Source organism: Jaculus jaculus, chromosome 10 (genome assembly GCF_020740685.1).
Source record: "Jaculus jaculus isolate mJacJac1 chromosome 10, mJacJac1.mat.Y.cur, whole genome shotgun sequence".
Lineage (NCBI taxonomy): Eukaryota > Metazoa > Chordata > Mammalia > Rodentia > Dipodidae > Jaculus > Jaculus jaculus.
The window spans coordinates 15,358,520-15,646,059 of record NC_059111.1 but is presented as its reverse complement, the minus strand read 5'-3'; the positions used below and the strand labels follow the sequence as shown (position 1 = coordinate 15,646,059).

At 48.3% G+C, this 287,540-nt stretch overlaps 2 protein-coding genes and 1 pseudogene across 2 annotated transcripts; 1 reads left to right on the top strand and 2 right to left on the bottom strand.

Annotated features, from left to right (window-relative positions):
• The first annotated feature begins 92,554 nt into the window (after window positions 1-92,554).
• Itga11 (integrin subunit alpha 11) lies at window positions 92,555-224,287 on the top strand. The gene is made up of 30 exons (XM_045160360.1): window positions 92,555-92,663; window positions 121,701-121,812; window positions 157,587-157,687; window positions 160,966-161,057; window positions 163,957-164,071; window positions 167,155-167,282; window positions 169,890-170,038; window positions 175,488-175,632; window positions 176,414-176,579; window positions 178,473-178,543; window positions 185,979-186,123; window positions 187,172-187,320; window positions 191,377-191,517; window positions 192,610-192,822; window positions 193,756-193,886; window positions 197,156-197,322; window positions 198,296-198,438; window positions 200,439-200,549; window positions 204,414-204,499; window positions 206,517-206,724; window positions 207,868-207,966; window positions 208,883-208,959; window positions 210,421-210,510; window positions 211,717-211,807; window positions 213,926-214,039; window positions 214,235-214,321; window positions 216,402-216,512; window positions 216,675-216,770; window positions 222,176-222,289; window positions 222,996-224,287. Exons 1-30 carry the CDS (start codon window positions 92,612-92,614, stop codon window positions 223,065-223,067), a joined length of 3,576 nt encoding a protein of 1,191 aa, XP_045016295.1. The 5' UTR covers window positions 92,555-92,611; the 3' UTR covers window positions 223,068-224,287.
• Window positions 183,366-184,247, bottom strand: LOC105944326 (annotated as a pseudogene).
• A 16,099-nt stretch (window positions 224,288-240,386) lies between the features above and the next one.
• Window positions 240,387-258,531, bottom strand: Fem1b (fem-1 homolog B). Its single transcript, XM_004662570.2, has 2 exons — window positions 258,212-258,531; window positions 240,387-242,082 (listed from the first exon to the last, which is right to left on the bottom strand). Exons 1-2 carry the CDS (start codon window positions 258,457-258,459, stop codon window positions 240,447-240,449), a joined length of 1,884 nt encoding a protein of 627 aa, XP_004662627.1. The 5' UTR covers window positions 258,460-258,531; the 3' UTR covers window positions 240,387-240,446.
• Between the last annotated feature and the right edge of the window lie 29,009 nt (window positions 258,532-287,540).

Below are 287,540 nucleotides of genomic sequence, written 5' to 3'. Positions count from 1 at the left end.
AAGTTCATTTGCAATGGCTAGAAGCCCTGGTGCACCCATTCTCTCTCCCTGTCTCTTCCTCTCTTTCTGTCTCTCTCTGCTTGCAAAAATATTTATTTATTTATTTGAGAAAGAGAGAGGTAGGAGAGAGAGAAAGAGAGGGAGAGAGAGAGGACGGGCACACCAGGGCCTCCAGCCGCTGCAAACGAACTCCAGATGCATGTGTCCCTTGCGTACCTTATCTACATGGGTCCTGGGGAATTAAACTGGGTCCTTAGGCTTCCCAGGCAAATGCCTTAACCACTGAGCCATCTCTCCAGCCCCGAAATATATATATATATATATATATGTTGGTTTTTCCGAGGTAGGGTCTCCTTCTAGCTCAGGCTGACCTGGAATTCATTATGTATTCTCAGAGTGGCCCCAAACTCACGGCGATCCTCCTACCTCTGTCCCCCAAGTGCTAGGATTAAAGGTGTGTGCCACCACGGCCCCCAAATAAGTAATTTTTAAAATATTCTTCTTTGAAGCTTTGTAGCTTTTTCTATCTTTTCTCAAGTGACTGACACTTCTACATAGTGACAATTCATAACTGGAAAGGGCCTCAAATCATCTCTAGCCCATTTCATGGGCCTTGGACACATAGGCCAGAGAGGGGAAGTGCGTGGCTCAAGGCTACATAACCTTTGAGCGAAGGAACCTGAGCTTGAAGCCTCACTCTGAGCCCCCTCTTCCAGGTTCTGCTCCAAACTGAGCCCTACACAGTTCCATGCCCGGCTCGATGGCCACCTCCATCTACCTAGACTTCTGTTAGCAGCCGCTCCTCACTCTTGACAAATGCAGACAGGCTCAAGTCCACGAAGACCTGAATCCTGGAAGGGCCCGCTGCCCTTTGAGGAAAACTCTTGACTTGGGCAGAACATACAGAAGACATTCTCAGGACTGGCTCCAGGACTGGGCAGCAAAACACAGTGTGACACAAACGTGAGAATCTGAGTTTGAGTCCCCAGAACCCACATGACGCTGGCCTCAGTGGCGCAGGTCTGTAACCTCAGTGTGCGTACAGCAAGCTGGGAGGAAGACACAGGAGATGCTCCGGAAGGCAGCGTGCGTACTCAGTGGAGAGCAGCAACAGCAAAACAAAACCAAAGACCTGCCTCAAGGGCTGGAGAGATGGCTTAGCGGTTAAGCGCTTGCCTGTGAAGCCTAAGGACCCTGGTTCGAGGCTTGATTCCCCAGGACCCACGTGAGCCAGATGCTCAAGGGGGAGCACACATCTGGAGTTTGTTTGTAGTGGCTGGAGGCCCTGGTGTGCCCATTCTCTCTCAGTCTCTCTCTCTCTTTCTCTCTGCCTCTTTCTTTGTCTGCCACTTTAAAATAAATAAATAAACATTAAAAAAAAAAAAAAGACCTGCCTCAAACAAGGCAGAAGGCGATGGCTGATATGGGAAGGTGACCCCTCACTTTCACCTGCGTGTCATGGAATTTGCTCACCCACACTCACACATATGAATGCATGCGCACACACCCATAAAGATTTAGAAAAACTGAAGTCTTCATAGGAGGATTACATATGTTCCTGTCTCTTTCAGTCTGTTTGTTTTGAGACAGGGTCTCACTATGTAGACCAGGCTGGCCTTGAACTCCCAAGTGCTATGGTTACAGGCATAATGACCATACCAGACCTACTTGACTCTTTTTGTTTAAGTATTTATTTTATTTTTGTTTATTTGAAAGAGAGTAGAGAGAGGCAGATAGAAAAAGAGAGAGCCTGGCATGGTGGTGCACGGCTTTAATCCCAGCCCTCGTGAGGCAGAGGTAGGAGGATCGCCATGAGTTCAAGGCCACCCTGAAACTACATAGTGAATTCCAGGTCAGCCTGGGCTAGAGGAAGAGCCTACCTTGAAAAACCAAAATAAATAAATAAATAAGAGAGAGATTGAGAGAGAATGGGTGCACCAGGACCTCTAGCTACTGCATGTACAACTTAGTGCATCTGGATTTATGTGGGTTCTGGGGAATCAAACCTGGGTCCTTAGGCTTTGCAGGCAAGTGCCCTAATCACTAAGACAACTCTTCAGCCCCCTACTTGACTCTTTACAAGGCCACCAGATCCTGTTTCTTTAACTTTATAAAGATAACACAAGAAAATTATACACCATGTCATTTTTTTACCCTCATCATTATTATTCTGCATAAAATATTAGTGAATTAATGTAGCATATCATAGATCTAAGGTGTTTCAGTCATTAAACAATACAACTTTAAAATTTTTTTCTTGAGGTAGGGTTTCACTCTAGTCCAGGGTGGCCTTGAACTTGGGGCGATCCTCCTACCTCTGCCTCCTGAGTGGTGTCATTAAAGGTGTGCACCACCACGCCCGGCTAACAATAAAACTTTTAAAAAATGCTAGGTCTGGACAGATGGCTCAGTGGCTAAAGGTGGTTGCTTACAAAGCCAGACAGCCTGGGTTTGATTCCCCAGTACACACATAAAGCCAGATGCACAAAGTATGCATCTGGAGTTCAATTTCAGCAACAGGAGACCTTGGCATGCCCATTTTCTCCCTGAAATAAATGAATAAATAAACATTTAAAAATTAAAATATAAAAAACGAAGTGAGGCCTAAAGGGAGTTAGGCTATTTAAGCTTAAGGTAGTTCTTTTAAGTCCCTGAATTAGTTCCATGATGAACAAGTTATTCTAAAGGGCAAACCTGACCTCTTGGATTCCTGCTTTGACACACAGTCTTTCTCTCTTGTGTATGTTCTTTTCTTTTTTTTTTCTTTTTTTTTTTGGTTTTTTCGAGGCAGGGTCTCACTCTGGCTCAGGCTGACCTGGAATTCACTATGTAGTCTCAGGGTGGCCTCGAACTCACGGTGATCCTCCTACCTCTGCCTCCCGAGTGCTGGGATTAAAGGCGTGCGCCACCACGCCTGGCTTTGTTCTTTTCTTTTTATTAAAATATCTTTTTTAAAAATTATTTATTTACAAGCAGAGAAAGACAGAGACAAGAGAGACAGAAAGAGAATGGGCACAGCAGAGCCTCTAGCTGTTGCAAACAAACTCCAGATACATGCATCACTTTGTGCATCTGGCTTTACATGGTTACTTGGGAATTGAACCTGGGTGGTTAAGGTGTGAAGGCAAGCACCTTAACCGCCGAACTATTTCTCACTATGATGTAATGTAGCAAGAGGGACCCTGGCTACTTTGTGCTATGTTGTTTGGACTTTCAGTTCCTAAAACTGTGAGCTAAAAAAAAAAATCTTTTTCCTTTATAAGTACTGACCTCAGGTGTTTTGTTACAGCAGTGGAAAACTGACTAATACAACTTTTCTTATTCAACATAGTACAAGGGCGTGTGACCAAAGTAATAAAACAAGAAATGGAAATGATTGTAACTGTTGTAATGGAAGAGCTGAAACTATCAGTTGTGAAAAATGTTATTACAGCCAAGCGTGGTGGCGCACGCCTTTAATCCCAGCACTGGGGAGGCAGAGCTAGGGGAGGATGGCCGTAAGTTCGAGGCCACCCTGAGACTCCATAGTGAATCCCAGGTCAGCCTGGGCTAGAGTGAGACATCACCTCAAAAAACAAAACAAACAAACAAACAAAACCCCACTACCAACCTACAGACAAACAGTATGAAACTAAGTAGCCCTTCAAGGAAGAAAGATACAAAGCCTACCAACAAAAATTCATGAGTGCCTGGAATGGTGGCGCACCCCTTTAATCCCAGCCCTCAGGAGGCAGAGGTAGGAGAATAGCTGTGAATTCAAGGCCACCTTGAGTGAATTCCAGGTCAACCTGAGCTAGAGTGAGACCCTACATTAAAAAAACACACATAAAAAAATTCATTAGCACATCTCTAAAGTAACAATAACCTAGAAAATAGAGTAAAAAAAAAAAAGCTTCAATTCCCAATAACAAATTTACAAATCACTTAGGAAAATGTAAAGGTTGTTGTGGCTCAAGGTGCAAAACATTATAACAAAAGTAAATACCAGCAGGATGTAAAAAAATAATTATTAAAAGATTAACTAGCTGGGCATGGTGGCGCATGCCTTTAATCCCAGCACTTGGAAGGCAGAGGTAGGAGGATTGCCGTGAGTTCGAGGCCACCCTGAGACTCCATAGTGAATTCCAGATCAGCCTGGGCTAGAGTGAGACCCCACCTCGAAAAAAATAATTAACTAAAGTTATACCAAGTTGGGAGTGGAGGCACATGCTTTTAATCCCAGCACTCAGAAGGCAGAGGTAGGAGGATCACCATGAGTTTGAGGCCACCCTGAGAGTACATAGTGAATTCTAGGTCAGCTACAGTGAAACCCCACCTCAAAAAAGAAAACAGAAAAAAAAAAAAAAAAAAGAACAAGTTATACCAAGAATACAGCCTAAGAATATCTGTGACTTGGGCAAGAGATGATTTCATAAACAAATCTGCACATGTACAAATCTTGAAAGGGAAAAGTGAGGGTTTCTCTATGTCAAAAATTGACAGGTTTTGTTCCACAAATAACACATTGTGCAAAGTTAAATGACATTCTTGGGGATAAAAAAAAAATAGTTTTAATGACTAAAACAGACGAGCTATAGAGACATGAAGAGTTTCAGTGAATTATCAGTTACTTAAGACACATAGGCACTGACCCAGTGACAAAAGAAACAAACACACAATCCACAGAGGGAAAACACCAAATCACTAAGAAGTCTGTGAGAGGTTACGTGAGGCCGGGCGTGGTGGCGCACGCCTTTAATCCCAGCACTGGGGAGGCAGAGGTAGGAGGATCGCCGTGAGTTCGAGGCCACCCTGAGACTCCATCGTGAATTCCAGGTCAGCCTGGCTAGAGTGAGACCCTACCTTGAAAAACAAATAAACAAAAAGAAAAAAAAAATAAAAGAGGTTATATGAGTTCGTGGCCCTCAGGGAGCTGCAAACTCGGGACATGGCTCCTTACACCGACAATACCAGCAATCACTAGGAAGTTGGATATCCAACACAGCGGTAGCAGCTGGGGAGCTGCTTCCACAAAGGGAGAGGTTGTGAGTGAGGAGTCGTTATACTGAAGACTAATTTGGAAGTGGCTAGTAAGTGAATTTTGTGCAGTATTCACAGATCACAGCCCCATCGCCAGGTATAGAAATGCTCCCCTTGCCAGTCCATGGAGAAGTCACATGAGGATGTTCACCTCAGAAACGGTGGTGGGGGCGGGACACAGGCAGAAGTTTCAGCACTCAGGGGCTGGAGGGATGGCTTAACAGAAAAGGCACTTGCCTACAAAGCCAAAGGACCTAGGTTCGAGTCCCCAGGCCCACGTTAGCCAGATGTACAAGGTGGCACATGCGTCTGGAGTTCGTTTGCAGTGGCTGGAGGCCCCGGTGTGCCCATTCTCTCTCTCTCTTTCTCTCTATCTGCTTCTTTCTCTCTCTCAAATAATAAAATAAATTTTAAAAAAGAGAAATTTTAGCACTCAAAGCCAAGGGCAGTTGATGTGTCCTGTGGTAATTTGCTTGTTTTTGTTTTTTCAAGGTAGGATCTCACTCCAGCCAGGGATGATCTGGGATTAAAGGTATGTGACATCACAACCAACTGTAATTTCTTTTTTTTTGTAATTAGCTTTGAGCCAGGCATAGTGGCACAAGCCTTTAATCCCAGCATTTAGGAGGCAGAAGTAGGAGGATTGCTGTGAGTCTGAGACAATCCTGAGTTTACATAGTGAATTCCAGGTCATCCTGGAGAGAGACACTACTTTGAAAATCCAAAACCAAGCAAATAAAAGGAAGCGCTTTGACAAAGATGTGAAAAAATATTAAAACACAATGACATCAATTAATTCAAAAACATATAAGCAGAATTGAGAACTGTATGTTTCCCCAACACACACATCTCTGGAGATAGATTGCTACAGTTACCTTCTTGTTGTTGCAACAAAACACCTGACCAGGGGCTGGGGAGATGGCTTAGCTGTTAATGCACTTGCCTATAAAGCAAAGGACCCAGGTTCAATTCCCCAGAACCCATGTAAGCCAGATGCACAAGGTGGCACAGGTGTCTGGAGTTCATTTGCAGCGGCTAGAGGTCCTGGCGTGCCTGTTACTTCTCTCTTTCCCTCTCAAATAAATAAATAAAATATTTTTTAAGAAAAGAACACCCAACCAGAAAGAAGTAGCTTGTCTGGGAAAGGTTTATTTCAGCTTACAGTTTGGAGGGGAGTTTCATTATGACGGCAAAAAGCATGACAGGCCTGAGCATGGAGCCTGGGTCACATCCTCCTCCCCATCAGCAGGAAGTAGTTAGAAGTTAGAATGAGCTAGCTCTGGCAAGTGAAACTGGACTATAAAATTCCAAAGCCGGCCCCCAGCAACACACCTCCTCCAGCAAGGCTCCACCTCCCAAAGGCCCAACAATCATTCCAAATTGCCACCAGGTGGGGACCAAGTACTCCAAACACATAAGCCTATGGGGGACGTTTCCGTTAAGCCACCGCACAGACACTATTATCATGTTAACAGTGATATAAACTCATCAGCGTGGGAGTCAACGTGTATGTGAGGGAAACCAGACTCGCTTAGAAGAGGAAAGCAAAGCTTAAGACACAAGGGGCTGGAAAGATGGCTTAGTGGTTAAGGCTCTTCCCTGAGAAGCCTAAGGACCCTGGTTCAACTCCCCAGTACACACATAAGTCAGATTCACAAGGTCACACATGCGTACAAGGTAACATACACATCTGGAGTTGAATTGCAGTGGCTAGAGGCCTTGGTGTGCCAATTCTTTCTCTCTCATAAAAAAATAAAAAAACTGGGGCTGGAGAGATGGCTTAGCAGTTAAGCGCTTGCCTGTGAAGCCTAAGGACCCTGGGTTCGAGGCTCAGTTCCCCAGGACCCACATTAGCCAGATGCACAAGGGGGCACATGCATCTGGAGTTCGTTTGCAGTGGCTGGAAGCCCTGGCGCGCCCATTCTCTCTCTCTCTCTGCCTCTTTCTCTCTGTCTGTCACTCTCAAATAAATACAGGTCTCAATCTATAACCCAGGCTAGCCTGGAACTCACCATGTAGCTCAGATTGGCATTGAACCCACAGCAATGCTCCTGTCTCAGCTCCCCAAGTGCTGGAATTACAGGCATGCACCACCATGCTTGGCTTCTCCGGAGCTTGAGAAACGCAGCTCCATGTATGTCCCCTTTCTTACGCATAGCATGACGAACTCTTACTAGGTATGACCTCTTAGTAGGCATGCTTCTAATGTCATGAGAAAGACACATTAAAAACAAATTGACAAGCAGATCAGCACAATAATGAGCAATGGCTTCTACAAAGCAAAAGAAAGGACCAGAAGAGCAAGAAGAGAATATTTGCCATGTGTACTTCAGGAAGGAGGTTAATATTCAGAATATGCAAAGAACTGCAAAAAATTAGACACACAAAAACATTAAAAAAAATAAAAAACTTAAGATACAAGATAGAGTTGTATTAATTTGCAATGCTGTTATAAATTACCACAAGCTTAGTGGCTTCAAGCAACCCAAATTTATTTATTTATTTTTAATTTTTTTGTTTATTTTTATTTATGTTTTTGACAGCGACAGACAGAGAGAGGAAGAGGCAGATATATATATAGAGAGAATGGGTGCGCCAGGACCTCCAGCCACTGCAAATGAACTCTAGACACATGTGCCCCCTTGTGCATCTGGCTAACGTGGGTCCTGGGGAATTGAGCCTCGAACCAGGGTCCTTAGGCTTCACAGGCAAGCGCTTAACCGCTAAGCCATCTCTCCAGCCCCAACCCAACTTTATTATCTTACACTGCTGGAGGCCAGAAGTTCAAACCTGCCTGTGGCGAAGTCAAGGTTTCAGCAGGGCTGCGTCCTCCCAGAGCCTCAAGGGGAGCACCTGCTTTTTTGCCCACGTCTTTCCTTGCAGAGGATCCCTGAATTCCTTGGGAGGAGTCCCTTCCTCCACCCTCAGTGTAGTCACTCTCCCATGACTGCATTCTTCCTCCTCTCCCTCGTGATGGGGACCCTGGTGGTGATATTGGACCACTCAGATCCTTATCTCAGTCACACTGGCAAAGTCCACTTTTCTAAGGAAAGTGACATTCTGAGGACCATGGGACAAGAACATGGACATCACAGTGGGGCTACTCTTCTGTCCAGCACAGGGACCTCATACGACTTGGAGATGATGGAATCTCAGTAGCCAAAAGGAGTCTTGTGGGCTGGAGATACGGTTCAGTGGTTAAGGCCCTTGCCTCCAGAGCCTAAGACCTGGGCTCAATTCCCTAGCACCCACATAAGCCAGATGCATGAATTGCCACATGAAATTAGAGTTTGTTTGCGGTGGCTAACAGCCCTAGTGCACCTGTGTACTCTCTTTCTTTCTGCTTTCAAGTAAATAAGTAAATAAAAATATCTTTTATTTATTGACAATTTTTAAACTTATATATGTTGTAGTTTGATCATAATCACCTTCCATTACCTTCTCTTTTCCCATCCCCCTTCTTCCCAACTAGTCCCTTTTTTACTTTAATGGATATGTAAGAGAGAGAGATGCACTGAGTTTTAAAATCTATTTTTAAAAGTATTTTATGTTTATTTGAGAGAGTGAAGAAGAGGTAGAGAGAGAGAGAGAGAGACAGAATTAGCACGCCAGGGCTTCTAGTCACTGTAAACGAACTCGAGATGCATGCAGCACCTTGTGCAGCTGGCTTACATGGGTGCTGGGGAATTGAACCTGGATGGGTCCTTTGGCTTTGCAGGCAAGCACCTTAACCACTAAGCCATCTTTTAAATCTATTTTTTTTAAATTTTATTTATTTATTTGAGAGCGACAGACACAGAGAGAAAGACAGATAGAGGGAGAGAGAGAGAATGGGTGCGCCAGGGCTTCCAGCCTCTGCAAACGAACTCCAGACGCGTGCGCCCCCTTGTGCATCTGGCTAACGTGGGACCTGGGGAACCGAGCCTCGAACCGGGGTCCTTAGGCTTCACAGGCAAATGTTTAACCGCTAAGCCATCTCTCCAGCCCAAATCTATTTTTTTGAGAGAAGAAGAAGAGAGAGAGAATGGACATGCTGGGGCCTCCAGCCACTGCAAACGTACTCCAGATGCATGCACCACCTTATGCATCTATCTAGCTTATGCAGTCCTGGGGACTTGAACCTGGGTCCTTAGGCAGGGCAACTGCTCTAACCTCTAGGCCATCACTCCAGCCCTGGAGTGTTTTCTTAACTCTCTCCCAAAGAGACAGAAATTCAGGTTTCATGGACAAGTGCTCTGAGGGAGGAGTGAAGCCGTAGGGAGAATGATGTCATGGGGGCTGTGTGCCTGTGAGAGGGGTCAAAGTAGCTTCCTTGGGAGATAACGTTGGGGCCCATCTCTGAAGGTCATGCAGGCTTTCAGCAGGGCCTGGGGAAGGCAAGGGCTGAGCTGCTGGGATGGAACCCCATTTAAGACCTCCATGCTCCCCACGCCTCTGCCCTGGCCCCGACTGTGTGCGAGGAATCGTTTGTTTGTGGGTCTTTCTTGCTACTGGGCTAGAGACCCTTGAGGGAAATGCTGAGTCCATCCTCCTCCTCTGTGTTCGTTTGTGTCCCATGGCACCTCCTCTCTGTGGCTCTGTAGCCCCGTCTCCTACTTTATGTGGACTTTCTCTCTCTCTCCCCTGGGTCTTCAACTCCCACTTCTACTTTCTTTTCTGTACTATAACAAGTTCTTGTCATTCCACCTGAGAAATAAGCAACACTGCCGCCCTCCATTCCTCCTCCTCAGCCCCTACCTCTGAACGCCCTCCTTTTTCTAAGTCTAGAAAGAGCTACGCACACTCACACGCACACTCACACGCACACACGCACACCACCACAGTGTGATCTGTGGCCCTGCCTTTCATGCTAAAAGGCTTTTTTCTTTTTCCTGCCGAGATTACCAGTGACCCCCTTGTGAATCAATTCCAGGGGTGCCCTACTTCCTTTCTCAACCGTCCTTGATCCGGAGACAGTGTTGTCAGCTGACCATCCCCACGCCGTTGAGCACTCTGCCTGGCTTCTAGGCACCTTCTCTGCGGGCTGCCCCACGCTCACGGTGGTCCTCCAGCCTCCTGGGGGTCTTCTCTTCCTCCCTCCATTCCCGACACCCGAGGCTCCCCGGAGTGCTGTTGAGACTGCTTTCTTTTATATATACATATATATTTTTTGTTCATTTTTATTTATTTATTTGAGTGTGACAGAAAGAGCCAGAGAGAGAGAGAGAGAGAGAGAGAGAGAGAGAGAGAGAGAGAGAGAGAGAGAGAATGGCACTCCAGGGCTTCCAGTCACTGCTAACGAACTCCAGATGCGTGCGCCCCCTTGTGCATCTGGCTAACATGGGTCCTGGGAAATGGAGACTCGAACCAGGGTCCCTAGGCTTCATAGGCAAGTGCTTAACCACTAAGCCATCTCCCCAGCCCGATACTGCTTTCTTATTCCTCTCTGTGTCTGGGAGCTGCTCCTGCCTCCCTTAATCCTTCTTGGAGGGAGACTTCCAAATCCATATCTCTTGACAACCCCCTTCTGGAGTTCCAGGCCATATACACAGATGTCACGGTTGTTCAGCCAGATGTCTTCACTTCGATGCCCCCCAGGCAGTGCAAACTCACCCAGTCCAGGTGGGCAGTCATTGGCCCTAGGGGTCATCTGCCCATCTGCCAGCCTCCCCCACCGTTCTATCTTAAACCGAAAGTCCTGCTTGCCCTCTGCTTTCTCCCTCTCCTCCATACTCAGTCGGGTTGAGTGCATGCTTTTCTTCCTCTTGAGTGTCTTAGGAATCACCTCTCCCCCTCCCTACTTTCCCTGCTGTCATATGGCCCAAGGCTCAGTCCCCACCTTGCTTGGACTCCTCATGGGTCTCCTGACTCTATGCTCATAGCATTCAGCTGGAAGCATCCATCTGGTACCATGTATATCTTTATCATATTTATATATATTGATTTTTCAAGGTAGGGTCTCGCTCTAGCCCAGGCTGACCTGGCATTCACTATGGAGTCTCAGGTTGGCCTTGAACTCATGGCAATCCTCCTCCCTCTGCCTCCTAAGTGCTGGAATTAAAAATGTGCACCACCACACCTGGCTTAAAAAACTATTTTATTTATTTACCTGTAAAGAGAGAGAAGGAGACAGAGAATGGGCAGACAAGGGCCTCCAGCTGCTGCAAATGAACTTCAGATGCATGCATTCGCTACTCAGTGCATCCGGCTTTATGTGGGTACTGGGAAATTGAATTCTTAGGCTTTGCAGGCAAGTGCTTTAATCATTGAGCCATCTCTCCAGCCCCTCATACCCCGTCTTAATGCACCTGCAGCCCCAGGGATCTCTCTCGCGCTCTGATTTTTGCATGTGCATAGTATGTGTGGTATATGCATGTGTGTTGTACTGACGTAGCACCCCATGGGCTCACCTAGGCTGGAGGAGAACATCGGGCGTTCCACTCTGTCACCCACCTACCTGTTTTTCCCTTGTGACTGAGTTTCTTATTGATTCTAGAGTTTTCTATTTGCAAGCCCTCATGATTCTCTGGTCTCTGCATACCGTAGGGCTGGGGTAACAGGCATTCATGGCCATGCCCACTGTTTACGTGGGTCTACAGATTCAAACTCAGGCAGTCTAAGGGCTCCTTAGGCTGTCATACTTAAGCAGGAAGCACTCAACCACTGAGCCATCATTCCAACCCATCAATTATTTGTTTATTTTATTTTATTTATTTTTATTTATTTGAGTGAGACAGAGAGAGAGAGAATGGGCACACCAGGGCCTCTAACCACTGTGAACGAACACCAGACACATGCTCCCACTTGTGCATCTGGCTGACGTGGATCCTGGGAAATCAAGCCTCGAACTGGGGTCCTTAGGCTTCACAGGCAAGTGCTTAACTGCTAAGCCATCTCTCCAGCCCTATTTGTTTATTTTTGTTTTCAAGACAGGTCTCAATCTATAACCCAGGCTAGCCTGGAACTCACCATGTAGCTCAGATTGGCATTGAACCCACAGCAATGCTCCTGTCTCAGCTCCCCAAGTGCTGGAATTACAGGCATGCACCACCATGCTTGGCTTCTCTGGAGCTTGAGAAACGCAGCTCCATGTATGTCCCCTTTCTTACGCATAGCATGACGAACTCTTACTAGGTATGACCTCTTAGTAGGCATGCTTCTAATGTCATGAGAAAGACACATTAAAAACAAATTGACAAGCAGATCAGCACAATAATGAGCAATGGCTTCTACAAAGCAAAAGAAAGGACCAGAAGAGCAAGAAGAGAATATTTGCCATGTGTACTTCAGGAAGGAGGTTAATATTCAGAATATGCAAAGAACTGCAAAAAATTAGACACACAAAAACCTACAAGCCTTCCAATCAATGAATGGACTAAAAATGTATGTAGACAATTAAAAAAAAATACAGACCTGAGTTCAATGCCCAAGACTGACATTTTAAAAAGCCAGGTGAAATAAAAAAGGGCTGGAGAGATAGGCTTAGTGGTTAAGACGCTTGCCTGCAAAGTCTAAGGACCCATGTTCTACTCTCTAGATCCCATGTTAGCCCTGCGCACAAAGGTGAGGCAAGGGCAAGGTCGCACATGCCCACTAGGTGGCGCGAGCATCTGGAGTTCGACGGTAGTGGCTGAGGCGCTGGTGTGCCAATTCTCTCTCTCCCTAAAAAATGCTAGGTGGGATGGTGAGCAGTTTGAACCTCAGCACTGGGGAGGTAGAGACAGGGGGAATCCCTGGGACTTGCTGACCAACCTGCCAGTCTAGCATATTTGGTGAGCTTCAGAAGGAAGAGGAAGATAAGGAGGAGGAAGAGGAGCACAGAATCCCATGGCAGTGACTGGCATCTTATTTTCTCGACAGTCTTGTGAGGTGGGATGGCAGGGACTGTACCCAGCCAGCCCCAAACTGCCTGGCTAGAGAGGCCCAGAGCCGAAGGCCGAAAGGGGCTCTCATCTTCAGAGTCCTATTTTATTACCTGTCAGAGGGGCCTGCATTAGTCAGGGCTCTCCAGAGAAATGGAACAGAGAGGAGATGTACACCTATGCATGAAGATGTACGGAAGGAATTGGCTCTTGCGATCACAAAAGCTGAGGAGCTCTGCGATGTATTGTGTGCAAGATGGGGACCAGGAGAGCCACTGCACTCAGTAAGAGTCAGAAGGCTCAGTAACCAAGGATACGGGTGTACAAGGCCTGGTGCAAGGGAGGCGGAGAGAAAGAGAATCCAACCTCTTTCTACCTCTTCGCTTTATTCAGCCCAATCATTTAACTGCAACTATCTTCTGGTCCCCCACCCTTACAAACACACCCAGGGTTCATGTATAATCAGATATCTGGGCGTCCCATGGTCCAGTCACACTGTTACACACAATTAAGCGGGCCTGGCACCATGGGGCAGACCTCACTTGAGCAGCTTGGCAGACGCAGGGCATGGGTGCATCGTCACAGGAGCCAGCAGGTGGAGGGGTCTGTCCGTGCTTGGGGCACTAAGGCCTCATGGTTGGCATGCCTCATTTACAAGCGTTGGATTTTGTCCAATCCAATCAGACCCCAGGCATGCTCTAGGAGAGAGGAGACCTCTGGGAACCTGGCTGAAGGATGCCAGGATCCAGAGGTGTCCATTTTGAAAAGGAAGGAGAAAGGGAGAGTGGGTTGGAAGGGAGAGAGAGAGAGATTGAGATCGAGAGAGAGGGGCCATGCACAGGAGCTGGGAGCCAGGTTTGGAGGCCTGCAAATGTCATTACCCCACAGAGCCACGTCTGGCTGCCCAGAGCTTTCAAATCTCTTAAAGAAAATCAACCTGTTCATGCTGCAGGAATTTGCTGGCAGGCTCCACAGCTGCCCCTCGCCCTGCTCCCCAGGGAATGAAGTTTCCATCAGCAGCAGGCCAGATGTGGGGCAGCTGAAGATGAACAGGAGGAGGTGGGTAGTGGGAATCCAAGAAAGTGGGGGCAAGGCTGAAACCGTAGAGGCCTGGATGGATTCCAGAGCCTTGTAGCCAACCTACATGACCACCTGGAAAAAGCAAACCAAAATCCCTGATGGAAACTTTCTGGGGCAAAACGAGAAGGAAAGTCATACGGTTTGAAGAACTGTGCCCCATGAGGTTATTATGGTCTAGCTCCCGGTAAGCACACAGTCAGGTTGAAGTTTGCCTGTCCCCATTTCCCAACGCTGGCTTTTCTGATCCATGTCTTCAAGATCTCGCTCTGCTTTTCTGATCCTGACCCCGCATGGGCATTGTACCCACCAGCCTCCACTGGGGTGCCCAATGGCCTTCACTTCCTGTCATTGTGCCCAGTTTGGTCTCTTTTATGCAGTAGCAGGGTCAACCTGTGTGAACAAGAGAATACAGCAGAAGTGAGGGGTCTAGCTTCCAAGATCTGGCCGTAAGAGATACAACAGGGCTGGGGAGATTTCTTGGTGGTTAAGGTGCTTGCCTGCAATGCCTAATGACCCAGGTTCGATTCCCTAGTGCCCAAGTAAAGCCAGATGCACAAAGTGGTGCATGTACCTGGAGTTTGTTTGCAGTGCCTAGAGGCCCTGGCACCTGTTCTCTCTGACAAATAAGTAAATTAATTAAATATTTCTTCAAAAGAGAAATACTGCAAAGCTGGGGAGATAGCTCAGTCAGGTGTTTGTCTTGCAAGCATGAGGACCTGAATTTGATTTTCAGAACTCACATTAAAAATTTTTTTTATTTATTTGAGAGTGACAGGCAGAGAGAGAGAGGGAGAAAGAGAGAGAGAGAGAGAAAATGAGCACATCAGGGCCTCCAGCCACAGCAGACAAATTCCAGATGCATGTGCTACCTTGTGCATCTGGCTTACGTGGGCACTGGGGAATCGAGCCTCAAACTGGGGTCCCTAGGCTTCACAGGCAAGTGCTTAACCTCTAAGCCATCTCTCCAGCCCAGAACTCACATTTTAAAAGATTTATTTTTATTTATTTATTTATTTATTAGAGACACAGAGAGAGAGAGAGAGTGAAAGAGAGAGAGAGAGAATGGACATGCCAGGGCCTCCAGCCACTGCAAGAGAACTCCAGACCCATGCACCACCATGTGCATCTGGCTCATGTGGGACATGGAGAATCAAACCTGAGTCCTTAGGCTGTGCAGGCATGCGCCTTAACCTCTAAGTCATCCCTTCAGCCCAGAACTCACATTTTTCAAAGATGGGCATGGTGGTATGCACTTGCAATCTCAGCTCTGGGGAGGTGAAGTCAGGTGGATCCCTAGGGCTTGCTGGCCAGCCACCGTAGCCTACTCAGAGAGCGCCGGGCCAGAGAGAACCTTGTCTCAGGAAAGGTGGACAGCACATGAAGAATGGCATCTGAAGTTGTCCTCTGGCCTCCACCTGCACACACACGAATAGTGTACACACGCACACACACACATGCTTTTTATTATTTATATATATAATATATCATATTTTTATTATTAACAGCATATTTTGTATGGATACATGCTTTTTTGTTTGTTTAGTTTTGGTTTTGTTTTCCAAGGTAGGGTCTTACTCTAGCCCAGGCTGACCTGGAATTCACTCTGTAGTCTCAGGCTGGCCTCCAACTCACAGCGATCCTCCTACCTCTGCCTCCTTTTAGTTCTGTTCGCCAAACCACCCCACACCTCTACCTGTTCTCACACTCCCCTTTTCCTGTTGGGATTTTCTCTGTCACTCCTCTCCTGTCATCTTTCTAAATGTATTTATTTTTTATGATTTACAAGGTAGGGTCTTGCTCTAGCCCAGGCTGACCTAGAATTCACTATGTAGTCTCAGGGTGGCCTCAAACTCATGGTGATCCTCCTACCTCTCTGCCTCCTGAGTGCTGGGATTCAAGGTATGTGCCACCATGCCTGGCAATACATGCTTAAAAAGATAGAGAGAGAGAAGGTTTAAGTTCAATCAGTAAAATGCTTGCTGTATAAGCATAAGGATGTGAGTTTAAATCCCAAGAGCCCATGTAAAAACTGTGTGTGGTGGTGTATGCTTGTAATCCCAGCAGTGCAGGCAAAAGACAGGAAGACCCCTGGACTTTCTGGGAAGTCTAGCTCACTGGGAGAACTCCAGGCCAGTAATAGACAGAGAGAGAGAGAGAGAGAGAGAGAATGTCCTTGTCTCCAAAAAGGTGGGTAGCACCTAAGGAGGTTAGCCTCTGGCCTCCATATATGTACACACACATGCATACACCCATACCCATACACACACATACACACATGCACATATGCATACACAGGCCACACATATACACATATACACCATGTGCATACACATACACATACACACACTGTGCACACATACTGTACACACACATATACATATACACCTTACACATATGCTGTACACAGTCGTACACACAGTCACTATAGCCTCCATCTTGAGGTGTGTGTGTGTGTATCTGCCATGCCCTGAGCCCTATGGAAGGAAACCTCCCATCAAACCACCCACAGCCACATGAGTGGGCTCCAGCTACCAGTTGAGCCCTGGAGAGCTGCAGCTGGACAGACAGCCTGATTTCCTAAGAGATCGCAAGCAGAGCCACAAGCTCCCAGACTGCTGGCCTCAGACACTGTGATGCAACATATGTTGAGTGTTTGGGCTAATTTGTTACACAGCAACAGCTAGCCAGTACAGAGGACTTTTTTTTTTTTTTTTTTTGAGGTAGGGTCTCTAGCTCAGGCTGACCTGGAATTCACTATGCAATCTCAGGGTGGTCTTGAACTTGTGGTGATCCTCCTACCTCTGCCTCCCAAGTGCTGGGATTAAAGACGTGCCCCACCATGCCCAGCTAGTATTGAGGACTTTGAAGTCATCAGTGAGCACACACTGACCAGCGGCCAGTAGCTGGCCAGAGTGGCTTGGAGAGAGAATCCTCTCAGGACTGGAAAGCGAGTGTCCCTGGGCTGGATTTGTTTCTGTCCAGGAGCTGCTACACATGGAGGACCCTGGTGGGTAGACGGGCAAAGTCCTTCACGCCACCCTTCTGTGGCCACCAGCCCCTATCCCAGGCTCAATAGTGTCAGTTATTATTTTTTAAAAAATATTTTATTTTTATGTATTTGTTTGAGAGAGAAAGAAAGAGAGGGCCTGCCGGGGCATCCAGCCACTGCAAATGAACTCCAGATGCATGTGCCACCTTGTTCATCTGGCTTACATGGGTCCTGGAGAATCAAACCTGGGTCCTTTGGCTTTTCAGGCAAGTGCCTTAACTATTAAGCTATTTCTCCAGTTACTGTTTTTTTTTTTTTTTTTTTACAATGCTTTGGTTTTGAAATTTCCCTATGCTCAGAAGGTGTCAAGTGTGCATGGATTCTGGAGAGTGCAGCTTATTGGAGCAGGCTAAGTGTGTTGGGCGAAGCGCACTGGGGACAAGCTTGCCATGAATGAAGAAGTCAGACGTAAGTTGCAAGGCTGGCGTTGGCTAGGATGTGGAGGCGCTGGCCTACCTCTGTGTCTTAGCTGCCTCAGTTGGTAAAATTGGATGACTGGAGCGCCTCCCTGCCAGGGCTGTTAGGAGGGTCTGTGAAGTCTGCCCAGGCACACTGCAAGAGCTCTGTAAATGCTGGCTATTGTCTGGCTAACTTCATTATTACATCCTTGAAAAGCTTCAGAGTCTTCCAAGGGCACAGCGTACCTGGTTATAGTAGGACAGTTGGCCTGACTCTGGGCATGGGGCAGCAGGCAAACACAGCGAACTCCAGAGCAAGGTGGCCTGAGGCTTATGGTGACAAGCCTTGTGGATGTGTCATTAGCGAAAATGTTCAGCTCTGGCTAGAAGGGTGGAGGAGCTTCGAGGAAGAGGCCACTTTCTTTCATTTTTTATTATTTTTAAAGTATTTCATTTATCTATTTTATTTTGAGAGAGAGAAAGGCAGATAGACACAGAGAGAGAATGGGTGCACCCGGGCCTTTAGCCACTGCAAACGAACTCCAGATGCGTGAGCCACCTTGTGCACCTGGCTTATTTGGGTCCTGGGGTAATGAACCTGGGTTCTTGGGCTTCATGGGAGAGCACCTTAACCGCTGAGCCATATCTCCAGCCCAGGAGGCCACTTTTGACTTGGACCTTGGGTAGATGAAGTGGAGACATTCTACACAGGGATAACGGAGTAAAGACGGGTGAGTACGTTGTATGTGAAGGTAAGGGGGTGAGTGCATTGGATGCGTCCCGGAGACACTGGAACAAGGGGCAAGAGGAAGGGGGTAGAAGAGAGCAGAGGAGGAACTCAGTGCTCTGTAGAGACCCCAGGAGCTCAGAGGGGTGGTCTGCTTGCTAGCAGAATAGGGGCATCTATGATATGCCCTCCAGCCTGGGCACGATCCCTTGCCTCATCTCTGTGTGCCCAGGTCTGCGCCATAACACCTTGAATGCACCCGATCTTGTCTGTGAGCTCAGGCCATTGGGTCACTGTGTCATGCACACCTTCTTGGGTGGGCTGCCTTGGTTGGCACAGGACCACTGGCCTCCTGTCCCGTGCAGCCCAGGAGGAAAAGCAATCACCCACTTCAGGCTGAAGCCTCTTCCAGGCCCCTTCTGTGAACTAAGCTGGCATTGATAGCCCAGGCCTTGGCAGATCCCGCTGCAGGAGCCTGGGGACAGAGGGTTTCCTGGAAAGCAAAGCCACTTTTCTATCCCGTTGGAAAAGACTCATGGAATCTGGAGAGGGTGCCCCCTCCCCGCCCAAACAGCAGTGAGGACCAGACTGGAGGGAGAATTGCCAAAGCCACACTCCTCCCTGGGGCTGGGTCTCTCATGCTTCAGGGGTTTGGAGAGCCCGCGGGAGCAGCGAGCTCAAGATGAAGAGTGAGGACCCGTGGCCTCACAGAACCAGGCCATCGTGCCAGGCACAAGGAGAAGGTCTCCAGCCTTCACATGCTGCGCCCGACTGGCCTTTGCCTCCCAGGCCCAGGTGTCTGGATTATTCTGGAACAGTGATTAAGGCCCTGGCTGGGCTCGCAGCTTTCCTGCAGTGGGTGGCAGGTCTCCTGAACCAACCTGGAGAGGAGTGAGGGAGCTTCTGGCTGCTCTCACCCTCCTAACCAAGATAGAAGGAGATGTCCCCTTTGGCTCACAGTCCCAGAGGAAGGCTCTAGCTTGCCCTAGGCCTCTTGGCCACCTGAGAACCTCCATCTATGGGGAGAGATGGGTACCTGTACCATCTCAGGATCTCACCAGCACAGGCTCAAGGAGACTTGAAGGGCTCCAGAATCCCTGTCCTTCCCCAAATGGTCTGTCCAGCCCTTATATGAGCTGTGTGGGGCCAGACATTGTGTCTCTCTCTCTCTCTCTCTATCTGTGTGTGTGTGTGTGTGTGTGTGTGTGTGTGTGTGTGTGTATGCACATATACACTTATGTATGTGCATCTGCATTTGAAAGCTGTGGGGCTCTGGGTCCTCAGGGCCGGCTGCAGTCCCCCAAGGAGTCCAGGCAATCATGGTGGTGAGCATGCGAAAGAATCACTTTGGGGAGACAGTCTCTGTGAACAGCTCGGTTTGCTCAATAGGGAAATAGGCTCATAAGCAGTTGAGGGTCCTAAGGGGATTGGATGTACAAGGTTGCTTGCTGATGCCTAATCAGCATATGGGGACATGCATCCCAGCTCGTAAGCAATGGCAGGGGGAAGGTGTAGGGCACAGGGGGAGGGGCTGGGCAAAGGTTGCTGGCTGATACCATATAAGGAGTTTCCTAGGCCACTGGTCAAGGGTCACAGGGCAGAGCCTAAGTTCAGGTGTGCCAGGCTTGGAAAGGGAGTGGCCTCCTATAGCCCGGGGGTCCTTACCCTCGCCTGGCAGCTCAGGCCCGATTCATGAAGGCTCTAGCCTGTGCCTGGCAGTGCCCGACAGGAAGCCAGAGGACAACTTCGGGGGTCGTTCTTCAGATGCCATCCACCTTTCTTGAGAGCTTGTCTGGGGGTCCTAGCAGGGGAGCTCAGCTACTCGTAGACCCTTGACTGAAGACCAGTCCTCCTCTATTCGGGGAAGGTTGTCCTCTTCTTACGAGTATGCACCCAGAGCCATGAGGGAGGAAGGGGACACCTGCCTAGCCGGCCATATCAGCCGAATCAACCCTGGAGCGCAATGGGTGACAGATGTAGCAGCCAGATTGCCCTCACATCCCACCCACCTTTTTTTAAAAAAATTATTTATTTATTTGAGAGCGACAGACACAGAGAGAAAGACAGGTAGAGGGAGAGAGAGAGAATGGGCGTGCCAGGGCCTCCAGCCTCTGAAAACGAACTCCAGACGCGTGCGCCCCCTTGTGCATCTGGCTAACGTGGGACCTGGGGAACCGAGCCTCGAACCGGGGTCCTTAGGCTTCACAGGCAAGCGCTTAACCGCTAAGCCGTCTCTCCAGCCCCCACCCACCTTTTTTGAGACAGGGTTTCTCATTGACCTGGAAATCACAAATTAGGCAAGTCTAGCCAGCCACTGACCCTCAAAGATCTGCTCATCTCTGCCTCTCCAATGGTGTGATTATAACCATGTGCCACCGCACCCGGAATTTCTTTATTTCTTTCTTTATTTTATTTTTGTGGCAGGGTCTTGCTTTAGCTCAGGCGGACCTGGAATTCCATATGTAGTCTCAGGCTGGCCTTGAACTCACAGCAGTCCTCCTACTTCTGCCTCTTCCCTATTGCTGGGACTGAAGGTGTGCCCAGCACACAGCCAGCGTTTACAAGAGATTCCGGGGATGGAGTTCAGGTACTCACGTTTGCAGGTAGGCACTTTACTGACTGACCTATCTCCCCAGCCCTTGGGGCCCAGGAATTTTTCATGGTCAGACTCAGAACTTGGGGTTCCGGGACTGTGACTCCAGAGGTTCCTCTTCCAAGATGGGCATCGCATGCCTGGAAAGGGCAGGAGTGAATCTGAAACAGGACTGAGAGAAAGAGGGGGGACCAGGAGGATCTGGCCAACTCAGGAAAGACAAGCACATTAGAGAAACTATCAGAATTGAAGATCTGGCTGGATGGGGAGGCAGCAGCTGGGGGGGGGGGGAGAAGCGGGGTGCGCTAGGGAGCGGGAAGGAAGGGACAGAAGAGCAGGGAGGAAGAGGGAAGGCGACAGGCCAACCTTGTGGAGTGAACCTGCCTTCCAGAAAAAGCTACCTCAGGCATCAGTTTGAAGATAACACAACAGAAAACAGCCTTCTGTGCTCTTGTCCTTCCAAGAGACTCTCGTGAGCCACCTCACCCTCCCTGCTGCCCCTGGTGGTGGCTCTGCCCCCTGAACTCACCAGCTGGTCACTCTGGGCTGCTTTGCTGTGCCCTGTCCCGAATGTTACTCTCGGTTGAGTCACCAGCTGTTACTTGCAACTCTACAATAAGGCTAATTAAATAGGGGGCAAAATGCTCAAGAAACCTGGAGACTGGTGCCACTGCAGAAAGGCCAGCAGGCGGGCTAGAGAGATGGCTCAACAGTTAAAGCACCTGCCTGCAAAGCCTGATGATCCTGGTTCGGTTCCCCAGTACCCACATAAAGCCGGATGCACAAAGTGGCGCGTTTGTTTTGAGTTGGTTTGCGTTGGCTTGAGGCCCTGGCATGCACATTCTGTCTGTCTCTTTGTTTGTAAATAAATAAATAAAATATTGATCAAAAGGAAAAAAAAAAAGACAACAGACAAACCAGGCCTGTGCTGTGCCTTGTTGAATGTGCGTGGTCTCTTGCCTCAGCAAGGGGGGGTGGGGGGGCCGGGCTGACGCCTTCAGGTGTCTGGTGTTGGCCTTGGGGAATCTGGATTCAATTCCCAACTCTGCCCTTCCTGGCTATGTGATCATGGGCAAGTCCCTTAGCCTCTCTGAGACTCAGTAAAATGGAAACAGTATTCTTTGCCCATCCTCTACTGGTATTCTATAGGTCTGATGGCAAAGTGCTTTATGACTTGGAAACAATTAGGAACCCGTGCAATGGCTTCAAGGGACATGCCAAGCCCCCGTGGGTTGATGGGCAAAGGCAAAACCCCTCATCTGATGGGGTTTGGGTCTTGCTTTAGGGGCTACTGGGGACTCATCTCAGCTCCAGGACAAACAGCAGTTTGCCTGGAAAACCTTGACATAAAGCCAGGGTGCCCCAAGGGGTAGCTTGTTAAAGTCAACCCTTCAAGGCTGGGCTCCCCTTAACGAGGTGTGATTCTGAGCGGGTAACAGCGTAAGACCTGGGTGGACTCCACAGAGCCTGCTGGCTTTGAACCCCTTCCTCCCTGTAAAACACTCCTTCTGTTCCGGGCCCCTCAAATTCCTAGACGGGCAAATCAGTCTGCACTGCCCGTGGAATTTGCAGAGAATGACATTTTGTAAAACCACATTTGGGAACAATAGTTCCCAGAAGGATCTGAGTCTCAGAGGGAGAAACAAACACCCCTCCCCTCCCTTACCTAAGCTGGCTGGTGGATGGTGAGTTGATTTCCCCTGAGCTTTTGGCCTTGAACGTGATCTGCCACCACGCCCAGCGAGCGGGGATGGAGCAGATTCCTGGGACCCCTCCCCAGTCAGTGCCCTCCCAGAGTCTCATCCTGCTATCGTTTCCCCAATGGGAGTGGGGTGCAGTAGCTAACAGGACCTGCTTTCTGGGAGGGACAGTAGTCAAACTGTCTTTTCCCTGCCTTTAAGTTTTCTACTGTAACTGCGGTCATAGTAATATATATGATTAGTTTTCAAAAGGCCATAAGATGTACCACAAATACAGAAGTCTCTAGATTCATGCCCACCCCATGTGTATTTATCTGTACATCTCAATCTCTCTTTTTTTAATTTTTTTTTTTTTTTTTTAGATTTTTGAGGTAGGGTTTCACTCAAACCTAGGCTGACCTGGAATCCACTACGTAGTCTCACGGTGGCCTTGAACTCACAGCGATCCTCCTACCTCAGCCTCCTGAGTGTTGTGCATTTCTTTCTTTCTTTCTTTCTTTCTTTCTTTCTTTCTTTCTTTCTTTCTTTCTTTCTTTCCTATTTCTATTATTTATGTGTGTATGTGTATGTATGTATTTGTGTGCCTGGGTGCATATGTGCCATGATATATACATATATGTGTGTGTGTGTGTGTGTGTGTGTGTGTGTGTGTGTGTGTGTATAAGAGTTAACTTGGGGGCTGGAGAGATGGCTTAGCGGTTAGGACCCTTGCCAGCAAAGCCTAAGGACCCAAGTTTGATTACCCAGTACCCACGTAAAGGCAGATGCACAAAATGGCAGTGCATCTAGAATTTGTTTGCAGTGGCAAGAAGCCCATACTCACTCTCTGCGTCTGCCCCACCCCCCCCCCGGATAGATGAATAGCAGGTAAATCTTTTTAAAAAAAATAAAAGAGAATTTACGAGGATGGTTTACGTGACAGGGCTGCGTAGTCCAACAATGTCCAGCTGCAGGCAGTAAAGCCCAGGACCCCAGTCGCTGCTCACGGCACAAAGCTGAATGCCTCCGTAGTCTCGATCTGGCACAGAAGGCCTGGAAGATTCCCATGGAGTCTCTGGTCACCAGTCCACGTTGAACAGCTGAAGAAGCTGGGTCCTGATGGTAGCAACAGCAGCAAGAGGTGCACCAGCGAGAAGCAAAGGCAGGAGGAAGGGTCACAGTGATGCTCCCCCAGTCCTTTCATGTCTGGGCTGCCCATTGGAAGGTGCCTCCCTCAGTTAATTCTTTCAAGAAACATCCTCACAGGGCTGGAGAAATGGCTTAGTGGTTAAGTGTTTGCCTGTGAAGCCTAAGGACCCCGGTTCAAGGCTCAATTCCCCAGGACCCACGCTAGCCAGATGCACAAGGGGACGCATGCGCCTGGAGTTCGTTTGCAGTGGCTGGAGGCCCTGGCGCGCCCATTCATTCTCTCGCTTTCTCCCTGTCCCTCTTTCTCTCTCTGTCACGCTCAAATAAGTAAATAAAAATAAAAAATATTTTTTTAAAAAAGGAAACATCCTCATAGACTCTTGATTCCAGGTCCCCTCAAGTTGTCAAGCAAGATTAACCATCATAGCCAGGCGCGGTGGCGCATGCCTTTAATCCCAGCACTTGGGAGGCAGAGGTAGGAGGATCGCCATGAGTTCAAGGCCACCCTGAGACTACATAGCGAATTCCAGGTCAGCCTGAGCTAGAATGAAACCCCACCTCAAAAAAAAAAAAAAAAAAAAAAAAAGATTAATCATTGTAGCTAGGAAGACACACCCTGAAAGTGAGTGTCACCATCCCATAGACTGGGGACCCCAGAACAAAACAAAAGGAGGGAACTGGGAAAGTCTAGAGAAAAGGCCTCCCCCGTCTTTCTCTCTCCCTCTCCTCCTCCTGCCTAGCTTCCATGATGTAAGCTTCTCTGTTCCACCACACTCTCCCTGCCGTGATAGACCCAAACCACCGAAAACCAGATGCTAAAATAAATCCTTCCTCCCTTAGGTTGCGTATATCAGGCATTTGGTCACAGCCACAAACACGTCTGACTAACACAGCTTCCCATGGAGTTGACATGTGAGCTAGGGCTCTGAGTATTAACAAAGCTTCAAGATGTAAAGAAATGAGATGCCCAAAAATCGCTTGGGCAAACCATGAGGAAGGGAGCAGAGACCCAGGAGGCACACTGGAAGGACTGGATGGGAGCTACCAGAGCCAAGACACGTGAGATGGGGAAGGATCCGGTGGGAAATGAAGCTGGATCCAGGCCTGGGGACAGACAGTGGGTGCCAAGGGTGTGTGCAAATGGCAATGACATGATTTATTCCATTCCAGTGGCCTCGCATGCTGTGACGAGCATGTGCACTTGATCCTTTGCTGAAAGGGAGTCACCACCGAGCACCAAGATTCAAGCAAGAACTGCTCTTCTGCTGGAGAAGCAATGGACAGGCCAAGGCGAACCAGGGCAAAGGGGGATGGCCACAGTGAGAAGCTGGGGCGGTGGACCACCTGCCCTGTGAAATGGACTATGATGGGCTGGAGAGATGGATCAGTGGTTAAGGCTCTTGCCTGCAAACCCTCAGGACCCGAGTCCAATGCCCCAGTACCCATGTAAAGCCAGATGCGCAAAGTGGCACATGTATCTGGAGTTCGTTTGCAGTGGCTGGAGGCCCTGGTGTACTCATTCTCTCTTTCTCTCTCTCTCATCCCTCTTCTCTCTGTCTCTGCTTATAAATAAATAAAATATTTTATTTATTTATTTATTTAAGAGAGAGAGAGAGAGAGGAAGAATGGGCACATCAGCCACTGCAAAAGAACTCCAGACACATGTGCCACCGTGTGCATCTGGCTTACATGGATCCTGAGGAATCAAACCAGGATCCTTAGGCTTCTCAGGCAAACACCTTAACTGCTAAGCCATTTCCCCAGCCAAATAAAATATTTATAAAAATTAAGGATTATGCTGATGTCCTGTGTGTCACTGTAGCCCCAGGGTCTGGACAGGAACCTGTACCCATGGTGACTCTTTTTGGCTACTATTTGATAAATGAACAAGGAGGAGGAGACCAGAAGTCATTCCAACCCCCACTCCCAAGTACTTAGTACAATTATTGATCTAAGGAGTGGACCCTGAAGAGTATACCTACAGTTCACAAATGGACACACTTCCGGCCTCTTTCCTAAGAGCTGGGGGACCCCCACGCGACCTCTATGGCCATCCTGCTTCCCCCTGTCTCAGGCATCGTGGCTTTCAAAGGTCATGTCTTTCATCCCTATGGAGGAGCAGTTCAACACTATCGAGAGAGAGACAGAGAAAGAGAGAGAGAGAGAGAGAGAGAGAGAGAGAGAGAGAAGGTCTGGAGGGATGGCTTAGTGGTTAAGGTATTTGCCCACAAAGCTGAAGGGTCCTGGTTCAATTCTCCAGGACCCACGTTAGCCAGATGCACAAGGGGAGCACGTGTCTGGAGTTCATTTGCAGTGGCTGGAGGCCCTGGCACACCCATTCTCTCTCTTGCACTCTCTCTCACTCTCACTCTCTCTCTCAAATAAATATATATTAAAGGAGAAGCAGATAGGGAAATGAGAAGCAAGGCATTCCCATCTTCCTGACGCTTCCATAGAGCAGAGGCAAGTATGGATTCATACTTTGGCAATTTAGCCTGTGTCTGCTTGAGACTAGGTGCCTAGCTTTCACCTCTCGGTAGCTGCTGAGTGCCACCTGAGCTTGGCAAAGGGGCTATTCTTGTATGGAGTGTTGGAAAAATCCTCTCTCCTTCCCTCCATAGTCCATCAGCAGTGGAGACCTGGGAACAGGGTCAGGGTCAGGGGTCATGTTCCTGACCACTTATCAGGGTCTAGCTCTCTCTGCCCTGTGCCGGCCACAAGCTCTGGGGATGCAGGCTAAGAGCATAGCCCTGGTAGAGGTGTTTTCCAGCATTCCTCTCCACATTTTTTCCCCCTCCAGCATATGCAATCCATGATCCAGCCTCCAGGAGAAAGACCCGAAGAGGAGCTTCGAGAACAACCTGAAGGACACGAGGAAAGCTGTCAAGCGATGACAAGGCTGACTGTTGCAGTCGGCTTCACATTGCTGGCAGAAATCAGCCGACCAAAAGCAGCTTGTGGGTGTGGAAAAAAAAAAAAGTTTATTTTGGCTTACGGACTCGAAGGGAAGCTCCACGATGGCAGGGGGAAACGATGGCATGAGCAGAGGCTGGACATCACCTCTTGGCCAACATGGGGCAGACAATAGCAACAGGAGAGTGTGCCAAACACTGGCAAGGGTGAGCTGGCTGTAATACCCATAAGCCCGCCCCCAACAATACACGGCCTCCAAGAGGCGTTAATTCCCAAATCTCCATCAGCTGGGGACCTAGCATTCAGAACACTTAAGCTTATGGGGGGCACCTGAATCGAACCATCACGCTGCCTGAGTGCTGACTGAGCTGTGAGAAGTGGGAGGCTGATTTGGACAGACTTGACCACAGGTGGACTCTCCGCTGCCTGCAGCTCCCTTTGTGTGACCGCAGGCAGCTTGCAGACCTCTCAGTGTCAATTTTCTGATCTGTACGTGGAGACTTCTGGTCGGTGAGTATTAAAGTAGATCAGTGCAAGGCTGCAGACTGGGCTCTTACTGGTTGCAGGGGATGAACATAGAACAAAGTTAAGGTTTAGCTTTCTTACAATATCGTGAAATGTCTGAAATTAGCTTCGTTGTACTGGAAATTAATTTTAATTTTAATTAAAAAAATTTATAATTTTAATTTTTAAAAATACTTTATTTCTTTGAGAGAGAAGAGACAGAGAGAGGAAGAGGCAGTAGAGAGAGAGAGAGAGAATGGGTGCATCAGGGCCTCCAGCCACTACAAATGAACTCCAGATGTGTGTGCCACCTTGTGCATCTGGCCTTTGTGGGTCCTGGGGAATCAAACCTAGGTCCTTAGGCTTTGCAAGCAAGTGCCTTAACCAATAAGCCATCTCTCCAGCCCTGGAAATAAATTTTTAAATGAAAAAAAAAGAAAAGAAAAGAAAAGAAAACACCATTCCTTTGTCACCAGTAGTTTGGGAAGGAGTGTAGGGGAGAAAACAGCTGGATTGGATCAAAACATGGGAATGCTAAGCATTCTGGGTTTGGTCTGCACACCCTGTCCCCGAGCTGTCCCCACCGCTAAAGCTATCACATCTATATGTTGGTCTAGAGCCACCACATCCTTCCTTAAGTTAGGTCCCCTCCATGCCTGGCTTTCTGCTGGCTCCTGTTCCCAGCTTAGCCCTGACCTCCAGCCACATGAGGGCTGGGTCTCCTACCTACCCCTTCCCCTCTGGCCCCTCTGCCACCTGTAGAGCCCAACTCTCACCACTAGGCGGCAGCAGTTCCACACTCCCATCTCTACGCAGCTCCCTTCACTATGCTGCCTGGAGGAGGAGTCAGTTTTGGTTTTCATTACATGAGCTCTTTATTTGAGAAGCTTCAGACTGACAGAAAAGTTTCAAAAACAACGTAGAGTCCCCATGCAGCCATCACCTGGCCTCCCCTACAGCTGTCAGGCTTTGACTCATCTGTCCCCACAAATGAGCCAGCATGGCTCCCTCACTGGAAACTGAACATCATAGCCATCATGATGCCACTAGCTTTTCCAAAATGTGCTTTTTTTTTTTCTGTCCAGGATACCTCGATGCATTGATTTATCATGTTCTTTAGCCCTCTGTGGTGGTTTATATTGATAGTCAAATTGACAGGACCAGTGAGGGATTATCTTTTTTATTTTATTATTATTATTATTATTATTTTAGAGAGAGCAAAAGTGAGAGAGACAATTGGCATGCTAAGGCCTCAGCCATTGCAATTGAACGCTGGATGCTTGTGCCACCTAGTGAGCATGTGCGACTTTGCACTTGCCTCAACTTTGTGTGTCTGGCTTACATGGGATCTGGAGAGTCGAACATGGGTCCTTAGGCTTTGCAGGCAAGGGCCTTAATTGCTAAGCCATCTCTCCAGCCCTGAAGAATTGTCTTTATTAGGTTAATTTAGGTAGGATGACCTACCCTAACTGTGTGTAGCACCATCCAATGAGCTGAGGGGTCTAGACTAAATACAAAGAAGAAAGCAAGCTAGGGGCTGGAGAGGTTGCTTAGTGGTTAAGGTACTGGCCCGCAGAGCCTAAGGACCCAGATTCGATACTCCAGTACCTACATAAACCAGATGCACAAGGTGTACATGCATCTGGAGTTCATTTGCAGTGGCTGGAGAGCTTCTCTCTCTCTCCCTCTTCCTCTATTTCTCCCCCTGCCGCTCCCATGTAAATAAATAAATTATTTTTTAAAGGAGAAAGCTAGCTGAGCACCAACTTTCATTGTTCTCCACTTCCTCGTGGAATTGAATGTGACCGGCTGCCTCAAGCTCTTACCACTATAATGAACTGTGTAACTTAGAACTGTAAGCTGAAATAAACCCTTCCACCTTTAAACTAATTAAAAATATTTTTTTGTTCATTTTTATTTATTTATTTGAGAGCAACAGACAGAGAGAGAAAGAGGCACAGAGAGAGAGAGAGAGAGAGAGAATGGGGGTGTCAGGGCCTCCAGCCACGGCAAACGAACTCCAGACGCGTGCGCCACCTAGTGGTCACGTGTGACATCGCACTTGCCTCACCTTTGTGCTTCCGGCTAACATGGGATCTGGAGAGTTGAACATGGGTCCTTAGGCTTCTCAGGCAAGCTCCTTAACTGCTAAGCCATCTCTCCAGCCATCCACCTCCCTTCTTATCTTAGACGCACCTGGGAATACAGAAGCTCACCACAGCTCCCAGCTTCTACTTGAGGTGTGGTTTTCTGAACTCAAGGACTCAGAGTTACATCAAGAGCTTTATTTCCTGAACCATGTCCCCAACTCTCAGTTTTCCTCATCTATAAAGCAGGGGCAAAAAAAAAAAATATGTATTCTCTCAGGCCAAGGTAAGATTCACGTACAGCATGGGCCACACAGACCAGTGCTCAACATGGTGGTGATGTGGTCATCTCTGTGGCTCTGTTACAGCCTTTGCTTCTATACCAGACCCTCTGCGTAGAGACTGGTACCCAGGGGTTCATTGGGAAGTGACTTTCACTTATAAGCCCCTATCCCCTGCCAAGCTTTGCAATTTCCTAAAGAGAACCTTTAGGGAGGAAGAGCTGAGCCAACAGGAATAAATCACACACCAGAAGACCTTTAGGCAGCAGCAGGAGAGAGGAGCTTGAGGAAAGCCGATTCTCCTGGAGTCACGCCCCATCTGCCTTTGACGACAAACCCCAGCCACAGTGTCCCTGGCTCATACTAGTAGGGTGACAACTGTCTCTAGGGTGAAGTCACCCAGACAACACAGAAATCTGCCCTGGGGGCTGACACATGGCCCTTTTGGGGACAGGCATGGCAGACAGGGTTTCCAACCACACAGGCACACTGGTGTCCCGTTAGTCACTGGATGCTTCGGGAAGGGGTCCTCAGACATGGCCTCAGTGGACGGATGAGGACATTGCGGTCCAGAGTATAGGAAGGCACTGGCTACCCTTGAGTGAATGAGTCTCCAGCCACTAACTCATTCACTCATCAACCCATTCCTTTCATAAACACTGGGGACATCTCCGAACCAGGTCCCATGATTTTGGAGTCAAAATGCTGACTGTGATCCCACACATTCATTAGTTAAGGAAAAAAAAAAAAAAAAAGATGCAACCCAGGCTCAGAGTGTGATGACATCTACAGAATTCCTTTGAGACAGCTTGCCCCCTGCCTTGAGGCAGGGGACTTGTTTGTTGAAGATGTCTCAGGAGGCCAGGCGTGGTGGCACACGCCTTTAATTCCAGCACTTGGGAGGCAGAGGTAGGAGGATTGCTATGAGTTCAAAGCCAGCCTGAGACCTCATAGTGAATTTCAGATCAGTCTGAGCTAGAGGGAGACCCTACCTTGAAAACAAACAAACAACAACAACATAAAACTTTTAAAAAGCCTCAGGAATAGTTTCGGCTCACTTTCGTGGATCCTGTGTCCCCATCCTCACTGTTCCTTCAGCTCAAATTTTGTCTCCTGCTTAATCATGGGCCACTCCCAGGTGGTTCTCTGCCCTCCGCTGTGCCCTGTCCACTATCTAGAACGATGCCTAGCCCATGGCATCTGTCAAAGGAAAGGAAACACAAGGTGGACGCTGGAGTCTGAAGAGGTGGCAGGCAGGCCTCTGGAGTCAGTCCTTCTAGCCACTGGGGTAAGTGTGAGTTCAAATCTGAGCCCAGCTTCTATGTGTGTGTGTGTGTGTTCATGTACACCTGTGTGTGCACTCGTATGGAAGCCAGAGGGAATCTCGGGTTGTCCTAAAGAACCCTCTGTCTCTGAAACAGAGGGTCTCACTGGCCCGGAGCTTACCGAGTCAGCGAGACTCTCTCTGCCTCCCCAGTGCTAGGATTATAAGCACATGCCTGGGTTTGATGTTATATTTGCACATGTGTGTGTACGTACATGTGTGTAAGTTTGTGTGACGGTCAGGGGACAATGTCTGATGTCTTCATCAATCGCTCTTCACCTCATTTAGTTTTTGTTGTTTTATTTTCTTTTTATTTATTTATTTGAGGGAGACAGGGGGAGAAGCAGATAGAAAGAAAGAGAAGCCAGGCGTAGTAGTGCACACCTTTAATCCTAGCACTCGGGAGGCAGAGGTAGGAGGATCGCCGTGAGTTCGAGGCCACCCTGAGACTCCATAGTGAATTCTAGAGTGAGACCCTACCTCAAAAAACCAAAAAAAAAAAAAAAAAGAAAAGAAAAGAAAAAAAGAAAGAAAGAGAGAGAGAGAGAGAATGGGCAAGGGCCTCTAAGCACTGCAGACGAGCTCCAGATGCATGTGCCACTATGTACATCGGCTTACGTAGCTACTGGGGAATTGAACCTGGGTCCTTAGGCTTCACAGGCAAATGCCTTAGCCACTAAGCAATTTTTCCAACCCTCCACCTTAGTTTTTGAGACAGTGTCCCTCAGCAGGTCAGCTAGACTAGCTAGCCAGCCCTAAGGGCTCTCCATCTCCCCAGAGCTGGGATTACAGGCACACACCCCCATGGGTGCTAGGGGTTCAAACTCAGGCTCACGCTTGTTTGAAAAGTATCATAGCAACTGAGCCAGCTCTGCAGCTCCTCAGCCCCACTTCAGACTAGTCTGTGACAACTTGGGACAAGTTCCTTCCGCTCTACGAGCTCCAGTTTCCTCCTTCATAAAATTGCACAAAATAGAATTTTTTGAAACATCTGCTTCTAGTGTGCCAGAACACCAAAGGATAACCTAATCAAGCAATGTGATAGCCTGTTTATTCTTTCGTAGAGGGTTGGTTAGGTGTTATGGAAGGAGAATAAGGAGAAGTAAATGACTCCAGCCAATGGCTCTCTGAAAATTCACTCTTGGTATTATAAAAAGACTCTGCGGGGCATGGTGGCACACACCTTTCATCCCAGCCCTCAGGATGCAGAGGTAGGAGGATCGCCTTGAGTTCGAGGCTACCTTGAGACTACATAGTGAATTCCAGGTCAGCCTGGACTAGAGTGAGACCCTGCCTCAAAAAACAAAACAAAACAAAAAGAGGGGGGGGTGGAGAAATGGCTTAGTGGTTAAGCGCTTGCCTGTGAAGCCTAAGGACCCTGGTTTGAGGCTCGATTCCCCAGGACCCACGTTAGCCAGATGCACAAGGGGGCGCACGCGTCTGGAATTTGGTTGCAGTGGCTGGAGGCCCTGGCATGCCCATTCTCTCTCTATCTGCCTCTTTCTCTCTCTGTCTGTTGCTCTCAAATAAAGAAATAAAAATAAATGAAAAGGGAAAAAAAAGGGACTCTGTGACCCTTAAAGAAGGAACATATCACCAGGAACCTCTGGCTGAGGACAGTGGGAGGCAGGGGAGGTGGCTGGCTCAAGTCTTGTTGAAAGCTCAGAGCATAAGAAAACTGAACACTTGGGCAAAACTCAGAATCTATCAACGGGTTAATTCGTACTTCTAAGACAAGATTTTAAAATACCTTATTACCTAACATTTTCTTCTCGTGGGCCTCGGATTCCGCGGGCGCCTGGGTGGAGTTCTGCTACGTTAGGGGTCACAGAGGTTCATGGAGGCTGTGATGTGGCCGAGGGGACTGAGCGAGGCCTAACTTTCTACTGATGAGTCATAGCTGGGGCAAGAACTTGAGCTTGAATTTGTTTTTGTTTTATTTATTTTTTTTCCAGTTTTCTTGAGTGTGGGTCTGTTCCACAGATTTTTTTTTGTGTGTGTGTGTGTGAGCCTACAGTTGATTTTGGGGAGCCTCTAGCTGCCAGCGCCTTCACAGCCCCTCCTAGTTGACAGCATCTTGCCATCAGGAGCTGCACAGGGGACTTCTGTTGCTATTGTGAGCAAACACTGCATAAACAATGGGCTCTCATGTGTGTCCAGGCAGATGACCCATGGCCCAGAGGGCCTCAGGCCATGAGGTGGAGAGAGAGTCATTCTGAGGTCAGCTGAACCCTCGCTCAGGGGTAGCTCCACAGGTGGGAACTGGGCCACATGTCCTAGGACACTGCCCAAGTCCCATGGCCTGGGGACAGGGTGTCATGGGTCATTGGACATTGCCGAGGAGGTCACAGTCAAGGTCACACTCAGACCCTCTCTTGGTCACACATTCTTTTTTAGAAGAAAGGCCCATCTGCTCCAGGGCCAACTGATAAAGTCAACAAACAGACATCCAGAGATGTCTGTTGCCACTCAAGCATGCATCCTTCCGAGTGGACTGTGGGTGTTACAAGAAGGAGGACTCCTGTCTGGAGATGAGATGCTTGGTTCTCACCTCAGACTCACTGTCGGCCTTATGTGACCTGGGCTGGGTCACCTCATCTGGGCTTCTTGAGGTCTTGGCAGTGAAGGTGCCTTGCCCAGTTTTGAGGGGCCCACACAAAGACTTCTGCCAGGCTCAGGTTGAGGGCTGCCTTGTCCAGAGTTGGCAAGAGACTGACTGGTGAGTATGATCTCTGCCCATCGGGAGCCCATATCTCAGTCCCTGGGCAGGGGCCACTCTGCATTGTAATAGGCCACAGAAAGCCCAGGCTGTCATTTGTTACTGAGTGATTTCAGCAGCAACAAAAACCATGAGGTCCCTCCATATCACTCCAAATTGTTATTATTTAATTTATATATATATATGTGTGTATATATACATACATACACACACACACACACACACACACACACACACACATATATATATATATATAGAGAGAGAGAGAGAGAGCAAGCGAGAGAGAATTGGCACGCCAGGACCTCAGCCACTGAAATCACACCCACATGCTTGTGCCACCTAGTGGACATGTGCAACCTTGTGCTTGCCTCACTTTTGTACGTCTGCCTTATGTGGGATCTGGAGAGTTGGACATGGGTCCTTAGGCTTTGCAGGCAAGCGCCTTAACCACTAAGCCATCTCTCCAGCCCCCAAACTATATTTGAATATTTATTTGTTATTTATTTGCAAGCAGAGAGAGATAGAAGAGAGACAGAGAGAATGGGCATACCAGGGCCTCCAGCCACTGCAACCAGACTCCAGATGCTTGCACCATTTTGTGCATCTGACTTTATGTGGGCACTGGGGAATCAAACCCAGGTCATTAGGCTTTGCAAGAGAGTGCCTCAACTGCTGAGCCATCTCTCCAGCCCCAAATTACTTTTTTGTATATGTATGTGTGTATGCATGTTTGTATGCATGGGGGGCACATGCACATGTGGGGTGTGCGTGCATGTGGAGGCCAGGGGTCTATTTTAGGTGTCCTACTTGGTCACGCTGCACTTTTTTTATTTTTTTGGTTTTTGAGGTAGGTTCTCACTCTAGCCCAGGCTGACCTGGAATTCACTCTGGAGTCTCAGGGTGGACTTGAACTCACGGCGATCCTACTATTTCTGACTCCCCAGTGCTGGGATTAAAGGCGTGTGCCACCACGCCCAGCAACACCTTTATTTTTTGAGATGGGGGAGGTCTCATGTAATTTGGAGCTCATCAATGTGGCTAGACTGGCTATCAAGGAAGCCCCAGGGATCTGCCTGTCTCCACCTCCCCAACTGAGGGATTGAAGTCTGTATTAGTCAGGGTTGTCTAGACAAACCAATAGACTGAGTTGTATTAACAGGGAATTTATTGGATTAGTTTACAACAGTCCAACACTAGTAATTTGCAGGTCTGAGAGTCAAGGAACCCGGTAGCTGCTCAGTCCACGAGGCTGGATGCCTCAGGGGTCCTGATTCGGCACTGAAGGCCTGGAGGCTTCCTGGAGAGATGCTGCTCTGCGGTCCACGCTGGTCCTCTGTCCACACTGGAAAGCAGCAAGCCGGGAGCAGCCAGGTGAGAGGAGGGGCTACCTTCCTTTCCGGAGCTTCCTTAGATAAAGGCCCCCTCCCTCAGGAGTCGCCCACTCTGGGGAAAGGGTTCACCCTGGAGGAAGGAATTTCCTTTAGTCAATCCTTCCTGGAAGCAGCCTCAGAGACCCACTTTAATCCCATATGGGTCTATGGATTTCTAAACAGATCAAGTCGACACAAAACCCTCACACTGGTTTCCACCACTGGGATTCTAGGCAGGCAGCATTACCTCCCACTGCCGGGGATCTGAACTCAGGTCCTCATGCTGGTGAGGCAAGCGCTCTGCCCACTGAGCCACCGCCCCCACCACACCTTCACAGTCTTAGGAAGCTTTTTGCTGAGAAGATGTGAGCGCACCGGCAGAGGCAAAACTCCTGAAGCATTCTGAGTTCTGCTCACCTCAGTAAGAACTGACTGATGGGTCCTCCAAAGTACCAGCCTGGCAGGGGCCAGAGCAGCAGCAAAGGGAGAAGGAAATCTGGGTGCCTGGCGGAAGAAAACAAAGGCGTGGCGTGGGGTGATAACACGGGCACGGCAAAGGCCCGGATGCCATCTGACGTTGTCAGGTCCTGTGCTAAGCACTGGATGGGCGGAGAGATGCATAGACAGGTGATAGACAGGAAATAGATTTACTCATTTGATTCTGACAGCCGTCCCGTTAGCATCGCCATTTCACAAATGAGGAAACCGAGGTAGAGAAGGGTACAGCCCTGGTCTTTCCCACCCTCCACCTTGCTCTGCCCTGCCCTGTGTTCTCCAGGCTGGTCCGTACCTGCCCCGTCTTCCTCCAGCTTCCATTTGGATCCCACCCATGGGATACTTGGCAGGAGGAGTGAGGGGTCTGAGGCTTTGCCCAGCTCCCTCCTTGCCAGCCCTGGTCTGGTGCCAACCCTGCCGTCTAGCTCTGGGCCGCCGCAAGCTGCGCCACACATGCACCTCTCCTCAGCAAATGCCAGCAAGGCCCGGACCTGCTGTGCTGCAGGGGCCTCCGTACCCCAGCGGAACCCGTAGAGATTCAGTGTCTACTGGGTATGTGGCACCTGAGACAGCTCAGTGGGGAGCCACGTGGAGGGCTCAGGAGATCCCTTGTCCTGTTGTCCCTGGTGACAGGGCTCTGGGAGGGAAACGGCATCACCATATTCCTACACAGGTTAACTCCCCAACCCCGGCCCCACGGTTAATCTTCCCAGGATGCATCTTTAAATCTATTTATTATTTACTTATTTGACAGAGAAAGAGGGGGAGAGACAGAGAATGAATGGGCACGCCAGGACCTCCAGCCATTGCAAACGAACTCCAGATGCGTGTGCCACCTTGTGCATCTGGCGGGAATCAAACCTAGGTCCTTTGGCTTTGCAGGCAAACACCTTCACCGCTAAGCCATCCCTCCAGCCTGCGTCTTTAAGTCTTTGAAAGACATGGAGCTCTTGTTTTTATGGAGAAAGAGCAGATGTAGATGGAGAAAGAGATGCAGACTCAAACATGAGGAAAGGCTGCCACCAAGCCGGCCTGAATTCATAGACTGTGAGCTCTGGAGGAGTCATCTAGTTCATCCCCCTGGCATCTGGGCTCCCTCTCCTGAGCCAGCACCCTCACCAGCGGGTGGTCACCTGCCCTAGGGTCCAAGCTTGGAGCCAGCCACTTCCTCAAGAAGCTTCCAGCTCAGTCATGTCCATAGGTAACAACCTGTCCTTCCTCTCAAATCCAAACCTCACCATCTTCTTTAAAAAAAAAAAAAACAACTTCTTTTTTTTGAGAGAGAGAGAGAAAGAGAGACACAGAGAGTGAGAGAATTGACGCACCAGGGCCTCAACCATTGCAAATGCACTCCACATACTTGCGCCCCCTAGTGGGCATGTGTGACCTAGCACTTGCCTCACCTTTGTGCGTCTGGCTTACGTGGGAACTGGAGAGTTGAACATGGGTCCTGAGGCTTCGCGGGCAAGCACCTTAACTGCTAAGCCATCCCTCTCCAGCCCTAAATATTTATTTATTTGAGAGATGGGGTGGAGAATGGGCACACCAGGGACTCCAGCTGCTGCAAACAAAGTCTGGACACATGCGCCACCTTGTGCATCTGGCTTACGTGGGTCCTGGGGAACTGAGCCTGGATCCTTAGGCTTTGCAGGCAAGCGCCTTAACACTAAGCCATCGCTCCACTCCTCCTCTCCATCTTCTAAGGAGAGTGGGCACCGCAGCTCAGTGGTTCTGTGCAAGCTATGGACAGAAGAAGACATCCCTAAAACATGACAAATTGTTTGAACATCAACAGTGGCCTCTGACGGTTTCTCACACCAAAGGACGGCCAGTTGTATAGAAGCTGGAAGGACCCCAAGTCCATCTGGTCCAACCCCTTCCCTCTGCAGAGGGGCAAACACAGGCCCCAGGAGGTGGTTGTATGCCCACGGCTGTTCTGGCTACATGCACCAGCCAACGGAGCCTCAGGGCTCTAGGCAGTGAGGGCAACTGTTTTCCACCAGAAAGGGCCAAATGAGGAGCTGGGCAGGCGGCGGGAGCTCAGCGCCCTCCCCAGCGGCAGCATCCAAGGTTCCTTGGTCAGAAGCTTCCTGTGGAGAAGTCAGTGTGATTCATGCACCCGACTGTTTTTATTTCTTCCTCTTTCCTAAAAATCTCAACCATTGGATATTTTTTTCATTTCAGGGCCAGATTCGATTTTTTTGTGGTTTTTCTTTCTCCTTGCCTGAGATGCTTTGCCCCGTTGCCAAGGTAACCCTGGGCCACTTCCCCAGCCATCCTGAAGGTGACTGAGTGACCCTTGGGGCAATGGTGGAGGGGCTCATGGACCACCGTAGCAGATAGGACGGGGTCTCTCGGCCCCCCCTCACCTCACTCCCAGCCAGCTCGGGTGCCTGCCTCACTTATACTGTCAAGTTGCTGTCCTCAGTGGACCCCGTTTCCCCCCCCCCCCCAGGTTACCAACATCGAGCAATTCCTCCACCCTAAAGCTGCCTCGTTTTTGTTTTGGGTTTTCTTTTTTTTTTTTTTTTAATTTTTTTTTGGTTTATTTTTATTTATTTATTTGAAAGTGACAGAGAGAGAGAGAAAGAGAGAGAGAGAGAGAGAGAGAGAATGGGCGCGCCAGGGCCTCCAGCCACTGCCAACGAACTCCAGACGCGTGCGCCCCTTGTGCATCTGGCTAACGTGGGTCCTGGGGAATCAAGCCCCGAACCGGGGTCCTCAGGCTTCACAGGCGAGCGCTTCGCCACTAGGCCATCTCTCCAGCCCTGTTTTGGGTTTTCGAGGTAGGGTCTCGCTTCAGCCAGGCTGACCTGGAATTCACTCTGCAGTTTCAGGGTGCTAAGCAGCTCTCCAGCCCTCCTCCTTTTTTTTTCTTTCTTTTTCTTTTTTTTAAAGTTTTTCTTTATTTTTAATTTTTTTGTTTATTTTATTTATTTATTTGAGAGCAACAGACACAGAGAGAGAAAAAGGCAGAGAGAGAGAGAGAATGGGCACGCCAGGGCCTCCAGCCTCTGCAAACGAACTCCAGACGCGTGCGCCCCCTTGTGCATCTGGCTAACGTGGGACCTGGGGAACCGAGCCTCGAACCGGGGTCCTTAGGCTTCACAGGCAAGCGCTTAACCGCTAAGCCATCTCTCCAGCCCCCTCCTCCTTTTCTTAAAATAGTAAGATAGAAGAAGTTCAGTAGGATGGGAATGGGGTGGAGGGTAAAAGAAAGCAATAGGGGACTGGAGAGATGGCTAGGTGATTCAAGGAGCTTACTTGCTGGCAAAGCCTGGGCTTCAATTCCCTACGCACCCACCCTCATAAATCCAGTGGGCATTCATTTGCAGCAGCAAAAGACCTTGGCACAACCATACACACATATGTGGATAAATAAATAAATAAACTAATTAATAAAATTAAAAGAAGGAATAGGGGCTGGAGAAATGGCTTAGCAGTTAAGGTGTTTGCCAGTGAAGCCTAAGGACCCAAGTTCAATTCCCCAGCCCCATGTAAGCCAGATGCACAAGGGGGCGCTTACATCTGGAGTTTGTTTGTGGTTGCTGGAGGATCTAGTGTGCCCATCCTCTCTCTCTCTCTCTCTCTGTCTCTGTCTCTCTGCCTCCTTCTTTCTCTTTCAAATAAATAAAATATTTTTTTAAAATATGTATACCAAAGAATTATTTTAAAATAAACTTTTCTTTTTCCTTTGTTTGTTTGTTTGAGGCAGGGTCTTGCTCTAGCAGAGGCAGACCTGGAATTCACTATGTAGTCTCAGGGTGGCCTTGAACTTGTGGCAACCCTCCTACTTCTGCCTCCCGAGTGCTGGGATTAAAGACGTGTACCACCATGCCCGGCTGGCAAATTTCTTTTTTAAAAAATATTTTTATATGTGTGTGTGAGAGAGAGAGAGAGAAAAGAGAAAGAGATAGACAAACGACAGACAGAAAGAGAGAAAGGGCTACAGAATAAGTTCTGGTTCAGACTGAGCTAGAGTGAGACCTTACCTTGAAAAAACAAACAGCAAAAAAAAAAAAGTGAAATAATGCTCCCCACCAATGGGCTCCAGAAGGTTCTGGGTGTGTGCAGCGAACGTGGCGCTGCGTCTGGCCTCACAGGGCGTGCAAGGAGAGGGAAATGGGAGCTCTGTGGTCTGTCTGACCTTCCCAGGCCCAGGTGTCCACAGTGGCTGGAGGACTCAGAAACACAGAGGAAAACAGGCATGTGGGGACACAGGCTCTCCAGGTTACATCGTGCAGATCCCAAAACAATTCACTGTGAAATTTGTTCAAGCAAATTGAGTGGGAAACAGTGAAATCAATGGGAAGTAGAAGTAAGCTATTTATGGAGCCCTAGGGGTGGCTAAGAACCATTTCTCCAGGAGAGTATATCAAATGTATTGATAGCCATCTAGCACTTTTTTTTGTAATAAAAGTACCAAATAGCAAAGCATGCTCCACAGATGAGTTAGAATATGTCAAGGGTCATGTTTTTATACTCCTGAGCTCAAAGCTGTATTTGACCCATGTGGGTCTAAGGGGTTATTAGCCTTGCCCTGGGGAATGTTGGACCAAGACAAAGGGTTTCCTTGAACCAAGCCAAAACCTATCAGGTAAGCCAGGCTGCCTCCTACCCATCTGTATTAGTCAGGGTTCCCTAGAACAGAACCAACAGAAGGAATATGTTATGAACCAGGATTTATCAGACAGGCTTATAAGCATAATGACTGGTCAGTCTAACAATGGCTGGCTGTAGGCTGGACAGTCTGAGAGGCTGGGGTCTGTTCAGTCCACAAGGCCAGATGCCTCAGCAGTCCCGCTCTGACATTGAAGGCCTGGGGGATACCTGGAGAACCTCTGGTCTTCAGTCCATGTTGGAAGGCCAAGAAAGCTGGATTGCAATGTCTATGAAGGATGCAGCAGCAGCAGGATATGCACACCAGCAAGAAGTGAAAGCAGGGCTGGAGAGATGGCTCAGCCGTTAAGGCGTTTGCCTGCACAGCCTAAGGACCCAGGTTCGATTCCCCAGTACCCACGAAAAGCCAGATGCACAAGGTGGCGCATGCATCTGGAGCTTGTTGGCATGCCCATTCTCTCTCCCTCCCCCCAAATAAATGAATAAATAATTTTTTTTAAGTGAAAACAGGCAGGCAAGAATGGCACTGCGCTTCCCTCGGACCTCTTTATATCAGAGTACTGCCAGAAGGCGCCACCCACTCTGGGAGTGGGTCTCCACTCCTCCGTTCATCTTTCCTGCAAATGCCCTCCCGGGGCCTGCCTGGAGGTGTGCCTCTTAGTTCCTTCCAGAGCCAAGAAGTTGACGACCAGGATTCATCCTCACACCGTCTCCCAGCATGGTGGGACAGGACCTCAATTTCACAACCATCCTTGACCCCACACTTCTCTAGGCCGGGGTCTCGTTTCTCTTGACAGTGAGCAGCCCACACGCTTGACCTGCTCTCAAGGTCCTCCTCACAGCTGAGACCCAATGCGATCCCAAAATTCCAGCAAGGCAGGGCCAACGGGAGAGCTGGAATGTTATTCCTCACAGCGAATTGGCTCGGGTGAAGTCACCTTGTCTCCCTGGCATGCCTCAGGTTTTCCCTCTGATGTGCCGGGAGAGGCCCAGGCCCTGCCAGCCCAGCTAAGCCACACTGGCTGCTGCCCCTGGCTCCAGAGTCGATGGCTTTACCATCCACCGGTGCAGCCACCATCCCTGCCAAGCCTCTTATGCAACCCCGTCTCTCCAGACAGAGAACAAATGAGCACAACTAAAAATACCTCATCTTCGTGTGTGTGTGCGTGTGTGTGTGTGTGTGTGTGTGTGTGTGTGTGTGTTGGGCCAGAGGGAAGGTGAAGAACATTCTGAAGTGCTGTGGATGTTTTATCTGCACTTTGCTAGGAACACAGGAGTGGTGGTCCTGGATACAGTCACTCACCCCTCTGAAATGCCCGCTCCTTCTTTCTCCAAAAGGTTGTCAGCCTTGGTGAGGGACATCTGGATTCCCCACGGAGATGCTCAATTTCCATCCTCTGGCTTCTTAGAACTTGACTACAAGTGATCACGCACACCTGCGGCCTTCAGGACACTGTCTTTGGACGCTGGGACATCTTCGAGGCAGGGAGAGCTGAAGGTGGAAGGAATCGAGCTTCCCTTCTCCCCACCACCAGCACATGAACACACAGCCAGTGCCTACTGCATGGGAGCCCGAGGTGGCCTCTGCCTCTCTGAGCTCCCGAATGGCCTGAGCAGTAACGTCACCTGCCATGCGCCCTGGCTTGGTGTCTTCTCATTGGTGTCCCTCATCTGGGACAAAATACCTGACAGAAAGCGCTTTCAAGGAAGAAGGCCTTGTTTCAGCTCACAGTTCCAGGGGGTGGAGGCCACCGTGGTGGGGAGCGCGTGGCGGCTGGAGCTCGAGGCAGAGCTCACGTTCGCACAGTGAGGAAGCAGAGCGATGGACGCTGCTGCTCAGCGAGCTCTCTTCCTTCCTACCCAGGCCAGGGCCCTGGCTCAAGAAATGGTGTCCCTTGCCGGGCGTGGTGGCGCACGCCTCGAATCCCAGCACTTGGGAGGCAGAGGTAGGTGGATCGCTGTGAGTTCGAGGCCACCCTGAGACTGCATAGTGAGTTCCAGGTCAGCCTGGGCTAGAGTGAGACCCTACCTCGAAAAAAATAAAAAAATAAAAAGAAATGGTGTCCCACAGTTAAAGTGGTTCTTCCCGCCTTAATCAAGTTAATCCCTCCAGATTTACCAGGAGGCCAACCTAGCCTACACAGTGCCTCACAGGTTGACAACATCAGCCATCGCACTAGGTTCACCCCCACCCCCAACCTCCCATTCACGTCTTCTCTCACTTCCTTAGCAGTGTTCCCAGGGAGCCCACCCTCCAGGGACTCACTGTGCCTAAACTTGGAGCACATCTGAGTCTGCTTTGGGGAGAACCTCGCCTACCATGGAATCTTCCAGAAGCCTGCCGTGTCCCCACCCCTTTCTTCAGTGGTCGCAAGCACCGAGGCACTCTCTTGTCTCTTATACCTCATTTCAAGTCACTACTGTGGCTAGTCCTAGGGTGTGACATCGGGTCACCTGGGTGTCCTCCAAAGGATGAGGCCTGCACCATGCTCCACCTGCCTGACTCCTCCAGTTATTCCTGTGCCCGCTGCAAGAATCCCTGGAATGTTCCCCATCTCTGTTGCCAGACTTCAAGTTGGTAAGACAATAACCATCTTCTTATCTGTGTGTCAAGCAATTTGACTTTCCTAACTGTATCACATGTGAAAAAAATAAAATGACTGAGCCAGGCGCAGTGGCGCACGCCTTTAATCCCAGCACTTGGGAGGCAGGGGTAGGTGGATCACTGTGAGTTCGAGGCCACCCTGAGATTACATAGTGAATTCCAGGTCAGCCTGGGCTACAGCAAGACCCTACTTCGAAAAACCAAAAATAAAATATATTATATTTTAAAGTTACTGGCTGGGTGGTTGAGGTGCTCCTTGAAAGTCCCCCCACCTTTTAGATCTATTCTAATGTCCATGACTTTACCCAAGGTAATAAATTGGCTACAGGCAGGAAAAAGTATCAAAGCTTAATGTGCTTGATCTGTTTAAGTACAACCATCCAGTGACATTGGTAATATTATCACACCTATCATAGAAGTCATAAAGCAGACTCAGTGAGGTGAAGGGGAAGAATTCCTTCCTACTTTGGAGCGATTACAAATCATACCGCTAGAACTATTTGTAGATAGTTCTTACGTGGGGGAAGCCTTCATTTCTCAGGCTTAAAGGCCCAGAAGCTCAATAAACAGCTGGGTCATATGGTACTTGCATGTTGAGATTTTAAAATAACTTCCATCTTGTGTTCCAGAGCAGTTGTGTGCTCTTTTCCTCTTCCCTTCCCTCCCTCCCCTTCCTTCCTCCCTCCTTCCTTCCCTTCTCTTCCCCTCCCCTGCCCTTCTCCTTTATCTATCTATCTATCTGTCATCTATCAATCATCATCATCCCCCCCCCTCCTCTTTTTTCTTTGACAAGGTCTTGTGTGTTCCAGGTTCACCTTGAACTCCCTGTGTAGCCAAGGATGACCTTGGATTTCTGACCCTCCCGTCTCTACCTCCTGAGTGCTGGGATTACAGGAGTGTGCCTTCACTCCTGGTTTATGCAGCGCTGGTGATCAAGCACAGGGCTCCGTGCATGCTAGGTAAGCGCTCCACTGACTGAGGTCTAACCCCAGAGCCTTCTTTTCCATTCTACTAGGTAGATGCCACTATCTGGTCTCTTAGCCCTGTCACTATTTTTTAAAAATTATTTTATTTATTTGACAGCGAGGGAGAGAGAGGCGGGTAGAGAGAATGGGTACGTCAGAGCCTCTAGCCACTGCAAATGAACTCCAGAAGCAGTGTCCCATGTGCATCTGGCTTACTTGGGAACTGGGGTATCGAACCTGGGTCCTTAGGCTTCGCAGACAAGCACCTTAACTGCTAAGCCATCTCTCCAACCTGTGTCACTATTTTTAATTGTCACCATTCTGATGGTTGTGCAGTGTGACATCTCCTTGCAGTATATATGTATTTTTTGAGGTAGGGTTTCACTCTAGCTCAGGCTGACCTGGAATTCACTATGTAGTCTCAAAAGGTTCTCAAACTCACAGCAATCCTCCTACCTCTGCTTCCCAAGTGCTGGGTTTTAATGTGCATTTCTCCAATACCTAATGAGATAGAGACATCTCTATAAACTAATTTATCATCTCTGTGTCCTCTGGGTGAAACGTCTGGGCACATTTTTTTAAAAACCATTTTCCTAATTGGCTTATTGGATTATTTTTTTCCCCTCAGTGTTGCATTTTAACACTCTAGACTAGATTCCAGCCCTTGTCACTTACATGGTATGCAGTGTCCTCTCCCAGTTTGTTTTTCCTCTACTTAACAGGGAATTTTTCAGAGCAAAAGGTTTTGATTTTGATGAGGTCAGACTTGTACATTTTTCCTTTTATGGGTCATGCTTTTGGTGTCAAGTTTAAGAACTCCTGTCTAACCCTAGACCACAAAGATTTGCCCCTATTTTTTTTTTTTTTCTTTTTGGTCTGAAAGTTCTATGCTTCACATGTAAGTTTGGGGTTTTTACATAAGGTTGAGGTTTCTGTCAGGGTCCTCTTTCCTCACAGCTGCTCTGGCACTGTTTCCATTCGCCCGAAAGGCTTCCCTTTCTCCACTCACTCGCTTTTGTACCTTTGGCAACAGTCAGCTGGGTCTGTGCGTGGGGGTCTGCGTCTGAACCTCTGCTGAGGTCCTGCGGACCCAAGAGCTGCTCCTCTTCCAGGAAACAGTTCTGATTCCTGTGGTTTTGCAGTAATAAGTAAACAAGTGCCTTGAACCACTGAACCATCTCCCCAGCCCTTTCTTTTCCTTTACAAAATCATTCAGGTGTCCTAGTTCTTTTGTCTTTCTGTGTACTTAAAAAAAAAAACAAACAAACAAAAAATCATCTTGTGGGCTCGAGAGATGGCTCAGTAGTTAAGTCACTTGCCTGCAAAGCCTGATGGCCTGGGTTCAACTCCCCAGTACCCACGTAAAGCCAGATGCACAAAGTGGCGTGTACTTTTCTGGAGTTTGTTTGCAGTGGCTGGAGACCCTGGTGTACCCATTCTTTCTTCCTCTTTCTCTCTGTCTTTCCTTGCAAATAATTTTTTTAAACAATTATCTTACCCATATCTATAAAATACCTCCCTAGAATTTGAATATATTTTATGTTAAACATATGCATCAATTTGGAGGAAAATTGACCACTTTACTATGTCGAGTGTTTCAATCCACAAACACATATCTCTTGCTGTATTTAGATCTTTGAAGCTGGGCATGGTGGCTCACACCTGTAATCTGAACACTTGGGAGGCTGAGGCAGGAGGATTGCCATGAATTAAACACCAACTGGAGCTTCATAGTAAGTTGTGGGCCAGAGTAATACCTTGTCTCAAACAAAACAAAACAACAACAACAAAAACCAAGGCCAGCTTGGGCCATCTAGAGCTTTGATTCCTTTCATAAGTGTTTTGTAGTTTATAGCAAATAACTTATGGACTTTTTTTGTTAGATTCATATATATTTCACTGTTTTTGAGTGATTGTAAATGGTAGTATTTTAATTTCAGTGTGTTCATTATTAGTGTGTGAAAATTTGATCGGTTTTTGTATGCCTGTGTGGCATGTCGAAGCCTTACTGAATTCAGTTGTAAGTTCTGGGAGTCTATTTGTTGGCTACGTTTGTAGATGTTTAAAGGTTTTCTACATAGATACTCATCATCTCCACATAAATACAGTTTGACTTCTTCCTGTCTTATCCATATCCTTGTTCTTTGGTTTCCTGCCTTGTGACGATGGTGACAAGAGTGGACAGCCTTACTTTGCTTTGATCTCATCATTAAGTATAAGTTAGTGGTAGATTTATTTTTTATTTTTTTTTATTTTTTCTGGTTTTTCAAGGTAGGGTCTTGCTTTAGCCCAGGCTGACCTGGAATTCACAATGTAGTCTCAGGGTGGCCTTGAACTCTTTTTTTAAAAAATATTTTATTTTTATTTATTTATTTGAGAGAGAGAGATACAGAAATAGGCGGGCAGAGAGAAAGAGACAGAATGGGGGCTCCAGACGTGTGCCGCCCCCTTGTGCATCTGGCTAGCGTGAGTCTTGGGGAATCCAACTGAGGTCCTTCAGCTTTGCAGGCAAGTGCCTTAACCGCTAAGCCATCTCTCCAGCTCTGGCCTTGAACTCTTGTCAATCCTCCTTCCTCTGCCTCGGGAGTGCTGGGATCAAAGGTGTGTGCCAACATGCCTGGATCTTATTTACTTTACTTGAAGATCTTGTTTGATCATGAATGAGAGTTGAAATTTGTCAGACGCTCTTTCTCCATCAAGTTAGATAACTTGCTATATAATATTTCTTCTTTACTGTTAACATGGAGATCATATTGGTTGGTTTTCAAATATTTAATAGGGCTTGCATCCTTGGGGTATAAACCGTGGGTGGTATGTGTATGTAAGTTTTTTTGTGTGTGTACTAAATTCTATTTGCTAAGATTTATCATAGAGTATTAAAAAAAATTTGTATTTATTTATGAGAGAGAGAGAAAGAGACAGATAGAGAATGTGTATTCCAGGGCCTCTATCTATGACAAATGAACTCCAGATGCATGCACCACCTTGTGCATCTGACTTTACATGGGTACTGGAGAATTGAACCTGGGTCTTCAGGCTTTGCAGGCAAGCGCCTTAACCACTGAGCAATCTCTCCAGCCCCTTATAGCATTGTTTTTTGTAAATCTCTCTTCCTTTATTCAGTTTTGGCATCAGGTCAAAGGACTTTCATAAAATGAATTAAGTTTTGCTGTTAATTCTTTAAAATCTTGGAGAAAATCTCTAGTAAAACCATCTGGCCCTGGAGATTACCTCTTGGGGAATTTTTAAATTAAGGATTTAATTTTGATATATAATGTTTGAGTTGTATAGCTATTTCTTTTTATTTTTTTAACTCTTTTCCTTTCCTTTCCTTTCCTTTTATTTTATTTTATGTATAGTCATTATTTTTAACCAAAAACTTTTATTGGCAATTTTCACACATATATGTAATGTATTTTTTGTTTCTAATTTTTATTTAGTTACCTATTTTTGAGAGAAAGAGGCAGATAGAAAGAAAGAGAGAATGGGCACACCAGGACCTCCAGCCACTGCAAATGAACTCCAGACACATGTGCCACCTTGTGCATCTGGCTTATGTGAGTGCTGGGGAATCGAACCTGGGTCCTTTGGCTTTGCAGGCAAATGCCTTATCTACTGAGCCAGCCCTCTGGCCTCAAGTAATGTATTTTGAGTATAGTTCTTTCCCATTACTTTCCTTAGTCATTTCTAAGTACAGTTTTTAAAATTTTTCTCTTGTGAATTGATTTTTGAAACTGGATACTGAACACGAAAGAGAATACATGACCTAAGAAGGCGAAACAACAATTAAATACAGCTGAAGAAATCTGAGGTAAAGGAGATAATAACGAGTGGAAATGGGTTAAACAAAAGACAAACATAACCCAACAAACCAAAGCCAATGCTTTGAAAGAACTGATGAGGCATGCTGGAGAGATGGATGGCCCAGCGGTTACGTGAATGTTCTGCGCAGGCATGAGGGCCCGCCAGGCTTCCAATGTCCACACCCCCCATAAACAACTGCGAATGGCCACATATGCCTGTGATTTCAGTCCTGCCAAGGGGAGCAGAGACTGGAGAGCTACCAGCCTTGTGAAAAGCAGCAAGCTCCACAGTAAGAGACGTCAGCCCACATGAGAATTGGTAGAACAGGGATGGAGCGGGACACAGGAGGTCACCCAACCACAGGTATGCTCCCCGCCCCGCAGGTGAGAACACACACGCATTACACTCATCATACGTCACACACACTACACACACATGCACACTACAAACACACTAGCAATAAAAAGACTAAGGAAGCAGAAAAATCTGGAGAGAGAAGGGGAGGAGGAGAACCAGAAGGGGGTGGAGAATGAGAGTAGACGGGACAGGAGAGAGCCAGCCGTTATCCAACATCCGTTTATGATTGCGTTCAGGTTGTGAGCTTCTGGCTGGAATATTACACAGGTGAAATCGAGTCCTCATCAGTTTACGACATCTGGAGATCCATGGTCATCATTTGTTCCTTACTGATGCTGCTATTTTGGTGGCTTATTCAAGATGTCATAAAACTTCTTGGAAAGTTATTGATTTCCTTGTAACTAATGAACTGTTAACTCATGCAAATACTGTGTTCATCCCTAAAAGTTCCTTTGGGGTTTTCATCCATCAGTGGGACTTGCTTGACCCAGGCTTTACGCCGTGTTCCCTCCACACGGCCAGAGGGTGCCCAGCCTGCCTACAGCTCAGGATTGTCCTCGCTTCTTGCTGTTTCTCATGGCTTGCTTGTGTGCCTGTGTATGGTGGCTGTGGTCCTGTGCATTTCCACTCTTTCCATAGTTTATAAGCCATTGTTATTGCGATGGATTTAGGCTCAAAATATGCCAGATTTGACCAGCTCTGACCCTATTCAAGTTGGTTATTATATACCAGAGACCTGCTTCCAAATGTTCTTAAATACACCTCCTCTGTGGCGGGGTGGGATGTTTCAGACCTCACTGGACCAACTCTGCAGCAGCCCTCGAATGGAATCGGTTCTCTCTCTAAAGGGCCTCCGTTCCTAATATTGGTGAGAAACAGCAGAGATCAGGCTGTTAGCTAGGTGTCTGTCTGCTGCCAGGGTGATTTTGCTCCCAAACTTTTATGGTAGACAGACTTGGAAAATGTATACACCTCATCAAGTGTAGACATACATATAAGCATATAATAATAAAATAATTAAATACAATAAAAAATAATTAAATAATTAAATGGAGACCCCTTTTGGCTAGACAATAAGATGGACAAAGTTAAACAGCAAACTATTTAATAAGAAGCATGTTACAGAACTTTACAAGCAGAGTAGTGTTACTCTTCTAAAGATGAAAACAGCCAGGCCATGGTGGCGCATGCCTTTAATCTCAGCACTCAGGAGGCAGAAGGTAGGAGGATTACGGTGAGTTCGAGGCCAGCCTGGGACTACAGAGTGAGTTCCAGGTTAGCCTGGGCTAGAGTGAGACTCTACCTCAAAAAATAAAAATACAAAAGGACTGGAGAGATGGCTTAGCGGTTAAGGCACTTGCCTGTGAAGCCTAAGGACCCAGGTTTGACTTCCCAGAACCTACATAAGCCTACAGATGTACAAAGTGGCGCATGTGTCTGGAGTTCGTTTGCAGTGGCTAGAGGCCCTGACACGCCCATTCTCTCTCTCTCCGTCTCTCTCTCTTTCTCTCTCTCTCTAGTAAATAAATAAAAATATGACATATATTAAAAAAAAAAAAACTAGAATCTGGGTGTGGTGGCACACACCTTTAATCCCAGCACTTGGGAGGCAGAGGTAGGAGAATCGCTGTGAGCTTGAGGCCACCCTGAGACTACATGGTGAATTCCAGGTAAATCTGAGCTAGAGAGACACCACCTTGAAAAAAAAAGAATAAACTAAAGATGAAAACATGCAAACTAGACAATTTCCTCCTCTGGAGTACAGTAGTAAATTGTCTCGTGTACACACACACATATGTGTGTATATGTGTATATAAACATGTGTGTGTTTGTGTGTTCATATGTATGAAGGATGAATACAGGGTTAAGAGAATAGTAGTAAATTATCTCATGTATGTATAATATGTATACATACATATTATTATACATGTATGTATAATATGTGTGTGTATATATACATGTATTCATATGTATGAAGGATGAACACAGGGCTCAGGAACAGAGAAGTAAATTGTCTTGTGTGTGTGTGTGTGTGTGTGTATACATGCACACACACATATACACACGCACACACATATGAAGCATGGATGCATGGTCAGGAGCACATGGGCCCAGCTTTAGAGTCATCTCCATGGAGGAAAGCAGATAATGGGGTCTGTTTCTAGGTGCTAGATGTTGGGTTTGGGGATGAGATATCCATAAATAAAACCACCAAGAACACAGCCATGATGAATACAGATCATGCAGACACCATAACATGACAGCGCAGATCCTGAAGTGTGTGCTTTGAAGTCGAGACAAATTGGGCATAAAAAAAAAAGGTATTTACTTAGAATGAGAAAGCACAAGCTGCTAATGTTAAAAACACGATTAAGACTGGAGAGATGACTTAGCGGTTAAGGCGCTTGCCTGCGAAGCCAAAGGACCCAGGTTCGATTCCCCAAGACCCACGTAAGCCAGATGCACAAGGGGGCTCATGCGTCTGGAATCTGTTTGCGTTGGCTGGAGGCCCCAGCATGCCCATTCTCTCTCTCTGTCTCTCTCACCCATTCTCTCTCTTTCTTTCTCTGCCTCTTCCCTTCTCTCACTCTCTCAAATCAATAAATAAAATTTAGAAAAAGAGTAAAAGCACAAACATCACAAACTGTACAAGGATCTCACAGCAGCTATCTTCTGAAGGCTGCATGCTCTAGGACGAGCTCTTCACACAAAGCTCTCTACGAAACCTTCTTTCTGAAGAGAGGAACAGAGGCTCATGCCGCCTGCCTCTAGCATGGTGATCTACATAGGCCTGGGTGGATCATCTGGAAAAGGCCGCTTCATAATGTGCCTCATAATGCCACACCCCACTGTCATCTCACTCACCAGACTGGACCCCAGGAACCAGGTGACTGGGAAGCCTAGCTCTCCCTTTGGGGTCTCCTGTTCAACCTTCCTCGTGGGTTCAAAAGCCTGACCCACGTATCCGATGACAGTCTCAGTTGGGTACTGCGGGTACAAGGTTGTGGGGTGGTGTCAGGACCACTGAGGCAGAGATCACAAACATCCTGATGGAGTGTCTGGGCCTCCCAGCAGTTCATGCAGACACAGGCTCTGAACTTGAAGTTCACTGCCAGCCACCTCTGGAATCCAGGCTTGTAATGACCCCTGTGGCTCCTCTGAGGTCACTGGAAATGATATCTTCAGGGACTATCTGGCTGGTGGTCTCTCTGTCTCCCTGGGGCACCCTTGGAAGGGAAAATTACAGCTTGGTTGTGTCCTGAGATCACAAGGGAAGGACACGCCAAAGACTCTGCTTTGATTTACAAAGTCATTTACTCAGTATACATGTAGTGAGCGTCTACTATGTGCCAGGCCCTAGGCCAGGAGCTGGGGCACTTCCGTGAACGCAGTGGAGCTAGCTCTTGTCCCCGGAGCTCCTTTGAGAGTAAAAGCCAGGGCTGGAAAGATGGCTTAGCGGTTAAGCGCTTGCCTGTGAAGCCTAAGGACCCTGGTTCGAGGCTCGGTTCCCCAGGTCCCACGTTAGCCAGATGCACAAGGAGGCACAAAAAGAAAAGAAAGAAAAACTAAACCAAACAAACAAAGAAACCCCACCAGAATGAGCAGTAGAGACAGAATTAGCTGCAGGGCCTGGAGGCAGTGTTGGCTAATGGTTAGAGGAAGGCTCCTGGTCCACACATCCATCCCAGGGCTTCAGTCCCAGTGCTGCCCCTGACAAGCTGTGTGACCTTGGACTGGTTACTGAACCTCTTCAGAATTAGGTAGTCTTTTCACCTGCAAAGCCCACTGGGGAGCAATCGTGTGACTGGGATTCGCATGAGAGGACCCCTTAGCAAAGTTCTCCGTGTGTAAGTAACCTCAGCTACTGTGTAAGTGACTTTCTCACTGCCGTGACCAAATAGCCAACAAGAAGCAATGGAAGGAAGGAAGGGCTGATTTTGGCGCCCGGCTCAAGAAGACGGCCCCTCATGGCAGGGGACATGTGGGAGCAGGTGCTGGAGGCGGCTGGCTCTGCTCCACAGTGAGGAAATAGGAAGACATGAATGCTGCTGCTCAGCCAGCTCTCCCCTTAAAAAAAAAAAAAAAAAGGGCTGGAGAGATGGCTTAGTGGTTAAGCGCTTGCCTGTGAAGCCTAAGGACCCCGGTTCGAGGCTCGGTTCCCCAGGTCCCACGTTAGCCAGATGCACAAGGGGGCGCACGCGTCTGGAGTTCGTTTGCAGAGGCTGGAAGCCCTGGCGCGCCCATTCTCTCTCTCTCCCTCTATCTGTCTTTCTCTCTGTGTCTGTCGCTCTCAAACAAATTAAAAAAAAAAAAAAAAAAGGAGAGAGAGAGAGTAAAAGCCGTTGCTTTGAGTCTGGGCATGTCTATCTGGCCGTAAGAGTGAAGTATTTGTCCTGTAGGTTTCTTACGCTGTAAAATATCTGACAAGAAGCAGCTTCGTGGAGGAAGGTTTACAGCTCCAGGAAGTGCAGTGCGTCTTGGAGGGGAAGGTGTGAGGGCAGGAGGTGGCTAGTCACGTGACATCTGCCTTGGGGGAAGCAGAGACAGACTGCAAAGTGAAGGCCCGCCCTCAGCTACCCACTTCCTCCAGCGAAGGTAGCACAACTTACCTAAACAGCGCCACCAGCTGGGGACAGAGTGTTCCAACACATGAGCCCGCGGGGAACATTAGACAGTCAAACAACATGCCCTAACCATGGTCTTCCTCAGGGCTTGCGATGACTCCCTCAAGCCACCTCTGTCTGCTCAGACTTCAGCAGGCCTCTGACCACCTCACCCCTCTCCAACTCGCTGCTTCTCCCAGTCGGGGATGCCAGCAGCAGCTCTGGTCTCGCTGGTTCACTTATTTCCGTATCCCACTGCCCAGCATGATGCCAGCACACTGCTGCCATCAGCACACGGATTGATGGGAACTAGGTCAGCAGAAGAAAACAGGCCAGGCACACTTGGAGGCCATATCCTACAGAGCTGAGTGACGAAAGTAGAATGGGGACTTTGGCATTGACTCCGGCCAAGGTGAGAACCGATGGTGCCCACATTCATGATGGGCCAATGTCCTTTCCAGCCCACACACAGAACCTAGCCTGCTCTCCCTGCCCAGGGGAGATGGAGTGGTTGATGGCCTTGGCACTCTCGGCCTCTGGAAGCACAGGACCCTGGAGTCAGATCTCCACTACACAACTCACCACCATAGGGTCTACCTGAGCCCACCTGGCCACCCCTTCATTGTCCATAAGTGCTAAGTGGACGCTTGGCTAAGTAGGTCTCTTGGGAGGGTAGAAGGAAGTTTGCCCATCTGGAAAGCCCAAAGGAGACCCAGGACAGAGTTGCAGACTGCCCATAGCTTTCATAAAGCATAAGGCCCAGGTAGGCCAGGCTCGTCCTGCAAATCCCGTGAGAATGGCGCCTGGCACAGAGAGAGAACAAGATAAAGGTTCCCTTGAGAATGGGAAGGTTTTGCTGCAGGAATATAATATGCACAGGATGTGGTTATCCCAAACGACACATCACCAGGCGTCACTGCTTTGGTTATGACTTCCTGTGTGTGTGTGTGTGTGTGTGTGTGTGTGTGTGTGTGTGTGTGTCTGGAGAGATGGCTTAATGGTTCAGGCACTTGCCTGTGAAGCCAAAGGACCCAGGTTTGATTCCCCAGTACCCATGTGAGTCAAATGTACAAAGTGGTGTACACATTTGGAGTTCTTTTGCAATGACTGGAGGCCCTGACATGCCCATTCTCTCTCTCTCAAATAAATACATGAATTTTTTAAAAACTCCAGCCTCAAGAATGTGGGGGCTGGGGAGATGGTTTAGTAGTTAAGGTGCTTGCCTACAAAGCCTAAGGACCCGGGTTTGATTCCCCAGTACCCACTTAAAGCCAGATGCACAAGGTGGAGCATGCATCTGGAGTTCGCTTGCAGTGGCTAGAGGTGCACCCATTCTCTCTATCTGCTTTTTTCTCTCTCTCTTTCTTAAATGCTTATATTTATTTATTTATTTGAGAGTGACAGATAGGGAGAAAGAGGCAGAGAGAAAGAGAGAATGGGCCCGCCAGGGCCTCCAGCTACTACAAACTAACTCCACATGCATGAGCCACCTTGTGCATCTGGCTTACGTGGGTCCTGGGGAATTGAGCCTCAAACCAGGGTTCTTAGGCTTCCCAGGCAAGCGCTTAACCGCTAAGCCATCTCTCCAGCCTTCTCTCTTTCTTAAACAAATAAATAAAACATCTAAAATTGTGTTTTGCTCTCTTTGGGAAGCCAAATGCCAGCTCCATGCCCATCTGACGCACTCTCACTCTGTGGACGATCCCATCACTCATGCTTGATGACAAGTGCACTTGCTGGCTGGAGCCAGGAGATGGTCAGAGACCTGCGCAGGCGTCTGCCAACAACAAATGCGCACCCCACCTGATCCTCTCCTCATGCTAACAGTCTCAGGGCACCCAAAGGACGGAGGTGACTATGTGACTGTGGGGTGAGCATGGGAGTGTGTGTGGACATGTGTCTGTGTGGGTGTGAATGCATGGGATATTCCTTCCTGCCTATAAGGAGTGCAGAACCCACACTGCACTGTGGGCTGGCAAGATGGCTCAGCAGTTACTTGCCTGCAAAGCCCATCAGCCCAGAGTTCAAGTTCCCAGCACCACACTCATTTGCAGCAGCAAAGATCCTGTCTCAAAGAAGGTGAATCACAGACAGCTTCTCTGACCTCCACACATGCATCCATACATGCATACACACACATTAATTAATTAAAGCATCCTTAAAATCCCAAACTTAAAAGTATGCATACCCCAGTACCTCCAGAAATGATGTAACTAAATCACTAGGAGAGGAACATTCTATTACTTGAGGAGCACTGTCCTCTCATCAAAGAAACAAAAGTGGGCCGGAGAGATGGCTTAGCAGTTAAGGCATTTGTCTGCAAAGCCAAAGGACCTCGGCTCGAGTCCCCAGGAAGCATGTATTGATGCACAAGGTGGTGCGTGCATCTGGAGTTGGTTTGCAGTGGCTGGAGGTCCTGGCATGCCTATTCTCTCTCTCTAACTTTCTATCTTTTTCTCCCTCTTGCAAATAAATAAAATTTTTTTTAGGGCTGGAGAGTTGGCTTAGTGGTTAAGGGATTTGCCTGCAATGCTAAAGGACCTCGGTTCAATTCCCCAGGACCCACATAAGCCAGATGCACAAGGTGGCGCATGCGTCTGGAGTTTGTTTTCAGTGGCTGGAGGCTCTACTGTGCCCATTCTCTCTCCTCTCTGCCTCTCTCTCTCTCAATCTCTCTCTCTCAAATAAATAAATCATATTTAAAAAAATTTTTTTTTTAAAAAAAGGAACAAAACAAAGTCTACTTCTTTCCCCACCCAGATCCATAAGAGCCTTCTTCTTCCTTCAGGCAAACCCACCAGGGGACAAGCTATGGAGCGTGTGAGATGTCCTGAGTTTACCGGGTGCAGCTCTGCTGTGAAAGGTCGACTATGCATCGTAATTCCTGGGGAGTTTGCTTGGTCCTGGGCCCTGTGCCCTGAGGCTGGATTTCAGTAGATCTGGGAGGAAGCCCAGAGTCTACATTTTTAATAAGCTCTCTAAGCAAATGGCCCTCATATTTCATTCTAAGCCACTGAGACTTTGAGTTTCTAATGGTAATTGACAGTGGGCGTAGTCAGCTGTGACCAGACTCCAAGGAGACCAAGAGGAGGTGGCGGATAGACCTGAGTGGTGGCATTGAGCACCTCACTAGATGCAGCCAGAAAAGGCTGGATGAAAGCTGAAAGGACAGAGGGACACACAGCCACACAAGTGAAAAGCATGGGGTGTGCGTGTGTGTGTGGACACGTGTGCGTGTGTGTGTGGAGGTTAGAAGATGACCGTGGGTGAGGCTTTTCAGTTACCATCTACCCTTCTTGAGATGAGATTTCCTACTGGCCTGGGACGTGCCTAGTAGTTTGGAGTGACTGGCCAGCGAGCCCCAGAGATTCTCCTGTCTCCACGTCCCCAGCTGTGGAATTAAAGAAGGCGAGTGCCAACGTGTCCAGCTTGCATTATTATTTTTTGTCACGTGGGTTCTAGGGATTGAACTCAGGCCCTCAAGCTTGCAACGTAAGCACTTTGCTACCTGACCCATCTCCCCAAGCCCAAGAGTGGAATTCTTGAGCAGGATAAAGGCCAGAATAAGCTGAGGGCTGTTTTCTAAAGGAAGTACATGACTGTCGAAGGACTTGTCTGACCAGGAGAAGATGGACTGTGTGGGCCCCTCTCCAGGGCGGGCAAGTGATGGGACTGGAGATGGGGTTCAGCTCCCCATTCCGAAGAGCTCCCAGACCCCCTGTGGTAGAATGGGATTTCCCATCGGTTCTCCTCAGAGAAGGCACCCCGTAGGGCCAGGAAGAACGACAGATAGCTGGGCTGAAGGATGGACCAGAGCCCCAGAAGGAAAACTACCCTACCAAGATATGCTCACCGCTGCTGAACCATTGTGGGACGGCCAGCGTTTCCTTTAGTGCTGAATGCAAATGCAGGTCCAATCTGAACTGCTGGGAATCGCAGGGCAGAGCAGCTAAGACTGCGCAGAGAGAGGGTGGGGCACAGTATCTTGGAGGCACAGGGTGGAGAGGAAACATGGGTACGACCTCGCTTTCATCCCACCCCAAAAAGTCTTCGGTAAAGCTGGACGTGGTGGTGCATGCCTTTAATCCCAGTACTGGGAAGGCAGAGGTAGGAGGATCGCCATGAGGTCAAGGCCACCCTGAGACTATATAGTGAATTCCAGGTCAACCTGGGCTAGAGTGAGACCCTACCTCAAATAAAAAATAAAAATAAAACAAGAGCCTGGTGTGGTGGTACATGCCTTTAATCCCAGCACTCAGGAGGTAGAGGTAGGAGGCTGGCCCTGAGTTCAAGACCAGCCCGAAACTACATAGTAAATTCCAGGTCAGCCTTAATCAATATGGTTTTCAGTAAGGTTTTGAGGAGTCAAGTTGCTTTCCAGGGACATGAGGATATATCAATTTTTGACCAAGTTGAACCTGAGACAAAAGTCTCTATTTTTGTTTTTTTAGCCCATTGCATGCAGGGTGCTCTGTGCTAAGTACATCAAACGAACTATGACATCTGAGTTCTCCATAATTCTAAACTGTGGAAACAATCAGCCCCTCTTTTTCCCAAAGACAGAAAACTGAGGCCTTAGCAGCTTAGCCCTCCGTAAAGCTGACCAACCCAGGATTTCAAGCCTGGCCTGTGACCTCAGCATCTGTGTTTAGAAAACTTCTGTTTGGCTTTGCTTGGGCATTTTGGGAAATAGTGAAGGAGTAGGAGAACAAGAAAAATTCTCTAATTTCTGGGCCATTCCTCTCCCTTCTTTTTTTTTTTTTTTTTGTGGGAAAGTGCCCTGCAGTTATCTGCATAGATTGTCAGATTGTGTGGCAAAAAGCCCAGCCCAGGCCCTTTGGGGAGGGGGGGGGAATGCACAATTCAGCTGGTGGGAGGAAGCCAGAAAGGTTAGTGACTGATGGGGGAGTTCAGAACGAGGCTGGAGCTAAAGTGAGGGGACTGGCCTCCTGGTTGGGGAGCTCTAGGGAGCAGATCGAGACAGAGCGGAGACCTCAGACACTTAAGCAAAAGGAGACTCCTGGATCTTGCTGTCTGGAGGCGAAGTTGCCAGCCAGGGAGCCAAAAGAATAATAAGTGGCTGATCCAATGGTGGAGTTGCTCTTGGTCCGGGCCCAGGCTGGAAATTACAGGCCTGGGTCGCAACTTCTGGGACAACTACTGGAAAAGGGGCCTGCTGGTGATTGTGGTCACCAGCCACATGGCCCTGCCTCGCTCTCCTGGGCCATGGTCATCTCTGGCTGGGGGAGAGGCTCTCACTCATTTTTCATGGCCGGGCAACACAGACCCTGAGGGCCTCTCCCCGCAGCCAAAGGTAGCCTGGCCTCGCCTGGCCTCCAAGACAAGAACCACGAATCCAGAGTCGTCTTCATTCATGATGCTGGTAAAATGCAAGTTCGCGCGAGTGGTACAGAGGAGGCAGGAAGTGGCTTTCTAATCCTAGCCCTGCCGCTGTGGCTGTGGCTTTGGAAATTTTGTTTTTCCCTTCTGAGCCTCGGTTCCTCCTCAATCCGGAAATGGAGATGGTCGTATCCTTTCTGGATCACAAGTCTCGGGATGGCCAAGTTCAACACCAAGCAGAAGTGGGATGAGGAAGTGATGGTGACGTCTGGGACCACACTTTCTCTGCCCTTCAGCCCTTGGGGACAGAGGCCCACGGGCCCTCGTGTACACATGAGAAAGTGAAGGCTCATTCAGGTTAAGTGTCTGGACGAAAATCAAATGGATGGTGACTGGCTGAGTCAGCACTCTGTCCCCATCCACCGACCCCGAGGCCAAGGTCCCCTCCTCACCACCCCAGAGCTGCCTGTGGGTTAGTCTGGAGTCAATTTACATTTAAAGAGGTTGTTGGTTTTTTTTAATTTAAATATGAGTCCTGAAATTCAGAACCAGAGACAATGGTGGCCTTGTCAATTTTTAGACTGTGAGGGTCAGATCTGAGTACCTCTCTATGAACCCCAACCGACTGTGGCGAGCCTTGCCACTTGCATCCTCAACACAGGAGTGGTGAGGACAGAGCTGGGTGGGGTTTGTTTTACGGAGATCACAGAGCAGCCGAGACGTCAGCTGCCTTTTCTCCTCCATCCCCAGGTTTTATAGATAAGGAACTTGGGGTCCCGAAGCAGCGTGTGGGGGGGTCACAAGTACAGTTGGAGGCAGGGCTGTCTGAGACTTTGGTTGTTCCTTCTCAATTTAATGCTCATTCCAGATGCCAGGGGCCTCCTGGATTCACTGCATGTGACCAGGTGATGTCAGGAAGTTAAAAAGTACTATTATTTTTTTGAATATTTTATTTATTTATTTGACAGAGAGAGATAGGAAGAGGCAGATAGAGAGAAACAGAGAATGGCCAAGCCAGGGCCTGTAGCCACTGAAAATGAACTCCAGATGCATGCACCACCTTGTGCATCTGACTTATGTGGGTCCTGGGGAATCAAACCAGGGTCCTTAGGTTTCTCAGGCAAACAGCTTAACCTCTAAGCCATTTCCCCAGCCCAAGAAGTGATACTCTTTAGAAGTCTTTTAATAGGTCATAGGGAACCCTTCCCTATTAAGGTGCCAAAAGCTCTTTTTATATTTCCCTCTCTCTCTCTCTCTCTCTCTCTCTCTCTCTCTCTGTGTGTGTGTGTGTGTGTGTGTGTATGCATGTGTATATGCCCTTTATGACTCATCTGTGGTGGCCAGGGTAGAAAGTCAAAGTGGCCTTGACATTCATGGCCTCACAATGACTGAGGCTACCTACCCAAGACCTGCATAATGGGAAGAGAAAATGACATCAAAATACAAGAGGTTAGTTGGAGAGAATGAGTCAGTGGAAGAGGACTTAAGAAGGGGAACAGGGAGGGTGGTGGGAGGTGATTATGATCATGGTATATTGCCCATACTTATGGAAATTGGCAATAAAACATTTTAAGAAACAGAGCTGGAGAGATGGCATAGTACTTAAGGTGTTTACCTGCAAAGCCAAAAGACCTAGGTTTGATTACCCAGGACCCACGTAAGCCAGATACACAAAATGGCCCATGCGTTTGGAGTTCATTTGCAATGGCTGGAGGCCCTGGTGCGCTCATTCTCTTCCTCTCACTCTCTCAAATAAATAAATATTTTTTTTTAAGTTTTAAGAAATAAAAAAAAAATTACAAAAAGGAAAGACAGGTGTTTCATTTTATTTCTCTTCCACCCATTTTTGTTTTTCTTCTTTCTTTCTTCCCTTTCTTTCTTCCTTTCTTCCTTCCTTCCTTCCTTCCTTCCTTCCTTCCTTCCTTCCTTCCTTCCTTTCTTTCTTTCTTTCTTTCTTTCTTTCTTTCTTTCTTTCTTTCTTTCTTTCTTTCTTTCAGAGTGACAGACAGAGAGAGAAAGAGGCAGAGAGAGAGAGAGAGAATGGGCACGCCAGGGCCTCCAGCCACTGCAAACGAACTCCAGATGCGTGCGCCCCCTTGTGCATCTGGCTAACGTGGGTCCTGGGGAATCAAGCCTTGAACCGGGGTCCTTAGGCTTCACAGGCAAATGTTTAACCACTAAGCCATCTCTCCAGCCCTCTTCTGCCCATTTTTGTTGGAACTGGAGTTTCTTACTGATCCCAAAACTACCAGTTGTTTTTTTTATTTTTTAAGCCCAAGCTCCAGGGATTCCTGGGTCTCTGCTTCCCTACTGAACTGGGGCTAAAGGCATGCATAGCCGTGCTCCGCTGTTAATATGGGTTCTGGAGACTCAAACTTCAGTGGTCTTGTTCCCCCTCAGCGCTCACGCTTGCACAAGAAGTGCACGTAGCCACTGCCATCTCTCCAGCCCACTAAGAGCTCTCTTAATGACATTCAAAGCTCACCCTCACCCCACTCGGTCTCTGCAACTGTCTCTCTTCATCCTTCAGCTCCAGTCCCAACCCTGAGCTTGCACCTGGACAATCCTCAGAAACAGCTGTCATGTCCCCACCTGCTCCTGCCTACTCCCTTGCTCAGATCGCCCCACTGCTTCCTCGATTGAGCCCAGGATCTTGTAACTGCTACGACTGTCACACTCTCACACTGGGCCACATCCCCAGCCCTCGTGTCTTTGAGACAGGATCTCACGATGTGGCCCAGATTGGCTTGGAATTTACAACCCCTCCTGGTTCCATCTCCCAAAGTGGCAGACATGCGCCACCGTGCCCAGCCAGAACACGAGTTGATTTGTCAGCACTGGGAACCAAGCTCCGAGTCTTGCACGTACTAGGCAAGCGCTCTACCCTGAGCTGTTACGCCATCGTTCTGCTTGTGCTGAGAGAAATCACCCCAGGTTCTATGGTTCCTGCTTCTGTGACTAGTAATAATAATAGCTATGACAATAGTAGCTGTGATGGTTAAGTTCTGCCGTCGAGCCGGGTGTGGTGGCGCACGCCTTTAATCCCAGCACTCAGGAGGCAGACGTAGGAGGATTGCCCTTAAATTCGAGGCCACCCTGAGACTACATAATGAATTCCAGCTCAGCCTACCTGGAACCCTACCTCGAAACACCAAAAAATAAAAAAAAAAAAGGAGAGAGGAAGCTCAGTGGTTAAGGCACTTGCCTGTAAAGCCTAAGAACCCACATAAAGCCAGATGCAAAAAAATTAAAATGGAACCTGTGTCTGGAGTTCGTTTGCACTAGCTAGCGGCTTTGGCACAACTATACCCACTCTCCCAATCTGCCTCGTTCTCTCTCTGAAATAAATAAAATAATACATTTTAAGTCAGGTGTGGTGGCGCACGCCTTTAATCCCAGCACTTGGGGAGGCAGAGGTGGGAGGATCGCCATGAGTTCCAGGCCACCCTGAGACTACGTAGTGAATTCCAGGTCAGCCTGAGCTGCAGTGAGACCCCACCTTGAAAACCTACACTTTTTTTAAAAAATTTTATTTATTTGAGAGCGACAGACACAGAGAGAAAGACAGATAGAGGGAGAGAGAGAGAATGGGCGCGCCAGGGCTTCCAGCCTCTGCAAACGAACTCCAGACGTGTGCGCCCCCTTGTGCATCTGGCTAACGTGGGACCTGGGGAACCGAGCCTCGAACCGGGGTCCTTAGGCTTCACAGGCAAGCGCTTAACCACTAAGCCATCTCTCCAGCCCTTTTTTTTTTTTTTTTTTAAGGGGAGAGCTGGCTGAGCAGCAGCATTCATGTCTTCCTATTTCCTCACTGTGGAGCAGAGCCAGCCGCCTCCAGCACCTGCTCCCACATGTCCCCTGCCATGAGGGGCCGTCTTCTTGAGCCGGGCGCCAAAATCAGCCCTTCCTTCCTTCCATTGCTTCTTGTTGGCTATTTGGTCACGGCAGTGAGAAAGTCACTTACACAGTAGCTGAGGTTACTTACACACGGAGAAATTTGCTAAGGGGTCTTCTCATGCGAATCCCAGTCACACGATTGCTCCCCAGTGGGCTTTGCAGGTGAAAAGACTACCTAATTCTGAAGAGGTTCAGTAACCAGTCCAAGGTCACACAGCTTGTCAGGGGCAGCACTGGGACTGAAGCCCTGGGATGGATGTGTGGACCAGGAGCCTTCCTCTAACCATTAGCCAACACTGCCTCCAGGCCCTGCAGCTAATTCTGTCTCTACTGCTCATTCTGGTGGGGTTTCTTTGTTTGTTTGGTTTAGTTTTTCTTTCTTTTCTTTTTGTGCCTCCTTGTGCATCTGGCTAACGTGGGTCCTGGAGAATCAAGCCTCGAACCAGGGTCCTTAGGCTTCACAGGCAAGCGCTTAACCGCTAAGCCATCTTTCCAGCCCTCTTTTTTTTTTTTTTTTTTTTTTTAATACCTGTCTTGTTAGTTCTAACCAGCTAGACTGTGACCTATCCAGGGAAAAAAAGGTAAATCCTGACTCAACTCCCTTCTCTCCAGTTCCTGTAGAGTCGGGCAGAGTTTCTTTCAAAAGTGACCATATAGGGGCTGAAGAGATGGCTCAGCAGTTAAGGCACTTGCCTGCAAAGCCTAACAAACCATGTTTGATTCCCCACCCAGGACCCACATAAAGCCAGATGTACAAGGTGGCACCACATGCATCTGGAGTTTGTTTGCAGCAGCTGGAGGCCCTGGTTTGCCCATTCTCTCTCTCTCTCTCAAATAAACATACAAAAATATTATTTTGGAAAAGTGACCATCAGCCAGGCAGGGTGGTGCATGCCTTTAATCCCAGCACTCAGGAGAAGTGAGTTCAAGGTCAGCCTACCTCTAAATCCCAGAACTCAAGAGGTAGAGATGGGGAAACCCTGGAGACAAGATGGCCAATTAGAGTAGCTGACTCTGTGAGCTCTGGGTTCAAGTGAAAGATCTTGGTTTCAATAAAAGTGGTAGTGAGAGATAGAGGAAGGCGTTTAACACCCACCTCCGGCCTCTGCACATCCATAGACATACACACACACACACACACACACACACACACCATTCATACACATGCAAAAGCAAAGCCAAAAAAAACCCAAAAAAATCCCCACAAAACAACCTTGTGTAGTGGCCCACATCTGTAGTCCCAGCACGTGGAAGGGCTGCTGCAAGTTTGAGGCCAGCCTTGGGCTACATGGTGAATTCCAGGCTACACTGTGCCCAGAGTAAGACCCTGTCTCCAGAAAACTACCAACTGTTAGGTGGAGAGATGGCTCAGCAGGCAAGGCACTTGGCTGCAAAAGCTAACAACCTGGGTTTGATTCCCCAGTACCCATGTCTTTAAAGCCAGCTGCACAAAGTGGCACATATGCCTGGAATTCTCTTGCAGTGTCTGGAGGCCCTGGCTCTCTCTCCCTCCCTCCCTCTCTCTCTCTCTCCTCTCTGTGCAAATAAATTTAAAAAATAATAATAAATGACTATCTTTATCTTGCATTTCAGAAACAGGCCTCTGAAAAGCAGTGACTTAGCTAGGGAGTTCACACCCCTTCCCCCAATCCCTGGGCTTTCAGCCTGGTCCCCTCACTGGACCAGGCTCTGCACCCTCGGAAGCTGCAGATCACCTTGTGGCAGTTGAGTGGACTCCTTCTACCTGGTGCTGTACAACTGTCCCTGGCCAGATTTCTGCAGAAATACCTTCCCTTCTTTCCTGCATCACTGCCTGTTAGCCCCAATCCTCCCCTCTCCCTGACGCCCCCGCCAGGGTCCTCCCTCCTGTCTACAGGAAAGATTGCCCCACTGCGGAGAGACCCAGCCACCACTGTACAAAGAAAGCGGCGTCTCCCAGCCTCTGAGAATTTGCTCCACCATGCTGGAGTACGTGTGCCCTCCCACAGGGGACAATCTCCATCTCACCCTCTGGCTATTCTCTTGACCACCCTGCTTGCCACAGCCACAGAAGGGCCACTGACCCTAGCCTCCTCTAGAGAGAAGCTCCCCTGAGGGTTGAGATGAAGGCAGCAGTAAGCAAAGGCAGACCTGGTCCTGTGTCAGCAAGACTGAGTCACATCCTGATCAAAGAGTCCAAATAAAGAACGTGCGGGCCAGTCACAGAAGAGCAGAGAAAGGCGAACCGCCCAGATCAACACCGGCCATGCCCAGGAGTGCAGGGGGCAAAGGGACCTTTACCAGCGGGTGGCAGCTTCATTTATAAAGCAGACTCATTTTAGTCAATCTTGACTCATTCATCTATTCGTGGACCACACCTGCGCCGGGCACCGCGGTGTGCAACTTTGGTTTAGCGCCATTGGGTTTATTGGTTAGGTCTTGGCCCCATGGTGGACTTTAAACTCTGTTCTGTTCAGGGCTATGTTCCCAGCGTGGGACTTTCTTCGTAGCAACACTTGGTAAACAGTTGTTCATTAAATGAAGCCCACGTCATCCCTGAAAGGAGAGAAATGCAAGAGATTTTTATTAATTGAACAAGATTCCAGCTTCTCTGTACAGCCATCCACATGCAGAGGGATGGTCCCCATTCTCCCTGTGAGCACACTGGCCACTCCCTGCTAGGGGTGAGGGTTCCGTACAGTCCCCCTTCAGGAGAGAATGTGGGCGCCCTAGCATGCCTATGTGTTTGACTTTGCAAGTTTCTCATGCAGTACAGTCTTCGCTTAACATCCACAGGGGACTGCTTTCAAGATCCTGCTTGGATGCCAAAATTCTCAATGCCTAAGTCCCTTACATGCAACGGCTCCGTATGTAAATGCAGCCTCTCCTTCCTTCCTTGTCTTCTTTTTTCCTTCTTCCTCCCTTCTTTCCTTTCTTTCTTCTGCTCTTATTTATTCATTATGTATTTATTATTTTATTATGCATTTTATTTTGCAGTACTGGGGGATCAGTCTTAGGACCTCACACGCACTAGGTTCTCTCTATCACTAAGATATATATTCAACCCTTAATTATTTTTCCCTCAGACAGGGTCTCACTACGTTGTTCAGATGGAACAGTTGCCCACAGACCTTCACTGCAGAGCCTGTCTGCTTTTCTTTCTTTCTTTCTTCCTTCCTTCCTTCCTTTCTTTCTTTTGGTTTGTTTTTTCGAGGTAGGGTCTCACTCTGGCTCAGGCTGATCTGGAATTCACTCTGTAGCCTCAGGGTGGACTCGAACTCACGGCGATCCTCCTGCCTCTGCCTCCCTAGTTCTGGGCTCCTCCCAGCATCCTGTCTGCTTTTCTGAGTTTTAACTCAAAAAGCATAACTCTCCCTTTTGCTTTTCCCTTTCCTCTGTGTGCCTGCTCATGTGTGGGTGGGTGAGGAGGGTACACGCATGGTCCAGCACAGGTATGGAGGTCAGTGGACAACTTTTGAGTGGTTAGTCCTCGTTTTTCATGTTGTCTGAGGCAAGGTCTCTCCTTGTTTACACTCCATTCCACCAGACTAGCTGGCCCCAGGGCTTCTGGAGAAATCTTCCATCTCTGCCTCCGTCTGGTTGACAGAGTGCTGGGATTATAGGAGCCTGCTTCAGCTTCCCGACTTTTCCTGTGGCGTCTGGAAATCCAATCGCAGGTCCTCATGCTTTGCAGTGAGTGCTTTCTCCACCAAGCCATCTCCTCAGCCCCTCTTTTTATACCTTTTGATGAGCAAAAATCCAATTAAAATTATATTTATTTATTTGGGAAAGAGAAAGAGAAAGAATGGACACGCCAGGGCCTCCAGCCACTACAGATGAGCTCCAGAAGTGTGCACCCCCTTGTGCATCTGTCTTACGTGGGTCCTGGAGAGTCGAACCGGGATCCTCTGGCTTTGCAGGCAAATATACCTTAACTGCTAAGCCATCTTTCTAGCCCCAAATCCATTTTTTTTTGTTGTTGTTGTTGTTTTAGAGGCAGGCTCCCACTCTAGTTCAGGCTGACCTGGAATTCACTATGTAGTCTCAGGGTGGCCTTGAACTCACAGCGATCCTCCTACCTCTGCCTCCCAAGTGCTGGGATGAAAGGTGTGCGCCACCAAGCCCGGCTCCAAAATCCAATTTTAATGTAGTTAAACTTATCAATTTTGTCTCTGTGGTGATACCTATTGAGTTTTATTTAAGAAATCTTTCTTTACCATAAGGACAAAGATATATTCTCTTACATTATCTTCCAATAGCTTCCTAGTTCTCCATTCATACTTAAGCTTCCATCTGGAATTGGTTCATATGTATCACACAAAGTAGGAATCTAATTTCACCTCTTTCCATATGAATTAACCAACTGGCCTAGCATTGCAGATCTCGAATGTCTGGTCTGTTAGAAATCGAGTTTCCATACATGTGAGGGTTTCTTTTTAATCTGGGTTTTCTCTTTTGTTTCACCCCAAATTAACAGCACACTGTCTCCATTACTCTAAGATTATAAGTCCCAATTTCTGGCATGGTAACTACACCACCTGGTTTGTTATTTGTTTTTTCTTTTTTTTTTTAATCAGCATCTTGGTTCTCCTTGAATATTTTTCTATCAAATATATGTTTAAGAATTTACTTGTTTAATGAAAAATAAGACTTTTCAAGTTTTAATTGAATTAAATTTATATGCAAACTTAGGGAAAACTGACAGCATGATTCTATTTCGTCTAAGAACATGGTCTACCACTCAACTTCTTTATGTCTTCATTACTCTCTTTCAGTAAGGTTTCATGACTTTATCCACAAAGGACCATCTTCTCTGTTAAATATATTCCTAGGCTCCTTATACATTTTTGCTGTTTTTGTATTGTGTATTTAACAAATTGTTTATTGACATACATTAGAAATTTTTTACTGGGGCTGTAGAGATGGCTTAGTGGTTAAGCTGCTTTCCAGAAAAGCCAAAGGACCCAGTTTTGATTCCCCAGGACCCACATAAGGCAGATGCACAAGGTGGGGCACGCGTCTGGAGTTCACTTGCAGTGTCTGGAGGCCCTGGCTCGCCCATTCTCCCTCTCTCTGTCTCTCTCTCTCTCTCTCTGCCTCTCTCTCCCTCTTCCTCTCTCTCTCAATTAAATAAATAAAAATAAAGAAATTATTTATTGGGCTGGAGAGATGGCTTAGTGGTTAAGGCATTTGCCTGCAAAATCAAAGGACCTCGGTTCAATTCCCCAGGACCCACGAAAGCCAAATGCACAAGGTGGCGCATGCATCTGGAGTTCATTTGCAGTGGCTAGAGGCCTCGGTGCGCCCATTCTCTTCCTCTCTCTGTCTCTCTCTCTCTCTCTCTCCCTCTTTCTCTCTTGCTTTCTCAAATAAATTAAAAAAAGAAATTGTTTGTTGATATACATATACTTCCTGAGTTAAGCACCCATGTAATTATTACAAACTGAACAGACCAACTTACAGGACTCAGATTAAGAAGTAACATCCCCAGTTCTCACACACCCCGTCAGCCACCTCCCTCCAAGAGTGAGACCTCAACATCTTCCCATGCAAGTTCTAGTTAGTTCTGCCAGCTTTTTGAACTTCATTTAAATGAAGTACGTGGTGTATAATTCTTCAGTATCATATTTGTGAGATTTATTCATCTTGCTCCGCACAACTGTAAGGTCTATTATTCTCCCAGCAGCTCAGTATCACCCTGCAGGATGGCATCATGCTTGATTTACTCGTTCTTTCTCCTTGTTCATGAGAATTTAGTAGCTTCTAGCATAGGGTTATTATGTGCAGACTTTTTTTTAAATTAATTTTTGTTTACTTTTATTTATTTGAGAGCCACAGACAGACAGAAAGACAAAGAGGCAGATAGAGAAACGGGCACGCCAGGGCCTCCAGCCACTGCAAAGGAACTCCAGACGCGTGCGCCCCCTTGTGCATCTGGCTAACGTGGGTCCTGGGGAACCGAGCCTCGAACCGGGGTCCTTAGGCTTCACAGGCAAGTGCTTAACCACTGAGCCATCTCTCCAGCCCTTATGTGCAGACTTTAAAGCCATCTCATACATGTCTTTTGGGAGCAGATGCTGGGGAAGAATTGTCAAATCAGGGCCCCTACTTGCTCAGCTTCAGGAGACACTGCACAACACTTTCCCAAAGGGGCATGGCCAGTTTACATCCCCACCAGCAACGGGGCTAGGTGCTCCCAACCTCGCCGCCAGTTGACGCTCTCTGTCGTATTTAATGTGAACAATCTTCCAGGAGGCTGGGGAGATGGCTCAGCCAGTAAAGAGTATTTGTAGTACAAGTGAGAGAACTTGAGAGGGTCCGGGTGTGATCTCTATTACACGTGAGTGGCCACCCATGCTTAAAACCCCAGTCCTGAATAGAGCCGAGACAGGAGCATTGTGGATGCTCACTGGTAAACCACTCTGTCCAAAAAACAAACAAACAAATAAATAAATAAAAAGCAAAACCCCAGCAGCTTACCAGGTTCGAGGGAAACTCCATTTCAAGGTAACACGAGGAAGGGGGATAGAAGAGGACCCCCCAACATTCTCCTCCAGCCTCTAAATGTGTGTGCATCTGTACATAACTGTATTTACCACACACAGAGAACACACACACACAGAGAACACTCACAGGGATGGAGGTGTATCTCATTGTGTGTGTTTGCTTGCTTTTTTTTAATTTGTTATTTTTTAATTTATTAACATACCAAGAATTACATTTCATTATAGCATTTTCTTTTTTTATTAATTTTTTAAAATTTTTATCTATTCATTTTTTACTGATTAGTTTTGTACTCAGTGAATACGGTCAAGTTGATACCATAGTTAGGCTCATCCATGTCCTACCCCTCCCCTGGCCCCTCCTTGTTGAGGTATCTGGGTCATGCATCGTGGAGTTAGCCCACAGTTGTGGGTAGGAGAAAAGTCTCTGCATATCATGACCCAATGAGTGGCTCTGACATTCTTTCCGCCCCCTCTTCTGCAAAATTTCCCTGAGCCATGTTGGGTTCATCTTTGGTCTGCTCCAGTGATGAGGTGTTGGGGGCCTCTGGGGCTCTGGATATCGGATTTGGTAGGCGTTGATTGCTCTCTGTGTCGATCTCCTTCCCCCTTTTGCTGATTGTATGTGCTTTCTAAGCAGTGTGTTGAGGCGTCTTTCATATACACAGAGCTCACTCATTTCAAGGTCACTATTTGGTGCACTTTTATGTACAGTTTTGCAACCATTGCCATAGTCTAATCTTAGAACCTGACCATCATCCCCCCAAAATTTTTGTGTCCATTAGCAAGTGTTCCTCGTTCCTCCTCCACAGTGTTTTAAAAACTTTGTAGTGACAACCTCCATACATACACACAATGTAACCTGATCACAGTCCCCTCTGTCACCCTCCTTTCTCTCTCCTCCACTGATACGACTTTTTTGTTTTCCATAACTTAAAAAAATTTTATTTATTTATTTATTAGAGAGAGAGAGAGAATGGGCAAGCCAGAGCCTGTCGCCACTGCAAACGAACACCAGATGCATGTGCCACCACATTCATCTGGCTCACATGGGTTCTGGGAACTTGAACCTGGGTCCTTGGGCTTTGCAGGCAATTGCCTTAACCACTAAGCAACCTCTCCAGCCCTCTTTTCATAATTTTTTAAATTTATTTTTTATTGACAACTTCCATAATTATAGACAATAACCCATGGTAATTCCCTCCCTCCCCTCACTTTCCCTTTTGAAACTCCACTCTCCATCATATCCCCTCCCTATCTCGATCAGTCTCTCTTTTATTTTGATGTCATCATCTTTTCCTCCTATTATGAGGGTCTTGTGTAGGTAGTGTCAGGCACTGTGAGGTCATGGATTATCCAGGCCATTTTGTTTCTGGAGGAGCACGTTGTAAGGAGTCCTATCCTTCCTTTGGCTCTTACATTCTTTCCGCCACCTCTTCTGCAATGGACCCTGAGCCTTGGAAGGTGTGATAGAGATATTGCAGTGCTGAGCTTTCCTCTGTCACTTCTTCTCAGCACCAAGGTGATCTTTTTATAATTTTTAAATAACATACGGCTTAAAAGGTTTCATTATGACATTTTCATGCATATATACCTTCACTCCCTGCCACCTAGTACATTCCTCCTTCTGCCTCACTGCACATATACACTTATCTAGATTACACTTGTGAGGGAGAAATGCAGTATTTGTCTTTCTCCCCCATTATTCTCACAATTCCTCCTTCCCTTTAAATTCCTTCTTCATCCTCTTATAGTCCCCAGTCTATATTTTGATGTAATATATATGAAAGTCATATATACAATTCTAGATCCCATATGTTAGAGAAAACACATGATATTTGTCTTCCTGGGTCTTGCTTAGTTCACTTAAAAATCTCTGGTTCCATCTATTTTCCTGCAAATGTTATAACTTCATTCTTCTTTTTGGCTGCATAAAATTCCCCTATGTTTATATACCATATTTTCTTATACATCCATTTGTGTATGGGCATCTGGACTGGTTCCCTATCTTGTGGATGCCCCTTTGGAAATATCTGCTCATTGGGTATCTTCCTCTGTTGTTAATTGAGAAGCCTGTTTCTTCCTAGTGGTGTGAGAGTGATTTGTACCTCCATACGCTAGGCAAGCACTCCACCGCTGGGCACCATCCCAGCTCAGACATTCTTTCATATCATAGTTTGTGTGTGATTTTTTAAAATTTGTATTTACATATTTGCAAGTGGAGAGAGAGAGAGAGACAGACAGACAGAATGGGCATGCCAGGGCCTCTAGCCACTGCAAAGAAACTCCAGATGCATGGGCCACCATATGCATCTGGCTTTATGTGGGTCCTAGGAAATCAAACCAGGGTCATTAGCCTTTGCAGACGAGCCCCTTAACGACTGAGCCTTCTCTCCAGCCCAGGTGCCTTATTTGCTATTTTGTTTTGTTTTGGAGTCTCATGTATCCCAGACCAGCCTTGAACTCACTATGTGGCCAAGAATTACTTTAACTTCTGATCCTCTTGCTTCCGCTTCCTGACTGCTGAAAACTCAGTTGTGCACCACCACACCCAGTTTTTTTGGGGGGGGGGCATTGATGGGAATTGAACCCATGACCTCAAGCATTCTGGGCAAGTGCTTTACCAATTGAACTACATCCCTACCCATTGGGTAGGCTTTTCTTTAACCCCTATATGTTAGGCCTACACTTACTGCAATGGCTGTGCTTGTCACCACCTCTGGTTCACGAGAGGACCCCATGGAGCTCAGCAGCTTGACGATGACAGGATCCAACTATTTGAAGACTAAATCACGAGCTTCTTTCTATTTATGGGCAATTCTGGAAAAACGTCTTTCAGAACCGCCCATGGTCACTCTCTGGGTTTCAGCTGGCATCTTTGGCTCCCTGCCCACGCTCAACTGCAGCCACGTAAAGTGGCGTGATGGCTCGGAAACCCTGGCCTGCATGCCAGAGGGGAGGGGGCGGTGGTGGGAAATAACAGCCTTGACCATGAAGAAGGGCCTTGGGCTCCCACACATTCGTGGCACTTATTTTCCCAATCTCTGCCTCCAAAAGATGCAAGTGGGAGAATGGGAACCACTGGGGCTCAGTCCTTTTCCTCTTCGTGAGAGCTCATAACTTATTCAATAAATGCTTGCATTAGGCCTGTGCTGTAAACCCTGGCAGTAATTCTTCAGATTCTAGGCCAACCCTGAAGTTCAGAGTTGTTAAGTCACTTGTTCAAGGTCCCATGATTGGTGATGCCTGCTGAAGTTCAGAAGTAAGTCTGTCTGATCTCAGGGACCGCACTCCTGGCCAAAGTGCCCTTTGAATGATCTAAGAAAAAACAGCTGCCCCGAGTTGTCTGTGGCAGAGCCTGACTGGTGAGCCTTTCCTCTTGATGGCCCAGGCAACAAGGGAACATGGAATTTCTTTCTGTCCCTTGGTGCCCTGGATTCTTAGATCTGAACAGTTGAAGTTTTCCCAGTCCATCCACTATCCAAGAAACCGGGGGACTTTCATTGATTAAAAGAACCTGGTTTGCCCTCAAAAAGAAGAAAGAGTCCAAGCTAGGAAAGGGTCCCACACCACAGCCCCTGTGACTTTCTGTCCCCAGCCAGACTCCAGACACGTGGGAGCAAGAGACCCCGTGTGACGCTGTCCCTCACTCTTCCTACACAGCCAGGGTGGAAGGCAGGTGCCCCGTGCCCTCTACCCGCCCCTGTCCCAATGCCTGTCGCCCCCACGCAGGGCTGCGGGGGAACCTCCCAGCACAGGAAATCTCGGATGGTCCCAGAGTTCCATCTTCTTGTCCCGCCTCGGAAGACGCCCTTCCAGATCCTTGGGCAATGAACAGACTTGGAGAAAACTGTGAAGTTGGCTTTTCTTTCTGAAGCTCCAAACATGGAATTTGAAAACATGAAGCCAGAGCTGGAGAGATGGCTTAGCGGTTAAGGCACTTTCCTGCAACGCCAAGGGACCCAGGTTCAATTCTTCAGTTCCCATGTAACCCAGATGCACATGGTGGCTCATGTATCTAGAGTCCGTTCTCAGTGGCTAGAGGCCCTGGTGCGCCCGTTCTCTCCCTCCCTCTCTCTCTCTCTCTCTCTCTCTCTCTCTCTCTCTCTCTCTCTCTCTTTCTCTGTCAAATAAACAAAAATAAAATATTTTTAAAAATATTTATTTATTTGCAAATGGGCGAGCCAGGGCCTCTAGCTACTGTAAATGAACTCTAGGTGTCCAGAACACCACTTTGTGCATCTGGTGTTACATGGGTACTGGGGAGTCAAACCTGGGTCCTTAGGCTTTGCAGGCAAGCACCTTAACTGCTAAGCCATCTCTCTAGCACTTTCTCTCTTTTGTGTGTGTGTGTAGAGTACGTGTGTGCTGTGGGGTATATGTACGTGTGTGTAGATGCACACGCCCCATGTGCACGCAAGCGGAGGCCAGAGGAAAAGGTCAGTTGTTTTTCTCTCAGTTGCTCATCTCCATGTTTCCTTGAGACAGAGGGAGTGGGGGCGGGGGTCTCTCCCTCAACCCAGAGCTACTGCCTATTCATGAGCCCCCCAGTGAGGTCCTGGTCTCCCGGCTCTGCACACTGGTGTTACAAATATGGATGGCCATGCCCAGGTTTTTTTTTACTCGGGTTCTGTTGGATCAAACTTGACAGTCTCCAGCCCAAGAGGCTCTCATGCTTAAGCAGCAAATGCTCTTAACATCTGAGCCATCTCCTCAACCATGTGAATTGGCTGAGCATAAGCATTCATCTCTTTCTCTCCTTTCCTCACCGTGGACGAAATGTGACCGGCTGCCACCATACCTTCCCCACCATCACGGACTGTGACCTGGAAATGTAAGCTAAAATAAACCCTTCCTCCATTGTACTGATTTTTGTTGCTGTTGTTAGTGTTGTTTTCAAGGTAGGGTCTCTCTCTGGCCCACGCTGACCTGGAATTCACTATGTAGTCCCAGGGTGGCCTCGAACTCATGGTGATCCTCCTACCTCTGCCTCCTGAGTGCTGGGATTAAAGGCGTGTGCCACCATGCCCGGCTCCCTGTACTGATTTTTGTCAGGTATTTTGTCCCAGCAACGAGAAGGTAAGTAATATAGTCGTGACGGCCCGTGTTTGAGGTCCCTCAACCTCTGCACTTAACTTGTTACTGACATGGGCTCAGCTTTTTGGTGCCGCAGATGAACATGACCGAGAATGAGGTGCTTGGCTCCCTCCTCCTATTGCAATCAATTGTACTTGTCTTTCCTCTCAATGTCTCATCACATTTGAGTGTAGCTTTAAAAGAAAAAAAAAAAAAATCTCACCCCTCTCTTTGTAGTCTTTAAACTTCATGAAGAAAAAAGAATGTCTGCTCGGCCCAGATCAGTTCCTGGGGCGTCACGCACATTCAGTAAATATTTGTTGAGTAGATGAACAGACAGATATTCTAGTTTCTGAGTTATCTCTTCGACGTCACTGAACAAAAATAACTATTTTGGAATTTTATTTTATATTGGAAACTCTAGAAGATTTTTTTCCCCTGCCTTTAAAAAGTTTCTGTATTTATTTGTTTGTTGGTTTGCAAGCAGCGGGGTGGGGAGAGAGTATGGGTGCACAAGGGCCTCTAGCCACTGCAAACAAACTCCAGACGCATGCATTGCTTTGTGCATCTGGCTTTATATGAGGACTGAGGAATGGAAGCTGCGGTCATCAGGCTTTGCAGGCAAAAATCTTGATCGCTGAGCCATCTCTCCAGCCCCTCTAGAAGATTCTTGCAGAGTTTTATGAAATAGTAAAGGTCAATGGCATTGTCATAGTTTGGATTGCAGTCCCAATGTTATTGGCATGTTGGGTAATCTAGACAAGTTCTTCCTCTAAGAATTTGAAAAACTAGGCAAAATATTTTCCAAAAGTCATCTTGTAAGTATGGGAAAACCATCAAGATGTGAGGAAATAACTGAGCTGAGATGTGAGAGAGGAAGCAAGCCCAAAGAGGCAAGCCTGGTATGGACAAAAGCCTGGAGGCATTTATAAATACAGGGAGATTGGGAAATGGTTCCCCAACATTTGTGAGTAAGGGGAATGTTGTAGTTTGGAGTTCGCCAAAGTGGACATCATGATAAAACCCTAACATTTTTGAATCGTATAGAGCTGTATCTCAAGGAAAAGAGTGGGCTATTGGTGAACCAGGCCTCACATGAGCTCTGGCTCTGCTTCCAGACACCTAAGAACTCGTGACGTCCCTGTCCCTGTAACATCACTGACCACATCGAGGTGCTCTAAAGGACCTTGGGAATCCAGAAGAAAGAACTGATCCTCTCTGGAAGATAAAGAATAAAGAAAAATCAACCCACAACATAGTAAAGCTCAACACCAATATCACAAAGAAAATCTTAGGGCTGGAGTGATGGCTTAGCAGTTGCATTGACTGTGAAGCCTAAGGACCCAGGTTTGATTCCCCAGCACCCATGTAAAGTCAGAGGCACAAGGTGGCGCATGCATCTGGAGTTCATTTGCAGTGGCTGGAGGCCCTGGAGCACCCATTCTCTCCCTATCTCTATCTGCTTCTTTCTCTCTATCTCTCTCTCAAATAAATGAATAAATAAAATTTTAAAAAAGAAAATCTTAGCTGGGCATGGTGGCACACGCCTTTAATCCCAGCACTCAGGAGGCAGAGGTAGGAGGACCACTGTGAGTCCAAGGCCACCCTGGGACTACATAGTGAATTCCAGGTCAGCCTGGGCTAGAGTAGAGTGAGACCCTATTTCAAAAAAATAAAAAAGAAAGAAAGAAAGAAAGGAAGAAAGAAAGAAAGAAAGGAAGGAAGGAAGGAAGGAAGGAAGGAAGGAAGGAAGGAAGAAAAGAAGAAAACCTTAAAGGCAGGTACAGGGAAAGCCATTGTACATTAAAGAAGAAATGGCAACTAAACTGACAATGGAACTTCTCGACAGACATAACAAGACAGGAGCACAAGCTTCCGTGTGCTGGGGGTGGGGAAGGATGGCGTCTAGACTTCTATGCCCTGAGAAAACATTCTTTAGGAGCCAAAGTGAGACAATGTCCTTTTCATGCAATCAAAAACTGAGAAAATTTCATGCCTAAAATCCAGTCCTGGGCTGGAGGGATGGCTCAGCAGTTAAGGCGTTTGCCTGCAAAGCCAAAGGACCCAGGCTTGATTCCCCAGGACCCACGTTAGCCAGATGGACAGAGGGGCGCACGCGTCTGGAGTTCGTTTGCTGTGGTTGGAGGCCCTGACGCGCCCATTCTTTCTCTCTCTCTCTGTCAAATAAATAAATATTTTTTTTTAAATCCAGTCCTAAGGGAAACACTAGATAGTACTCTCTCTAATTTTTTGTCCAGTCTGAGGATCGAACCCAGGGCCTTTCCTGTGCTAGGCAAGAGCTCTATCACTGAACTACATCCCCAGCCCCCCCCCCAACTTTTTTCACTTTTCATTTTTGAGACAGAAGAGTTCTACTTTACTCAGTCCAGCCTGGAACTCACTCCTTAGCCTAGACAGGCTGGGACCTGTGATCTTCCTACCTCAGTCTCCTCACTAGCAGAGATTATAGGCTCATGCCACGAGGCCCAGATCAAATGGCATTCTTGTGACAAAAGCAATATAATTTCATAGGGAAAGCCAAAGATACAAAAAAAGAAAAAAAAAAAGCAACAAAAATGGTAAATATATGGTTGAGTCTAAATGTTGACTGGTTGCAAAAAAATGTCTCATTGTATCTAAAATAGACAGAATAGGCAAATTATTTGTGTATGTATTATTAGTGTAGTAACTGTAGCAACATGTTTAGAAACCAAAACACTCCTTAACTGAGTTTCCAAATCAAAGATAAATGCGGAAATCAACGAATCATTAAAGGATAGCAAATAAGGGCTGGAGAGATGGCTTAGCAGTTAAGGCACATGCCTGCAAAGCCTAAGGACCCAGGTTCGATTCTCCAGGTTAAACATAAGCCAGATGCATAAGGTGGCACATGGTTTTGGAGTTTGTTTGCAGTGGCTGGAAGCCCTGGCGTGCTTATTCTGTCTCTATCTTTCTCTCTCTCTCCTTCTCTCCTCCTCTCTCCCCCTTCTCTGTCTCTAATAAATAAATTAAATAAATCTAAAAAAACTGAAAAAAGAAAAAAAAGATTTAAAATATTTTTTAAAAAGAATAGCAAATAAGTTTACCACTTCCAACTTAACAGAGGAGGTGCTAGAATAATTACAAATAATCCACTTCAAAGAGACAAGGAGACCAGAAAAAAGAACACAAACCAGGCAAAGTAAATAGGAAATACTAAGGAGACAGTAGATTCAAACTCAACTATAGAAGCAGCTAAATGGAAATGGGCCAAATCCTCCAACTTAAAAACAAGCAGCCGGGCGTGGTGGCACACGCCTTTAATCCCAGCACTCGGGAGGCAGAGATAGGAGGATCACCTTGAGTTTGAGGCCACCCTGAGACTACATAGTGAATTCCAGGTCAGCCTTGGCCAAAGCAAGTCCCTACCTCGAAAAACCAAAAAACAAAACAAACAAACAAAAAACCAAGGATGATAGACTGAAGTTTGAATTTAAAACAACTATATGCTACCTACAGGCGTAAGTCTAAAACACAAAGCTGAAAAGAAAAAGAAAAAAAAAGAAAAAAGAAAAGGTTGAAGGGAAATAAGCAAGATGAAAGCCTGTGCAAGCACAAACCAAAATCAAGCCAGCAAAATGATGTCAATGCCACGACAAAATCAGTCTTAAGGTGAGAAACATTACCAGAAAATGATAATCATGTCAAGTCACTAAGAAGATACAACAATCCTAACTTATTTTTGTAAGAATTTTTTGAGCTGGAGAGATGGCTTAGCGATTAAGGCGTTTGCCTGCAAAGCCAGAGGACCTTGGTTCAATTCCCCAGGTCCCACATAAGCCAGATGCACAAGGTGATGCATGTGTCCGGAGTTTGTTTGCAATGGCTGGAGGCCCTGGCGTCCCCATTCTCTGTCTCTCTCTCTCTTTCTTTCTGCCTGTCTCTTCCTGTGTCTTTCTCTCTCAAATAAATACTTAAATAAAAATAAAATATTTTAAGCAAACCAAACAAACTCTGGACAAATGAGCCACCTTGTGCATCTGGCTTATGCAGGTCCTGGGGAATTGAACTGAGGTCCTTTGGCTTTGCAGGCAAGCGCCTTAACCATTAAGCCATCTCCCCAGCCCCATAATCCTAGCTTTCTATGCACCTGACAGCTTTGTCTTAAAATCTACAAAGCAAAAATGTACAGAGGTAGAGATACAATTCTGCAATGTTTATGGGAGGTAATTTTTGTTTTTATTCCATATAAGCAAACGACACTTAGTAACTGGGTACACTCACTTTTCCAAACACTTATGAGTGACAGTCAGTCAATCATTACAGTGGTCACACCTAACAGCTACTCTCACTGGATGAGGCTTCTGAAATACCAAGGGCTTTTGTAGTTGGCCCAGTCACAGGATCAGTGTCAGTGCTGACACTTGAAACCCAGCATTCCTCCCAGAGACAATTAGTTCTCAGCTATCAGGGCATCCCTTAATTCAGTTCAGTTGATGCCTAAAATTAACTATCCCAGGACAGTCAGAAGGGGTCCAAAAGTAGAGCTTGCAAAAGAGAAAGCAAGCATTGTAGCCCCAGAATCTTTTACTGGAATATAGTGGGAGACATTAACACAAATCTTTTAGTAACTGGAAAGTCCAAATCAAGACTCACTAGGATAGGAAGATGTGAGCCTGCTTCTACGTTTGGCATTGTAGTAACTCCCCTGAATGTGTTTTGTTTATTTGTTGTTGGTGGCAACATCTCACTGTAGCCCAGGCTGACCTGGAACTCACTCTGTAGCCCCAGGCAAGATCGTTGTCAATCCTCCTACCTCAACCTCCCAGGTGTCAATATGATACGCATGAGCCTCCACACCTGGCTCTAAACTCAAGTTTTATGGCATAATTGTGCTCAGCGCGGGACTGATGTGAGGTTGCACTGAGATCATACTTGTCCATAAACGGCCATTCAAATGATTGGGTTCTATTGTTTTAGTATTTGGTCTGTTATTTTTATTTTGTATTTTAGGTGATCTTATGAGTTTATAGTGTATGTCTCTGTTATAATCCCTTTTGGGTCGCTGCTGCTCAAAGGTAGAACTGCATCGCGGTCCATACAGCTGCATCGTAGAACGCGTGTGAAAGGGTGTGAGTTGAACAGTGAAGGGCCACAGGTTGGAGGTCCTTCAGCATTTGTTTCAGCCCACAGAGGGTGTGAGCCAGGCTCTGGGATGCCAGTCAAGACCTGCTGAGTGATGGAATGACAGGGAGCTAGTGAGGATGTTCTGCAATTCATTGATCCTCTCATGCCCATCCTAAATGCCCTCTGCCCCCAGCCTTTGAAGGGCTTTATTTATTTATTTATGTGCAAGCAGAGAGAGATAGTGAGAAGAGAGACAGACAGAGAGAATAAGTACACCAGGGCCTCCAGCTGCTGCAAATGAACTCCAGATGCATGCACCACTTTGTGCATCTGGCTTTACGTGGGTCCTGGGGAACTGGACTCGGGTGGTTAGCCTTTACAGGCAAGTGCCTTAACTGCTAAGCCATCTCTCCACGCCCAGGGAAAGCTCTTCGAACTGTAGACTCAACTAAACAAATGTCAGGCCTCATTAAAAATCTCAAATGAAGCGGGCAGCCTGACCAGTCTGCTTTAGGCTGCTTTGTATGTTGTTGATAATAAAAGCTAACATTTATTGAGAATTGGCCATGTGGCGGGCACTGTGCCAAGCCCCTGTAGGCTATGTTTCATCTGTTCCTTACAGCAACTGCAGAGGCGGGAGAGAGTGGTCAAGGGCACCGCAGCCAGCTTGCTAGAGGGCGTCTCAAGGCCCCACCATGCATCAGCTGAGCAAGTCCTTGTTGCGCCTCAGTTTCCTCATCTGTAAAATAGAAGTGATGATCACCCCAGCTTCACAGAGCTGTGATTGTTCCATGAGGTGATATATCAAGTGATTAGAACTGTATTTAGGATGAGAAGAACTCGAAGAGCTTCAGGCTGGGGAGATGGCTCAGTGAATAAAGCGCTGGCCACACAAACCTGAGGGCAAGAGTTCAGATCACCAGACCCCCATGTAAAACCCAGGAGCTGTAACAGGTTTCTGTGTCCCGGTATTCGTAGAGTGAGGAGGTGAAAAGAGAGGTAGAGGGCTGGAGAGATGGCTTAGTAGTTAAGGTATTTGCCTGCTAAGCCAAAGGACTTAGGTTCAGTTCCTCAGGACCCATGTAAACCAGATGCACAAGGTGGAGCATGCATCTGGAGTTTGTTTGCAGTGGCTGAAGGCCCTGGTGTGCCCATTCGATCCCCTCCCGCCTCTCTAAATAAATAAAATAAATAAAAACAAAGTAAAATTTATTTTTAAAATGGGAAGTGGAAGCAGGAGAATTTCCCAGAAGCTTGTGAACAAAAGAACCTGCTTCAAAAACAAGGTAAAGGGCTAGAGTATTGGCTCAGCAGTTAAGGAATTTGCTTGAAAAGCCTAATGACCCAGGTTCAATTCCCCAGTACCCACCTAAAGCCAGATGCACATAGTAGCACATGCATCTGGAGTTTGTTTGAAATGGCTAGAGACCCTGGCACACCCATACTCTCCCCCACTCTATCTATGTATCTATGTATCTATCCATCCATCTCTCTGCTTGCAAATAAATAAAATTTTTTAAAAAACAAGGTTGAGGGCTGGAGAGATGGCTTAGCAGTTAGGCACTTGCCTGTGAAGCCTGAGGACCCCAGTTCGAGGCTCGATTCCCCAGGACCCATGTTAGCCAGACGCACAAGGGGCCGCAAGCGTCTGGAGTTCGTTTGCAGTGGCTGGAGGCCTGGCGTGCCTATTCTCTCTCTCTCTGTCTGCCTTTTTCTCTCTCTGTCTGTCGCTCTCAAATAAGTAAATAAAATAAAAAGAAATAAGGTGGAAAGTGAAGACCGATCTGAAAGTTGTCCTCTGACCTCTATATGTTCATCATGGTACGTGTACACACACACACACACACACACACACACACGTACGAGAAAAAAACTCGAACTTGCTGTTCACTTTATAGCAATGGCTTCAGGTGGGAAGTCCTCTTGCTGGGATGGGGGTCACTCTGACCCAAGAGCACATATTTATCTCCTACACGCTCTACCCTCAAAGCCTCGAGAGCAACCACCAGCCATTTGCAGACTGTGAATGCCTGAGACAATGTCATCTCCATTGCCCTTCCAACAATCCTCCTAGAAATGCTTGGGTTTGGGTCTTGACTGAGGAGGAAGTTCGGCTCAACACTCACACCCACCCTTAAATGCTCGAAGAAGCATTTGTTACCCAAACATCAACCTAAAACCCTCCACCCACCCATCCCATACCTCCCCGCCCCAGTCACCACTTGGCCTCTGGCCCCAGCTGCAAATTGCTTGGAAGATGTTTATTTCCGATGCATGCTTGGGATGCATAACAGCAGCTGGGACAATCTGGGCTGACCTCCCCAAGAGAGCAGGAAGTCACCCTTACAGAAGTGGAGACCAGGGTGCTCTGAGCAAGTAACCCACTGGTAACTGGCCCAGCCAGGATGGGAACTGGCCAGACCTCAATCCTGTGGCAAGATGGGAGATGGGAACTGCTCTTTTTTTTTTTTTCTTTCTTTATTTTTATTTTTATTTTATCTCTTCTGGCCACTGAGTTTAGCAAGGTTGGCCAGCAAGTCTGGCTGGAGATAAATATCAGAAAGCAGGTTTCATCGTTGGTCATGCAAGCACGAATCTGCCTCTTTATGGTTAGTCCTGGGCTATCTTTGCTCTGCTTTTTCAATTCCATTTCCAACATCCATCATGCAACTTGGGATATCCAGAGACTCCCTGCATACCCTTCTGGGTAGAGACCATCAAGCCAGAGGGCTAAATAGCTCTCAGCTAAGTGAAGAGAAAAGGTGATTTTTGAAAATTAATATCTTATTTTATTTATTTGCAAGCAGAGAGACATGGGTGCATCAGGGCCTCTAGCCACTACAAATGAGCTCCAGATGCATGTGCCCCTTTATGCATCTGGCTTAAATGGGTACTGGGGAATTGAACCTGGATCGTTAGGCTCTGGAGGTAAGCGCCTTAACCGCTGAACCATATTTCCAGCCCAAGGTGTGGATTTTCATGGCTCCCTCAGGTGCCCCTGCATGGATCATCCTGTCCCTCTGGGCCGTCCAATTGCAGAAGGGCAAAGGACTCCTGCCCATTTTACCCCTTCATTTTCCTATTAAAGTGCTTACTCTGGTCAGACCTTGTGGAAGCAAGTCTGCGACAGCCAAGGGTGCACAGTGAATGACTGGCAGTAGCTGCATAGGTAGATCTGCTTCTCAAGAGAAGAGAGGGGGCTCGAGATACCGCCAGTGTCATACCCACCTTCCTGGGTTCAAACCCCGACGGAGAAAGTGGCTTCATCATGAGCCTAGACTGAGTCATTCTGGAAGTAGCCTTGAAACTAGGGTTTTCCACACATCTGTCACCAGCTCTATCCGGTGTCTCTTACCCCCGGCACACTTCAAACAACTTGCTTCTTTGCAGCCTCTGCACAGAACATTTCATTTCCTCCGCTTGCCCACTCCCCCTCCCACCTGCCAGGCCCACTCACTGCGGCCTCCCTCTCTGGCCGTCCTCTGCTCTTTGCTCACAGTTCCATTATAGTCCACGTCACAGTCACGTTGATCATCCAACACCAAGAAAGGATGAAGCGCAGCGCAGTGGTTAGGAGCCTAGACCCTGGAGTCAGGTGAGACCAGGTTCAAATCTGCCTCTTACACGTTCTGGGCCCCGTGTTCCGTGTGCAGCAGGCTGGTGGTGATGACACACTTCATATGATTCCCATGAGGACAGAAAGGCATTCTATGAGAAGTGTCCCACTCTACAATGGGAGACGTTGTTTGGATTATTAATGTACATGGTTGTCTTTTTAATTATTTTTTTTGGGGGGGGGGAAATAGAAAGAAAGAATTGGCACACCAGGGCCTCAGCCACTGAAATCGAACTCCAGGCACTTGTGCCACCTAGTGGGCATGTGTGACCTTGCGCTTGCTTCACCTTTGTGGGTCTGGCTTATGTGGAATCTGGAGAGTCGAACATGTGTCCTTAGGCTTCACAGGCAAGCGCCTTAACCACTAAGCCATCTCTCCAGCCCCCGTGTTTGTCTTTTTACTTAGGTTTAGAGTTTTGAGGGGAGCCAAGACCCACATCTAATTTTTCCCTGCGTCCCATGCATTTATAGGATAGTTCAGCTCTTGATCCTGGCCAAACCCTTGGACCTAAACGCCATGCACCATGGGAGTTCCTTGCTCTGCCCTTGTCTTGCTTAACAGTGTGACTGTTTCCCAAGACAGGTGAGCCCAGCTCTATCCTTGCGTGCAGAGGCCTGCCCCTGACTTTCATGGTTTCTGCTTGACATCTAAGCCCAGCCCAATGCCCGTGTGGAAGTTCTGAAGACGTGTCAACACTGAAGACGGGGGCTGGGGAGATAGCTTAAATTAAATTAAATCTGGGGTTCAGCTCCCTAATATCCATATAAAGCCAGATACACAAAGTGGCACATGGGTCTCAAGTTCGTTTGCAGTGGCAGGAGGCCCTGGTGTGCCCATACTCACTCTCTCTCTCATAAGTAAATACTTAGCAATTTTTTTTTGTCTTGTTTTTTGGTTTTTTTTTTTTTTTTTTTTTTTAGGCAGGGTCTCGCTCTAGCCCAGGCTGACCTGGAATTCATTATGTAGTCTCAGGGTGGCCTTGAACTCACAGCGATCCTCCTACCTCTGCCTCCCAAGTGCTGGGAATAAAGGCGTGCACCACCATGCCCAGCACAAACAATATTTTAAAAGACCAAAGATGAAACAAGAATCACATTTAGCCCATGGTAAGGGCTCCAAGGACGGCTGCTTATATCGTGGTGTTGCTGTGATGTTTTATTCTAATGTCATTTGTTTGTTTATTGTTTGCCATAGGGTCTCACGTGGCTCAGGTTGGCCTTGAACTTGCTTTGTGGCCAAACTTGAACTCCTGATCCTCTTGCCTCCACCTCCTGGATGCTACGCAGGCCTGTCGTGCCATGTCAATCTGGTGAGAGCCTTTCTGTCTGCTCCGATGTCAAGGGTTTAGCCCACCTAACCCTCATAAACAACAGTCGCTCATCTAGAACGTTCACTTTTGACACCTGAAGGCCTTCCAGGTGATTCGGATGCTCCGCACTCTTTGCCATACTTTCTCTTCAAAGGGATGTTTCTCTGCCTTGCATGTCTGTTTGAACTGGGGACATACTTTTCCCTTTGATAATCTTTACTGCAAATGTTGAACATACTTGTGGCTTGAGGAATACCAAGCACAAAACAACTTTCTGGATTCAGTATAGGCTGTGCACAGGACTTTATCCTGAGAGAAATAAATCCCAGTCATCAACCGTCAGCAGTGGGAATAAGATGCAGGCTGGGAACAGGATCAGGAAGAGGGGTGGTGGTCTCCTGACTCCAGCGGTTCAGAATGGGCTCTGACGTAGGAAGTGGCTGGAACCATGCTCTGCTGGGGTGAAGGCGTCTTCAGAGTTAACCTCATTCACTTCATTGGCAAGGGTGAGACCTGGTGTGACATAGAAAACAACGTAAGCCCCTTAGGGCTTAGGCCTTTGTTTAACACATGGAATCGTCTTTCATCATGCAAGTATGGGCCCAGGACAGGGGTGCGTGTCATTCAAACTGCAGATAACAGGTACAATCTGGTGGATTTTTTTTCTGTTTCATTTTTTAATAGTTTATTTATTTGAGAGAGGGAGAGAGAGAAAGAAAAAGACAGAGAGAGAGAGAGAATAGGCACGCCAGGGCCTCAACCACTGCAAACAAACTCCAGACACATGTGCCACCTAGTGCATCTGGCTTATGTGGGTAGTGGGGAATCGAACCTGGGTCTTTAGGATTTGTAGACAAGTGCCTTAACCACTGAGCCATCTCTCCAGCCCCCTCTGCTTCATTTTTGAGGGATATAGAGGGCTTTGGAATTTATTGTGTGTTTTTTTTTCTAAGATCCGCCTTCCCAGTAACGAAGTTTGCTTGACTCTGTCTTTAAATGAATTTACAAACCCTAAACACAAAAACACTGATGGTGTAGGAGAGGAGGCCAGGTCCATGAGAAGGCCCTAGAAGCCAGGTAGTGCCTTGAGGGAGAGCCCCCCCCCCCCACAATTATAATGGAGAATTGCTCATGAAGAGAGGCACCCCAGAGCAGAGAAGAGAGGGTAGAGAGAAATAACCGAACTGAGATGGAAGAGAGAGGTGTTGGGAAAGTGAGGCAGATGATTCAAGATAAAGGTGGGAGACCGATTCATCCCGCTTTGCCAGACCTTATCCCAGTCGTTAGTGTGTCTGCGTGTTTTGTTTTGCCACAGGGTCTCACTGCATAGCTCAGGCTGGCCTCAAACTTGTCATCTTGCCTCTGACTCACAAGGGCCAAGAGGACAGATGTCTACCACCATGTCCTGCCACGGTCCCCCTTTTGACACTGAAAGTCCAGCAACCTGGGAAAACCTTTTTTCCCTGCAACGGGGATTTCGTGACCAGAGCTGAGTCTCTTTTTGGAAGACCTGAGTTCCCATTGCAGCTCCTCTGTATAGGCGCTATGGAGTCTTGAGAGAAGCTACAGTCGCATTGAGTGTAGATCTTTGAAGTGGCCTTGACAATTATGGGTTTGTGTGTCTCTGTGCTCTGCCACTGCCCCCCACACACACACTGCCTTTCCTGGTTCACTAGGGAACAACTTCTCTCCTATAATATGTGGTCTTGGTGGGGCTGTCAAGCACGGTGCCATCGCCTCCTAAGCCCCCAGGGCTGGGTGTGTGTCCCAGACGAGGCCAGCTATAATACCATGTCCTCCGGACACTATGATTGGTTTAAGGAAGGACATAGAAACCCAAGCCCTGGGCTTCTCTGCTGGCTCTAAGAGGCAAGGCTGTTTCTATATCTTTAAAATCTATTATATCCCCTACGACTGCTGTCTGCCTGCTAACTCTCTTTTTAAAATTTATTTATTTATTTCAGAGAGAGAGAGAGAGAGACAGAGAGGAAGAAGCAGTGAAAGGGGGAGAGGGAGAATATGAGAATGGGTGTGGCAGGGCCTCCAGCCACTTCAAATGAGCTCCAGACACATGCACCACCTTGTGCATCTGGCTCTACGTGGGTACTGGGGAATTGAACTTGGGCCTCCAGGTTTTGCAAGCAAGCACCTTTAAGCACTGAGCCATCTCTCCAGCCCTGCCTCCTAACTTTCCAGAAAGGCAGAGGAACCCTATCCGCTACAGGAAAGGACAGAGTGAAACAAAGCTAAAGGAAGGGGAAGCAGAAGTGTTCGTGGGGGGCCCTTGGCCAGCTGTGGCTGCAGTTAGCCCTGTGTCGACACTGTCTAGCCAGTTACCTGAGCCTCTGTGTTTCTTTCTTGGCATCAACCAGTTCCCACTGAGTTTCCTTGCCAACTGGTAGAATCGTCAGTTATGTCATATCTTTATCTACAAAAACGCATATAGGGTCTGGGAAGATGGTGCAAGAATGAAAAACCCCGGGCTGGAGAGATGGCTTAGTGGTTAAGCGCTTGCTGTGAAGCTTAAGGACCCCTGTTCAAGGCTCGGTTCCCCAGGTCCCACGTTAGCCAGATGCACAAGGGGGTGCACGCGTCTGGAGTTCGTTTGCAGTGGCTGGAGGCCCTGGCGTGCCCATTCTCTCTCTCTCTCTCTCTCTCTCTCTCTCTCTCTCTGCCTTTCTCTATCTGTCTGTCACTCTCAAATAAATAACTTTTTTAAAAAAGAATGAAAAACGCTTGCTTATAAAGCCCATCACCCTGGGTTTGATTCCCTGGCACCACATAGAGTTGGATGCAAAGTGGCATGTGTGGGGCATACTTGTTTCCCCACACATACATGGACAAATAAATAATTTTTAATTTTTTAAGTATTTTTAAAAATATCTTATTATTTCTTTTTTTTAAAGTTTTTTTTTTTTGTAAATATTTATTTATTTATTTATTTGAGAGCAACAGACACAGAGAGAAAGACAGATAGAGGGAGAGAGAGAGAATGGGCGCGCCAGGGCTTCCAGCCACTGCAAACGAACTCCAGATGCATGCGCCCCCTTGTGCATCTAGCTAACGTGGGACCTGGGGAACCGAGCCTTGAACCGGGGTCCTTAGGCTTCACAGGCAAGCGCTTAACTGCTAAGCCATCTCTCCAGCCTTCTTATTATTTCTTTATTTGAGAGAGAGAGAGGAAGAGGCAGAGAAAAAGAGAGAATGGATGCTCCAGGGCCTCCAACAGCTACAAACAAACTCCAGATGCATATATTACCTTGTGCATCTGGCTTACGTGGGTCCTGGGGAATCGAACCAGGGTCCTTAGGCTTCACAGGCATGAGCCTTAACCACTGAGGAAATGGCTTAAATATTTTTTTATTGACAACTTTCATAATTGCAAACAATATCTCATGGTAATGCCCTCCTTCTCCAACTTTCCCCTTTGAAACTCCACTCTCCATCATATCCCCTTCCCCTCTCAATCAGTCTCTCTTTTATTTTGACGTCACCATCTTTTCCTCCTCTTATGATGGTCTTGTGTAGGTAGTGTCAGGCACTGTGAGGTCATGGATATCCAGGCCATTTTGTGTCTGGAAGAGCACGTTGTAAGGAGTCCTACCCTTCCTTTGGCTCTTACATTCTTTCTGCCATCTCTTCCGCATTAGACCCTGAGCCTTGGAAGGTGTGATAGAGATATTGCAGTGCTGAGCACTCCTGTCACTTTTTTCCAGCACCATGATGCCTTCTGAGTCATCCCAAGGTCATTGCCATCTGAAAAGAGAAGGTTCTCTACCAAAAGTGAGAGTATCATTAATATAAGGGTATGAACATTAAGTGAAGTGCTTACTGGGCAGTTTGGTGAGTACAGTATATCCATTTAGCCAGACAGCAGCAGACATTACACCCAGCTGACAGAAAGCTGGAAAAAGCCAACTGCATGCAGAAGCTGGTCTATATGGAGGAGGTTTTCAGCTCAGCTCCAGCAGGATTTCTCAGTGACCCTGCAGCCCAAGTATGTGGAGTCTTCAGCAATAGGGTCTTACCATCTATTCCTGGTGGGAAACCAAGGGCCTCAGCAATGGCCTGTAATGTTTTAGGGGCATCAGGGACCTCCCTGGCCCACAACTCACTGGAAGGTCTCCCATCCCTGGCACTGAAAATTTTCTAGCAACAATCTATGGCTTCTGAGTATCCATTGTCCAAAAAAATAAGTTTCCATATGACTTATTTATATCCTCTTAGATTTTGATTAGCCTTCCTTCCACCGATCCTTTACTCAATCTCTTCCCCTGACCTCACTTAGGCCTTTTCACCCCCATTAATCTATTCTTCTACTTATGTATATACAATACCATCCTATTAAGTCCCCCTCCCTCCCTTTCGATTCCCTTTATATCTCCTTTCTAGCTTACTGGCCTCTGCTACTTAGTTTTCTTCCTACTCACATAGAAGTCCAATCATTTGTAGCTAGGATCCACATATGAGAGAGAACATGTGATATTTGGCTTTCTGGGCCCGGGTTACCTCACTAAGTATAGCATCTTTATTTATAAAAAAGAATGTAGCCAGGCGTGGTGGCACACACCTTTAATCCCAGCACTTGGGAGGCAGAGGTAGGAGGATTGCTGTGAGTTCGAGGCCAGCCTGAGACTACATAAATCCCAGGTCAGCCTGGGCCAGAGTAAGACTCTACCTCAAAAAACCCCCAAAAAAGAATGTAGGGTCTGGGAAGATGGTGCAAAAGTGAAAAATGCTTGCTTATAAAGCCTGTCATCCTGGATTTGGTTCCCCAGCACCCACATAGAGTCGGATGCAAAGTGACACATGTGTGGCATGCATGTGCCCCATACATACATGCACAAATAAATAATAAAAAAATAACAATAATGTAGGGCTGGAGAGATGGCCTAATGATTAAGGCACTTGCCTCGAAGCCTAAGGACCCAGGTTCAATTCCCCAGTACCCGTATAAGCCAGATGCACAAGGCCATGCATGCATCTGGAGTTTGTTTGCAGTGGCTAGAGGCCCTGGAACACCCATCCTCTCTCTACCTGCCTCTTTCTCTCTCTCACTCAAATATATAAATAAAGGAATGTTGCAAGGTGTGGTGGCACACACCTTTAATCCCGGCACTCGGGAGGATTGCTGTGAGTTCAAGGGTAGCTTGGGACTACATAGTGAATTCCAGGTCAGCCTGGGATAGAAGAAGAGCTTACCTCAATAAAACCAAAGAAAAATTAAAAAAAAAAAAAAAAGGAACGTGGTGCTTTGCAGGGCTACTAGGGGAGGGTTAAATGAGGTCATGGGTGTGAAACAGATTTCGGAAAAGTAGAACATGTTGCGCAGCAGTCGTGTGTGATTGGTGGGGATGTAAAATGGCCCAGCGACTGTGGAAACAGCGTTAAAGTCTCTTAAGCCACCAAACATAAAATTACCCTGTGATTCATCAATGCCACTCCTAGGTACAGCCGTGCGTCACTTAGAGACAGGGACCCGTTGTGAGAAGCACGTTGCTGTAACGCATCGCTGTTTGGCAAATGTCACGGAGTGTGCTTACACCCAGACAGATTGGTCTTCTATACAACTAGGCTACGTGGGGGCCACCTTCCTGTACACGGTCCACGGCCAGGCTGCTGGTGACTGTGTATCCCCAAGGGAACAGAAACTTCTATGCAGATGTCTGTGGTGACATTATTCATCACAGCCCAAAGTGGAAATAACCAAATAAGCATAGTTAGCTGAATGGAGAAACAGGACAGGGCGCATCCATGCAGCGGAGTGTCATTTGGTGGCTAAAAAGAAAGAAGCCAGGCATGGTGGAGCATGCCTTTAATCCCAGCACTCAGAAGGCAGAGGTAGGAGGATTGCTGAGAAGGACTGCAGAGTGAATTCCAGGTCAGCCTGGGCTAGAGCGAGACTCTAACTTGAAAAACCAAACAATGGCTAGAGGGATGGCTCAGAGGGTAAGGTGTTTGCCTGCAAAGCCAAAGGACCCAGATTCGATTCCCCAGGACCCACGTTAGCCAAATGCACAAGGGGCACACGCGTCTGGAGTTCATTTGCAGTGGTTGGAGGCCCTGGCGCTCCCATTCTCTCTCTCTCCCTCTTTCTCTGTCAAATAAATAAGTAAATAAAAAGGAAAGAAAAACCAAACAAAAGAAAGGAAGGAAGGAAAAAAGGGTTGAGAGATCGCTTAGTGATTAAGGCACTAGCCTGCAAAGCCTAAGGATCCATGTTTGATTCCCCAGTACCCATTTATGTGCAGATGCACAAAGGGGCCACATACATCTAGAGTTTTTTCCTTGCAGTGGCTGGAGGCCCTGGCATGCCCATTCTCTCTCTCTCTCAAATTAATTAATTAATTTTTTAAAGTTTTTTTGAGGTAGGGTCTCACTCTGGCCCAGGCTGACCTGGAATTCACTCTGTAGTCTCACAGTGGCCTTGAACTCACAGCGATCCTCCTGCCTCTATCTCCGTAGAGCTGGGATTAAAGGTGTGCGCCACCACACCAGGCCTAAGAAAATACACTTTTTTTAAGTTGGATGTGAGCCAGTGCAGCAGTTATGGGTTGAGGAAGAGGTCCTGTCTCAAAGAAATATGTGGATAAACAGTTAAGAAGATAACCAGTGTTCTCCTCTGGCCTCTGCCTGCACACCTTCACACACACACACACACACACACACACACACACACACACACACACACTTGAATCCTCACACATATGTGCACATGCCATACATCACACACATTTGAACCTTCACACACATGTGCATATACCACACATCACACACACACACACACACACACACACACACACACACACTTGAATCCTCACACATATGTGCACATGCCATACATCACACACATTTGAACCTTCACACACATGTGCATATACCACACATCACACACACACACACACACACACACACACACACATGCATACTGTACACACACGTGTATGAAAGACAGAACCCAAACCATGCATTTGTCCTTCTGTGCTCTGCTGCCTTGTGTATAGAGCTGAGTAAGGAAGGGTTGGGGTGCAGCTCAGCAGCGCAGCACTTGGAGACCCTGGGTTTGACCCCAACCCCACAAAACAGACCAGCAGACAAGACTATTAAATACTCTTTAATAAGATGGCGAGGATCGGTCTGGTGGTCCAGGTTCAAAGCACTCTCACTGAATCCGCAGCAGGCCACAAAACTGGAAAGCCCCAAAGAGAGTGGCTGATGGAGTGGCTTGACCCTGAGGGCTTCCCAAGATCCTCCGGGACTTCTGGACTTGGTTACTTCATGGCGTCACTCAGCGTCTGCCTCCTTCCACACACCGGTTATAAGCCTGCAAGATGCTTTCTTCTAGCCTGGCAGAAGAGGTGGGAGGGGAGCAGAGACGGGCTAATGGGCTCCTTTAAGAGAGCAAGAGAATTTGTTCCTTGTGTGCCCTCACCCTCTCTGAAACTCGACCCTGCAGACGTAAACACCGATTCACTTCAGCCTAAACTACATACATACCTCCCCTCTTCTTCCTTTCTCCTTTCCTTCCTTCCTTTCCTCTTTCTCTTTTTTCCTCCTCTTTCTTCTTTTCTCTTTTTTCTTTACTCCTCTTTCTTTTCATTTCTTTCCTTTCCCCTTTCTTCTCCCTTCTTTTTCCTCCTCCCCCTTCTCTCTCCTCTCTCTTCTTCCTCCTATCCCCTCTCCTTCTCCTTCTTTATGTCTGCATATTTTTCCTTCTATCCTTCTCTCTCTCTCTCTCTCTCTCTCTCTCTCTCTCTCTCTCTCTCCCCCCCCCCCCCCGTCTTCCTAGACCCACCACCCAAGGGATGAAACAAGCTTCTGCTGGTTGGTATAAAGCATGAGATGTCTGTCTCAACACTGAAGTCATCTGCAGAGACCTTGACTGAACATCACCTTTGGGAAGCCCTTACCATCTCTCCCTGATGGATACCCTTACGGCCCCCCACATTCCCTGTATTCATGTATCCACCCACCTCCTCTGCTTCTGGAGACTAGAGATTGAGTGCTCAGTTGTGAACCAAACAGATTTCCCAGAAAGAGGAGATAATCAAATGGCCGCATCCATTGGTAGTTTCTCTGCATCACACAGTGGTGACAGGATAATGAGCATGAATCCGCAGAGCTGACGGGTGGGCACGAGAAGGGTTTCCTGAGAAAGCGGTGGGTTCTCTGCTCTAGCTTCGTCACACACTGGCTAACCTGCTGGGAAGGAGGCCAGCCACCATATTCACAGATCTACCAACCAGGGGAAACTCGGTCCATCCCTGGGTGGTGGAGGGAGGGGAGAGGGGGACAAAGAGAGAAAGAAGGAGGCAGGAAGGAGGAGGGGTAGAAGGAAGAGGAGATGAGACAAAAAGAGAAGAAGGAGTTGTAGGAGGAAGAAGATGAGAGAGAGAGAGAGAGAGAGAGAGAGAGAGAGAGAGAGAGAGAGAGGAGAAGGATGGAGGGAAAGACCGGATTTGAAAGCTTTTGCAAGGACTGAGGAGATAAGAACACTTTGCTGCCCAAACTGCAGGCCTAGGTTAAATCCCAGGACCCTGCCTAAAAAGCCATGGAGGAGGATCGCTGGAGCTCGCTGATCAGTCAGTCTAACCAAAACCTCAGCAAGCTCTGGGTTCAGTGAGGGGCCTGGACTCAAGGAAATAAGGCCGAGGCGTGACAGAGGGGGGCACCAGCATCTTCCTCTGGATTCTGCAAGTGTGTGCGCGCATGTGCACACACACATACACATATCAAAAAGGAGGAAGAGAGGAGGAGGGGAAGAGGAAGAAGGGGGAGGAGGAGAGAGGAAGAAGATGACCACTACAGGGTGACAGGTCGGGCTGGAGAGATGGTTCATCAGCTAAGGCATTTGCCTGAGAAGCCTAAGGACTCAGGTTCGATTCTCCAGGACCCATATAAGCCAGACGCACAAGGTGGCACATGCATCTGGAGTTCGTTTGCAGTGGCCAAAGGCCCTGGCAGGCCCAATAAATGCAAAAAGTGTGCGTCTAACTTTGTGATTACAATGGTTACAAAATAAAGCTCAGGTCCCCAAGAGAGGCTTCGTGGTATGTTACATGAGGTCCCTAGACCTCCTGATGTGGGACGTAAATGGCTGAGAATTGGACGTTTGAAACCATAGAAGTGGTGAACAGCTTATCCAAAGACGTGTCACAGAAGGTGGCCCTGTGTTAAGCACCCCTCTTGGCTCTTTCCTTTCTCTCTGGGAAGTGGCATCATAGACCACTCTTCCTGAACACCCGTCACTGGGTTGAGGGATGGGAGTGGGTGGGGGGTGGAACCAGGCAGGTGCCTCGCTGGCAAGGTGACTCCTAGGAGCGCGCGCTTGGCTGGTTTGCATCTAAGAGGAGGTGGGGCGGGAAAGGAGATGGAGAGACTTGGAGAGGGCGTCGAGAGGCCTGCCCAGGTGGCAAGAGGGGCTGAGGTTGGCATGGAGCCAGAGCCCATTTATGGTGTCCGCGCCCCTCCCCGCCGGCCGCCGGGTCCCTCCCACTTCCTCTGCTCGCGCGCGCCGCGGGGCTGTCAGGGAGCCCAGCCCGAGGGGCTAGCGGTGCAGTCTCGGGGCGCCGCGCCACCGCTCCACGCGCCACACCCGGCCATGGACCTGCCCAGGAGCCTTCTGGTGGCCTGGGCGCTCAGCCTCTGGCCAGGTACGTGTACCCTCTTTTTTTTATTTATTTACTTATTTTTGTCTCTGGGATCTCGTTCCTGGCCCGCAAGAACTTGGGCTGCAGCTACTAGGAGGGGGACGCGCCGCGGCCACATTTTGGCAGAACTTGGGGACGTAGGTCTCTGGGGAACCAGCTGTAGTTTACGGGTTCTGGCAAGTTCTGCAAAAATAAAAAGGGCCGGGGGGTGGGTGGGGGGAGATGCGCGGAGGAGTCTAAGAGACCCGGAGGGCTTTGGTATGTCTGGGGAAAGTGGCAGGGGACTTGGGTTGAAAAGTGCCCCTCGGGGCTATCTGGCACCGATGGGCACTTTAGATGCCTCGGAGGGCGGAGTTGGGGTTCGCACAAGGCCACTTGGTCACTGGGGAAGGGACAGGGGATAGGAGTGAGCTTGTCCCGGCTGCTCTCCTGCCGCGGGCGCGCGGGGGAAGCCTGCAGAAATTTAGAGAGCCAGGCTCGCTAACCCACCGGGAGATCCAGGCTCCCAAAGATGCCCAGAGTCCCTTCAGCCAGAGATCCATCAGGTTTGGGGGACGTTGGTCCCTAGGCGTTGGCAAGTGCTCTTCAGCAGGGACCACAGGCAGTGGGCACGGTCCCTCACTGAGTCCAGGTCCGGAGGAACAGATGCCTGGCGCCCCTCCGAGTAGGGGAGATCAGCGCTCTCCATCCAGGCTCAGAATTATGTAGAATTATGCAGTGATCCCGGGGAAGCCGCCTTCGCCTAGATGTGTCTCCGCTTAATGTGCTCCAGGTGTGGGAACCTCCCGGCTGGCAGGGAGCTCTGCTGGGAAGAAAGGCCAGCCTTGGGCTCTCCGTTTCGGGGTACCCCAGCCCTTGCGAAGCCCGCACCGTGCGTCCCGCATGGCGGATGTCCGCCGCCCGCGCTGTCCTGCTGTGGGAGAAAAGTTTCCAAACTCTTCCCCAGCATATGCGAATGCTGCAGCGGGCAACTGTTGGGGTGTGGGCTGCAGGCCCTGCCTCCCCTTTTTGCATGGATCAAGGTTCTAGCTGGGGCCAGTTAGAGGGGGTCCGGATGCAGTGGCAGTTGGACAGGTGGGAAGCCCCCCTCCCCCAGCCGCAATCTCTGTCTCCAGTCCACTGATACCCTATGAAAACAAGGGCATCTTGCTGGCACTGGGCAGCGGGGGAAGGTCTGCAGTTGAAAGGGCTTCATCGCCTGGTGGCTTCAGTTTGGCTCCCAGAGGCTCCGTTGGAAGCATCTGCGTGTGATGTTTGGAATGGGGGCAGGGCGGGGGAAGCGCTGCTGTCTGGCAAGTTTAGAAACCTACGCGGGGGGGGGGGGGGGGGGGTGAAGGAAGAGCTGAAGCCCAATGGAGGGTCCACTTAGACAGGAGGGGACACACACAATTACAGGGACTGGCCCCAGTCACAGGAAAGGAATGCACCGCTCTTGAGTAGTTCAAGGTAGGTGGCCCTCTCAGAACCTGTGGCGGACTGGCTTCTTAGAGGCTGGGGACCGTCCAGACCTGGGAAAGCTCAGGAGAAAAGCTTTGGAGTAACGCTGGGCTTCCGCTCCCAGTTCTTCATGGGCTGTGCAGCCTCCCCAACAGGTTTCCTGGAGCTGGATGATGGAGGAAGAATGCTGACTTTTTGGAAACTGTGGGAATGACTGTGGCTGAGTTAAGAAAAGTCAACACAAGGCTTGGTACCCAGCAGGGCTCAATGCTGGGGCTATTCAAGGAGGTGGGGGCAGGCGGTGAAGGATGGTGGTGTTACAGGACCTCTGAAGACAAGGTTTATGAGTCAGAGCTCCGTTTATATGCAGAAAACCGCTCCTGCGTTATGTCTGGTCAGTTTGGGTTTTTTGAAATATGGGACTCATTAAAACCTATCAGTCAGTGCTGGAAAGACATCTGTTTGCAAGGAGCAGGGGGCAGGGCCCGTGCACGTGTGTAGCCAGGCCCTGTATGTGGCTGAGGACAAGGCAAGAACAGGGAGACCTGGGTCAGGAGCATGAGGGAGGGAACCGAGCAAAGGAACGAGGGTCTGTGTGTGTGTGTTCCTTTAAGAGAAATTCCGTGTGCTCTGGACAAGCAAAGCTTCCTGGTGACATCGAATGTGAACTGGACCCCAAAGAAGTGTGTAGAGTGGATTGGACTTAAAATGAGTGTTGGGCTTGAGAGATGGCTTAGAGATTACAAGGTGCTTGCCTGTGAAGCCTAAAGACCCATGTCAACTCTCCAGATCCCATGTAAACCAGATGCACAAAAGTGAGGCACGCACAAGATTGTATATGCCCATTATGTGGCACAAGTGTCTGGAGATCAATTTCAGTGGCTGAGGCCCTGGTGCACCAATTCTCTCTCTTTAAAAAAAAAATGAGAGTGTTCATATTTCCTGAGACTCATGAAAGACTAAAAAGGTGTCTATTTTAAAACCCTAAAGGTGCCAGGCACCGTGGCTCACACCTTTAATCCCAGCACTTGGAAGGCAGAGGTAGGAGTATCGCTGTGAGTTCGAGGCCACCCTGAGACTACATAGTGAATTCCAGGTCAGCCTGGACTAGAACAAGACCCTACCTCAAAAAACAAACAAACAAAAAAGTATCCAATCCTAAAACCCTAAAGGTGACAGAATTGAGGTTGGCCGTCACCTGTGTGTCACATGGGTTCATTGAAGATTTCCAGGTGGCAGTCTTGAACCAATTCCTCACCCTGGCCATATTGAGTTAAGCACCTCTCCCTTTGTGAAGCTTTTTTGCTGCCAGGGAGACAAGGTCCCAGGGAAGACAAGACCATCAAGAGAGCCTGAAGAGAAAAAGGAATAAAGCCGAGGGCACTTATGACGAGACGTTCAGGGACAGTGTGCCCACTGACCAGACCTTCTTAAACTTGCACATGAGTAGCCAGGTTTTGTATGTGTGGTATGTGTGGTGCTGTGTGCGTGTGGTGCATGCACATGTGTGTGCAGGTGCACATGCACCGTGTGCACGTGTGCAGAAGCCAGAGGAGAATGTCACGGGCCTTCTGTCACTTGCCTGCATGGCTCCTTGCGATGGAGTCTCTCGCTGAACCTGGAGGTGCCATTTTCAGTCAGCGAGCCTTGTCAGCTGTCCGCAGGACTGGGGTGACAGGTGTGTGTGGTCATGCCCAGCTGTTTACATGGGTGCTGAGGTAGTGAACTCGGAGCAGATCAGGCCCTCTCGAGCCCTCTTGCTTACATTGCGGGTGCTCTTACCTGCTGAGCCATCTCTCTTGCCCAGTGACGATTTTTAAAATAACAATCTTTAATGAGCAGCTGTGACCTGCCCAGGATAACACAAGGCAAGAGCAAACCCACCATGGGGCCGAAGGCCTCAGAGTCTCACTGCCTGGGATTGGCCTGGACTCTGCCAGTTTAGACTTAATATGCCTAGCAAATTACTACACAGCCCTCTGCCTCAGTTTCCTCTCCCATTACAGATGTGTGTCGTGACCAGCTTTTTTATACAGCTTGGTTTTTTTTTTTTTTTTTTTTTTAGAAAGAAAGCATGAGAGGGAATTGGCACATGAGGGCCTTCCAGCCACTGCAGTCGAGCTCCAGACACATGCACCATCTTGTGCGCACGTGCAACCTTGCACGCTCGCATCACCTCGGGCATCTGGCTTACATGGGACCTGGAGAGTCGAACATGGGTCCTTAGGTTTTGCAGACAAGCGCCCTAGCCACTAAGCCATCTCTGCAGCCTATGGACAGCTTTTTAACATGGGTTCTGGACAGTTGAACACCCCAGCCTGCACCAGGCCGTCTTAAACCCTCAGGGAAGTTGTCTTTCTTCCTCGTCAGCAACATCAATACTCAACACACTGATCATTACACAGGGATCTACAGATGCCCAGAAATACAACTTTCAAGCTCAAGCCCACAACAGTAGTCTAAGCAAGTACACAGGGGGCTCAGAGCCTTCTGTGCCAAGGCCCTAAATAAGCCAAGACTCTCGTAGCTCCTCCACACCCAGACCTGACCTAAAGCCTTACTCATGATGGAACCAAGAGACCTTCTCTTTGACATTGAGGTTGTCCTGAACTCAGTGTGATCTTGGTGTGGATTTCTTTTTAAGATTTATATTTATTTATTTATTAGAGACAGAGAGAGGGAGAGAGAATGAGAATGGACGCGCCAGGGCATCCAGCCTCTGCAAACGCACTCCAGACGCATGCGCCACCACGTGCATCTGGCTTATATGGGACCCAGAGAATCGAACCTGGGTCCTTTAAGCTTTGCAGGCATGCACCTTAAGTGCTAAGCCATCTCTCCAGCCCAGATTTTTTGTTTGTTTGCTTTCTGGTGTCACAGAGGACCGGCATGGTCCTGGTGTGTACTGTGGGTCCTAGTAACCAAGACAACCTTGAACGGATCAAGCACACTGGAGTGCTGTGACTATGCCAAGAAGAAAAAGGGCCAACCCCTGCTCTGCAGCATGGGAGAGCAGAGGAGATGTCATTTGTCATTTTGTCAGTGTCACTTTGCCTCCACTTGTTCAAACCCCTCAGCCACCATGAGTTTAGGAGTTTCTGAAACCCCACCCCCATGTCATCCCTAGGCCTTGGGTTTTTAAGGAGGTAAGATGAAGTCTCATTCTTTCTACTTATTCACACCCTATGCAGGACCCCAAAGATGGCATGTGAATCACGCTCTGCCCCTCCCATAGTTCCCAGCTACCCACACAGGACGCTAGACCTCCAGGGAGCTGGCTCAGTGCTCCCCTCCCCATGCCCTCTCTGAACCTCCCTCTCCAACCTGACCTCCCCACCGAGGAGAAGTTTCCTCCTTCTCCAACAACAGGAACCCCCCCCCTTTTATCCCCACCAACCCCCTAGATTCCACCCTAATCTTCCTAGTGCCTAGAGTGAAAGTTATGTTCTGAGCTAGCTGGCTTGGCTCTTGCTATGTGGAAGGGAGTTCATCTGGGAAATTGGAGAAACTCATTTTCCTCTCCACAATGCCCAGTTTGAGGTATGACTGCTTCACCGCAAACTTCAGAATCTTCCTTTTAGAGTCAGAGTTGATCGTTTTGTAGACCAACTGCAAAGACAAGCAATAGTCATGAGCAAAAGTCACATCTTGGGGAGCTGGAGAGAAGGCTTAGTGGTTAAGCGCTTGCCTGTGAAGCCTGAGGACCCCAGTTTGAGGCTCGATTCCCCAGTACCCACTTAAGGCAGATGCATGAGGGGGCACACATGTTTGGAGTTTGTTTGCAGTGGCTGGAGGCCCTGGCACACCCATTCTCTTTCCCTTTCTCTCTCTCTCTCCCCCCCTCTTTCTCTGTCTGTCACTCTCAAATAAATAAATTAAATTAAATAAATCTTTCTTTTAAAAAAAAAAAGTAATGGGGGCTAGAGAGATGGCTTAGTGGTTAAGCACTTGCCTGTGAAGGTTCAAGGCTTGATTCCCCAGTAGTACCCACATAAACCAGATGTACAAGTTGGCACTTTTATCTGGAGTTCATTGGCAGTGGCTGGAGGCCCTGGTGTGCCCATTCTTTCTCTCTCTCTCAAATAAACAAGTAAAAATAAATTTTTTAAAAAGTCACATCTTGATTGGGCTTCTGCGTGAGAATGAAAATACTTAGTAGCAGAGGCCAGTAAGTTAAAAAGGAGACATAAAGGGAAGAGAAAGGAAGGGAGGAGGATACTTAATAAGTTGATGTTGTATATATGTAAGTACAATGATTGTGATGGGGAGGAAATATGATGGAGAATGGAATTTCAAAGGGGAAAGTGTGGTGGGGGGGAGGGAATTACCATGGGATTTTTTTTATAATCATGGAAAATGCTAATAAAAATTTTAAAAAAATAAAAAATAAAAAAAGTCACATCTTGGGAGCAGAGATGTCTCAGTGGGTAAGTAAAGTGCTTTGATGCACAGTCATGAGGACCTGGGTTCAATTCCCAGCACCTATGTTTAAAAAAAGAATCCCAGTATGAGCACACATGCTTGCAACCCCAGCTTTGAGAGACAGGAGGATCTCTGAGGTTCACTAGTGAGCAAAAATAAATAAATAAATAAGAGCAGGAGAGTTCTGGGTCCAGGGAGAGACACTGAGTATAAATAAGGCAGAAGAGCAATGATGAGGACACTGGATGTCTGTCCTCCAGCCTCCACATACATGATGCGCAGGAGTCATGCATCTTTGTACACACATGCACATACCATGCGCACACACAAACACACATGCATCACATCCCAAGCAGGACATCTCTGCTGCTCACTTAATGTACCAACGCCTTCCTACCTTCTTTGTCCCTAAATTTCAGGCTGTCACCAAGGACCCAAAGCTATTTGAAATGTCTTTCCTTAAAGCGGTTATGAGGCCCCGAGACACTGAACATTCCCAGCATGGAGTGCCTGCTCTAGACAGCTGCAGTTCAGATGGGACCATCCCTGGCCCCAACGTGTCAATGTTTACTTGGTCTTCTCAGCTCAATGGCCAGGAGCTTGCTGGCAGTGAGGGGCAGAAGGCCATACGGAGACTAAAGCTGCCGGATCAGGTCATCTGTAAACCAAAAGAGAATAAGTGAGCTTCAACAACACTGGCCATTTCCTGAGTAGCAATGGCGGGCGGGCTTGTGCATGGGGTGGGGAAGCGGGACTTGCCTGGGTGCAGATCCCTACGACATGGGGGACCCTAGATAAGCTCCCCAGGGGCTCAGCTGCAAAATGCATAGAATAAGAACTTGATAGGCCTGCTGCTGTGATTAGGGATCCACATATGCTCCACGGATGTCTCACAGCCTTGCTACAGCTCTACTGAGTCACTGCCGCGACTGTCGCGTTCCGTGGCTCATCCAGGGTCATGGCCATTAAAGTCAGTGGCAGTACCAGGATCTCTCTGCTCCTATTTGATTTTGGTAAAATGTACTATTTACTTACATATTTATTTGTTTATTTTATTTGCAAGGTCAGAGAGAGAGAGGGGAGGGAAAGAATGGGCACACCAGGGCCTCCAGCCACTACAAACGAACTCCAGACACATGGACCTCTTTGTGCATCTGGCTTTACATGGGTACTGGGGAATTGAACCCAGGTGGTTAGGCTTTGCAGGCAAATGCCTTAGCTGTTGAGCCATCTCTCCAGGCCCGTGTTTTGTTTTTTTTTTTTCCTGGTACCAGAATTGAACCCAGAGCCTTGTGCATGCTAGGCAAGTGCTCAGTCACTGTAGAACGTCCCCTGTCCTCAAGCTTCTGGTCTTAATCCACATGTGATATTCCCTCTGGAAAAGGAGCCTCCATGGCACAGAAAGATGACAGGGAGCCATTGGGAAGGAACTGTCTCTAAGAGGTGAGATCAGAGGACAAACGGCCGCTTTGGCTGCCCACGACAGGCTCCCTTTTCATTCTCAGCTAGACCGAGAATCCTCCAGGACAAAGTGCTGGCTTGGTCAAAAAGGAGCCTCAAGAGTTACTTCAGCAGTGGGGGGGAGGTCTCTCTCCCTCACATGTGACAACATGAAGCCAGCAAGGGCTCTCCCACTGAATCTAGAGGTACTGCCACTCAACCCACCTGTGGGGGGGTCAGCTGGGGAGCCCTGTCCTCCCTGTTCTGCCTGTTCCCTAATGAGAACCTGCTGTGCACTTCAGTTAATTAACGGTGATGAATGAGGACAACTGGATGTATGCTACCAAAGGCATTTGCATTTTATTTTATTTTATTTTTAAAAAATATTTTAGAGCCGGGTGTGGTGGCGCACACCTTTAATCCCAGCACTCGGGAGGCAGAGGTAGGAGGATCGCTGTGAGTTCAAGGCCACCCTGAGACTCCATAGTGAATTCCAGGTCAGCCTGGGCTACAGTGAGACCCTACCTCAAAAAACCAAATATATATATATTTTTTTAGGGCTAGAGGGATGGCTTAGCAGTTAAGGTGTTTGCCTGCAAAGCCAAAGGACCCAGGTTCCGTTCCCCAGGACCCATGTTAGCCAGATGCACAAGGGGGTGCATGCATCTGGAGTTTGTTTGCAGAGGCTGGAAGCCCTGGCGTGCCATTCTCTCTCCCTCCCTCCCTCTCTCCCTCCCTCTCTCTCTCTCTCTCTCTTTCTTTCTCTGTCAAATAAATAAAAACAAGATATGAAAAAATATTTTATTTATTTATTTATTTGAAAGAGAGAGAGGCAGATTACACACACACACACACACACACATATACACACACACACATATATATATATAGAGAGAGAGAGAGAAAGAGAAAATGGGCATGCCAGGGCCTCTAGCCACTACAGACAAACTCCAGAAGCATGTGCCACCATGTGCATCCGGCTTATATTCTTAGGTCCTTAGCTCCTCAGGCTTTGCAGGCAAGCACCTTAACAGCTAAGCCATCTTCCAACCTGGCATTCGCATTTTAACTGAGCTATGCAACAGGAGAAAAGGGCTGAAACTGGTGGTCCTTTAGATGCCAGGGCCAAACAACAAACAAAGAAACAGGTGAGCTAGAAGACCTGCCCGGTGAAGTCCGGCCACTCAGCTTCCTATCCTGACATTCCCTCCTCCCCGAGTCCCTGCCACGGATGGGTAACTTGGTCCTATGGGGAGGAAGAGCCCAGCCTGTGGCTTGTGTGACGCTGTGGGCAGAGGGTTTTTTCCCCCATGTGGCATGCGGGGCAAGTTAGGTGAGAGTTGTTATAGCAACACGCTCCTGGATTCCAGACAGGACGACACAGAGAGGGGTGCCCGCCCCTCCAGCTGGAGCTGACAGCTTTCCTCCAACCACTCCTCCCCCACTTCCCCCACCCCCCGCCAGCATCATCCAGCGGAGCCAGATTTTCAGAACTCCTGACCCTATGATTTCCAGGGCCCATCTGTTCTCTGCAGATCAGAGAGCCGGGCATCGGGAAGGCCGTGGAGAGGTTATGACATGGGCTGGTCGATGACACTCCCAACAGCGTTCAAAGAGCTCTCCATATGTCGCCACTGTCCTTCCGGACAGGCCAGCCGCCCTGCCACCATGACGTGTCTGTTAGACGGAGGGAATACATGAGACTCAGAGGTTGAGCAATGTCTCATGACTCCCAAGATCACATGCGGGCTCTGGGGCCGAGTCTTCCGGCCAGAGGTAAAATTCAGAAGCAAATTTGCTACAGCCATCAGGGGAACTTGAGGAGTAAATACCACTTTATTCCAAGAAATAAAGCTTTCACAGGAGGTTTTCCTTATTGGTAGCAGGCAGGTAATATAAGGACATTGAAACAGTTCTCTTTAAACCGTCACGTGTCCTCTCTCTTCCCTCAAAAACAAAAGCAAAAACAGGTCACTGAGCAATATTCATGTCCTTGCCTTCTCCTTGAATGTTCTTTGCCTGGAGCTCATGACCCCCCTGGTGATTGCTGGGAGTCATCAAATCCCCCATAAATCATTTGTAGACATAGCTTGTCTGTGAGTCTATTTACACTGCTTGCCACACTTTTAGGGCCTGCTATATAAACTGTGGGACCCAGTGCCAAAGAGGGGAAAAAGAAAAGTGAAAGTGAGACCCTTTCCGGATGGCCAGAGGAGAGCGTGAACCAAGGGTGGGACCCTTTGGAAGGCGGTCCCTGAGCCACCGCATCTGCCGCTCTCCCCATAGACCTGTCACTTCGCAAGGAAGACACCATACCCCCATTTTACAAACTGAGTGGCTTGTCCAGCTCAGTAACATGGTCTGCGCAGCCGCCAAGGCCAGGCACTCGTAGTTTCTGAGGGTTGGGTACAGCTTTTGTCCAGGGACACAGAATGGGAGAGCCCAGAGATTCGCCTGATGCGGGCTCATGCGGAAAGCTGGCATGTGCCAAGGGCAGGGATGTCTGTGTAGCAGCAAGATCTAACAGCTCACGGGTCATTTTTAGGCCTCTGGAGACAGTGACTATGAGAATCTTTCTGGAAGACCTCTGGACATTTGTCGTTCGATTCTGGAGCCGTCATCTTGGCAAATCTGAGAAGCTAGCACCTGTGGCGCTAGCCTTCCACAGCCCTAGGGATTTGCGGTGGTGTGGTGGTACCCAGCTAACCCCCCTCCCAATAAAGGGTAAATTAGCCCCTTCTTGATCCATCATGGAATCCTAGGTGATTAAGTATTAGGATGTTCAGACAAATCCAAATGTCTTCCGTCCTGGTGGAAAGGCTGAAGGTAGAAGGATGGCATGAAGTCCAGGCTGTACCCCAGAACTCATCAGCACCCTTTATCATGAGGCCCAGCTCTCCAGTAATGTTAGTGGGTCTTAAAGCCACTGGAATCCAAGCCTAGTTCTCTATCAAGTGGAAGACGGTAACTGCCCAGGGCAGGGAAGTGACTTGTTCCAACCACGGAGGAAGACAGTAGAAAAAACTAAGAGTTCCCCAGTTCTCCTTACCCGGGTGGTTCCCCAAAGCCCACTGGTCTGAGTTCCGTGGTGTTCACAGCCAACCTGGGTTGAGGACAGAAATTTAACTGGGTTTGGAGAAACCCAAGGCACAGTGGAATTTGGACTGAGAACTGGGGAGTTGTACATTGAGGACATCATGCCCTCCACCCCCAGCCCAAGGCCATAGCTACTTGATTACCGAATAGCACCATGGGAACTCAAAGAAGGATGTGGGATTTCGCCGAGGACACCAGGTGGAGCTGCCATAGATGGGTGGAGCCGTGGACACAGGGATGGGGCATGGGGAGGCGGCCAGCAACAGTGGCCCGGAGCCCTAGCTAGGATGGGCTGCTCTTTCTTCCTCCAGCGTGCCAGCTTTCTCCTGCCTCTGTACTACTGTTCCCTGCATCCTCTCTCCTTTCTTCTAGGTTATTCTAAGCCCTCTTACAAGCCTCACCTGACCCCCCTCAGGCAGAGCCTGGGGTCCCATTTGTGTGGTCTCAAGGCATTTCATACTGCCCCCTCCATATAGCTTTGCGGTTGCATGGCCATCCTTCCCCGCTGCCCTCCAAGTCACAACTCTGATCACTACTGTCTCCTCACGCTGGCCCAGTGCCAGCCATAACAGGTATTCAGCGAAAGTGTGCAGAATGAAGGAAAAGGCTGTCTGTCCGCATGAACAGAGGTATTTGAGGACAGGACAGGTGGCTTAAGTTTCTTTGCACATCACCCCGGGAGGTCCCAGCACAGTAGCCTGTATGAATTAAGCCCTGTGCGAGGTGTCTTGGCCGTAAAGGAGAAGATTTCTGTGTTCCCAGGAGCTGATGGTTTTGTAGGCGTGAGCAGAGTTTTGCATAACTGGCTGTGATGATGCGAGGGAAGAAGTATTAAGCGCTGTCAGAGCCGCAGAGAGAACGCTGAGACTCACGAGGGAGGAGACATATTATATGCAAGAAGGATTAATCTGTTAGCAAATAGGATGCTAGAGGGCTGGGGAGATAGCTCAGTGGTTAAAGCGCTTTCTTGCAAAGCCTGGTGGCCTGGGTTCTCTCTCTCTCTCATAAATAAAAAAGTTAAAAAAAATTATTAAAGAAAAAATTATGAGAGAGAGAATTGTCACGCCAGGGCCTCGGCCACTGCAATCAAACTCCAGATGCATGCTCCACCTTGTGCACCTGGCTTACGTGGGCTCTGGGGAGCTGAACCTGGGTCCTTAGGCCTTGCAGGCAAGCGCCTTAACCACTAAGCCATCTCCTCAGCCCTCCTCACAATATTTTTAAAAAGAAGGATGCTAGAGAGTATACCTTGGAAAAAGCACGCTGTTCAGTCAGCAGGATGCAGGAAGCTGGGGTCGGTGATGAAGGAAAGAGCAGAAGAGCCAGCTTAGGCCCCTGAGGAAGGACCTCGATGCCAACTAGACCATTTGGCTTTGGTGGATGGGCACCCGTGAAGGCTTTTGAGGGAGGACAGGAAGGTGTTCTAATCGGTGTTTGGAGAAGTTTCCTTAGGACGCAGTGGGAGGCTGGGCACCACAGGGCAGTGACAAGCAGGTAGCATAGGACATCTACTGTAGTGACCCGGCGAGACTCCAGAGCCGAGGTGAACAGAGAGATGCAAGGAATGAGCCCAGGGGATGAGGTCTCCTGGGGCTGGGTATCCAGAGAAGGAAAACTAGGGAAGGTCAAGGGACAGGGTTGACGGCCTGAGGAGAGAGTGAGGGGTGAGGAGGTTCAAGCAGGGGGAGTTGAGTCAGCAGTGGACATGTGACTTGGTGGAGCCTGCGTGGCACGTGGAGGGGCCTTCAGGCAGATCGGGTGTTGATCGGGAGCTTGGACGTCTGTTGGGCTGAGTGTTTGGACTGGGGAGCCCCGTCACATAGCCGGACTCGGTGACAAGAGTTCACGCCCCACAGCACAGAGCTTGGGTCCCTCCATCCCCCTCCTGAGCCCAGAAGCAGTGATTCATGCCCTAAAGAGAACTCAGAATCTATTTTTTTTCAAGAGCAGAAGAAACCATCGAAAGAGCCAGGCCAGACCGCAAGCCAGTCGTCAGCTGTGGAATGTGCTTGCTGCTGACGGTGAGGCCAGCCAGGGGCAGAGATGCTGGCAAGCCCGGCAGGAGGCTCTGCCCATCGTCCCACATGAGGCCAAATTGTCACCCAGATGGTCCCTGCTCTTCCCTCTCCTCTCAGTATGGGCCTGCCTGCATTCTTTCTGACACATCTGAAACCCAGCCCCTCCCCCTCCTCTGCGCTCCAGCCTGCTCCCCACATCATCCTTGGACTAAAGCCTTTGGTCTCCCATCAGCCTCCACTCTCTGCTCATCCCAGGAAGCTGTCTGCGAGCTGAGGGCTGTTGTCAACAGACCCAGGAAAAGCCCCAAGACTTGAGACAATAGGTCCCTAGAGAGTCTCTCTGCCCTGCCCTGTCCCTGAAGGCTCTTCTACTCCTAGCCAGATAGGGAAGGGTGCTGCTAGAATTGGGTCAGCTCACACTGTACCCCAAACCTTTCAGTGCTACCCCTGTCGCCCCATAGAAGAAGCCCCATGTGACCTGGACCCCCCCCCCAACACACACACTTTTCTGACCTCATTTTCAGCTCACTCCCCAGCTCCATGGCCCTAGGAAAGTTCTTCAGACACACCAGGCACCTTGGGCTTGAGACTTATTATTTGTTCAGACTTGAATGTTCTTCCCCCACCCCCACCCCCAAAGACCCTCAGACACTTCTTTTTAGGTCTGCACTCCAACATCCCTCTCTCTTGTTAAGGCCCTGTTTAGCATTGCTCCCTAAATTTTCACCCTCTTCTGTAGTCACTCACAACAAAGTGCCCTTCCCAACCCCTCCCTGGCTCTAATCCTTCAGGGACACCGAACGTTATCTAACATTGATCACAAACCTTATTTATTCACACTGTGCATTGCGGGCTCCAACAAAATGTAATCCTGTGAGACTAAGGACTTTTATCTGTTGTGTTTACTTGGGTAGCCCAGGTCCAGGGGCATGCCTGTTCAGAATGGGCAAGCAATTAGTCATTGTAGAAATGGGGCTGGAGAGATGATTCAGGGATTAAGGTACTTGCCTACAAAACGTGATGATCCAAGTTTGATTCCCCAGCTCCCACCTGAAGCTAGATGCACAGTGGCACACGCGTCTGGAGTTCATTTGCAACAGCTGGAGGCCCTGGTGCGCTCTCTCTCTCTCTCTCTCTCTCTCTCTCTCTCTCTCTCCTCACCCCTCTCTCTCTCTCCCTCCCTCTTTCTCTCTCTCTCTCTCTCTCTCCTTGTAAATAAAAAATAAATGATGGACTGGAGGGATGGCTTAGCAGTTAAGGCACTTGCTTGCAAAGCCTAAGGACTCAGGTTTGATTCTCCAGGTCCCACGTAAGCCAGATGCACATAGTGGCGCCTGCATCTGGAGTTTGTTTGCAGTGGCTGGAAGCCCTGGCATGCCCACTCACACTGTCTCTCTCTCTCTCTCTCTCTGTCTCTAATAAATAAAAATAAATAAATGAATCAATGAAAATCTCCCCCAAACCCCATTGGGCATCAATCACCCCTTTTCAATAAGCCACCCACCTTTCCTAAGATTCCAGATCACCCCATGAACACATGGTCATCCTGACATTCCCCTGGTCACTGAGCACCTAATTTGTCCCTCTTGGCAAGATGAGTTTATTGGCAGTTAAGGGTCACGTGCTAAAGCATAGGGAAGTCTCTTGAAGGGAGGAAGATGGAGAAAGACCAATCCCATGCTGTCCACCACTACTTCATGTACTCTAAGGAGATCCTAGCAGATGCAGAAAATCCCTTTCTTTTATACACAGTGGAAAGGCAGGTATATAACATGATATCCCAGGCAGGAAGGGAGGGTACAGCCAGCAGAAAGTTTAAAATGCCTCATTTTCTGCAGAAAGGTAGTAATTCAGACATCAACCATACATTGCAGAACGTAAGCCATGTCATTTGCTATCCAAGAAGGGGCTAGGAGTGCCCAGAGAAGATGACGGGGCTGAGAGCAAAGACTTAAAAAAAAAATCATTTATTTATTTAATTTCCAAGCAAAGACAGAGAATATGGGCACTCTAGGGTCGTCTCTTGTTGTTGCAAACAAACTCCAGACCCATGCGCCACTTTGTGCACTTGCCTTTATGTAGGTACTGGGGAATCGAACCTGGGCTGGCAGGTTTTGCAAATGAGCACCTTTAACCACAGCCCGCTCCCCAGCCCGAGAGTGAGGACTTTTGTTTGTGGTGTGTGTGCTTAGGTAGCTTAGGACCCAGAGCCATGACTGCTGAGCTGAAGGTTCTGAAACCCAGTGTGCAGATGGAGAAATTGAGTCTGTGCCCAACCAAGTCCATATCAGGTGCATGATCCCCTGACATAGGGTTTTTTTAAAAAAAATACTTTTATTCCTTTATTTTTTTAATGATTTTTTTCTTTATTTTTATTTATTTATTTGAGAGCGACAGACAGCGTGAGAAATCCAGAGAGAGAGAGAGAGACAGAGAGAATGGGCACGCCAGGGCCTCCAGTCACTGCAAATGAACTCCAGACGCATGTGCCCCCTTGTGCATCTGGCTAACGTGGGTCCTGGGGAATCGAGCCTCGAACCGGGGTACTTAGGCTTCACAGGCAAGCGCTCAACCGCTAAGCCATCTCTCCAGCCCGTGACATAGGGTTTTGACACTGGCCTTGACAAGTCCACTCTTTAGCATGTGGAATAGGAATCGTGATGCCTGCCTTAATAGGATTCGTATGAAAAATCAGAAATACCACCCAGTAGCCAAGCAAACCTTGCACAGGAATGGAGTGTTGAACACACGCTAGTAACCGCAGCAATACTGGCTAATTTAGAGGTTCGGTCACTTAGCCAAGACCACTGGGATTTGAACCCAGGCAGTCAGGTTCCGGAGGCAGCTCCCGAGGGTTCAGTTGGCTTTCCCAGGGCCAGATCACTGCTGCCAATCAAGAGAAACAGACCTAAAGCCTGTGAGTCCTTTCTTCCTCTTCTCTACACACCACTGTGGCTAATTGTGTGTGCCTGAACTAACATCCTCCCACCCATGGAATCAGCGGGACACTGGGTGGCTCTGTGTGGCACCCAGGAAGGAAGGATTCCCTTCAGCCGCAATCTGGATCTGCAGTGCTATGCTGGCATCAGGTTTGACTGGAGACGTCTTTATGAGACTCTCCATTGCCACAGTGTGGTTTCTTAGCTGCTTAGACTCTCCCCTTGCCAATTTTGTCAGGGCTCCCTCAAAAGCCAGTCGTCCACTTGAAACTCAGAGGGGACAGTCTGGAGAAGCTGGACCGTGTCCAGTCATCAGGAGTGGCCATTTCCTCTCCCATGGGAACATGCATCCATCACCAGTCAACAAGATCTCTTCCTGTTTCTGACTGGTCTCTGTTGCTGAAGGAGGATCTCCCCGAGGTGTCTCACCCGTGGAGGTAGAGGAGAATTCTTTTTTCCTAACATGGAAGCTGAGGAACATCCAAATAGTCTGTTTCACCTGGCAGGGAGCACATACCTTTAATCCCAGCACTGGGGAGGCAGAGGTAGGAGGATCACTGTGAGTTGGAGGCCACCCTGAGAGTACATAGTGAATTCCAGGTCAGCCTGGGCTAGAGTGAGACCCTACCTTGGGGAGAAAAGAAAAAAGTCTGTTCGCCTGTGAAAGAAGAGGGAACCCCCAACTCCCTCCTGAGCAAAGGTTTTTAGTGGCTGGGCGGGGGGGGGGGGCTAACATGAGGAGGAGATTTCTGCTCTCTCCAAGCCTGGGAAATGCCTCATCTTCTAAGAAGCCCTCCTGGATTACTGCCAGAAGAACTGTCCTTTTTCTGTAGGCTTCTCTGACTCACTGACAGCAACCCTGCTTTACAAGGTGGCCTGGGTCCCTTGGGCAGTGGACCCTCTTCACTTCCTTCTCCATTCTCTTTCCCTGTGCGGTGTCACGCCATCTTATCCACCCTTGGCACACCCCTCGGGGCGCTATCTCAGGCAGTCCATGCCAGCCTGTGTCCTCGCTCAGACCTGGCTCTGCTCAGCTTGCCAGTCAGGCAAACAATTACAACGGAATCACACAGGGTGGCTTCTGGTTAGACTTGCTTCCTCCCCCACCCCTAGCGGTCCTTTGAAAGTAGCCAGAAGTTAGCCCCATGGACTCCTCCAACCCTGAATGTCACAAGGGCCAACCTGAATGTCTCAAGACCTCCAGGGGATCACTTCTTATATAAACTGCCAGTGGGTCATCATGTTCATAAAATCGCCTTGGGGGCTGTGCCTCTGGGCTTCTAAGAACATTTCTTTAGCCAGAATTTAAACTCTACATAGAAAACTTGATACCCCAAGGAGGCACATGCATCTTTGTTTGCAGTGGCTGGAGGCCCTTGCGTGCCCATTCTCTCTCTCTCTCTCTCTCCCTCCCTCTCTCTTTCTCTCTCAAATAAATTAAAAAATTAAAAATTTTAAAAAAGAAAACTTGATGCCCATGAAAAGGAAGTTGACAACAAGGACTCTATTTCAAAGCAGTTTCCTCTAGCACCCAGGTGGACACGGTGCACAGCTGGATTTGCTCTACCACACATTCCTAAGGAACCCTTAGTCTCGAGGACCCCCTGAGAGGCTCAGAAACCAAATATCTGCCTGGGACCACTATTAACGGAGTCTGAACATCCCAGACAAGTGGCCACCCTTGGCTAATATCTCTTCAGTGACAAGAAACTAATTTATCGCTAGCAAGGCAGTGTTAGATCACAGGCACACTGTCTCAAAGATCAAAACACACCCCCTGAGGTCCCTCTCCGCTCCCTGTGTTGCCTTGAGAGCTGACAGCTGCTCTCACAGACACCTGAGTTCTCTCCCATCCCCTGCTGCTAGCAGGGAGGACACCCAACACCCCTGTCACCTGGGGTCCAAGGTAGCTTGATTCAGGTAACATATCAGGGCTGCAGACATGGCTTAGCGGTGAAGGTGCTTGCCTGCAAAGCCTAGGACTCATGGTGGACTCTCCAGGTCCCACATAAGCCAGACGCACAAAGTGATACAAGCATGCAATGCTGCACATGTGCACAAGGGGGCGCATGTGCTTGGAGTTCGATTGGAGTGGCTGGGGGCCCTGGCACACCGGTTTTCTTCCTCTCTTTCCCTCTCCCTCTTCCTCCCTTCTCTCACTCTCTTTCTCTCTCATAAAAAGGCCAGTCTGTTGGGCTTGCCTCAAAAAAAAAAAAAAAAATTACAGAGAGAGATAACATCAAACAACCCCACTCCCTATCCAGGGTCTCTGTGACCGCCCTCACATGGTCTAACTCATATACCTGCAGAGTACAGGTCACATATTAACTGAGCCTGCCTCCTCTTGTTGCAAAACATCCCATGACCTCAGAGACCTTTAAGAACAGAGACTTCCTTTGTCTGGTGGGCTGAGTCTCTACCTCAGACCCCAGCTATATGTGGACGGAGTTATTAAAGATCACGTATCTAGCCAGGCGTGGTGGCGCACGCCTTTAATCCCAGCACTCTGGAGGCAGAAGTAGTAGGATCACTGTGAGTTCGAGGCCACCCTGAGACTGCATAGTGAATTCCAGGTCAGCCTGAGCTAGAGTGAGACCCTACCTCAAAAAAACAAACAAACAAACAAACAAACAAACAAAAATCACATATCTGAATCCATCACTGCTTCCCTCTTAAAAAGTGACTCCTCTCCCTCCCCAGTCACATAATAAGCGATCCTTTGTTTTTACCAATAGCAGGTGGAGTCGTGAGGCATGGACTCCTCTAAGGACCCAGAAAGTGGCTATGGACAATGGATATGGATTTACAGCCATAGAAAATTGACATGCACCAAAAACCAACAGGTCTGCCCTACAGAGTGATATAGGAGCTCCTTTCTTGCTGCTGGGACCAAATATCTGACAGACATGACTTAAGGGAAGGGAGGGTTTAATTCAGCTCACAGTTCCATACGTCACGGTGGCTGGTTTATCACTTCACAACCAGACAAGGGTGGCCCAGACAAGTGGCCACCCTTGGCTTGTGCAGCATTATACCATCCTATCTATTCCAGAGTCTCAAAGCATGGGAAGAACAGGAAGTAAGGCTGGGCCATAAAACCTCAAGGTCCACCCCATGCCCGCCTCCCCCCAGTGACACACTTCCTCCAGCAAGGCTCCACCTCTTAAAGGGCCCACAAGTCGCCCCAAATGTGCCACCATCTGGGTACTAAGTGTTCGAACGCATGAGCCCAGGAGGGGCATTCCATTCAAACCACACCACTCAAGGAATCAAAAGACATCCCCCCCCTCAGTGTCCCCCATCCTCAGTGAGCATAGCTAATGGCATCTGGTGGATCTACGTTGAGCCCAGTACACAGCCAGAGAACGTTCCAGCTGGGTGTGGGTATCCATCGCCCAGCTGAGCCTGTAGGCTTGGAAGGGAAGGGCTCCCACAGCTCCTTTTTTTAGTTTATGTTCAAAGAGTGAGGACAGGGTGGCCCGGCCATTCTGGGTCTTTATTATCTTACTTCCTCTTGTCCCAGGGAAAGCCCTGCCACTAATTGTACATCTTCAGCCTTGTCTTGCTTTCTGCCCAAGCGCTCCCCGAGCTAGGCTAATCTTGGACGCACAGAGCTCCAGTTCCACACCCCCATGGCGAGACGAGGAGACACCAGCCCAGAAGCTGGAAAAACCAAAACCGAACTTTCTGAGTTCTTTGAGCTGGTTAGTGTGTCAGGAACAGGAGGGATGTGAGGCAGCGGCACGGGCAGCGTGCCAACTCATAGCTGCCATCAGTGTACACAACAGTTGGGCGGACCGTGCAATAATGTGGTGACTCCAGCGGTGCGGATACAGCACGTGGTGAAAGTGTGTGGACATGGCGTTCTTGAACCCCGACGCTGGGACACAGAGGCAGGGAATCTAGTCCAGTGTGTGCCTTTTCCAGGTATGGAATCTGAGGGCCAAAAAGAAGCAAAGGGTCCAGAGTTGCAAAACAAACTAGAAGTTATGCTGGCAGTGGAACTGAGGCCTGTCCCCAAGTCTACCCTCCAATGAATCCCTTCTTCTCAATTAGTCTCTCTTCTATTTTAATTTCACCATTTTTTTTTTCATCTAATGAAAGTCTTGTGTAGGTAGTGTCAGGCATTGTAAGGTTCTTACAAAAGCCCAAGAATAATGCTGGTGCGGGCCTATAATTTCCACACTTGGAAGGCTGGATCAGGATGATTTTAAGTTTGAGGACCAACCTGGGCTGCATAGCAAGACCCTGAGAAGAGACAGAGAGCCCCAAAAATGATGAGAATGGGTTAGTCTGAGCAGTAAAGGCAATATATAAGAGTAGACACATTTCAGAGGAACTGAGCAGTTGAACTGGCAGGATTTGTTGATGGGAAGTGAAGGGAAATTATGAGGAACAACTTCTAAGTTTCTGACGTGAGCAGTCAGAGAGGTGGGGATACCATTCCCTGAGATGAGGTGACTGGGGAGAAGCAAGCTTGGTACGCAAAGCCAAGGGCACCCTTTGGTCCCAGGAAGTGTAACATGCTACATTACATCCATGTGAAAAATAGCCTGATTGTAACTGAGCAATTGATAGTGTGGCTCAAAGGGTGGGCTTGAGCTGGGCTGGGGTGTAATACGGGCTTCTTGATAGCCTGGGCCACTGTGAGGTGAGGGGAGACAGTCGGCGACCCAAACCCTGTGTGCTTGGCCAGAGCCTGGCTCAGCAAAGTACCACAGGTTTATATCTGCAGCCGCATCTCCTGAGATTCAGTTTTCTATTCAGCAGCAGCAGTGTGTGTGTGTGTGTGTGTGTGTGTGTGTGTGTGTGTGTGTGTGTGTCAAGCCTTTATTGTACTTTAAATGAACTTGTGTTACAAACATTGTCCCTATCAATTGATCTTCATACTTCATAGCATTTTTTAAAATATTTTGTTTATTATGTATTTATTTATTTGAGAGTGACAGAGAGAGAAAGAGGCAGAGAGAAAAAGAGAGAGAATGGCTCGCCACAGCTTCCAGCCACTACCAACGAACTCCAGATGCGTGCGCCCCCTCGTGCATCTGGCTAACGTGGGTCCTGGGGAATGGAGCCTTGAACTGGGGTCCTTAGGCTTTACAGGGAAATGTTTAACCACTAAGCCATCTCTCCAGCCCCTTCATAGCATTTTTAAATGCTGGTGGAAGAAGTCAGGTTGTTTGTTAGTTTGGTTGGTTGGTTGGTTTTTCGAGGTAGGGCCTCACTCTAGTCCAGGCTGACCAAAAATTCACTCTGCAGTCTCAGGGTGGCCTCGAATTCACAGCGATCCTCCTACCTCTGCCTCTTAGGTGCTGGGATGAAAGGCGTGTGCCACCACACCTAGCAAGAAGTCAAGTTTTGATCAATTTCCCAACCTAGAGAAAAGGATACGTGATAAGACAGGTAGCTTTCTTCAAACGGTGGCTCTTCCTCCAGAAGGCGGTGATCCCAGAATCCTCCACAGGCATGAGATGGTTCTCTGGGACTGGGAGGGAAAACTATGTTAATTACAGCAATTTCTGTGTGTTGTTTGCTGTTTGCTGTTTTCAATTTTCAGGCCTGTTTTCAATGTGTTTGATACTCTGCTTAACCAGCACATAGGCGAGTTCCCGATTCTTCCCTCAAAGGGATCGGGCCATCGCGGCTCTCGCTGATGCTTTGCGCTTCCTCTCCTCTCCCTCTCTGGATTCTGCCACAGGCGCACCGCCTGCCCTGGCAAATGCTTGGTCTCCCCGGCACAGGCGGAGGTACCCCCCCCCCCCCATGCTACCCTACATGCAGCCCAGCTCTGCCGGTTTCTGATCTAGAAAATTCATCTGCAATTGCTTTGGGGGACTAGCGGTGGGGACGGAGGTCACTGTGCCAACTACTGCTATCTACCCAGATTGTGACACTGAGAGAATGAGGATGACAGACTGTGACAGGATAGAGGGAAGGAGGCCTCACTGGCACAGGGGACAGGGTGAGGAGAATGGCCTATGACCCTTCTCAGGACCTTCCTGGAAGGACACAGGTCAGATGATTCCCTCCAGCCGCTTTGAACATGTTCAGCGTACCCGTTAGGCTCTCAGGGTCTGCGGGACCCCCGACTGGAATCCATCAGTGGGAATGTCCAGCCCTTTCATTAGTCACACGAAGGCACATCGTTGATCCCAGTATGCTGGGGTTTTTCATATATAGGGTGCTCATGAGTCCCCACGAGTGCATATAGATCCCAGGGAATGGAGCTATGGCGACCGTAGCCTCCAGGGGACCTGGCCTTGCTTCTCTCCCCCTGTGCACTCAGAGCCACTGGCTGCCAGACGAGAGGGTGTGGGCTGGGACCTGCTGCTTCTCCAATGAGATAATTTCCCTGTGAGAGTCCTCTTCAGGCCAAGGAGAGAGGTGACGCCTTTCCAGAGAAGCCTCCCCCTTAGCTAACCCCTTCTCCCTTCCTTCCCTGGCATTGCCTGGCCAAGTTACCCCCCACCCTGCCATCCTTAAGCTTCACCCTTTCTGGGGCCTCCCTGGGGAGAAGTCACCCCTTCCTCTCTGTAGACCCTCCCCCAGCTTGTCATGTGTGTACAGCCCATTTTTCCCCCCGTGCGTGGAGTTCTGTACCTGCAGGAAGGCTGGAAGCCTTAGGTACAAGGCCCATCCAGAGATGGGTCCTGTCTTGCTTGTTGGCAACAGACAGGAAGGAGGAGGGAAGTAGGGGAAGAAAAGAGAGAGAGGAAGAGGGGAGGAATGGTGGTTAGCTGGTGATATGGGGGCTGGAGGAATATGAAGTAGAAAGGGCGCCTTGTTCTTTTTCCCCTTCAGAGAACGCCCTGGGACAAAATGCATAGTAAGCAGAAGCAGGAGGTCCCTGAGGCTGTCATCGGGTGAAGAATTAAACTGCTGCTGAGTTGATTCAAGTCACTAGAGCCCAGGGTGAGCTTTGCGACAATAAGCAGGGAGTGTGCTTCCTTCTCCTGGGGAAGACCCAGGTGGGGGCAGGTTTGCTCTAAAGTACAGGAGGCTTTCAGAGCCTAGTGGTAAGAAGTGACTGGCTGTCACCAAGCCTCCATCTTCCCCACTCCATGGCATTCCCCTGACTCACAACAGACAGGCTGAGTCATTGTGAGAAACAAAAATGCAGCTCACTTTCAAAAGTACTTCGAAGGCTGGAGTAATAATGACTTAGTGGCAAAAACCCAAGGACCCAGGTTCAATTCTCCAGGACCCACGTAAGCCAGATGCACAAGGTGGTGCACGCATCTGGAGTTCGTTTGCAGTGGCTGGAGGCCCTGGTGAGCCCATTCATTCTCTCTCTCATAAAGAAGATATTTTTTTAAAAATAAAAAGTAAAGAACGAAAAGTGCCTTGACGCTGAGGGACAGTTGTGTTGGACCGAGTGCTGGGGAGGAGCAAAGGAATGCCCTTTGTCCTGGAAAGTGATCTGATAGAGACTTGCAGGGAAAAGCCATGGTTCATACCCAGGGGACCTCCCTGGGGCTGGTGTGCAGTCTTCTCCCCTCTGAAGGGAGATGGGGCGGAAATGAATTCGGAGAGAAAGGAACAGATTCAGGACATCGGGGCTGGAAATGATTTAGCCCACCTGGGAGACTGACGCACAGAGAGAGGAAATATTTTTGTTCAAGGTTTACAGAGCCAGCCAGTAGTAGAACCAGCAGAAGAATCCAAGTTTCCTAATACCCCAGCCTCATTCTTAGCTCCTGGGAAATGGGCGCTCAAGTCCGCTTCTCTCGGCCTACAACAAACCGCTTCAAAGTCAGAAGTCCAGTGACTTGGGATGTAGCTTAGTGGTAGATCACTTGCCTCTCTTATACACAAGACACTGGGTTCAATTCCTAGTATTGCCAAAAAAAAAAAAGAAAGAAAAGAAGAGAAAAAGAAAGAAAGGAAGGAAGGAAAGGAGGAAGGAAGGAAGGAAGGAAGGAAGGAAGGAAGGAAGGAAGGAAGGAAGGAAGGAGGAGGAAGGGAGGGAAAAGGAAAGAGAGAAAGAAAGCCCACTTTTTGCTCTTCAACCTTGTCACTAGCTCAAATGCCAGAACCCCTCTCCCCTAAGTGTGTACAGTCCAAAAAGATCCCAGAGAAGGAAAGTCTTTAGTCACCCCAATGTACCAGTACCACACTGTCATATTTTCCAGGGGTGAGTGGGCACTGTTTGGGAATTATTTGGGGGGGGGAATGCCCCAAAAGGCAGACAGTTTATTTGGGCAGCAAGTGGGCAATCAGCGGTTGGACGTGGCCCCACGTTGCAGCTCATCCTTCATCTTGATGGTGTGGGACTCTTGCAGGCATAGTGATGGCCCTGCCCTCTTGTTAAAGATCTCATTGTGGCTTGAGCGGCATAGTCCAGCTTCTTCGGCACGAGCCTGGGCTTTCTACAGAAAGGTGACCACACTGCCTGGCCTCCCACCAAGCTCTCCCACCCCAAACCCCCATCTTTCTGATGTCTGATGTATCCAGAAACCCCAGCCAGGAAAGCAGGGCCCTGCCGCCAGCTCTCCAAGGCGCAAACAAGGGGAGAGGGAGCTGCCTGCATTGTACTGAGCATGAAATGATGATTTCCTTTCATCCTTTCCTTTGGCTTGGGAATGCAAAATATTATCTTTTTTTTTTTTTTTTTTGCCTAGAGATTTCCCTTCCCAGATGAGTTTGGATCTGGCCAACATGAAGATGAGCTTACATTCTTTCCCACTGCCTGGTCTCCAATTCTCAATTGTTTGCAGAGACTCGAGACAGATGCTAGTGTGCTGACAACTGGAAGTCAGCCGTGTGTTTGCCCAGAAGAATGGCTGGACGCGTGCGGGCAATGCACCTTAGCTGTGGGGCTGGACGCTCTCGTTTCACAGATGGGGAACCCAGGGCTAGAGAGTCCCCCATGGACACACACCAAGTTCATGACAAAGCTGATTAGAACTCAGATGTCCCCACCCTGTCCAGACTTCTCTTGGCTTCTGTTCACACTCTGTTGACTTACAAACATGTCCCTTGGCCCGCTGAGCATGGTGAGGACTATGAAGTGATGACTTACCCAAGTGGGCATGTCCACTCTCCAGCCCAGAAACTGGAGCCCTGTCCAACCCAAGCAGACACTGACTGATGCCCAGAATGATAGAGCACGTCACACCGAAGTGGTAGAAAATAAACAGGGGTTTGGGAGAAAGGCTGGTGACCTTAGCAAACCCCACCCTCTCTGCTCGAGTCTCGAACTCAATACAGCGCCTTGAGAAATATGCTCCAAGGGGACTGGAGAGATGGCTTAGTGGTTAAGGTGTTCACCTATGAAGCCTAAAGACCCGGGTTCCATTCCCTAGTACCCATGTAAGCCAGATGCACGTGGCGGCACATGCATCTGGAGTTGGTTTATAGTGGCTGGAGGCCCTGTTGCATCCATTCTCTCTCTCTCTCTCTCTCCCTCCCTCCCTCCCTCTTTCTTGTCTCTCTCAAATAAATAAATAAGTGCCAGGCGTGGTGGCACATGCCTTTAATCCCAGCACTGGGGAGGCAAAGGTAGGAGGATCGCCATGAGTCTGAGGCCACCCTGAGACTCCATAGTGAATTCCAGGTCAGGCTGCAGTAGAGTGAGACCCTACCTCAAAAAAATAAAATAAATAATTTTTAAATATATGTATATGTTCCAAGGAATCCTAAGGTTTCCCTAGAAGTGGAAACTATTCCTTGTTCCTACCACCAACCTCAGCCTGTGATGTTGAAGCCAAGACGAGTCCGGACGGGGTGGAGAGATTTGAGTTCTAATTGCAGCTTTGCCGTGAACTTGGCTATATGTCCATGGAGAATCACTGTGTCTCTCTGGGCCCCAGGTTTTCCATCTGTGAAATGAAAGAGTTCAACCCATGTTGAAGGTATACCACTGGCATGAACATGTCAGTAGATTCTCTAGGATATAAACATACAGACACACATACATAGGTGTATATATGTAGTGTGTGTGTGTGTGTGTGTGTGTGTGTGTGTATGTTATGTAAATGTAATATATAATGATCCTCTCTAATAGCATATGCCTGCACAGTGCCTTTGACCCCATGATAATTTGCCTGCTTGGGGCTCCTGTTCCATGGTGACTTGTAAGAGAGGAGATGAGATAAAGGAGGCCTTCGTGCCCCAGAAGCTCTGTGACTACCCAGAATCCACACTGGGCAGGTTCTGTCCGGCTGTCTGGGTGTGTGTCTATCTGCATCCACCTATGAACCTGAGTTCTGTTCCCCAGTTCCCATGTAAGCCAGATGCACAAGATGGGACATGTGTCTGGAGTTTGTTTGCAGCGGCTAGAGGCCCTGGCATATGCATTCTCCCTCTCTCTCTCTCTCCCTCTCAAATAAATAAATAAATAAAATATTTAAAAAAAATTTTTTTAAAGGGCTGGAGGGATGGCTTAGCAGCTAAGGTGTTTGCCTGCCAAGCCAAAGGACCCAGGTTCAATTCCCCAGGACCCATGTTAGCCAGTTGCGCAAGGAGGCGCACCTGTGTGGAGTTTGTTTGCAGTGGCTGAAAGCCCTGGCGTGCCCATTCTCTCACTCGCTCCCTCTCTCCCTCTCTCTCTGACTCTAATAAATCAATAAAAATTTAAATTTTTTTTTTTTTTTGGTTTTTCAAGGTAGGGTCTCACTCTAGCCCAGGCTGACCTGGAATTCACTATGGAGTCTCAGGGTGGCCTAGAACTCACAGCGATCCTCCTACCTCTGCCTCCCGAGTGCTGGGATTAAAGGCGTGTGCCACCACGCCCGGCTTTAAATTTTTTTTAATTAAAAGAAAAAGGAGATGAGAGATAGGAATAGGACAATTACCTCGATGCTCCCAGGCCAGCTGGTCTGGTAAGTGCCGTGGTGAACAAGGGACCCCACCTCAAGCCAGGTGGAAGGTGACAACTGACACCCAGCACTGTCCCATGACCTGCACACGTGGGCCAGGGCGTCCACACCCAGACGCACGTACACAACAGAATGAAGCACTCACCCAGGAGCAATGGGAGGAGGGATGGGCAGTGAGAGAAGTAGCAGCGTATTGGGGGAGGGGAATATGTTCAGAGTGCATTAAATAGTGCATGGGAATGGTCTTATGTAGCCCAGTGCTAAAATAAAAAGATTTCGGGCTGGAGAGAGGGCTTAGCGGTTAAGCGCTTGCCTGTGAAGCTTAAGGACCCCGGTTCGAGGCTCAGTTCTCCAGGACCCACATTAGCCAGATGCACAAGAGGGCGCATGCGCCTGGAGTTCGTCTGCAGTGGCTGGAAGCCCTGGCACGCCCATTCTCTCTCTCTCTCTCTCTCTTTCTCTCTCTCTCTCAATCTATCTCTCTCTGTCATTCTCAAATAAATAAATAAAGATAAACAAAACAAAATTAAAATAAAAAGATTTCAACAAGAAATGGCATTCAAAATATATTTTTAAAACACTGTAATGATGAAATCAGCTTAGAACAGCACTTGGTGTTGGGTATCTGTGTAGTTATCTTTACTATTGCTTATTTTATTTTATTTATTTATTTATTTACTTTTGGTTTTTCCAGGTAGAGTCTCGCTCTAGGCCAGGCTGACCTGGAATTCACTCTGTAGTCTCAGTCTGACCTCAAACTCACAGCGATCCTCCTACCTCTACCTTTTATTATTGTTTTTAATAATAATAATAATATTATTATTATTATTATTATTGTTACTACTATACTATTTGGTTTTTCGAGGTAGGGTATCCCTCCAGTGTAGGTTTACCTGGAGTTCACTCTGTAGCCTTAGGATGTCCTCGAATTCACTGTGATTCTCCTACCTCAGCTTCCTAAGTGCACTGGGATTAAAGACATGCACCACCATGCCTGGCCTAGTCTTGCTATCTTGGTTGCAGGGGATCATCAGTACCTAACTCAGGGATCTGGAGAGTAAATTAAGGCAGAAGTATCCACTAGGAGCTGGTTCTGAGAGCAGTCTCGGGAGATGAGAGGCTCCCCATGGAAAGGTGTTGATTAACGGCTGCTGCCCAGATAACCTGAGAAGAGAAAGAGGCAGGCTTGATTGCCAGCGCAGAGTCGCGGGCACCGTGAGCAGCCCTCACTAAGGGCCCTGCCAACTTGGACAGATGACTATTTTGGGTAGAGGCAACTTCAGAGCTGGTCCTTCGCACAGTGGAGCGCTCAGTTACAGTCCTGAGCTGCCTCAAAGAAGTCCTGGTGGAGACAGGTATAGCCCCATGATGTCACCTTCCAGGACAGCTGCCAGCTGTGCTCCTAAGGAGAGAAGTAAACAGTCACCTCGTGGGAGGAGGGATCATCAAGCAAGATCAGATGTGCCCTGAGGAAGTGAGGGAGGAGGTGATGATTGTACAGGTAAAGAGCAAAGGGTCATCAGGGCCCCAGGCAGAGGAAGGGCAGTACAAAGGCCCTGAAGAGAAAGAGTGCATTTGGGGACAATAGGAACACCAAAGCCAAAAGAAAACTGGACCAGGCTGAGGGTCTTTGGGTCCATGGGAAATTCTGTACTCTCCTAAGAGCCCTGGGAAGCTGTTTGGGAAAGGGAAGAAAGGCGATAAGAATGGTCCCTCAACGTGAGGACGCTGGACAGACACTCTTTAAACTGTCATGAACCACTGGGTTAATAGTCACCAGACTTGGGCTGGAGAGATGGCTTACTGGTTAAGGCACTTGCCTGCAAAACCAAAGGTCCCAGGTTCAATTCCTCAGTACCCATGTAAAGCCCGATGCTCAAGGGGGCGCATGCGTCTGGAGTTCATTTACAGTGGCTGGAGGCCCTGGCGCACCCATCCTCTCTCTCTCTCTCTCTCTCTGCTTCTTCTATTCTCCTCCCCCCCCCTTTTTTAATGGTTTAATTTTATTTATTTGACAGAGAAAGAGGGAGAGAGAGAGAATGGGCACATCAGGGCTTTCAGCCACTGCCAACAAACTCCAGATGCATGCACCCTCTTGTGCATCTGGTTAACGTGGGTCCAGGGGAATAGAATCTGGGTCCTTTGGCTTTGCAGGCAAATGCCTTAACCACTAAGCCATCCCTCCAGCCCCTACTTTCAAATAAATAAATAAATAAAAATATTTTTTAAAGAAATAGATTAATCTGAGGTTGGGGAAATGGCTCTCAGTAAAATGCTTGTCTCATGAGTGTTAGGACCAGGGTTCAGATCCCCAGCACCTGTGTAAATTCTGGGCGGCATGATTTCCTGCTTGTAATCCCATCACTCAAGGAGGCAGAGACAGAATCCCCGGAGCACGCTGGCTAACTAGACTAGCCAAACTGGTGAGGTCAGGGTTCAAGTGAGAGACCTGACCAATAAATAGAAGAGGAGACAGGGGAAATAAGGAGAAAAAAGTTACTGGAAGAAGCAAGATTGAAGGCAGGAGTAACGGGGCAGGGGCGCTGTCTTTTCTCATTATCTGTGAGGCCAGAAGTTCCCTAGTAGAGAACCTGGCTCTTCCATTCAGACTGTGTCTCGGAAAAGTAGAGTTTATGCCTCCTCTATTGACTCACAGACTCATTCCGGGTTGGGGCCAGACCTCTTCCACCAGATTATGCATGTGCTTTCCCAAGTAGGATGGATTCAACCACCTCATATCGGGGGGCTCTTTGAGGACAGGGGTGTCTGCTTGCTTCCCAGCCCCTCTGTGAGAGAAGACTTGTCAGCAGCCATACCCCTAAACCTTCACCTCCACCCTCCTGACTCCCGTTGCTCTCCGTCCTCCAGGGTTCACGGACGCCTTCAACATGGACACCAGGAATCCTCGGATCATCTCTGGCCCCAAGGCCGCTTTCTTTGGCTACACGGTGCAGCAGCAAGATGTCAGTGGCAAGAAGTGGTGAGTGAGAGCCACCCTGGTACCATTTCCCAACCAGTGCCCACCTTCCCACCATGGGCCCAGCAGCTGGCCAGCCTGACCCCTCACACACAAACTGTCCTTTGTCCTGTGACTTGAGTCCTTGTTCCAGCAGCTCAGAGGCAGACAGGACCCCCCCTCCCCCACAATGAGACCTTGAGCACACAATGTCTCAGGCCCTCTGTCTTCTCATGTATGACATAGAAATGCGGGGGGCTCCGCTGGATTATGTGACATGGGGGTGGGGGGGGCAGGCCTTGGAGCCGCTAGCTAGCGCCCCCTGTGGGTTCCTGCGAGTGGAACAGAACCTCTGCCATCCACTTGGAGTACTGCTGGGTGTCGATGTGAGGGTGACCTGCAAGCTCTGGGAGGCAGTGGCCGGACAGGGGAAGGGAGTGGATCAGAGTGGAGAGAGAGCCAGAGAGGATCCAATACCAGCCAGGCATGGTGGCGCACACTTTTAATCCCAGCACTCAGGAGGCAGAGGAAGGAGGATCACTGGAAGTTCAAGACCAGCCTGAGACGACATAGTGAATTCCATGTCAGCCTGGGCTAGAGAGCGAGACCCTACTTTGGAAAAAAAGAAAAAGAAAAAGAAAAAATCAAGGGCCCTCTAGTCATGGCAATCAAGAGGAAGGAAACTTCCATCTCCAATTTTCTAGTAACTTGCTTATAGCATAGTTTATCGTATAACCCACTCCTCTGTCAGACGTGCAAGCCAACGGCATCTTTAGTAAACTTGCTAAATTTACTAAACCATCTGCCCAGCCATCCCCACAAGTCAGTGCTATGACCAAATACCTGACATGAAAAAGCTGAAGGGAGAAAAAGGGTTTTGTTTGTTTGTTTGTTTGTTTGTTTTGTTGTTTTTCGAGGTAGGATTTCACTTTAGTCCAGAATGACCTGGAATTCACTTATGTAGACTCAGGGTGGCCTCGAACTCAATCCTCCTACCTCTGCCTCCCAAGTGCTGGGATCAAAGGCGTGCGCCACTAGGCTAGGCTGGGAAGGGTTTCTTTTGGCTTCCGGGTTGAGGTTCCAGTCCATCGAGGTGGGGAAGGCGTGGTAGTAGCGGGAGGCGTGAAGCAACGGTGACATTGTGTCCACAGTCAGGAAGTAGGCAGCCACGAATCCAAGTGCTTAGCTCACCATCTCCTTTTCATGCAGCCTAGGTCGTCAGCCATGGAATGGTGCTCATGGCAAGTTAACCTAACGTAGGAAATCCCTCGCATGACTTGTCCAGAAGTCTGTTCCCATGTCCATCTGCAACCCTGCCAAATGGCCAGGCAGGAACTCACCATCACTAGTACTGTCGCCACCCCGAGCGGGTCCCCTCATGCACACACTCGGTTCTGGTTCTGCCCGGCTGACAGAGGGCAAGCCCTTCCATCTTCCAGACCTGTGCTGGGCTTTCTAGACACCCTTTCTGGAACATTCTAGAACACTGGCCGCAGGTGGTCCCTTGCCCTGCGTTTCCCAATCTGACCCCTGCCTACCCTCCCTCCCTCCCTCCTCAGCCTCATCCACAGTCCATCTCCTCGGCTCAGCAGTCTCTTTAAGTGATGCCATCTGGCTCTGTGTGCTCTCTGCGCCTTGGCACAAGCCTTCCTCCTGGGATGCCCTCTCCTGCTCCCTGCTGTCCCCACCATCCCAATCTAGCTAAATTCTTCCTCCTCCTCTCTCTCTTCTCTTTCTCTTCCCCTTCCTCTTCTTCTTCACCTCCCTTCTTCATCCCTTCCTTCCCACTCCTCTCTTCCTTCTCTTTCCTCCTTGGGTGTAGCCGTCTTGAGCGCATGGCCCGCTGAACTTTTAATACTTCCACACCCAAGCAGTCCGCTCCCCAGACAAGATATACATACAGCATATAGCGCCTTCCCCGCCCCCCGGCTTTTTTGCTCCCCTCTTCAGTCAGCGCCCTGCAGGGAATTCTTATTCTGACTCCTGTCACCATAGATTCGTTTGCTGTTTTGAACTGCTCGTAGGTGATGGGATCACACTGCGGGACCTCATTTCTATCTAGTCTCTTTTGTTGTTGTTTTCTCTTTTTTTTTTTTTTTTCTGTATTTTCTGTCTGTGAGGATCAACATGGAACCCAACGTATCACACTCCCCGCTTTCTCACTGTGTGCGGCATCTCACTACTACGGCGTTATTTACTCGACTATTGGCAGACACTTGGATTGTTGGAGAACTAACGTTCCTCCTGTGTCTTTGGGTGGGTGGGCACCCTCATTGTTCGCTGGGCCTTTAACTCGAGGTGTAAGTTGCTGAGATAAAGCATGGACATCTGGTTCATTTTAGTAGGATCTGCCAAGCATTTTTTCCCCCCAAAAGTGCTTTACCAATTTAAACTCTTCTCTAGTAAGACAAGAGAGATCTACTCATTCCACATCCTCACTGACACGCGGCATTGTCCCTTTGACTGTAGCCATCCCGGCAGGACAGAGGGCCGCTGGCCGTGGATCTAATTTGCATTTCTGTTTACTAATGAGATCGAGCGACCTTTCATTAAGTTACTGGGCATTTTGATAGTTCACTCTGTGATGCTTCTGGGCTTCCATCCCTAGCACTGCTTAAATTAGGTGTGGTGGGGCACACTTGTAAGCCAGCATTTAAGAGGTGAAGGTGAAAGGATCAGTAGTTCAAGGCCATCCTCAGCTACATAGTGAGTTCGAGGCCAGCCCGAGCTACATGAGACCCTGTCTCAAAAACAAACTTTAAATAAGTTGGGACTGGAGAGATGATGTAGCAGTTAAGACACTTGCTTGTGAAGCCAAAGAAGTAAGGTTCGATTCCCCAGGACCCATGTAAGCCCAATGCACAAGGTGGCACATGTGTCTGGAGTTAGTTTGCAGTGGCAGGAAGCCCTGGCATGCCCATTCTCTCTCTTTCTCTGTCTCTCAAATTAAATTAATTTCAAATAAGTCTTGAAATAGGTGTGTGAACTCTCCTCTCCTTATCTTTGACAAGATTGTTTTAGCTATATTAGGTCCTATACACTTCCAGAGGAATTTAAAAACCAGCCTTCCTATTTTCTCCAACAAAATGTGCTGATATTTTGATTATAGTTATACTAAATTTTGTAATTGCTTTTTATTTTTATTTATTTATTTAAGAGCAACAGACAGAAAGAAAGAGGCAGAGACAGACAGAGAGAGAGAGAATGGGCATGCTAGAGCCTCTAGCCACTGCAAACAAACTTCCAGGTGCGTGAGCCACCTTATACATCTGGCTTACGAGGGTCCTGGGGAATCCAGACTCGAACCGGCGTCCTTAGGCTTCACAAGCAAGCACTTAACCGCTAAGCCATCTCTCCAGCCCATTGATTATAGTTATACTAAATTTATAGATCGATTGGGTGAGAAGTGAAATTTTAGAACGTTCAGTTTCCTGATGCATGGCTGTGTATCTCTTATTTGTTTGGCTTTTTAAATGTTTCTCCATAATGCTTGGAAACTTTCCATGTGAAAGTCTTGGCTATCTTCGATTACATTGATTCTTATATATTTGTACTCTGTGATATTAAGAATGAAATGTTCTTATTTTGTTTTCTTTTTTTTTTATTTTTTTGGTTTTTCGAGGTAGGGTCTCACTCTGGCCAAGGCTGACCTGGAATTCACTATGTAGTCTCAGGGAGGCCTTGAACTCATGGCAATCCTCCTACTTCTGCCTCCCAAGTGCTGGGATTAAAGGCGTGCGCCACCACGCCCAGCTTTCTTATTTTGTTTTCTAATCTGGCTGGTGCATAAAAAATACAAATGACAGGCTGGAGAGATGGCCGTGCTGCTCCGTCTCTCTCTCTCTCTCTCCTCGCAAATAAATAATAAAAATTTAAAAATACAAATGATGTTTGGATATTTGTATTGTAGTTATTACTCCTAATAATTTTCTTGTGAGTGCTTTTGGATTTTTTATGTATCCAGACAGACCATCCAACAGAAATACAGTTTTGTTTCTTTTTCCCCAATCTTCATAGCCTTGTTCATGTTTTGGTCTGCTTGCAGTAGCTGGAACCCCAGTTCAAGGTTGACTGGAAGACAAAATACTTAACTCTTTTTTCTGAGTTCTGTTCCCAGGGAGGAAACCTCCAATGTTTCATAGTTAAACAAGATGTAGTTTAACCATTTGTTTATTGTAGATATCTGTTAGTTAAAGTAATTTTCGTTCTGAGATTGTTTTTGTTTTTTTAAAGCATGAACAGATGCTCAAGTTTATCAGATTGTTTTTTCCTGTAACAATTTAAAGATTACCTGATTTTTCTATAGTTCAAAACATTGATTAATTGGGGGATTTTTTGTTTGTTTGTTTAGAATGAAATGAGACTTGCATCCCCAGGATAAATCTTACTTGTCTTCTACGTTACTATGTACTCTCCTACACATAGTCTAGGTAATTTTGTTTCCATGACACGTTTGTTGCCATTTTGTTTCATGAGATATTGGTCTGTAAATTACTTATTATGTTCTTGTCAGGTTGTGGCCTCAGGAAAAAATGTGCTGAAAACTGTTCTCACTTGCTCTCACCTTGTAGAACATAAGATTTGTGTTAATGGTCCTTGAAGTGTTTGGGAAATCAACCAGTACAGCAAGCGTCTGGAGTTTTCTTTCTGGGCAGATTTTCAATTGAAGATTCAAGTTCTTACAGATAACAAACTGTGAAGTTTTCCTTTTCTTGTGTTCATTTTAATAATGTGCTTATCAAATGATTTGTCCATTTCATTCAAGTTTCACCGATGAAGTTTTATTTGCTGGCCTCCTATTTCTATTTGATCCAGAGCCTCATCCTCATTGTTAAAAAGATTTCATTTATTTACTTGAGACAGAGACAGAGAAAGAAGCAGACAGAAGAAGTGAGTATGGGCATGCCAGGGCTTCCTGCCACTACAAACAAGCTGCAGGTGCATGCACCATCTGGCTTTTTGTGTGCACTGTGGAATCAAACCCAGACCGTCAGGCCTTGCAAGCAAGCGCCTTGAACTGCTGAGCCATCTCTCCAGCCCCCACATGCTCTTTTTTTGGGGGGGTGGTTTTTTGAAGTAGAGTCTCTCTTGAGCCCAGGCTGACCTGGAATTAGTCTCAGATGGCCTCAAACTCATAGCAATCTTCCTACCTCTGCCTCCCTGAGTGCTGGGATTAAAGGCGTGTGCCACCACACCCGGCTCACTTTCATTTCTCTTACGGGTAATTCACTGTGTCTCTCTTATTTATGATTTGTCTTGCTGCGGGACTACCAATTTTAATATTTGCTAAAGGGACTGGGGAGATGGCTCCGTGGGTTAGAGCCCTTGCTGTACAAGCCTGAAAGCCTGAGTTAGATCCTCAGAACCCATGTGGAAAAAAAAAAAAAAAAAAAAACCAGGAATGGGCCAGAGAGAGATGACTTAGTGGTTAAGGAACTTTCCTGCCAAGCCTAAGGACCCAGATTCAATTCCCCAGAACCCACATAAGCCAGATGCAAAAGGTGGCACATGTATCTGGAGTTCGTTTAGTTTGTTTACAATGGCTAGAGGCCCTGATGCACCCATTCGCTTGCTCTCTCTCTTTCTCTCTCTGTGTGTGTGTTTGTGTGTGTGCTTTAGTCTCTCTATCTCTCTCAAATAAATAAAAACAAATAAATAATATAGTTCAGTTGACACCTATCCATCTGCCACCCTTGTCACATGTGACATGCCTGTTTATCTCATCTGGCTTTTATTTTTTCTTTTCTGATACTCTTTTGGATAGTTTGAATGCTTCTTCTTGTCTGAGATTGGCATTTTGGTCACACGCTTTTTATTTTCTGGTGCCGAGGATTGAACCCAGGGCCTCATGTCTGCTATCCAGACACCCTACCCCTGAGCTATATCTCTAGCTACAGATGGACCTGCTGTTACTAACCTTTAACAGCTCAACCTAGAAAATACAATACATAGTCTAGATTAGTTTTTTAAATATTTTATTTATTTATTTATAAGCAGAGAGAGAAAGAGAATAGGCATGCTAAGGCCTCTAGCCACTGCAAACAAACTCCAGATGTACATACCATTTTCTGAATCTGGCGTTATGTGTATAATGGAGAATCAAGCCCAGGTCTTAAGCTTTGCCGGCAAGTGCCTTAACTGCTGAGCCATCTCTCCAGCCCTAAATTAGTATTTTTGTCATTTCTTAATAACCCAAGACTTCAGAGTAGTTTGATGTCTGTAAGCTATCCTATTCCTTGTGTTATTTTGTCAGATAGTTTATCTTTGCATCTGTTATAAACTCCACAGGCCTTCAAACTAGCTAAATTCTTATCTACTTACTTACATACTTATCATTTCTGATGCTCTTCATTTTTTAATATTTATTTATTTATTTATGAGAGATGAAGAGGCAGAGAGAAAGAGAGAATGGGTGCACCAGGGTCTCCAGCTACTGCAAACCAACTCCAGACACATGTGCCCCTTTGTGCATTTGGTTTATGTGGGTCCTGAGGAATCGAACCTGGGTCCTTAGGCTTCATAGGCAAATGCCTTAACCACTAAGCCATTTCCCCAGCCCACTCTTCATTTTTTAATATTTTATTTTTATTTATTGAATAAAGAGAATGGGCACCCCAGGGCCTCTAGCCACTGCAAACGAACTCCAGATGCATGTGCCACCTTGTGTGATCTGGTTTATGTGGGTTCTGGGAAGTTGAACCTGTCCTTAGGCATCACAAGCAAGCACCTTACCCATTAAGCCATCTCTCCAGCCCATTCATATTTTTTATGCAATTCTATGCTTTTGCTGGGTACCATGTTTTTTTGTGTTTTTTTTTTGTTTTGTTTTGCTTTGGGTTTTCTGTTTTTTTTTTTTTTGCCAAAAATCTTATCTGCTGAAAATGGTTCTTCAAGTTCTGGGAGTTGGATTTTTTTTTTCTTGTTTATTTTATTGTCTGTCTGAAATATCTTTATTTCACTCATTGTTTTTGTAATTTTTTTTGATGAGAGAGAGCAAGAGTGAGAGAGAGAGAATTGGCATGCCAGGGCCTTGAGCCACTGCAGTCGAACTCCAGACGCACGTGCCACCTTGTGCACATGTGCAACTGTGACCTGCACGCTTGCGTCACCTTGTGTGTCTGGCTGACATGGGACATGGAGAGCTGAACATGGGTCCTTAGGCTTCACAAGGAAGGGCCTCAGCCACTAAGCCATCTCTCCAGCCCTCACTCTTATTTTTTAAATATTCTCTCTCTCTCTCTCTCTCTCTGGAGGGGGGGGGGGCACATGCATGCCACACATGCCAAGGCACATATGTGAGGGTCGGAGGACACCTTCCAGTATCAGTCTTCCCCTCCCACCTTGTTTGGTGCGGGTTCTCTTCTTGTTCACCACAGCACACGCCAGGCCAGCCGCTCCAGAAGCGTACAGAATCCTCTGGTCACGGTCTCCCCGATCTCACCATGGGAGGGCGGGGATCATGCTCACTGCTGCATCTGCTTACTTGGGTTCTGGGGATCCAAATTCAGGTCGTCAGGTTTGCCCAGCAAATGCTTTAACCCACTGAGCCTTCTCCCCGGGTCCCTCATTCTCATTTTTATAGTGTATCTTATTCTAAGAATACAACATTAGGCTGGGATTAGAAATCTTCTTTCCTGTTCTTTTTCAAAAAAAATATTTTTAAGTGTTTATTTTTATTTTTTTATTTGAGAGAGAGACAGAAATAGGCAGGCAGAGAGAGAGAGAGAGAGAGAGAGAGAGGATGGGTGTGCCAGAGCCTCCTGCCGCTGCAAATGAACTCCAGATGCATGTGCCTGCCTTGTGCATCTGGCTTATGTGGGTCCTGGAGACTCAAACCTGGGTCATTTGGCTTTGCAGGCAAGTGCCTTAACTGCTAAGACATCTCTCCAGCCCCTCCCCCCAAAAAGTTTTTAAGTATTTATTTATTTATTTAAAAGAAACAGAGAAGGAGAGAGAAAATGGGCACTCCAGGGCCTCCAGCCACTGGACATGACTTCTAGACACATGCACCACCTAGTGCATCTGGCTTATGTGGGTCCTGGAGAATTGAACTTGGGTCCCTTTGCTTTGCAGGCAAGCACTTTCACTGCTAAGCCATCTCCCCAGCCCTTTCCTGGTCTTTTATCACATTCAGTCTCACATCCTCTGAGAAACCTCCTCTGACCCTCCTTTCCCACTAAGCTTGCCCTGCAGAAGTTAATATTTCCTTTTGAAAATATTTATTTGCAAGCAGAGAGGAAAGAGAGAGAATGTATATGCCAGGACCTCTAGCCATTGTAAACAAACTCCAGATGTATGCCTGGGTACCAGGGAATCAAACCCGGGTTGTTAGGCTTTGCAGTGGATAGAGGCCCTAGGGAGCTCAGAACGCACTTTGAAGGTTGAATCAATGACATAAGCCTCTCTCCACTGACCTGGACACAGGGCACACAGTGTCCATTTCCTTTCCAAGGTCTGAGGATCTAAAGATTAAACTGATGGGGTTGGAAATGCACTCAGATAGTAGAGCGCTTGCTTAAGCATTCACAAAACCCTAGGTTCAATCCCCAGTGCTATATATTCCTAGCAACCCGTAGGGAGACCCATGATCCCAGCACTTGGGAAGTGGAGGCAGGAGGATCAGCAGTTCAAAGTCATCCTTGGCTACATAGCAAGTTTGAGGCTGTCCTGGGCTACATGAGGCCATGTCTCAAAAAACAAAAAGTTGGATGGGGCCAGGTGTGGTGGCGCACACCTTTAATCCCAGCACTCAGGAGGCAGAGGCAGGAGGACCACTATGAGTCTGAGGCTAGCCTGAGATTACGTAGTAAATTCCAGGTCAGCCTAGGCTAGAATGAGACCCTACCTTAAAAAATCAAAATAATAATAAAATGAGCTGAATGGATTTTTCCATGATAGAACTTAATTTCACCAATATTTGCTTATTAAACATCTGTGAATAAGTTTACAAGGCTCTGCAAAATATTGGTATGAGCAAGGCATGTTTTCACTCTCAAGTAAATCATAGAGCATTAAGTAGACAGTACTCAATATCCTTGAAATAATCTAAAAGTAATACAAGACAAAAGATGACCTGGTATTAATTACCATCATTGTAAGGTCACTTTCTCCATGAGGGCTTTCTGGATCCTTCTGTCCTGGAATGACTTCTCCCTGGGCTTTCTTTCTGAATGTCACTTCTGAAGTTATAAGGGAGCCACTTGGACCCATAGCCTGTGTTCCCCATGGGACACCAACTTCATCTCCCCTGTCACGGTGCCTTGCCATGGAAGACACTGAGCTGGGCTCTGAGAAGAGGAACCCCTGGCTGGGCCTCCTGGGAGACCTCTGTGGAGAAAGGAGGGGAGTTTGCACAGTATCTTGGAAGGTGCGCTGGAATCCGCTGTCAACTGCTTTGGCTGCTGAGTGTAGTCCAAGCCTATGGGAGGGAGGCTGTGCCCTGTCATCCCAGCACTTGGGAGGTGGAGGCAGGAGGATCAGAAGTTCAAGGTCATCCTTGGCTACGTAGCGAGTAGCCAGGCAGGTGCCTTGACTGCGCACCCGTGGCTCCCGGAAACGGACTTGTTTATTTACTGCCACAGAGGAGCTCAGAGCAACATGGGGTGGGGGGGTCTCAGGTAGCTGTGCTACATGTGGGGTGGACAGCAGCCCCCCCCCCGGCCTTTCAAGAGGCCCCGTCCCCACTTATGAGGACAACAGTGCACATCCTACTTGACTGATCCACTTGCTGCTTTCCCCACCACCGTCCCCCACTTTCCCTGTCCTGCAGGCAGCCTTCAAGGGGGCGGGGGGGGGGTTACTCACACCAAGTTCTCTGTGAGTGTTGACTGCGGGAAGATAAGCTGCTGATGGCAGTGTCATTGGAGGGACACTGGCATGCTCCTGGTGGAGCGTGTTGAGTGGCAATGTACCGGGAGGTGCCTCAGAGGAAAGGGCAAGAGCCACGGCTTAAAAGACAAGACTGCCACTGGAGGAGGACCTTGAGGGAAAACTCTCAACCCTCTTGAACTTCTGATCACCCACACATCAAGGGGAAGAGGATACCTCCATCTCTGGATCTGGGCAGAGTCAATGAATATGAAACGTGAACCTGTATTCAGCAAAGCAGAAAATAATGATTGAGTGGCTGGCTGCTGCATGGTTGAGGGGGTCCCATGGACCCAGGCTCCCCTTGGCTCATGGTACAGATCTGGCTGCCAGCCTGCCCACACCCCGCCCCGACTCTAGACAGAGCTCATACCCCTAGTCTGTGTCTCCTGGGCCCAGGCATCTGCATTGCTGGGAGAGCCCCCCACAGGACGCAGGTCCTCTGAGCCTCACCATTTGCGCTGTACCACGGGTGTGAGACAGGGAGACACGAGTGAGATGGCATCATTCCAGACCTCAGCATGGCCCGAGGTCTTCCCGCCAGCCTTCCGCTGCCCACCACCAGCACCCGTAGGAGACCTCAGCCCGCAGGCAGAGAGCCTTCCAAGTGCCAAGGACTCAGTGCCCTGAGGGGAGGACTGGTGGATGGGGAGCTGGATGAGAAGGTGGCCAGGTGACCGCTCTGCAGCTTTAGCCCTTCACCCTCTGGCCCGCCGTGCCCAGCTTGGAATGCTCAGTAGGCGCAGCCAAGAGCCTGGCGATGCCACAGACATCTTGAATAGCTTCTGACGTGCCTCCGTCTCGGCAACAATAACAGCACTCTCAGGCACACAAAAAGGAAAAGAGAAAACAAATTCCTCTGGGGCTGGGTGTTCTCTGGCCCCTCCTTTGTAAGCCCTGGTGTATTTTCAGAGAAATTCAATCCACATGAGTCGAGTGTGTTTACATTGAAGTGATTAAGTCAGCTGGTCCAAGGACCATTTAATGGCCCACAAGTCCCACTGCGGGCCTGCAGGGGACCCCAGCCTGTGGCTTCTGCAGCAGGAAGCCTCCCAGTATCCGGAGGAGATGAAACCGGCCTCCAAGGGGTCACAGTTCGTTCTTGAAGCTCTCTTCCTTAAAGGAGATGCCTCAGTCTCTCCTTTCTACCAGGCGGAACATTCCGCCTCTTTCCCCCGTGAGTATTCAGGGAGTAGCAATTCCAAAAGGGGGCACCTTTAAGGCTGTGTGGGCTTTCAGAATTCAAGGTCAGGTGAACTGCCTGGCACATGTATTATTTAGTTTTCTCATGACTGTGGCAAAATACCTGCCCCCCAAAAAAAGCAACTTAAGGGAGCTGAAGAGATAGCTTAGGGGTTAAGGCACTTGCCTGCAAAGCTTAAGGACCCAGGTTCCACTCCCCAGGACACACATAAGCCAGATGCACAAGGTGTTGCATGAGTTCATTTGCAGTGGCTAGAGGACCTGGTGTGCCCATTCTCCCCCACTCTCTCTCCCTGATAAGTAAAATAAAATATCTAAAAAAAAAACAAAAAAAACTTTTAAGCCGGGCGTGGTGGCGCATGCCTTTATCCCCAGCACTTGGGAGGCAGAGGTAGGAGGATCACCGTGAGTTCGAGACCACCCGGAGACTCCATAGTGAATTCCAGGTCAGCCTGGACTAGAATGAAACTCTACCTCAAAAAAAAAAATAATAATAGTAATACTTTTTAAAAGCAACTGAAGGAAGGAAGGGTGTATTTTGCTGACAATTCAAGGGTGCAGTCCATCACGGTGGAGAGGGTGTGGTGACTGGTCACACCGCACCCACAGTCATGAAGCAGAGAGACAAATGGAATGCCATTCCGGTGCTCAGCCCACTTTCTCCTTTCCCTCCATCCAGGACCCCAGCCCGTGGGGAGGTGCTGTTCACAGTGAGGGTGGGTCTTCCTTACTCAAGTTAACCCTTTCTGGAACACCCTTACAGACTCAAGCAGGGGGCGTATCACCACAGTGATTCTAAGTCCGATCGAGGTTAGCCATCACAGTGCAGGCTTAGGGAGATGAGACACATTTTCTTTTCACTGAACTAATTCTTTTTTTTTAAATATATATATTGACAACTTCTATACTTACAGACAATAAACCATGGCATTTCCCTCCACTTCCCTCCCCTCCCCCACTTTCTCCTTCACAGCTCTGCTCTCCGTCATATCCCCTCCCTCTCTCCATTAGTCTCTCTTTTAATTTGATATTATCATCTTTTTCTCCTATTATGAGGGTTTTGTGTAGGTGTTGCTAGGCACTGCGAGGTCTTGGATATCGAGGCCAATTTTTGTCCAGACAGTTGTATGTCAGGAGTGGTACCCTTCCTTTGGCTCTTCCATTCTTTCCACCACCTCTTCCTCAATGGATCCTGAGCCTTGGAGGGTGTGAGATGTTTCAGTGCTGGACACTCCTCCGTCCCTTCTTCTCAGCACTATGTTGCCTTTTGGGTCATCCCAGAGGTCATTCCTGAGATGAGACACGTTTAAGGGAAATAACTTTGTCCCCATTTCACAGATGAAGCAACTGAGACTCCAAGACAGGATATAATGTCAAAACGAGACTGGAGCCAGGATCTCCCCCAGGGCAGGGGCCTGCTTAGGTCCAAGGGAACACAGTGGAAACAGCCCCATCCCAAGACCGGCCAGGACCCCATCATGTTTCCCTGCCAGGCCCCACCGACCAGCCCTGTTTCTGGCCCTGTGAGAGCCCGGGTTGAGAGTCCGCAGGGCCTAGTAAGAAAGATATGCACATGCCTGTGTGTGCAAGGTGCGGGGGCCAAACCCAAGGCCGGAAGAGAGAGACATGTTCATAGAAGGCCAATGCCAGCTGGAAAGCACCAAGAGAAGAGTGAGAATTGGTCGTGTCACTGAAGCCCTTGAATGCCAGAGCGAGAGGCCTGTATGTAGGAGGTGAGAGGGAGTTGAGCCACTGGAGGCTTTCGGAGCAGGAGAATGGCTCTGCAGGCTTTTAATGTAGAGTCATCCATTGAGGAAGGAGCCCCCGGAGGTGAGGAGGCCATTTACCTCTGTGTGAGCAGAGGGTATATTCTTCCGCGCTGACCGCAACCCCCAGGAATAGGGTGCAGAGAGAGGCTTCCAGGAACGGGCCCTGGGATCTTACCCAAGCCCGTTCCCCTTCCTGGGTGACAGTCAGGCCTGGAGCAGCCTTGGTCTCTGTTGCTGTGGAGATCTCACTGAGGGATAGTCTCCACTCCTTCCTGCCTTGGGCCTCCAGAGCAGACTCCTGAGCCCACAGCGCATTAATACCCTCTGCTATTTTCTCTTGGAACAAATTAAAAAACCAAAAACTCCACACCATGACTCATTATGGTTAAAGGATAAATCACTACAGAAGCAAAGCCCAGGCTAGGATACCGCCGTCCCCTGCGTAAGGGCCAGGGAGAGAAGAGAATGGGGGGTAGGGGGAGCTTTGCTCTTGGGAAATGCCGGCCTGGGCTCCAGGCCAAGCCACTGGGCAGGCCCTGACAAACAGACAGGAGAGGGGAGAAGGAGCTGTGGGGAGCACCAAGAGAAGAGTGGGGAGTCAGACAGTTGTCCTGGCCGATGAAGCCGACAGCACCTTGGGCCCTCCAAAACACACAACAGCTTTAAAAAAAATCTATGGGGCAGTTAAGCTGCTTGCCTGAGAAGCCTAACGACCCAGGTTCGATTCCCCAGAACCCACGTAAGCCAGATGCACATGGTGGCGCATGTGTCTGGAATTCATTTGCAGTGTGCCCATTCTTTCTCTCTCTCAAATAAATAAAATAATTTTTCGTAACTCTGGAGGGGCTGGAGAGATTGCTCAGTGGTTAAAAGAGCTTGTTCGCAAAACCTAGCAGCCCGGGTCCAATTCCCCAGTACCCATGTAAAGCCAGGTGCGCAAAGTGACGCATGTGTCTGGAGTCAGTCTGCAGCAGTTAGAGGCCCTAGTGCATCCATTCATTCTCCTTCTCTTTTTCTGTCTCTCTCAAATAAATAAATTAATTAAATATATTTTTAATCTGTGGAGGGACTGGAGAGATGGCTCAGCCATTAAGATGCTTGCTTGCAAAGCCTGATGGCCTGGGTTCAATTCCTCAGGACCCACGGAAAACCAGATGCACAAAGTAACTCACACATCTGGAGTTCGTTTGCAGTGGCTGGAGGCCCTGCCACATCCATTCTCTCTCTCTCTCTCTCTTTGTAAATAAATAAGTAAATAATATTTTTTAAAAATCTGTGTGTATGCGTGTGCATGTTCGTGTGTGTGCGTGCGACAGCGTGTGTGTGGTGGTCAGAGAACAATGTCAAGTATCAGTTCTTACCTTCTACCTTCATTTTTAAGATTTATTTATTTATTAGAGACAGAGAGAGAGAGAAAGAGAGAATGGGCACGCCAGAGCCCCTAGCCAGTACAAATGAACTCCAGATGCATGTGTCGCCTACATGGGCCCTGGAGAATTGAACCTGGATGCTCAGGCTTCACAGGCAAGTGCCTTAACCACTAAGCCATCTCTCTAGCCCACCATCTACCTTTTTTGACATAGGGGCAGTTGCTGTTCACATTGATAGGCACCAGGCTAGCTGGCCCATGAGCTTCCAGGGATTCGTTTGTCTCAACCTTCCATCTCACCATACAAGTGCTGGAAACACACACACACACACACACACACACATGAGCTACTGCATCTGGCACTAAGGTCTTCATGCTGTGCAGCAAGCACCGGACCCACTCTGAACCATCTTCCCAGCCCCAAAGCAGTCTTGAGAGGGGCCAGTCAGCCTCAGAACCTGTCGCAAAGTCGGGTGGTGTTTGCATGCAAGATGAAACCTGTGGACGGCCCCCAAGATTCCCTGCAACTCTAAGGACCCTGATTTCTCTGCTCTTTCCATGTATTTTATTTATTCATTCATTCATTCATAATTCCAAACCAACACAAGAAAGTCCCAGGACTTGTCAGTGAGGACACAGGTAACATCACACACACACACACACACACACACACACACACACACACACACACACACACCCCAGCCAGAGATAGAGCCAAGGCCAGGCCGTAGAATATCCTTAGTACCAGACTTCAAAAGGCAGGGGGCCAACCATTGCATTAGAAGACACACAATCTCGGTAGTGGAAACATTGAAAAGAAAGTCTCCTGGTTACTAACCTCCAAGAAAGAAAATAAATTATTGACTGTGGGCAGCTCAGGGCAGCCAGCAAGGATCTGTCAACTCAGCATCGGCGTGGCCCACCTCCTCCCAGCGGCCTGCGGGCGCCTTGGCCTCTCTCCCTTCTCGAAGCCAATGCCATCCGTGCTCTGACCCCAACATCCTTCCTAAGCCCAGTGCGAGAGAGAGAAGGGAATGCCTCATATGAGGGGGAGAATAAACTCATATTGAAATCCCCACCCCCACCTTACCAGTGGGTTTCTTTGGGCTGGAGAGATGGCTCAGCAGTTAAAGGTGTGGGCTTGCAAAGCCTGCTGGCCTGGGTTCACTTCCCCAGTACCCACATAAAGCCAGACATACAAAGTGGTACATGTGTCTGAAGTTTGTTTACAGTTGCAAGGGACCCTGGCATACCCATTCTCTCTCTCTTTCTGTCTCTCTAGTAAACAAATACAAATATTTTTAGAAAGAGTGGGTTTCTTTTTTTAATTTTTTTTGTTGTTTTTATTTATTTATTTGGGAGCAACAGACAGAAAGAAAAAGAGGCAGATAGAGAGAGGGAGAGAGAATGAGCACGCCAGGGCCTCCAGCCACTGCAAACGAGTTCCAGAAGCATGTGCCCCCTTGTAAATCTGGCTAATGTGGGTCCTGGGGAGTCGAGCCTCAAACCAGGGTCCTTAGGCTTCACAGGCAAGCACTTAACATCTAAGCCATCTCTCCAGCCCAAGAGTGGGTTTCTTTAACCTCATAGATTAGCATTTTCCACTCTAGTACCCTTGGCCTTACAGATCCACAAGTCCTGCCTCCACAGGTACAGACTGAATGACAGATTGGACACACTTCAGGAAAAAAAATGCATCTGTACTGAATGAGTGCAGGGATCGTTTTTCTTATCAGTATCCCACAAGTAACACATGATAACAACCATTTACACAGCCATTGGCACCATATTAGAAATTAAAAGGGGGCTGGAGAGATGGTTTAGTGGTTAATTGCTTGTCTATGAAGCCTAAGGACCACGGTTCGAGGCTCAATTCCCCAGGACCCACGTAAGCCAGATGCACAAGGTGATGCATGCGTGTGGAGTTCATTTGCAGGGCTAGTGCCCATTCTCTCCCTCCTCTCTCTCTCCCTCTCTCTCTGCCTGTCACTCTCAAATGAATAAATAAAAATAAAACAAAAAAATTTTTTCTTAAAAAAGAAATTAAAAGGAACCTAGAGGTGATTTAAAATACGTGGGAAGGGGGCTGGAGAGATGGCTCAGCGGCTTAAGGCACTGGCTTACAATGCCTGACAACCTGGGTTCAGTTCCCCAGTACCAGAGATGGCCTAGCAGTTAAGGCGCTTGCCTGCAAAGCCAAAGGACCCAGGTTCAACTCTCCAGGACCCACATAGACCAGATGCACAAGGTGGCACATGCATCTGGAGTTCGTTTGCAGTGGCTGGCAGCCCTGGTGTGCCCATTCTCTCTCTCTCTCTCTCTCTCTCAAATAGATAAATAAAAATAAAATATTGTTTTGAAATTCCCCAGTACCCACATAAAGCCAGATGTACAAAGTAGTGCATGTGTCCAGAACTCATTTACAGTGACAGGAGGCCCTGAAACACCTATTCTCTCTGTCGTAAATAAACAAAATAGATATATTTGGACTGGAGACATGGCTCAGGCATTAAGTCACTTAACCACAAAGCCAAAGGAACCAAGTCCATTCTCCAGTATGCACATAAAGCCAAATACACAAGGTGGCACATGCATCTGGAGTTCATTTGCAGTGGCTAGAGGCCCTAGCATGCCAATTCTCTCTCTTTCACTCTCTCTTCTTTCTCTCTCTCTTCTCCCATCCCTCCTGCCCTCTCAAATAATTAAATAAATAAAATCTTTTTTAAAAAAGTACATAGGAAGGGGCTGGAGAAATGGCTTAGCAATTAAAGGCACTTGCCTGCAATAGGCCAGGTTCAATTCCCCAGTATCCATGTCAAGCCAGATGCACAAAGTGGCATGTGTGTCTAGTGTTTGTTTGTGGAAGCAGGAGGCCTTGCCGCATCCATTCTCTCTCTCCTTCTCAAATGAATAAATAAACAATAGAAAATAAAATACATGTGTAGGGTCTATGGAAATACTGAGCCATTGTAGAGACTTGAGCAGCTGCAGGTTTTGGTGTCCACAGAGATTCTAGAATCCTTCCCTTGGAGATGCTAAGGGATGGCTATAGTCAGTTTTTGTCATTGCTGTGTGTGTGTGTGTGTGTGTGTGTGTGATGTATGCACGTGTGGACAGATGTGTGCAGACACATGCCTGCATGCAGAGGTGTGAGGAGAGCATCAGGCACCTTCCTCTTTCATTCGTCCTCAGGTATTTCCTTGTGAGTCTGTCTCCTGTACTGCCATTTGCAGTCAGCCTGGCTGAGCAGTGAGCCCCAGTAATTCCTGACACCTACTCCTTGCAGGACTAGGACTACAGGCATGTGTGGCCATGCCCAGTTGTTTATACAGGCGCTGGGGAATTAGACTCAGGACGAATCAGAACCTCATATTTGTTTGCTTGCTTATTTATTTATTTATATTTGAGAGAGAGAGAGAGAAAGAGAAAATGGGTGAATCTGGGCCTCCAGCCACTGCAAATGAACTCCAGATGCATGTGCCACCTTGTAAATCTGGCTTATGTGGGTCCTGGGGAATCAAGCCTGGGTCCTTTGGCTTTGCAGGCATGAGGCTTCTGCTCAGCCATCCCTCCAGCCCCAGACCCTCATGTTTTTAATGCCCATTAGCACTTGGACTGCAGTTGTTATAATTGACACTAGAGGGCGTAAGTTAGCCCAGTAATGGCTCTGCTACCCAATTCTATGGCCTTACTAAAAGCGACAACAACCCAGCAACGCAAGCTTGCTACCTTCAGTGGATTGTACAATGCAACTAAACACACACACACCAAAACACCCAGAACTTTTTATTGGAAACCAGAGTGTAATATGCAAATCTTAAGGTCACATACAATCTGAAAAATAAAAAGCAAACTGATGTATTAGAAAAGTCTTTTTCACTAATCATAACTGATTAATCCCAGGTAACCTAACCTTGGTTTTCACCAGGCTTGGGGAGAATGCTTCCTTTTAATTCTCCCCGCTCTTGAACAGTCCAGAGCTTGCTGGGATCTGGAGCCCTTTCACATCGCTCTTCTCTCTCTGTGTGCCTGCTTCTAGAAGCTGTGACCGGATCATGGCCAATGGTACCATGATTGCTCCCAGATTGAGAAGATTCTGATGAGACCCATGTGGATTTCTGTTGAATTTCTAAGTCCTCTCTCCCCCCACCTCTCTCTCCTGCTTTTCCCCCTGGTTTAGCACCCATGAGTCACTCAACACCAGTCGTCCAGCGCCACATGGAAAGAGTATTGTAGAAAAAAATAAACAACAGGGAAATAGAAAATGAGATAGAGATTACACTCTTACAATCCACATCCTTCCACTTGTAAATGGACTTCGTCTCAGCCTATGACCAGTCCCAGGGGACAGTACAGACCCATAGAAACTCCTGAAGCCCCCTTTTTTGGGGGGCCCCTTCCAATTTTGGAGTCTGTTCACCCCTTCTACTCTTCCCTCAAGAGGATTTCAAAGATGGAGGAGGTGGCTACCTAAACCACCTTTCACGTTCATTCGCGTTCATCCACCTCCATCTGAGGTTGAACCGGGACCTTCTATGCCCCCGTGGTCCCAACCGGAAGAAGGGACTCCAGGCAGCTGGCAGTGGGTGGCATAAAAAAAGAAAGAAAGAAAGAAAGAAAGAAAGAAAGAAAGTAAATGGAATGGAAAAGGAAAAAGTGAGCTGAAAATAAAGAGTTAAAAAGAGAGTGAAGGGCTGGAGAGATGGCTTAGCGGTTAAGCGCTTGCCTGTGAAGCCTAAGGACCCCGGTTCGAGGCTCGGTTCCCCAGGTCCCACGTTAGCCAGATGCACGAGGGGGCGCACGCATCTGGAGTTCGTTTGCAGAGGCTGGAAGCCCTGGCGCGCCATTCTCTCTCTCTCCCTCTACCTGTCTTTCTCTCTGTGTCTGTCGCTCTCAAATAAATAAATAAAAAATTTAAAAAAATTTAAAAAAAAAAAAAAAAAAAAGAGAGTGAAGTGGGCTGGAGAGTTGGCTTAGTGGTTAAAGCGCTTGCCTGCGAAGGCTAAGGACTCATGTTCAACTCTCCAGGTCCCACGTAAGCCAGAAGCAGTGACACAAGCGTGCAAGGTCGCACATGCGCACAAGGGGGTGCATGCATCTGGAGTCAATTGCACTGGCTGGAGACCCTGGTGTGCCAATTCATTCTCCCTCCTCCCTCTCTCTCTCTCTCTCTCTCATTTTATAAAAAAGGCAGTCTGCTGGACTTGCCTCAAAAAAAAAAAGAGAGTAAAGGGAGAGCTAGGGAGATTGTTCAGTGGTTAAAGTTGCTTGCTTGCAAAACCTAATGATCTGAGTTAGATTCTCCAGTACTGAGGTAAAGCCAGATGAACAAGGTGGTACATGTGTCTGGAGTTCTTTTGTAGTAGCTAGAAGCCCTAGAATGCCCATATTCCCCTCTCTCTCATCCTCTCTCTCTCTCTCTCTCTCTCTCTCTTGGTGGCACAGACCTCTAATCCCAGCACTCCTGGAGGTGGAGGTAAGAGAATTGCTGTGACTACAAGGCAAGCATGAGAATACATAGTGAATTCCAGGCCAGCCTGGGTTATAGCGAGGCCCTATCTCAAAAAAAAAAAAATAAAATAAAATAAAAACCCATAAATAAATAAGAGAGTAAAGTGGGAACTGGGGAAATAGCTTAGTGGTTGAAGGCACTTGCTTGCAAAGTCTGTCAGCCTGGGTTCAAGTCCTCAGCACCCATATAAAACCAGATACAAAAAAAAGTGATGGGCTGGAGAGATGGCTTAGCGGTTAAGCGCTTGCCTGTGAAGCCTAAGGACCCCGGTTCGAGGCTCGGTTCCCCAGGTCCCATGTTAGCCAGATGCACAAGGGGGCGCACGCATCTGGAGTTCGTTTGCAGAGGCTGGAAGCCCTGGCGCATTCATTCTCTCTCTCTCTCCCCCTATCTGTCTTTCTCTCTGTGTCTGTTGCTCTCAAATAAATAAATAAAAATTTAAAAAAAAAAGTGATGCATGTCCCCCCACTATCCCATTGGGACTGACTGAGGACTTTATGGCCCCACAGTAAACCCCATAACCCCACTGAGGAGGGCCTCAGGGAAATGGGAACAGGGGAGAGGGAGTAAAAGACTGTAACCTGTTAAAAAAAAATAAATAAATAAAAGTGGCACATGTATTTGGCATTTGTTTGCAGGGACAGAGACCCGTATATATACACATGTGCGCATATAATGTGCACACAATCCATCTATGTAGAAGGGGGAAGTAAAGAGGGAAGGGGGCCTCCAAGAACAGAGTTCACCCCATTGTTTATCGTTGCCTCTCCAGCGCATGGCTCAGGTCCACGGGGAGGCAAAAGAAGATGGTACTAGAAATCTGAGTGTGATCCAAACTTCATCTCAGAGAAGCTCAAAGCTTGATATCTTGTTATACAGGTATACAGGGCACTAGGACTATGATTCCAGTGTGGGAGAGGTGGAAACTTCCTGTCCGTGTGTGTGTGTGTGTGTGTGTGTGTGTGTGTGTGTGTGTGTGTATGTATGTAGAGTGTCAGTCCTGCCTTACACCTTGCTTGAGGTAGGATCCCTTCTTTTACACCAAGGATGCATACACCTGGCTAATTGGCCTGCAAGCTTCCAGAGACTTTTCTTGTCTGCCTCCCATCTCGCTGTGGGCAGTTGAGGGGTCACAGATGAAAGTACCATCACCTCTGGCTTTGTGTGGGTCCTGGGGATTCAAACTGGCTTTGTCACACTTGCACAGCGCATACTTTTGCTTGCTGAGCCATCTCCCCAGCCCGCCTGTCCTTTCCTTTCCCCTGCAAAGCCTGGAAGGGTGAGCTGCAAGAAAGCCAGGCAGTGGGCAGAAGCTCTGGTCCCTCCCGGTCAGCTCATCCTGCAGCCCAAGCTCCTCTCTGGGTCCACCTCTCCCCCAGCTGCCAATCCATGACTCTGGAACCCAAGAGGGGGACACTTCCAAAACTGTAATGACATAGGCCAGGCGTGGTGGCGCACGCCTTTAATCCCAGCACTTGGGAGGCGGAGGTAGGAGGATCGCTGTGAGTTCGAGGCCACCCTAAGACTACATAGTGAATTCCAGGTCAGCCTGGGCTACAGCAAGACCCTACATCGAAAAACCAAAATAAATAAGTAAATAAATGGAGCGCTCTGCATAAGTGAGGAGACCAGGGAGGGTGTGGAACATTGGTGAGGAGGGCTGGGGAGGAAACGCACCATCGGGGCCTGGAGGGATGGCTTAGCGGTTAAGACGTTTGCCTGCAAAGCCAAAGGACCTTGGTTTGATTCCCCAGGACCCACGTTAGCCAGATGCACACGTCTGGAGGTTGTTTGCAGTGGCTCGAGGCCCTGGCATGCCCATTCTCTCCCTCTCTCTCTCTCTCTCTCTGCCTTTTTCTCTTTCAAATAAATAAATAAGATATATTTTTTAAAAAGAAGAAGTCCCACACATAGGCATTGCCATTCTCACCACCTCAGGCCCTATTCTTGGTGCCCACCTCTGTGTCCCGGCCTGGGCCCTGTCATGCTGCCTCCCACAACTCCCACAGTGGCCTCCACACACAGTGCTTGGACCTGAGCCTTCCAAGTCCCTCGCTCTGCAGATGAGCAAGCCAAGGCCCAGCAAGGGAGGCTGCCTCACCCCGGGCTGTGGAGCCCATCTTGGCTAGACCAGCACTAGCCAGATACTAATGGGCCCAAAAAAGACAGGGTATCTTTCCTTTTGCCTCTAGGCCTTTTCCTCTTTCTCATATCTTTGTGCTGGTGGGGGAAGGCCCCAGAACCAGTGGGGACAATGCCTGTCTTGGTTTGGGGCACCTCAGCCAGCCCTCCATGGCTGTGGGCACCACGGAAAGGGTTGTCAGGTGTACTGGGCTCATGTCCTAACCGTGAGTGCCTGCCCTGAAGGGCAGCAGAGTTCTGAAGGCCCCGTCCTTGCCCAGGCCTTCGCTAGGAGCTGTCAGAACAGCGCATTCCAAGAAATTCGAGCTGTACCAACCACTGAGAAACATCTGTCCAAATGACTGCTGGACTTGGGGCTCATTTCCAGGGGAGTTACTGTAGAACGGGGAGGGGGGATATCCTCCGAGTGCCACTTGGACAAACAAGCCAGGGCTTATCAGGATGTCTGAAAACGAGCGGGGGAACGGAAGAGATGGCTCAGCAGTTAAGGTGCTCGCCTGCAAAGCCTAATGACCTAGGTTCAATTCCCCAGTATCCACGTAAAGCCAGATACACAAAGTGGTGTATGCATCTGTAGTTTGTTTGCAGTAGCAAGAGACCCTGGTGTGCCCATTCCCTCCCTTCCTCTCCCTCTCTCTGTCTCTGTCTCTCTCTGTCTCTGTCTCTCTCTATCTCTGTCTCTCTCTCTCTCTTCTCTCTCTGTCTGTGTTTGATTCTGGAGGCAATTTATCTACAGAAAAGAAAACTGGAAACAGGACTGGAGACATAGCTCAGCAGTCACAGGCACTTGCTAGCAAAGCCTAACAGCCCAGGTTCAATTCCCCAGTGCCCACATAAGCCAGATGCACAAAGTGGCGCATGTGCTTGGAGTTCATTTGCAGTGACAGGAGACCATAGTGTGCCCATTCTCTCTCTCCTCCCTACTTACTTATTTATTTTAGGTAGAATGTCACTCTAGTCCAGGTTGACCTGGAATTCACTACGTAGCCTCAGGGTGGCCTCGAACTCATGGTGATCCTCCTACCTCTGCCTCCCGAGTGCTTGGATGAAAGGCCTGCGCCACCATGCCTGGCTTCTCCTCCCTCTTGTAAATAGTAAATAACTAAATAAAAATAATTTTTAAAAAAAAAAACGGGCTGGAGAGATGGCTTAGCAGTTAAGGCACTCGCCAGGAGAGCCAAAGGACCCAGGTTCAATTCCCCAGTACTCACATAAGGCTGATGCACAAAGTGGCGCACGCATCTGGCGTTTGTTTGCAGGCGGATGGAGGCCCTGGTGTGCCCATTCATATTCTCTCTAAATAAATAAATAAAAGCCTCTCTGTTCTGAGTGCTTCTGGGACATGGAGAGGAAACCAGTGTAGCCTGAGGTGGACCTGCAGAGTGCTCACAAGGAGGCAGAAAGTCAGGCTTGAGGGCTGGAGAGAGATGGCTCCGCGGTTAAGGCGCTTGCCTAGGAAGCCTAAGGACCCAGGTTCAATCCCTCAGGACCTACATAAGCCATATGCACAAGGTGGTGCATGCATCTGGAGCTTGTTTACAGTGGCTGGAGGCCTGGCGCACATATTCTCTCCCTGCCCCTCATATAAATAAAATAGTAACATAACATAAAATTGAAAGTTGGGCATTGAGACAATGCTAGTCCTAGGGTTCTGGTGGACCTTCCAAGATGTCAGGGGCCTTCTCCACCACCTGCATTGTGTCTGGCTTTAGATCTGCTGGTGTCACGGCTACACATAGCCACTTGAGCATTTTTTAAAATATTTTATTTTTATTTATTTATGAGAGAGAGAGAGAATGGGTGTGCCAGGACCTCTAGCCACTGCAAATGAACTCCAGATACATGCTCCACCTTGTGCATCTGGCTTACATGGGTACTGGGGAATCAAACCTGGGTCCTTAGGCTTAGCAGACAAGAGCCTTGACCACTAAGCTATCTCTCCAGCACCCACTTTATTTTTTGAGACAGGCTCTCTCACTGAACCTGCAACTCACCAATTCAGCCAGATAAGCTGGCAGTCAGCAAGCCCTAGATCGTTCTGTCTGCATCTCCCCACAGCTTGGATGACAGGCACACGCCACCAGATCTGAACCAGGTCCTCATGCTTGTATGGCAAGCATTTTCCCCACTGGGCCATATTTCCAACCCCCGAAAGAAACTTAAATGCATACGGATAGACAGGCAGACAGACAGATAGATATACAAGTGACTACCATTCCTGGGCAATGGGGGATGTGGCTGTGGTCATGAGCCCAGAGGTGGCGAAAGTCCCCACGCAGAAGTCCCTCCACCTAGTCCCTTGGGCCTTGCTCAATTCCATCTGGCGGACACTAACGCCGAGGCCTGGGGCAGTTACGCAGCCTTGCTGTGGACCACGGCTTGGAATATACTGGATCCTGTCATTCCGTTGTCCCTGCTGGGTTAACAGGAGTTGGAAGACAAAAGTGTCCCGTGGTCCCAAGGCACAGGCTGTGAGATACAGTCACCACACGAAACAAAGTGATGAGCTAGCTCATTCAAACCACTACACGTCAGTGCCCACAGCTCACAGGCTGCTGTGGGCGTAGCAGCAGCCACAGGACCATAAGGACAAAAATCTACAGGGTAATTAGAACACTGAAAAGGTTTATAAAGACGGCAGCAGCCGGTGTGGTGGTACACACCTGCAATCCCAGCACTGTTGAATATTTTATTTTTATTTATTTATTTATTTGAAAGAGACAGATACAGAAATAGGCAGGTGGAGAGAGAGAGAGAGAATGGGTGCACCAGGGCCTCCAGCCACTGAAAATGAACTCCAGATGCTTGTGCCCCCTTGCACATCTGGCTTACGTAGGTCCTGGGGATTCAAACCTGGGTCCGTTGGCTTTGCAGGCAAACACCCTAACTGCTAAGCCATCCCTCCAGCCCCAATCCCAGCTCTTTTAGAGGCTGCGGTAGAAGGATCCTGAGTTCCAGGTAGGCCGGGCTGTATGATTCTGGAAGAGAAAGCGCAGGTGGCGGGGGAGGAGGACTTATACGTTAGACCAGTTAGGACAAAGTGCAGGGAGAAAGAGGGGGGTTGTTGAGAGTGGCAAGGAAGAAAGGCCTCTTTGGGAAGGATCTTCCTGGGCTCTGCATTCATGGCAGCTGGGTGACAAAGAAAATCAGCACCATGGTGCTGGGGAGCCAAAGAGACCAGAGCAGAAGGTGCATGACAGAAGGCGCCCAGGGCTGTGTCCTCAGCAAGGGCACAAGCTTCTGCTTCCCCATCTAAGTATCCCCAGAGCCCTCCGACTCAAGAGCACATAGGAATCCCCAACCCCAAGGGCCTGGCAAAACTCAGATGATTCTGCGCGCCACCTCCAGTACCAGATGCCAGGGTGGTCAGAGACCCTGCATGTCCCACAGGGTCCCGGGGAGCGCGTGCTGCCGCTAGTCTGGGAGTCACTTTGGCAACCACTGCGGTACGGTTACTGCCTCTGGCCTGCTTTGTCATTCTTTCTTTTCTGGTTTTTTGTTTGTATGTTTGTTTATATTTGAGAGCGACAGACATAGAGAGAAAGAGGCAGAGAGAGAGAGAATGGGCGCGCCAGAGGAACTCCAGACGCGTGCGCCCCCTTGTGCATCTGGCTAACGTGGGACCTGGGGAAACGAGCCTCAAACCGGGGTCCTTAGGCTTCACAGGCAAGCGCTTAACCGCTAAGCCATCTCTCCAGCCCATGGGTCCTTCTTTCAAACTGGAGGCTTCCTAAAGCAGGGATGATGCCATGGTCACCATGGTGCCACCGCTCCGTGTATCACTGAGAGCTTAATCAATGTTGTGACCAAACGAGGGCATGAGCCGTAGCCACAGGAAATAAGGGACCTAAAGCCCTGTGCCCGGTGTATATTTCTTTTATTTAAAAATATATATATACTCGGGCGTGGTTGTGCACGCCTTTAATCCCAGCACTCGGGAGGCAGAGGTAGGAGGATCGCCATGAGTTTGATTCCACCCTGAGACTACATAGTGAATTCCAGGTCAGCCTGGGCTAGAGCGAAACCCTACCTCAAAAAACTAAGAAATAAAAATAAAAAATTAAATAAATCTTATTTTATTTATTACTTATTTATTTGAGAGAGAGAGAGAAGAGACAAGCCAGAACCTCTAGCCACAAACAAACAAACTCCAAACACATGCACCACCACCACGTGCATCTGGCTTACATGGGTACTGGAGAATCCAACCTGGGTCTACAGGCTTTGTAGGCAAGCGCCTTAACCGCTAAGCTATCTCTTCAGCCCACTATTTCTCTCTTTCCTTCTCTTTCTATTTCAAGACATTTTACTGTGCACAAGACAATTTCATGCCACTGTGGATGACTCATGTTTCCAATCGGGATTTTTTTGTTTGTTTGTTTGTTTGTTTTTATTTATTTGAGAGCGACAGGCAGAGAGAGAAAGAGGCAGAGAGAGAGAGAACGGGGCCTCCAGCCACTGCAAATGAACTCCAGACGCGTGCGCCCCCTTGTGCATCTGGCTAACGTGGGACCTGGGGAACCGAGCCTCGAACCGAGGTCCTTAGACTTCACAGGCAAGCGCTTAACCACTAAGCCATCTCTCCAGCCCCAGCAACCACTGAATGCCAGCAGTCCTCAGGAAGACCAGGAGCTAGTCCTTTGGACTTCAGGAGTCACAAGATATTCTTGCCTGTCCCAAAACGCATTTCTGCAGCGCCATGTGAGTCGCTCAGGATCACATCAATTTGTGAGGGTGTCAGGTCTTTCTTGGCCAGTTTGTAAATCTGCCCCTGACGTCAACTTCAGCCACGTGGGGGCGCTGCGGCGGTTAAAGCAGAACCAACTGGGCTAGGCCCTTCCTGGAGCGTGCATGCAGCCCATGAGGGCAGCAAAGAGCTTGGTTTTGGTGTTTGTTTTTTTTGTTTTTTGAGATAGCGTCTTACTGTAGCCCAGGCTGACCTGGAGCTCACTCTGTAGTTCCAGGGTAGCCTTGAACTCACAGTGATCCTCCTACCTCTGCCTCCCCAGTACTGGGATTAAAGGCATGACCCACCATGCCCAACCGTCTATGTGTATTTCTTAGGGTAAGCCATAGAAACAGAACCAGGGGGACATACATGCTTAGAATGAGGAACTGGCTCGTGATTATAGGGTCTGGCAATTTCCAAGATAAGCAAGGTGAAGGAGCAAACCAGTAGATTTCTAACCCTAAAGGTAGCAAACTTGAGGGTTCAGCGGATGAAATACTTGCTGTGCAAACATGGGGACCTGAGTTTGAATCCCCGGCACCCATATCAAACCCAGGCTCAGTGGTACTCGCCTATCATTCCAGGGGTGAAGGGGTGAAGGTAGGAAAAATCCTGGAGCTTGCTGACGAGTCAAGTCGGCAAACTCCAGATTTAACGAGAGACTGACCTTGTCTCAAAAAAATAATAATAATAAAATAAAATGAAAGATGATTGAGGAAGACGCCCAGTGTTGACTTCTGGCTTCCACAACATATGCTCCAGCCCAAACACATGGAAACACGTGCACGCGCACACGCGCACACGCACACACACACACACACACACACACACACTTTAGCAAGCTTGAGATTCAAAGAGAGCTAATGTTTCTGCTCAAGTCTGGAGACAGAAAAATCAAACCTGGTGTCCAAGTTCAAATCCAGCAGAAAGAATTCTCATAGTTGGGTCAGTGTTTTTACTTTAGCACCCCTTTAATGAGTTGAGCAAGACATTCAGTCTGCAGTTTAAATGTTAATCAGATACAAAAATACCTCAGGGCTGGAAAGATGGCTCAGCAATTAAGGTGCATGCCTACAAAGCCTAAGGACCCTGGTTCGATTCCCCAGTGCCTATGTAAAGCCAGATGCAAAAAGTGGTGCATGCACCTGGAATTTGTTTGCAGTGGCCAGAGGCCCTATTTCACCCATATTCTCTCTCCATCTCCTCTCCTCTCCCCTTGAAAATAAATAAATAAAATATTATAAAATAGGGGGCTGGGGAGATGGCTTAGCAGTTAAGCGTTTGCCTATGAAGCCTAAGGACCTCGGTTCAAGGCTCGATTCTCCAGGACCCACGTAAGCCAAATGCACATGGTGGCGCATGCATCGGGAGTTCGTTTGCAGTGGCTGGAGGCCCTGGCGCGCCCATTCCCTCTCTGTCTGTCTGCCTCTTTCTCTCTCTCTCTTTGTCTATCACTCTCAAATAAATAAGTAAAAATAAACAAAAAAACAAGCAAAAAAATAAAATTGTGTTTTTAATACCCTCAGAGAAACACCTGGATAGTGGATAGCAAAGATCTGGGAACCCTGTGGTCCAGTCATTTGTCACATTAAATTCACTATCATCAGAGATGTGTTTGTTCAAAACTCACACAAAGGGTTCCTGAGCACTCGCGAGAGTCTTGTGTAGGCAGGGAGAGTAAGAGATGAGCTGGCACAGGAAGCCTCATTTTCCCAACTGTCAGGATTCCAGGCTTTGCCAGGTGTCTGAGCCACCCCGCTGCCAGCCCTGGGAGACCTACAATGCTGGCTTCACCCCTCTGGCATCCTGAGGCAAGCTTAACCACACACACACACACACACACACACACACACACACACACACACAGCGGCCATTCAGCTCTGTGTCCCCACGCTACAGACTGGCTTGCTGTGCTCAGCACTTCCCCATCTTGAAGGCATTAGCCACTGGGCTTGCGCTGGCTGGAGGAGATTACATTTTCCAATGGAGATGGGGAGAGAGAAGGCCTGGCTAAAGGGAGAATCTCTTCTTTGTCCACTAGCATGGTGAAACCCCCTCCTAGATAGAGCTATTTGATGTCACAAAGAGAGAGAGAGAAGGAAAGAAAGAAAAAGGAAAGTGAAGGCAGGAGAGACATGGGACAGAGGGCCCGTGTGGTTTTGAGTTTTGAGGGCTCTGAGGGCGAGGAATGTGTGGGAAGTGGCAGGATGGGCGCCAGGATCGTGGGTCCCATGAGGATGGGCCTGCGGGCTCTCCAGGGAACAGCCCTACCCGCCCCCCCCCCCAACCCCGGTCTGGACTTCTGAGTTTCCAAGTTCTTCGGAGTGGTAAAAGGAGTGCTGGCCCAGGAGTCCTGGCTCGGAAACTGCTCGCTAATCCTGACATGTATATCCTGAGCCCAGGCAAAATGAACCTGGCAACCAAAACCAAGTTGCTAGTATATCACATTGCCTGTGACCCGTTAAAATGAAGTGGGTCATCCACGATCGCTGAGTTTCCCGGGACATGAGGTCCACGAGGCTGGCCAGGGAGGGGACCAAGCCTGTAGCCAGCCTTTCCTAGACAGTCCCTGCCAGCCTTCCGGTTCAGAACCTCCTCCTCCAGAGTCAGGCCTCTCCACTGGAGCCTCTCTTCTGCTTCCCCAGGCAGCCAGTAGCCATGAGTGCTCAGAGCATCCTTCCACTATCTGCTGGAGAGCTAAGCTGCTGGCACCTGCCTCAGCAGACACGAAGCAATACAAGATTTGTGGGCTGGAGAGATGGCTTAGTGGTTGAGGCGCTTGTGTGCAAAGCCTAAGGACCCAGGTGCAACTCCCCAGGACCCACCTAAGCCAGATGTACAAGGTGGTGCATGCATCTGGAGTTCATTTACAGTGTCTAGAGGCCCTGGTGTGCCCATTCTCTCAATCTCTCTCTCTCTCTCTCTCTCTCTCTCTCTCTCTCTCTCTCTGTCTCGTTCTCTCTCTCATATCTCATAAATAAAGTAATTAATTAATTTTTTAAAGTGTTTCTAGCTGGCCATGGTGGCACACACCTTTAATCCCAGCACTTGGGAGGCAGAGGTAGGAGGGTTGCTGTGATTTTGAGGCCACCCTGAGACTACATAGTGAATTCCAGGCCAGCCTAGGCTAGAATAAGACCCTATCTCAAAAAAAAAAAAAAAAAAAAAAAAGATGGGCTGGAGAGATGGCTTAGCGGTTAAGCGCTTGCCTGTGAAGCCTAAGGACCCCGGTTCGAGGCTCGGTTCCCCAGGTCCCACGTTAGCCAGATGCACAAGGGGGCGCACGCATCTGGAGTTCGTTTGCAGAGGCTGGAAGCCCTGGTGCGCCCATTCTCTCTCTCTCCCTCTATCTGTCTTTCTCTCTGTGTCTGTCGCTCTCAAATAAATTTTAAAAAAATTATAAAAAAAAAGAAAAGAAAAGAAAAAGAAAGAAAGAAAGGAAGGAAACCTGCTATAGAGACTTCAGACAAAATGGATCAAGAGGCCTGGCATCCCTTTCCTGTGAGCCTCCAGCACCACCCTACAGTGGCCCAGCAGGGCAGGATGGGACTGACTGGGGTTTTTATTTTTAATATGTTTTTTGTTATTTTTATTTATTTATTTGAAAGAGAGAGGCAGAAATAGAGAATGAGCACGACAGGGCCTCCAGCCGTTGCAAACAAACTCCAGATGCATGCGCCACACCTTGTGCATCTGGCTTACGTGGGTCCTGGGAATCGAACCTGGGTCCTTTGGCTTTGCAAGCAAACGTCTTAACTTCTTGCCTCCAGCCTGGGACTTGCTGGTTTTGAAGGACGTATGACAATGCTACGACAGGGCCGTCGCAGGCTGTGGGGAAGGCATGCTGACTTCTGTGGGGGGGGCCTGCGGCAGTCAGGGAGGATTTCTCAGAATAGATGAAGTAAAGCCTCTTCCGGAGGTGTTCTCAGAGCAGGGTACACTCCACAGGGCACGTACCCCACTACATACTGGGGAGCAAAAATAAAATGAATCAACTTCTCATATTAAAAAAAAAAAAAAAGTTACTGGGCTAGAGAGCTGGCTTAGCGGTTAAGAGACTTGCCAGAAAAGCCAAAGAACCCATGTTCGATTCCCCAGTACCTATACAAAGCCAGTGGGCAGAGGCCCTGGCATGCCCATTCTCTTTCTCTCAAATAAATGAATAGAATTTTTTTTTTAATTTTTATTTATTTATTTGAGAGCGACAGAGAGAGAGAGAGAGAATGGGCACGCCAGGGCCTCCAGCCTCTGCAAACGAACTCCAGACGCGTGCACCCCCTTGTGCATCTGGCTAATGTGGGTCCTGGGGAACCGAGCCTCAAACCGGGGTCCTCAGGCTTCCCAGGCAAGCGCTTAACCGCTAAGCCATCTCTCCAGCCCCATATTTTAAAAGGGCACTCATACGACAGGCTGACAGATGTACTAGTGTAGCTTGCATGTAACTTGTCACACAGTGTGGAGGGGGTGTCACCTTTTCCTCCGATAGATTGCCATTTTAAAGAATGGAGCGAAGTTGGGCTGGAGAGATGGCTAAGCTGTTAAGGCGCTTGCCTGGGAAGCCTAAGAATCCAGGTTTGATTCCCCAGGCCCCTCCTAAGTCAGATGCACAAGGTGGCGCATGCATATGGAGTTCATGCGCATTGGCTAGAGGCCCTGGCATACCCGTTCTCTCCCTGTCTCTCTCTCTCTCACTCTCTCTGTCTGTCTCAAATGAATGAATAAAAATAAATCTTGCAAAGAATGGTGCAAAGCTAAGCAGAATTTATAATGCTCCCTTGTAGGGCCTGGAAGTAGAGGCTCTGGGTGGGAAGGGAGGAGAGAGGCTCAGGTTCGGGGTACCCTGGCACCTAGCCTGTGCCCTCCTAGGAACCTAGGAGCTCGGTTTCATGGGGCTGGATCCAAAGGTGACCTTCCTTATAGCAAGCATCTTCCCTCGATGAGGCCCTGAGTAGAGGATAGCCTCCAGGGAAGGCAGGGCACTACAGGGGTGCAGCTGGACCCATGCCAGCTCCCCACGGGCCAGAGCCCTCCTGCCTGGGCCTCCCCAGGAAGAATGCTGGGAGCCCACAGCTGCTGACTCAAACCCTCAGCCATGGAAGGCGGGCGCTCACCACGACCTTTGGATTCGCCGGGCCGTCTGGTACCCACACCAGAAGATATTGAGTATCCAGCCCCAGAGGCCCCTCGCAGCCTGGGGCTGCACGTGGCTATATAAGGCTGAGGCCGCAGGGGGCCTCGGGGCTGCCAGACCCCAGGAGCAATTTGGCTGCCCTTGGCAGTGATGTGGGCCCTTCCCCTCGGCTTCTGTAGTTATCCCCTCAAAGTGAGCCTGAATCATATCCTCCAAACCTCAAGCCCGCCAGGCACACGTCATGCCCAGACTCCAGCCGGGTAGAGGAGGCAAGACAGCCCAACCTCCCTCCTGGCAAAGACACACTTGGGTTAACTCCGAGGAAGCCATCTCATGAGATCTCCAATCCCGCCCCTGCCACAAGATGTGGGGCCCATTCAGCTCCCCTCTTGGGATCTCCATGTCTGAATATGTACCCTGCTCCCCTAGGAAGTGCTGAGGACCCTCCCCCCCAAAGAAATGACATCTGGGAGAATGGAGATGTTGGGAAGCCACCCTCGTTCTTTTTTAAAAATATATTTTTTTAATATTTTACTTTTATTTATTTATTTGAGAGAGAGAGAGGCAGGTAGAGATAGAAAGAATGAAAGGACGGGCAAAAGAAAAATAAGAAAGAAAGGAAGGAAGCCTGCTATAGAGACTTCAGACAAAATGGATCAAGAGGCCTGGCATCCCTTTCCTGTGAGCCTCCAGCACCACCCTACAGTGGCCCAGCAGGGCAGGATGGGACTGACTGGGGTTTTTATTTTTAATATGCTTTTTGTTATTTTTATTTATTTATTTGAAAGAGAGAGGTAGAAAGAGAGAATGAGCACACCAGGGCCTCCAGCCACTGCAGACGAACTCCAGATGCATGTGCCACCTTGTGCATCTGGCTTACGTAGGTCCTGGGGAATCGAACCATGGTCCTTTGACTTTACAAGCAAGCGCCTTAACCACTAAGCCATTTCTCCAGCCCCACCCTTGCTCTTTGAGAAGGACAAAGCCCAGCCCCATTGCAAATTTGGGGTCACAACGAACAGGGATTTACTGCTTGGTTGTCCCATGTTAGCCACTACCAGGACCCACGCCCTCAAATCTTTAGGCACAGCTGAGCCCACGCAAGGCCCCTTCTGTGCCCCAAGGGCTCCTAGTGTCTGTGGTCCTGGGTGGGAAGCCATGCCGCAGTCATCAGGCCCACTTCACAGCCAAGAACTCAGCACTCTGGTCAGCTCGAAAGCTCACAAGGAAGCTAGTGGTGGGGCCAGCTCCTGGATTCCCAGCTCAGATCCGCACCCTGTACCGAGAACCCCTCCCCCATCTCCACTGGGCCCTGAACCCTGGGCATTCCACTGTGAAGTCAGAAGGACAGTGAGGAGCCCGCGTGCAGCTTGCGTCAGGCCCGTGTACTCGCTCCAAGATGCAGGACATTGGCTGTTCCAGAAAAATGCCTGTGATTGTCATCATGGAGAACATGCCATGGCTGATGCGCCCAGTGGCACCCCAGGAGCTGCTCCTTGAAGGCACTTCATCCAGAAAGACCCCCCCCCACCCCACCCCAACACACACACACACACACACACACACACACACACCGCCCTTCCTCCTTCTTTTTGGAAGAAAGGAGCAGCCTTGCCCATACAATCCCTCACAGTATTAAGTAGCCAAAAGTCATGTCGTCTAGACAAATAGATTTTTATGGATCCAATTAATCCCTGCCAGTCAAAAAAAACCAGGCACGCTTAATAAGGGGCTATATTTAGAATCTGTCATTATTTGGCTCCCAGGGGTGGGGAGAAACCTCAGCTCTTATTTCATAGACACTTCATTCCCAACAGGGCTCTGTCAACCCCTCCACTTGGGCCTGCCCACCTTCACTGACAGCCTTGGAGGCAGGCAGGGCCCAGGGCTGGAGAGCAGCTGACCACAAGGGGGCGCTGTCAAATGACGAGGCCACAGCCGGCCAGACTTGGCCCCTCCGCCATAGGCCAGAAGCAAGACGTGAAAGCTTTGCCTTGGGCTGTGCGGCAGGGCAGTCAACAATTGCTGTAGAGACGCAGGGCTCCCAGCTGCCTCCCCCTGTGCCAGGATCCACTGTATTTTAGCCCTTGAGGTCTGACAGCTTCAAGGGCCTCTCCTGTGTCTCTGGGAAGGGATAGCATTCTTTGGTCAGTGTACTAGTTACTTACACTGTTGCTGCAATAAAATACCCTGTAAGGGCTGGAGAGATGGCTTAGTGGTTAAGGCGCTTGCCTGCAAGACCTAAGGACCTGTGTTCGATTCCCCAGAACCCAGGTAAGCCAGATGCACAAGGGGGGTGCAAGTGTCTGGAGTTTGTTTGCAGTGGCTGGAGGCCCTGGCGTGACCATTCTCTCTGCCTCTCTCTCGCTCTCTGTCAAATAAAATAAAATAATAATAATAATAATAATAATAATATAATACCTGAAAAGAAGCCATTTGGGGGGTGGTGAAGGGTTTATTTCAGCTTACTTAAAAAAATATTTTTAGGGCTGGAGAGATGGCTTAGCGGTTAAGCGCTAGCCTGTAAAGCCTAAGGACCCCGGTTCGAGGCTTGGTTCCCCAGGTCCCACGTTAGCCAGATGCACAAGGGGGTGCACGCGTCTGGAGTTCGTTTGCAGAGGCTGGAAGCCCTGGCGCGCCCATTCTCTCTCTCTCCCTCTATCTGTCTTTCTCTCTGTGTCTGTCACTCTCAAATAAATAAATAAATAAAAATATAAAAAAAAATATTTTTAGGGCTGGAGGGATGGCTTAGCAATTAAGGCATTTGCCTGAAAAGCTAAAGGACCCAGGTTCAATTCCCCAGAACCCATGTTAGCCAGATGCACGAGGGGGTGCACCCTTCTGGAGTTCATTTGTAGTGGTTAGAGGCCCCATTCTCTCTCTCTCTCCCCCCCCCCTTCCTCCCCTCCCTCTTTCTCTGTCAAATAAATAAAAATAAAATATTTTTATTTATTTTAAATTATTTTTATTTATTTATTCATTTTGGTTTTTCAAGGTAGAGCCTCACTCTAGCCCAGGCTGACCTGGAATTCACTATGTAGGCTCAGGGCGCCTCAAACTCGCACCTCTTACCTCTGCCTCCCACATGCAGGGATTAAAGGCATGCACCACCTCACCTGGCTCTTATTTTATTTATTTACTGGAAAGAGAAAGAGGTAGAGAGAATGGGCATGCCAGGGCCTCTGGCCGCTGCAAACAAACTCCAGACACATGCACCATCTTGTGCACCCGGCTTTATGTGGGTCCTGGGGAATCGAATCTGGCTCCTTTGACTTTGTCAGCAAACACCTTAACAGCTAAGCCATCTCTCCAGCCCAGTAACTTTTTTTTTTTTTTCACAGCAGTGGGAGAGGTTTGAGGTAGGGTCTCACTGTAGCCCAGGCTGACCTGGAATTCACTATGTAGTCTCAGGGTAGCCTCAAACTCAGGGCAATCCTTCTACCTCTGCCTCCTGAGTGCTGGGATGAAAGGTGTGTGCCACCAGGCCTGGCTTGAAATTGCTTCTTATCAGGCATTTGGTCACAGCAATAAGCAAGTGACTAATGCACTCAGTATCCCTCCTCAGGGTTGGGGTCCAGGTCCAGGCAGAAGCCCCTCCGCCCCATCTTATCTTCCTCCCCCCTCCCCCCCCTCGCCCAGCCCATCCACTAGGCCCAGCCTCTGCCAGGAAGGAGTGCCCCTCCCCCTCCAACAGCTTGGCTCCCTTCTCTTCTGTTGCAGTGAGCTTCATGTTGCTGGCACAAAGCACCTTGCCAAAAGCTGCTGATGGGAGAAAGGGGTTTTTATTTTGATTTACATACTCAAGGGGAAGCTCCATGATAGCAAGGTGAAACATGGCATGAGCAGAGGCTGCTCATCACCCCTGGCCAACATCAGCTGGACAACAGCAGCAGGAGAGTGAGCCAAACGCTGGCCAGGGGGATCCGGCTATAACACCCCATAAGCCTGCCCCCAGCAACACACACCTCCTCCAGGAAGGCTCCAATTCCCAAATTTCCCTCAGCTGGGGATCAGACATTCAGAACACATGAGTTTTGGGGAACACCTGAATCAAGCCACCATATGTTCCTTTCCAGGCTAGTTGTGGGCGCCCCTCTCGAAACCAACGGCCACCAGAAGACAGGAGACGTGTACAAGTGTCCAGTGACCCATGGCAACTGCACCAAGCTCAACCTGGGTAAGTGACCGCTGGCCTCTTTGGCAACCAGCCCAACAGCTTCAGGAATAGAGCAGGTCACGTGGCTCCTCGCAGCCCACGTGAACACAGAGCGGGCTCTGACTCATGCCTTGTCTCCTGCCAGCTATCCCGAGAGTGCCTCACTGTCCCCACATTACAGATGGGGAAAGGCCAGACAGAGGAGGCGACATTCCCTCAGGGACCAACCAGGAGTCAAAGTCAGACCTTCAGCACCCAAGGCTGTTCTTGCTGACTCTTCCACGGCCCCTGCACCGGGAGGTTTTCTGTCCCAGTGGGAACAAACTGTGCGCTGTCTTCTTTCTGCCTCTGAACCTCGCAACAATAGCTAGCTAGCACCGTGTATCACAGATAACCCTCATCATGGGCAAGCGTGGCATCGGCGCTTCCCACACCCACACCCACATGAGATCTGATCACCTAACAGATGAGGAGGTGACAGCGTGGGGGAACGAGGGGACCTGTCCACAGCCACCTGGCTAAACAGGTGGCAGAGCTGAGATTCCGAGCCACGCAGTCTGTCTGCACGCAGACTCTGGCTCACGGGGCGTCACTGGGGGGCAAGCTCCAGCATCCGCTAAGCATCTCGTCCTAAAGGATAGATGGTGGGACTGGGCGCCGCGCTGCCAGCCCGAGGGAGCAAAGTCCCACCCAGAGGGCAAACCTGTACTTCTCCCTGGTGACCGTCCTCCCCAGGCCAGGTGGCTGACCTGTCCCGCCCCCAGCCACCTCCACCAGAGTAGCTAGCTCTGCCCTCAAGAGCTACAGGGGATGGATGGGGTAGAAGGCACAGTAGGGGATGGCTGTGGTTCTAGAGACAAGCGATGGGGGGGGGGGCGGGGAGAGAACCCAGATTTCCAAGGAGGCCAGGTATCTGTCACGTGGTATTGGAGGTTCCCACTGTCTACGCCAGCACTGCGGGTGGAGAGTTCAAACCCCAGTGCTGCTGGGGCTCACGCTTCAGTGAGAAAGCAGTGGAAGAGAGGCCTGGCTGGTGGCTTACAGCTCCTGCTCATTCCAACACCGAGTTGCCAGCTTCCCGCCTGTACAGTCTCCCGGGCAGCTCACATCCCATCTAGAAGCCTCTGTTAGCTCACATGTAAGCTAAGTAGGGTGGACTCCTAATCCGCACCCTATGTTCTTTTTTCTTTAAATTTATTTTTTTTATTGACAGCTTCCATAATTATAGACAATAAACCATGATAATTCCCTCCCCTCTCCTCTTCCCCCCCCCACAAATCCTCCCTCCATCATATCCCCTCCCCCTCTCTATTAGTGTCTAATTTTAATGTCATCATCTTTTCCTCCTGTTTCGATGGTCTTGGGCCGGTAGGGTCAGGCACTGTGAGTCATGGATATCCAGGCTAAATTGTGTCTAGAAGATTGCATTGTAAGGAGTCCTACCCTTCCTTTGGCTCTTACATTCTTCCCGCCACCTCTTCCGCTTCCTCTGAGCCTTGGAAGGTGCGATAGAGATGTCTCAGGGCTGAGCACTCCTCTGTCACTTCTCAGCACTGTGGTCCCTTGTGAGTCTTCCCAGTGGTCCCCGCCACCTAAAAAGAAAAACTTCTCTAACCAAAAGCGAGAGTAGCGTTAATATAATGTCACCCCCTTAAGTTATAAAGAGCATTGAGTGGGGGGTCTGAGGTGTGTCTCCATTGGTCAAGTGCTTGCCTCACATTCACAGAGGCCTGGGGTCCATCCCAGCACTGAATAAACTGTGCGTGGTGGCACAGACCAGTAATCCCAGCACCTGTGTGACAGATACCCTGTCCTCAGCTACATAGCAAGTTTGAGGCAAGATTGGGGTACATGATTGGGCTGGAGAGATGGCTTAGCGGTTAAGCGCTTGCCTGTGAAGCCTAAGGACCCCGGTTCGAGGCTCGGTTCCCCAGGTCCCACGTTAGCCAGATGCACAAGGGGGCGCATGCGTCTGGAGTTCGTTTGCAGAGGCTGGAAGCCCTGGCGCGCCCATTCTCTCTCTCTCCCTCTACCTGGGGTACATGAGACCCTGTCTCAAACCCTGGCGGGAGGTGTAGGGAGAGAGGACAATGCAGACATAGTGCCCAGCATCCCCAGCTCAGTCAAGCATCCATTTCTCTGGCCTCTACTGTTCTCGCCCCTGGTCCCCAGCAAACCAGGCCACCTCATCACGCTTCCAGTCTCTTCAAAGTAGCAAAATGCACACCATTAGAGCCTGAGGGCTCCCGAAGACCCCAAGCAGTAGACATGCAGGTCTCCACACGGTAGGTTAGGACTGGTACACCCCAACACCTCCCTTACCTTTTAAGCACGCACACACGCACACTCCACTTCTGGAGAATTCGTTCCTTTCCTTCCCTTCAGCGGCCTGCCAGGATAGTTCAGAAAACCTTAATTATGTAGTTGGTCCACGGTTTCTGACCTGCCGCAGAGCCACACCGCCAGCTGGCCAATTCCATGCCTCCTAAATGCCCCTCTTAGCTGCCAGCTGCAGTGTTGCTCTTGGGCAAGACCTTGCACCTGTGGAGGTCGGTGGCCAAGCTAATCTGCCCCCCCCCAAAGACCCCCTCAGCACAAGTCAGGTGGACAGAGAAGGGGTGGGCATTGAAAGAACGGGGCCCCACGGAAAGAATGTAAGAGCCAAAGGAAGGGTAGGACTCCTTACAACGTGCTCCCTCCAGACGCAAAATGGCCTGGATATCCATGACCTCACAGTGCCTGACACCACCTACACAAGACCATCATAACAGGAGGAAAAGATGATGACATCAAAATAAAATACTGATTGAGAGGGGGAGGGGATATGATGGAGAATGGAGTTTCAAAGGAGAAAGTGGGGGAAAGGAGGGCATTACCGTGGGATATTATTTACAATTATGGAAGTTGTTAATAAAAATAAAAGCTTTAAATGTTAAAAAAAAAAAAAAAAGATGGTGAGCGTCACTGGGAGGTGTAGACAAGGTCCTGCACAGAGGAAGGCGTGTCAGTGGACGCCATGGTATGTTTGGGGTACGGTCAGATGTCAGAGGACGTCGGAGATGGCACTGTGTGATCTTGCGCCATTGCAAGGCTTCACAGAACCTCGGTGTGCCCAGGAGTCCCAGGGAGCCCTGAGGAAGGAAGGAACGCGGGCACCGCCAGGGGAGGTCGGGACCACCCTACGGCCAGTGAGGGGCATGGGCAGATGAGGACCTCCCCCGCCGCAGCAGCGTCAGGCTTTGGGCGGAGGGCGGGCCGGCGAGAGGGGGCTGCAGGCTGAGCTTCTGCCCAACTCCCAGGAAGAGTCACCTTATCCAACGTGTCGGAGAGGAAGGACAACATGCGCCTCGGGCTGAGCCTCGCCACCAACCCCAAGGACAACAGCTTCCTGGTAAGAGCCACCGAGCCCCACCGCAGTCCCGGGGAGGGGCGCGGGATGAAGGTCCCCTCGCAAGGATGTCCCCTCGCAAGGATGTCCCCTCGACCCTCGGGACGACTCACCGCTACATGCCACAAGAGGGCGCTCTTGCACAGGCGCATCCGCGCTCCGCTGGGCGCCGGGGCCACTGCACTTTGGGATGCAAGCTCTCTGGGCAGGTGGTCTTTCCCGTGGCCTGCTGTAAGGAGCCAGGAGCACCTCGCAGCCTGGACCGGCTTGGTATGGAAGCCAAAACTGAATGAACACACAGATCTGTACACCCTAGGGAAGGGATCCTGGGGGGCTGACCAGCTGCACTCAGGGTTCAAGAGAGGAGCTTTCTGCGATGGATCGTCCTAGAGCCCCGTTGCCAGGATGGGATTTCGGAGTGAAGTTCTCCCGCGGCCGCTTTCACAGGGAACACTTGAGTCTGGGGCGGGGAGCAATAGGACTGGGGTCATGGGGATTTGAGGATCTAGTAGCCCGGGGAAAGTCCCAAGGTGTCACCGCCCTTCGTTATCCACACACAAGGGCACAGTGAGGCCTTAGGCCTGGCCACACACACCTGTTGGGGACGCTCCACTCCCTTGTCCCACCAAGGCCCCTTTACCCTGTTGCTGCTTCGCAGGGTGGTGTAATGGTTCCAGGGGTCCTCTGAGCCTCTGCGGGGCGGTCTCTCATTTATAAATAGCAACTTTGGTTAATCCATTCATTCATCCATCCATTCATCAATTCACTCGTCAGTCCACCATTCATCCCCTTCCTCCATCCCTCCATCTGTCCACTCATCTGCCCACCTGTCTATTTGCTAATCTACCTACTTATTCTCCCATTTAAGCATCCATCCTTTCCTACAGCTACCTAGCATCCATTGGTCCATTCATTCACTATCTTTCTATCTCTCCTCCCATTCTCTTTTCCCCCCATACTTCCAAACATCCAAAATCACATTGACAAAAAGAAAAAGAAAAAAAAAAGACACAGATAATTGGCTGAGAAGATGACTCTGTCGATAGAGTGCTTGCCATGAGAACTTAAGTTCAATCCCCAACACCCACATTAAAAAAAGCCAGGTACGGTGGTGCATGCCAGTAATCCCAGCACCCAGGAGGCAGAGGCAGGAGAAGCTTTGAGGCTCACTGGCTAGCTTGTCTAGCTGAGTTAGTTTGTGCTAGATTCAAGGTGAAATTCTGTCCCCAAAAATAATATGGGAGGGATGGAGAGATGGCTTAGTGGTTAAGGCGTTTGCCTGCGAAGCCTAAGGACCTCAGTTTGATTCTCCAGGACCCACATAAGCCAGATGCTCAAGGGGGGGGGCGCATGCATCTGGAGTTCATTTGCAGTGTCTAGAGGCCCTGGTGTACCCCTTCTCTCTCTATTTCTCTCTCTCTCTCTCTTTCTGTCTCAAATAAATAATAAAATATATATTTAAAAAAATAAGGTGGAAGTTGGGCATAGTGGCACATGCCTTTAATCTCAGCACTTGGGAGGCAGAGGCAGGAGGATCACTGTGAGCTCAGGGCCAGCTTGGGACTACAGAGTGAGATCAAAGTCAGCATGAACTAAAGTGAGACCCTACCTCAGAAAACCATAATTAATGAAAATTATGATGATGTAGAGAGCAATTGAGGAAGAGACCAGATGTTGACCTCTGACCTTCACACGCACACACAAACACCTGCACACACATACAAATATGTATACACACACATGTTTACCATACATATACATTCATAAGAAAAAAAATGAAAGGGAGACTGGATAAATGGCTTAGTGCTTAAGGCAATAGCCTGCAAAGCCAAAGGACCAAGGTTCAATTCTCCAGGACCCATGTAAGCCAGATGCACAAGGGGGCACATGTGTCTGGAGTTCATTTGCAGTGAGTGGCTGGAGGCCCTGATGTGCCCATGCTCTCTCTCTATCTGCCTCTCTCTCTCTCTCCCTTGCCTTCTTTCTCTCTCAAATAAATAAAAACAATTTTTTAAAAGACACAGATAAAGTAACCCTTAAGACCCAGGCCCTTAGGTTAAAAAAAAGAAAGCTGATTAAAGAAGGGGTTGGAATAGAGCAATTAGCTTCCAAGTCAAAGCAAAGCACAAACGGCCTCCAGGCCTCTTGGCAGCAAGAGCAAAATGGAGGCCAGCAGCTGGATTTTCATTCTGAGACGCTCATCCCTCAGCCCTTCAAGACCCGCCTGATGTCAGTGTTTTTGGTAGCAAATTTCACAGCAGAACACAGACATTCTTTTCTCTTTCTCTCCCTGGTAAGATGGTGTGCTGTGGGGCCCCTGTTCTGGAAGTTTGCCTCGTGTGGGCCTCCACAGTTAGAGGAGTTAGTCTAGTGACCCTTGAAAGATCCACTCCCAAGGAGGCTTCCCCAGACCTTGTGGGGTTGGTTATGTGGGGTGGGCAAGAAAAGGGGTGGTGAGTCCACTGGGTTCCAGGGGTATATGAGAGCAGGACTATATAACGACACCTAAAGAAAAGTGGACCCGGGCTGGAGAGATGGCCTAGTGGTTAAGGTGCTTGCCTGCAAAGCCTAAGGACTCATGTTCGACTCCCCAGGTCCCACGTAAACCAGACACACGAGGTGACGCAAGCGCACAAGGTTGCACATGCGCACAAGGGGGCGCACACGTCTGGAGTTTGTTTGCAGTGGCTGGAGACCCAGCTGCACCAATTCTCTCTCTCTCTCTCTCTCTCTCTCTTGCTCTCTCACATTAAAAAAAAAAAAGGCCAGTTGGGCTTGCCTCAAAAAAAAAAAAAAAAAAAAGTGGACCCATGAACACTGCAGCCAGAGAGACTCAGAGAAGACCTCTCACCCCGGGGTGTCCACACACAGATAGACATGTCTGTCTTGGGCTCCCCCGCAGGCCTGCAGCCCCCTGTGGTCTCACGAGTGCGGGAGTTCCTACTACACCACCGGCATGTGCTCCAGAGTCAACTCCAACTTCAGGTTCTCGAAGACCGTGGCGCCGGCTCTCCAAAGTAAGTGGCTTCACATCTTCAGGCTCACGCGGAGTGGGGGAGGGGGTGCTTCCCAGAGAGGCTTGGAGCTCTCTGACCCCCACTGTCTTGTGACCACTCAGCGGCCTTTGGACTCTGTAATAGCCCACCCTGCTGTCCGAATGACTTGAAAGGTGTCACTTCTCCTGGCTGGGCCTCTGTGATGTCCGCCCTCCTCCACAATGTCACACTATGGAGCTAGTGAACTAAACTTATGAAGATCCTCCTGGCATGCAGGGAGACTCCCTGCGAGACCTTAAACTATTACGAACGTTGCTCCTTGATGTCTTGCGGTGCGATAGGAGGGCCAAGGAGAGCAAAAGTGACCTGAGGGGGGCTGGAGAGATGGCTTAGTGGTTAAGGCACTTGCCTGCGAAGCCTAAGGACACAGGTTTGATCTCTCTCCAGATCCCACATAAGCCAGAGGCCCAAAAATGAGGCAAGCACAAGGTCACACATTCCCACTAGGTGGCGCAAGCATCTGGCGTTCGATGGCAGTGGCTGAGGCCCTGGTGTGCCAATTCTCGTTCCCTATCTGTCTGTCTGTCTGTCTGTCTGTCTGTCTGTCTGTCTATCTATCTATCTATCTATCTATCTATCTCAGTCACTCTCTCTAAAAATAAAAATAAATAATAAATAATTAAAAATGACCTGGGTGATGGTGACACCTAGTCAGTTCCTAGGCAGCTTGCCCCAGAGCTTCATGGATACAAAACCTCACCCTCCTGTCCCAGCTGCCAAGCAAGCCTGGGGAGTTAGAAGCCCAGACTTCTTGGCTAGAAGCCTCACCATTTCCTCGGGTTAAATACCCTCAGGCCAGCAGCTGCTGCCTGTTTATGGAGGGTGAGGGATTAGCACCTTTGGCTCCAACAGCCTTCCCCCAACAAAGGCTCAGTCAGAGGTGGACAGATGGTGCCTGGAGAGGGGGGGGGAGGGGAAGCTGTCCTCCTGGGAGTCCAGGAAGTGTGAGGTCCATTTGCATAAAGTGGCCCAGAGCACAGGAGGTCAGGGGGATGCATTGGGGGAGTCCCCAAGGGAATATCCCAGCTCTAGAGCAGCTGTCCCCTCTGGGCCAAGGTAGCTTTCTCCTAGTGGAGGCTCCTGACTTGGCACATTCAACACTGCCTTAGGGCTTCTCAGATGCAGGTGCCAGGACACCCCCATGCAGCTTCTACCTTAGAGGGTCCTAAACACAGGCAACAGTGGGAGGAATCTCCCAAAAGGCATGTTCACCTGTATATAAAAGCCAAGACCCAGCCCACCGTGATGGAGCACGCCTTGATCCCCAGCCCTCGGGAGGCAGAGGTCAGAGGATCGTTTCATGCATGAGTCTAAGGTCACCCTGAGACGACATAATGAATTCCAGGTCAGCCTGGGCTAGAGAGACCCTACCTCGGGAGGGGAAAAAATATGAAAATATTATGATAAGTACAGAAAAATAATAAATACATATTAATAAGAAAACATTTAGATCTCTGGTCCTACGGGTGGACTGTGAGCTTCCCCAAATGGAAGAGCTGGTCTGAGTCCCCACACCCATGCACAGCTCCTGCGTATGACAGACAGGTCCTTCTCCTGAATGTGTTGAGCAAAAGCACAAAGGTCAAACCCATCAATCTCTGTCAGGCCGGAAGTTTCTGGTGGCCCACGTGCTTGTCCGCAGCTGGCAGGTGGCACGGGGGAGCTGAGCATCTGAGGGGCCCACACAGAATCTCCGAGACGCTCCATCAAACACAAACCCTCCGCAGACAGCTGGGCTCACAGCCACCCTCTGCCTTCCTCTCTGTCTGGGGAGCACCGGATGAAACACAGTGCACCCCACAGTGTGACGGGAATGGCTGACACTCAAGAGGCTTACGACATTGTTGTAAAGTAGATTTTATGACGGTGAAAGTGCTCCAGTGAAAATAAGCAGATATCTGGATATGAAGTGTATACAATGTTTCAATTTCACCCCAGCCAATGTTGCTTAGATTTTAAGAGGCTTTTTGAGCTGGAGAGAGATGGCTTAGTGCTTAAGGCACTTGCCTGAGAAGCCTGAGGACCCACGTTCGACTCCCCAGACCTCACGTAAGCCAAACGCACAAGGTGGCGCATGTGTCTGGAGTTCAAGTACAGTGGGTAGAGGCCCTGGTGCACTAATTCTCTCTCTTATTAAAAAAAGACCTGAGCTGGGCATGGTGGCGCACGCCTTTAATCCCAGCACTCGGGAGGCAGAGGTAGGAAGAGCATTGTGAGTTCAAGGCTATTCTGAGACTACGTAGTGAATTGCCGGTCAGCCTGGGCTAGAGCGAGACCCTACCTTGAAAAACCAAAAAGATAAATAAATAAGGCACACGTGTATATAAGCATCTGTACACACGGGTGCCCACGTATGAGCAAGCATGCAGAGAGAGAGGAAAAAAAAAAAAAACAGGATCAGTCAGGATTTATTGAGCATTGTGCCCAGCCCTGGAGCAGTATCTTCTCATTAATTCATCCTGCAATTCAGCAGTATGCCCCTCATCAAGGACACTGAGGCAGAGAAATTGATTGACTGCACTTAGGTCACACAGCCCATGAGTGGCAAGGCCAAGAGTCACAGGCTGATGCAACGGCCCATGGCGGTGAGGTCCTGATTTGGACAGAGCCAGCACTGACCAAGCCAGGCATGGTGGTGCAGGCCCTTAATCCCAGCACTTGGGAGGCAGAGAGACAGGAGGCTCACCATGAGACTATACAGTGAATTCCAGGTCAGCCTGGCGGAGAGCGAGACCCTACCTTGAAAAACCAAGAAGTATAAAAATAAATAAATAAAACATAATAATAAATAAAAAAGCACCAAGCAGTGGGCAATGGGCGGTCTCAGGGGTGCAAAGAAGTCAGGCTCGATTTCGGCTTTTTTTAAACAGCCCACCAAGTGGTGGGACTGAGCTGTCAGGACCTCCAGGACTCCTCATTCATGTTACTCCAATTGTAAATGCCACCCCAACACGCTTCTTTTGCCTTTGAACAGGCATCCAGACTACCAAAGACTTGCAAACCCTGGGTCCTTGGGTAGCCCTGACTGTGTCCTCCTTTGGCAGGGTGTCAGACCTACATGGACATCATCATTGTCCTGGATGGTTCCAACAGCATCTACCCGTGGGTGGAGGTCCAGCACTTTCTTATCAACATCCTGAAGAAGTTTTACATCGGCCCAGGGCAGATCCAGGTGAGCAGCTCTGGGGCTCTTTTCCCCACTGAACAGAAGCTCCTGAACCCGTGACCCCATGCTGCCTCAGGGCATCAGGAGGCATTCTGGCACAAAGGTAAGGTTTGGCAAATCCTGCTGTCTGAGAGGCCCAACCCTGGTGGGGATGTCAAGGGTGAGCTGGGCAGAGACCTCAGTTCACAGGCCAAAGCCCCTCTTCCGAGATAGACCCAACTTTGGAAGAGTGACTATCTGGAAAGAGAGTAGAAGATGGGAACAAGAGAGTAGACACCAGAAAGCTGTGGGAGGAAAGGCCCTGGAGACTCAGACCCTGGAGACAAGGTGGCTGGAATGCAGTTCACATCAGCCTGCTCAAAATGCTGTCTGGACATGGGGGTAGATTTATTCCCTGAAGTCCTGATACACCCATTCATCCTCTCTCTCTCTCTCTCTCTCTCTCTCTCTCTCTCTCATTCTTTCTGCTTGCAGATAAATTAATTATTTCTAACAAGTAAAACTACAAAGAAGGGAGCAAACTCCCTGAGGCGATAGGGCCCCCACCACCAGAAGACCATCTGAAATGGGGAGCTGGCCTAACGTGGGTTGTTGGGGTGCTCCCTGAAACCACAAGCCCCAAGTTTGGATCTGTAAATTAACCAAAGAATTGGCAATCCAGACTAAAGAGAATCATTTGAAATCACCACACTTTGTTCAGATATCACAGGGACGGGAAAGAGCCGAGGAAGGGCAGGTGAAGTGGAGAGAAGGGAGATACACCACGTGGTCCAGGAACAAATGTTAACAAACACGGACCTTAGATAAAGATATTAAAAGTAAAAACAGGGGCAGGAGAGATGGCTTAGCAGTTAAGGCGTTTGCCTGCACATACTAAGGAGCCAGGTTCAATGCCCCATAACCACGTAAGCCAGATACACATGGCGGCACATGTGCCTGAAGTTTGTTTGCACTGGCTAGAGGCCCTGTGTGCCCCTTCTCTCTTTCTTTCCTTTCTCTCTCTCATAAATAATACATAAAAATATTTTTCAGGGATGGAGGGATGGTTTAGTGGTTAAGGTGTTTGCCTGCAAAGCCAAAGGACCCAGGTTCGATTCCCCAGGACCCACATAAGCCAGATGCACAAGGGGACGCACACATTTGGAGTTTGGCTGCAGTGGCTGGAGGCCCTGGCGCACCCATTCTACGTCTCCCTCTTTCTCTGTCAAATAAATAAAAATAAAATAGTTAAAAATTTTTTAATATTTTTCCAAAAAGAACCTAAAACCAGTAATAAAAAGTGTCCCTTCCCAATCTGGCTGGTGGTAGAGAAGGATAATCTTACCAGCGAGGAGACCCAGATATGTCACTAGTGCAGCTCTGGAGAACATTTCTCCAAGGGACCAGAAAACAGAATACTCTAGAATTCACACTCAGCACACCTGGACACACCTGCACCAGGTTTCCCAGCCAATTGACCTGGGCTCAGAGGAGGAATCCACCCATACCTGAGTGCTTGTTCAAAAGAAATCTGATTGGAGCCAGGCATGGTGGTGCATACCTTTAATCCCAGTGCTCAGGAGACAGGCAGGACGATCGCCGTAAGTTCAAGGCCACCCTGAGACTACATAGTGAATCCCAGGTCAGCTTGTGAGCTAGAGTGAGATCCTACCTCAAAAAAACAAAAACAAAAGCAAAAGCAAAAGAGAGAGATCTGATTGGGTGAGACTTGCAAACGTTGAATCCCTCAAGCAAGCAGGTGGGGCAAGCTGAAATAGGCAAGGCCAGCTGGGATAGGCGTGGTGAAGATGTGATGTAAGATCATCCTAAGACCCTTCCCTTTAAGGGCCATCCTTTTCTGCCTAGTCTGGTCCCCCACACATGAACATTGACTGAATGTCCAGCATTCAAAGGGCTTTTGTGCCAAGTTATCTTGGTAGTGCCAACAACCAACAGTAAATCATTACTACTGTCATTACTACCATAGGTCTTTTTGTTTTGTTTTTGTTTTTGTTTTCGAGATAGGGTCTCACTGTAGCCCAGGCTGACCTGGAATGTACTATGCAGTCTCAGGCTGGCCTCGAACTCCTGGAGATCCTCTTAACTCTGCTTCCTGAGTTCTGGGGCTAAAGGCGTGCACTACCATGCCCAGCTTTTATAAACTACTTTTTTTTTCTACCACAGGTTTTTAAAAATATTATTTATTTATTTATTTGAGAGAAAGAGAGAGAATGGGCACACAGGGCCTCCAGCCACTGCAAACAAACTCCAGATGCATGCACCCTCCCTTGTGTATCTGGCTTACGTGGGTCCTGGAGAGTCGAACCCGGATCCTTTGGCTTTGCAGGCAAACGCCTTAACCGCTAAGCCATCTCTCCAGCCCTACCACAGGTTTTTATTACTGTTTACCCTTCAATCACTAAGTCCCTTTCTCTGTCCAGCTCCTCCCCTCTTATTCCATGGAGACATCTGCTCATCACCAGAACTTTGCTCTCCTTGTGCTGGTGACGCCTGGGAAGGGTGACTCCGCCCCCCTCTACCCTCACAGAGGAGACCATGCCAGTTCCCACCCTGCCATCAAAGGCCTGAATTCCAGGATAGAGTCATTCGGATGTCCTGTGCTCTGATTCGCAGGTCGGAGTCGTTCAGTATGGAGAAGATGCGGTCCATGAGTTTCACCTCAATGACTACAGGTCTGTAAAAGACGTGGTGGAAGCTGCCAGCCACATTGAACAGAGAGGAGGGACAGAGACCCGGACGGCATTTGGCATTGAATTTGCTCGGTAAAAAAAAAAAAAAAAAAAATCAGATTTCAGATTCAGATACTATTCTAGTTATCTATTGTCATGTACAATTTACTGTATCATTTAATGACTAACAAGAATGAGTTGTTAGCCGGGCGTGGTGGCAAACGCCTTTAATCCCAGCACTCGGGAGGCAGAGGTAGGAGGATCGCCGTGACTTCGAGGCTACCCTGAGACTACATAGTGAGTTCCAGGTCAGCCTGGGCTACAGTGAGACCTTACTTCAAAAAACAAAAAGGAAGGAAGGAAGGGAGGGAGGGAGGGAGGGAGGGAGGGAGGGAGGGAGGGAGGGAGGGAAGAAGGAAGGAAGGAAGGAAGGAAGGAAGGAAGGAAGGAAGGAAGGAAGGAAGGAAGGAAGGAACGAAGGAAGGAAGGAAGGAAGGAAGGAAGGAAGGAAGGAAGGAAGGAAGGAAGGAAGGAAGGAAGGAAGGAAGGGAGGGAGTCACACCAGTATTCACTCATTCAAATGAATGTTGCCTCTAGATGTTGTTTACACAGAAATTCCAGGGTTTATTCCAAAAACACTGACTTTGCTGAAAACCTTGTGCTTACCCCAGTGAAATTAGCTAACCTTCAAAGCTCATGAGTCAAGGCCCAGACTCCTACCCTGTGTCAAAGACACTTAGATTTTAATGTCTGGATTTTATAGCTATGACTGTGAGTTCTGCTCCAGTCATTGAGACCACAGCCCCATTACCTTGGAGTCCCACCTCATTAGGGTGAGTGGGTACAGTTAACTGAATTCCATCCACCCTGCAAGATCTATCTGGTTGTACTGTGTTTTCATGTGGTGAAAAGATGGAAACCGTTCCGAGCTCCCAGCTCCCCCTCTCTGATGAAGTCACTGCTCAGCTCACGCATCTCTGTTTATGGTTAAAACTCACCCAGGCATTTCCTGAGCGAGCGCTCCTCTGCGCACGGACGGCTCTTCCACTCGTCCTCACGAGGAATTAAGTCATTTTGCATTTTGGCCATCGCTGGAGTGACACCTGACATGTCTGTGGGCCCTTCCGATGGCTGGGCAGTGAAAGAAGCCTGTGTGACCATGGGGCTGTCACTTTCCCACTGGGAAACCAACAGACTCATTTTGCAGCCCACCAACCTCAGGTCAATTACCCTTGAGTGACTCACCAGGTACTTTGAGCCGCTGGTGACTCACAAACCCAGCTGGGGCCACAACCTTCACCTCAAGGGAAATCTGAGACTCTAACCTTCTAGACTGCCATATTCAGATCCCAAATTACATTTATGTATTTATATATTCATTCATTTGCAGTACTTGGGATCGTAGGCATTTGCTATTCTAGGCAAGTGCTGTCTCATGGAGCTGCGTTCCCAAACCTGTTTGAATTCCTTTTCTTGAGATAAAGTCTTGCTGCATAGCCAAAACTTCCAAGTAGCTGGAATTACAAGGAAGAGTCTTGCTGTAGTTGAACTGGGATTCACTGTTTAGTCTCAGGCTGGCCTCGAACTCACAGCAATCCTCCTACCTCTGCCTCCCAAGTGCCTGGCTCAGCTGATGCCTTTTGAGGTGAAAAGTTTTCTGTCTTCATCTGGTTATGTGTAATGCAGTTTTTGTTGTTATTGGTAGCGGGTTTTGTTGGTTGGTTCAGTTTTGTTTGAGGTTTTTAGGGTTGTTTTCTTTTAAGGCAGGATCTCACTCTGACGCTAAGTTGAGTTTTGTTGAGGTTTTTAGGGTTTTTCTGAGGCAGGATCTAACTCTAGTCCCAAGTTTATCTGGAACTCACTCTGTAATCTAGGTTGGCCTTGAACTTATGGTGATCCTCTTACCTCAGCCTCCAAAGTACTAGAATTAAAAGCATGAGCCAGCAGTGGGTTATTTTTTTGGAGGGGGGAATCATCTTATTTTTCCCCTATGAATCTCCTAAAGGGCAAAAACTCAAGGGGTTATAAAAATGGTTTCTGGCCTTGGTGACTCCCAGCTGGCAGAGGAGTTATGACAAGCGTTAATCCTCATCTCCCAACTCAGAGGGGACAGAGAGGTCAAGAGACCAGAGGGTGTGGAGGGAAGTGAGCAGTTCACAGAGATAATAGGGTGTACCACCAAGTGCCTGGCTGTATCTCTGTCAGACCCTAGGCTTTCCCTGGGAGACATGAAACCCACTGTGGGAGGTGAGCAGGAAGAAGACATGGTGTGGTCTAAATCTCCATGGGTTATCTGCTGTCTAGCTTAGTAGAATGTGTCATGAGAATAAAATTCTTACTACTCTCAAAGAATTAATAATGTAATTTACAAAAGAACAAATCCAAGTCCCTTTGCCCGACAGAAGATCGCAGTTTACAATCAGACAATTGATGGCAGTTCTCACACTATTGCAGATGCATTTCATGGAGACATGTGCGCTGGTCTGCTCCCTGGAAACATGATTCAGAAACTTTCGTTGTCTCCACATAACAAAGCCTGTTTTTACCATGGCATAGTGATTTGCATGGAGGTTGGGTTTTATTTAACTTTGTTTGTTTGTTTGGGTTTTTTTTTTTTTGTTTGTTTGTTTTTTTGAGGTAGGGTCTCACTCTAGCCCAGGCTGATCTGGAACTCACTCTGTAGTCTCAGGATGGGCTCTGGATGCCTTGGCATGGTTCAAAGCAACCCACGGGAGAGAAAGCCAAAAAAAAAAAAAAATCCAGCAAAATAAACTCTTCTACTAACAAGTGAGGTGTACAGGAAATTACCAATGGCAGCAGAGAAGTAGGAGAGGTCCAGAGTGTTTAGAGCCCACACAGGCTGGCAGAAGTGGCTCCAGCAGCGGCGGCACCAGGTCCGCGGGGCCACAGCGGCCAGGCTCGGCTTGAGCCGCAGGAAAAGCCAGGTGAGGGGATTTTCCACTCACACCGGAGCTCTTCGCAAACTTAAATCAGGGGACAGTTCTGGGTCAGACGCATAAGAACCACCACAGGGCCTAAGAGTAGCATTTAGTTTTAAGTTCTTATTGGAAAATTCTACCTGCAAAGCCAGACGCTTGGACAAGACTGTATTTGTACTGTTCAGAAGCCCCCTGGTCTAGTGGAGAGCTGGCCACAGAGACACCAAGAACCAGTTTTTCAGCCTTTGAACCAGTTGCCAGCTGTAAGCGTCCCTTGACCACATGGGGTATGGCTGGACTACACTCATGCTCAGTGCGCTGAAAACATAATGAAAAGCAAATAACAGCAACATTTTCCATGAATTTGATATTTAATATTTTCCAAAATAGAGTCGAAGCTGTGCTGGTAGGAGAAGTCATAAGCGTATCCAGCTTCAAACCACATATGCTGTGTGGCCGAGGCTGGAATCTGACACCCCACCTTGTCAGTCCTTAGGCAAGTGACACATGATTCTGGGTGTTCAACAGAATGTTTGAAAACTATCAATGCTGGCTGGAGAGGTTGTTTAGTGGTTAAGATGCTTGCCTGCAAAGCCAAAGGAACCAGGTTCGATTCTCCAGGCCCCCACGTAATCCAGATGCACAAGGCTGTGCATGTGTCTGGAGTTCATTTGCAGAGGCTAGAACTCCTGGCATACCCATTCTCTCTCCTCTCTCTCTCTTTTTGCCTGTTTTTCTTTCAAATAATTAAATTATAAAAAAAGAAATCAAGCTGGGTGTAGTGGTGCATGCCTTTAGTCCCAGCACTTGGGAGGCAAAGGTAGAAGGATTGCCATGAGTTCGAAGCCATCCAGAGACTGCAAAGTGAATTCCAGGTCAGCCTGAGCTAGAGCAAGACCCTACCTCAGGAAAAAAAGAAAAAAAAAATGCAGAGGCTAGAACCCCAGAGAGTCTGATCTCATGGGTGTGGGTAGGGCTTGGGCATCTAAAAGTGTTAAAACTCAGGGTCAGGGGGCCTGGGGAAATGGCTTAGCAGTTAAGGCATTTGCCTGCAAACCTTAAAGACCCCGGTTCAATTCCCAATGACCCATGTAAGCCAGATGCACAAGGGGGCACATGAGTCTGTAGTTCATTCACAGTGGCTGGAGGCCCTGGTGCGCCCATTCTCTTTCTCTCTGCCTCTCCCCACCCCACCTCTCTCTCTCTCTCTCTCTCTCTCTCTCTCTCTCTCTCTCTCTCTCTCAAATAAATAAATAAAACATTTAAAAAAATACTCAGGGTCAGGGGAATGTCTTAGTGGACAAAACATTGCCACATAAGCATGATCCCAGAACCCACGTAGATGCCTGGCAGGTGTGGCAGCCCCTGTCCTCCCAGATCTCAGGATGTGGGTGCAGAGGATGGCCAGGGAAAGCTAGGTAGACAAACCAGATCGGTGAACTCTGGATTCAAGTGAGAGTCCCTGCCTCAGTAAATAAGGTGAAGAGGGACAGAGAAAGACAGTCAGTGTCAGCCTCTGGCTTCCACATGCATGTGTACCCACACACACACATGTGCCTACATGCATGCATGCTCACACATGTGCACAAAATTCTGAGCTTCTAACTTAGCTCCCCTAAAGGTTACCTGCTTCTGATCTTCCCTCCTCAACCTCCTCATCCCCTCTGCCTACTCAAAAGCACCAAGATAGGGACCCCCAAAGGGGTTTCAAGCATCACTTTAAAAACACGCAGGGAAATGGGCATGGTGGCACACGCCTTTCATCCTTGGGTGGCAGAAGTAGGAGGATCTCTGTGAGTTCAAGGCCAGCCTGAGCTAGAATGAGACCCTACCTCGAAAACAAACAAAAAAATGGGGGGGCTGGAGAGATGGCTGAGCAGCTAAAGCACTTGCCTGCAAAGCCTAATAATGACCTGGGTTCTATTCCCCAGTGCCCATGTAAAACCAGATGGACAAAGCAGAGCATGCATCTAGACTTCATTTGCAGTAGCTAGAGGCCCTGGCACACCCATCCTCTTGGTCTGTCTCTTTCTTCTCTCTCTCTCTCTCTCCCTTTCTGTTTCCAAATTAATTAATTACACAAAACACAGACCCAGCCAGGTATGATGGCACGTGCCTTTAATCCCAGCACTTAAGAGACAGAGGTAGGAGGATCACTGTGAGCTTGAGGCCAACCTGGGACTACAGAGTGAGTTGCAGATCAGTCTGGGCTAGACCAAAACCCTACCTTGTAAAAACAAAAACAATAGCCGGGCATGATGGCAACACACCTTTAATCCCAGAGCTCAGGATGCAGAGGTAGGAGGATTGCTGTGAGTTCAAGGCCACCCCAAGACTACATAGTGAATTCCACATCAGCCTGGTCTAGAGTGAGAACCTACCTTAAAAAAAAAACAAAAACAATAGTGACAAAAAAAAAAAAAAGACACAGATCTAATACCCAGCTGGGCACCTCGTAAAAGGGCAGTGTGATCCAGGTGCCATGACCTGTTGGGGTGCCCAGGGGAATGCAGCCCATGGCTTCTGTGGCTGCCCATGAAGAGCACCAGGACTGTTCTATCCCAGTGTCCCCTTCCTGAGCTGTCTCTGTGCCTCGGTTCCAGCTCGGAGGCTTTCCGGAAGGGCGGGAGGAAAGGCGCTAAGAAGGTGATGATTGTCATCACGGACGGGGAGTCCCACGATAGCCCGGACCTGGAGAAGGTGATCCAGCACAGTGAGAAGGACAACGTGACCAGATACGCTGTGGCCGTAAGTCCCGCCTCTGCTCCCCCGGGGTTCCCTGCTACTCTAGAAGCTTTGCCCTCAACCTCCCCCCAGGGATTCCCCAAGCTCCGGCCCGCAAATGGACCTGCCGCCTTGTCCTCCTACGAGGACAAGTTGACACTGTCTAGCACCGCCACGCCAGCCTGTGCCAGACTTCATTTACTTTCCTTATCCAGAGAGATCCGAAAACCCAGAAAATCCCCCCCTCCATGCCCACCGTCTCCCAGAACCCCAGCTCAGCTCAAGGAGATAAGCCTCAATTTATCCCCCATCGCAGTTCCCTTCTCATTGCTAGGACCAAACACCCGAGCAGAAGCAGCCGATTTCCAGCTTTCAGTTTCAAGAAGTTTCACTGTAGCAGGGAACACATGACAGGAGCAGACAGCTGGGCATCACAGCTCCACGGCAGCAGGGAGGAAGTAGGGAGAGTGAGATTGCCAGCACTGGCAAGTGGAGCTGGACTGTAGAATCCCAAGCCCCGTCAGTGACACACCTCCCCCAGCAAGGCTCTGCCCACCAAGGGCTCCACCAGCAAGGGGTTAAGTATGAGATTTAATCACAACCACATGAGGCTACGAGGAACGTTTCACACTCAAACCACCGCAACCCCTCAAAGAGAATCGGCTTCAAAATGCAAGTGATACCTTGAAAAATAACCCCCCCATCCCCAGCCCACCTCAGGGTCCTCGGGGTCAGGGGCTGTAGGGTGTGTGAGGAAGACGGGTGCCATGTCCTGGTTTGTTGCCCCTGCCCTGTTCCCTGGCAGGTCCTGGGCTACTACAACCGCAGAGGCATCAACCCAGAAACTTTCCTGAATGAAATCAAATACATTGCCAGCGACCCAGATGACAAGCACTTCTTCAATGTCACCGATGAGGCGGCCCTGAAGGACATTGTGGATGCTCTCGGGGACAGGATCTTCAGCCTGGAAGGTCAGTCATGGGTTGTGTTGGGAAAACGCCATGGGAGGGGAAACCAATGCCACAAAACGCAATAGCGTGGCAGGAGTCCTTGCCTCACCAAGATTGCCAACCTCCCAGTGCTGACTGCGAGGCTAAGAACTTCATAAACGTGCCCGAAGGTGGTTCATATTCTGTCCGTTTGACTGCCGAGAACTCTCGGAAGGCGGGAGAGGTTTGAGCAAGGGTTTGCCAAACGTAGCAAACAGAAAACAGAGTGCTTGGGACAGAATTTGTCTTTAAAAAAAATATGCATTGTTTGTCTGGAGTTCAAATTTCACTGGGCACCCTCTATTTTATCTGGCAACCCTAGCCTGAACCCAGCAGGCTTGGCTCCATATCCTAAAACAAATCAGTCTGTACATGTCTCCTCCTTTTTACTCTACCACTTTGATACAAGCCAAGAATATAGTTTAGGGCTGGGACGGGACTCAGTTGGTAGAGTGCTTGCCCAGCATACACAAAGCCCTGGGTTCCATCCCCAGCACCACAGAAAGTAGACATGATAGCACACAGCTGTGACCCGTACGCAGGAAGATCATGAGTTCAAGGTCATCCTCAGCTGCATAGCAAGTTCGAGGCCAGTCTAGGCTACATGAAACCCTGTCTCAAAATAATAATAATAATAATAATAATAATAATAATAATAAAAAGTTTAGCTCATCAATAGGAAGGAAGCATCTGGGGAACCACAACAGAGAATTGCATTTGCATAGACCTCATTTGCACCCTACATCACTACAGTGGGCTCTTCCCACACCCGGTTCTGGGCATATGGGAAGGTCAGAAAAAGAAAAAAGAGGTTTGAGAAGTCTGTGGTACATGGAAATCACAAGCTACAAACACAGAAGAGAAACAAAAGTGACTATCCCAAGGCAGACACAAAGCTCCAGGTTGGGCTCTGACACCCACACCAGAAATCAAACGTCCCAACTGGTGGGATTCTCCTGAAAATTGTCACCTTCCAGCGATGAGATCTTAGTTGATGTGTTCACGGGCCCCTCTGTGGGGAGGACTTTCAGCCCACACCCATGGGTTTCCTCGTGTGAATCTATAGCAGAGACAAACCTCCCTCCTGCGGGTCGACTTGATGTTGAGGAAACGGCCTGCATTGCCTGCAGCCATGAATGAATACAGTGGGGAATTCCACTTATTCCTTCAATGTACATGATTTCCATCTTGTTTTCTTTTTTTAAGAAGTATTTATTTATTTATTTATTTAGGAGAGGGGGTCTGGAGGGATTGCTTAGCCATGAACGCATTTGCCTGCAAAACCAAAAGACCCAGGTTCAATTCCCCAGGACCCACATTAGCCAGATGCACAAGAGGGCACATGCATCTGGAGTTCGTTTGCAGTGGCTGGAAGCCCTGGCGTGCCCATTTTCTCTCCCCCGCTGCCTTTCTCTGTCAAATAAATAAATAAAAATATTTTTAAAAAATAAGAGAGAGAAAGAGAATTGGCACACCAGGGCCTCTACCCACTGCAACTGAATTCCAGATGCATGTGGCCCCTTGTGCATCTGGTTTTGCGTGGGTACTAGAGAATTAAACCTGGGTCCTGGGTTCTTAGGCTTTGCAGGCAAGTGCCTTAACCACTAAACCATTTCTCCAGACCTATTTTTAACGATTAATGCATTTTTAATGATTTCCACCACCCCCACACACGGTCACTTGGAAGTACGCATGAGTGTCTTGTAACATGACTTCCCCCACGCCGGCCCTTTGCCGCTCAGTGCTCCTAGAGGATGGAAGTCCTCTCTCGAAAGAGAACCCCAGGTCTAAACATGCCTGCCAGCCACACAACTGAGCCTCACCTGGTGCTATGCCAAGAAGCATGGTGCTAACACCTTTGTCCTCCTGTTTCAGGTACCAACAAGAACGAAACGTCCTTTGGGCTGGAGATGTCGCAGACCGGCTTTTCCTCACACGTGGTGGAGGTACCCTGTGAAGCCCTCACTCTCTGTCCCTCTCACCTGCTCCAGTCCTGAATCTGTCATCTCGCCTTTCTTGACTGTCTCATCTAGCATTCTTCTTTTAAAAAAATTTTCATTTATGTACTTATTTAGAGAGAATGGGCACACCAGCGCCTCCAGCCACTTCAAATGCCAAACTCATACGCCACCTTGTGCATCTGGCTTACATGGGTCCTGGAGAATCAAACCTGGGTCCTTAGGCTTTGCAGGCATGCACCTTAACTGCTGGACCATCTCTCCAGCCCTCATCTATCATTCTTTTATTTTAATTTTTTTATTAACAACTTCCATGATTATAAAAAAATACCCCATGGTGATAACCGCCCTCCCCCCACTTTACCCTTTGAAATTCCACTTTCCATCATACTCCCTCCCCATCTCAATCAGTCTCTCTTTTATTTTGATGTCATGATCTTTTCCTCCTCTTATGATGGTCTTGTGTAGGTAGTGTCATGTAGGTCACGAATATCCAGGCAATTTTAGGTCTGGAGGAAGCACATTGTAAGGAGTCCTGCCCTTCCTTTGGCTCTTACAATCTTTATGCCACCTCTTCTGCATTAGACCCTGAGCCTTGGAAGGTGTGATCGAGATGTTACTCAGTACTCCAGTCACTTCTTTCCAGCACTATGATACCTTCTGAGTCATCCCAAGGACATTGTCATCTGAAAAGAGCAGATTCTCTACCCAAAGGGAGAGTAGTGTTAATATGAGGGTATGAATATTAAGAGAAGTGCTTACTGTTTGATAAGCATAGCATATACATTTATCCAGACATCAGCAGATGTTACACCCCTAGGGCTCATGACTACCCTGGTTTTAAGTTTTCAGTATCAGGGATGTGTTCCTCATCTATCATTCTTGATGTCTCTCTGCCTGCCAGAATCTTCTGGGACCTGGAATGGGGAGAGTCAATGTCTTCAATTTATTTCTGTTGTCTCCAGTGCTTTTCAGAAGCCAAAAGCCCACACAGCCATTCACAAGGAGCAGGGTGCTGGAGGTCATTCCCCTCCACCCCCACCCTTGCCACACCCCACCGTCAAGGGTCCCATTTAGTCTAAAGAGTCTTGTGGAAAAAACAAAAAAACAGGCCAGGGTTGGAGAGATGGCTTAGCAGTTAAGGCGCTTGCCTGCAAAGCCTACGGACCCAGGTTTGACCCCCCCAGAACTCACGTGAGCCAGATGCACAAGGTGGTGCACACTTCGGGAGTTTATCTGAAGTGGCTATAGGCCCTGGAGTGTCAATTCTTGGCAGATTCTCTCTCTCTCTCTCATAAAAAAAAAAGGTCAAGGGACAGAAAAACAATTGCAAGAGCCTCCTAATGCAGTGCCTGGGATGAACTGTGTTACCAGGGCAAGTCCTGCGTTGATGTTGGGAGGGTATCCACAGGGGACAACTCTGGCAGCTGGCACCATGTCTATACAGACTCTGGTACTGCAGAGGTCTCATGCGAGCCTGGCCCATAGGGGAAGGACCCCAGGGTGTCACAAACAGCACGTGGTATCATGGGCTATATCTTTTTTAAAAAATAATATTTTTATTTATTTACTTATGTATTTGAGAAAGAGAAAGATATATATAGAGAGAGAGAATGGGCATGCCAGGGCCTCTAGACGCTGCAAACAAACTCCAGACGCATGCACCACCTTGTGCATCTGGCTTACATGGGCACCAGGGAATCGAACCTGGGTCCTTCGGCTTTGATGGCAAGCAACTGCTAGGACATCTCTCCCAGCTCAGGGGCTACGACTTCTTGAACCCTCACTCGCTGTAGATTTCGCCTGGGGCTAGTTTGGAAGGGGATCTAAAGCGTTAGGGAGAGTCAAAGTTGGTGTCTATGGAAATATTTCATAAACTGTAAAACCCCAGGGACCCCATATAGGGAAATATACCAGCAGGCCTGTATCCATTCCTGCTCTCCTGGGTGTGCTTCAGATGGGCAGGTGCCCGTGTGTGTGCGTCCTGATGAGGCTGGCATTATGGGCATGCCCAGGCCTCCTGATTAGCCAGAAAGGGCCTTGGGCCATACTGGTCATGTGTCTTCTCGTCCCGCCAAGCCTCTGTTGACTTCTATGAGGAGGACCGGGCAGCTGTCCTGGCCCCCAGCTCTGCCAATAGAAAAGTGGAGCCACCGAGAGTTTAAGTGACCTGCTGCCGCTGAAGCAAAATGACTGGGGAAAGTGTGAGCACCCCTCTTCCCTCTGTACCCGGTAGCTGCTCCTGAGAGGGACTCCCTGGGGCTGCAAGCCAGAAGTCCCAGATGGGCGGGAGGCGGGGGCACTCATGCCTCCCAGGCAGCATGCGGATGGACAGAAACGCGGTCCACTCTAGGATTTCCCCGGACTGTGTTGAACACAGCGAAATGCATGTGTAACTGACCCAGCTTCCCAGCAGCCCCAGTCCGGGTGCTCAGCGCTGGAAACTTTCCCCTAAGGACCCTGCGTCTCATCTCATGCTTGAAGAGCCCTGGGACATCAGCAGGTGGCATATGAAGCTATGATCTGTTCGCGTCCGGGAACCGGGCCACCTTAAATCAGAGAGCCCCACATAAGGACACGTGCCAGCAGGCCTGTATCAATGCCTGCTCCCCCGGGTGTGCTTTAGACAGACAGGTGCCACCAGCTCGGTGCAGACTTGGCATCAGGGAGCTTGGGCTGACTCTAGAAATGGGCCAACTGGCTCAGCATAGCAAGGGCTTATTGGCCCGGGTTGCCCCAGCTAAGACCTGAGACCTAGCTTGTCCATTCGGACGGTCGGTCAAGGTCATGACTGCCCTGTGCAGCTTCCACATACACCCCACAGTTGGTCCATTTCCCCAATCACAGGGATCATATCCCTGACTGCAAATTTTCATCTGAGCAGATATTTAAAGAGTCGGTGATTACATCTGAATCTGAGACTCTAGTATTATAAAATAAAACAACAAATAACTTTTTCAAATCCCAAGAAATTGTGTCATAGTGGGCTGTCTGGCACTGTGACCAGCCATCGGGTTTCTATTTTAGATCACAAGGTCTTCCAGTGCCAGGCCAACAGTGCCATCTTGATTAGCCACAGCCAGCCTGCCTTGGGAGCCCAGTGCCTCAGTTCTCAGGGTCAGCCACACTGCTGTGGGCGTAAGGGTAGCGCCAGGCTACTACGGACCCGGGGGCAGTGATCCAGCCTGTCAGCTTAGCCCTGAGTGTGTCCCAAACCCCAGTGAGTCCATGTTCTGAGCAAGCCAGGGTTCTCTGTCCAGAAGTGACCACAAAGGACCTGCATCAGCTACCTCCCAAAGATAGGCTAAGGGAGCCCAAAGCTCCCCTGGGGCTGTTCAGTTAGAAGAAAGACCCCTAGACCACTGGGGGGAAATAAATAAATAAATAAATAAAATATTTTTAAAGGGGGGAGGGAGTGGACTCAAGAATCTAGAACCGGGACCTTGAGGGAAGAAGGAGAAGATAGAGAGTTGCCACCCATTGGTGCCAGACCTCCTCCTACCCTGGGCTCGGTGGGGGGAGCTCCACTTTAACCCTGGTGCTCTGGGGTCTGTAAATCTATCCTAACCACTCACAGTGTTCAGGAGGAAGCAGCTTTATAGGGTGCACCTTGTCTACCCCCAAAATCATAACCCCTCCCTAACACGGGACAAGATGGCTGTTTCTGTGACCAGTGGGTGCCGTCCCTTTTGTCCTCCATACGATAAAGCAGACAGGACCAACCCAGCTCAGGTTGGAAACAGACCTCGATCATTCTTGGGGCTTCCTGTGGTCACACCCCCCCCCCCCCCCGCCCGGACGCCCCGCCTTCCAGTCCCCTGAGGCATAAGCTAGACAACAAGGCTTCCTGGCTATTTTATCTAAGGTTCTCAGTGGTTGAAGTCTTTCCCAAGAATTTGCTCTTGAACTAGCTTCACATGTCTGATTCTACCAGAGATGAGAGTAGCCGACCAATGATGGACAAGTGGAGGAGTCGGTCCCTGGTTCTTCAAAGTGGACTCTCCCGCCCGTCGGTTTGGGCAAACCATAAAGACCGTCCCCTTGTATCTGTGAGGGGAGGAGGATGTGGTTCCCTGTTGGGGGGAGGTCTCCCCCCGCACCTACAGACAGCTCATCCCTGTCTCTCTCCTCCGGGCACCCAGTCTTGCCAATCGAAACCCAACAAGAGCTAGAAGGTTAAAAAAAAAAATAATAGCTGGCATCTGTACCCTAACTTCATGACTATCTGGCTGTGTAGGCTCCGAGGCATTGTTTCACCTCTCTGGACTTCAGTCTTAGGGAAACAGCTGAGAACGATCCATGGGAATGAATCTTGAGGCTTGGAACTGAAGTGTTATTTTTGAGACTCATGGAGAAATCAAGTAGGGTTTTCTGAGAATTCCTTCCTAACCTCACAGTGCATTCAACTCCCACCAAGGACCCTCAGAATAGCCTGTCTTCTCCATCAGAACAGTTCTCATCACAATGGCAGTGGCGCCTTTACAGGGGAGACGGGATTTTACTTACCCCACATGCCCTGGAGGTCTTTGTGGGTGATTAATGAACTACCAAGTACCAAGGATACGTTGGCCAAGCGCTGTGCTGGGGATGAAGGATGCTAATTCTTCTAACTAATGCTAATTCCTTTTTTTAATGATTCTATGGTGTGTTTTGCTAGTGCACCGGTATCTCCATCAGTAATGGGTCTCGAGTAAGCATGTTGCTTGCAGCTGTGGTAACTTATGTTCAAGAGAACACTGGTGGATCCATACACCCAATGTGATGTGGTGCAGCATGTCCCCAGCATGTAGAGAGAAAGGTTACGAACACGTCAGTCTTTTCTGGAACTAACTTCTACTAAAGACTTAGAGTCAGCATAGTCCTTCAGTGACTGTGTACGTTCATCCAGAAGACAGTCACCTTGCATGAAGGTTTCAAGATCATATAGTGATTTGTTGATTCTGTGACCCGGTTCTGTGGAAAATTGTATGTTCTTTTTCTTTTTAATATTTTTTGTTTATTTTTATTTGACAGCGACAGACAGAGAGAGAAAGAGGCAGATAGAGAGAGAGAATGGGCGCACCAGGGCCTCCAGCCACTGCAAACGAACTCCAGACACGTGCGCCCCCTTGTGCATCTGGCTAACGTGGGTCCTGGGGAACCGAGCCTCGAACCGGGGTCCTTAGGCTTCACAGGCAAGCACTTAACCACTAAGCCATCTCCCCAGCCCTGTTCTTACTTTTTCTAGAGTTGGATCTTTTACTCGTTTCTTCCTCCAGACTCATGCTGTATAGTTTCACACGTAACGTTTTCACAGCCACCTCTTTGTCTGTCAGTTGCGACCTCTCTCGTTGGCACTCAGACATAACGCCCGTCGGGGGAGGCACTGTGCAGACTGCGCTGTCGGTGGGGCTGACAAGCTGGCCCCCAGCCCCATTTGCTCTCCGTGTCTTTAGGGTTAGTCACCAGGTGAATCTCAGTAGGTTGAGGTACTATGGCCACGGCCATGGTGCCGCTGTGCATGTAGCCCTGCTCCCCTGCCTTCGGCATCCTGGGCACGCTGTGTGCTCCTCCTTCAAATTTCATGCGTTTATACACTTCTGAGCCCCCAGTGCTGGCATAACCATGCTTGCTTAAGACCACCTATTTCACTTGGAAAATAGCCCAGGTTCTCACAGTGCCATCTTCTACAGGCCTCACATTGCCTTTGCATGCCAACCTCATAATGTCCCTATCCTCAGTAAGGCTCTCCCTGCGCCCAACCCACTCACTATGGAGAAAGACCTCCCACTGCTCCCACGATGCCGGTTATGGTGGCAGAGATGAGAGATAGGCACTACCCTTGGCCCTGTGCTTGTGAATCCAAACGTCCTGATCCCAATGGAGTTCTAAAACTCCACACAAGCGAGTCAGGGTGGCCTTGCCAACAGGATCCAGGCAGCTGGGTGTAGCCAGCCCTTCTTTAGACCATGCAGAGCTCCCGCCTGTCTGCAAAGCCACAAGCGCCTCTTCCAAGGCCTCTGCAGAAGCCAAGAAACATGGTCTATATTCATGACCCCGGACTTGACAAGTAGACAGAAAGAAAGACAAGCCCTCCTCCCAGAGACCCTCAGGTGGGAAACTAGAAATAGGATCCATGTGAAGATTTGGAAAACATCTAGCATCTTTTCTCATCTGCCCTACCTACCCTCCTCCAGAAGACCCAGCCCCGTCTCTGGGTGCTGGGTGACCCTGGGCAAGCCCCCGCCCCTCCCTCTGAATCTCAGCTGCTGATTGGTCAAGTGCAGATCATGAACAAGCAGTCTCCTCCGGAGAATGTACACTATGAAGAATGGAGCAAGGGATGTGAGCCATCACTCCAGCCCCAAACATCCTTTTTTTTAATAAAAGAAAATTAAGGTGAACTAAGGAGATGGCTCAGTTGGTAAAGTGCTTGCCACTCAAGCCTGAGAACCTGAGTTTAGATCTCCAGACCCCACATAAAAATCTGGGCATGGGGCTGGAGGGATGGCTTAGTGGTTAAGGAATTTGCCTGCAAAGCCAAAGGACCTAGGTTCTATTCCCCAGGACACACGTTAGCCAGTTGCACAAGGGGCGCCTCTGCCTGGAGTTTGTTTGCAGTGGCTGGAGGCCAATGTGCCCTCTCTGTCTTTCTCTGTCAAATAAATAAATATAAAAAATAAATCTGGTCATGATTACACACTTTAATCCCAGTGCTAGAAAGGTGGAGACGGGGATCCCAGGCACTTGTTGGCTAGCTAGTCTAGCTGAGTTGGTGAGCTCCAGGTTCAGTAAGAGATTCTGTCTCAAAAAATAAAGTGGCGTGCAATGGAAGCAGATGCCTGGCACTGACTTCTGGCCTCCACATGAACATACAGGTGCATAGGCGCCAATAATCACCCACATGTGCCCATGCTTACACAACCATGCCTACACACAGGTACACCACACACGCATGTAAATGCAAAAAAAAAAAAAAAAAAAAAATGCCAGACATGGTGGTTCACACCTTTAACCCCAGCACTTGGGAGGTAGAGGTAGGAGGACGGCCGTAAGTTTGAGGCCACCCTGAGACTACATAGCAAATTCCAGGTCAGCCTGAGCCACACTGAGACTGTACCTCGAAAAGCCAAAAAAAAGGGGGGGCTGAAGAGATGGCTCAGTGGTTAAAGACACTTGCTTGCAAAGCCTGATACCCTGAGTTTGATTCCCCAGGACCCACGTAAGCCAGATGCGCAAGGTGGCGCACGCACCTGGAGTTCGTTTGCAGCAGCTGGAGGCCCTAGCATGCCCATTCTCTCCCTCTCTCTCTCTCTCTCTCTCTCTCTCATCTATCTACCTATCTGCCTCTCTCTCACTCTCTCAAATAAATAAAAAGAGAAACAAAACCAGTGAGAAGTCCCTGGGAAGCAGGGTCTGAGGCTTTATCCCTCTCTGCTGCCAGGACGGGATTCTGCTCGGAGCTGTGGGAGCTTATGACTGGAACGGGGCCGTGCTGAAGGAAACGAGCGCGGGCAAGGTGATTCCTCACCGAGAGTCCTACCTCAAGGAGTTTCCCGAGGAGCTCAAGAACCATGGCGCTTACCTGGGTGAGGCCGCAGCAGGGTGGATGGTGACAGAGGCCCAGGAGGGTCCCGAAGTGAGGGCGCCTGAATCAGCACCTGGCCTGGGCCAACGGTTCCAGGCCCGGGTACAGGGCCTGTGGCTGGCTCCTATGACAGTCAAGTCAGTGCTCACCATTCCTTTCATTCAGTAGTCCTCTTGGCTTTGTAGTACCGCGGGCCAAACCCGGAGCCTTGTGTATGTGCCAAGCATATGCTCTGCCACTGAGCTACGAACTCAGCCCCCACCTTGTCTTCTCAATTTTTATTAACATTTTCCATGATTATAAAAAAATATCCCATGGTAATACTCTCCCTCCCCCCACTTTCCCCTTTGAAATTCCATTCTTCATCATACCCCCTCCCCATCTCAATCAGTCTCTCTTTTATCTTGATGTCATGATCTTTTCCTCCTCTTATGATGGTCTTGGGTAGGTAGTGTCAGGCACTGTGAGGTCATGGATGTCCAGGCCATTTTGTGTCTGGGGGGAGCACGTTGTAAGGAGTCCTACCCTTCCTTTGGCTCTTACATTCTTTCCGCCACCTCTTCCGCATTAGACCCTGAGCCTTGGAAGATGTGATCGAGATATTATTCAGTACTCCAGTCACTTCTTTCCAGCACCATGATACCTTCTGAGTCATTCCAAGGTCACTTCCATCTGAAAAGACAAGCTTCTCTACCCAAAATGAGAGTAGCATTAATATAAGGGTATGAATATTAAGAGAAGAACTTACTGGGCAGTTTGATAAGCATAGTATATACACTTACCCAGACATCAGCAGACGTTACACCCCTAGGGCTCATGACTACCCCTGTTTTAGGTTTTCAGTATCAGGGATGTATTCCCTCCCATGGAGCAGGCCTCTGGTCCACCATGATAGATGTGCCACTCTTGCACCCGTTGGCTCATTTGGCCTGCTCAGCCCCCTTTTATTACTCCAACATGCACAAGTGAGGCAGAAGTCGCTGCCCTTCCTCGTGCCTGGCTGAGCACCCAGCACCAGAGAGAGACCAGCCTGTTTCCTCCTGCGGCAGGGTACACGGTGACGTCGGTCATGTCCTCCAGGCAGGGGCGAGTGTATGTGGCCGGAGCCCCCAGGTTCAACCACACGGGCAAAGTCATCCTGTTCACCATGCACAACAACCGAAGCCTCACCATCCACCAGGCTCTGCGGGGCGAGCAGGTAATGCTGAGCAGGCAGTGGTGGGCGGGCCAGGGGTGAGGGGTGGAGTCAGTCCCAGGTTGACCAGAAGGCCCTCTCAACAGGAAGGTTCTACACCTACAAGTGTCCTCCCCAGGTAGAGGACTGGGTTCACATCCTCACTGTGGTTGAATGTGTCTGCAGAAGTGGTTTCTTCCTTTTATTTGGGGGTGGGGGGGTCGATTTAGGGTCTCACTCTAGCCCAGGCTGACCTGGAATTCACTATGTAGTCTCAGGGTGGCCTTGAACTCACAATGATTCCCCTACCTCTGCCTCCCGAGTGCTGGGATGAAAGGCGTGCGCCACCATGCCCAGCTCCAGAAGTGGTTTCTTACTGCCTTGAAACAACCATGGAGCCCATGTTGTCCCTTTCCCACGAAGCCAGGCCTGGCTCCCTGTGACAGGGAGATCCTCGGGGACATTCTCACTTGCATATCATGAACCTCTCGTCTCGGGCAGCGCCTCCCTGCCGTGTGCTGGAAGACAGGCCACAGGTAGGGTCTGGGTCTAGCTGTCTGGCCTGGGCTTCTGCTGGTCTCCAGGGCTCCCGAAGAGTCAGTCACACTCCTCAAACTCTCAAATAAAGAAATAAAACAAAAAAAAAATTTTTTTAATTATTTTATTTTTATTTGAGATAGAGAGGGAGAGAGAATGGGCACACCAGGGCCCCTAACCACTGCAAACAAACTCCAGATACATGCGCCACCTTGCGCATTGGCTTACGTGGAGACCTGGAGAATCGAACCTGGGTCCTTAGGCTTCACAGGCAAGCACCTTAACCACTAAGCCATCTCCCCAGCCCAAAATATTTTTTTAAAAAAAGAGAACCCAGACCTCAGGAGCAGCACTCTTACATGATGCCACCACCTGCCAGCCCTCCCCCTCCCAACAGCCCCCAAACCAGGCCTTGGTATTTCCTGCCTGGTAGTTTCCACGGCACTCTGGGCCCAAGCTGAGGCTGTCTAGGCTCCACCGCGCTCTCCCCAGCTCTCCGTCAGTGCTCCCGAGCCTAGAACAGCCCCAGCCTGCAGCTTCTGCACTCCTTGCTTGGCCTGTCACCATGAGGCCATGTTCCTCCCTGGTCAAGTTAAATCCCTCACTGCAGAACCCCAGCCTCCCGCCACTCCTTCCAGACACACCCCTTAAGTGCAGACTGGGAATCTCCAGAGACTGCTCCACCCAGGACTGGCTCCTCTGGGAACGAGAAAGGCTAGACCCGGAGAGCTGGAAGGAATTTCCTGATGAATTTATGACATCTTTCCCACCCAGTTCCGCCTTCAACATCCCAACGACAAACCGCAGCGTTGAAGGCAGCTGAAATAAATAGATTCCAAGTCCCTGTGACCCACATAGCTGAGGCCACGGATTGATACGAATTTTCTCTCCCCTCCTCCTGTATGTCTGCCTCGTAATTGCCTTATGTAGACACATCTCTCGTCCTCACCCAAGGCTCAGCATGTTCTTTTTCTCTGTATTTTTATCCTCCTCCTTAAAGCTTTTAAGGTTTGAGAATAGACGTCTGAAAACGACCCTGTGCCTGTGGTGGTAGAAAGAGACTTCTGGGGCTTCCTGAGTCAGACAGGCCCAGTGGGGAACCCTTCACCTTCTGACTCTGGCCAAGTAACTACGATTCTCTGAGTGTCTCGTCCTTCCCCATAAAATGAGACCACCAGGCTGGGAATACAGCTCAGAGGTAGAGCGTTTGTCCAGCATGTTCTTTGTTGTTGTTGTTTTTGTTTTGTTTTGTTTTGTTTTGTTTTGTTTTCTTTGAGGTAGAGGTTTACTCTAGCTCAGGCAGACCTGGAATTCACTATGTAGTCTCAGGGTGGCCTCGAACTCACGGCAATCCTCCTTCCTCTGCCTCCTGAGTGCTGGGATCAAAGGCGTGCGCCACTATGCCCGGCTTGTCCAGCATGTTCTAACCTCGGGGATCACTTGTCATAAAGCCCCCATGGAGGGAACCGTCCCAAGTTGGAGGACAGGAGGTCGGGGAAGGGAGGAGAGACAGGCAGGGAGGCAGGAAGAGCCTCTACAAGGAAGTGGGGCCTCAGCTGGGACCAGAGAAGCTGAGAAGCAGCAGGGCCTTTAGGGAACAGGAGTTACTGCGGAGTGGCATGTGGGGGCAATGACAGATGGTGGGAGAGGGGTCCAGTGTTGGGAGCCAGGGGAGGAAAGGCAGAGGCTGGGAAGGGAGTCCTATGAAGTCATTCTGAAGCGTTCAGACTATCCCAAATGACCCGGGTATGCTGGTGCACACCTTTAGTCTCAGCGCTTGGGAAGGTGAGGTAGGAGGATGCTCTAAATTTGAGGCCAGCCTGGGGCTACAGAGTGAATTCCACAGCTAGAGTGAGACCCTACCTAGAAAAACAACAACAACAAAATGCATATTTTCTCTGGGCATGGTGGCGCACGCCTTTAATCCCAGCACTCAGAGGTGGGAGGGTCACCGTGAGTTCGAGGCCACCCTGAGACTACACAGTGAATTCCAGGTCAGCCTGGGCTAGAGAGAGACCATACCTCGGAAAACCAAAAGAAGAAACATTTTGTTGGGACATGCTAATAGAGCTGCAAGCGAGACCTGGGAGCCTCCGGCTTCTGATGAAAGGGGAAAGGGGGTGTTGCCCTCACCCCTGTGGGAAGCGTGACACCCAAGGACTGGAGGAGCAGAGATAGCTTCCAGACATCAATGAAGAAGGTGGCCATCCACAGTGACTTGATGAAACACATCAGAATGAATACCTAACCTGGAATCACCAGTGGTAGAGAAGAGGCTCATGACGCATTGTTATATTTAAAAATCAGGAACACAGACTACAAATGGGGTACGCTCCCCAATTTGTGAAAACAAAAATGTAGGGCTGGAGACATGGCTTAACAGTGAAGGCACTTGCGTGCGAAGCCTAAGGACCCACGTTCTACTGTCCAGACCCTAAGTTAACCAGACACACAGAGGCGAGGCAAGCGCAAGGTCGCACATGCCCGCTAGGTGGCGCAAGCATCTGGAGTTCAATTTCACTGGCTGAGGCCCTGCCATGCTAATTCTCTATCTCTCCTTGCTCTCTAAAATAAAATTAAAAAATAAAAAGTATTTACAAGGTTAGGGATGTGGCTCAATGGATAAAATGCTTACCACACATGTGAGGACCTGAGTTCAGACCACCCCACCCCAGCACCCACGTAAATGCAGAGTGGGATGGGACAGGCCACCTGTAATCCCAGTGGTTGGGAGGCAGAAGCAGGAGAGTTCCCAGGCACGCTGACACAGGAAACCCCAGCGCGCCCTCCTCTGCCGCCTCCAGATGTAAAGTGGTCTTCAGCAAACCCTGGGTGCCACTGAGACCTTGCCTCGGTACATAAGGTGTACAAAGAAGACACCCAGTGTCAATTTCTGTCCACAACATTTACGCGTGTGCACACACACACACGCCCACCCACCATCCATACGCTCTCCCACACGCACGTGAGCACACACACACATATACATGCAAAACATATTTACAGACACGTATAAATTGGCAACATAACTTAGTAGGGAAGAGAAGAACAAAATGCAGTGTAACATCCATCTTGAGTTAGAGTTTCAATCTGGCCCAGGCTGACCTGGAACTCCCTCTGTAGTCTCAGGCTGGACTCGAACTCACATCAATCCTCCTACCTCTGCCTCCCAGATGCTGGAATTAAAGGCAGGAGCCACCACGCCCAGCTCTCCTTTATACTTTTTTTTTTTTTTTAGCATTTGTCTTTTTTTTTTATTATTATAATCTGTCACTGCTCAGTAGAATGAACGGCTAGGAGAAAAACTAAATAGTGCAAATAAAGGGTGGGAGGGTGAGCAACCAAAAGAAAGGGACAAGGAAACCATGAAACCAGGTAACTGTGCCCATGGGAGAAGAAAGTAAGGGGGGGGGCGTGGGAAGGGATGACCCACGGGGCTCGCAGACATTCCAGGTCAAAGGACAAGCCCTGGTTTGCAGCCGGGCAGCAGGCGTGGGTCAGCCAGGTGAGGGCTGTCACCCAGCCCCGCTATCTGTGCCGCAGATAGGTTCCTACTTTGGGAGTGAGATCACCTCGGTGGACATCGACGACGACGGGCTGACGGACATCCTGCTGGTGGGCGCCCCCATGTACTTCAGCGAGGGCCGCGAGCGGGGCAAGGTGTACATGTACAGCCTCAGACAGGTACCGCCGCGCGGGCCAGCTTCCAGCCGCTGGGGTCCTTCCTGCTTTGACTTGGGTAACCTTTGAGGGAACCCCAGGCTCCTAGAGGAGTTGGTAGCACCTGCCAGAGTCAGCGAGGGGGAACAGGAGACCCTCTTGTCACCAGGAGGGCATTCTGGGAAACAGTGGACAGCAGATGCCATGGCTCGGGCAGAGGGAGTCATGACCCTGAGGGCCAATATCAAGCCCCCTGAGTGTCTCCCTGAAATGGGAATTTTGGGGTTCCTTGCCAATACACCAATATGCCAGTGCACCAGTAAATTCAGGGTACCCCGGAATCTTGTCTTTTGAATTAAAAGAATTAAAATCCATAGACCAGAAGGCAAGGGTTAGAGAGACTTTATTAGATTAAGAGAAGAAAAGTGTAAGGCCGGGCGTGGTGGCGCACGCCTTTCATCCCAGCACTTGGGAGGCACAGGTAGTGGATCGCCATGAGTTCGAGGCCACCCTGAGACTACATAGTGAGTTCCAGGTCAGCCTGAGCTAGAGTGAGACCTTGCCTCAAAAAAACAAACAAAAAAAAAAGTGTACAGAACTCCTATCATGTAGAGGGTAGGAGGGGGTCGATAGCCAACCCATGTGGAAGTGGAGAGGGGAGGGTCTCCCTTTGTCTCCGCCGGAAGGCTTGCTAGAACCTGGAAATTCAGAAGGCAGCCAAGAGAGCTCGTCTCTCACGCACCCCCTCTCATAAAGGTCTATTTGTAACCATATTGTGGTGGGCTTCAGATGAGGCAGAATGACAGCTGATTGGCCTGGGCTAGGGACTGGCTCAAGAAGAAGCCAGCCATGACGCCAAGTTCTGGGACTGAGGTTAACCAACCACAATGCCAGAATCAGATTTAAATTCTAGGAAAAGGGACCTCCCTCCCAAAGAGGGGTTCAAGTTATTCATGGGAGACCAGGTCTAGGCAACTCCTTCAGTCAAGAGATAAGGAGAGGCCAGATTCCTCTCTGACCTCTAGCAGAGTGGAGACTATAAGGATAGGTCCAAAGACATTCCTGCTTTTCATGTTCGGGGTCCAGTCACCCTAACTGTCTCATCCCTTGGCCTAGGGCTTGCAGAACCGATTTGTTTATAACGGCACGCTGAAGGATTCCCACAGCTACCAGAATGCCCGGTTTGGGGCGTGCATCGCCTCTGTTCGAGACCTCAACCAAGATTCGTACAATGACGTGGTGGTGGGGGCCCCTCTGGAGGACAGCCACGGAGGGGTCATCTACATCTTCCACGGCTTCCGTAACAGCATCCTGAAGACTCCGAAGCAGGTGGGGCTCTGCGGGGAACGGGAGGAGCAGAAGGCTGGTGGGGGGTGGGGCAAGCAGCTCCCGTGGGCGCCCATGCTTGAGTCCTCCTGCAGGAAGGATGCGTGTCTTCTAGGTGTGCTTGTCTCAAGTGAAAGTGCTAACATGAGTGCACTGTATTGTGTGTGTGCATATGAGTGTGCAGGGTAGGGCCTCTTGCTGCTGCGAGCGAACACCAGATGCTTGCTCCACTTTTTGCATCCGACTTACGTGGGTGGCTGGGAATTGAACCCACGACAGCAGGCTTTGCCAACAAATGCCTTTAACCACTGGGCCATCTTCCCAGCCCCAAGAGGAATCTTTTAAGACAATGTTTTAAGCTTTTTTGTTTATTTTTATGTATTTATTTGAGAGCGACAGAAAGAGAGAGAGAGAATGGGCGCGCCAGGGCCTCCAGCCACTGCCAATGAACTCCAGATGCGTGCGCCCCCTTGTGCATCTGGCTCACGTGGGACCCGGGGAACCGAGCCTCGAACCGGGGTCCTTAGGCTTCACAGGCAAGCGTTTAACCGCTAACGCATCTCTTCAGCCCAAGACATAATATTTTTAGCCAAACAGTGACTTTAAAGGTGAAAATGTGAGGGGCTGGGCTGGAGAAGATGCTCAGCAGTTAAGTTGCTTGCCTGGGAAGCCTAAGGACCCAAGTTTAATTCCCCAATACCCATGTAAGCCAGATGCACAAGGTGGCACAGGTGTCTGGAGTTCATTTGCAGCAGCTAGAGGCCCTAGCATGCCCATTCTCTTCTCTCTCTCCCTCTCCCTCTCTCTCTCTCTCTCTCTCTCTCTCTCTCCCTTTCTCATAAATAAATGAATTAAAATATGCCGTGTCAAAGTGCCTGTGGCTGGGGAAGCCTGCTGCTCTGGGTTCGCAGTGTGAACCCTCCTCTCTTCTTACAGAGAATCTCAGCGTCAGAGCTGACTTCCGGCCTCCAGCACTTTGGCTGCAGCATCCACGGGCAGCTGGACCTCAATGATGATGGACTCGTGGACCTGGCAGTGGGCGCCCTTGGCCACGCGGTGATCTTGTGGTTGGTTTCCCTACTCTTCCTCACTCACTCGTGCCTCTCCTGAGGGTCACAGCAGAGTTACAAAAATCTTCTTCAAATCTTGGCTCCTTGTCTTTTTAGAAATTCTTTTTTTGTTGTTTGTTTTTTGTTTTTTGTTTTTTTGAGGCAGGGTCTCACTCTAGCCCAGACTGACCTGGAATTCACTATGTAGTCTCAGGGTGGCCTCGAACTCATGATCCTCCTACCTCTGCCTCCCGAGTGCCAGGATTAAAGGCGTGCGCCACCACACCCGGCTCTTTTTAATTTAATTTATTTATTTGAGAGGGAGAGAGAGAGGATGGGCACGCCAGGGCATCCAGCCACTGTAAATGAACTCCAGCTGCATGCACACCCCCTCCTTGTGCATCTGGCTTACATGGGTCCTGAGGAATCAAACCGGGATCCTTTGGCTTTGCAGGCAAACGCATTAACCTCTAAGCCATCTCTCCAGCCCTGTTCCTTGTCTTTTACCATTGTTGGTTAAATGAACCTTGCTCCCATCCTAGTGACAAATTGTTATTTATTTATTTGCAAGAAGAGAAAGTCAGAGAATGGGTAGGCCAGGGCCTCTAGCTGCTGCAAACAAACTCCAGATGCATGTGCCACCTTGTGCATCTGGCTTTATGGGGGTCCTGGGGAATTGAACCTTGGTGCAAGCTTTGCAGGCAAGTGCCTTAGCCGCTGAGCCATCTGCCCTGCCTGTAAATTGCCTTTGTATTGTGTCACACCACCTTGTGTTGGAACCTTTAGACCACTTTCAAGTGCAAAATCTCCCCTTAGGATTTCTCCAAAAAGCTCTGGCTCCTGGGACACGCCTTCTACCTCCGCTTCCCAAGCTACCTGAAGGGAAGCATTGGGTATATCTGTCCCCTCTAGGAGGCTCCTCCCCCATCTCCAGTGTGGAAGAATGTGGATGGGATACAGGATAGTCTTCCTCCACCCTCTTGGACCTCAGTTCCTTTTGTCAGGATTCCACTTCAACGTCTTATATTTTTCCATAGATTACTAATTTTAAATTCAAAAGGACATTAACTTAAGCTTTTTTAAAATTGTTTATATCTTAATTATTTATTTCAGAGAGAGACAGAGAGGCAGATAGAGAGAGAGAGATTGAGCATGGGCGCGCCAGGGCCTCCAGCCACTGTAAACGAAACTCTAGACACATGTCTCGTCACCTGGTACATCTGGATTACGTGAGCATTGGAGCAATGACTCTGGGCCCTTAGGCTTCACAGGCAAGTGCCTTAACCGCTAAGCCATCTTTCCAGCTCAATTTAAGCTTTTAAAAAATATATGCTAGGCCCCAGCCCAGGCCCAGCAGGAAGGGCCCCCCTCAGCCCTTACTCTCCATATGGGCTCTTTATCCCCTCCAGCTCTCCACATTGCAGGAGCTTCTTGAGCTTTCTCTTCTCTTTTCTTTCCGCACTTTTTTCCCCAGATCCCTATCTGGTCGCATGAACTCCTGGGCTATACGTGGCCCACATGAGCTTTTGGTGTCCACGTGGTGTACTTCTCTTCTCCCCACTTTGTTTTCCCCTCACCTCTCAGCCTTCCCCTTTGCACACTCCTTTGTAAAATCTGAATAATATGTGGTACTTTAAAAATAAAAATAAATAGGGCTGGAGAGATGGCTTAGCAGTTAAGGCGTTTGCCTGCAAAGCCAAAGAACCTCAGTTCGATTCCCCAAGACCCACGTAAGCCAGATAGATGCACAAGGGGGCGCATGTGTCTGGAGTTCATTTGCAGTGGCTGGAGGCCCTGGCGCGCCCATTCTTTCTCTGTCTCTCTGTCTGTGTCTCTCTCTGTCTTTCTCTGCCTCTTTCTCTCTTGCTCTCTGAAAAAGGTAATTTTTAATCAAAAACAAATTAGATGCCAGAGGCTGAGGAGATGAGTCAGTGGGTAAAGGGCTTGTTGCACAAGTTTGAGGACCTGAGTTTGGACCCCCAGCACCCACATAAAATGCCACCTCCAGGTACAGCAGCACACACTGCAAGACAAGCGCTGGGGAGAGGAGACGGGAGAATCTCCAGGGCTCACTGACGCGCCAACCTGGCCAAATTGGTGAGCTCTGGGTTCAGAGAGAGACGCTGCCTCAAAATGCATGGCAGAGCGTGGCAGAGATGGCTCAGTGGTTAAGGTGTTTGCCTGCGAAGCCTAAGGACCCAAGTTCAATTTCCCCAGTGCCCACATAAGCCAGATGCACAAGGTGGTGCCTTAGTCTGGAGTTTCTTTACAGTGGCTAGAGACCCTGCTACACCCATTCTCATTCTCTCTCTCAAAATAAATAAATAAAATATTTTTTAAGTATGGTGGAGAGCAACTGAGAAGCACACCCAACATCATCCTCTGACCTCCACACTCGCATACACACACACACACACACGCGTGCACTCACACACATAGGAACACGTATGCACACAGGCAGGCACAGCATGCGCATACGTGTGTGTGCACGCACACTCTGAAACAACTAGCCAAGTGTGGTGATGCTCACCTTTAATCCCAGAATTTGGGAGACAGAAGTAGGAGGACTGCTGTGAGTTCAAGGCCAACTTGGGACTCCAGAGTAAGTCCCAGGTCAGCCTGAGCTAGAGTGAGACCTGAATGAATGAATGAATGAATGAATAAAGCGAAATATATGAAATGGGAGATGTTTCATCATTTAAGTCATTTGCAATGACTTAAAAGAAAATCTAAAACTAAGAAAATCTGTAATTGAAAAAACACTTAAAAAGATGCCTCAAATTTGTCAGTATTTTTTTAAACAGTAAAACAACAACAACAAAAAAAAAAAAACAAGATTCCTCCACTTTCTACCACCTTCACAGTAATATTGTGAGCATTTGGATATAGTTCCCCCAGTATTTCTTTTCTGAATATAATTTTACAGAAACACAAGCATACTTCCCCTGGTGCTGGGATTAGAGGCAGGTACCTCCGTACCCTGTTTATGGGGTGTGGGGATGGGACTTGGTGCATGCAAGCCCTCTACTGAGCTACATCCCCAACCCCAGACATGGGATTTCTTTTTTTAAGATCTGGATAATTCTAAAGTCTATTCCGGACCCTGGGGCTGCTGAGTCCCCAGCCCGTGTCCTTGGCTAATCCTGTGGCATCCAGAACCCAAGCTTTCTGCCCTACCCATCCTTTCCTGCCCTCCAGCTTTGGTTTTGCAGACTCCACTCCGGCCGGGTCTCTTGCCTCTGCCCCTGGGTACCAGCCCTCCCCCCAGCTCACTGGGTCTTCTCCAGGTCCCGGCCTGTGGTTCGGATCAATGCCAGCCTCCGCTTTGAGCCATCCAAGATCAACATCTTCCACAAGGACTGCATGCGCAATGGCAGGGAAGCCACCTGCCTGGCCGCCTTCCTCTGCTTCGTGCCCCTCTTCCTGGCACCCTATTTCCAAACGGCAACTGTCGGTAAGCCAGACCCTGGGACCCTCACCCCAACTCCAGTCTCTCTGTGGGCGTTGCCATAGTTCTGGCTCATGGCCAAGGCTTTCCTGAGAACCAGATCATAAGTAAAGCCACCTTAAAGCCTGCTGGGTACCTCCAATGCTCTCACTGCAAGGGACTCCTGCCAGGGTGGCCAGGGGAAGGGTGGCACTGGGTGAAGCTGTCCAAGACTGAAGAGGCCAGGAGAAGAAGAAAAATGTCAGGATCTGGTCTGAACATGGGGCTAAAAGCAGGCAGCAGATAGGAATGGGAACCGTAAGTCAGCGCAGACGCAGAAGGGAGCTGGGACCCACGTGTCAGGCACACCGCCACGTGGGCCTGAGCGGGACCACTTCCTCCCACCCAGGGCTGGGAACCCAGCACCCATTCGCTGCAGCCCTGGGTCAGGCAGCCCTGGAGGAGACAGCTGCAGGCTGTAGGACATGGAGACCCTGCCCCCGGGGTTGTGTTCCTACCAGGGGAAAGACACAGGGCCAGATGAGCCAAGGATGCTCTAGTGACTGTGCCCTTCTCTTTGAAGTTCCATCTTCAGCAGGAAGCGAGCCAAGGCAGAGCAGCCAGAGAGCTACGGGAGGGGCAGAAGGGACTGGGCCTTTCGCTGGCATGAGAGGAGCCTCCTGAAGCACCTCCTACATGCCACCCAGGGCTGCAGAGCCATGGTGTGGGGCAGGACAGTGAAGGGAAGGCTAGCAGGCATGTTTGGTCAGCACATTTCTGTTTTCTCCTTCCTTTCCCTTCCCCTCTCCTCTTCTCCCTCATCTCTCCTCTTCTCGTTACGTCCTTTGCTCACTGGACCACCAGACTGTTTCTAGCTCAGCGTGGGAGAGCTGACGCTAGCCAGCCTGGGGAGGAAGCCCGTCTCCCAACACTTAGACAGGAGGACAGTCATGGGTGGGAATGAGGTCCCAGCTTGGTCTTGCCCCATCCGCTCCTCCAGGCATCAGGTATAATGCCACCATGGACGAGAGGCGCTACATGCCGCGGGCTCACCTGGATGAAGGTGGGGACCAGTTCACCAACAGGGCTGTCCTGCTCACCTCGGGCCAAGAGCATTGCCAGCGGATCAGCTTCCATGTCCTGGTGAGCGTGGGGGCCCATCCGCAGGACCCAAAAGGCCCAACAGGAAGGGGACAGAGTTGAGGGGCATCTGCCCCAGGAGGTAGGGAGCCCAGTGGCTGCCAGGCCGGTTCTGAGCCAACAGTAGACTCCAGCAAGCCCACCGGGACAGAAGGCCCAACACTGGCTGCCTCGTGTCCCTGAGGAGGAAACTTCACGCACCTGGGGTGTGGGGCGGGGGGCACACTGGGAAGATGGCTCAACCAGTAAAGCACTTGCCGCAGAAGCTGAGGACCCGAGTTCTAACCCCTCGCACCTATCTGTAATGCCAGCCACGTCATCATCAAGCTCTGGGTCCAAGTGAGAAGTAAGGTAGAGAGTGACACAGGAAGACACCCAACACAACTTCCAGCCTCCACACACACACACACACACACACACACGTGAACAAGCATGCATCTGCATACACGGCCGCACATGGAAACTAAAAAAGAAAGAAAAGCCCTTGTGGACACACTACCCATCACCCCACTGTACCCCCATTAAGTCCCTGCCTCCCCAGCTCACAGATACCCATGGTTCCCTAGCAGGAATGAAATCTGGGGAGGCAGGGCTCCATCAGAGAGGATGAGGGCAAGAGGGGTCGCTTCTTCAAAGACGGGTACGGCTGGCAGGGGAGAGGCAAGGGACTGCTGGCCTGAAACCCCAAAACAGAGCCATGGATCTGAGCATGCCCACTAGCTTGAGAGGAGCCCCCAACAGTTGCCCCTAGGCCCTCAGAGCAATGGTGTGAGACAGGACCACAGAAGGAGAGCAGAGAGGCCCCGACCCTCACTGGGTTCCTCTCCTCTTCTGTGAGGGATCCTGCAGGGGATGGCCTGGTAGATAAGGTAGAGGTGAGTTTTTTTTTTTTTTTAATCTAAATTTTTTAATCTGTTTATTATTTGATAGAAAGAGGCACATAGAAAGCGAGAATGGGCACGCCAGGGCCACTAGCTACTGGAAAAGAACTCCAGACGCATGAGTCACCTTGTACATCTGGCTTACGTGGGTACTGAGCAATCAAACCTGGGTCCTTTGGCTTTGCAGGCAAGTGGCTTAACCTCTAAGCCATCTCTCCAGCGTGAGACGTTTGTCTCCATTCAGAAATGTCAAGTGCCCTGACCGCAGCTCTAGGGGCCAGATGGTTTTAGGCAGCTCTGGACACCTTAGTCAGCTAGAATGAGGACTGCCAGAATCACCTTGCCTGTTCATTCATTCATTCACCCAGCATTGTTACTGCAGTGGTAGAATGTAAAAAGAAGTTTGTGGCTTATTCCTTGCTGGGAAGGGAAGGGAGACCCACAATGGAGTGAATAGTGTCTAGAGTTTGTTTGCAGTGGTTGGAGGCCCTGGCGTGCCCATTCTCTCTCTCCCTTTCTCTGCTTCTCTCTCTCTCTCTCTCTCTCTCTCTCTCTCTCTCTCTCTTGCTCTCACTCTCGCTCTTGCTCTCTTTGAAATAAATAAATAAAAATAGCCGGGCGTGGTGGTGCACGCCTTGAATCCCAGCCCCCCCTCGGGAGGCAGAGGTAGGAGGACTGCTATGAGTTCGAGACCAGCCTGAGACTACAGAGTGAATTCCAGGCTGGGCTACAGTGAAACCCTACCTTGAAAAGCCAAAAGGAAAAAGAAAAAGAAAAAAAAAATCCAAATCAAACAGAAAAGGTCAGGTTGTTTGAATGCCCCATGAAAAGGGGTCCCTAACAGATCTGGAGGGAGGACACACTCCCAGGTGTATGGATGATGAGAACAAGGCTTTGAAGGGCGAGCAGGAACTTGGTGAAACTTCCAGAAGCTGGGTTGGCAGAAGTAGGCTACAGGCCCTTTCCCCTGCCTCCCGCTTCTTACTCGTACCCAGGGACCTGTCCTGAGGGTGACAGAGGCGCAGCCCTCCCGCTTCAGTGACATGGAAGTCCCACGTCAGGGATCCTGTCCCAGAAGCCAACACTCTGTCTCCTCTGACCCCTGTCCTCTCCTCCATGCAGGACACTGCCGACTACGTGAAGCCAGTGGCCTTCTCCGTTGAGTACTCCCTGGAAGACCCCGACCACGGGCCCATGCTGGACGACGGCTGGCCCACTACCCTCAGAGTCTCGGTAAGTGCCAGGGGGCAGAGCCTCCTGCTCTGCCACATGCCACACAGCCCCGGCCTGACCCAGAGGGTGACAGCTGGTGTGCAGGAGCCCTCCCCACCCAGTTCCCAAAGACCCACCGCAGAGTTCAGGCAGGACAGAGCTTTTTCTGCTGGAGGTTTCATGTCCCAGGCTCGGGGAAGCCTTGAGAGGGCGCTGTGGGGAAATGCGGAAGTCTGGAAAGGGACCTCCAAATCCCAGCTGTCCTGTTTTCAGATAAGGCCTGGAGCTCGGGATCACTTGGAGCCTGGCCTGCTGAAGGCTTCCTGGATGACCGGCTCACTGATAGACTCTCCCCACCTGCTCCTGAGTGTTGCAAAGGAACAGTTTCTCCTTGCTATTGGTCTCGGCCGTGTCTCCTCGGCCACGTCTTCTAGCCAGCCCCCAGATCTAAGGATACCCAGATTCTCTGGTTCCTAACTATGGGTTCTCCCTGCAGCCTCAGCTGCCTGCAGAGCCTCCTCAGTCTGTCTGAATGGGCAGGAGAAAGGCAAGGTCAAAGGGCTGGGACCCTGAGCTTTGAAACCCGCCTGGTCTTTAGAACTGAGCTCGAGCCACTGGGTCCAATGTCAGGCTCTCCAGTCTTTGGTTGGATTCGCCAGCACAGGGAAAGGACTGTAGGGTCCACAGAGGTGCCTCTTGTTTGTTTTTTTTTCTTTTTCTTTTATATTTTATTTTATTTATTTATTTGACAGAGAGAGAGGGAGGGAGAGAGAGAGAGAGAGAGAGAGAGAGAATGGGCACACCAGGGCCTTCAGCCACTGCAAAAGAACTCCAGGCGCATGAATCCCTGGCTAACATGGGTCCTGGAGAATCGAACCTAAGTCCTTTGCCTTTGCAGGCAAATGTCTTAACCACGAAGCAATCCCTCCCACCTTTTTTTTCTAATAAGATTGACAGAGAGAGAGAACTGGTGCTCCAGAGCCTTAGCCACTGCAATCGAACACCAGGCGCAACCCATCACCTTGTGCGCATGTCCAACCTGTGCACTTGCATCACCTTAGGCATCTGGCTCACGTGGACCCTGGAAAGTTGAATATGGGTCCCTAGGCTTCGCAGGCAGGCGCCTTAACTGCTAAGCCGTCTCTCCAGCTCCAGAAGTACCACTTACCATCCTCTCTTCTCTCATCTCACCCGTCTTCCCTACGCTGTGCACGCATCATCCAAGTCCTCCTGCGCCCACTTGTCTCCTCTCTCCGGTAGTGTGCTGCTGGGCTGTCAGGGGAAGGAAAAGCCCGGTGCGCCGAACCACAGACTTGGCCAGCACAGTCATTACGAGGCTCACGTAACAATGAGTGAGTGCGCACGTGTGTGTGTGATGCTCCTTCTACAAGTGCATTGACGCACACACGGTGCAGACGAACAGGGGTCACTCCTGCTCAGAGACCCTGATGACCTCCAAGCCAGGTGGACACACAGGGCTCTGTGAGCCAGCTCCCATGATGGGGCAAGACGCTTCCTACAGGAGGTCGCTTTGGGCTGGACTTCAAAGAAGAGTCAGGAATCAGGGCTGGAGAGATGGCTTAGCGGTTAAGCGCTTGCCTGTGAAGCCTAAGGACCCCGGTTCGAGGCTCGGTTCCCCAGGTCCCACGTTAGCCAGATGCACAAGGGGGCGCACGCGTCTGGAGTTCGTTTGCAGAGGCTTGAAAGCCCTGGCGCGCCCATTCTGTCTCTCTCCCGCTATCTGTCTTTCTCTCTGTGTCTGTCGCTCTCAAATAAATAAATAAAAAATTTAAAAAAAAAAAAAAAAAAGAAGAGTCAGGAATCAGAGCTGCAGATCTGGGGATGACTGGTTTTAAATCCAGGAGAGGTGGCAGGATCCTCAAGCTGTGAGACTGAGAGAAAGCAAGATAAAGGGACTTTCTTTCTTTCTCCCCCCCCCCCAAGTAGGGTTAAGAGAGAGAGAGAGAGAGAATGGACACGCCAGGGCCTCTAGCCACTGCAAACACACTCCAGATGTATGTGCCACCTTGTGCATCTGGCTTACGTAGGTAGTGGGGAATCGAACCTGCGTTCTTTGGCTTTGTAGGCCAGTGCCTTAACCACTGAGCCATCTCTCCATCTCCCAGCCAGCCACCTTCTTTTTATTTCTGGGATAGGGTCTTGCTCTAGCCCAGGCTGACCTAGAATTCACTATGCAGTTGCAGGGTGGCCTCAAACTCACTGTGATCCGCCTACTTCTGCCTCCCCAGTGACTGGATTGTTCGGGGGACGGGGGGGGGGGGAGGATTCAGCTTAATGGTGAACCTATGCAAAAGTCAGGGGCTGGAGAGATGGCTTAGCGGTTAAGCGCTTGCCTGTGAAGCCTAAGGACCCCGGTTCAAGGCTCAGTTCCCCAGGTCCCACGTTAGCCAGATGCACAAGGGGGCGCACGCGTCTGGAGTTCATTTGCAGAGGCTGGAAGCCCTGGCGCGCCTATTCTCTCTCTCTCCCTCTATCTGTCTTTCTCTCTGTGTCTGTCACTCTCAAATAAATAAATTTTTAAAAAAACAATTAAAAAAAAAGTCAGGAGGTAGAAAAAGTGGGTGAGTGTAGGAAATGATATTGCGCAACCCTGATGACTCAACAGGAGGAGGGAGTCATGCCCTGCAACTGACAGGAGCCCCCACTGCTTCTAGTGTGAGGATTCCATCTGGTTGTCTTGGGCATCTGGCTTATGTGGGAACTGGGGAATTGAACCTGGGTCTTTAGGCTTTGCAGGCAAACGCCTTAACTGCTAAGCCATCTCTCCAGCCCACTTGGTCATTTTTCAGAATTCTGACCCACTGCCACTTCCTTGAAGCCACTCTGCCTTTTATTTATTTATTTATTTTTGCTTGTGTATGTGTGGTGTGAACGTATGTTCATATGTGTGTGAGGGTGCATACACACAAGCGTGTACATATGTGTGAAGGCCAGAAGGTTGATGTCAGGTGTCTTCCTCAATCAGCCTCCACCATTTTTTTCTGGGGGAGACCTGAACCCAGAGATTACCTACTTCGTTATGCTAACTAGCCAACAACTCCCAAGGGGCCTGTCTCCACCCCCAGCTCTGGGGTTATGAGTGCATACACCTGACACCCTCTGCCTTTTGGAGTCCTCTTGTTTCTACTATTTTTTTTTTTTTTCGGTTTTTTGAGGTAGGGTCTCACTCTAGTCCAGGCTGACCTGAAATTCACTCTGTAGTCTCAGGGTGGGCTCAAACTCTCAGCAATCCTCCTACCTCTGCTTCCCGAGTGCTGGGATTCAAGGCGTGCGCCACCACACCCGGCTTTCTTTCTACTTTTATGGGTGTTTTTCACATTTCACACTCTAGATACTTGTTCATATGTCAGCCGTCCTCGGGAGCAGAGACAAGTGCTGTGTCTTCCTGGTCCTATGTACCCAAGACCAAGCCCCTTGCCTTGGAAACAGTAGACGCCCCGTTACTGTTCAGCAGCACTGTGATCCTGGGTGAGGGGTCCCTGTGGTGCCAGCCTGGCTAAGACCAGGAGGGGCAGAACTTTGGGCTGTGCCTTAGAGATGAGAGACCGTAGCGGAAGCAAGAGTACTGGTGGCGCACACCTTGAATCCCAGCACCCGGGAGGCAGAGGTAGGAGGATCACCATGAGTTCAAGGCCAGCCTGAGACTACAGAGTGAGTTCCATGCCAGGCTGGGCTAGAGTGAGACCCTACCTCAGGGAAAAAAAAACAAAAAAAAAAACCAAGAAACTTAGCAGGGAGAGGCCTGGAGAGGAGAGGGCAGGCAGAGCTCCATCCAGGGTGTAGAGACAGAACCTGGGTGCTCCGGGTTCAAGCACTGGAGTTTATGGTCACCTGGCCAGCTACCCACTCTGGCTGTCCCTGCAGGTGCCCTTCTGGAATGGCTGTAATGAGGATGAGCACTGTGTCCCTGACCTCGTGTTGGATGCCCGGAGTGATCTGCCCACGGCGATGTGAGTTGGCCCCTTGCCAGATACTGGCCCCGGGGTCAAGTGGGGGCCTGGGTTGTTCCCTACCTGCCTTCCTCCTTGACAGCAGAGCTCAGACACTGAACTCAGAGCGCAAACTGGAGCCCAGGCTTTGTTCTAAATCCCATGTGGCCTCGGGCAGGTGCCTTCTCGGGTCTTTTAAAACAAATGCCACTAGGCACTGGGGAGATGGCTGGGTGGGTAAGACACTTACCATGCCAGTACGAGGACCTAAGTTCAGATCCCCAGTACTCACATGAAAGCATAGTGTGGCGGTATTTGCCTATAATCCCAGCTCTGGGGAGGCCGAGACAGGAGGCTCCCTGGGGCTCCCTGGCTGGCTAGTCTAGCTGAATGGGTAAACTCTAGGTTCAGCATGCGACTCTCAAAAAATAATGTAGAGGGGCTGGAGAGATGGCTTAGCGGTTAAGGCGCTTGCCTGCGAAACCTAAGGACCCACGTTTGACTCTCCAAGTCCCACGTAAGCCAATTGTACGAGGTGACAGAAGCACGCAAGGTCACACATGCACACAGGTGCCACATGCATCTGGAGTCCGATTGCAGTGGTTGGAGGCCTGGAACGCCAGTTCTCTCTCCCTCTCTCATAAATTAAAAAAAAAAAAAATTTAAGGAAAATAAGGTGGAGAATGACTAAAGAAGACGCCTGGTGTCAACTTCTGGCCTCCACACACGCACAAACCCTGGCACTCACACACATACACATACACGCATGGATATATCCATGCATGCACACACAACACATACATATACATGCTGCTAATCTGATCCAATCCCTCATCTTTGTTTTGAATGGAGATTAAAAGTGAAAACAGGCGACCTGGAGTTCTGAGTACTGGTCCTCAGAACCCCAGACTAGGGGATCCCTAAAATCCACTGGCTCAATGATAGAAAGGTGCTAAGGATGACCACATTTTATATTTATATAATAAATTTTGCAGTGATTTGTGCTCAACTTTATTTTATTTACTTACTTATTTATTCATATAATTTATTTGAAAAAGAAAAAGAGATAGATAGACTGGGTGTGCCAGGGCTCCCAGCTAACGAACTCCAGGTGCATGCTCCACCTTGTGGATCTGGCTTATGTGGGTCCTGGGGAATTGAACCTGTACCTTTAGATTTTGCAGGCAAATGCCTTAACCACTAAGCCATTCCTCCAGCCCATAAGCAAATGCCTTAACCACTAAGCCATTCCTCCAGCCCATAAATAATTTTTTTAAAGTTGAACATAAGGCTGGAGAGATAAATAATAAATAAATCTTATTTATTTATTTATTAGAGACAGGTGGGGAGACATAGAGAGAGAGAATGGGCGCGCTAGGGTCTCTAACCACTGTAGACGAACTCCAGACACATGCGCCTTCTTGTGCATCTGGCTAACATGAGACCTAGAGAATCGAGCCAGGGTCCTTAGGCTTCGCAGGCAAGTGCCTTAACCGCTAAGCCATCTCTCCATCCTGTGTTCAACTTTTTAATCCAACAAGATGATTTGATAGAAAATATGCCTGTCAAAACACTGACCACACTGGGGTTGTGGTGCACACTTTTAATCCCAGCACTTGGGAGACAGAGGTAGGAGGATCACTGTGAGTGCGAAGCCAGCTTGAAACTACATAGTGAATTCTAGGTCAGCCTGGGCTAGAGCGAGACCCTGCCTAGAAAAAGAAAAACAATACATATACATATACATATATATATATTCATATATATGATTATATAATAAATACATATATTTGTATATACATATATAATATATAAACATAATATATATTACGTATAAATATTATATACAGATATCCTTCATCCATCCATCTGGTGAAAAAATATATATATATGACATATAATAAATACATATATTTATATATACATATATAATACATAAACATAATATATATTACGCATAAATATTATATACAGATATCCTTCATCCATCCATCTGGTGAAGGATGTCTAGGATGATGCTGATGCTGTCTTCCCACAGGGAGTACTGCCAGCGTGTGCTGAGGAAGTCTGCCCAGGACTGCGCCACATACACGCGGTCCTTTGACACCACCATTTTCATCATAGAGAGCACACGCCGCCGGGTGGCAGTGGAGGCCACGCTGGAGAACAGGGGCGAGAATGCCTATGGCACCGTCTTAAACATCTCACAGTCGGAAAACTTGCAGTTTGCCAGCCTGATCCAGAAGGTAAGAGCTTGGCCAGATGCTGGGAGCCAAAGTCATGGGCAAAGAGGACAAGGAAATATAGCTAAAATAAAATGATATGATAAAATAAAATAAGCCAGGCATGGTGGTGCACACCTTTAATACCAGCACTTGGGAGGCAGAAGTAGGAGGATCACCATGAGTTCGAGGCCACCCTGAGACGTCATAGTGAATTCTAGGTCAGCCTGGGCTACAGCAAAACCCTGCCTAGAAAAAGAAAAAAAGAATATATATATCCTTCATCAAAATAAAATAAAATAGAGCCAGGTGTGCTGGCACCCACCTTTAATCCCAGAGCTTGGGAGGCAGAGGTAGGAGGATATCTATCTATCTATCTATTTATCTATCTATCTGTCTGTCTGTCTGTCTGTCTGTCTGTCTCTTTCTGACTCCCTCTCACCTGCCGCTCTGTCTCTCTCAAATAAAGTAGATAAATAAAATAAGATACAAAAAAATTTTAATTTTTTGGTTTATTTTTATTTATATATTTGAGAGCGACAGGCAGAGAGAGAGAGAGGAAAGTGGGCGCGCCAGGGCCTCTGGCCACTGCAAACTCCAGACGCGTGTGCCCCCTTGTGCATCTGGCTAATGTGGGTCCTGGGGAATTGAGCCTTGAACTGGTGTCCTTAGGCTTCACAGGCAAGCACTTAACCGCTAAGCCATCTCTCCAGCCCCAAAAAAATTTTAATAAAATGCCCAGCACCCTCTTGGCATGTCACGAAGTCACTGGAGACCAGAGGACATCATTGCATGGGGCGGTGAGCACCTTTCCAGAAGAAAGCCATAGAGGGCCTCGGAGAATGAGGAGGCGGGTTGCAGAGGGGCTGTGGAGCGCTCTCCTAACTCCACGGTGCTCTGTAGTCTGCGGAGGATCAGACCTCAGTGTCCACAGCTATAGGGGGCCTGAGCACATGCCCACCTTTCCACCGAGCTACTGAGCAACACTATCCCCTGAATTACTTCATGCCCCAGGGGCACGAGCCAATCACATGCCTGGCCTCCCTCTGGGGACCTCTGTGGTTCCACGGCAGGGTGGACTGTGGGTGGAGGTGGAGAGCTGGCTACCGTGAGGACAGCTCCAGCCCCGGGGCTCGGCCTCTCTCCTCACTGCCTTGCCCACCCCAGGATGACTCTGACAGCAGCATCGAGTGCGTGAACGAGGAGAGGAAGCTGCACAAGAAAATCTGCAACGTCAGCTACCCCTTCTTCAAGGCCAAGGCCAAGGTGAAGGCTGGGACCAGCAGGGAGGGGCAGGAACTGGGACCTGGAGACCAGGAACCCAGCAGAGGCTCGTGGAAGGGGTAGAGACACTGGCCTTATCCTTTTCTGTCACTAAGGCCTCCCTGGAACTCCCAAGGAGGCTTAGATGCCCTGGCTGCCATCTGGCTGGCTTTTGACAAAGGAGCGGCCAGCCATGGTGGGGCACGCCTTGAATCCCAGCACTCGGGAGGCAGAGGTAGGAAGGTTGCTGTGAGTTCAAGGCCACGCTGAGACTGCATAGTGAATTCCAGGTCACAATGGGCGAAAGTGAAACACCAGCCTCAAAACAATAACAACAACAAGAAAAGTTAAATAAATAAAATAGAAACAAAGGAGGGAGGCAGTCTGGCCATGTCGTTCAGTTGGTAGAGCGCTTGTCTAGTTTATTAATCCCCAGCGGCACATCCACCAGGCATGGTGGTGCATACGTGCCTGTAATCCCAGCACTCGGGAGGTTGGAGGCTGAAGACTTAGGAATCTAAGGTCATCCTCAGCTCCATAGGGAGTTCAAGACCAGCCTGGGCCATATGAGACCCTACGCCTCAAAATAAATAAATAAATAAATACAAAAGACAGGACATGGTGGTGCGTGCTTTTAATCCCAGCACTTGGGAGGCATAGGTAGGAGGATCGCTGTGAGTTCAAAGCCAGTCTGAGACTACAGAGTGAATTCCAGGTTGAGCTGCCATCTGGCTATGCCCCTTGGTAGACTTCAGCTCTGCCCTTCGGCCTAATTCCTCCTCCCTCAACCATTCCCAGCCTAGCAGGTTGGGGGTGGGTGTGGGCAGAGGGGCTTTTAGGCAGGCAGGGAGCTGTGGAGCTGGATCAGGCCGGACAGGGTAGACCTCCAGCACCCAGCTCAGGTCCACTTCCCCCACAGGTGTCCTTCCGTCTAGACTTCGAGTTCAGCAAGTCCATCTTCCTGCATCACCTGCAGATCCAGCTCCGCTCCAGCAGGTCAGAATCTCGCTGCCCGCACTCCCCCGCACCCCCCCAAAGCAGCTCTGCCCCCACCGTGCGCTGAACCCACTTCCCCAGCACACAAGCCTGCCTCCTGCTCCAACTGAAGTGTCAGGGGCAAGCATGGGCCAGCCGGCCACCTGTCCTGTCGCCACCACTTTCCGCTGACCTTGAATTCGCTACGTAGTCTCAGGTTGGCATCGAACTCACAGAAATCCTCCTACCTCTGCCTCCCAAGTGCTGGCATTAAAGCCTTGTGCTACCAGGCCTGGCTTCACTTTCTCCTTTTTATTCCATCTACACACTCTCCTTGGGCATGCTTCCATTTGTTTTTTAAAAAAATAATATTTTTATTATTTTTATTTATTTATTTGAGAGAGAGAGCGAGGCAGAGACGGGAGGAAAGAGAATGGGTGTGTCAGGGCATCCAGACACATGCGCCACTTTGTGCATCTGGCTCATGTGGGTTCTGGGGAATTGAACCTAGCTCCCTTGGCTTTGCAGGCAAGCACCTTAACCAGTAGGCCATCTCTCCAGCCCCCATGTTTCCATTTCTAAGAGAACTTTTCTTACTCCATATGGGTCTCCTGTCTGTCCCTCAGGCCTCGACACTTTCCCTTCCTACAGAACTCACCCAATGTGGCATCTGTCTCCTCACAACACCTGTATGGCCCTCAGCTGAGAGGTGAACTCCCCAGCGTGCGCAGATACGCACAGCCTGGAAGAGTGTCACAGACGGGCTGCAGACCCACACTGCAGTCTAGGCATTCAAAATTTCCAGCTGGGCGTGTCAGCACACCTTTAATCCCAGCATTCAGGAGGCAGAGGTAGGAGGATCACTGTGAGTTCAGAGCCACCCTGAGACTACACAGTGAATTCCAGGTCAGCCTGGGCTAGAGAGAGACCCTACCTCCAAAAAAAAAAAAAAAAAAAATCCCACATGTTGGGAAAATTCTCATTTGATAGATTAGGAAGTTTTTTTGGTTTATTTTTATTTATTTATTTGAGAGTGACAGAGAGAGAAAGAGGCACTTAGAGAGAGAGGGAGAGAGAGAATGGGCACACCAGGGCATCCAGCCTCTGCAAACAAACTCCAAACACATGCACCACCTTGTACATCTGGCTAACGTGGGTCCTGGGGAATTGAGCCTCGAACCAGGGTCCTTAGGTTTCACAGGCAAGCGCTTAACTGCTAAGCCGTCTCTCCAGCCCACATTAGGAAAAATTTTAAGGTGTCTTAATGGCACCAGCCACGTCCGGGCTGGGCCATTCTGTCTAGGACAGCCCTCGGCTTCCCTGGCTGCTCTGATTCAGGCCTGGGCAGCTGGAGTGTGTCAGCACGTCCCCTCTCCGGGATCCAGAGTCTCTCCGGCTGCAGCAGGCTGGCAGGCGGCTGGCGGAGCTTCTGCAGGAGGTACAGCGCCCGCCCTGACTGACCCTCCCCGACTCTCCTGACAGTGACAGCGACGAGCAGGACAGCACCAAGGAGGACAATACGGCCCTCCTGCGCTTCCACCTCAAGTACGAGGCCGACGTCCTCTTCACCAGGTGGGCTGCCTCTGCACCCTGGGAGGAAGGAAAGGGAGGCCTGAGGGGTAGCTGAGGTGGCACCCAGACCCAGCACTTGAGGGAGTATGGAATGGGACCGGTGCGTCCTGGATGGAGACCAGGGCAGCCTGTATCCGTGCTGGTCAGGGCATCAGACTCGCGGAAGGAGACTCAGGCCTGGTATGGCCCTCCCCAAACAGCCAGTGGAGACAAAATTGGGGTGGGACAGGGGCTTGGCAACAGAGAAGTGGGTGGGGTAGAATGGAAAAGGGCGTGGACTCTTAAAAGCTAACCTGGTGCTGGGAATGAAGCTGCTTGCTGATTGAGTGTCTGTCCAGCACGTAGGAGGCACTAGGTGTGACTCCCCAGCTCGGCATAAACTGGGCAAAGTGGCGCATGCCTCTAATCTCAGCCCTAGGCAGGAAGGTGAGAACTTCAAGGTCGTCCTCGGCCACCTAGAAAGTCCGAGTCCTACCTAGGCTATATAAGGAGAGCCCTCTCAGAAGTTAATTAACAAAAGTAAATTCAAGCTGGGCGTGGTGGCGCACGCCTTTAATCCCAGCACTCAGGAGGCAGAGGTAGGAGGATGGCCATGAGTTCAAGGTCAACCTGAGACTACATAGTGAATTCCAGGTCAGCCTGGGCTAGATGAGACCCTACCTTGGGAAAAAAAAAAAAAAAAAAATCCAAGCCGGGTGTGGCGGCGCACACCTTTAATCCCAGCACTCAGGAGGCAGAGGTAGGAGGATGGCCATGAGTTCAAGACCATCCTGAGACTATGTAGTAAAGTCCAGGTCAGTGTGGGCTAGTGTGAAACCCTACCTAGAAAAAGGGGGGAAAAAAAAAAAGAAAGAAAGAAAGAAAAGAAAAGAAAACCACCAAACAAAAAACAAATCCAATCCAGTCCACACCACACCAGCAATATTCCCAGTCAGCCAGGAAGTAAGCCCTGGGCCTCTGGGTAGTCCCCTCCCTTCAATGACAAAGAAGGACATGACAGAAACAGAGTGTGGGAGGTCACCTCTCAAACTCATGCTGACCCACACCCATATGGGCAGATGAGGGGTCATCAGAGTACTTCAGGACACAGTGTCCCCCAGCAGCCACAGAGGGCACCTGGCTTCATGGTCCCAGGTGATAGGCACCTGTCTATGTCCTGGGCCAACACTGACTCCACCCACACGGCTCTGTCCCCTGCCTCTGCAGGAGCAGCAGCCTGAGCCACTACGAAGTCAAGGCCAACAGCTCCCTGGACAGATATGATGGCATGGGGCCTCCCTTCAACTGTGTTTTCAAGGTATGGCTTGAGGGCATCCAGGTGAGTAAAGGGCAGGATTAGGAAGAGTCCAGGATCACAGGCAGAGCCTGGAGTCTAGACTCAATTCTGCACACTGTGTGGCTGGTAGAAAGTTACTCCCCCTGTCTGAGCCTCCTCCTCATCTGAAAGATACCCAGGAAGGACCCCAGGGGATATACTGAAGACAAATGTGGCTGTCTAAACACCTTTAAATATAAAAAGCAGTGGTTTGAGGCTGAGGAAATGGCTCAGTTGACAAGGAAAGCAAGAATGAGGACCTGAGTTGGGATCCCCAGTACCCACATAAAAGCCAGGCATGGTGATGCACACCTTTAATCCCAGCACTCTGGGAGGCAGAGGTAGGAGGATCACTGTGAGTTCAAGGCCACCCTGAGAGTACATAGTGAATTCCAGGTTAGCTTGGACTAGAGCAAAACCCTACCTCAAAAATAACAAAATAATAATAGTAAGAAAAATATACAAAGCAGGCATAGTAATGCCTGCCTGTAATCCCAGCACTGGGAGGCAGGGACAGGAGGATCCCTAAAGTCCTCTGCTTAGCTAGTCTGGCTGAATCAGTGAGGTTCAGGGAGAAGCCCTGTCTCCAGTCCAGGCTGACCTGGAATTCACTATGTAGTCTCAGGGTGGCCTCGAACTCATGGCAATCCTCTTACCACTGCCTCCCCGGGTCCTAGGATTAAAGGCATGCGACACCATGGCCAACTTGATTCCATTTCTAACAGTCATGCATTTCTCCTTTATATGTAATACAGAGACATAAACAATTGAGTGGTGACAATTTACACCACACATTTTTTTGTTTTTCTTTTTTATATTTAGCTTTTTTATTTCATACATATACGTAATGTATTTTTTATTGACAACTTCCATAATTATAGAAAATAAACCATGGTGATTCCCTCCCTTCCCCCTTCCCACCAACTTTCCCCTTTGCAACTCCACTCTCCATCACACCCCTTTACACCAGGGTTTACTTTCACCCACAAGGGAAGCCCAGAGCTATCAGCTTGCCAGGGTCATCTGGGAAACCCAACTATCTGCCAAGCATGAGATGGTTCACTTCAGATTCTCCTCACAGTCCAAGATCACGGCAGCTCCGGCCATCACATTCCAGGCCCCAGGGCGGAGAAGATGTGTGCCCCTCCTGGTTAAGGCACCTCCCTGGCCATTCCTCACACTTGCCCGGAAGTATGGCTCTTTGTCTGGGTTCTAGCAGTAAGGAAGGAGAGAGAATGAGAACTAGGCAAAACCTGTCTATGGTACAGTGGGCCTGGCTCTCTCTTCCCCCAGAAATGTATCCTCCTCCCCTAAAGCCAGAAACAGGGCTGCAGATGCCCCGAGACCCACATGGCTTGTCCAAGTATCATGCCCCTCCCAAAGCCACACAGCCCATCCAGGGGTCAGTCCAGGGCTACCTGCTAGCCTCTCTGATCCCAAGGCCTGTGGAATCACTGCTACTCTGGCGTGAACTGTCGTCCTACCCAGTGGACTAGCAGACACTCAGTTAAGTGACAATATAATACAGATAGAGGGCTGGAGAGATGGCTTAGCGGTTAAGGTGCTTACTTGCAAAGCCAAAGGACCCAGGCTCGATTCTTCAGGACCCACATTAGCCAGATGCATAAGGGGGTGCAAGCAGCTGGAGTTCGTTTGCAGTGGCTGGAGGCCCTGGCATGCCAATTCTCTCTCTCTCTCTTCATGCCTATTTCTCTATCTCCATTCTCTTTCTCTCAAATAAAGTTTTATCATGTATATACATACACATATACATATTTTATATATATTCTGTAGCTGTCACCATCTCCACTCCTGGCCTGCACAGAATCCCCAAGCCAAGAGGACTCAATGGTGGGGGAAGCCCTTGCTCCCCAGGTTCAGTGCCCCTCTGTGGTACCCCAGTGTCCCAGACCCCATCTCTCATCAACACCCTCGCCCTGCCTTCCATGCATCCAAGTCACAATGCGCAACTCTGAAGTTTCCACAGTGCAAACACCCAGGGCTTGCACAGGCCTGTCCCTGGAGCCACTGGCCCCCTTTGGGCCTCAGTGTTCCCTTCCTCACATGCTGCCCCATATGTTGACTCCCCTCTGACCACAGGTGCAGAACCTGGGCTTCTTCCCTATCCATGGGGTGATGATGAAGGTCACTGTGCCCATCGCCACCAGGGGTGGCAATCGCCTGTTGATGCTGCGGGACTTCTTCACGGACCAGGTAGGTGGCCATGCCCCAGGGGCTAACTTGGGTGGGGAGTAAAGAAGGACAGACACATCCCCTAGGCTGAGATGCAACTCCCTTCTGCCAAGCCCAGGGCACTGGGTAGAGGAAGAAAAGGAGTGAGTAACCCCAGGAACTGGTCGGGGGGGGGTGCTGTCAGGGTGTGCATGGGTGTGGCTGCCTTCCTTGCAGGTGAACACCTCCTGTAACATCTGGGGCAACGGCACCGAGTACCGAACGACGCCAACTGAGGAAGACTTGAGTCGCGCCCCACAGCTGGTGAGTGTCCCTGAACCAAGAGCCACAGGGTCACGGTTCGAGTACTACCCACTCCATGGGCTTTCTCTCCTGGCCCAAGGGGTGTCATCATGAGTTTACTGCAGGGGACATGATGGCTGACACATGCCTGTAGTCACAGCACTCAGGAGGCTGAAGCAGGAGTTCAAGACCTATCTGGACAACATAGGAAGCTCCTGTCTAGAGAGGGAGAGGGGAGAGGAAGGGGAAGAAGAGAGAGTAAAAAAGAATAGGTGAGATAAAGAAGAGAAGAGAGAAGGGGCATAAGAAAGGGAAAGAGGAGAGAAGAGAAGGAGAGAAGGAGAGAGGGAAGGAGAAGGGAAGAAAGAAAAAGGAAGAAGAAAATGAGAGAGGAGATAAAGATGAGAGAAAAAAAAAAGAGAGATGAGGAAGAGGGGCAAGAAAAGAGACCACAACTAAGCTTTGCATTTTCCTTCAGGATATTTTATTTAACTCTTTGTCTCACTTAAATTGATAATAAATAGTAAGCCAAGCCAGGTGTGGTGGTGCACGCCTTTAATCCCAGCACTTGGGAGGCAGAGGTAGGAGGATCACTGTGAGTTGGAGGCCACCCTGAGACTACATAGTAAATTCCAGGTCAGTCTGAGCTAGAGCGAGACCCTACCTCAAAAGAAAAAAAAAGTGTAACAGGTTAGAGAGATGAGTCAGTGGTTAAGGCACTTGCTTATGAAGCCTAAGGATCCAGTTTCAATTCCCCAATACACACGTAAGCCAGATGCACAAAGTGGCCAATGTGTCTGGAGTTTGTTTGCAGCAGCTAAAGGCCTTGGTACACCCATTATCTCTCTCTACTTGCCTCTTTCTTTCTCTCTCTCTCTCTCTCTCTAAATGAAATACTTAAAATATATATATATATGTATGTATGTATGTATGTATTTATGTATGTATGTATGTATATATGTATGTATGTATGTGGACATTTTAGACAGGCATACAAGCAAATACCTTTAGTCCAAGAACTCGGGAAGCAGAGGTAGGAGGATTACTGTGAGTTAGAGACCAGCCTGGAACTACCGAATGAGTTCCAGGCCAGCCTGACTAGAGTGAGAGACCCTACCTCAAAAGAAAAAATTATTTATTTGTGTGTGTGTAAAGGTCTCGTGCCACTGCAAACAGAACACCAGATTGCCTGCACCACTTCCAGCTATACGTGGGTGGCTAGGGAATTGAACACCAGGTTACCAGGCTTTGTAAGCAACTATTTTTAACTGCTGATCCATCTTCTCAGCCTGCATCTATCTTTTTTTATAGAGAGAGAAAGAAAAGAAGGAGCAGATAGAGAGAATGGGTGTGCCAGGGCCTCTAGCCACTGCAAATGAACCCCAGATGCATGCACCACCTTGTGCATCTGGTTTATGTGGGTTCTGGGGAATCAAACCCGGGTCCTTAGGCTTCATAGGCAAGTGCCTTAACCACTAAGCTATCTCTCCAGACCTCCCCCATTTATCTTTGTTTAAATTTTTTTCTTTATTCATTTGGAAGAGGAGAGAGAGAATGAGAATGGGCATGCCAGGGCTTCCAGCAGCTGGAAACAAACCCCCCAGATGCATGCACCACCTCATGCATCCAGCTTACGTGGGTCCCAGGGAATCAAACCTGGGTCCTTTAGCTTTGCAAGCAAACACCTTAACTGCTAATCCATCTCTCCAGCACCCCCTACACCCCATTTATCTGTTAATCTGTGTTTTATATGGTAATAACACTTACTGAGTCCTTAAAGTGGAACCTAAGTTCTGCCCCAGAACACACCCACTCTGGTCATTACACACAACTTTAAGTGGAGTCTCGTGTGTCTTACAGCTGTCCCCTGGACAGCACAGCCTGTGTGCCCCTCCCCCCTCCCCAAACCCTCCCCCCCACACACATACACATACCTCTCCCCTTTCTCCTGACTGCCTCTCTTCTCCAGTAGGCCCAACATTGGGCCTGGCTATCTGTCTGGTGGCCCAAGCTCCTGCTCACGTTTCATATCACATCCAGGGTGACAACCACCCCAGTCCCCACAGCCCCCACCTCACCCCTAGACTGTCTTCCCTTCCAGAACCACAGCACCTCCGATGTCGTCTCCATCAACTGCAACGTGAGGTTGGCCCCAAACCAGGAAACTGCCTTCTACCTGGTGGGGAACCTGTGGTTGAGGACCCTAAAAGCAGTAAGTAGGACAGCCCACCCCCACCCCAGGAAGGCTGGAAGGAAGACAAGGAATGAGGTGGGGGGGGCGCGGAGGGGTGGATCTTCCACTGGGGGCTGCTTGGAAGGGTCAGGAACAGAACCTTCTGGAGAGCCATCTCTGAGGAGGCCTCTGATTGGACAGCTCAAGTTCCGGTCCATGAAGATCACAGTAAATGCAGCCTTGCACAGGCAGTTCCACAGCCCCTTCATTTTCCGAGAGGAGGACCCCAGCCGTCAGGTGAGCCCCCATCCTCCTCCACACCAGCAGGAGAAAGACAGGCAAGCTAGGCAGAGAAAGGCCCGGAGAGTTGGCCTTCAGGTCAAGACTGGGGGGCAGAGACACAGGCATTTGCCCTGGGGTACCAAGCTCTGTGCCCTCTGACTTGGGGTGGGGACAGAGGGACACCTGTGTGTTTTACACTAGGGGACATTGAGGCCAATGCCCACACCTGTGAGGGTAAGTGACTGGCTGATGAGGCAGGCTGATGGCCTACATTGAACAGCCTGACTCCTCCTCCCCTTTCCTAGCGCCTCAGCTCTAATGAAGTACAAGAAGGTGAGTGTTAGAAGTCAGCTGAGGGGGCCCGGGGTGGTTCAGTGGTAGAGTGCCTGTCTGGTATGCACAAGACCCTGAGTTCAGTCCCCACCCATGCATAAACCAGGTGGGGTGATGCACACCTGTAATCCCCTCTTGGAGGCAAAAAGTCACCTGCATGTTGAATTGGAGGCCAGCCTGGGATACAAGAGACCCTATTTTGTTGCTTTGTTAAAAAAAAAAAAAAAAAAATCTGTTAATCTGCATTGGTGAAGGCCATAGAACTATGAGATATTTCAGATCATCCTGGCTTCAATCAGGTACAAGAAATGGGTGAGGCTCTCTGTGTCAGAGAGAGACTATCCTTAACAAGAAGTTGAGTCTAGCGCGTGCCTTTAATCCCAGCAGTACATCACCAAATCCTGCAGAAACAGGAAGGGCAGCGAGGCATGGGGCTTTGCTGCCCCCTACTGGTCATATCTCAGAAACGCTGGGCCAGGCTGTAGGTTCCCATCCTCTGAGACCAAGAATATTGCACCCATGAGAGGCTGGGTTGCTTGTTTACAGAACAGACAAGGTCAGGAAACCAGCTTTTAACATTATCATCATCATCTATTATTTAATAATAAATTCATTATATGAGCAGGCTGTAACTTGGTCATAGTCGCATCAGGTTAGACTCTCCCCCAACCTCTTAACACTGAGGTCCCTCCTCAGTGGGGTTGTCTGTAATGCAACGGTAAGTTTCTGTGGGGGGAACACCACCTCAAAGTACACCACCCTTACATTCTTCCCACCCCCTCTTCCGCAATGTACCCTGAGCCTTGGAGGGTGTTACAAGTCTTTAGTGTTGCATTCTCAGCAGCCTCTGATTTTCTGCTTTGATGAGGTGGTGTTGTTTGGGGGGGGGGGGGCGCTAGTTAGAGGTAGGGTCTTGCTCTAGCCCAGGCTGACCTGTAATTCACTCTGTAGTCTCAGGCTGGCCTCAAATTCACAGAGATCCTCCTACCTCTGCCTCCCGATGAAAGCCACCACGCCTGGCTTTTGATGAGTTTTGAGTCTCTTCAGTGTATACCGCTGTCTCTCTAAAGAAGATTCTCGTGCTAACAGTGACAGCAGCACTCATATTTAATCTGCCATTTCCTATGTAATGTTTCCTGGGCTCTACCAGACGTGATAGGTGACTCATCTTGTTCTAGGCAGTCAGCTTTCTTTGCTTGTTATACTAAAACGGGTCTTGGGTCTCCCTGGTATTTGCTGCCATCTGTAAAAAGCAAGAGTCTAACCAAGAGTCAGAGCAGTGTGGATCAAAGGAGATATACACAGACTTTTTTTAAAATTTCATTTATTTATTTGACAGAGAAGAGGGAGAGAGAGAGAATGGGCGCGCCAGGGCCTCCAGCCACTGCAAACGAACTCCAGATGCAAGTGCCCCCTTATGCATCTGGCTAACGTGGGTCTTGGAGAGTCAAACCTGGGTCCTTTGGCCTTGCAGGCAAACACTTTAACTACTAAGCCATCCCTCCAGCCCATATTTTATTTTATTTTATTTTATTTTATTTTACAGAGAAAGAGGGAGAGAGAGATGTACAGACATTTAGAAGACTTTTTGATTAATATAACCTCTCCTTTTAGCAAAAGAGAGAGAGAGAAAGGAAGGAAGGAAGGAAGGAAGGAAGGAAGGAAGGAAGGAAGGAAGGAAGGAAGGAAGGAAGGAAAGAAAGAAAGACAATGGAAGCTTCCCTCCAGGGTCTATGACCTCCCGAGCCATAAGCTTCTGACTTGATTCTCAGTACCAGGCATCAATTCTCCCCTACTGAATGGGTCCCATATCCAATCGCCCCCATAACCTGCATGCCACTCTTGCCTGGCTGGTGTACATCTTGCCTGGCTTGCAGGATTCATTGTTTGTTCCCACTGTTGGTGACTTGTTTTCCCTCTCAACAGCTCTCATAGCATTTTCGGGCACTCTGAGAGCTAACCATGGGGGGGGACTGAGGAAGCCAGCTTTGACAAAAAGATCCGTCCCAATGGAGTGGGGCCTGCCAGGCTATCACCAAAAAGTGCCACAGTCCAGAAGCTACATTCAGGAACCCACCTGTGGAGCAGCAGGGGGCGGGGGACTCCGGAAGCTGAGGCCCTCAGGGTCAGGACAGCCTGCATCCTGGCCACCTGACCCAGGCCTGCGGCTCCAGCCTCCGAAGCTTATGGCAGCCATAGCCTTTGCTCTGGGGGAACTGGCATCCACCGCACCTCCAATATACACACTTGTCTTCACGGAGGACAGTAGCTACCAAGTGTCCGCAAAGTCTGAGATGTACGCAAGCACAGGAGAGGGACAGAGACTGTCCAGGGAGGGCTACGGAGATGGCTCAGTGGCCAAGGCACCTGCCTGCAAAGCCTAAGGATCAGGGTTCAGTTCCCAAGTACCCACGTAAAGCCAGATGCTCATGCGTCTGGAGTTCACTTGCAGCGACTAGAGGCCCTGGTATGCCCATTCTCTCTTAAATTAATTAAAATTTAAAAAAAAAGAAAGAAAAAAAACTGTCCAGGGAGAGCTTTCTGGAGATGCCCTTTAAAGTGAGGCTTGAAAGATACAAGTTTCTCAGGCTTCACAGAGAAGGAGGTGTGGTGTGGGTAGTTGCACCCCTGGACACCCCTTTCCCCCATTGGTTCTTTTAGCTGAATTTTCTTCTATCCCTTCCATGTTCCCCCAATCCCCATCACAGTATCTGGATGCATCACCTGTAGAAAGCCAACAACCCCACATTTGGCCATGTGGAACCAGGTTGTGCTAAACCCACAGTGCTGGGGAGGCAGCGCATTGTCGCAGCCTCCAGGGATGGATGAGCACTCACACCTCTCAGGCCTGTCCCCTGACCCTGATGCACGCATGGAAGCTGAGACCATGGGAGCTCAGGCCAGAGGGAGCAGCAACCCGCTTTGAATTAAATCGTAAACATGGCAGGTGGTTCCTTCCTTGGAAATCTGGGAGAGGCCTTGAGGGCAAAGGGAGCTGCGTGGAGGCCAAGGGAGAGAGCTGGGGCAGAGTGAACGGTGGGAGAGGTCAGCAAGCAGGGAATGGTACTCAGTCCCGTCCTGAGGAGTGAGATGGGGAGAGAGACCTTCGTTCAAGCTGCAGACCAACCACCGAACCAATGGGGCCCAGGGCGGAGGCAGTTGGGCGGTGGCTGCAGACTGCAGGAGAGAGGGCCCTGCACCCAGGAGATGGGGGAGAGGCCACATCCTCAGTGTTTCAGAAGGAGGGCGAGATGTTTTGCTGATGGAGCCCACGTGGCTGTGGAAGTAATTGCACCAATGTGCAGGACAGTGCTGTGCTCGCTCGCTCTCTCCCTCTGCCTCCCTCCCTCCCTCCCTTTCTCTCCTTCCCTTCCTTCTCCTCTCACTTTGTCTCCCTCTGTCTTTTCTTTCTCTTCCTCCTTCTTCTTCCTCTCTCTTTCTCTTTCTCTCTTCTCTGGATGATGTGAAGGGAACAGATCTAGGAGTGAGGAAAGGCACCAAGAATTTGTCTTAACTACATGGTGGCGCACTCCTTTCATCCCAGCACTCGGGAAGCAGAGGTAGGAGGATCGCCGTGAGTTCGAGGCCACCCTGAGACTAAACGGTGAATTCCATGTCAGTCTACAGTGAGACCCTACCTTGAAAGCCCACCCTCCCCCCTCCAAAAAAATAAGTTTGTCTTAGGGCCTGTTGTCAAAGGCCAGGTAGACAATTAGATGTCAGGGATCTGTGGACAGTGGAGGGAAGGCAGAGCAGGAGGGAAGTCCTGGGCTGCCGTGAAAGCCACGGGGCTCGGCAAGTGCCCGGGGTTGCTTTGGCTTCCATGGCTATGGCCACTATTAACTTTGGGGGAGCCCCTTCCTCTATATGAAAAAAAATTATTTTACTTTTTAATTATTGTTTATTATTTTACAACTTTGTTGGTCTGAAGAGGAATGGAAACAATCAGAATGTTATCCTCTTTTTTTTTTTAAAGCAATTAAGGGGGCCAGGGGCTTGGCTCAGTTAGTAGCGTGCTTGCCTAGCATGCACAAAGCCTTGGGTTCAGTCCCTAGCATTGCACAACCCAAGAGTAGTGGTGCCTTCCTGTAATCTGAACACTTAGGAGATGGAGGTAGAAGGATCAGAAATTCAAGGTCATCCTTGCATACACTGGGAGTTCAAGGCCAGCCAGGGCTATATGAGATGCTATCTCAAAAAAAAAAAAAAAAAAAAAAGTAACTGAAGCCAGGTGTGGTAGAGCAAACATTTAATCTGAGAACTTGGAAGGCAAGGTAGGAGGATCTCCGTGAGTTTGAGGCCAGCCTGGGCTACAGGGTGAGTTCCGGATCAGCCTGGGCTAGAGTGAAACCCTGCCTCAAAATAAATGAATAACTAAATAAAAGAGAGAGAGAGAGAGAGAGGAAGAGAGCCAGCAACTGAAAGTCTCTTGGGTCCCTAAAGTGCAGGGACACGGGCTCCACACTGTGCCCTCTGCTTCCTGTATAGTCACTTAGGGCTCCCCTAGTGACTGCAGGAAAGGGACAAGTTTAGGACTGCTCAGTGAGACAGACCAAGACTGAGACTTTCTTTTTTTTTTTTTTTAAGGTTTTTGTTATTCAATTTTTATTTATTTATTTGAGAGCGACAGACACGGAGAGAAAGACAGATAGAGGAAGAGAGAGAGTATGGGCGCGCCAGGGCTTCCAGCCACTGCAAACGAACTCCAGACGTGTGCGCCCCCTTGTGCATCTGGCTAACATGGGACCTGGGGAACCGAGCCTCGAACCGGGGTCCTTAGGCTTCACAGGCAAGCGCTTAACCGCTAAGCCACTTCTCCAGCCCAAGACTGAGACTTTCTGGAGAGTGTGGAACAAACAGCAAAGATGATTGCAAGTCGCCGGGAAAGAACCAAAGGGAAACAAGTCGCTGAGGCCAAAAGCAGTGTCTCATGGGAGCAGCGCCCCTGGACCGCCCAATCAGACATCCACTGGGCAGAGCTGGCTGTCATTTCCCCAAGGGAAGGGTGGCACTCCCAACCTGGCACTGTCTGTCTCCTGTTCCCAATCCCAAAGTGATGCTGTTGCCCCGCCCCACCTCCCTTGCAGATCACATTTGAGATCTCCAAGCAAGAAGACTGGCAGGTCCCCATCTGGGTCATCGTGGGCAGCACACTGGGGGGCCTTCTGCTGCTGGCCCTACTGGTCCTGGCTCTGTGGAAGGTGAGGCCCCTGCAGGTAGGGACGGGGCAGCATCCCTGACTGAGCCTCAGGGCCCTAGGCTCTGTGGTCACAGCCATGTTCTCCTGTCCTTGGGAACTGGCACCCAGCGGGCCAGCCTTTCCCCACTGCTTGCCTGTTCCCATGGCACCAAGGCCCTCCCCTCAACGGCCACTCAAACTGTGGTTCCAGCCCTTGTGTGAGACCCTTTGAGAAACCCATAGAAACTGAAGTTCTGCCGGGCATGGTGGCGCACGCCTTTAATCCTAGAACTTGGGAGGCAGAGGTAGGAGGAACACCATGAGTTTGAGGCCAGCCTGAGATTACATAGGTCGGCCTGGGCTAGAGAGAGACCGTATCTTGATGAAAAATTTAAAAAAGAGAAAAGAAACTAGGGTTGTTCTCATTGATGGTGGGGATTTAAGCAAGCACACTCAAGAATACAAAATTCCAACATCAAGCTGCCCCAAAACCCACCAATCCTTTGGTCTCGGACCCTCTGGTTAAAGGCTCTGGTTTCAGTCTCTTCCTGCCATGATAGAGGAAGGGAGCAAGGCCCAGAGAAGGATGCTAACTGAGGCAGGGACACCCAGCATGATTGAACTGGGGAGAGGGGGAAGCCCGGAGGACTAGTAGAGGGACAGAGGAAGGGACGCAGGCACTGTCCATTTGTCCACGCCTGAGACATCCCCCTTCTGCCTCCGCACAGCTCGGCTTCTTTAAAAGTGCCAAGCGCAAGAGGGAACCTGGCCTGGACCCCATCCCTAAAGAGCTGGAGTGAGGTTTCAGCGGACGCTTCAAGTTGATGAGGGCTGGACGCCAGACCAGTCCCGGGGTGTGCAGGTCCAGGCCTGCTGTTCCCCCGAAGCTGGAGCAGAGAGGACGCCAGCTGGCTTTGCACTCAACCTCATCTCCCAAGCAATGGCGCCCGATCCCCTCTGGGATGGACCTCAAGCCTGCGTTGGGAGGAGCCTCCCTAGCGGGAGGCTGGAACACCTCCAGGACAGATCCCTAAGGGTTTAAAGGGATCCCTCCACGGCCTCCCCAGGGTCTGTGAACAAACATCAGTCGCCCCAGCCACTAAGGTGCTAGGAATAGCTAACCGTACCCACCTCTGAAGAGACCCGGGTGAAAGACAAACTCAGTCTGCACACTTCATCTGAACCTCTTCTTCCAGAAGGACCCTACAACCTCGGCACACCCAAACTCTGCAAAACGCCCTCTCGCCTTTCTCATCACGACATTGGGCTCCCATGTCTCAGCTAACTCCCTGAAGTTCTCCATGCATGAGCCTGAGCCCGAAGGCTTGGGGGTGACAGCCGCGGGCCAGGCATGACGACAGACTGAGATTGACAGACTGTGCCTGATGCGCAGGTGGGGCCTGGGATGCTGGCTGCGGGAGGGCACTTGCGTGTCACCCTGACCACCACCTGCACACTCGCCTTGCCTGTTCCAGCCTCCCCCACCCATTCCTGGCTGCTTTTGTTCCCAGGTACCTCGTGGGGAACCTCGTAGATGACACAGTCCCTTGGGCTCCCCATACTCACTTGTCTTCCCCCTGCAGCCTGCCCCGGCACAAACGCATTGGCCTTGGCTGCAGCCGAGCACAGGGCTGAGAAAGTGGGGGGAGGGAGCCCCCTTCTCCTAGCATGTGTCCCTACGCATACACACAAGCATGCGCCCCTCCCTCCCACCCACCAGGGCGTGGGAGAAGAAGGGCTCCAGGGCGCCGTGGAGGGGCCTCTCTGGAGTGCGCTGTCAAAGCCCATCAAAGGACGCTCAGCTGCCTGGGAGACGCACAGCTCGCCCGCCAGGCCACAAGACAAGTGACATGACCAACAATGGCACCCCAAGGACAAGGGCATGCTGGGTGCCCAGCAGAGTAATTTATGCCTCAACCTTTTATTTTGTTGTTCAGATAGAAGTGGAAAAAAGAGAAAAAAAAAGGCACACCCAAGGCATCGGTTCCCCTGTGCATAGCACGACCTTTAACTGTGGAAATATTTTTAAGAAATTAAAGTGCTTAAAAACAACCAACCATTGGCATCACCGTTCTGTGGGCACAGCGCATGGCAGCCAGCCACATTCTTGCTCTGGAGAGGAAGTGGAGGAGGGCACCTGCTTCCTCCCACCTGTGTCTGAATGTTGGGGACAGTCCTGTCCACCTGTGACCTTCTTCCTGGGGCTGCCTGGCCTGGTTCACTGTGACATTTCTTTTTGGTTTTTTTTTTGTTTGTTTGTTTGTTGGTTGGTTGGTTGGTTGGTTGGTTGGTTTTTCAAGGTAGGGTTTCACTCTAGCCCAGGCTGGCCTGGAATTCACTACCGAGTCTCAGGATGGCCTCCAACTCACAGCAATCCTCCGACCTCTACCTTCCAAGTGCTGGGATTAAAGGTGTGCGCCACCATGCCCCGCCACTGTGACATTTCTGGTGGTGGGACACTGCTTGTCTCCCTCCCCTGCCCCCAAACCAGCCACCCCATCTTTGGCCAGATAAATGGCTAGAACCCAAATGCATCTCTATGGCCTACAGCTCTCCGCTCAGAGGCCCCAGACCCTCCAAGCTCTGGGCTTATCATAGTGACCTCCCACACTCAGACTTGGTCCTTCTTTACAGACAGGCTGCATGTGAACCAAAGCTCTCTATTCTGTTCCTTTATTTATTTATTATTTATTTGCAAAAGACAAAATGGATGCTCCAGGGCCTCTTGCCACTGCAAAGTAACTCAAGATGCAGGCATCACTTTGTGATGAATACTGGTTGCTGACCTGTCAAAATCAGGGCAGTTGGAGGCTGGAGAGATGGCTCCAAGGTTAAGGCACTTGCCTGCCTAATGACCCAGGTTTGATTCCCCAGTACCCATGTAAAGCTGGATGCACAAAGTGTCACATGCATCTGGAGTTTGTTTGCAGCAGCTAGAGGCCCTGACATGCCCATTCTCTCTCTCTTTGCAAATAAATAAATAATTTTTAAAAGTCAGAGCAGTTCAAGTTAATCCCTCTCTAGCCTGGAGGACCTAATAGTGACAGCAGGTCTCCAGGACGGGACGTCATGTTTCTTCTAGTCCCCCAGAGTCCTGAGAAAGCTCTGGTGGGGGAGGGGGGAGTTGGCCACATGGGCTATGACTGGGACAGGAACTGAGCACAGGCTCTGATGACAGTTGTTGGCATTTTTTAAAGGTCCACCTAGGGGTGAAGAGATGGCTCAGTAGTTAAGATGCTTGCTTGCAATGTCTGATGGCCCAGGTTCAATTCCCCAGCACCAACGGAAAACCACATCTACAAAGTGGTGCTTGCGACTGGAGTTTGTTTGCAATAGCAGGAGGCCCGGGTGCTCTCTCTTTCTGTATCTTCCTGTCTCTCCAATAAATAAATATTTTTAAAGTATTATTTATCTATTTATTGGAGAGAGAGAGAGAGTGTGGGCGCACCAGGGCCTCCTGCCACTGCAGACGAACTCCAGACACATGCACCACCTTGTGCATCTGGCTTACATGGATACTGGGGAATTGAACCCGGGTCTTTAGGCTTCACAGGTAAGCGCCTTGCACTAAGCAATCTCCCCAGCCCAACAATTTTTTTTAAGCCACCTGAAGCCAACCACAAATCATTACTTAATTTCATATCATCACTGCCAGGCATAGGTGGTGGTGTACACCTGTAATCCCAGCACTTGGGAGGTGGTCCAGCAGGATCAGGAATTCAAGGTTATCCTCTGCTATTGCAAGCTTGAGGGTAACCAGGGATACAAAAAAAAAAAAAAAAGCCAAAATATTCATATTGTAGTTCAAAGACTTGTGTTAAAACCATCATTCTATCTGCCAGTTAAAAATCATTTCTTTTCTTTTTTTTTTTTTTTTTTTGGTTTTACGAAGTAGGGTCTCACTCTAGCCCAGGCTGACCTGGAATTCACTATGGTGTCTCAGGGTGGCCTCGAACTCACGGCGATCCTCCTACCTCTGCCTCCCAAGTACTGGGATTAAAGGCGTGCGCCACCACGCCCAGCTATAAATCATTATTTGCAGTCAGATGGGGTGGTACACACCTGTAATCATAGCACTTAGGAGGCTGAGGTAGGAGAATCACAAGTTCAAGGCCAGCCTGGACAACATGGTGAGGTCTTGACTGAAATTAATTCTTTTAAATTTTATTTATTTATTTGCAATCAGAGAGAAAGATAAGAGACATACACAGAATGGACACACCAGGGCCTCCAGGTGCATGTGCCGCTTCTGAATCTGGCCTCACGTGGGTACTGAGGAATTGAATCCGGGTCGTTAGGTTTTGCAGGCAAGCGCCTTAACCACTGACCCATCTCTCCAGCCCCTCAAAGTAAACTGTTTAAAACAGGATAGTAACTTAGCCCAGGGATAGAATATTTACCTCCAGGGTTCAACCCTTCAATCCTCAGTAGGGAAATTAAAAAAAAAAAAAAAAAAAACAAGCCAGGCATGGTGGGGCCTACACCCTTAATCCAGCACTTGGGAAGCAGAGGTAGAAGGATCGATGTGAGTTTGAGGCCACCCTGAGACTACATAGCGAATTCCAGGTCAGCCTGGGCCAGAGTGAGACCCTACCTCAAAAAAAAAAAAAAAAAAAAGAAGAAGAAAAGTAACAGAGACAAGGTTTACTTTGCCATCATATCCAATGACAAAGACAAGACTGGACAAGATCCATAGAGAGGGCTTTCACACACTGGACATCAGGCAACCTGGACACTTCTGCATGAGGCAAAGGGAAGCCCAGGAGAGCCCGATGATTACCAATGTGCTGGCCAGGAAGAGCTGTCAGGCCACAGCACAGCAAGGGCAGCCAAGAAAGCCCAGCACAGCTCACAGTTCAGACACCAAAGCAGCTTGAGCTTTCAGGGTCAAAAGCCAGAAAAGAGAAAGTTACATAGAGAACGAACAGGCTCCCGAGATCACAGAAAGCTCCTCTAACAAGTCTGTGGTGGAGTATGATTGTGGATGTGCGTGAGGAAAATACCCGTAGCTGAAGGAAGTTGCTAGAACAATCCTAGAGGCGTAACAGTTTTGGGGGGCTGAAGAAAAGACTCAGTGGTTAAAGCCTGATGACCTGGGTCTGATTCCCTAGTACCCATGTAAATCAATCCAGATGCACAACATGAAAAAAAAAAAAAAACAGATGAAGTTGTATCAACAGGTAGGTTGCCTTTGGGCTGGAGAGATGGCTTAGTGGTTAAGGCACTTGCCTGCGAAGCCTAAGGACCTAGGCTTAACTCCCCAGAACCCATGTATGCCAGATGCACAAGGTGGCACATACATCTGGAGTTAATTTGCTTTGCAGTGGCTAGAGGCCCTGGCATGCCCATTCTCACTTTCTCTCTCTCTAATAAATAAATAAAAATTTTTTAAAAATTAAATGGTCCTCTTAGGTCTGGAGAGATGGTTCAGCCATGAAGGCATTTACCTGCAAAGCCTAATGACCTGAATTAGATTCCCTAGTACCCATGCAGAGCCAGATGCACAAAATGGCATGTGTGTCTCGAGTTTGTTGGCAGTGGCTAGAGGTCCTGGTGTGCCCATTCTCTCTCCTTGCAAATAAATAATTTTTTTCTTTTAAATGAGGGTCTGGCCAGGCATGGTACTGCACACCCTTAATCACAGTAAACAGAAGGTAGAGAGGTAGGAGGATTGCCATAAGTTCAAGGCCACCCTAAGATTACATAGTGAATTCCAAGTCAGCCTGGGCTAGAGCAACACCCTATCTCAAAGAAAAGAAAGAGAGAGAGAGAGAGGGAGGGAGGGAGGAGAAAGAGAAAGGAAGGAAGGAAGGAAGGAAGGAAGGAAGGAAGGAAGGAAGGAAGGAAGGAAGGAAGGAAGGAAGGAAGGAAGGGTGCCAAAAGTGTGAGGTCTGGCCAGGCATGGTGGCACACGTCTTTAATCCCAGCACTCGGGAGGCAGAGGTAGGAGAATTGCCGTGAGTTCAAGGCCACCCTGCAACTACATGGTGAATTACAGGTCAGCCTGAGCTAGAGTGAGACCCTACCTCGGAAAAAAAAAAAAAAGTGTGAGGTCTGGCTTGGACACCAAATTATCAACAGAGGGGGCTATTGGAATTGCTTCATGTGGGCTTCCAGGGTTCTAATCCTCAGTCTGCTGTCTGATGAAGATAGAACTCTAATAAATAAAAATCTTTAAAAAAAAAAAAAAGGCTGGAGAGATGGCTTAGCGGTTAAGGTGTTTGCCTGCGAAGCCTAAGGACTCAGGTTTGATTCTCCAGGTCGGACGTAAGCCAGATGCACAAGGTGGCGCACGTGTCTGGACTTTATTTGCAGTGGCTGGAGGCCCTGGTGCACCCATTCTCTCTCTCCCCCTCTCTCTGTGTCTAATAAATAAAATCTTTTTTTAAAAAAGAACTCTAAAAGATGGGAAAGATGTTCATTGGGTGTGAGGGGGGGTAGACTTTGCAGGGACAACCCCCGTGCAGAACAGGGGCGGCCCCTGTGCAGACACAGGTGTTCTGGAAGAGCATGTGTCACCAGACGCTCCTTAGTTCAGACCACCTGAGAAATGGAAAAGAGGAAGCCAGTACAATGTGTCTTCTTGCTGGCATTAGATGGTGGGGACACGTTGGCCCAAGGGACAGCCTGTGCCTCACACAGACTACCCAGAACTGGCCTCCAAGTGCAGTTTGCTCAGTAAGATCCACCGACACCCAGGTACCATCCCGGACCTCAGGGAGCCAACTTGTGTGAGGTGATTCTTGGCACTCTGAACTAACAGAACCAGAGATCTAAAGTCGTCATACTGTTACTCCCTGGTCACCAATGCCAGTTCCTTACACAGCCTGCCTCAGTGACCCTTCCTCCATGACTCAGTGCCACCATGATCTACAAAAGCCTGGGGTGGAGGGAGGTCATCCTTACAGTGCATGGTGAATTTTACTGTTGCTAAGGAAGGTGGTGTCTTTTAACATAGGGACCCAGGCGGAAGGGGCCTGGTGTGGACAGGAGCTGAGAGTCACAGATTGACTCACCCAACACGGGAGAGCTTCTGTGAGGTGGGAGCATGCCCTTGAGGCCTTTGAGTCAAAGTGCTACTTCTCTCTACATTCAGTCTCTCCTGGTGTGAGAGACAGGACTTGAGGTCCTCCCCCTGGCTTCAAGCCCCAATATGCCAGCCAGCCTGCGACAGAAACATGGGCTTCATTGAGGGCCTTTCCTGGCATCGGTCACTGTGACCCACCCACCCAGGAAAGCACTGGCCAGGTCTCTGGACCACACAGAGACGCCGGTAGTGAATGGTCCCCTCTTGTCCCTCAACACAGTGGCCATTGGCTTTTACCTTCTGCTGGCGAGGTGCCAGCTCTTTCTAGTGCATGTGTGGGTCTGGTCTGTTAGCCCCAGCTGCTGTCACGTGAAGACAGGGTTAGAGGACACTGTCGCACCTGAGCTCCAATGCCGAGAGCTGGTCCCCATTAACTGAGACAGGAGAAAAACTCATCCTTCCCTCTGAGGGAGGGCACACACCAAAATTGTAAAGACAGGCAAATTTGAAAGTACAATGTTGCCTAAACCTGTCCCCAAGGAAGGAAGTATGAACCTGGTGAATGTCACAGTGAAATCTCCCAGGTAAGGTACAGCAGCACCGCAGAGTTCCCGCCGTGTGCCGCTTCCTGCCCGCACAGCCATGGGCCCCAGTGACACGACACAGCCGCCCAGGGCTGGCTCAGTAAGCATCTCCAGCCTCACAGCGAGGGAACATGGCCCCTTGGGCCAGAAGATTCAGAGCCCACTCCCGGCCCCGACCCCCAGTCCTTATGTGACCAGGGATGGACGTGTCAATGCTGGGCCTGGGTCCTCAATTGTAAAGGGCTGCACTGCTTTCTCAGATTTCTACAGATGGACTGGATCAGATCCCCCAAATCTTAATCTGAAAACAACTATGCCAAGGATGTGCTCCATTCCCCCGCCTACACACACACATACCTCCGGGCAATTTTTTTAAAAAATATTTTACTTATTGAAAGAGAGAGAGAGAGGCAAATAGAAAATGGGCATGCCAGGACCTCTAGCCACTGCAAACAAACTCCAGATGCTTGTGCCATCATGCGCATCTGACTTTACATGGGTTACTGGGCAATCAAACCTGGGTCCTTTGGCTTTGCCAGCAAGCAGCTTAACTGCTAAACCACCTCTCCAGTCCTCCTGGTAATTTTTTTAGCCGCTGTAATTAGGTAAAAGAAATATGAGCGCTGTAGGGGCTGAAGACATGGCTCAGTAGTTAAAGGTGCTTCCTTGCAACCCCTGACAGCCCAGGTTCAACTCCCCAGCCCCCATGTAAAGCCAGATGTAAAAGTCAAAGTGGCACATATGTCTGGAGTTCATTTACAGCAACAAGAGGCCATGGTGTGCCCACTCTCCCTCTTGCTTTCCCTCTCTTCCTCTCAAATAAACAAATAGAGCAGGGCACACGCCTTTAATCTCAGCACTCAGGAGGCAGAGTAAGAGGACTGTCATGAGTTTGAGGCCACCCTGAGATGACATGGCAAATTCCAGGTCAGCCAGAGCTAGAGAGAGACCCTACATTGAAAGAAAAAAAAAAAAAAAAAAGCAAAACAAGACAAATCTATTAACATTTCAAAATATATATAACAGGGCTGAAGAGATGGTTTAATGGTCAAGGCAGTTGCCTGCAAAGCCAAAGGACCCAGGTTCAATTGCTCAAAACCCATGTAAGCCAGATGCACAAGGTGCCACAAGCGACTGGACTTCATGTTTAGTGGCTGGAGTGCCCATTCTCTCCCCACCCTTTCTTTCATTCTCTCTCTCAAATAAATAAAAATAACATCTTAAAAAATAAAAGCAAGTAACATAGAAATAAACCTAATAATAGTAAATTAAAGATATTTATAAGACATTAAAAAAAAAAAAAACTAGGACTGGGACCGGGACTGGGGCTGAAGAGATGAGGTAGCTTAGCAGTTAAGGCACTTGCCTGCAAAGCCTAATGACTCAGGTCCAATTCCCCAATACCCACATAAGCCAGATGCACAAGGTGTTGAAGTTCATTTGCCAAGGCTGAAGGTCCTGTTGCTCCCATTGTCTATCTGTGCCTCTCTCTCTCTCAAATAAGAAAAAAAAAATTTTTTTAATGGGGCTGGAGCTGGGCATGGTGGCACATGCCTTTAATCCCAGCACTTGGGAGGCAGAGGTAGGAGGATCACTGTGAGTTCAAGGTCACCGTGAGACTACATAGTGAATTCCACATCAGCCTGGGCTACCTCACAAAAAGAAAGGAAGAAGGAAAGGAAAGGAAGGGGGGAGGGGAGGGGAGGGGAGGGGAGGGGAAGGGGAAGGGGAAGGGGAAGGGGAAGGGGAAGGGGAAGGGGAAGGGGAAGGAAAAGGAAAAGGAAAGGAGCCTTCTTGGGCTAGAGTTCAAGGCCAGCCCGGTAAATTTGGCAAGGCTGCCTCAAAATAAAGTCAGGGCTGGTGTCAAGAAACCATGGGTTCAACCCCTAGCTTTAAAAAAATTTTAAAGGGGCTGGGGAGATGGTTCCATGGTTAAAGGCACTGCTTGCAAAGCCTGCTATCTTAGGGTCAATTCCACAGTACCCACACGAATCTGGATGCAAAGTGGCTCATGCATCTGTGATTCCAATGCACCTTCAGTAACAGGACGTAGAGCCAGGAGAAGCCAAAGCTCACAGGCGGCTAATTTGACATTCCTCTGTAGTCTGGCAGTTCCTCTGCGGCAGCGAGAGACTGTCTCAAAGGTGGAGCACAGACTACTCAAGGCTCTCCTCTGACCTCCACACCCATGCACACACACACACAAATACTTTACAACTAAAGCTAACCTTATAAAGCCTTGCATTGTGGCACGCGCCTTTAATCCCAGAACTCGGGAGGCCGAGGTAGGAGGATCACAGTGAGTTGGAGGTCACCCTGAGACTACATAGTGAATTCCAGGTCAGCCTTGGCTATAGCAAGATCCTACCTCAAAATACCAAAAAATAAATAAAAATAAAGCTAACCTTAAAAACCAGTCCGTGTGGTGGTGTACGCCTTTAATCCCAGCACTCAGGAGACAGAGGTAGGAAGGAGGATCGCTTGAGTTCCAGACTAGCCTAAGACTACATAGAAAACTCCAGGTTAGCCTGAAAAACCAACCAAACAAAAAAGCCTGGACAGAAAGACATTTTTATGACTGACTAAACAGATACATCTCTCTTTTGGATAAGAAGCCTCATATTGAGCTGGGCGTGGTGGCCCACACCTAGAATCCCAGCCCTCAAGCAGCAGAGACAGGAGGAAGCAAAGTATAAGGCCAGACTGGGCCACACAGCAAATTTTGTGCCAGTCTGGGCACAAAGCAAGTCCCTAACTCAGCAAAACAAAACAACACTAAACGAAGCAAAAACAAGGCTCAAAATTAAAGTCTCTCTAAACTAACCTATGATTCAATGCTAAAGAAAATGATCTCAGCCGGGCGTGCTGGCGCACGCCTTTAATCCCAGCACTCAGGAGACAGAGGTAGGAGGATCGCCATGAGTTCAGGGTTACCCTGTGACTGCATAATGAGTTCCAGGTCAGCCAAGACTAGAGTGAGAACCTACCTCGAAAAAAATAAATAAATAAAAATAAAAATAAAAACGAGCTGAAGGGATGGCTTACCAGGTAAGGCGTTTGCCTGCAAAGCCAAAGGACCCCGGTCTGATTTCCCAGGACCCACGTTAGCCAGATGCACAAGGGGGCACACACGTCTGGAGTCCGTTCACAGTGGCTGGAGGCCCTGGCGCACCCATTCTCTCTCTCTTTCTCTCCCTCTCTGTCAAATAAATAAATAAAAATATTTTAAAAGAAAAAAAACTAAATATAGAAAAAGTAATAATCTTTTAGCACATAGAAAAATAACACCAGCTGGGTGTGGTGGCGCACACCTTTAATCCCAGTACTCGGGAGGCAGAGGTAGGAGGATCGCCATGAGTTTGAGGCCACCCTGAGCCTACATAGTTAATTCCAGGACACCCTGGGCCAGAGTGAGACCTTAGAAAAAAACTAAAAAAAAAAAAAAAAAAAAGTTAGAAGAAAAATAACACCATGCTGCATGTGGAACAATGGACGTACAATTTAAAAAAAAAAAAAAGCTTAGCCCCGCCCCCCCCACATCTACAGAGGAAAGGACAAATGAATATAGGCCTACCCAAGAATATCTAACATCTGCCAGGTGCCATGAGCCCAACATATGACAGGCACTGTGTCCACCATCTTGTCTTCTTTGCTCTTCACAGTCCAAGTTAGAAAACCCTGCTGTGCTACTTCGCAGTAACTGAGGCTTAGACAGAACAGTAACCTCTCCAAGGTCACAGAGGCTTAGAACAGTAACCTCTCCAAGGTCACACAGCTAGTAAGTGGTTGAGCCAGTGCTTGAACCCAAACAATATTCTTCACATTCCAGACTGACAGAACATAATAAAAAGTTCACAGAAAGATCCAAGCACAGGGTTAGAGAGATGACTTAGCAGTTAAGAAGCTTGCCCGCAAAACCAAAGGACTCAGGTTCGGGCCCCCAGTACCCACATAAAGCCAGATGCACAAGGTAACACATGTATCTGGAGTTTGTTGCAGTGGCTGGAGGCCCTGGTGTACCCATTCTCTATCGCTTTCAAATAAATAAATTATTATTATTATTATTTTTTTTTTTTTTTTGGTTTTTCGAGGTAGGGTCTCACTCTAGCCCAGGCTGACCTGGAATTCACTATGTAGTCTCAGGATGGCCTCGAACTCACAGTGATCCTCTTACCTCTGCCTCCCAAGTGCTAGGATTAAAGGCATGTGCCACCACACCCGGCCTTTAAATAAATTATTTAAAAAAAAAAAAAAGATGCCATGGTCTTGGAATCAGGATAACCTGATAAGTAGGATGACAGAAAACTCAGAATTTACTTTAAAAGTATGGTAAATTCAACAACACAAAAATGTTAATTTCTAATACAAAATTTGCCATAAAATCAAAAAATAACTGTTAAACAACCAAGAAAATTTCTCCATATTTCCACAGGAATTCTAATAAATACTAAGAAAAAGATCACAGCCCAAACAAAGGAAATATAAACTGTGTATACATACATATTCATAATAAATGAACACACACTGAAACCATTAATCACCTTGACAGGTCTAAATGAAGTAATATCTGATGTAAGATGGAAGGAAATTTCCCAATCTATCAAGACTTTACACATTAAAACCAGAGCTTCCAGTGCTGGAAATGGAATTGTTAAATGAATATTACAAGGATAATCATGAAGCATTATTTAGAATTTCAGAAACTGAAAACCTAAATGCCCATCAACAAGATCTGGTTCAATAAATTTTAAGACCACCCACAGAATCAAATGCTATGAAGTATTTAAATATATATAGGGCTGGGTGTGGTGGCACACAACTTTAATCCCAGCCGAAGTAGGAGGATCACCAAAAATAAATAAATACATATAGAAATTTTAAAATATTTGATATATTAAATGATGGTCTATTTACATTTTATTTTTAAAATTTATGATTAGAGACAGAGAGAGGGGAGATAAGAGACTGAGAGAATGGGTATACCAGTGCCTCTGGCCACTGCAAACGAAATCCAGACACATGCACCACCTTGCGCATCTGGCTTACGTCAGACCTGGCAAATTGAACCTGGGTCCTTAGGCTTGGCAGGCAAGTGCCTTAACCACTAAGCCATCTCTCCAGCCCAGTTTTTCTTTCTTTATAATGCAAGAGAGAGAGAATTGGCCCACTAGGGCCTCTAGCCACTGTAACTCAACTCCAGATGCATGTTCTACCTTGTGTGCATGTGCCACCTTTGCGCACTTGCATCACCTATATATCTGGCTTACATGGGATCTGAAGAATCAAATATGGGTCCTTAGGCTTTGCAGGCAAGCACCTTAGCCACTAAGCCATCTCTCCAGCCCTCCATGCATTTTTCATGCTTCCAAAACCAATACCAGGTGTGAAGTGACAGCCATTTTGCTAATACAGGGAGGAAATAAATCATGACCTTGAAGAGCAGGTTTCTTTGTCCTAGTCATCTCCTTTCAAGAGTGTGCATTCCTACAATTCCGTCTTTCCTGGCAGGACTATTTACATTTTAAATAAAGAAAAATACATATATGCCCACAAGATTATAGAAAGCCACTCAAAAAAGATTTTTTTTTTGGAGGTACAGTCTCACTCTAGCCCAAGCTGACCTGAACTTCACTATGTAGTCTCAGGGTGGTCTTGAACTCATGGCAATCTTCCTACCTCTGCCTCCCAAGTGCTGGAATTAAAGTCGTGTGCCACCATGCCAGGCATCAAAAACAATTATAACTGCCTTTGCAGAGCACAAACAGGAAGAGGAGAAAACTTTTTACAACATTTGAACTTTTCTTTAATACATGAATTTTTCCATACACATGTATAATTTCAACAATTTTTAAATGAACTAAAAAAGAAGACTATCTCACATTGAACAATAAAGACACAAACTTCAAGATACTTTTTTTCAAACATTTACTGAACACAACACCATTTTTCCTTTTACACAGCAAGACTGCTTTAGTCTCAAATTAGCTGAGCTATTAGGACTGTCAATTGCAATGAAATTTAAAAAAGACGATTCTACATGTCAAATCAAACAGAAAATACCATGCAGTGTAGAAATCACTACCAGACCTCTGATGCAGTCAGCAAGTTTACTATGTTTATTAAAGTCACATAGATGGTTTGAAAAAAGTGCACGGTAGAATGGCATCACTGCTTGGTATCAATCACAGTGAGTTACAAGAATACAGCTCAACAATGAGGACTGCAGGATGGGGTGGGCGTCACACAGGACAGGATCTTGTCACCAGGTTAAGGCTGCTCAGATTTTGCTCCCCAACTACGTGCCTCTGAAAAGAATGGTAGGAAAGCAGAGAGTTTTCCCCTCATCTTTTCTCCTCTACCAACTAATAAACAATAACCAAAAAAAGCCATGCACAAACGTTACAACACCTGATTAAGAAAAAATAGATACAAAACCTGTTTGCTTCATCACTTGGCAAGCTCACATCTTGACTCCTTCATTGTTTTGATCAGGCTGTCCCCCCACCCACCCCGTGACTCCCCCCTCAAGGAAAGCTGGTTAACAGTTCAGCAACACTGAACCCTGCACACGTCACAAATACACTCCCCATAACCATCAAGTCACCATCCCTTCCCTGTACATTAACACGAAGGTACACTCCACAAACCTAGGACTAGAGACCACATCCACTTTACAGCTGTGAAAATCAATGTACCACCATTATTTCAGACCTCGTAGTTGGCGAAAGGGATGCTGTGCACGCCAGCCTGTTTGAAGATTTGGGCAGGACTGCCAGAAGCGTCCAAGAAAGCCCTGCCAGGTATGTCAACAGCTTTTAAGACATGACAGCCATGCAGAGATGTGCATTTTCAGAGTGCGATGAACACGGCATAAAACCTGGAGTGGAGGGTTTACTCATCCTTCCTGGTATTGCGGTAAGTGTACCCAGCGAGAAAAACAATGCCTGCCTGTGTGTTGACACATCAGACTAGCTTCAGATTTTTATAACGAAACTGACTTTAAAACAAGGCTTGGAGACTTTCATCCATTTACGTAGTAGTGGAACTCGCTGGGTCCAGCCAGCCAACTGAAACCGCAGGCCCAACAACTCACTCCTCAGGCAGGCCCACCCAAAGGAGGGGAAGTCCTGCTTGAACCATCCACGTGGTCTGAGTAGAGGCGCTGCCTCAAGTGTGGCGTGCTCCCTCCACTTTTAATTTCCACAAACATAGCATGGGCAGTTGGGGAGCTGCTGCCCCCAACTCCTATTTTATTTCAAGCAATGCTGTCACACCTAAGTCCTCACATTGCCATCAATCAGCCATTAGTGCAAGGAAATAAAAAACCCATCTCAGAAACTAGCCAAACCAAAGCTTGTGCTTTTGGGTTTGCTTGTTTGCAGCTCCCACCAGACAGCCTCAAGACAGTTGGGCTGCGAGCGCAATCCAGGGTGGCCTATCAGTTCTCGTGTCAACATGAGTCCCCTCTTTACTCATGGAGGGGTGAATCTGCTACCCATGCTCCAGTCAGCTACTGAGACATTTCCATCAATTCCATTAAAAGCAAAAAATCCACACAAGTGTCACATGGTTGGCAAAGAAAAACTTCCTCCTGGGTTCTAGTTCATCCAGACTTATTACAATTCCTGGGCAGGACAGAGAAGCTTGGAGAGAATCTGTAATGCTATCAAGGAAGTTAGAGCTCAAATATAATTCTACCAGAGAGAAACATCAAATGACAAGGGTGCCTGTGGGACGAAGGCAGCGGGTGACCTGGGTTATAGAACTGTCTCTGTTCTTACCTAATTTCCTTAAAAAAAAAAAAAAAAAAAAAAAAAGTTTATGGGAGATTTGGCCAAGCATATTTGAAATTCTACCAAAAACAAATGATATAAAACACAGGCATATAGATCATTTGTTTGAAGACTGGTTTTATCTAGATGTTTCACAATGTATATCAGGATTGATTTACAAGACAGAATTAGATTCTCAGCACAGTATACTACTATAGTTTAGAAAAATCTATTTACCATTAGCACAGCACAGCTTATTCCTGTCTTCCTTTTCTCCAACGTTGTCAGCTTTCAATGAGCACAGCTTACCTTCTCCAGCATCATCTTCCCTTCTCAAGAACTGTTAGTACATTCTGATGTCTGAATGTGTGCACACAAGCATTATCCTCATCTTAAGTAAGCCATGCCTAAAGTAGTTTTGGTCCCAGGTAGTGAGAGGCATGAAATGCATTTTTAAAGCGTGAGATGTTACAGGGTATATTGGGTTTTGGTGTTTAAAAATCCTATGTATTAAAAATGGAAGCCACTACCAAGTATCACAGACTGATTGACTGTCCGATATGCAGGTTTATAGTCATAGATCTGATCTGAGTCTTAGAGAAAGCAAGGCTCACTTATCTTGAGAAGTACCAGTTCTCTTCCATGAGCAAGGTACAGTATTTCCCTGGCTCACATCAGAAGGATCAAGGCCAGCAGTTTACAAAGTAGGGCTCATTCCAATATCACTTTAAGCCATTCTAAAAACCTTCCTAGTCAAATCTCAAGTTAGGAAAATAGGAATCTAGTACCATGACAGAATTCATACTCAAAACATTCCTGACTGACACAAGAAGACACACGCAATACAATTTCAGCCACTGGATCTCGCATCCTTGGGGGAAAGAGGTGTTCAAGTCTCCTCTTCTACCCCAAAAGCATTTCATTGTGTGGGGTTCCTCCACTTAAGGCCCTAGGTGCTGATTTTGGCTATGTCATTGTTTTAGACAAATACAACTGCAATTTTCCTCTTATATTTTACAAAACAGTATCATACATAAAATGCTCACTGAAATCTTACAGGTTTTTGAAAGTTTCACTTGATGTTACATTATCATAATGCTATTTATTAAAGGAGAAAAAGCAACCGGGATCTTCACATACAGTACCATGCACTATGCGTAGTTGAAACATTTGTTTGGCACTAGAGAAAATTAGAGACAGCTCATTTTACCCTCATTATTATGTTCAATATTGATCAATGGCCTTTCGCTTGCATTTCTATGATGTTTAAAAGATGGAGGCCAGCCTAAGACTACATAGTGAACTCCAGGTCAGCCTGGGCTACAGCGAGACCCTACCTCACAAAACCAAAAATAGTAATAATAATAATAATCACAGAATACTCTTGAAGTCTGCTGTCAAAACAAAACATGCTGGAATACATGATATTCCGTGACAGAAAAATTTGCAGCTCCGAGAAATATCTTTCATATGGCATCGAGAATTAATTTCATCATAATACTTCCATTTCCTAAACCATAACTACCAGTTTTCCTATTTCTAACAATGGGCTGAGTGAAAAATAAAAATTTTAAATGCCCTTGTTCCTTTTCTTCTTATACCTAGCAAGGGAGACAAAAATATATACCCTCTGGGAAGTAACAGATTTTAAAAAGATGCAACCCAAAAGGAGAGGGCTAGAAGGGGACAAAACAGAATGTATAATTCTATGCTAACAATCTGTTTCATAGTGAATTCCAGGTCAGCCTGGGCTAGACCAAAACCCTACCTTGAAAAACAAACAAACAAAAAAAAAAAATAATAATGAGAGAGAGAGAAAGGAAGGAAGGAAAGCACAGTGTTCATTGTTTTCATGTCTGTGAGCTAAACCAAGTGCAAATCGCAGATGATTAAACATTAGATGTATTAAACCAAACAGGCTCTGTGGGAGATCCAAGCCTAAACTTTCACCCCATCAAAGTTCTCTGAAAGTCTGGTTTAAGAATACCACTTAGGCTGGGTGTGGTGGCACAAGCCTTTAATTCCAGCACTTGGGAGGCTGAGGAGGTAGGGGGATCACTGTGAGTTCAAGGCCAACCTGAGACTGACTACATAGTGAATTCTAGGTCAGCCTGGGCTACAGCAAGACCCACTGCAAAAAAAAAAAAAAAGAAAGAAAGAAAGAAAGAAAAGAAAGAATACCACTTAGAAGACACTCCTAGCACAACATAATTTCTATGGCCTGAAATTTAAGAATCTATGCAAATTTCTCTCAGACTACTCAGTAGCTAAGTTTCCCAAGCCTTCCTGATGTCAGTCTGGCTACATTACTCTCCATACAAGGGTAGAAACCTTCTACAACAGCTGAGCACTGCAGAACACCTGCATCTCCCACTGCTTTCAATGTTCTTGCTTGTTTGTCTTCATGAGATTCTTGAAGCAGTTGCATGGGCGCCATGCTGACATGGGCTTAACACAAGTACTTTTGTAGGCAGCTGTTGAAAACATTATCTTTACATCACTAATGTCCCCTATTACACAAAACACCTTACACTCATTCCTTAAAAAAAAAAAAAAGACAATTAACTGACCAGTGTCCCAACACCTTTCAATTACACCTAAACAATGTGGCTTCTTTGAGTGTGCTCGGGATCAATTACCGTATGAGGCAAGAAGAGCAAAGACAGACTGAAAGGATGGGCTGAAAGATGATAGCAGAGGGGAAAGTAAAATTTATGAACGCATAATTCTATTGTCTGTGATTAAAGTCCTTTACTTTTTAGCACCACATTAAACGATTTTACATATCCAGTCACTTTAATGAAATCCAACAAACTCCTCGAGAGTTCTAGGGATCTGGTCTTGGTAGTTAATGTCATTGGCCCGCACTGCTCGGGCAGCCAGGCACTTGAGACTCATCTTCATCTGAGTTTTCAGCAGTATCTCGGACACCCCCGTGGTGCTTTTGTCCAGTGGGGTCTTGTTCTGCTTGTTAGTCATGTCCGTGTGTGCACCAGCCTCCACCAGGCTGATGATAATGGAGTGCAAGGTCAGGAAGTCGCTGATGGGCCTGTTGTACTGAACAATAATGTGCAAGGCGCTGTTCCCCTCGTTGTCCACAGCATTCACCTCTGCACCACAGTCCAGCAGCAGTTTTGTGACCAGGGCATTTGGGAAGCTGCAGACGTCGTTGGTGTGGAAGTCATCAACCGGGGTGTTGGAGTTGACAGCTAGGTGCAGCAAGGTGAAACCTTCGCGAGTTCGAGGGTCGAGGTGGATCAGGTTGTAGATCTGCTTGTTGATCCTGCACTGGTCTTCCTCACTGCACTGTGTCTTGGTGGAGATGCACACCAGGTACAGAAAGGTGTAGAGGTTACACTCATAGTTATCCATGGCGCTGTGCACGTCGGCCTCGGGGATGTTTTTCACTCTGTTCATACTCTGTTCTATTTCCAAAACACTGCACCTCAAAACACATTCTATGTCTGGGGCCTTCACGGTTTCATTCAAGTGGATCATCTGAGAAAACACCTGAGCAAACCGAAGAAGGTCTTTGTGTGTATTCCTGTTGCCCTTCTGCCTGAGGTGCAGCGCGTGAAGCCACAACCTGATACACTGTTCAAATTCCATGTTGTCCGCGTAGACAGCCCCTCTGTAAATGATGGGGTGGGAAACATCGATATTGTCAGCGCCTAAAATCCGCTCACGAACTATAAGGCCCTCCATATGAAGAGCGTCTCTGTCCTGCCGGATGGCCTCCAGTTCCTGAGGGCTTCTGCACTCAGTTCTGTTCCCGTAAGCATGGATCGGTGGCAGGACCTCCTTTTCAAGAATGTTATCACCATCTTGAAATCTCTCCAACATGGCCAAATACAAATAGTGGTATGTCTTCATGATGTCATAGTTTTCACGGTCATTTGCAAAGGAGGCACCCAACAGTTCCAAGGCTTCGATTCTACTTCTTCGGTCACAGTCAGCATGAGAGAGCAACAGTTCAACTACGTCAGCTTTACAGCTCTCAGCAGCTACCTTCAGTGGTGTCATCCCATGGCCATTCACGACTATGGCAGCTCGCCATTTTATCAGCTCTTTCACAATGTCGATGTGCCCAGCTTCTGCTGCAAAGTGCAATGCTGTGGCCCCACAGTGTGCCTTGGCATTAGGGTCAGCTCGCTGTTCTAAAAGGTACCTGACCACATCAGTGTGACCCTTGTATGCTGCAATCATCAGGCAGGTGTTGTCATACTTGTTGGCAATGCTGATGTTGGCATTATTTTCCACCAAGTACTTCACAATGTCCAGTCTGCCATCAAAGCATGCAGCCCGCAGAGGGGTTGAGTTAGTAACTGTGGTGTGGTTCACATTGGCTCCATGGCTGACTAGAAGCTTAACAACCTCAAAATGTCCGGCCCCAGCAGCACACCAAAGAGCAGTGGCACCATCAATGACATACCTGTGTGGAAAAACAGAGAGTTACAAAAGGGACACAACCGGCCCTACCATGTCAAAAGGAGATATTCCCCTGCACTGAGCAACACCTCGCTCTCCAGAACATTAAAAAGATACCTGGTTTGGTAAAAATAAAAACAGGTGGGCTGAAGAGATGGCTTACCAGATAAAGCACTTGCCTGCAAAGCCTAAGGACTCATATTCGATTCCCCACATCCCACGTAAGCCAGACACACAGTGACGCAAGTGCTCAGGGGCACACGTGTGTGAAGTTTGATTGTAGTGCCTGAGGCCCTAGAGTGCCAATTCTCTCACTCACTTTCTCACATAAAAAAGGGGAGGCAGCCTGTTGGGCTTGCCTCAATAAATAAATAAATAAACAAACAGGTAATTTCAGCAAACCCGTTTACATAGTACCTATTACATGGTACCTATGCTACTATGGGCTCAAGAAAATTACTATCACTGTTGTTTCTAAAGTATGTATTTAAAAAAAAACCTCAAGAATCATCCAAGTAACTACATTTCAGAAAACCCAGAGGGAATATATGTATGGGGATTTGTAACAATTTATACCAGATCTACATATGGGGGTTTGTAACAATTTATACCAGATGAAATATATGTATAGAGTTTTATTTATTTTTTATTTTTATTTATTTACTTGAGAGCAACAGAGAGAGAAAGAAGCAGAAAGAGAGAGAGAGAATGGGCGCACCAGGGCCTCTAGCCACTGCAAAGGAACTCCACACGCATGTGCCCCCTTGTGCATCTGGCTAACATGGGTCCCAGGGAATCGAGCCTCAAACCAAGGTCCTTAAGCTTCACAAGCAAGCGCTTAACCGCTAAGCCATCTCTCCAGCCCTGTATTGAGGCTAAATTATTTTCACCATAGGAAATGTATGCATGGGAGTTTATAACAATTTTCACCAGAGGAATGTATGGCGGGGTTGTAATAATTTATACCAGATGAAATGTATGTATGTTACCAGATGAAATGTATGTATGGAGGTTTTTAACAGTTTATCCCAAGATGAGGCACTGGTTCTTAGCTTAGCATGCCCTGCCTTCTCTGTAGCTTCCAGTTGCAGTGGCCCATTAAGAAAACAACTCCAAGTCAGGTGTAGTGGCACACGCCTTTAATCCCAGCATTCAGGACCGAGGTAAGAGTACTGCCATGAGTTCAAGGCCACCCTGAGACTACATAGTGAATTCTAGGTCAGCCTGGGCTGGAGAGAAACCCTACCTTGAAAAACTGAAAAAAGAAAGAAAAGAATACAACTCCAGTCCCTACATAATGTCCTGCTAAGACACTACTTTAGGAAAGAAAAGGGTGAAGAGAAAGAGGAAGCAGTAGCCATGGATAACTGTCCGGAGATGAAGCTAGTCTCATAAACATTAGTTATTCCACAACAGCCGAGAATGAGACAGTGACTGTTCCCAACAATACAGACACATCACATAAACATGATGCTAACCCAAAGTCAAGAAACACAGCACATGTCATACCGTGACTCTGAGACCAGTGTGGTAGCACATGCCTTTAATACCAGCACTCAAGATTCTAAAGTAGGAGAGTCATTGTGAGTTCGAGGGCAGCCTGAGGCTGCAGAGTGATTTCCATGTCAGCCTGGGCTACAGTGAGACCCTGCCTCTAAAAACCCAATATATGTGCATATGTGTATAATTGGATCTGTACATGTCCTCAAGGCAAGTTACTATGAGGGAAAAGATCTACACAGGTGTCTTCTCTGACATGACTGAGCTTGGTGGCTCCACAGTCACCACCTGCTCACTGGACCTCGGGTACGGGCAGCACTTACTACATAACACACAAAATCAGACACTTGCTACAGCCCACTCTTCCCCAGCTTTCCACTTTCAATTTTTCCCCATTCCTCTTTTCCTAATTCTTAATTCTGCTAATGAAGGTTTTATAAAATCTAGAAAGTGGATTTTTGCTGAAGATATTTGGAACTGAAGTGCTGTAATCATTAAGAACATTTGGCAGTATTAAGGGAAAAGGCCAACCAGAAAATTATTCATTGGAGCGACTTAAGCAGACCAAAAACCTCATGAATAAGCTTCTCACAATACACCCTTAGGTGAAATTATACCTCCAAGAGTGAGAGAAAGCTTACGTGACATCATGGGAAGAATGTGTCCCCTCCAAAATACAGGTGCTCCCAGTGTGAAGTTTAAGGCCCTTATGAAGGAGGTGACTTACAGCGGCTTGCCCTTCTGCCTTCCCCCACGCAGAGACAGTGTTTGCTCCTCTGCATGCTACAGCCTCCCCTGTAGCTCCTTGAGCTGGGGCTTTACAGCCTCTGCAACCAGAAAAGATCTATTTTTTTATTATTATTATTATTTATGTATTTGAGAGAGAGAGAAAGCAGCAGAGAGAGGGAGAGAGGGAATAGGCATGCCAGGACTTCAGCCACTGCAAATGAACTCCAGACACATGCGGGCCCTTGTGCATCTGGATTACGTGGGTCATGGGAAGTCAAACGGGGGTCCTCTGACTTTGCAGACAAACGCCTTAACTGCTAGGCCATCCCTCCAGCCCAAATAACTTTTTTGTTTTTTTGGTTTTTCGAGGTAGGGTCTCACTCTAGCCCAGACTGACCTGGAATTCACTCCCAGAGTGGCCTCGAATTCCTCCTACCTCTTCCTCCCGAGTGCTGGAATTAAAGGTGTGTGCCACCACACCCAGCTAAATTCTATTCTTTATAAATTAGCCAGTGCTGGTTATTTGGGTACAGCAGCACAAAATGAACTAAGACATAAAAATACCATAGTTTGGGCTGGAGAGATGGCTCAATGGTTAAAAGTACTTACTTGACTGCAAAGCCTGACAGCCCGGGTTCAGTTCCCACTACCCATGTAAAACCAGACACACAAAGTGGCGCGTGCACCTGGAGTTCACCTACAATGACAAGATGCCCTAGTACTTCCACTCCCCACACTGAACCTGCTTGCCAAAAAAATAAATATTTTAAAAATCCATAGTTTGGGGCTGGAGAGATGGTTTAGCAGTTAAGGTGCTTGCCTGTGAAGCCAAAGGACCCAGGTTCAATTCCCCAGGACCCACATATGCCAGATGCACAAGGTGGTGCATGAGTCTATAGAGTTCATCTGCAGTAGCTGGAGGCCCTTGTGTGTCCGTTCTCTCTCTCCCTCCTTCCCTCCAGATGCACAAAGGTGAGGCAAGCACAAGGTCACACATGCCCATTAGGTGGGCAGTGTCTGGAGTTTGATTGTAGTGGCTGAGGCCATGACGTGCCAATTCTCTCTCTCTAAATTTTTTTTAATATGGGGGGTGTCATCTGAAGGCTGGAGTGGGGTATAATGTTTGCCTAGTATGGACAATGCCCTGGGTTTGAGCACCACCACCACCACCACAAAGAAAAAAGAATAACGCATTAATCAAATCTTAAAACCTTGGGTGCTAGCTTATAATTCCCACTGCCAGAACTGGGTTGCACCCCACATTGAGCTGTTGCTAGTCAGGGAGACCTATGAAGCTCCCAAAACAACACAGGCTATTGCCAAAGCACTTGGTTACCCACCAGAGCTAAATGGTGTAAGATTCTACTGCTCAAGACACCACAGACTGCAGAAAAGCAGGACACAGAGATCATGCTGGAAAATCAGAAGTCAGCTAGCTCCCTGCTGGCAGCCCTCATACTACTGGAGAGTGCTAGGAAAGCCACTGGCTGGCTGATGAGGGCCACCAACAGCGTGAGCAAACAGGGAATCCCGCGAGCTACAAAATCAATGACAAGACAAGATGTACACACACCTGCGCAACAGTGGTACACAGCCTGTGCAGATAATCAACAGCTCTCTGATCAGATAAGAGGTCCACTCAGTGGGAGAGAACTCATACCTGGTACTGAGAACCAAGTCAGAATCATATGTACATGATGGTCATAGACTCTAGAGAGAAGCTCCCACCAAGTCTTTGGTCAAAAAGAGTAGCTACACTCATCAAAATGACTCTCAATACCCAAGTATGGTGGCACATGCCTCTAATCCCAGCACTAGGGAGGCAGAAGTAAGAAGATCACTGTGAGCTTGAGGCCATCCTGGGACTACAAAGTGAATGCCAGGTCAGTCTGAGCTAGAGTAAGACCCTAACTTAAAAAAAAAAAGTCAATTAACTATGCTTATCCCCTTTAATCTATGCTCCTCTTAGTCTTGGTAGGAGAATGTATTTTTTTTAAGATGACAGAAAAGAGGCCAGGCATAGTGGCACACACCTTTAATCCCAGCACTCAGGAGGCAGAGGTAGGATCGCTGTGAGTTTGAGGCCACCTTGAGAAGACACAGTGGATTCCAGGTCAGCCTGGGCTAGAGTGAGATCCTACCTCAAAAACTTAAAAAAAAAAAAAAAAAAAAAAACTCATCAAAGCAGAAATCCAGAGGTTATAGAGATTTATAACACACCTGCCAAGGCTTAGGCAACGTTACGGGAGACGGACTGGAAAGATTGTAAGAGCCACAAGTGGGAAAGAATATCCTGAGGCACTGTCCTCCCCACCCCCCACAGAGACTGACTGATGCATTCATAACCCCATGATGAATTCCAGCAAGATAAGAGGATAACAAGAGGAAAATGGGACCAAAAATATATTTTTAAAAATTAAGGGCTGGAGGATGAGATACCTTCCAGTGAACTGTTGGCCAGGGAGGTCCCTGATGCTCCCAAAACATTACAAGCCATTACCAAGGCCCTTGGTTTCCCACCAGAAATAGATGGTAAAACCCTATTGCTGAAGACTCCACATACTTGAGCTGCAAAGCCACTGAAAAATGCTGCTGGAAATGAGCTGATAACCTCCTCCATGTAGAACTGATGGAAAGCTAGAAGAAGCAATTCTGCATGCAGTTCAATGGGAGAGAGAGAAATCACCAGTGAAAATACTCAACAGTGAACACTGTAAGCCTTATATTCAGCCAGCCAGGCCAAATGAGCCAGTGGGTACAATAGTGGCATGTCTGTCACGGTGGAAACCAACTGCCCTCTAATTGGACTGGAGGCCCACTCCATGGGAGGGAGTACATCCCTGATACTGAAAACCTACAACAGGGGTAGTCATGAACCCTAGGGGTGTAATGCCTGCTGTTGTCTGGCTAAATGTATATACTATGCTTTTCAAACTGCCCAGTAAGCACTTCTCTTAAAGTTCATACCTATGTACTAATGCTACTCTCTCTCTTTTGGTAAAGAATCTTCTTTTTACAGATGGCAGTGACCTTGGGATGACTCAGGAGGTATCATGGTGCTGAAAAGAAGTGACCAGAGTGTTCAGTACTGCAATATCTCTATCACACCTTCCATGGTTCAGGGTCTATTGCGGAAGAGGTAGCAGAAAGAATGTAAGAACCAAAGGAAGGGGAGGACTCCTTACAACGTGCTCCTCCAGACACAAAATGGCCTGGATATCCATGACCTCACAGTGCCTGACACTACTTACACAAGACCATCATAAATAGGAGGAAAAGATCATGACATCAAAATAAAAGAGACTGATTGAAAGGAGGAGGGGATATGATGGAGAATGGAGTTTCAAAGGGGAAAGGGGGGAGGGAGAGCATTACCATGGGATATTGTTTATAATCATGGAGGCAAAAAAAAAATAAGGACTGGAGAGATGGCTTAGTGTTTAAGGCACTTGCCTGGGAAGTCTAAGGACTCAGGTACCCATGTAAGATAGCTGCACAAGGTGACACATGCGTCTGGAGCTCATTTGCAGTGGCCAGAGGCCCTGGTGTGCCCATTCTCGAGCTGCCTCTTTGCTCCCTTACCCCCTCTCGTGCTCTCTCTCTCTCTAGTAAATAAATTAATTAAAATAGGGCTGGAAAGATGAGTTAATTAAGCCACTTGCCTGCGAAGCCTAAGGACCCAGGTTTGATTCTCCAGGTCCCACATTATCAGATGCACAGGGTGGCACATGTATGTGGAGTTCATTTGCAGTGGCTAGAGGCCCTGGTATACCCATTCTCTCCCTTCCCATCCCCTCCCCTCTTTCTCTCTTCTTTCCTCCTTCCTTCCTTCCCTCCCTCCCTCCCTCCATCTCAAATAAACAAACAAAAGAATTTAAAAAATAAATAAATGCAATGAAAGACTCAGGGCCAGCATGGTGACTCATACCTGTAATGCCAGGACTCAGGAGGCTGCAGCAGGATATCCAGTTTGAAGATATCCTGAGCTACATAATGTGTTCCAGACCAGCTAAGGGTACAGAGCAAATCTTCAATATAAAAAATTATTATTTATATCAAGTATTTCAATGTGCCAGGCACTAAATGTTAACTGCTTAATATACAATGTACCTCCATCTTCACAAAAACCTCCTGCCCTATGAGACAGATAACTATTATTGTGCCCATTTTACAGATATATAACTAATAGGTTTTCATGAGGGTAAAATATACAAAAGGTCTTTGTATATAGCAACAAAATGATCAAATGGAGCAAAAACAGTCCTTGTTATTGTTCAACATTTGTTGCAATTCAAAGAGCATTTTGATCAAAAAGCAAATACACTGTTAATATATAGTGTATGTACCAGGTAAGTAACAATGTCTCTATGCAATGATTGGCGGCGTTTCCTATTTTGGTGAGGGCAAAGGGGTTGTTTTGCCTTGTTTCACGGGCACTGAAGAGTGAGCACAGGGCCATGCACATGCTACACAAAAGCCCTACCACAGAGCTGCATCTCTAGCCCCCTTCACACTGGTTTCCAAAATAGAAAATTACATGCTGGGAATATAAACTATCAAAAACTCAAGGTATGTCACATTAAAATAAGTATTATCTTTAACTAGCAACTAAAATAATACCTTTTTGGGTTAGAGGGATGGTTTAGCATTTAAGGCATTTGCCTGAAAAGCCAAAGGACCCACATTCAGTTGGACTCCCCAGGGCCCACATTAGCCCAATGCACAAGGGGGCACATGCATCTGGAGTTTATTTGAAGTAGCTGGAGGTCCTGGCGCACCCATTCTCTCTCTCTCTCCCTCCCTCTTTCTCTGTCAAACAAACGAATAAAAATAAAATATTTAAAATAATACATTTTAGAGTCTGGGGAGATGGCTCAGCAGTTAAGGGCACCTTCTTGCAAAGCCTGCTGACCTGGTTCAATTTCCTATTACCCATGTAAAGCCAGATGCACAAGGTGGCACATATGTCTGAATTTCGCATGCAATGGCAAGAGACCCTGGTGCACCCATTCTCGCTACCCATCTCCTCCCCCTTGTCTTGCAAATAAATAAAAATACCTTTAAAAATAAATTATTACCTTTCTTTTTGGAGTGGGGGTTGAAACAGGGCCTTACCATGTAGCCCAGGCTGGCCTCAAACTCATGATCCTCCTGCTTCAGCCTTCCAAGTGCTAAGATTAACAGGCATATGCCATTACACCTGGCTTAAAATGTTACCCTTTTAAAGATGAGGGGAGCCAGGTATGGTGGCACACGCCTTTACTCCCAGCACTTGGAAGGCAGAGGTAGGAGGATCACCATGAGTTCAAGGCCACCCTGAGACTACATGGTGAATTCCAGGTCAGCCTGAGCTACAGTGAGATCCCACCTCAAAAACCACAGACTGGTGAGATGTCTCAGCAATAAAAGGCTCTTACTTGCAATCTGCTAGCCTACGGCCCAAGTTGGGTTTATTTAATTCCCCACAAGGTAGCACATACATCTGGAGTTCATTTGTAGCAGCAACAGACCCTTGAGTACACATGCACACACTCTCACTCCCTCTCTCCTCACAAATCAATACATAAAATATTTTTTAAAAAATAAAGATGAGTGGGAAAGAGACATCCTATAATCTATGATGGAAAAGTAAGAGCTAAATTGCAGACATATATTTGGATTTCATAATGGAAGCAAGTTGGTAAATTTGCTGTTTTTCTTTGTATATTCTAATAATTTCCTTCCTCCCCCCTTTGATCCATTTAGAAATGTAACAGTAACCTCAAAAGCAGTTCCAATCCTATTTTTATTAAGTCAACTAAACTTCAGATATTTTCTGATTTAAAAAAAAATTGCACTTGGGAGGCAGAGGTAGGAGGGTTGCAAGTTCAAGGCTACCCTGAGACTACATAGGTCAACCAGGTCAACCTAAGCTAGAGTGAGACTCTACCTTCTGGGGGAAAAAAAAAATTACTGGGCTGGAGAGATAGCTTACTGGTTAACGCACTTGCCTGTGAAGCCTAAGAATGCTGGTTTGATTCCCAATACCCATGTAAGCCAGATGTACAAGGTGGCACATGCACCTGGAGTTCATTTGCAATGACTAGAAGCCCTGGTGTACCCATTCATTCTCTCTCTCTCTCTCTCTCTCTCTGAAATAAATAATTTTTTTAAAAAAATACTAGGGCTGGAGAGACAGCTTAGCAGTTAAGGCACTTGCCTGCAAAGCAAAAGGACCTAGGTTCAAGTCTCCAGGGCCCACATAAGCCAGATAAACAAGGTAGCACATGTGTCTAGAGTCCATTTGCAGTAGCTGAAGGCCCTGGCATACCCATTCTTTCTCTCTATCTGCCTGTTTCTCTTTCTCTTTCTCTAATAAATAAATAAGCAATAAAATATTTTTTTAAATTACTAGCCAGGCACATGGTAGTGTACACCTTTAATACCAGCATCACTTGGGAGGCAAAGGTAGGAGGATCACTGTGAATTCGAGGGCAATCTGGGACTACATAGTGAATTCCAGGTCAGCCTGGGCTAGAGTAAACAAAAAATCAAGAAAAGGGCTGGAGGGATGGCTTAGAGGTTAAGACACTTGCCTACAAAGCCAAAAGACCCAGGTTTGATTCTCCAGAACCCACATAAGCCAAGATGCACAAGGTGGCACATGCATGTGGAGTTCGTTTGCAGCAGCTGAAGGCCCTGGCAAGCCTGTTTTCTCTCTGTCTCAAATAAATTAAGAGAGAGAGAGAGAAAAAAAATCACATCTTGGGGCCAGGGGTGTAGGTCAGTTAGTACAGAATTTGTCTAACATACATGAAGCCCTGGGTTTGATCTCCAGCATGGTGGCACATACCTGCAATCCCAGCACACGGGAGGTGGAGGGAGGAGGATCACAAGTTTAAGGTCATACTCAGCAAGTATGAGACTAGCCTGAGCTGAATAAGATCCTGTTTCAAAAAAGGGGAAAAATTATCTTTCTAGTCTTGGTCCAATACTATAATGCAAATTCTCTATTATGTCATCTTATAATAAAAAAGCTATAATCTGATATTTACCTTTACAAAAAACAAAGGCATCAGACCCCAGAGGATTTTCACAGTAACAGACAGCATCTTTTTTTTTTTTCTTTAACATTTTTATTTATTTATTTGAGGGAGAAAGAGGCAGATACAGAGAAAGAGAACAGGCACTCCAGGGCCTCCAGTTGCTGCAAACCAACTTCAGATGCACGCACCACCTTATGCATCTGACTTAAATGGGTCCTAGGGAATTGAATCTGGGCCCTTTGGCTTTGTAGGTAAGCACCTTAACCGCTAAGCCACCTCTCCAGCCCAGCATTTCTTTTTATTTATGTATTTATTTATTTGAGAGAGAGAGAAAGAGGCACAGAAAGAGAGAATGGGAATGCAGGTTCCCCAGCCACTGCAAATGAATGCCAAATGCATGCACCACCTCATGCATCTGGGTTACATGGGTACTGGGGAATCAAACCTGGGTCCTTAGGCTTTGCAGGCAAGCATCTTATCTGCTAAGCCATCTTTCCAGCCCCAAGAGATAGCATTTCTAATCACAAGAGTAAAATCATCAATCTCATAGTTCAATGTGAAATGGAAATACTGTTTCAAGCAATCAAAATGAAAATAATTCATTAAATGTGTATGACCATGGGCTAGAGAAATGGCTTAGAGGTTAAGCGCTTGCCTGTGTAGCCTAAGGATCCAGGTTCGAGACGCGATTCCCCAGGACCCACGTTAGCCAGATGCACAAGGGGGCGCATGTGTCTGAAGTTCATTTGCAGTAGCTAGAGGCCCTGGCACACCCATATTCATATTCTCTCTCTCTCTCTCTCTCTCTCTCTCTCTCTGCCTCTTTCTCTCTGTCTGTTGCTCATAAATAAATAAATATAAATGAAAAAAGAATTTTTAAATGTTTATGATCAGCACTTATTTTCACCAGTCCTTAAAAATCATTTATGAGATCAAATTGTGGTTCCTTAAACTATATGTTACCTATGTCTGTGTAAATGAAGTCAAGAAGGTGTGGCTTTCCTGTCTATCCTGGACTTGGACTTTTTTTTTTTTTTTTTTTGGTTTTTCGAAGTAGGATCTCACTCTAACCCAGGCTAACCTGGAATTCACTATGTAACCTCAGGATGGCCTCAAACTCAGGGCAATCCACCTACCTCTGCCTCCCAAGTGCTGGGACTAAAGGCGTGCGCCACCACGCCCGCCTCTCTGGACTTGGACTTTCATTAATAACACTCATAATAGTGTCCAGACACAAACTGGCCTCAATATCCAAGACTTCGCAGTGCCTAGCAATACCTACACAAGACCCTCATAATAGGAAAAAACAATGATGATGACATCAAATTAAAAGAGAGACTAATGGAGAGAGGGAGGGGATATGATGGAGAGCAGAGTTATGAAGGGGAAAGCAGGAGAGGGGAGGGGAGGGAAATACCATGGTTTGTTGTCTGTAAAGAAGTTGTCAATTATATATATATGTGCGTGTGTGTATGTATGTATGTATGTGTGTGTGTATATATATATTTTTTAATAATAATAATACTCATGATAGCATAGCTTGAAAAGTAAAGCCTCAGTGTTCTCACAAGTCCTGTTCTCCCCACCCATGTCAGCAAACCTCTCCCCAAACCCCAGCACGAACAGGCAGGCAGGTCCTGGGAATTCAGGCCATGTTGACACTTCCTCTGTTCTGGTCCATGTGTGCAACATTTTTGGTGGTGTCTTCTCCCATTCCCACTCCAGTGACGTCTAGTCTCTCCTCATCTATGTCAGTTCTGCTGCTCATGTGGGAAGCCATCAAATCATTTCAAATATTAATCTTAAAACATGGAACAAGGGGACTGGAGGAATAGATGCCTTAATGGTTAAGGTGCTTGCCTGTGGAAGCCTAAGGACCCATGTTCAATTCCCCAGTATCCACATAAAGCCAGACACACAAGGTGGTGCATGCATCTGGGGTTTGCCTGCAGTGGCTAGAGGCCCTGGAATTCCTGTTCTCTCTCTCTCTCTCTCTCTCTCTCTTTTTCTCCAATAAATGAATACATGGAACAAAGACTCAGATTATCAACATGGACTTAATCTAGGTGGTGGGCCCTTCATCCTTGAAGCTCTATTATGAGTCCACTTGAGTCCTAAAATACTATTTTAGGGCTGGGAGATGGCTCAGTAGTTAAAAGGCACTTGCTTGCGAAGCCTGCCTGCTGGGGTACAACTCCCCAGTACCCATGTGAGGCCAAATGTGCAAAATGGTGCATGTGTCTAGAGTTCATTTGCAGTGGCAAGAGACCCTGGCATGCACATACATATTTAATCATTCTCTCATATTCTCACACTCTCTCTCCCTCCCAAAATTAAATTAAAAATTAAGTATTTTGAAAAGTAAAAGAAAAATTTAACTGGGTATAGTGACAGACATCCAGGCTTAAGCAGGAAGATGGTGAGTTCTAGGCCAGCCTGGGCTATACAGCAAGACACTATCTACCTCAAAAACAAACCGAACAGGGCTGGGGAGATGGCTCTGTGAAGGACACTTGTCCCACAAACATGAGGGCCTGACTCACCCTGAGTTTGACTCCCCAGTACCCACAGAAACAGCAGGGCATGGCCATGCATGCCTATAAACCTAGTTCTGTGGGGAATGGAGAGTGGAGAATCGCTGGGGCTCACTGGTCAGCCAGTCTGACCTAAACTGGCAGCTCTGAGCTCAGTAAGAGACTCCATCTCAAGGAAACAAGAACTAGCGTGATAGAGGAGGAACACAACATCCTCCTTTCAGGACATGTGCATCTGCACACACATGTATCCCTCACGCACACGTGTACACCACGCATTCTGCACATACACATGCAGAAAAATGAAAACATAAAAATAAACAGGACAGCCGGGCGTGGTGGCGCATGCCTTTAATGCCAGCACTGGGGAGGCAGAGGTAGGAGGATCACTGTGAGTTGGAGGCCACCCTGAGACTACATAGTGGATTCCAGGTCAGCCTGGTCTAGAGTGAGACCCTACCTTTAAAAACAAAACAAACAAATAAATAAATAAATAAACAGGACAATGAAACAATTTTATTGTCTACAATCTTTCTCAGGTGCAGATACACATAAAACATAGACCATCAAGCCCAGTTACACACACTGTTGTGTGGCATGAAGCCAAGACGTGAAGCAGACTAAAGGTACAGCTCAAGTGAGTAGTGTGTATCTCAAAGAGAAGTGTTAAGTAAACAGCAGGGTAAACGGAGCTTGTAAAGATAGCATGCAGCCAACTGGAAATCAACACAAATCTGCTTTAACACACAAAAAGAACCTGTTAGCCTGACTGCCAATGGATCTAAGGTAAAGGGATTAACTAAGTACTCAAAAGTCAGCCCAGGGCAGGGGTGTCAATGGCAGAGTTGCTGCCTAGCATGCTGGCGGCTCTGGGCTCTACCCCCAATACCATAAAACTTAAAAGCAAGCAAAAGGGAACTTCACACTGTTCATACCACTAACACATTCCAAATGTCTCGAATGAGTGCAAAGAGAAATCGTCACATTCGCAAATCACAATGTTTTTTTCTGGTTCTGAAATGTCAAAATCACTGGAATAATCTGCGAAATTATCTCACAGATCTGTGTGAGTGGGCTGAGGAAGTGGTCATGAACTTCAATTCTCTTTTATTAATTGGTATGCTCATCCAAAGTAGAAATTTTACATTTCTTCAGAATACTCCAAAGACTATGACCCAGGATGGGACCTACATAGGTATCTAATAAATAAATACCAAGCTGGGTATGGTGGCTCACACCTTTAATGCCAGCACTCAGGAAGTAGAGGTAGAAATTGCCTTGCATTCAAGACCACCCTCAGAAAACAGTGAATTCCAAATCAGCCTGGGCTAGAGCAAGACCCTACTTCAGATAAATAAATAAATACCAAACTCCGTTAACAGGGCAGCTAATAACTGCAGTGATACAAGCTAAATGGATATATAGATTCATCCAAGCTCAGACAAAACTGCAAATAGAGACTTGAGACTGTAGTTCCAACAACAGCCTCATGTTTGCTGTTTTGTACAAGCATCATCAAATCTGCTCTCTCTACCTTCCTGGTGTCCCACAATCTCTTAATTGCCCTAGCTGATCTCGTCCTTGCAACAGCATCAAAACACTTGCCACTGGAAGTGTACCAGATTGTTCTCTCATCCTCATGCCTCACTGTGCCTTAAAATCCAGCTCAAGTAATACCTCCTCCGGGAAGCCATCCTGACTCCCTCATCTGTAGGCTCAAAGGCTTCTGTAAGCCTGAGTGGCATGACAGTTGCATGACTCATCTACTTCTCTCTCCCTCCTAACATGCCATCCTCCACAGTGGGAACATGGACTCTTTCATCTCGGCAGACACATCCTTACCATGAAGCCTGGCACACAGGAGGTGTCCAGCAGACGTTTGCCTGCTGAGCCCTAAGTGTGACTTGCCAGTAAAGAATGATGGACAAGATATCCAGGTGGGAGGCTAGAGAGATGGCTTAGTGGTTGCAGCATTTGCCTGCAAAGCCAAAGGTCCCAGGTTCGATTCCCCAGAACCTACATAAAGCCAGATGCACAAGGTGGTGCTTGTGTCTGGAGTTTGTTTGCAGTGGCTGGAGGTCCTGGCACACCCATTCTCTCTCTCTCTCAACTAAATAAATTTAAAAAAAAAAAAAAAAGGCTGGGCATGGTGGCACATGCTTTTAATCCCAGCACTCAGAGGCAGAGGTAGGAGGATCACTGTGAGTTTGGGGCCACCCTGAGACGACATAGTGAATTCCAGGTCAGCCTGAGCTAGAGTAAGACCCTACATTGGGAAAAAAAAAAAAAAAAAAAGATATCCAGGTAGGTGTACGGGCTGAGCATTACATATCAGGGGCTTTTGTTTCTTTGGGTGGTTGGTTGGTTTGTTTTGGACTTCTGACACACAGGCTTGCTATTATATAGCCCTGGAACTCACAACACAAAGGTGGCCTCAAACCTGCCACGATTCTCTTGCTTCTAAGTGCTGAGATTACAGGTGTGTGCACTGCCACACTTGGCACCTCCAAATAGCTTTCTCTTGAAGTCAACGTGATGGCACACACCAGCACTCGGGAGGCAGAGATAGGAGGATCGCTGTGAGTTCAAGGCCACCCTGAGACTACATAGTGAATTCCAGGTCAGCCTGAGAACTAGAGAACCAAAAAAACAAAACAAACACAAAAGGAAAAAAAAAAAAAAAAGTTTTCTCTTTGATGATCCAAGAAGAGAGCACTAACCAGAACCCTTCCAGATTCTTTAGAAAACCATCTTCCCCCACACTGTTATCCACACGTGCCTCCTCAGCGAGTTCCTTCGCAGCAGCCCTCCCGGCAGCTGCTCGCTGCCACAGAGACTCCTAACTTAATGGGCACACGTTGTACAGCTGGAATCGTGCTGGAGGTCCAGGGTTCATTCCCAGCCACTCCTCCTCTGGGTGTAGGTAAGGCTGTGAGAATGCTAGAAGGGACGGAAGACACTGAAGCCAGAGAGGAAAAACAAACATGAACTCAGTGGCCATCTTTGCTCAACACCATGTTCCTAATATCCTCAGGGGCCACCTATCATTTCACTAAAATATAACACTCTAAAATGTTTTCCTCTCATTTAAAACAAAACTAAAAGCTTTTCTTATTCGAGCCTAAATAAGAATCAACCAAATTTTAACACGGCCCTAGTCTTTAAAAAAAAATAAAAAATAAAAGATTTAATGCCCACACCTGTAACCCAAGCACTCAGGAAGCTGAAGCAGGATGGAGAGTTCCGAGCCAATCTGGGCTATACAACAAGCCCGTCTTAAGAAGCAAAGAAGAAATGCTCTATCAAACAGACTTTAGCCAGGCAGTTTTCATTCATCAAAACTAAACCACACATTTTTATGCTTAGACCCCCAAGTACTTCAATAGAAAATACTAAAATAGCTTATGCAGGGGCATAAGTCAGCAAAAACAAATCAATGAGCTGGGTGTGGTGGTGCACCTTTAATTCCAGCACTCCTGAGGCTGAGGAAGGAGTACTGCATTAATTAGTTCAAGGACAACCCAGGCAGATGTGGTGACGCTCACCTTTAATCGCAGCGATGGACAGCCAGAGGTAGGAGGATCCCTGTGAGCTCCAGGCCACCCTAAGACTACTTAATGAATTTCAGGTCAGCCTGGGCTAGAGTGAGACCCTCCTCAAACACACAAAGTGTGAAACACTTCATAATCTTCCAGTACAGAGGAGAGGATAAAGTCAAATCTGACAGTTATTGTGCCCAAAAAAAGATGGACACGAAAACTAAAAGGACACATTTTAACTATCCAGAGTTTTTGAAACTCCCTGAATTGAACACTAAGTGGTCAAGTCTCCCCACAACATCACATCACCTTCCACACCAGGTCCAGTGGCACTTTTGTAGCCAACATACCAGCCAGCAATATAGCAATGTGAGTCACAGTCATGTCTAGAGATGCCTGGCGGCATGACAATCTCTCAAGAGTCGCATCTACTGCTTGATCTAGGAGGGGGACTTGTTTTTGACATAAAGGCCCCAGCGATCTGTTTGGGGTTTGGTTGGACCACTCATTTGAAAGAAGGGAGGAAAAAAAAAGTTGGGAGGGTAACTAACTCACCAGAGGACTTCAATTTTAATTTCTGACCTCGATCTTAACGCCAGTCCTACTACAGGAAAAACCTGAAAAGGTAGCCACCCCTCTACACTGCTTGTCCCAACTAGGATCTCAAGAACCCAAGGGTGTGACGGCCACCTATTGAGGGGGACTATGGATAAGGGTCGACCGATCGATCGATCAATAGAGGGTGGGCAGCAACACACACACACACACACGAGGGGGAAGCTGGAGCCGGGACATATGTTACCTACCCATCGAAGCGGACGGTGCCAGTCTGCTGGGTCTGCACCCGGTAATGTTCTAAGAGCAAGCGCACCACCTTGGCGTGCCCATTGCGGGCTGCGATGATGAGGGGCGTGGAGCGCTGTCCACCCTGCTGGCTAACATAGCCCAGCAGGTAGCGGATGTCGCTCTCGGAGCGGTTGAGAAGCAAGGCGGCCAGAGTCAGCACCTTGCCCTCGCTGGCCGCCTTGTACACATAGCCAGCCAGGCCCTCCATGGCCGCCGCCAACTCCAACACCCGTTTGGTCGCCACCGCGGCTGCTGCCTGGCGCCCCCGGAGGCCGCGTCCGCCAGCACTTCCGAGCCAGGGCCCGCACGGCCCATTCAACAGGACGCCGCCGCCGCCGCGCCCAAGGCAGCAGCGAGGCCCAGGGACGGCGGACACGCCGAGATGGCCGAGTCGACGACCCGTGACGGCTTCAGAGCCGTCCCCGTGGTCCCTGGGCCGACGGGAGGAGCTCCATGGCGGCCGCCGCCCCGGGGACTCAGGACGGACCCCCTCCTTCCTGCGGGATGCGACAAGGCGCGCGCCCGGGCTACGGGTCGCCGGTGGGGTCTCAAGAGACCCGCGCGCGCACTCGCGCGCCCCGGATGGGGAACGATGGGGCGGTTCGCCTCTCACCCGGCCCGGCCCACCCCGGACTTAAAAAAAAAAACAAAAAACTGCCTCCTCCTCCGCTTTCCTCAGTCCCTAAGTGGAGGAAACCTTCCCTCGGGGGTAAGACGCTCGGAAGTGTTGGGTGCCGAGGAGGGCTTCCGCGAGCCACGCGTGGGGGTGTTTGGCGGAGCGACGCGGAACGCTCCCTCAGGAGCGGCACCGGAACTTGGCGAGGGAGGAAAGCGCGCCTCCGCAGGCTGGGCCGGAGAGACGCTTAAGTGGGGTGTCTCTTCCTAACGTGACCGGCGGGCGAGCGAAACCTAGGCGAAGAAAGGTTCCACTGAGCGCAGTTGACAGCCTAGGATTCACACCTGAAAGTCCCCAGCGCCCCAGGCTCGTGGACCCTTGTCTTCAGCCACACTGGACCCTGGCGGCCCGTAGAGACCGGGATGAAGAAAGAATGCGGCATCTATGCGCTACAGAATCTACTAAGATTTATTATGAACAGTGTGTGGGGAAGTTGGGGGGGGGGGTACCGGGAGGTGACTTAACGGTTAAGGCACTTGCCGACGAAGCTAAAGGACCCAGGTTCGAGTCTTCACGACCCACGTAAGCCAGATGCACAAGGTGGCACATGCATCTGGAGTTCATTTGCAGCTTCCGGAGGCCCTGGCGTGCTCATTCTCCCCCCACCATCCATAAATAAATAAATTTTTTTTAAAAACAGTGTGGGATCTTTTCTCCATTGGGGGCTGGGTAGAAAGTAGAATGCACTTTAGGGAAAGAGTCTCTGAGCCATGGCACGAGGGTCTGAAAAAAGTGAAAGTCCAACTCGACAGGTGTAGTGGCACAGGCCTTTAGTCCCACCACTTGGGAGGCAGAGGTAGGAGGATCACCATGAGTTCGAGGCCACCCCTAGACTACATAGTGAATTCCAGGTCTGCCTGGGACCCTACCTTGAAAAAAGAAATTTAAGTCCAAGGACAGAGGACTTAAGTTGTGACGAAGCTGAGGGGAACTGCTAGGGAAGTGGAGAGGGGCAAGGACCCTGAGAAGGAAGGTGAATCCCATGGATGGCGCAAACCTGTAATCCGGAGCTTGAAGACTCTCCCTTGTCTCACAGAGTGAACAAAACTGTTGTTAGGATTTGAACAAGACCATTTCTCCATCAAATTGTACCTGTCAACATGAACCAGGCTTTGCTTAGCATCAGTGGTTGGGGGCGGACAGGGGACAAATAAATGAGGAACTAGTTGAGTTGGTAACAGTACTATACGCTGGATGTGTGAGACAGGGAATTTATACCTCCACGACAGAAACAGAGGGTAGGCAGAGAGAATAGCTAACTCTGAGGGAGAAATGGCTTAGTGGTTAAGGCGTTTGCCTGCAAAACAAAAGGACCTCGGTTCAATTCCCCAGGACCCACACAAGCCAGATGTCCAAGGTGGTGCATGCGTATGGAGTTGGTCTGCAGTGGCTGGAGGCCTAGGCATGCCCATTTATTCTCTTGCTGTTGCTCTCTCAAATAAAAAATTAAATTGAAAGTTTAAAAAAGTTTAAAAAAAAAGCTCTGAGGGACCCGGCGTGGTCTCCAGCACTCGGGAGGCAGAATAGGAGGATCGCTGTGAGTTCGAGGCCACTTTGAGACTACGTAGTAAATTCCAGGTCAGCTTGGGCTAGAGCGAGACCCCACCTCGAAAAACAAAAACAAAACAAACAAAAACACTCTGAGGAGAAAGCAGTTTGGAAGCACTCAGAAACAGAAAGGGCCATGTGGCTGCTGACTGTACAAGAGTGCAGACAAGTGAAGTCAGCAAGAGGCCCCTGACCCATACAAAGGGTTTAAATTTTACTCTTGCCGGGCGTGGTGGCGCATGCCTTTAATCCCAGCACTCGGGAGGCAGAGGTAGGAGGATCGCCATGAGTTCGAGGCCATCCGGAGACTTCATAGTGTATTCCAGGTCAGCCTGAGCTAGAGTGAGACTCTACCTTGAAAAACCAAAAAAGAAAAAAAAAAAAAAAACTCACTCTGGCTGCTGTGTGCAAAGTAAACTCTACAAGTCAAAAGCAGAAACAGGAGCCTGATGTGACGGGGCACATCTTTAATCCTAGCATCCCCAGAGCAGTGGTAGGAGGATCATCATGAGTTTGAGGACAGCCAAAGACTAAAGAGGAAGTTCCAGGTCACCCTGGGCTAGAGTAAGACCCTACCTCAGGGAGAAAAAAGTAGAAACAGGGAAGTCTGTCAAGAGAGGCTTGGATAAAGACGTCAGACACTTTCCAAATTCCCTCCCACTCTGCAGCATAGCAATACTTATCTGCAGGTCTCTGTGCAAATGATGGAGTTTCCTCGCCTTACCATATTAAATAAGAACAACCTTTAAAATAGGGGCTGAAGAGACAGGTGCAGTGGCGCAGGCCTCTAATCCTAACACTCGGGAGGCAGAGGTAGGAGGATCAGCGTGAATTCAAGGCCACCCTGAGACTACTAGTGAATTCCAGGTCAGCCTGGACTACAGCAAGACTGTACCTTGAAAAACCAAATTTTAAAATAGGGGCTGAAGATAAGAGTCTACTGATAATATCTTTGAAATAATAGTAGCTTTAGGGGAGTAAGGAAATTCAATTTTTGATAAACTAACCCAGGCTTTGGAGCCTCTAGAAGCTAAACAGAGCTGTTCAGATATGTGTCCCCAGGCCTCCCTTCTGTTTTTTTTTAATATTTTATTTTTATTTATGAGAGAAACAGAGAAAGAGAAAATGGGTGTGCCAGAGCCTCTAGCCACTGCAAACAAACTCCAGATGTTTGCATCACCATGTGCATCTGGCTTACATAGGTTCTAGGGAATCAAACCTGAGTACTTAGGCTTTGCAGGCAAGCACTTTAACTGCTAAGCCATCTCTCCAACCACAGTCATATAACTTATTAAAAATCTTTATGGAAAAAAATCTTTATGGGCTGGAGGAATGGCTTAGTTGTTAAGGCACGTGCCTGCAAAACCAAAGGACCCAGGTTCGATTCCCCAGGACCCATGTAAGCCAAATGCACAAAGTGGTACAAGTGTCTGAAGTTTGTTTGCAACAGATGAAGGCTCTGGAGCACCCATCCTCTCTCTCTGTCTCTCTCTATATCTATCTATCTATCTATCTATCTATCTATCTATCTATCTATCTACTTCTATCTCTCAAATAAATAAATTTTTTTTAATCTTTAAAAACATAGAAGGGAAGGCTGGAGAGATGGCTTAGCGGTTAAGGTGCTTGCTTGTGAAACCTAAGGACCCAGGTTCAATTCTTTTTTTTTTTTTAATTCTCTTTTGGCCAGGCATGATGGTACACGCCTTTAATTTTATTTATTTATTTATTTGAGAGTGACAGACACAGAGAGAAAGACACATAGAGGGAGAGAGAGAGAATGGGCACGCCAGGGCTTCCAGCCTCTGCAAACGAACTCCAGACGCGTGTGCCCCCTTGTGCATCTGGCTAACGTGGAACCTGGGGAACCGAGCCTCGAACCGGGGTCCTTAGGCTTCACAGGCAAGCGCTTAACCACTAAGCCATCTCTCCAGCCCGCAGGTTCAATTCTTGAGTACCCATGTAAGCCAGATGCACAAGGTGGCGCATTCATCTGGAGATCATTTGTAGTGACTGGAGGCTCTAGTGCTCCCATTCTCCTTCTCTCTCACTCTTTCTCTATCTGCCTCTCCTTCTCTCTGTCTCAAATAAATAAATAAAATAAAATTTTTTCAAGGCAGGGTCTCACTCTAGCTCAGGCTGACCTGGAATTCACTATGTAATCTCAGGGTGGCCTTGAACTCATAGTGATTCTCCTACATCTGCCTCCTGAATGCTGGGATTTAAGGCATGCACTGCCACACACAACAATAAAATAAATTTTTAAAAGTTACTTTAGGGCTGGAGAGATGGCTTAGAGGCTAAGATGCTTGCCTGAAAAGCCTAAGGACCCATGTTCTACTCTCCAGATCTCACGTATGCCAGATGCGCAAAATGATGCAAGCTCACAAAGTTGCACGTGTTCACAAGATGACACGTATGTCTGGAGTTCAATTGCAGTGGCTGGAGGCCCTGGCATGCCTATTTTTTTTCTCTCTCTCTCCTCTCTCTTTCATACAAAAACAAAGTTATGGATCTGGAGAGATTGCTTAGTGGTTAAGGCATTTGCCTATGAAGCCAAAGGATCCAAGTTCAATTCCCTAGGACCCACATAAGTCAGGTGCACAAGGGGGTGCATGTGTCTGGAGTTTGTTTGCAGTGGCTGGAGGCCCTGGCATGCCTATTCTCTCTGTGTCCATCTCTCTCTTCTCTCTATCTCTCCATGCAAATAAATAAATAAAATTTTTAAAAAGTTATTTTAGCCGGGTATGGTGGCACATGCCTTTAATCCCAGCACTTGGGAGGCAGAAGTAGAAGGATCGCTGTGAGTTCGAGGCCACCCTAGACTCCATAGTGAATTCCAGGTCAGCCTGGGCTAGAGTGAGACCCTACCTTGAAAAAAAAAAGTTATTTTACTATTTGCATGTCCATGTGTGTGTTCATTTGTGTGTTTGAGTGTGTGAATGTGTGAATTCGGGGACATAGGTGTTATAGTACCTATGTGGAGGTCAAAGGACAACTGTTGGGATAGTCCTCACCTGTCCACTTCATTTTGAGGCAGGGTTTCCTGCTCTGAATTTTCTCTTTGCTGTTCTCACCATGAGCTTCCAGGAAATTCTCCTGCCTCTGATTCCCATCTCACTGTCAGCAGAGGTGAGCTGGGAATTATAGAAACCCACCATGGCTTCCAGTATTTTACATGGGGTTTGGGAATGGAAATTGAGTGCTGTGGCTTTTTGCTTTGTTTTGTTTTGTTTTTTTGAGGTAGGATTTCACTCTGGCTCAGGCTGACCTGAAATTCACTATGAAGTCTCAGGGTGGCTTCAAACTCACGGTGATCCTCCTACCTCTGCCTCCCGAGTGCTGGGATTAAAGGCGTGCCCACCACGCCGGGCCTAAGTGCTCTGGCTTGAATGGTGAGCACTTTAACCACTGAGCCATCTTCCCATCCCTCTTCTGCACTCTTTCCTGTTGCTCTTGAGTGGCCACGCTCATCTACCACCTCTCTCCTTGCTGCCTCTCAGCTCCTCTCTGTCTCCCTGCCCAGCACCCCTCAGCTCCACTTTGATAAACCAGAAACAAGCTGACAGCCATAGAGGAATGCCTACCTCCCAAGAAAATACCACCTCCTAGCCTTTTACATTCCTACACCGTTCTTCTCCCCACCTATTTTTCTGAAGAAAATGGTTTAAAAGACCCAGTCACTCAGGGTCCATTGCGGAAGAGGTGGCAGAAAGAATGTAAGAACCAAAGGAAGGGTAGGACTCCTTGCAACGTGCTCCCCCCAGACACAAAATGGCCTGGATATCCATGACCTCACAGTGCCTGACACTACCTACATAAGACCATCATAATAGGAGGAAAAGATGATGACATCAAAATAAAAGACTGATTGAGATGGGGAGGGGATATGATGGAGAGTGGAGTTTCAAAGGGGAAAGTGGAGGGAGGGAGGGAATCACATGGGATATCGTTTACAATTATGGAAGCTGACAATAAAAAATAAATTAATAAAATAAAAGACCCAGTCACAAGCTCCTTATTCCAATTGTGTTTTCCACAAATCTGGTTCATTCAGACCTTCACAGTTTCGAGGGGAAATTTCAGAGCAGGGAAAGCCTCTTGCCCTCCTTACCTGGTGTGATAGTATGACTGATTGGACCAGCAGTCAGCCCCGGGCAGGCCCAGACTAGACCGCCTCTCTCCCCGAGGCAGAAATCCACTTCTGTTCTACTGGCCTAAGGTCAGGAGCCTTGGGCCACTCACCACAGCAGTGCTTAGCGCAGCGTCCTGGGCTGGCCTGGTTGCTCAGAAAGCCATGGACTGTCCAGAGGCCATTTGCTTGCCTCTGTTTCCCTGGGCTCCGCCTTTTCTGTGGTCAGGTTGCATAAATCTGGAGAGAGCGTGTGTAAACAGGACAAGGCTGCTTTTCCAAATGTCAGAGCCCAGAAATACTTCCATGTACTTCTGACCCATCAACCCCTCCCAGACAAAGAGCTACTGAGCAAATTAAAAATTATTAAAGTAACCGGGCGTGGTGGCACACGCCTTTAAGCTCAGCACTCAAGAGACAGAACTAGGAGGATTACTATGAATTCAAGGCCACCCTGACACTACAGAATGAATTCCAGGTCAGCCTTGGTTAGTGTGAGAGCCTACTTCAAAAAAAAAAAAAAAAACTAAAAACTTTGTTTTTATTTGAGTTGGAGAGATGGCTAAGTGGTTAAGGCTCTTGCCTGCAAAGCCTAAGGACCTGGGTTCAATTCCCCAGTACCATGTAAGCTAGATGCAGAAGGTGGCACATGTGCCTGGAGTTCATTGGCAATGGCTGGAGGCCCTGGCCCAACTATTCTCTCTCTTTCTCTCTCTCTCTATACACACACACACACACACACACACACACACACACACACACACACATATATATATATCTTTATCTCTCTCTCTCTCAAATAAATGATAAATATACAAAATTTTATGTAAGCTGGGTATAGTGGTATACACCTTTAATCCCAACACTCAGGAAGAAGAGGTAGGAGGATTGCTATAAGTTTGAGTCAGCCTGAAACCACATGGTGAATGCCAGGTCAGCCTGGGTTAGAGCAAGACCCTACCTCAAGAAAAAACAAAAATAGAAAACTTTTTAAAGTTTATTTGTATGTAAGCGTGTGGGGGGGGGGTTGCGCACGTGCTAAGGGCTCTTGATACTGCAAACAGAATGCCAATCTGGCTTTACATGGGTGCTGGGGAATTGAACCTGGGCCGGCAGGCTTTGCAAGCAAGCACCTTCAACTGCTGAGCCTTCTTCCCAGCCCTGGCAAGTAACTGCACCTTGATGAGTTTACTGGCAACAGTGAGCTGCACAGCCCTTCCCCTGGACAGAGGCGGGATGGACGATCTTCCCCAGCACTTTGCTTCCTAGGGAGCCTGGTGGTTTTCCATGGAGCATGCTCATTCCAAGCCAGGTTGACCCAAACCTGCAGCTGAGGCAGTGCTTTTTACAGAGAGGACATGCAAAACATCACGTTTCACACACCAGTAAAGATACTCATTTTAGGGCTGGAGGGATGGCTTAGCAGTTAATGCACTAGCCTGCAAAGCCAAAAGACCCAGGCTTAATTCCCCAGGACCCATGTAAGCCAGATGCACAAGGAGGCAATGCTTCTGGAGTTCGTTTGTACTGGCTGAAGACCCTGGTGGCCCCATGCTCTCTTTTTTGATCTCCCTCTTTCTCTCTAACAAATAAATAAAATTAATTAATTTTTTTTAAAAGACACTCATTTTAATCCAATAACCCTCCCATATAGGATCAAGGAAGAGGGTGACTCTGGTATTTAACAGATCTGGATTGGAATCCCATATCTGCCAATTGGCTGTGGTTTGGGGCAAGCTTCTTCATTCTGAAATGGAGTTCAGAACTTTCTCTCTCTCTCTCTCTCTCTCTCTCTCTCTCTCTCTCTCTCTCTCTCTCTCCCTCTCTTTCATTCTCAAATAAACAAATAAAATATTTAAAAAGTAAAAAGAGAGCTGCAGGGATGGCTTAGCAGTTAAGGTGCTTGCCTGCAAAGCCAAAGGACCCAGGTTTGATTCCCCAGGACCCATGTAAGCCAAATGCACAAGGTGGCACATGTGTCTGGAGTTTGGTTGCAGCAGCTGGAGACCCTGGTGTGCCCATTCTCTCCCTCCCTCTCTCTCTCTCTCTCTCTCTCTCTCTCTCTCTGCCACTTTCTCTGTCTCAAATAAATAAAATAAATAATTTTTTAAAAAAATTAAAAAGAAAATAAGAAATTCCAACAAGCTGCAGAAGGGAGACGTCAGAACCCACTGGTGAGTGGCTCCGTTAGCCCAGTTCAGAGGACGAGCAGCCCACGTCCTCCACCTCAGCGCCCCACTCTTCACACGTCCCTGGAAAGCAGGTGGAAGGACTGGTAGAGACAAAAGCACGGCGGCGGCCAGCCTGTCACTTTGCACACCGGGTGAGCCCTGCCGGAGTTTGGGTTGGGAAAGAGACTGACGCTGTGTCTCACCCATCCTTCCCTAGACGCTGCTGGTGGCTGTCAGGTGTCTAGGGCTGTAATGATGGAAATGACAATGGCCAACTCTCGCTGGATGCTTCTCTGAGCCTGAGGTCATAGCAACTGCTTTACAGAAACTAGAGCATGCAGCATACACGAGACGCCCGGATGACACCATTGCTGCCATCATGAAGGTGAGGCGGGAGCTGGGGAGCTGCTGGCCCATGGCCTCTTCACTGGAGCATGATGGGAAGCCAAGACTTGAACTCCCACCCTGACCCCCTCCTCGGTCTCTCTTCTCTTTATCCTCTCTCACTTGGCCCTACCCAGCCAGCTTCCTCAAGTAAGGTCTTGGTGTTGAGGGCTTCCTGTGGCCCTGACCCCTTTCCCTGGGCCAAGGTGTCAATGAGCTAACCCTATCCTCTACTGTGAGGGAGGGACTGGAGGAAACCTCAGTCCCCCCTCCCCACCTCCAGTTCCTAATCTCTGCTGTCTCCAGATCTTCCTGGGTTTTGCCTGAGCGCTACACCACCCTACACCTCTCTTGGGACCCTTTTCCCTCTCTTTCTTTTTTGTTTTCTTTTCTTCTCTTTCCTTTTCTTTCTTCCTCTCTCTCTTTCTTTCTTGGGCCAGAGAGCTGGCTTAGCCATTAAGGTGCTTGCCTGTAAAGCCAAAGGACCTTGGTTCAATTCCCCAGGACCCACGTAAGCCAGATGCTCAAGGTAGTCCAAACATCTAGAATTCATTTGCAGTGGCTGGAGGCCCTGGCACACCTAATCTATCTGTCTCTCTCTCTTTCTCTCTCTCTGCCTCTTTCTTTCTCTCTCTCTCTCAAATAAATAAATGTGTAAAATAGTTTTTAAAATAAAATATTTTTATTATTTATTTGCAAGTAGAGAGAGAGATAGAAGAGTGACAAAGAAAACAGGGCCTCCAGCCACTGCAAAAACGAGCTCCAGACACATGGACCACCTTGTGCATCTGGCTTATATGGGTGGTTTCCCACGCAAGTGCCTTAACTGCTAAGCCATCTCTCCAGTCCCCTTTTCCCTTTCTAATAATGACATGCTTACAAAACACTTTCCCATCCATCCAGCACAGGTCCTTTGTCCCAAGCCTCTTAACCACCTCCTAAAACTGAGCAGACGCCAATAGAGCGTCCTTGCTAGCTATGGGACTTCATACAAACTACGTCCTAGACTTCTCAACATGGGAGTTCTCTATCTGTGAAATGAGGTGCATGTCCATCTGGCTGGAAGGCTGCACATGTTAACATACACGCACACACACACAGCACCTGAACTAAGCAAGAGGTGGCTATCATTTCACTATCTCACTGAATCCTCTTCCCCTCCAAACCCTGGGAATATGCAAAACAAGTCAGTTCTTACCATCCATAAAAATGAGTATAAACCACATAACCTCTAGGCTGCCATCCAGCTCCATCCATCTGGCTATGATTCTGCCATGAAGAAGTTATTTAAGGGAACATCTTAGCTCTGTACACCACAGTACTCTCAACAGGCTCCGCCCTTCACACAGGGCCTCGTACCTAGCTAATTGGCTGCACTGCCAAATTGATGTTAGCACATAACAATGGTCCCTGCCTCATCCAGACATTGGGATGAGCAGACCAGGGAATTTCTAAATAGCATTGAGAGGGGTGCCTGACATAAAGTGAGCCTAATAAACCATGGTTACTACTGTTACCATCTTACAGTAGGACTCCCAAACCCAGTCATTAAAAAGCATCGTCTCACCAGGCATGGTGTTTCTGTGCCTGTAATCCCAGCAACTGGGAGGCTGAAGTGGGAGGATTCAGAGTCCAAGGCCAGGCTGAACAATGTAGCAAGACTCTGTGCTTAAAAAATAAATGAAGTGGTGGGGGCTGGAGAGATGGCTTAACGGTTAGGCGCTTGCTTGTGAAGCCTAAGGACCTTCGTTCCAGGCTCGATTCCCCAGCACCCACATTAGCTAGATGCACAAGGTGGCTCATGCAACTGGAGTTCGTTTGCAGCAGCTGGAGGCCCTGGCGCATCCATTCTCTATCTATCTGCCTCTTTCTCTCTGTGTTTATAGCTCTCAAATAACTAAAAATAAACAAATAAAAATAAATAAATAAAGGGAGCCAGGCGTGGTGGTGCACGCCTTTAATCCCAGCACTCAGGAGGCAGAGGTAGGAGGCTCGCTGTGAGCTCGAGGCCACCCTGAGACTCCATAGGGACTTCCAGGTCAGCTTGGGCTAGAATGAGACTCTACCTTGAAAAACCAATAACTAAAGGGCTGGAGAGATGACTTAGAGGTTAAGGCACTTGCCTGTGAAACCTAAGGACCCAGGTTCCACTCCCTGGAATCCACATCAGCTAGAGGCACAAAGTGATGCATGCTTCCTTTGCAGTGGCTAAGGCCCTGGTATGTCAATTCTCTCTCTCTTATAAAATAAAATAAAATAAAATAAAATAAAATAAAATAAAATAAAATAAAATAAAATAAAATAAAATAATATAATATAGAGCTGGAGAGATGACTTAGTGGTTAAGACACTTGCCTGCAAAGCCTAAGGACCCAGGTTCAATTCTTCAGATCCCATGTAAGCCAGGTGCAAATGGTGGCGCATGTATCTGGAAGTTAATTTGCAGTGGCTAGAGGCCCTGGCATGTCTATTGTTTTCTTCCCTCTCTCTTTCTGTCTCTCTCCCTCTTCCTTTAATAAATAAAAAATAAAATAAGCCAGGCATGGTGTTGCACACCTTTAATCCCAGCACTTGGGAGGCAGAGGTAGGAGGATCTCCATGAGTTCGGGGCCACCCTGAGACTACATAGTGAATTCCAGGTCAGCCTGGACCACAGTGAGAACCTTCCTTGAAAAACCAAACATAAATAAATAAATAGTAGGAATAAGACTCAGTAGCAGAGGCCAGTAAACTAGAAAAAAAAGATATAAAGGGAATAGAAAGGGAAGAAGGGGGACTGAATAGGATGGTATTGTATATATGTAAGAAGAAGAACAGATTAATGGAGGTGAAAAGGACTAAGTGAGGTCAGGGGAAGAGATTGAGTAAAGGAAAGGTGGAGGGAGGGCTAATCAAAATCCAAGAGGATATAATATAAATAAGTCATATGGAAACCTACTTTTTGGGACAATGGAACACACAGGAGCCATAGATTGTTACTAGAAAATTTTCAGTGGCAGTGATGGGATACCTTCCAGTGAGTTGTTAGCCAGGGAGATCCCTGATACCCCCAAAACATTATAGGCCATTGCCGAAGCCCTTGGTTTCCCATCAGGAATAGATGGTAAGACCCTATTGCTAAAGACTCCACATACTTGGGCTACAAGGTCACTGAGACATCCTGCTGGAGCTGAGCTGAAAACCTCCTCCATGTAGACCAGCTGACAGAAAAAGTCACACTGCATGCAGCTCAATGGGAGAGAAAGAAATCACTAGTAAAGATATTCAGCAGTGGATACTGCAAGTCTTACATTTTGCCAGCCAGGCCAAATGAGCCAACGGGTGCACTAGTGGCACGTCTGTCTGTTATGGGGGAAACCAACACGCTCTAATTTGACTGGAGGCCTGCTCCATGGGAGGAAATACATCCCTGATACTGAAAACCTACAACAGGGGTAGTCATGAGCCCTAGGGGTGTAACGTCTGCTGCTGTCTGGCTAAATGTATATACTATGCTTATCAAACTGCCCAGTAAGCACTTCTCTTAATATTCATACCCATATATTAATGCTACTCTCACTTTTTTGTTAGAGAAGCTTCTCTTTTCAGATGGCAGTGACCTTGAGATGACTCAGAAGGCACCATGGTGCTGAGAAGTGACAGAGGAGTGCTCAGCACTGAAATATCTTTATCACACCTTTCGAGGCTCAGGGTCCATTGTGGAAGAGGTAGCAGAAAGAATGTAAGAGCCAAAGGAAGGGTAGGACTCCTTACAATGTGCTCCTCCAGACACAAAATAGCCTGGATATCCATAACCTCACTCGCAGTGCCTGACATTGCCTACACAAGACCATCACAATAGGAGGAAAAGATCATGACATCAAAATAAAAGAGAGACTGATTGAGAGGGGGGAGGGAATGTGATGGAGAGTGGAGTTTCAAAGGGGAAAGTAGGGGGAGGGAGGGAATTACCATGGGATATTGTTGACAATTATGGAAGTTAGCTGTGGTGCACGCCTTTAATCCCAGCACTCAGGAGGCAGAGGTAGGAGAATCACCATGAGTTCGAGGCCACCCTGAGACTACATAGTGATTTCCAGGTCAGCCTGGGGTAGAATGAAAAAAATAAAAATCAAATAAAAAATTATGGAAGTTGTCAATAAAAAAATAAAACATTTTTAAAAAGGAGGTCCTACTAGGTCCCCCTGCAGCTGGCTTGGGGCTGCTTGGACTAGCTTCTGCCTTCCTGACCCAAGTGTCCCTGGGTCCCCAATTCCCAGATACCCTGCACCAGAGGGTGTGCCTTGTGGGGGTGGAAAGGTAGGGGCACCGGAGAAGATAAACTACCACTTGGCACTTCAGCCAAGCCACAGCTGAATCCACAGAGGAATTGGGGAGATAAGCAGGAGGGCTGCTTCCATGCTGTTCCTGATAATCAGCACCAGGGTGAAGGAGACAGACCCTGAGGATATTCAACACCTACCAAAGCAGAGATCCACAGGCTCCTAAGAGCTCATCCCCAAAGTAGACTTAAAACACACCCACCATGGCTCAGGGAATTTTGCAGAAGAGAGGCAGAAAGATTATAAGACCCATAGGTTGAGACATCATGCCCAGAGGCATTCTCTTCCCCCCCCCCAAAAAAAAAACTGACTGCTGCGCCCACAACCCCATGGGGAATAGTGCAACCCCAATGAGGAGAGTCCCCAATGGAATGGGGGCAGGAACAAGGGAAAAGATGTATCCATATGAAACATCTTGTTAATAATAATTAATACTGGGCTGGAGAGATAGCTTAGCGGTTAAGCGCTTGCCTGTGAAGCCTAAGGACCCCGGTTCGAGGCTCGGTTCCCCAGGTCCCACGTTAGCCAGATGCACAAGGGGGCGCACGCGTCTGGAGTTCGTTTGCAGAGGCTGGAAGCCCTGTCGCGCCCATTCTCTCTCTCTCCCTCTATCTGTCTTTCTCTCTGTGTCTGTCGCTCTCAAATAAATAAATAAAAAATGAACAAAAAAATATTTAAAATAATAATAATAATTAATACTAATAAACGTTAAAAAAATAAAATAAAATGGCAAGCCTGGTGTGATGACGTACATCTTTAATCCCAGCACTGGGGAGGCAGAAGTAGAAGGATCGCCATGAGTTCGAGGCCACCCTGAGACTACATAGTGAATTCCAGGTCAGCCTAGGCCAGAGTGAAAAAAATCTAAAATAAATAGATAAATAAATAAATAAAAATAGCTACGGAAAAATTAAAAAATAAATAAATAAAGGAATAAATTCCAACCACACTGCTGGAGGTTACCCTGATGCTGACTCGGTAATACCTAGAGCAACCAACCACTTCTTTGTAATTTGCTTATTACAATTGTTCTGTGCCTCAGTTTTCTCTGCTGTAGGACAGACGGGATGATCACAGCATCTGTCAATTGTGACAGTTGAGTGAGCTAATAGAGAGCGGGGAGAACCGCATACACTTGCTGTGTGTGGAATGATTATTTTTATTTTTTTTATAAATATTTTTTTGTCCATTTTTTATTTATTTATTTATTTATTTATTTATTTGAGAGCGATAGACACAGAGAGAAAAAAAGAGGAAGAGAGAGAGAGAATGGCAAACGAACTCCAGACGCGTGCGCCCCCTTGTGCATCTGCCTAACTTGGGACCTGGGGAATCGAGCCTCGAACCGGGATCCTTAGGCCTCACAGGCAAGCGCTTAACCGCTAAGCCATCTCTCCAGCCCTATTTTTATTTTTTTTAATCATTATAGCTGAGACAGAGGCTTGGTGACATCAAGCCACAGATTTAAGCCCTAAACCGAAGTGGTCTCATAAGCCTTGGTCCGCCCATGAGGACATGATCGAGGCATATTTTATACTCTGCCCCTTTGCAAAACAGTCTCACAGATGTCACCATCTCTGGAAGGAAGGAAGGACAAAATCGGGCTGGAATGAGAGGACCACAGGCCCCCCACTCAAGTCACACCAAAGGAAAAGCAGCCTTTCTCTTGCCTGGGTCGGGTGACAAAAGTTTTGGAGGCGGTAGTCTTGGCCCTGAGACCCAAAAAAACATGGCAACACCCACGCCTACCCTCCAGCCTGGAACCTGCAGCGAAACTCTGGTCGTGAGCATTTGATACCACCCAGCCTGGAGGCCGGGGCCCCAGCTCTCCCACAGAGCCAGGCCCGGGCCTTGAGGCTCTCTGCATTTCTGAGATGTGATTCACGCCGGAGACAAGTCCAGACCGGTGCGCACAGGAGGAAGGAGGGCTGGGAGGCAGATGGGGGGTGGTGCGGGGAGCAGGGGTAACAGAAACAAACCTAGGGGGGAGCCTTGTGGGACTTGAGACTCTGGAACTCACGACTGCTGGTTGCAGAGGCAGAGACAGAGGAGCCTCCTGCGGACAGTGGCTGCCCCTGACCAATTTAGCTCCCCTGCCAGCCCAGCCTCACCAATTTCAGCATGAAGCCGACTCCCCAGAAAAATGTTAACGACACTGCACATGCGTGTATGCATTAGCATTCTCAAAGCCTCTTGCACAAATAACTTAAATTTTCAGGGTGTTTTTTTTTTCTTTATTTAACTATAAGAAATGCTTTGTTAATGTGTGTGTTCCTATGTAAAACACATAACTTCTCCTGTGTATATTTTTTAAAATTAAAGAAATGCACATTAAACGAAGAAGAAAGGCCGGGCGTGGTGGTGCACGCCTTTAATCCCAGCACTCCGGAGGCAGAGGTAGGAGGATCGCCGTGAGTTCAAGGCCACCCTGAGACTACAGAGTTAATTCCAGGTCAGCCTAGACCAGAGTGAGCCCCTACCTCAAAAAACAAAAAAAAAAAAAAAAAGAAGAAGAAGAAGAAAGAGAGAGAGAGTGGGCATGCCAGGGCCTCTAGCTGCTGCAAAAAATTCCAGACAGATGTGCCACCTTGTACATCTGGCTTTATGTGGGTCCTGGGAAGACAAACTCCTGTCCTTAGGCTTTTCAAGCAAGTGTCTTAACTTCTGAGCCATCTCTCCAGCCGTATATATACATATTTTTCCCATATATTTCTTTTCAAAATCAATTTGCTTTTCTTGTTACAAAGCAACTATATGATACTGGAGAACACTTATAAATGTAAATTTTTAAAAATCTTTTTTTGTTGTTGTTGTTGCTGTTGTTTTGAGGTAGGGTCTCACTCTAGCTCAGGCTGACCGGGAATTCACTATGTAGTCACTATGTAGTTAAGGGTAGCCTCAACTTCATGGTGATCCTCCTAACTCTGCCTCCTGAGTACTGGAATTAAAGGCATGCACCACCATGTACCCAGCAAATTTTTTTAAACTTTTTATTTTATTTTATTTATTAGAGATAGAGACAGACAGATAGAGAATGGGCACACCAGGGTCTTCTGCTGCTGCAAACAAACTCCAGATGCATGCACCACCTTGTACATCTGGCTTACATAGGTCCTAGAGAATGGAACCTAGGTCCTTTGGCTTTGCAGACAAGTGCCTTAACCACTAAGCCATCTCTCCAGCCTATGAACATAAATTTTAAAAATTTCAAGTATGTTTTTAGACCTATACCAGAAGCAATAAGATTTTTTAGTAAATTTTCAGTTAGTCTTTTTCTAAACCCATATATATATATATATATATAAAACATTAATATATATATTATATTTATAATATTATATATTTATATATTATATATGTTATATATTTTATATATATATATATATTACATTAAATAAAATGGAGCCTGACATGGTTGTTAAGTATCCAGTAATTCCAGCACTTGAGAGGTAGAGGCAGGAGGATATAGAGAGGAAGGCCATCCTTGCCTACATAGACAGTTTGAGGCCAGCCTGGGCTCCATGAGACTCAGTCTTTAAAAGAAAAAATGGGAAAAGAAAATATGGGAGTCATATAAAAAAAGATACATGAGTGGTGGCGCATGCCTTTAATCCCAGCACTCAGGAGGCAGAGGTAGGAGAATTGCCGAGTTCAAGGCCACAAGACTACATAGTGAATTCCAGGTCAGCCTGAAATAGAGCAAGACCCCACCTCGCAAAACAAACAAACAAACAAAAAAAGATACACAGTCCAGATATGGTGGCACATACCTTTAATCCCAGTGTTTGGGAGGCAGAAGTAGGAGGATCACTGTGAGTCTGAGGCCACCCTGAGTCTACATAGTGAATTCCAGGTAAGCCAGGGCTAGAGCGAGACCCTTAAAACAATAAATAAAATAAAAAGATACAAAGAAAGCCTGACATAGTGGTGCATGCCTTTCCCCCAGCAATCCAGAGGCTGAGGTAAGAGGATCACCATGAGTTCAAGACTAGCCTGAGGCTACAGAGTAAGATTCAGGTCAGCCTGGGCTAGAATGAGACCCTAACTCAACCCTCACTGTCCCCACAAAAAAAGATACATAGTTGAAGAGTTTCATTTCCTTTTTTTTTTTTTTTTTTCCACTTAACATAAAGTCATGGGCATTTTCCAATGTTGCCAAACATTTTTGCTGTAACAATTCAAAATGGCTACATGTTTCAGATTAGATGTGTTACACTGTATCCGTTCCCTGAGTGTTAGTCTTTCAAGATGCTTATTAGTATAAGTAATGCTGCCACAGGACTGGGGAGATAGCTCAATAGGTAAAATGCTTGTCTTGCAAAGCATGAGGACCTGAGTTCAATTCCCAAAACACACGGAAGACTTGTGGGGAGGTAGAGACAGGCAGGTCTCTGAAGCTCACTAAGCCAGTCTGGTCTACTTGGTGAGTATCAAGCCAATGAGGAGCCATCTCACAAAATATTAAATTAAATTAAATTGAAAATGGCATCTGAACAAAGACACTAGGTTGTCTTCTGGCCTATAAACATCATTTTTAAAAAAATTTTTGTTTATTTTATTTATTTATTTGAGAGCTACAGACAGAGAAAGAGGCAGATAGAGAAAGAGAGAGAATGGGTGCGCTAGGGTCTCCAGCCACTGCAAACGAACTCTAGACGTGTGTGCCCCCTTGTGCATCTGGCTAACATGGGTCCTGGGGAATGGAGCCTTGAACCAGGGTCCTTAGGCTTCACAGGCAAGCACTTAACCGCTAAGTCATCTCTCCAGCCCAACATCATTTTTTAAAATCCAGTTTTATTTCATTTTCTTACAATTATATTTTAATATTTTATTTTTATTTATTTATTTGAAAGAAGCAAAGAGAGAGAGAGAGAGAGAGAGAGAGAGAGAGGCAGGTAGAAAGAGAATGGGCACGCCAGGGCCTCAAGCTGCTGGAAATGACTCTAGACACATGTGCCACCTTGTGCATCTGCTTACATAGGTCCTAGGGAATCAAACCTGGGTCCTTTGGCTTTGCAGGCAAGTGCCTTAACTGCTAAGCCATCTCTCCAGCCCTATAAACATCTTTTCACTTACATTTTTGTCTGTATATCCCAGTGACATATTTCTAGTAATTTTATTAGCCTGAAGTATTTGAAATTTGTTTGCTTGTTTGTTTTCCAAGAAACAGGATCTCACTTTGTTACCTGGGTTAGATTCAAACACCTAGACTCAAGTGAACTTAAAAAAAAAAAAAAAAAAAGATTAATTTTTATTTATTTATTTATTAGAGACAGGAGGAGAGAGAGAATGGGTGTACCAGGGCCTCTAGTCACTACAAACGAACTCCAGACACATGCACCACCATGTGCATCTGGCTTACATGGGACCTGGAGAATCAAACCTGGGTACTTAGGCTTTGCAGGCATGCGCTTTAATGGCTAAGCCATCTCTCCAGCCCTCAAGTGAACTTTTTTTGTTTTGTTTTGTTTTTTGAAGTAGGGTCTTGCTCTAGCCTGGGCTGACCTGGAATTCACTATGTAGTCTCAGGCTGGCCTCGAACTCAGGGTGATCCTCCTACCTCTGCCTCCTAAATGCTGGGATTAAAGGAAGGCTTGTGACATCACACCTGACTTCAAGTGAACTTCTTTAAAAAAAGAAAAAAGAATTGAGCTGAAGAGATGGTGCAGCAGTTAAGACACTTGTCTGCAAAGCCTAAGGACCAATGTAAGGCCAGATGCATGAAGTGGCACATGCATCTGGAGCTTGTTTGCCGTGGCTAGAGGCCCTGGTGTGGCCATATTCATTCTTCCTTTCTCTCTCTCTCTCTCTCTCTCTCTCTCTCTCTCTCTCTCTCTCCTTGCAAACAAATAAATGAATAAAGACAGAAAAATATTATTTATTTATTTTGAGAGAGAGAGAGAGAAGCAGACAGAGTGAGTATTGGTGTGCCAGGGCCTCCTGCCACTGCAAACAAATCTAGATGCATGTGCCACTTTGTGCATCTGGTTTACATAGGTACTGGAAAATTGAACCCAAGCTGTCAAGCTCTGCAGTCAAGTGCCTTCAACTACTGGGCCATCTTTCCAGCCTGAGAATATGGTTTATTATTATTATTATTATTATTATTATTATTATTATTATTTACTTTTAGAAAGGGCGAGCAAGTGAGAGAGAAAGAATTGGTGTGTCAGGGCCTAGCCACTGCAATCTAGCTCCAGATGCTGACGCCACCTAGTGGGCTTGTGAAACCTTGCACTTGCCTCATCTTTGTGCATCTGGCTAACGTGGGAGCTGGAGAGTAGAACACGGGTTCTCAGGTTTCACAGGCAAGTGCCTTAACCACTAAGCTATCTGTCCAGGCCTGAGGATACATTTTTAAATTAGTTTTTATAAAATATTTTATTTACTTTTTAGAGAGAAAGAGAACTGACATGCTAAGACCTCTAGCCACCACTTATGAACTCCGGAAACATGCACTACCATGTGCATCTGGCTTACATGGGTACTAGGGAATCGAACCTGGGTCGTTAGGCTTTGCAGGCAAGTGCCTTAACTGTAAATCTATCTCTCCAGCCTGAGATTACATTTTTTTTTTATGAGAGAGAGAAAGAGAGAGAATTGGCACACCAGGGCCTCCAGCCACTGCAATTGAACTCCAGATGTATGCGCCCCCTTGTGTGCATGTGCAACATTGCATGCTTGTGTCACTGTGTGTCTGGCTTACAAGGGACCTGGAGATTGGAAAATGAGTTCTTTGGCTTTACAGGTAATTGCCTTAACCACTAAGCCATCTCTACAGCTCTACATTTTTTTAAAAAAAAAGTTTTATTTTTATTTATTTAATAGAGAGAGAGAGATGCTGGGCCTCTAGCACACCATGCCTCTAGCCACTGCAAACGAACTCCAGAAACATGTACCACCATGTACATTTGGCTTACGTGGGTTCTGGGGACTAGAACCTGGGTCCTTAGGCTTTGCAGGCAAGTGCCTTAACCGCTAAACCATCTCTCCAGCCCTGAGAATACATTTCTAAACCTTCTCTTGACATCGTAATATATGTGCTCCTTGATGCATATGTCAAATAGCAAGGCTTAATGCCACATGCTGAAGTATTTTTGTTTTTGTTTTTTTCTGCAAGAGTCAAGGTCTCACTGTTACCCAGGTTGTCCTAAAACTCCTGGGCTCAGGTGATCCTCCTGCCTCAGCCTCCCAAGTAACGGGTACTAGACAGATGCCATCATGATAGGCTTGAACGTTTTTGAATTACCATAGGTCCTGAGTGTCCTTGGAACTCCCGCTGTGAGCCACTGCGAGGCTAAACCGTGCATGGTCTGGCAGTGAGCAGACTCTGTCCCTGGTTACATCTTCGTGGCTTTCTTAGAAAGTGCCTGGCTCAAATCCAATAAAAATATTTTTTAAAAAAACAGGGGGCTGGAGGGATGGCTTAGCAGTTAGGCGTTTGCCTGCAAAACCAAAGGACCCAGGTTCGGTTCCCCAGGACCCACGTGAACCAGATGTACAAGGTGGCACATGCATCTGGAGTTCGTGTGCAGTGGCTGGAGCCCTGGTGTGCCCATTCTCTCTCCCTCTCTCTCCCTCTCACTCTCTCTCTCTCTCTCTTTCTCTCCAGCTCTTTCTCTCTGTCAAGTAAATAAAATAAAAAAAATATTTAAAAAAGAAAGAAAGAAAGAAAGTGCCTGGCTCTGGGCTGTAAGTGCCTCTGATCTGATACCTCCTTTGTCTGCCCAGGTTACACGGCCCTCTGTGTTGCCTGTGGGAAACAGGACTGTGAGAAGCAGCAGAAATGCACAGGGATGAACTATGCTTTTGGAATCTTTTATCTCCGTTCTAGAAGCTTCATGTCCTGTCATTCATTATCTATGAACTGTGGCAAGTGCAAAATCTCAGCCCCTTCCTTGTTTGGACCCTACTATATAATCTGAAACCAGCCATGCACCACTTAATGACAGGGATTTGCTGGGAGGAATGCCTTCCAGGGCAATACCATCGTCGTGCAAACACCACAGGAGTAGTCACACCCATGAGCTAGCCTTCTGCCCGCGCTACATGACATATCGTCTTGTTGTTTTCTGAGGTAGGGTCTCACTCTAGCCCAGGCTGACCTGGAACTCACTATGTAGTCTCAGGCTGTACTCGAATTCAAGGAGATCCTCCTACCTTGGTCTGGGATTAAAGGCATGTGTCACCATGCCTAGCCATCATACCTTGTAAATTGACAACTTCTTAGGATCCTATCAGGGTTCAAGTTTCCAATTTCTCACAAACAAAAGCTCATATATTTTTGTTCGAGGCACAATCTAAATATGACATATATATATATATATATATGCATTTTTGTTTGTTTGTTTATTTATTTATTTAAAACCGAGATAAGCAGATAGCGAGAATGGGCACACCAGGGCTTCCAGCCACTGCAGATAAACTCCAGACACATGCTCCACCTTGTGCATGTAGCTTTACCTGGGTACTAGGGAGTCGAACCTGGGTCCTTTGGCTTTGTAGGCAAGTGCTTTAACCGCTAAGCCATCCCTCCAGCCCAGACTCATGTATATTTATGGCTCCATGCCTCAAATTTGTTTTGATGTAGAGATTCCCTATCCCTCTCCTTCTTTTTACTCCTTTTAACTTACGGGGGGGGGGGGTTTCTTGCCTTGCAGGGTTTTGAAAGAGACTAGGGTTTGCTGACTATATCCCTTTGGTATGCTGTTTAACATGTTCTTGTCCATATAGTTTCTGTACCTGGGTAATTGGTAGTGAATTTACTGACTTGATCAGGTTTGGGAGTTCAGGCAAGCTAGTCCAGGGCTCGCCTGTTAGGAGATCTAACACGGAGGACTCTGAGAGCTCTGTTCTCCTCCCTCTCTCTCTTTCTCCTGTCACCACTATTGATGATCATTGCCTATAGCCATGATCCCTCAGGGTTTATATCACACCTTCTTTCTATTTTTATTTATTCATTTTATTTATTTATTTATTTATTTTGGTTTTTCGAGGTAGGGTCTCACTCTAGCCCAGGCTGACCTGGAATTCACTATGTAGTCTCAGGGTGGCCTCGAACTCACAGCTTTCTTCCCAACTCTGCCTCCCGAGTGCTGGGATTAAAGGCACACGCCAACATGCCCGGCACCTTCTTTATTTGGTGGCTGGAGAATTTTTAGAGAGAAACTCCCTTTTCCCACTGTGTGGCTCTCCTGACAGTTTAGAAAGAAAGGGTCAATTACAATTGATGCTTTCCTGGTTAGTCTCAAAAAAGTGAATTATTGTCTTAATATCCTCCAGAAGGAATCAGTGAGATAGTTTTTATTTTTTAAGTAATTACAAACTCATGGATTTAAACATAATTCACATATTTCAGTTCATTCTTTTTTTTTTGTTGTTGTTGTTTTTGGTTTTTTCGAGGTTTGGTCTCACTCTGGTCCAGGCTGACCTGGACTATGTGGTCTCAAGCTGGCCTTGAACTCACGGCGATCCTCCTACCTCTGCCTCCCAAATGCTGGGATTCAAGGCGTGCGCCACCAGGGCTGGGCACCAGTCAACTTTTTTGTTGTGGTTTTTAACTGAGCTTCACTGACCCATATATTCCACGTTTGGTTTGGCCTGACCATGTGACCTGCCCTAGCCAAAAAGACTTCGTGAACATGACTAAGACCTAAGACATTATAAAGGATTTGCAGGTTGGGGCTTGGTTTCTTGCGGCCCTTTGGCACCTGATAATTGTCCTGGGAAAACCCAGAGCTGCCTGCTGGGGCCAGGCGGAGCAGAGAACTGAATTGATTGGAGCTCGCCCTATGAGTGTGGAGGAGACAGAGGGTGTCAGGGAGTTCAGGACGCGTCTGCAGGGGTAGATGGTGAAATAATTAAGGTGGAGGCGGTGGGCAAGACGCAGGTACGTGAAGGATGGAGGAAAGGTGGTAAGGCCAGTTAACTGTGGGGTCCACTGCAATCGGAGCTGCTGGACTTCGAGGTGATAAGCGTCAAGATAAAAGCCCGAGGAAGATGGGGGAAAGTTGTCCCAGCCTGTCCCCCAGCGTCCAGCCCGCCCTGGGCGTGTTCCCTCTGCGGATGCGCTCGCGCAGGCGCAGACGGTCACTCGCTGACCATGACCTCCCTACCGGGTTCCAGCGAGGTGGGGTCGGATCTGAGCAGTGCCCGGACAAGGTGTCCAGACCCAGAGGTATTGCGACCTCAGTGTGGGTCCCCCTCGGTGCCCGGGATCAGTGGTGGACGAGAGGCCCCGGGCCACCAGAACGGGAAAGGGATAGATGGTCCCCCGACCAGGGCCGCCAGGGGGCGCGCGCCTGCCACGCCCACGAGCATAGACCACCTGCGCCACCTAGAGGCAACCCGCTGTCTCTGCAGGGGAGTGGAGGCCAGACAGCAAAGAAGTGGAGTTAGGCTTCCACGTTAGGGGCAAGCTCCCTTCTCCTGAGACACTACTTACAAAACTCATATTCAGAGATCAAAATAAGGAGAGGCGGCTTAGCGGTTAAGGCGCCTGTCTACCAATCCTAATGACCCGGGTTTGATTCCCCACTACCCAAGTAAAACCAGATGCACAAAGTGGCACATGAGTCTGGAGTTCGTTTACAGCAGCTGGGAGGTCCTGAAGAGCCCATTCTCTCTTTCTATCTCTCCCTGAAAAAGAAAACAATAATCCGGGCAAGGCTTTAATCCCAGCACTTGGGAGGCAGAGATAGGAGGATCATTGTAAATTTGAAGCCAGCCTGGGACTACGGAGTAATGTCCTGATTAACCTAGACTAGAGTGAGACCCTGCTTGGAGAAAACAACAAATTATTAAGAAATATTTGAGGGCTGGGAAGATGGCTTGGTGGGATAAATAAATACTTGCCACATAAACATGAGGACCTCAGTCCAGAACTCAGTAAAATGCCCAGCATAGGGACTTAACCCTGTACTCCCAAAATAAAGTTGTTGCTGGAAAGATGGCTTAGTGGTTAAGGCGCTCGTCTGCAAAGCCTAAGGAACCATGTTCTACTCTCCAAATCCCACCTTAGCCAGACACACAAAGGTGAGGCAAGCAGAAGGTCGCACATGTCCACTAGGTGGTGAAAGCGTCTGGAGTTTGATTTCAGTGGCTGATCCCCTGGTGTGCCAATTCTCTCTCTCTCTCTCTCTCTCTCTCTCTCTCTCTCTCTCTCTCTCTCCCTCTCTTGCTCTCGCTCTCTCTCTCTCAAACAATAAATAAATAAGGTCACTGTGTATGGTGACACACACCTTTAATCACAGCACTTGGGAGACATAGGTAAGAGGATGGCAATGAGTTTGAGGTCACTCTGAGACTACATAGTGAATTCCAGGTCAGCCTGGGCTACAGTGAGACCCTGCCTCAAAACAAATGTATATAGAGCTGGAGAGATGGCTTAGCAGTTAAGGTGTTTTCCAGCAAAGCCAAAGGATCCCGGTTCAATTCTCCAGGACCCAAATAAGCCAAATGCACATGGGGGTGTATGCATCCAGAGTTCCTTTGCAGTAGCTGGAGGCCCTAGTGCACCCATTCTCTCTCTCTCCCCCCCATCTTTCTCTCAAATAAATAAATAATATAGCCGGGCGTGGTGGCGCATGCCTTTAATCCCAGCACTCGGGAGGCGGAGGTAGGAGGATCGCCGTGAATTCAAGGCCACCCTGAGAATACACAGTTAATTCCAGGTCAGCCTGGACCAGAGTAAAACACCACCTCAAAAAAACAAAAAAGAAGAAAAAGGATAAAAAGAAAGAAAGAAAGAAACACTGGAGTTTTTCACACCTGGTCTTCCACTATAGCGTATAGCTTATACTTCAGCACATCTCATTTCAAGTACTGTGACCGTGTGCGCCTGGCACCTTAGCGCTAAGACAGGGCAGCTCTGGAAAATGAACCAGAAAGGGGTGGCTGGTTCTGATCTGATGTCACTGGCTAGTGAAACAGAAGTATCTGCTGAGCTTTGGGTTTTTGTTTGTTTGTGTTTGTTTTTGTTTTTCAAGTAAGGGTCTCCCTATATCCCAGACTGACCTGGAATTCACTATGTACTCTCAGGCTGGCCTCAAACTCACGACAATCCTCCTACCTCTGCCTCCCGAGTACTGGGATCAGAGGCATGCGCCACCACGCCCGGCTGCCGACCTTTGTCAGTAACACACCAGTGACATGTGAATAAGCTATTTAAGCACCAGAATTTTTGTGAGCGATATATGGATGATTATTGCATGACTGGCTCAACATTATCACCACATTGTGAATTTTCCTTCATACACAGGACAGTGCCATGTAGACATTCATGAAACGGCGGTTCTGAAGGGATGACTGAGAAATAGCCCCAAGTCAATAACACAACAAAAGGGGACATAGAATGTGTCAATTACCATGAGGAAGGCCAAGCGACCACCCTCATGCTCCATGTTATAAGAGTGACCACTGTAGAGGGCTGGAGAGATGGCTCAATGGCTAAGGAGCATGCCTGCAAAACCTAACAACCAGAGTTCAATTCCCCAGGACCCAGGTAAACCCAGATGCACAAGGTGATGCATGCGTCTGTAGTTTGTTTACAGCAGCCAGAGGCCCTGGCATGCCCATTCTCTCTCTCTCTCTCCTTGCAAATAAATAAAGAAAATAATTTTTTTTTTAATCAGAGAGAGAGGAGAGAGAAAGGGAGGGATAGAGAGAGAGAGAGAAAGAATTGTCACGCCAGGGCCACCAGCCACTGCAGTTGAACTCCAGACACGTGCCATCTTGTGAGCATGTACAGCCTTGCGCGCTTGTATTACCTTCATGCATCCGGCCTATGTGGGATCTGGAGAGTCAAATATGGGTCCTCAGGCTTCGCAGGCAAGCACCTTAACTGCTAAGCCATCTCTCCAGCTCCTTCTTTTCTTTCTTTCTCTCTTTCTTTCTTCCTTCCTTTCTTTCTTTCTTTCTTTCTTTCTTTCTTTCTTTCTTTCTTTCTTTCTTTCTTTCTTTTTTTAGATAGGGTTTCCCCTCTAGCCTAGGCTGACCTGTAATTCACTCTGTAGTCTCAGGATGGCCTCAAACTTACAGCGATCCTCCTACCTCTGCCTCCCTAGTGCTGGGATTAAAGGCGTGCGCCACCACACCTGGCCTTTCTTTTTTTAAAAAGTACTTTATTTATAGGGCTGGAGAGATGGTTTAGTAGTTAAGGCCTTTGCTCGCAAAGTCAAAGGATCCTAATTTGATTCCCCAGGACCCATATAAGTCAGATGCACAAGGAGGCACACACATCTGGAGTATGTTTGCAGTTGCTGGAGTCCCTGGCATGCCCATTCTCTCTCTCTACCTGCCTATTTCTGTATCTCTCTCTCTCTCTCATATAAAAATATTTTTTAAAGTATTTTATTTATAATTGAAGGGGGGAAGAGGCAGATAGGGACAAAGAGAGAATGGGCACGCCAGGGCCTCTAGCAACTGCAAACGAACTCCAAATGCATGCATCACCTGGTGCATCTGGCTTTCAGTGGGTAATGGGGAATGGAACTTGGGTCCTTTGGCTTTGCCGGCAAGTGCCTTAACCACTAATCCATCTCTCCAGCCCTTCTTTATTTTTTTTCTTTATTTTATTATTTTATTTTATTTTTGATTTTCTGAGGTAGGGTCTTGCTCTAGCCCAGGCTGACCTGGAATGTGCTATGTCGTCTCAGGGTGGCCTCGAACTCACGGCGATCCTCCTACCTCTGCCTCCCGAGTGCTGGGATTAAAGGTGTGCACTACTATGCCCGGCGAAACTGTCATTCTTTCTCCTTTCTCTCAATCTGCCTTTCTCCCTCTGGATCTTAAATAAATAAATAAATAAATAAATAAATAAATAAATAAATAAATAAATAAGCCGGGATAGTGGCGCACGCCTTGCATCTCAGCACTCGGGAGGCAGAGGTAGGAGGATCGCCGTGAGTTTGAGGCCACCCTGGGACTACATAGCACATTCCAGGTCAGCCTGGGCTAGAGCAAGACCCTACCTCGGAAAATCAAAAATAAAAACATTTTTTTAAAAAGACATTTTCTTTTCATTGGCCTTTTTCCATTCAATATTTTATTGAACATACTGGTTGCCACATAGTGGTGAAATATAGGAACTACAAGCTCACTAAATAGCATTTGCTACATCTTAGAGACTCGCTGTTAAGGACTAGAACATTACTTGATTGAAACATCCGCACTCAGGCCTTTCCTGTCACACCTTGTCTCCAAAGGTAACAGACGCCCATTCTTCCCCATTTGCTTTTCGGAGTCTGCTACTAAAAAATCTTAAGTCATGTTCAAAGTCAGTGTGTCTGTTATCACAAAATGGATGCTGAAAAGTGAATTTGAGGCTGGACAAATGACTTAGTGGTTAAGGTGCTTGCCTGAAAAGCCTAAGGATACAGGTTCAATTCTGCAGAACCCACGTAAGCCAGATGCACATGGTGGCGCATGCAACTGGAGTTTGTTTGCAAAGGCGAGAGGGCCTGAAACACCCATAAAAAAAAAAAAAAAAAAAAAAAAGCCAGGCATGGTGGCGCACGCCTGAAACTAATAGTGAATTCCAGGTCAGTCTGAGCTACAGTGAGATTCTACCTTGAAAATCAAACACAAAAACAAGGGAGAGTTGGGAAGATGGCTAAAGGTGCTTACTTGCAAAGCCTAATGGCCTGAGTTCAATTCCTCAGTACCCACATAAAGCCAGATGCAAAGTGGTGCATGCATCTAAAGTTTGTTTGCAGTGGCTGGTGACCCTTGGCACCCATTCTTCCTTGCCTTCCTTCCATCCTTGGAAATAAATTCTTTTTTTCTTTTTCTTTTTTCAAGGTAGGGTCTCACTCTGGCCCAAGCTGAGAGAAAGAGCTGGGCATGGTGGCACACGCATTTAACCCCAGTACTTGGGAGGCTGAGGTAGGAGGATTGATGTGAATTCAAGGCTACTCTAATTCACTACATAGTGAATTCCAGGTCAGCTTGGGCTAGAGTAAGACTACCTTGAAAACAAAACAACACACACACACACACACACACACACACACACACACACACTGAAAGAACAAAAGAAAGAGGGCTGGAGAGATGGCTTGGTAGTTAAGGCACTTGTCTGTGAAGCCTAGGGACCCATGTTCAACTCTCCAAATCCCATGTAAGCCAGATGCACAAAGGTGAGGCAAGCACAATGTCGCACATGCCCACTAGGTGGCACAAGTGTCTGGAGTTTGGTTTCAGTGGCTGAAGCCCTGGTGCCAATTTTTTTTTCTCTCTCTCTCTCTAAAAAAAAATAAAGAAAAGAAAAAGAAAAAAGGAAGGGAGGATGAGCTGGAGAGATGGCTTAGCGGTTAGGCGTTTGCCTGTGTCACCTAAGGACCCTGGTTCGAGGCTCAATTCCCCAGGACCCACGTTAGCCAGATGCACAAGGGGGCGCTTGCATCTGGAGTTCGTTTGCAGTGGCTGGAGGCCCTGGCAGGCTGTAGCAGACAGCTTCAGGTTCACTGAGATGAACTTTCAGACCAGACACAGTTATGGAGGAAGGGATATTTATTGAAGCCTACAGATCCAGGGGAAGTTCCATAAATGGCAGAAGAAGCTGGCCTGCCTTCACAGGACCAAGCAGACAGAGAGAAAAGCACAAGCCAAAAGTTAAAAGCCACAGCACACTTCAGGAACTCCTGCTAGGCACTCTTTGCATATCTTTAGATTGAAATCTGAAACCCACCACCACACCTAAAGATCCATCCAGTGACACTGCCTTCAGCCAGGTAGCTGCAGATGCAAACTACTAACAAATAAACAGCTGAATATATTGGGGGCCATATATTCTATTCAAACCACCCACAGGCCCATTCTCTCTCTCTCTCTCTGCCTCTTTCTCTGTCACTCTCAAATAAATAAATAAATAAATAAATAAAGTGAACAAAAATTTTAAAAATAGGGCTGGAGAGATGGCTTAGCGGTTAAGTGCTTGCCGGTGAAGCCTAAGGACCCCGGTTCGAGGCTCAATTCTCCAGGACCCACGTTAGCCAGATGCACAAGGGGTCCTACGCATCTGGAGTTTGTTTGCAGTGGCTAGAAGCCCTGGCGCGC

Bases quoted from the DNA above. Each gene is read 5' to 3' on its own strand.
- Itga11 (XM_045160360.1), top strand. From the start codon at position 92,612: ATGGACCTGCCCAGGAGCCTTCTGGTGGCCTGGGCGCTCAGCCTCTGG. The intron at 170,039-175,487 runs GTAAAAAAAAAA...CCTCGGTTCCAG, and splicing joins TTTGGCATTGAATTTGCTCG to CTCGGAGGCTTTCCGGAAGG. The intron at 191,518-192,609 runs GTACCGCCGCGC...CCCTTGGCCTAG, and splicing joins ACATGTACAGCCTCAGACAG to GGCTTGCAGAACCGATTTGT.
- Fem1b (XM_004662570.2), bottom strand. From the start codon at position 258,459: ATGGAGGGCCTGGCTGGCTATGTGTACAAGGCGGCCAGCGAGGGCAAG. The intron at 242,083-258,211 runs GTAGGTAACATA...TTTTCCACACAG, and splicing joins GGCACCGTCCGCTTCGATGG to GTATGTCATTGATGGTGCCA.